The 229,040-nt window shown below is 43.3% G+C and overlaps 2 protein-coding genes across 2 annotated transcripts; one reads left to right on the forward strand and one right to left on the reverse strand.

Annotated features, from left to right (window-relative positions):
• Positions 1-18,265: 18,265 nt before the first annotated feature.
• gabbr2 (gamma-aminobutyric acid (GABA) B receptor, 2) lies at positions 18,266-188,181 on the forward strand (the record flags this gene model as incomplete). Its single annotated transcript, XM_084563825.1, has 19 exons — positions 18,266-18,583; positions 64,829-64,966; positions 103,102-103,272; positions 112,422-112,523; positions 117,074-117,139; positions 117,424-117,612; positions 118,388-118,630; positions 123,133-123,193; positions 130,055-130,135; positions 131,022-131,172; positions 134,367-134,499; positions 135,563-135,670; positions 138,673-138,795; positions 174,568-174,678; positions 176,223-176,447; positions 176,658-176,840; positions 177,848-177,977; positions 185,141-185,258; positions 188,016-188,181. Exons 1-19 carry the CDS (start codon positions 18,269-18,271, stop codon positions 188,179-188,181), a joined length of 2,814 nt encoding a protein of 937 aa, XP_084419951.1. The 5' UTR covers positions 18,266-18,268.
• Positions 188,182-196,155: 7,974 nt separating this feature from the next.
• elp2 (elongator acetyltransferase complex subunit 2) lies at positions 196,156-224,097 on the reverse strand. The gene is made up of 22 exons (XM_084563824.1): positions 223,872-224,097; positions 223,653-223,731; positions 223,122-223,192; positions 222,839-222,983; positions 222,126-222,203; positions 221,818-221,882; positions 221,660-221,726; positions 218,109-218,255; positions 217,747-217,842; positions 216,207-216,307; positions 210,076-210,207; positions 208,583-208,732; positions 207,329-207,520; positions 207,038-207,107; positions 206,785-206,877; positions 204,852-204,909; positions 203,798-203,870; positions 202,965-203,157; positions 198,932-199,053; positions 198,637-198,779; positions 197,718-197,831; positions 196,156-197,304 (listed from the first exon to the last, which is right to left on the reverse strand). Exons 1-22 carry the CDS (start codon positions 224,001-224,003, stop codon positions 197,109-197,111), a joined length of 2,517 nt encoding a protein of 838 aa, XP_084419950.1. The 5' UTR covers positions 224,004-224,097; the 3' UTR covers positions 196,156-197,108.
• Between the last annotated feature and the right edge of the window lie 4,943 nt (positions 224,098-229,040).

The raw sequence follows: 229,040 nt of genomic DNA on the forward strand, positions 1-229,040 counted from the left end.
CATCACTGGAAGGGTAAGTGTCTCTTCGTCACAGATACGCGTCATAACGGCAGCATAATGTAACTAGCTAATCACTGTGCACACTGAAGATTTTTTCTGAGGAGGTTCACGACAGTAACGTAACTACAATAACAAGTAACTGTTTAATCCCGAATTTTTTTCTAATTGTGTGTAGTTTTAGTGCTGATTGAGCAACACCCCTTTGTAATCTGCCTTTATGAAAAGAAATCTGTTGGACGTCGTGTTAAAAACATGCTACATCAAGGGTCTTCAACAGGGGGGTTCTCGACCTCTAGGGGGTCCGCGGAGGTACCGCAGGGGGGTCGCGAAAGTTTTGGTTGATTAGACATTTTTTTTTATATTCCCCCCTGCAATTTTTTTCCACAAATTTAAATGTCTTTAAATAGACATATACATAAGTATGGGGTCTCCGCTCCATCTGTCCATCAGTTTGGGGGTCCTTGGCCTGGAAAATGTTGAAGACCCCTGTGCTAAATAAATAAGAAATTACACTTGGAAAACGCTGGATTCTGTACCTGATAGAAAGTGATCGCTACACAAGCAAAATCAGTTTCTTGAGTGATCCCACCTAGCCGTTTTCTCGTGCCTGCTTCTTGCGAGTTTTATTGCAGTAATCCACATCTGCCTTCTTGCGGGATCTTTGGGAATCCTATAAAATGACTTCCCCCTTTGCTTGTCCCCGACTATTCTGGCATCCTGGGGCACAACAGCTGTCAACCATTGTCGGATGAAACTGGTACAAGGACAAGTTAGTTAGTTGCTTGCAGCCGTCAACCGAATCACTAATTAACAAGGTATATATAACTGTATGAAAACAGAAAGCATGCTACAGTTTTGAATGCTTTAGAGGTGTTGATGACTAGATTCTGTTATTTTTTGACACGTTCAGACCAGCAGTTTCCTCCTGTTTGGAGTGTCTATGCTAATTATCACATAGAGATAAGCTAATAGTGGTTTAAGTTTTCTCCTCTAACTCTCAGCAAGAAAACAAATATTTCCCTAATGATCAAACTAATTCCATCCTCCATCCCCATGTCTCCATTCAAAAGAAAATGGTTCATCTATCTCTCAGTCAGACCGTTAGCCACCGAGGTGAAACCGAATTAATGTCATGCGCTGCTACTGTAAACTTCTTCACATACGCATGTGAGATTGTGTGCATTTGAGCTTCTCAGAAACTGCCAAGTGAGATCTCACTGCTTGATCCTGCGTTCTCATCATGCTCCCAGGAGATGAAATGAGTCCTACACCTTGACATGCTCCTGATTCGGAGTGCTAAAGACACTGACATTGCTTTTCACAGTGTATGATTAAACTGAATTCTGCCTTCTCTTGAGGGGCCTTTTCACTTAAGGGGGGGTAGTGATGCAGGTCAAATGAACAGATCCCTTGCTGTCTGGGTGTAGTCATGTGTGAATTAAACGCCTCATCACTTTGCAGAGGCTGTGTCAGCCGTGTAAGGCAATTGTGATGGTCTTTCACGGGTAGAATATACACATGAGCATGCATGGGTGGCCCAAATACAACTTGCCTCCGAAGTATATTTTCTGACTTTTATTTTCCTCAGCAGTGTGCTTGAAATGCAACGTATTTTTTCTGGCCGGGAATTAATTATTGTAGTATATTAATCTTATCTCTTGCTGCAGAGGCAGTGGATAAGAAACTGGTGAGGAAGCTCCAAGCTCAAGCACTGAGAACTGGCTGATGTTCTTTTGAAAATGAAGCAGCACTTAGAGTTCTCTAGCAGTCGCCAAGTCTAGGAGAAGAAGGAAAAAAAAAAAACTATCCCTGCCTCTGCATAATTCATTACTGATGTGATGATGATGTGCTTGGTCGGACAGACAACCAACTACCCCTGCAATGGAAATTCAACTCAGATTGATTCAGCACACACATGGTGTTAATCATCTAAATCAGTGAGCTGATACCTTATTCAGACTACATAAAACAAATTTTTAGGGGATGTCTTGATGTGGTTACACTCCCACACAGGTTTCTTTTATTGCAAGTAGTTACTCTTAAATTAAGCAGAATATATTCCTTTTTTTCCACAGCACTTTCTCTGCTTCTACTTTTAACTCAAGTCTCTGTTGAAGCTGTCACATTTACAGATGCCTCTTCCTGTCAACAATAAGCTGATAAATTGATGAGCTACTTCGGATCATCTCATGGCTCTCGTGAGCAAATGGAGGCGTGCAAAAATTAATAAATGTTATCATGCTAACATGCAACTAAGTTGGTGAACATTGTACCTGCTGAACATAATAACCACTGTCGCTATGAGCATGCTAGCGTAATGCTGTTAACATTTATTTCAAAGCACTGTTACAAAGCATCACAGAGATGATAGCGTGTAGATTCTAAATGCTAGAGTGCAAAATATTTGCCTCCTCCTCCTGGCAGTGAGAGTAGTTACACACCACATACATGACTTATACCTACAACCTGCAGTACCTCAGTCACTGCTCTTCTTCCAGGGCTCTCCAACAAGAAAATGTCGCACCAATACTACTCTGTGTTTGTCCTCATCTTTGTGAATTCATCGAACCGTGGTTACATCTGTAACTCTTGTCTCTCTGCCACGGTCTCCACCATACCTCTAATTGCTGTAGCCTACTCCTTCTCCGACACTACTGCTGCACCCTTCTTCAGTTCTGGTGGCACTATGGCTTTAAGTCTTGTTTTGACTACCGGATTATAAAGGATGCAGCATCTTAGACACATGGTGCCAACCTGGTTGGGAACTCGAGGATTGTGGGTGCAGAGATCCAGTGAATGCCAGAACAGGGGGTGTTCCGGCAGTGAGCCATGTCACTGACCTTTCTAACGTGCCGATCGATAAGGCTCAGCATCGCAGGGATCCGGAAATCTCTCAGCAGAGACACAGAGGCAGAAGACTCACACTGTCAGATGATGGCTAATTGCTTGTGGTTGCTAACCTCAGCTACTCCTGCTGGGTGGATCTCTGTGGTATGATTCAGCCACTCTGCCCCAGGGCTCTTCTGTGGTGTTTCGATCCCTAAGGCCATGGAGCAGGTCACATAAGGTTACATGGATTCTTTACATACACAAAACAACCATCGACTGCAATGACAATACACCATGAAGTAGATTTTGCCTTGCTAACACTTATAATGACAGTATTGTAGTATGGCATAATAGTGTGTTTTGAAAAGGAAAACCTACTCCATAAGTCTCCCTTGATAAGAACATCTGCTGCATTCCCCCCATAATGCACATGACAGCCTTCTTTTCATCCTTGAAAGCTAAACTACAAGTGCTCCCACTACTCAAAATAAAGGCCCAGTTCAGTACCCCAAAGTGACAGGTGAGCAATGCTCAGCGGGTTGTAGTATGGAATTGGTGCATGTGGGACTGTGCTCATTGAGCCTGTTTTCTGGTAATGAGCCTGCAGACATGCGGAGGAGTGGCAGTGAGCAGGGCCAACTCCTCTTACTGCCTAACTCTGCTTTCATCGCTCTGCTTTCATCAAGCTCAAGTGCCACAGCTATTAGACCTTTGTGCAATGTTGAAGGGGGGAAGCTGAATGTGCCAGCACGGTTGGCTAGGTTACTTCCAAACTGCTTCCCACAGCAGCTCTTTGACTGCTCAAAATGATGATTGGCCTTAAGCATTCTGATTTCTTAAGCATTTTTTGTGTTATGCTATACAAAGTCGAAGTTACATAGGCAATCCAATGTATTACAAACACTGATGGGAATTTCTCTTTTATTCTCAGAGTTGTAATAGTAAACACTGTCTTATATTTTGTACAGGATGTATTGAAGAAGCAAATGGAATTCTCCCATATAAGTCAAGTCAATAAGGCAGTGACTTCTTATGTGTGAATGGGGTTGTTATGTCATGTTAGTGTTTATAGTTTTGTTCATATTTATTCTAGTTTTTTACATTTCCTTTACTATTTATTTATTTATTTTAAGCTACCAACAATGGTCTGATTAATGCCAATAGTACAGGAAACATCACCAAAACTAGGACAACAGATTCTTATTGATAGCCTGTCTCTAGCCAATGGCTCTTTGCTTGGTCTTGGTAAAACAGTATTCTACCCTCCTTCAACTTCTACAGCAATATGTATGTGTGCTCACTGCTTACATTTGTGTGTCTGAAAACATTGTTTGACAAATAAGGATTGTTCTCGTGTGAGTCACATTTAGATTTTCTTCTTCTACAATCCCTTTGAACTGACTGACTTGCTCACCACCTGTCGACGCTTTTGCAAGAGAGTCATCACTTCTGTTGTCTCTCTGTTTGATTTGTCTCTCATTATTTGCTTGAGTCAATCCTTCTTTGTCTCTCCTTATTTGTGAATCTCACTGTCATGGTTATGGTACGTTTGTTGCAGTGATTCAGGGCATTTCATCATATCCTTCGCTGCAGGTCTGTATAGTAGTCTTGACGGGTGCCAGTCCTGTGGCAGGTACAGTATGTAGTTTTCTTTCTCTACCAGATTACTACACACACAAAAGGGTAAAATGCAAGGAAAAGGCACAGGGACACAAAATCTATTGACTGGAAACAGCCAGAGGCAGACTATGGAGCTCTTGCCAGAGACGAGCTAGTGAGTGAGTGGCAGGTGGCCTGGCCCTAGGGACTCCTAATGAAGAGTCTGCCTGCCTGCCTATCGATCCAGCCACATCGGCTGATCTAATGCCTGGTTGACTGGCAGACTGGGTGGGTGGGGACCCTAATGGGCACCTGGGGCCACACACACATAATTCGTAACCCTTAAATTCATCGTGTGTGTATACCATGCATGTGAATTTTAAAGTTTACCTTTTCGAGGAGTGTTAGAGGAGCTGAAGGTGTGTGTAGTTTGTTGACTTTATGTGGTGGCAGGAAAAAGTGTTTATACACATGCAGTTCAAGATGTGCTCCACTTGAGTTTTTGCTTATGAATATATATACTGGTATGAGTCACCTGTCTTTAATGGTGAACCTCTTAACAGCACATGAAAAGACGTGGCAGAAGAGACAACAGCTGTCTGCCTGTCACCCTGTGAGACAGTGGTTCTTAGCCACCGTCCAGCATAATCTACTCTCTCTCATACACAAACACACACACTGTCAGTCGTGTTTCACCACTTTAGAGGACAGTGACTTACATCCACTAATTTCCTGGAGACAATTAGTAATCCCATCTTCATCTACTACCTGCCTATTACTAACCCCTACACCAACCTTTAACCTTAACTTCATAATTATATTTGATCAGTTGTGGGAACTTCCGTTTGTTCCCCAAAAGGAGGGCGGGTCCCCGCAGTGTGACTGTATAAATAGATTTAGGTCCTCACAACACACATACACATGCACACACACTTCTGCCATCACAGATGCTCCTTCAAGCTCATTATTTCTGGAACTGTCAGTGTGTGGTTGGGTAATGCATCTTAAGCCCAGCCATCAAATATGAATGAAGCACCGACTTCCTCATCTATCTTTCATTGCTTTCATTTGTTAAGCTATTTGCCTGCAAAAATATTTTTGGATGTTCCCCCACCATTACAAATAATGTGCTCGAACAGCAGCAGCCAGTCTATTTCAACACCGAATATAACGTTCTGGGTTGTGTGAATACTATTGTAATATTAAAATACATATTACGAATGTCTCTTTATAGTCATAATTGATATTAGAAATTTTTAATTTCAGCGTTTGTGCATCATGATTAAGACTGCATAATACTGTACACGATACAATGCTCAGCTAGGGAGTGTGAATGTGCAATTTACTGTGCATTTATCTATGTGTGTACTTGTCCCTTTCAATTATCATCAGTGTCGTGTGTGTCTGGGTATGGGTGTGTGTTGGTATGTAGGCCTATGTGCAGATTGCATGTGCTTCCATGTGTGTTTGCATATGTGTTTGTCTGTTAGCCTTTTTATCCTTTTCCAAGTGTAAATGAGAGGATATATGAATACATACATTTTATATGTGTTCTATATTTAAACATTCATAGCGCTGCCATTTTACAGGATCAGAACATTGATTATGCAATTCCATTGGCAGAAGACAAACCTGTCAGTATGTGCACATCAGAACACCACGGAAGATGAGAAATATATAAATAAAGCTTGTGACGGCACAACATGCCAGCCCAAGGCTTTTCAGTAAAAAGGTGAATTGGGGAAGATTATCAGTTTGATTAAAGGAGCATCAAATGGAGATTTGTTTGTGTTTCTAAAAAACAAATGCTGCCATGGAATCAAGCTAAGGTTGATCCGATTGATAATCCAGACTTCTCTCTAAAGCCTGTCTCTGGAAAAACGCCATCTCTGTTCAGATCATAGGGTCTGTCCTGGATTTGAAAAACAACACATACCTGAGACTGAGCAGCATTTTAACTGTGCATGAACTTGACACTGCACTCTGCACGTCACATTAGAACGAAACCGTCAGTAAGCAGTCAATGATCAATACGCAGTCCTCTGCTCAAGGAAATGCGGGCATCCCCCATGTCCATCAATACCATCGGCAGTGAAGAGAACTCGAAACAATTTTGCAGAGTGCTCTTCATATCCCACGTGGAGCCATCGTTATCATGGAGAGCCCCACCAATCAGCTCACACGTCATCCAGTGCCTTTTAACCTCTTTCGAGAACTCACCTCTTTGTCTTGGTGGATGGAAATAAGTTGTGTATAATTAATGCTGCCTGTACGAGTTGAGGTGGGAGGTCTTGGAAATCTGCTGTCCACCGCTTATGTCTCTGAGGATGTGCATGCTTTGCTGTGCGGCACGTGCGCAGGCTTTGACGTCTGTCGTGGACTTCACACGGAGAAATGCCTCGAGATGCTTTTTGTGTTCTTCTTGTTTTGTGCAGTCTATTCTCTCTATCCCTTTCTATCTAATTTAATCACAAGCCCTCTCTTTTTCTGCTTGCCACTCTGTGCCATTCTCTCTTCATTTGGTTTTCAATCCCCTGAAATTGTCTATGTCACGTTGAGACAGTTCATACTATGGCCTTGTTTCCACATAGCTGTTTGTACGTATGTGAGTCCATTTATTCCTGTGGGAAACTCTCAGATGCGTTTAGACGCCTTTTTTTTTTTTCTTTGCCAAATCTGCTTGGAGTGTCTACGAAAAACACGACAGCCTCCACTGTGTGCCATAAAGTCACTTGACTACATTGAAGGTCAAATTGTGTGAATGTATAATTAAAAAAAAACTTGTTTAGCCAGTGTGCTCTCTGTAAATTGGTGGCTATCCAGATGGCTAGCTAGTACTTAATTTAATGAACCAGAAAGCAGAGCAGCTTGGCAACTAGTTTCTGGTAGCTACACACATAGGGACGGGGCTAGCCTCTCCTCCACATTTGCAGTGAAGTTTCCATAAAATGGTAAAGAAATGCATTTCTTTGCGTTTCACACTAGGTGGCATAGTCTGTAAATTAGACTGAATTACGACACCAAACAAGGCTGTGTGGAAACGAGGCTGGATAGCTTGAAAGGACAGCCATAAAAGTGAATTTAAGAGTGTTTTTTATTTTTGGCTGTGTGCCCGTGAGCATGTTTGTCTGTGTAAGTCAGAATACTCGTGCTTGCTTTTGTATCTATGCATCTCTTCATACTCACTAATTAGTGTGACAGATTTTATTAATAGTTTGGGGCTAATGTGCAATAGCGTGACTCCAGCTTTCTTACTAGCTCGTTTACCATGCTCCCTTGCAACCCCGGGCCTTAATTATCGAGCTGACGATCTGACATCCAACCATTAAAACAGAGACGACACATTGACATATTGTCACTTCCGACTTTAGACTGGACCTCTCTAATCCTGAGGTTATGCTGTATTCCACAGACTCGTTCCATCTCGTACTTTAAAGCATGCCTGAAAATGGCATAGAGCTCAGATTACAAAACTGCATTGTCCTAAATTTTGAAATATTTAAAAGGAGTTCGTTGATATTTGACACATTTCTACATTCTCAGATTACACTGATCAGGCATAACATTATGACCACTGACTGGAGAAGTACAGTATCACCCACCAAGACCAGGCACCCCAATCCCATAGCAATGGCATTCCAGCAGGAATTAGCAGCCTAAAATAGGCACACACAACAGGAACAACTCAAAAAACATGAAGAACAGCACAAGGTGTTGATCTGGCGTCCAAATTCCCTAGATCCCAAACCGATCAAGTATCTGTGGGATACACTGGAACAAGCCTGATCCACAGAACCCCTCCACCCCCACCCAAAGGCCCTTCCCCCTCACCCAAAGGCCCCCACTAACAACATTGTGTTGCCAGAAACACCACACCACAGGACACCCTCAGAAGGCCCATGTCCATTCTCTGATTAGTCACAACTGTTTTGTAGGCACAAGGGAGACCTACACAATTTTAGGCAGGTGGTCATAATGTTAAGACTGATCGGTGTATGTATGCAAAGAATTTTGCTTGCCAGCAGAGATTAATCACTCTTGGATAACAGGATGGCAGACGGTCTTTCTGTAGCCTTTTTGATTCCATTTTAAATGTAGTATGCCGATATTTTTCACATACAGTATGGTGCCATAGTAAGTATCAACTATACACAGGCTATTATTCACACACTGTTTTTCTAATATATAAGAAAATTTGAACACTTTTATTTTGCAGACTCATCCTGTCAGATCACAAAGTATGTTTTCAGGAAAATACCATCTGAGTAGCTGTGATTGCTTGACACGCACATTCTTAACGTGCCCTCAGTTTAAATCTTGTTACATTCAACCTACAGGCATGTGGAGCTGCTGTTAAAATGATCAGCCTTTCTACAGAGCAGCTATGCTGTAGATGACGTTGGAAACGTTCATTGTAAGTGTGATTATGTAAGACACAGTTCTTGCTATTACTAGGACTTGACAGTAATCAAAATAGTGTCCTCCCACAGCACAGCCGCAACCGAAGCTCTTTTGAAAGCAGCGGCCTACTTTACACAGTCTCCTCTCATATTCTTGATTTAATTTCAGAATGGGATAAGAAAGGCTGCGATAACCTCCTTTGACCAGGACAAATGTAGCATGCCCATTCAAGATTATCTCTCCGGGGTTCACAGCGGAGGACAACCTTTAAATCAGAAACACGCAGTGCATTTTTATGTCAACTCCGACACAATGGGTCTAAAAACCCTGCAGCTCACTCAGTGTAGTGGCTCTTATTTTCTATGCCCGCCAGGAAACTAACCACATACTGTGCCTCTCATGTTTTTGTATTTGACACCTTTGCAGCGATGATTACATTCAAGTCACACAGCTCAGCATCTGTTTTTCCTTAAAGATAAATACCAGCCGCTCTTTGAAAAGCCCTCTAGGTCACAGACAAGAGTGCAGCGGTTTTGAAGTCGTTGTCTGAGATTTCTTTTATCAAACTTGAGCTTAAAAATATTCAATTTGCAGTAAAATATTTTTTTAACCAAACAAAAACCTAAAGTAAGTTAAAATATAAAGTGTAATAATGCTGTATGTAAACATAATGATACATATAGTATAGAGCTGAATGAAACTGTTATGCTGTGTGCTAAGAAATAAGCAAGGCCTCAACAGTGTGCCTCACAGAGTGAAATATGCATCCAAGTTAACAACAGGAACCATATTTGGTTAAAAGGATTCTTTAAAGTGGAGTCCACATACTGACATATATATTCCGGATGGAAAGAAGAGTGTAAATGTTGCCTAAATTTGGTTTACTTTTCTCAGCTTTGCACCAAAAGTGAAAACAAAGATTACTGCCATGTTTGAGTAAAATATCGACATTCCCAGTGGTCTCATCCTTTCATCACACCTTTGCATCTCCTACATTGAGTGCTGTGTTAGCTTGCTAAACTGTTAGCCATGGCGGCTTCTAAACAACAGCCGCCTATTAGTGCTGTTCTCATGACTTTCAGCCCATATTACCACTTGAACGCCAAACATTTTGTGCACACGACTTCTCATGTCATAACAACAAGCGCCCATGTTCCATTTGAAGGCGGAATAAATATTATGCTAATTGTTCCTTGGAGTTTAAGCTAGCTAGCTTCATGAAATCATTGACATGTAGCTGGCCACACCTTCAAAAGCTGGCTACAGTTTAATAAAGAAAGCTATAACGCCAGTTATTCTAACCAAATATAGTTATTTAGTTACATTTTATTTATATCTAATAAATAAATATCTAAAGATATTACTGTTGAGCACTAGTAACTTAAAGTTATGGCCTCATCTTTTTGTTATGTCTTTACATTACCTGCATTAAGTTACCTGCTCTGTTAGTCTCTGTGGCTTCTGAATGTAGTCAATAAGGAACTTATCATTTTATCTTTTTTGGATTATTCCAAATTATTTATATGAATACACAATCGCTGGCATAAAAATATGAACATGCTGGAGTGTCATTAGTAGCCCATCATATCTCTTTTGAATATAAACTGTACTTGAAACGTACATCAGTTATGGAAAAGAGTGGATGACCTCTGCGCCTGTTTGTGTACGACTGATGTTTAATGTTGCCTGATTTAGATTTGTATGAGGATAAGCGTCATCTTTGATGTTTGATAATGTTATGTATAAAATGAGCTCGAGCTGCAGACACGGTGGCATTTTACCTTTCAGTAAACCATGACCAAAACTCTACCTTAATATGAACTGTTACCATCCTTACCCAGACTGTTTCCTTTTTAATGTCACAGAAGGAAATGTGTATTTAATAGCATCAATGATGACTGCATTCCACTTAAGACGCATGCTGGTGTATTACGTCTGCTGGCTCACTGGTATATCATATCCTTAATGTAAATGACTAATTGTACATGTTGTCAAACCCACTTGTGCTTTTCCTGCTGTGACGAGACAAAATGCCTGATGTGAAGAAGGTCTATTGTAGGCCTGTGTGCTTATGTTAAACCACCTCAGGCAATTTCAATTATACCGGCTGATTAGACCTTCTCAGTTGGCCTGAATGGACAAAACTTGATTGACATCTCCCTCATCACGGATAAGGACTGGATAAATTATACCTTCCATCCTTGCAGGCCAGTAGACATTTTGACATGTCACAACAAATGCAAATAAAAAAATAATGACGCTAAATTACATTTAGTTGCTTCAATTTTAAGGCCTTGGTATTGTTTATACTGCCACTCATGCTTCACTGGAAAACATGAATAGAATGGAGAAATTGCTAACATTATTATTAACAGGTCAGGGGCATCAAACTGGGTCCAGAGGAAATCATAGTATCCTATGATGTTACTTCAGTGTTCACATGTATTCCTACTGCAGAAGCCATAAATGTAGTAGGGGAAAGACTACTAGACTGATAGTTGCTACAGGCACAAAAGACGGCTGTGCGATTGGGTCACCAGTGTCACCGATAGTGGCCAATCTCTATATGGAGGGGGTAGAGATCAGAGCCCTGAACTCTGTGATATGAACCACTTCCACCCACTGGTTCAGGTACAGTGCATCCGGTAAGTATTCACAGCGCTTCACATTTTCCACATTTTCCACATTTTGTTATGTTACAGCCTTATTCCGACAGGGGGCCTTTCTGTGTGGAGTTTGCATGTTCTCCCTGTGTCTGCGTGGGTTCTCTCCTGGTACTCCGGCTTCCTCCCACCGTCCAAAGACATGTTCGTTAGGTTAATTGGTGATTCTAAATTGGCCGTAGGTGTGAGTGTGGTTGTCTCTTTCTCTGTGTTAGCCCTGTGATAACCTGTCCAGGGTGTACCCCTCCTCTCGCCCGATGACAGCTGGGATAGGCTCCAGCCCCCCTCGCGACCCTTCACAGGAAATCGCGGTTACAGAAGATGTACATAAGTATTTACAGCCTTTGCCAGGAAGCTCAAAATTGAGCTCAGGTGCATCCTGTTTCCACTGATCATCCTTGAGACGTTTCTACAGCTTAATTGGAGTCCACGTGTGGTAAATTCAGTTCATTGGACATAATTTGGAAAGACACACACCTGTCTATATAAGGTCCCACTTTTGACAGTGAATGTCAGAGCACAAACCGAGCATGAAGTCAAAGGAATTGTTTGTAGACATCCGAGACAAGATTGTCTTGAGGCACAAATCTGGGGAAGGGTACAGAAAGATTTCTGCTGCCTCCATCATCCACATATGCACTGTATGTGGACGACACCTGGGTTTCACAACATCAAGTTCACTTGGGTGGACATCAGTGAGGATAATTTGGCCTTCTTGGATTGCCTTGTGCACTTGGAAGAAGACAGAAGCCTCCCCACCAGTCCTTTTGAACTGAAGAAGCTGCTCAGATGAGTGGCGAAATGTCTTCAAGAAGCTCAACAAGTCCTGTTTTGGATATTATTAGCAACACTTTTATGCATACGACTAGTCAGAATATCTGTGCCTGCGCCTGACAGACTTGTTTCACTGCAGACATTTTGGCTTGTACAGAAAGCTCAGGTGTATTAATAATGGCTCACTCCTATTAAGTGTCTCAGTGACCGTGAACCGACATGCGCAAAAACGGGGCCTCCCCAAAGTGGAATGAAGCCATCATTACTACACCTGTGCTTCCCCAGTCAAGATGCCCGCCGTGGAAATAGATCTGCTCCAGCTCCGTTCACCTGCAGCCCGAGCTAATTTGAATCATCCAGAAAAAAACGAAAGCAGCTGCGCGTGGATGTGCACGACATTTGACTGAATTTGACTGAGCCCAGTTAACAAGGCTGCGTCCTGCCGTTAGCCCATTTGTGTTTTGTGACTGCAAAGTGTTATGCGGCGGTTTAATTTCGGTTGATCTTGTATTTCTAGACCGCCGCGGGAGGGTGAATCGATGGAGATACGAGGAGCCTACCAGTGAGTATTTTTTTCCAGTGAATACATTTTTTTAAGTGCTGGAAAGTCTGTGTGCCTTGAATCCAAAATTATGTGAGTGAATCATTCCAGCCTGATGACACTATGAGACTTGCAATAACCTAGTATATGCGGAACATTTTAATAATTTCTGAGATTGAGTTGATTTTAATGCATCCTCACTGTCCTGTCTTGTTTTAAATCTTAGAAATTATTGCAATACTTTTAATATTTGCCACTATTCTTTTCCGTTTTCTGCAACAAAAAAAAAGTGTAATGTGTGAGTGTGGGTGTAGTGTTTCAAACATGGGGTCATTGAATTCTCTATATTGTATATAAAATGACATATGAGTCATACACAACAACAAAAAATGCCATTAGGAAGTTCCAGTGCCGAGCATCCCATCAGATGCCAGTGCTAATCATCCTTCTTCTTTATCCCGGGGGGGAAATTTCCTAGTTGACAGTCTGTAGTGTTTTCATGTTTTCCAAGCTCATAAAACATGCATTCTGCTGCCGTGCAGGGAACACACCCTGCTGAAGAATCTCTCCTCAACTTGTTGGTATGCATGGGATTTGCAGGACTGTGACTCCAGATTCTGAAACCAATTATTCAAATAGCTGCCACTGTAACTGGCAAGGCAAGCGTGTCGAGAACAAGGGAGAGGAGCGTCTCAGAGATTCATCATAAAATGTTCCCCGCTGTAGTGGATTTGCTTGTGTGTGCCATTTCCAGATAAAGTCCCTCGTCCTTGAGTTGGGGTTTTAGGATCAGTCATGTGTGAGATGACTCTGAAAGCAAGGTGTTGATCCGGCATAAATGAAGGTCTATTCTATCTTTTACGTCTAGTGCTGAGGGGATCACACTAAAGCCTTTTTCGTGCTGTTGTTTTCCTGTTCAAGGATGTGGAATGTGATGCCAAATCAAACCGAGCCTCGATTACTTCTAAACAGAACTCAATATAATGGCCCATTGCGGCTAAATAGCGATTTAGTGAAAGGATGGATGGATAAACTTTCCACCTTTCCTCCACTCCCACTCGGCAGAAAAATTAATTAAAACAACAGAGTGGTGTGCTCAAGTGTAGTCATAAGAAGTTGCTGAACGAGTTTCCCATGAAAGTGAAGTTGATTAATTATCCATCGGGCCATTCAGCTATCTGCTTATTCTGTAAACAACTCACTAACGATGTACATGGATTTTCCTTTTGGCGAGCGCAGGCAGTCTGCGCCATGAAATATGAGAGCATCTGAAATATCATTTTTCATTCATTCCGTCCTGAATGCCCGGAATTTGAAATCCACAGAGCGTCACAGAGTTTTGGAGAGGTGCGTCCTCAGGCCACCGCATTAATCTCTATTAACCAGGGACAACGTCAGCCGTCCCTGTCTGTGTGTGGATTTGGAGGTGCAGTTGTGAGTCTTTTTGCGTTAAACATCAGCTGTTTGCCAGTCATTCTTCATTTCGTTTCCTATTGATTTCTAAAAGCATCAGCGCCACAAGGCGACAGACAGATCTGATACAGTCAATACCAGCAAAGTTATTGCACGTTATTGAATCCGCAGTCGTAAAATTTCACCTCTGATTGCTCAAGTACCAACATCTGCATAATGATTTCACCGGGTGCCCTTCATACCACACAACTATGTTCTAATTAGTGATGACATATTGGCTTGACATCTCGTTTAGCGAGGACGGGTGGATTGCGGGGCTGTGATTGAAAGCTTAATGAATGATTCATAATCTGAAATGAAATGGACATTTTCATTTGGGAACCTGCAGCAATCATTAGCTGGGAAAAAAAAACAAAACAGCGTTTCTACATTCGAAGAAAACAAACAAACAGTTCAGTGGCGTTGACTGATCGTGCCTATCTGTTGGTGCTGTTGTAATATAAGGCGGGTGTTGTACTTGTATATCGCCTTTGAAGATGTCTCTGTATTTGAAAAGATGATTGGAGCAAGGAGGGATGTTGTTTTGTGCAAAACAAACAGATGGGGCGACAACTTGACCTAATTCTTCATCTGGACCTCTCTGAATAAGAGAGAACGATAACTGCCGAGATGAGCAAGAAAATAGATCCGTGTGATAAGTTTATTGTGTGAATGAATACATAAAATAACCATTTTTGACGTCTCACATACCTCTTTTTTTCCCTATTTTAGCATTTTGTTGCTCTCATTTACATGCTCTTTGTACTTGGCCTTTGATCGCCGTAAACTTTCCTTCCCTGCCTCCTTCAGCCGGCTGTTTGTGTAAAATGAAATTAGGTTTCAGCTATATCTGACTTCACAGTAAAATGTGGGTTGAGACGGTAATCAACCTCAACAAGACTCTTCTCATATTGCGCTCCAGAAAGAGTTAAGATGTCTGATCTGGGAAAATCTTTTCTGTAAAGGATGTGCTTGTCAGAGAGAGGGAGAGAAAGGGAGAGACCTAGATATTCCAGCAATCCTCCGGGGCTTTGTGTGTTGTAGTCATGGAGCTGCTTGGCCTTGTGATAAATGACCTGTGTTTTAAGAAGCCAGGAGGGTCAGCTCTGTTATATCAACCATGACAGCCTTACACTTTAAAGCCTTTATGAAGATAAGGAAACGGGTTGTGTTTGAGGACCGAAAAGGGAAATGGGATTGTGATTAGGAGTATTTGCTATGCCAAAGTTGTTTCATGGAGCCCAATTTATGATAGCAAGCCGGAGTGAATTCATCTGTAAAAGTGAAATGCTTGCATTTTATGCTGCATTTTGCCGACCTTATCCTTTATATAATGATTAAAAACAGCTGCCGCCACCATCTTTAAAAAAAAAAAGCTGCATCATGTCACTTGGGATGTTGGAGGACGTGTCTGTGGACATTTTCAGTCATCCAGGTGATGGTATCTAAAACAAAGGCAACTGGACTGAACAGTTTGAGATTCAGAAAACTTAATTTAAGGCACGTGTGAGCAGTAAACATTTCTTTCAGTAGTTTGCCCTCAATTGAAAAAATAAATAAATAAATGCATTACACTCCTATTGGAGCTTTCATTCACACACCTCTTTAAAAGAAACCCCTTGACATTGATTGTAATTGTGCGTGTGGTGTAATTGCCCAGGTCAAAGTGTATATGCCCCTGTTTTGAAATACAGGTGGAGCAGATGACTTGAAAGGCTTTCGTATTTTTCCCACATGTAGAGAATAGCCCCCTGCCCCACCCACCCAGGTAATGGCCTAATGCACACATGTCAACAGAGACAAGAGGACAAGTCAAGCTGCTGTTACAGCTTGTATAGTTCAGCACCATGGATAGCGCAAAGCTTTCAGACAAGGACAGGCCGCTGTCCGTGGTGCTGAAATTTTGGAAAAGTCACGTTGCATTGGACACACTATGTCTGTGAATGATCTCAGTCATCCACGTCATTGTATATCAAAAGAAGAATAAAAAAACGAAGCTGAAACAAAGGGACCTTGACTTGTTGGGTTTCTTGTAAATATTTCACTACTCCTCCAAGTTGCTTCTTCAGTTCTAAGTGACTGGGGTCCGGGATTTATGGGGAACATCTGTGGGTGGTGCCCACCTGATTCAGATACCCGCCTACAATTGGAGGAATTAGTTTTGATCCTGTTGTCTTGGTACTCTAATGACTCAGTCATCAGGTCCACTAGTGAAAACTAATACATTCTAGTGTAGCAGTCCTGCACCTAATCTTAGTTTCATGAAGTTTATGACATTCAGCATCTGTTTCAAATAACTTTGGGAGTTGCTGATTCCACTCTGTTTTCATTTTGCAAGCTGCGGTCGGTTGTACTATTTAACTTTATCGTGTAGTAATGACACACGTTTCTATTTTATTGCAAACCTCATTTTAGTCCATGGGCTGTAGGCTAAATAATAACGAAAACGCTTCAGTCTAAATCCTCCAAACTGGTCTTACATTTGAAATACCACCTTTCTTATGCTGGTTCAACATAAACTGATGTAGTGCAGGACTGTTATATCAGAACGCATTCATTTTCTCTAGAGTGCCTAATGTTTTGGCAAGTGAGTGTATTTTGTGGTTTTGTTTCAGCGGATACTCATAGCCTGACAACCATTTGTCTAATTCCCATGAATGTTTCCTGGGAGAACCTCAAGCACAAGGCACATTTTGGCACATTTTGTTTATCTCACTAAATTGAAGCAGATGCATAATATTTAAAACAAATGGCTGATGTAGATGTTTGAATATTTGTTGATCCTACTGGGATACCTCTTTTATTCCTGGAGCTGACAGACACAGCCAGCTGTATGCTTTACAATGCGCATGGACTCTCTGGCAGCAGGTCCGGGGGGTACACGGGGACTGAAAGCAGCTGTAGGAACAATCATCTAACGAGTAACTAAAAATATAGCTCGAAGAACAGTTCTTCTTTTTGATGTGACTGTGTGCGCAGTATAACAGATACTGTATATATAAAGGCCTATATATTTTAACTACCTTGGTCAATGCATGTCTGGATCGCCGGCTGTTTCCTTAAACATAAAATCCTCATAAATCACCCTTGGCTGTCAAGCCGCTGATGTCAAGCCTACCCTGCATAAAGCCTATGCAGCCTTCTCACCACGCTGTTGTATCCATCTCCCCATCCTCCCCTCCCTTTCCCGTTTTCTCTCCTCCTCCTCCTCCTCCTCCTCCTCCTCCTCCTCCACATTCAGTGCTCCCTCTTGCGCGCACGGCGAGCAGCAGCAGCAGCAGCAGCATCGGCTTCAGCGCTTCTCTGACGCACCGTCGGAGATGAGCATCCCAGTCCCACAGGCTGACTCTCTCGACATCTCCCCCTCGGACCTCTGCGGTCAAGCTTTTGGCGTCAACTCCGTTTGTTTGTAGTCTGTAGTCTCCGCATCCTTTCGTCGTCTCGACATTTGTCAGACTGAGCGCTGTGTGTGGCAGGGATGCCCACCGTTGGCATCTTTTTTTATGCTTGGAATTTACTTCGGAGGTGATTTTTGCACCCGCAAGAACTGTCAGCGAGAGTGACTGACATCTCTTCACCCTCACGGGGTTCATCTCTCTGTTTTTTTGGGGGGGGGCATCCTTCCGAACATTCTTGGAAGTGTTTAAGATAAGGGGTTGAAATTAAAGGTGAGGCGAGGTGATGAATTAAGAGGGCTGTTTTTACAGGAGCTCGCTCGGATGACGGACACCGAGAGGCAGTAGCTCTCTCTCTGCAACGCGAATCTCTGCGCCCTTGGAATATTCTTACATCAGCACTGTTATAGAGTATAAATATTGTCTTGAGTTTACAGGCACATTCAATAGGCTACGACCAGTTCGCCCACTGCAGGGGCTGCTGCGGCTTTCCGCTCTGAAATACGTTTTCCTTGACGGTCGGGCGCACTGAGCATCCCGGACGAGCCCGAATTTGCGATGCCCAAACAGTGAGGGAGCGGCGGGATTTCACTTGGGTCACCCTGCGCGGTAGCATGGCTCCAGCCCGGAGGGACTGCAGCGGCTGGGAGATGCTCCTCCCGACGGGATGCCTGCTCCTCTCTGTTTTGCTATTTCACCCTGCTCTGGCCAAGGTGTGCAACGACCGCACCAAGCACGGACAGGACAACAGCTGGTTCAGCAGGGACGGGGAAAACTTGCCCATAATGGTTCTTATGCCCATGAACGAGTCAGCCCTGATGAGCAGCATCAGTCAAGGGATCGAGCCGGCGGTCCAGCTGGCCATCCAGCACATACGGGAGTCCAGGAAGTACTCGTTCTCTCTCATCACCAAAATATACGACACCGAGGTAAACATACTGACTAAATCCTTCCACTAAGCTGCTGCTGGTTGGCTGTGGGCGTGCTTAAAACACTTGTATATGGCTTGTGTGTGTGTGTATATATGTGTGTATTTGCGCGCACGCGTGCTTGTGAGCACGGAGCGCGCATTGCCCCGCAGCGCTCCACAGTGTCCGTCCAAGGGGAAACGCTGGGTTCTGTTATGTTTGGTATCTGCGCAGCCTCGTTGTTGGCGAGTGTGTTTTCGTTGCGCAAAAGTCAATCGACATCGCCTTTTTTTCTAAATGACAAATGACATCAGGGTGTGCGAGCCTGTTTCCCATCTCCGGTTCCTTCGCCGCTGCCGTTGACAGTGCGTTTAAATGTAAGATGTTATCATAAAGCTCTGCATTACGCGGGCACTCTAGAGACACGCTCTGTCCCGTATAACGTACACTTGAACGGTTACCGCAATCTCCGGGTGCCATTCAGGGCCGTCACCCAAACCTCATTTTCATCACAACGCTGCATTTGGTCTTTTTCTTTTTCTTTTTCTTTTTTTTTTCTTTTTGCAATCGTCTCTTTCCATGCTGGCTTTTCAGTCACGAATCAGTGTATCTGTCTAACGATTAAAGGGGCTGATGCTCATCGTGCCTGAAGATGGCGGTAATTGGATGTGCGATTCCTCCAAAATCCTGGCACCCTTGAAAGGACTTGAACGCCACAGCTCTCCAGCTCCAAATTAGGATCTTATTTATTTGATAACACTAAGGACTCCAGTTGAAGTCCCCTTGAAGTTTGAGTCATTGCTAAATCTCTGCAAGCTCTGACAGCATCGCTTTCAAAATTTACAACTGGAGTATTGGAGTCAGTCGCCCGCGCTGTGGCCTTCTATGCTTTTATTTGAGATAAAATAGTAGTAGTAGTTCTTTAATTTTGTTTTCTGACTGACACTTATTCAGCACCCTATATGTGTAAAGGTGCACCATTGAGACAAGCATGCCAAGCAGTTGTTGTTTGGGGCCCCCAAGATGGCTTCCCTTTGGCATATTTTGTAATGACAACTATAAACCCCCTTACACCGATGAAGGCCCTGCAGTGCACAGTCCACACTCCACAATCCCCTCACACCGTTCTATCTATCCAGTGACAGATTTCTCTAGTTTGGATTGGGGGGGGGGGGGGGGGGGTACGACAGGTACGTCTTTGCCCGGGGCCCGTCAGAACCGAGGACCGCCGCTGCGTATGCGCTCAGGTGTGTCTGTGCGAAAGAGCGCACAAATCTCTGTTGACAGGGGTAAGCCCACAGAAGCGGCACGCACTCAGACCATGGGATTAATATGCTGTTATGAGAGTTATGATTTCTCTCCTTCTACCCCCCCCCCCCCCCCCCCCCCCCCCCCCCCGGAGAGAAAAATGAGCTGCAAGCAAGAGGTCAGTGGGCCAGCCTGACATCCGCTTGCTGGGAACGTCTGATAGCGATGCCAGCTTTCTAATACTGGCAATCAATGGATACCCATGAGAACTGTGTTATTTGATGACTTTGCGGTCAAAGGCTAACCTCTATTACACTGTGGCAACGGCGATGCCAGCCTCGTGGTATTTCAATTTGGCTTCGTGAGCAGGCCAAGGTCTGATCGTGTTTTTTTGGAAATGTCAAAATAAAGATGCTGCATGCCAAATCCATCAATATTTCCCCCTCAATTATACTTTATTAGTGGCAGATATGATCAAAAAAAACATGGCGGTTGTGTTACGAAGGGCATTTGCCCAGTGATGGCGCGTTATGGCTCCATGAAAACACAAACGGTTACATATCACTCCAGCTGAATGTTGTGGTATTGAAATATGTTTTCAGTATAAGATATGAGAAACTGTTGCTGTTTGTTCAGATCCAAGAGAGATCTGAAGCGTCTCAACAATATACTATATGCTCACAGCAGCCATTTTGGCTCAAATAGGTAAACACAGATGCTAGCAGTGCCATTAATTCTGTTCTATTTAAAGTTTTAATTAATGTCATCAGTTACTTACGTGCTTACCTATTATTTCATGTCAAAATGGCTGCTTTGAAAAAGATTTATGCGTTGAGAAGACCTTTGCTCTGGACAGGCTTACTGCCAGAGTGGTGGCCATATTGCCTTTACAGCCGCTGACATGTTTATAGGAGCAATAATGTGAAGTTAGTGATGGCTGTGCTGTTAACTATACTCATGTTCCTTATACATTTATTGCCATATAAATTACACGTGAATTCTTAAATGCACTTACACACAGCTTACACACACACACACACACACACACACACACACATACACACAGCTTTCCACATACCACATGCTTATATCAAGACAACAATGCATGCATGAGTGCATTTGTTGCAGCATGCAGCGGGCCAAGTGTGTTCCTGTGTGGCGTTTGTACACATGTGTATGCGCTGGCATTGGGATTTAGCCTGGCAGATGTAAGTAATCAGTCCCTGAGCAGAGGCTCTTTATCCCTTTATCCGCTGTCAGTGGAGCCATGGGTAGACTGAGCAGGCCCGGTCGATCCCCCTGGTGGCGTGGAACTGGGGTGGTGGTTGCTGATGACGGGGCATGGTGAGGCACTGGGGGGCTGTCCCGCAGTAAAAGGCCCGAGAGTCGAGTCTAGTTAGTTAGTGTTTTGAGGATTGAAGAAGCAGGCTCTGGGCGCAGAGCAGGCATCCTGACGTGGGATGCTTGTAGATGAGGAAAAACTACTCTCAACTAGACAGACTGAGAATGGACTCCAGAGGTGTTTCAACAATAGAGGCAAATTTCAGATGAGAATACGTCTTTGTTTAAAACCCCAGCGTTTGAGGTAGAAAAGAAGCGGGATGGATTATATCAACTGGGAGGCTTAACGGTGGAGCGGGCAGGAGTTGGTCCACCACAGGCAGCTCTAAATGTGTGAGTGTGGGTTTTAGTGTAGCCAAGGACTGATACTGTAACTATACTGGCTTAGAGGATCACAGCTTTGGAGAGGACAGGAAGCACTGGAAGAGGATGGAACGGAGACTTTGGGTCAGTGAGAGGGTTCTGGGCTAAGCTACGCTAGTTCACCGGCTTATAGGATGAGTGACGGGCCCTTGAGAGGGCCCACTCAGTGAAAGATCACATTTTAGCAGTTAACGGTGGTGGTAAGTTTTTGGATACGCCCGGACATCTAGTATTCAGCTAGAAAATCAACACGTCAGGTTGCTGTTGTGCACACCGGGATTGCAACGGTAAAAAAAAAAAATCATTAAAACGATTCCTACACATCAGACATACACCTAATTTACAGGACAGTGACAGATAGACTATGTACAATGACTTATTGTCAGAACAGGTCTGTTAATGCTAATGAGACTAAACCACCATGACTGCTTTAGAATACTGAGATGCTGTTTGAAGAGATGATAGCTGGGATAGTCTCCAGCCCCTCCACGACCCTCTAACAGATAAGCCATAATAAATAATGAATTAGTTTGACAAGAGGACAGAGAAAGTCCAAATACTCCAATTAGAGTTTAAAGTTTATCCCATTGCTGTCAAATTTTCTAATTTTATTTTTATTTTTTTGTGCCAAATGAGAACTAATAATATTTTAATGAATTTAAAAGCAAACCCGCAGAGAGGGTTTGTCAAATAAAAGAAAAAAGAAATGATCTGTTCAGCGCGGCTCACCGCTTCCTCCATTTTGTGTTAATGAAGAGAATAAGAAGTGACAGTGACAGTGCAGGCTAATGCACCCCGTGCAAACCATAGCCTGCTGCACTTATACGCTGTTAAGTCTTCAGTTTGATAAGATTACAAATTATTTGAACGGTTAAAGGTGGCAGCCTTGTCAATGCGGCGATCCAATTATTTTTGGTTCCTGTTATCAAATGGGAAAATTAGCCCTATTTGTGACGATCATAGAGTCTTCTGAGGCAACAAGGATGTTAGCGTCGTCTCTTGGAAACCTCACTTCTTTTCCTCATTGTATAGAAGCAATCTTAAAATTCAATTAAAGTTCTTAAAGGGAGCGCGCTCCTTCGCTATCATGTTTCCTCTATCCAGGCAGTGAAGAGTGAACACATGTATATGTAAAGGCAAATCGATACAACCACAAAGACACGGAGTCTGCGTCTGGAGATGTACATTTTGCCCACGTGCAGCGCACCGGATACCGCACGGAGTATTTATAACGTACGTCATGCAATACCACGGGCCTCCGGAGACCACGTTAGCGATGACCTGCGTTCAGACATTACTGCGCGCAGACATGCACCCGCTCCGATGCAACATGTCACATTTGTGCGCATGTTGGCAGGCCTGAAACCACTGTACAGTACGCTTGTTCGCAGGAGGGTGAACACCCCCTGAGCGCGTGTAAGGCATTCTGTCATTTTGTCAGGAGAAGTTAGGTTTTCAGTGAAAAGGCATTACCATAATGGAGGTCACTGTACTGCTCGGCGAAAGGTCTCAAGTCAACTAGAGCTGGGTTGGAGTGGTTGGTCTTGTTGGAGATTTTTTTTCTAGCAAAGTGTCATGCGTTTATAGTGGAAGTCTTACAGTTTACAGTGTCACGCTCCAACTCACCTTTGAGCTTTTCTCTAAAATAATCCGACACGTGTAAAGGAAGGAAGCAGCATTTTTGGATCGTTTGCACCACATCTGTATTCTGTAAGAACGCCTGGAGAGGCTGTGAACGTTCAGGAATAGTAGGGAAAAGCAGCATGTGACTGCATGGCTACTCTCTAGGCACACAGAAAATGCTGAGTGTGTCTGTATCCACTGACCCGACACAGATAGTGGGGATCAATGTGCAGCAGCCCTTCTCATAGAACGAACAGGATCTCAGGGGAGAATCAGAGAGAGAGAGAGAGGCGAGAGAGAGAAAGAGATGCGTAGGGCTATGAGATGGAGATCCCGAAATAGGATTATATCATCTTCTGTCCAGGAAGAGGAAATGGCCAGCCTCTTAATTCTTATTGGATCATAATGTAATGCCATTTGCATTGTTTCTCCGAGGCTACGTAGTTTAATGGCCGTTTGAAAAAAGCAATTACTGCATGCAGTGAGGTACGCACATTAGATCTGATGTAGGATACTGAGCCCTTGTGCCGATTATCGTTTTACAGGTTCATCGGATTATTTTTTAAATGTTTCCGCACTTCGGTTCACACGGAAAATTGCAGAGTCATGGGTCACAGACTAATAGAGTAACAAAATTTGAGCACTAATTGCTGACCTTTGTCTGAGTCAGGCTGCCAGTGGCCCGGAGGGCTCGAGCGAGACGGCAATAGATGTGAACTTTCTTGATGAAAGGCTCTTGTGTGCCCTGAAGCTGGCTTTACAAAAGATACTGTGACACACACACACGCACAGAAAAAAAAAATAAAAATCACACAAACTTAACACACGCATTCCCACATATGGTCACGACTTTTGTCGATCGGCACCCCGGCAGCGCTGCCTGAGGTCAGGGTATTGTGGTCAGTTGTGCAGTTAGACGTGAAGTGTTTTTCAGCGCCTCTCCTCAGACCTGGGAGTTATCAAGACCTGTGTTTTCTGTTCTACGCGTTTGAAATACATGTAATATTCATTGTGGGAAGGTGCGAAGTTTACATTAAAGCAAATAAAATTGATGCGCTCTGTTTACAAAAATAAAAAAGGTCACAGAGGACGTCTGCAGCTTCAAGCGTGCTTGCATGTATCCGATTCAAAACAAGCTGTTCCTTTTGCCCATCTTTTATCCATCAGTGCGTTTTACCCACAACAGACCTGACCTCTTGACCACGCTCTCTTGTTTATCCCAGAGGTCATGCCGAAGCTTAAAAAGAGAAATAAGTCATGTTTGCGCACTCCTCTTCCCTGGTGTACGACTCCACAGTAACCTTAGGGCGATGCCTTCATGCAAATGTCTCCGTTACACAGGGCTTCATTTGATAATATTGGTGCTTTGGCGGCTAAAATTCGGTTTTCAAAACTGAATTAAGCTAAGTAGGTTAGCGTGGGTTTGACTAATTCACCTTGTGTTTGTGCATTTGCTCGCCATTATCTCCCGTCTCTGCGTCCACGCTGCGGGGCCTGATGTGCTGACCAAGTCGAGGGCTAATCGCGGAGAGGCGTCGGCTCAGTTCAGTTTCAAAACCGCGTTTAGCAAGTCGTGTTGGTTGCTTTCAAAGTGGACGCGTTTGTGCTTGAGTGCTGCCGGAGGTCCGAGATGGACCCGAATCACCCCGCGCTGATATTGTTAAAAATCTGGCAATTACGCCGGAGCCGACGGCTAAAACAGAACACGCTGTTGTTAAGGTTGTCGCAGTTATTAGTGCACATCTTTTTTCATGTACCCCTGCTGTAGAATCTAATTTAGACTCTTTGTTTGCTTGTGAAATAAATAATATACAGTCAGCTGCCTTGTTATTATTAGCCCAGACTCATTCATAATGTGGCCAGTGGACTGTGCTATAGTGTGCACCATCACTTTGCTGTAATATGAATAAAAACCTAGCAGAAGGAAGTATAAATCAATGCCAGGAGGCCTGCAGCTTCTCATAAAAAACAACAGAATGAATGCTAATAACATGCCATTATTCTTAAATACATTCTAGCAAAGTTATTTACCTGAAAGCATGAATACGCTATCTGCAACTCTGCATATGTTGCTTTGAATTCGTTGCATCTTAATTGCCACCCGGCGACACACTCGTGCAATGAAAGCTTTAATGAATTCAGTTTGTGATAATCAATTAGGTTTCAAATGAATTTGTCATTGTCAAATTTTAATCTCCCTTTCTTTGCGCCATGCTATTGTATTTTCCCAGCAGATGCCATGATGAGACATCTGCTGGCATGCCCCTTCGTCTTCTTTGTTTTCCCATTTTTTTTCGCCCCTTTCTCTAAGTCATTGAGATGCACGAGGGCTCCAAAAGGTGGGAAAGCAGGCATCTGGCCGCCGTTAACATTCAACAAACTTTCTGAATGCGTTGTAGCGCTGGGGGAAGGACACCCGCTGGGAAATCACCCGGGAGATAGAAAGTGGGAGGATGGATGGAGAGCTGGGGGAGGCAGGAGATGGTAACTTTAGGAGGACGAGACAGGGGAGGTATGGACGGGAGGGACGGAATGTGAGGCACATGATAGAGGAATAACACTTTAAAGTAGTTATAAATGAAGCCTGGGATGAAAACCTCCCATCTTCATTCAGCGCTGCTGGAAACACCGACAAGATGGCTGCTGCCACGTCGAGTGCGACGCTCAGTCAGTGTGTCTGGCTGCGTCTGCCGGTGCATCCATAAAGTTGCCATTGATCGCCAGCCAAGTCATTTGCACAGACAATTAACACAGCGAATGTTTATCTGCCGTTGTAGCTTGTTCCACTGCAAACTGCTGAAAAAGTCCCAAACGTGGTGTGAGCATTAAGATATTTGCAGTATTTATGTATTTATTTTTTTTGGTTCCGGTTGGTAAATGGTGTTCAAAATGACATTCGTGATGTAGCACTCTATTTACTGTGCTCCTTTTTCTGCAGACACGATCCAGGAGAATATTTGTTTGCGTGCTTATGGTTACCGTCCCCAGGAGAGGTGCTTTGCTGCGGCACGTCTGAGAATTTCCATCACTAATCGGCTGCCTACGAGTACGAGCAAGACAGGGAGGCAGGGAGATGTCCCTAAAATCGCTCCTCCTCTAATGTTGTTTAATTCTTACCCCTCAAACAAACCTGACCGCGGTCCTACTACTCCGGTTGACCTTTTGAAAAGACCGGTTTTCCACTCAGCGTCACCTCCGCCTGCCATTATCATGCCTTAATCCTACAAATTGTACGTCGCCTCACTCTGTCGACGCTGCTCCTCTCGCTCCTCCGCCCCCTCACGCACACAACCGCACTCACCTCTCCGCCTTCCCGTCCCTCTCCCGCGAGCGGACAGAAATGAAAGGATTACCGTGGACTGGGTGTGCTGTTGTCATTAGAGATTGGACAAATAGTCTGTGCATGTTCCTGTCGGCGGCTCTCAAGGGGACCCGGCACAGAGCAATAACCAGAGAGTCTGTCCTTGCCGGTCCTGTAATTACATTAAAGCTCATGTAATTCTTGGCCAAAAAACGAAGGGCCGACCAACATCTACTTCTTGGGAGGGGACGTGCTCATCGCATGCGTGTGGCGGCGCTTGGCTATTCTTGCTTATAAATAGAAAGTTAATTAAAGGAGGTGTTTGCATTAAGTCACTGTACTGAATGTATTTGACTCTGTGTGCATACGCGAGGGGACATTTGCATGATTCTGGCAGCACTGTGTATGATCTCGTGCGCGTCCCGTTCTCCGGGGTCAGTGGCACTTAACACCCGTTCCCAGAGGGCAGCCTGGTTGTCATGGCCACAGCGGCGCGGTACGGAGGCTCAGGCAGGTGCCGCCGAAGAATAGTGGCCTTTTCTGCTTCGTCTCCGTCTTCCTTTGCCGTGACACGCGCCCACACATTCACGCACCTCAGCGGCCCTTCTCTATCGCACATGCCCACACTCGCTCTCTGCTGAAACTGGATGTAAACAAACAAGTGCCCTCGGTGCTGCGGGTCGAGGTCGGCTGCACGTGCAGCCCTGCTTTGCAGAAAGTTACGTTTACGTGCAGATTTCTTTGTCAGCATGAAATAACAATAGCACTTAAACAGTCAGGGTCATTCTTGAAAGGAAGTGTAGAATTACAATTAGCTCCTAATCCTTTCTTTTTAATAGTGGAGCTAGCATTATTCAGTGGGAGAAGCTTTAGGTTATCATGTCTTGCGTTGGCTTGTTGCTGAAAAATCCTCACCTGAAACTCCACAACACAGATTATTGTTTACGTGACCGATTTCTTCAGCTAATAGATAGTAATTATGTCTACAGGAAATCCAAAGCTTGCAGTCATTACTAGAGGGTAAAAGGCAAGAAGGTGACATGCAAACTCTGCATGAGATTGAGCTCTCATGGCTTTTCATTTCAAACATGTAAGTAGCGTAACATTAGCCACTTACCACTGGCAGTCCCTCTGGTATCTCTGGCCTCTCAGATAGCGGAGATGTTTTCTCCATTTCCTGTACGTAAAGATGGATAAATCGACCATGACACCACATTGACGCTCGGTGTGGTGGCTTTGCCTGTTGGAATTTTGACATGGCATGAATTCACATAACTTGCGGCTCATTAAAAAGGTCTCTGTGAGTGACACTGAGGTGGACAGCAGACCAGTTTGAGTGTCTGTGAGGACTGAACTGCGTTTGGAGCCTCAAGTGGAAACGAGAGGAACTGCAGTTTTTGGCACTTCTGCGTCGGCTTAATATTTTTGGTAAGGAAGGCTGATGATTGGCTTTCTGCACGTTTTTGTGTGGCAGCGATATATTCTGCAGAGGTTAAATCAGTGCTATTGTTGGTATCACTTTATCTCGTAACGTAGCGCAGTGTTTACAACGTTCCTCACGGCGTTCTTCAAAAGCCCTGGAACCCAAATTGTGGCGGACACCCCACGTAAATACATTAGCAATTTGGTTTGTTTCATTGACAATATGCATTCATGCTCATATTTCCCCCATCATGACACATATTAGAGAGTCTCTCCAATGGACCAAATTGCCTCCCCTGCTAGGGAACATGTTCCAGCAACACCCAGCAGTGGGCCCTCTAATGGAAGCTTTCCTACTGTTAAAAAGCAATTAAAGAATGCCATTAAACTATTAGACAAAAAGCTGAAAACTTAACTTTCTGTAATGTATCGCAATGATGAGTTCAGAGAACATATAATTGTAACAGAAGCTAATAAGGATTTCCTCATTAAAATCAGGGCCACTTCGAGTATTTATGCAGCAATTAACCAAAGATAATTAACTGTGGGATAACAGAACATGTCAGCATCGATACTGCCCCTCTGCCTTCCTCTGAAAAAAATCGAAGGACCTTCACGGAGCACTATTATTTTGCAGAAATAGACCGATGGTCAGTTTGTGTTTTGCTTTACCCCTCCTGGTGTGTGCCGTTTAGATTGTGCGGTTGTCAGGCGTTGCAGTTCTCTGCGTGTTTCCCATTATTTTCCTGCTTTAACTTGCTACATCCTGACTGTATGTACGAGGATTGTCCGAAAGTCTAACCACTGTGATTTGTTGCTGGTAGCGTCCCCCAGCATGCATCCACGAAACACACTGCAGCTTTTTTGCTCTGCAGCCTCTGATACACATCAGGCGTTTGCCGTCCGCTTACGGTGGCTACTACTCCCCCGTCCGTGATTGCTGGCCCCTGTTAGCAGGAAGCAGTTGGTGAGCCCATTGTGTGCCAAGAGCGATAACAAGAGACAGTGGAATCACAGATGCAACACACACACACACACATCCTCTCTAAGTGCCCATGCACGGAAGCAGCGCTGTACACATCTGTCATGCCCATCCAAAGCAGGCAATCATGCCACATGCCATCAGAAAAGGCTGTGCAGTGATGATAAGAGATCATCTTCAACCCTATCTGCTGCGACTCGGTGCTAATCTTTGCCCACGTTCGTGTGTTTGGGCGCGTGTGTCGGTTTTCAATGAACGATAGTTGGATAAGTGGATAACAAAACGGATGAAATTGTTCTTTCTTACGTTGTATCAGTGGAATTGTGTTTTGTCAGAGTACTTTGTTTCGAGCAGTCCCAACTCCGTTTGGCAAACAAACCCCAATCCACAGCCCCCCCACCCCCCTCCCCCCAAACACACACACACAGACAGTACACACACACACAACACAGCCTCAGTCACATCACTGCACACTGAAATAGCTACACGGCTCTAGGCTGCTCTACATGTTGAAGTCATTTCTCTTTGGTTAATACGTCGCTAAACAAACCATGTTATAGGCTGTAAAGCAAGAATTGTGGTCGAAAGGAGTAGTTAGTGTTACAGAGGTCGTGTCAGACTGTAGCTGATGGATGGGATAGTCCTGATTGGATGGACCCGCAGTTGCCTGTCTCACTAATGAACTTTACTGTAAGCCAGGAGCCTTTTATTGCCTTCTTTATGGATAGAAGAGGTACACTTAGGACTGCTGTCTCCCTCCACTTTTACTAATCAATGCCTTGCTGTGCACGCAAACACACACGGGCTCACGTGCACATAAAAACACACTCATACACAGAGCCGGATTTCTTCTGGACAACTGTTTTCTCTCAGGATTATTTGAAAAAAGGCTTGATTCATGACCTAAAGCAAACCAGCTGGCAGCCGATCTGATGAGCGGTAACATTAAATGTGCGTCCAAAACATTGCATAATAGGCACCGTTCCCGTGAGACACATTAGACTTACTGTATTCTAGTTAACAGAGCGCGTGTGATTTGGCGTCAAGCGGCGGCATCAGCCTAAATAATGTAGAAGAAAGGTACATTTCTAGCGACGAAGCTCAGAGCTTCACCGGTTTAGTTAAAAAGAAAAAAAAAACAAAAAAACAGCGAAAACGCTCGTGACTCTGTTTTTATTTATTCCCACCTGGGTGTCACATCGATCAGCAGTCCAAGGCCTCTGCATTCATGTGCTGTCAGCTGGAGCTTTCACACTCATTTCATCAAATAAGCAGGAACTGATATTTGCAATGCACAATCACTTTGGTTTTTTGATGCGTGTCACAAATAAATTACAGTCTCAACACTCAAGAGAGCCCCACAATATACACCGAAGAATGCAATCTGTACTTCAAGAAGTACACTACAAGAGGATGAGTGTTTACTTTCTGACCTAGAGTATATGAGTTCTCCCATCTTCACTTAATAGCTGGGGAAAAAAATAAAATAAATCATACACTAAAGATCAGTCACTAAAGTCATTTGAAAATCCTTTAAAGATGTAAAAAAAATATATATATTTGCAATTTGCAACAGTTCTTGCATTGTTACACACTATCTGAATACGAGTATGGTAACCTGCCATTTGGATTCCATTACGGGGCACGTTTCAAATGATATAGGGAAAAAATGTCCCTGCATGAATAGTCCCACAACCAACCAGCAATTTTGTTGTGAACAAATTCAACTCAACGGCACTCAAATGACATGTATGACTACATAATTTTTTTCCATCGCTCCATAAAGATCGCCCAACCGATTTGATGGGCCTGGCAGATCTTTGCATAATGAATTCTGCATGAAGTGATTCCAGATCATGGGCGGGGGGGGGGGAAGATCAGGCTACCCTCCAGGCTGTACCTGAATTATTTTTACCTTTTTTTTATCTTATTATTATTATTTTTTACACAATATCAAAAAGCTTTAAGCCAACTGAGATTTTTGAAACATGAAATGTATTAAGTTTTATCCGTAGCGCGGCAAAACACAACCCACTAACGTCCGTTTCCACTGATTTCCAAAGAATTCTTAAAATGTGAAACTTGGAAGTCTTGCACCGTAACTGACACGTTGAATAGAGACTGAAGGGAATATATTTAGTATAATCTAATAATCCCCGCCTCAGACAGACTTATCTGGGTGATAACACTATTTACGTGATTAGATGCTCTTACTTCCATGCTGATTTCTTGCCTCCGTCCAAATGCACGGCAGTCTTTGCCAGAAAGCGGCTCCTCTGTTCATGTAGTCCAAGTGTGCATTGATTTAATGGCTAAAAACAGGGTGATGGCAGAATGCCGGGTTTTATTCCTCCTTTTGGGAAACATCCAGCAGCAATTGATGCCGCCCTTTTGCTGCGACATAATTGTCGACACGATGGATCCGACGTCACCTAAATTGTATTACTTCACTCATACTTTTAATTATGTCCAATTTCCACTTGATTTCTTTCAGGACATTTTGTTTCACCTCACACCTTTTCTATAATGTTGCCTTTCATGGCCGCAGAGGGATGCTTGAGGAATGCACTCCTGAGGTCTTTCAGTGCAGCTGCCAAGAAGCACCGGGCGCCAATTCCTCTGCCAGGCATCTTTTATTAATCTCTTTCATTATGTTTGAAATTCCAAGGAAAAAGGCCATCTGGGGTCAACGTCACCAACCGTCTTCTGCCACTTCAGAACTACACAAGATAGATTAAGCAATGAAATCCCCGAGGTGGCGTGTGCACTATATTGAGCCGTTGAAGGGACGTGAGAGTGAAGAGCATTTAAAATCACAGCCTGTGTGTGAGGAGACTCCCATCATTCCTGCTTTTCATACTGGGGTGGTTATGGGGCTTTCATAAGCTTTTATTGCCTGAGATGTCTGTGACTGATTCAGTCAATGAACAGGGATCGCTGGTTGGGTTGATGACACCCCAAGCTGTGAGAACGACGGATGCCTCTCACGTTAATTCAATAGAAAGCAGTTGGAGAGTGAGTGAGATTTCATTACCCTGCGTAAAGCAGATAATTCCAACGGCCGTCTGGACGGATGAAAGACATTACTCCTAAGCGGTATTCAAATTAACATTTATATTCATATGTACGGAGCTCTCTTCAGATTAGATTGTAAACAAGCTGTCCATTGGTCTGCCATGTTTGGCATTCTTGGAGGTATTGAAAAGTTTATTAGTATTAAGCTAAAGAACCCAAATGGTAATTTTAAATGTCCACTCTCTGCCAGGGATTTCCATTTTACAAGCTCTTTAAAAGGCAAAAGCAACTTGTCCTCACTGAACTACAGTTCATGTTACACTAATTACTGCCCTTATTAGTATTCTAGTGGAAACTTAGCAATTAGCATAGCCATTAAAACCATAAGGGTCTCCTTTGGGGGAAAATAGAAAACAGGAATGCGGCTTACATGCATGTTTGAAACGTTTTTTTTTTTTTTTTTTTTAAAACAAGGCCGTGTTAATGCAATTCTACCTTTTGCCCTTTGGCAGACAAATGTGTAAAGGCTCCTTCGGCAGCGCGGCGTCTTCTAATGTATGTAAACGGTGTCACAAGGGGACATCAATTAGAGTTAGCGGTGTGCACGAGCTGTGCATTTATTCATGAGCTTGGTAAACCTGCTAATTGTATGTGCCGGAGACATTCATCGCAGATGCCGTCGACTGGATTCACGTGATCGTGACTAATGACACGGAGGCGCGCCATCCGTCTTGCGGCGCGTTGTGGTCTCGCAGCCTCGCGCTCAGCCAGCATGCGGAGATGAGTGCGTCTTCCAGGAGCCATTCTCTAAACTTTAAAAAAAGAATAACACACACAATCCCAAGGTTGTGTGTATGAATATTTAAAGGTGGCATACTAAACAATTCTCCAGTGCTGACCTGTTGCTGGAAGTATCCTTATTGAATAAATGAAGATGGTAGATCACTGCTTTTAAGATGCATGAATCAGAATTATACATGGTCCCTCGCGGTTGTTGGCGGCCTCCCTCTACATAAATATTATCTGTGTGCCCCGACTCTGTGCTGCTCTCTGCTCTGTTGACTCGCTCTTACACACAGGGGAGCCTCTATTGATTTCTAGAAGGCCTTCATGCCGACTTCTTTAGCTCAGTGGAATCACATTTTTAGAAACGGGCCTTCCTCCTCTCACTGTGTGCAGCATTCCCTTCTTGTCCGTCCTGTGTTTTTCCTAAAGTGTTTAGCTTCCGTCAGCGGGTTCTCCTGCTATTCCTTCTCATGTAAAGTCTCTAGTAATGTGCTATTTGGGCGAAATGTTTGCTGAATTCATATTTTATTTCACGAAGTAAACCACAAATACAGATGGGAAACTGTGAATGGACCATGCTAATGAACATACAAGGAATTAGGTGTAGTAATTAACAGTTTATATCACTTTTTTTGTGTTTAACACCACTTTAAATTAACGAAACCAGAAAAAGGAAACTGTATTACTTGAATTTTAAGGTAAGAAATAATAAGAATAAGATAAGAATTTATAATCTATATATACGTTGTTTTCACACGCTCAAACTGTCAGCAACATCGGTGTTCGCTGCGTTGTTCCTCAAGGCAGAATGCGTGACAATGACGGCAAGGGGACCGCGGGGTCACGACCGTTCTTCGTTTTTCTTTTGATAGAGGGCAAATGTAAATGTCAGCGACGTCTGAAAAAGAAAGGTCTTCCAGTCTCTGATGCTGCGCGGAATAGGCTGTGACAGTTGGAAAAAAGCGTTGCGAGATACAATTTACGGAGGCGATGCTGAGAGGAGGAGAAGGACTACTAGGAGGGGAGGGAAAAAAATAAAAAAACGGATAATGCATAAACCCAGAGAGAGGCTAACAAAGGCAGGATTTTAAAAGTTATATAATGAATGTACAGTGCTGGGTTGATTATACGTGCTATGTGTGGGTGTTATGGTCAAATTTAGAATCTTACGTGACGTACGTAAGTGTTGCAGGATTGCCTTATCGCGATAGTGTCGTCGCGATTCCTTCCACTGGTGTAGCTATTGATTTCTGTGGAAATCTTCTATTGATTGACCTATAGTCAGCGCTCAAAGCCCCAAGAGCCTTACTTCATCTGTGACCCCATGGCTCAAGCAAAAAGATGACATTATGTGGACGATGAAGGCTAATTTAAGACTTCACATATGTAAACTACAGAAATATTACAGTGGTCATAGCTTCTGCTATTGCACTGTGGTGGATTTTGAAATCTTTTTTTATTTATTTTTAACTTTTATAAGTAATCGTAGGAGAAGAACGTTCACCACTGCAGAATTACAGCTCTCTGGCCTGAAGTCTTGTCGCATGTCGCAGCTTTCTTCCGCCACAACAAAGGCAGACCAAGAATAATGTTGCTGCCTGTTTAATTCATTTATTCATGGGGGTAATTGAAATATTAACACAGCCGGTCAGACACTGGAGACTGAACGTCTTCAACGCTCAGATCCCGCCCAACTCACAGAGGAAATTATGTTTTATTTACACATCGACTCCATGCCTCACATCATCACCCCAGTGCTCGGCGGAAGTGTATCGTAAAGCTCCCGGGACATTTGTTGTTTTTGTTTTTTTTTCCTCTTCTGCGATTATGTGAATTAGTTGATGATGATTTTTATTCTGTGTGTAAATTGCCAGTTTGTGAAGAGATATGTCATGATCTTCGTGCGAGCAAATAATTCAGTAGGGAGATTGAGGTGAAAAGATGAAAATGAAGGGAAGAAGGAGAGGAGAAGAGGTGAGGAGAGAGGAAAAGATGCGACTTGAAGGTTTAGTGGAAAGAGGATTTTGGGAATTGGAGGAGGGTAGCTTAGCCAGAATTGAGCGACAGCTGGAAGTGACTGGTATGAACGCAACCTGGCATGTTTCCTCCTTTCTAATGACGTGAGAGCATTGCAGGAAAAAGGTGCATGCGAAGAAAATCAGACAGAGGCGCAACATCTGCAGGCGGTTTGATTTGAGCAGACCTAGCTTGATCTTCTCAGGGCTTTAGGTTCCCCTGCATTTTTTGTGTCATTGTGTGAGCGTAATTGCTTTAATATGCATCTGTGCGTGTCGTATGTGTGCCTGTGTGCTTCTTGTGCGTGCCTCCAAGATAGTCATTTGAGGATGCTGGCTGGGGAGCGAGAAGGAACATGACAAGTGTGCCAAGCTTGTTGAGGGGTGTTCTCAGACGTTTGGGGGGGGGAGGGGAGGGGAGCAGGCCTGCAGAGGATTGGGGGCGTTGGATTGGGAGGCCATGTGCTGCTGCTGTCACATGTCTCGCTTGGCACGGTAGCGGGCGAGCGTCGGGCTGGCGGGCGAGGAAAACACCACCTACCGGGGGACTGTGGGCGCGGGGGGGGGGCTGGGTGAGCATGACGGCCATGGAGCTGGCGCTTCTTCCCCGGGCTTTATCAAAGGGGGAAAATAAAACATGGAGCGATGGATCTGCCGCTAACTATCAGTGGAGTAGCACACTCTCTGTTTGTACGTGATGCAGAGAGGAGAGGAGATGCACACAGAGCTTCACATATGTACTACATGCAAAGCTCTGTGCGCAGTAGTGACGATCACCAGCATAACTCCTTTAAATAACAAATTGAATTCATTTAATTAACTCCTATTGTTTCCAGGGTTCTGGCGTTTTGTACTGTCACTGTTCACCCTTCCAAAATGTGTCAGACTGAATGAGATCCACGTTGAAAACTGTGGTCTGCAGGCCACATCTGCACATTAATAGACTTGTCCGGTAGCCACCGCTGCTTTGTTTTGGCTTGCGTTCACTAGGTCACCGTAATGCTGAAAATAACCCCCGGTAATCTGAAATAATGTGCACTCCGGCGCAGGTTTTTTGTCTTGGGCCAGCAGCGCATTCTGTTTCATCCATCATTCACTTGCTGAATAATCCGTCTTGGTAACCATATTGTATAATTTCCCACTGTAAATAAAGCTTAGAAAAGGCCCAAAGTCCCCAGTTTGTGTCCAGAAACAATTAAAAGCACATTATACGCCAACAGTACAGTAGCACTGGACACCATAAGTGCATTAATGTGCAGCTCAAAATAACCCACAACCAATGCACTATGTGCTCTAGTTTGAGTAGCATATCCTAAGAACTGCTGTGCACATTAGGCATGTGTTTTAGCAATTTTAAAAATATCTTATAACCTATTAATATAAAAACTTACAGATGGTCTATGTTGTTTTTAGGAGCTCCATTCTTTCTGGAATAAGAAAAATGTGTTTTCTTATACTTTTTACATATATTATGAGCTTATATAGATATATGTCTACACCTGTCATTGTAATGTGTATTAGCTGCAGAAAGAAAATGTTTTCTGCTTTGTTCTGTTAATATTGGGACAGTTTTGACAGGTGCGGGCCCTTTTAAGCGATGCCCGGTCTCATTTAGATCAAGAGACATCTCAAGTAAGATCAAAGGAGCCCAGATACATCTATGCTCAGAGTGTCACAGAAAAGGAGGAATACATTCAGTATGTAAATGAATTATTTCTGCATTTCAGATTCGGCGGAGAAATATCTAAAAATGGATTATGAATACAGAGCGCGCACGAGAGAGAGAGAGAGAGAGAGAGAGAGAGAGAGAGAGAGAGCGGCAGAGAGACACAGCAGGATTAGGACAAGTAAAATTAAGAAAAGGGGAAAATAGGGAGCTTTTTTAATCTCCACAAGAAACCTGGCTGCGTTCGTGCTTCCCCGAATGTAAAGTACACGTCTGTGCGCTCGGTGCGTGCTGCAACAGCCGAGGCGCGGGCCACGTTCCCATAGAAACACCTGCCTTTTTTTTCTTTACCCATAAACATGGAGACTTGCCACACAATCCACATTTCTTTGAAGACCACCGTTTCCCCGTTACCCTTCATGCTTGCTGTTTGATCCTCAAGGCAACCAGCAATCCACACCCCCACGCGACTCTTGTTCCCGCTTTAATTTCTTCCTCCCCGTCACTTCCACCCCACCTCAGCCCTCTGCTTGGTAGTGATGGATGTCTGCTGTGTGCGGCGGCCCGGAGGAAATATTCTGTCACGCATCATCATTATGTGCCCAAAAAGGCCTGTGTTTAAACCAAGAACCCCGGCGCTGTCATGTCCCCTGATTATTGTGTAAGAGATTGATTAACCCTCGAGTGCATGCAACCTTTTTAATCACAATGGTGGCAGGCTGCCGCCACTCTCTCGGGTGTCACTTTGTAAATATTTGTCTCTTTCTTATTCTGCTATGCATTAAACCTGTTCCACTATTGATTAACACACCCACAGAATCAATGCCTTTAAGGTAACGCCTCCTTCATTCACATGTGTTGCGGCTAGAGGGACTGACGCAAACATTAATGGGTTCGCATGTTGTGACGAGCGAGCTGATTTCTGCAAACCGTGCATTATTCATGCATTGGAAGTATTGTTTATTCAAGCCAAGGATTAAATACAAAATGCAAATGTAATACCTGTGAATATTTAAAATCTTTTCCTGCTGCTGGGGTGAACAGGGACACAAGAAAAGATACACACACACTCAAAAAGCACAAATTTAGATAAATAAGTTATTAAACCTTCATCCATTTCCAGTAATACTGATTCTGTACAGCGAACAAATGTCCATAAATATTATAAAAGATTAAAAATGCAATACTTATTTAAAATGCTGAAAACCGCAACGTGCAAAATATTTTAGAGATGCGGTTTTTTTAATCAGCCAGCAGGCCCTGAGCACGATTTGCTGTTGCTTGTTGCATGTGTGCGCTCCACGATTGAAAAAGGGATGAGAAAAGGAGATTTCTTGGATTTAATCTGCTTCTAACTTTCTCTGAACAGAACATTAAACTGCTCGGCAAAGTCGGAGCGAGAGTCACCCTCGTTCTAATCTGCTGATTTGGCCCTTGGTGAGATTAAGGGTTACGATTTAGAATGAGAGAGAGAGAGAGAGAGAGAGAGAGAACAGCTGAAGAGATGAGGCGACGGAAAAGGGTGGATAGAGACGCGGAAGGATGAGGGCGCAAAGCAGAGTTGATTAGAAGAGATGAGAGAATTGCGCAGCAGAGATAGAGAGAAAATGCAAAAAGGTTTGCTCTGTCTCGATTGTCAGGTAAAATCCATGAGGTTGTGTGAATTCATTTAGAGACGTTTGAGGGGGAGGGAGGGGAGCATAATAATGATGGATGAGCCTCGTGGGTTAGTGGAGGTCACAGTGCCCTGCTCTTTTAATGAAGCTGACAACACTCTTCCTCGCAGCTTCCTAAAACTGTCGCTGGGTATTGTCTTAGCAATGTAACTAGCTGCATCGCACATCTTGCACTTTAGAGCCAATCACACAGTGTCATTGTCTCATCAACGTGTTTCTTTCATGTCTAGAAACTAATGTTGCAGCCCGTTTTATGACGTTTTACCACCCACCTAGACCAGACCAGGCACCCCCACCCCATAGCAATGACACTCCTTGATGGCAGCAGCCATCCCCAGCAGGATGCAGCCTGACACAGACACACACACAAAAACGGTTTAGGAACAACTCAAAAAAACATGATGAACAGCACAAAGTGTTGAAATGCCCTCAAAATCACTAGATCCCAAACTGATTAAGTATCTGTGGGATGATCCACAGAGGCCCCTCCCCTCAACCCATAGGACCCAAAGGACCCCCACTAACAAGATTCTGTTACCAGACACCACAGGACACCCTCAGAAGGCCCATGCCCATTCTCTCTGATGAGTCACAACTGTTTTGGAGGCACAAGGGAGACCTACACAATATTAGGAAGGTAGTCATAATTTTATGCCTGATCGGTGTATATTTCAGCAAAGCATCTCTTGACAGCTGCAGCTAAGGTTGCATTGAGTTTTGAGGCTATGGTCCAACATGTCTGAAGCCATCACAGGATCTCAATTTTCTGCTACTATACTGCGTGCTGCTAGCACGTAGCATGTGCCGTTCCTGCAGGGGAGCACATCTTTTTATTGGTGTGCTTTTATCGGTGTAAGCTGTGGTGGGATGTTTCAAATGTCGAGCTATTTTACATACAATTGCCACCACATCACTCCTCTGCGTCGAAGGAATCATTAACAGTCAGCTAACATTCTCCTAGCGCCACGAACCAGCACGGCTAATGTTGGTTACGTATTGTAACCCAGGATTCCGTGAGTGTAGGCGCAGTTTGTTGCTGTAAAGTGGCGCTAGTTTTGAGCACGGTTTCAGACCGATCAGAGTTTGTCTGCATTTTTAGTTATTAATGTGACCCGAGCTGAACTGAGCTGAGAGTTGTTGGCTGCAACAATAATTCTTTCTATCACTTACCCTATATAGGCCAAACACCTCACAGTGGGCGTAAGGTCGTGTGCCCTTTCTGTGCTTTACACAGTGATGAACAACGGTTTTCCATGGAGGATCAGAAGGACTTTCTTTGCACAAACATGACATGAAAGGATATTTCCTGGGTTTTTCATCCCGGGGGATTTACAGCTATAAGAACCTGCAGTCACGGAGTCAACCCCCCCCTCACTCCACCTCCTAACTTGACAGCTCTATTTGTCTTGCTTGGTCAAGCATTCATTTGGCTCACAAATGCCATAAGTACAGTAGAGGCATGGTTTATATATAGCTCTGATTCAAAGCTCAGTCTTATGCCTGGATAGCAGTACTTGCGTGCAGTACAGTGCAAACATAGCATGTCTACTGCCGCACACTTTCCTCTTTGCCATTTTTTTAATCTTTTTATTTATTTATTTTTTTTGTTGTTCCTCATAACACTGTCTCTAATAGCCAGACTTGTATGTGAGTGGAAACACAGTCAAGGAAAAGGCACATCTGTACACACACACACACACTCCTGTCCATATCCGGTAGAAGCACTAGTATCTAATCGGGCTTTTCTTTGTATTCCCTGCCAAATAATACTTTATATACACATATCAGTGTCTCCTTTCACTTTCACTTGACTTCCTCTTTCATCCGTACACATGTGTATGTTTAAAGAACACTCAATATATGTTACCTCCCCACACAACATGCCGGATGTGCAAATTGCCGCACGCATGAAAACATGAATAATGGAAATCTGTAAATTTCCTCCCCTATCTCTCTTCAGCACGGCTGTTTGAAGCGTGGCTAATATGAAGTGTTTTTAACCTGCAGGGCTAAGAGAGAGGGAAGCACTAATGAGCTGGGATTGCTACTAAAGTGTGTGATTTTGTGTGTGCGTGTGGGCCTGCAATGGTGAATATCCCACGTGTGTGTGTGTGTGTGTGTGTTGTTTTGTTTGCCCTGTGTGTATGTGTTTGGAAGACAGTAGCAGATCTCTCCTGCAGCGCATGACAATTCACAGGGAGTGTGTTTCCACCAGGCTGTAGTCCCGAGTTTCATTTGCTCAGTCAGTGTCCCAAAGCCGTGAAGCGGTACGTAGAGAGAAAAGAAGAAAAAAAGAAGAAGAAAGTCAGGGGGAGAGTTTGAAAGATCATACACACACCTGAACCCAGCCGGAGGAGCCTTTTTTATTTTTTGCTGGCAGCTGAGGTTGTAGCGCACACACAATCCCCCCATCACCACCCACACACATCCACTCCATGCCCGTGCTGCTCAGAACCCCCCAACAAGCCGGGCCCCGTTCCACACCAGTGGCTAAAAAGACGGGCAGCGCAGCTGACACTTGTGCCGAGGAGAGGAAGAGCAAACGCAGCCAGCTCCCCCTCTCCTCTCTCCCCTCCCCTTCCAAGTGCTGCTGCTTTTATAGTTCTCGTAAGTCATTTAACATTTCATAGCAGTAATGCATGGTCCTCTCCTGGGCTGAGAGTCACGGCACTGGTTTATTCATCAGACCTGACCAATTTAGCTGGAAGTGGATAGTCAGATTTGAGGCCAGAGAGAGTGATATTGAGTATGGGTGTTATGGCTGCTGCATGCACACAAATCATTGCTTTGCCACTTGCTTTTTTAGTGACAGGAAAGAAAATGTCAGGTATTGGTTGTGGAAATGCTTCACGTCTCACCATCGGTTCGAGCTCAATGGGAATATCTCTATCACCTTCTCATTGCTCCTGCCTCCGTCTTACATTTGCTTTCCGCCGCTTTCTAATTAGCGCTCGTTTTTCCCCTCATTGTCTCTCTTCATTGTTTTTCTTCTCGCCGCCTCTGTCAGGAGGAGTATGGGGAACTAGTGTTTTCTCATTAAGTTAGCACAACACTCTAATGTCTGCCCAGATGCCCATTAGTCCAGCAGCTTGGCTCATCTGATGGGAACACAGATCAGAGGGCAGACAGTACAAGTCCCCACTGGCTCTGCCTGATAAAACATCCTGTTTCGCTAGCATGTCGGAACGGGTGCAGTCAGTTGGTTGTGGCGAAAACACAAAGGGGATGCTCCAAAGGGGTTACAGCGGGGTGGGGAAATGATTTCCGTGCACATTGTCTGGCTTGACACTCATTACTGTTGTTACTACAGTGATAAAAAAAAAACACAAATGCAAATAAATCTTGTTGTTTCTTCAAATTCTCCCTCGTATATCATCACTTATATTCATCATTGTAAGCCTCGTGTAAAGTGTCAAAAGGTGCATCCTCTGCGATGTGCAGGGCGTGTTAGTTTTCAAATACATGAAACATTTATTACAGAGTTCAGTGCGTTTACTTGTGACAGCAGAGAGATGGAGGCAGGAAGCGACGGGTTGAGAGAGAGCGGTGGCAAAGATCGGGGGGGGGGGGGGGGGAGTTGGCAGGGTGAAAGGAAGTCGGCCGGGACCCCCAGAGCCAAGTGATTCACTACCAACTGAATGAAACCGCACACATATCCATGCGCACACAAACACACAGAGTCAGGCACAAGCGAACGAGCTCCCGAAAATGTGCACGGAAGGAGAGACGCAGGTTTCCGGGATGTCAGGGCGCATCACTGTCACGGCTTCGTCGAGCGTCCTTCTCTGGATAGAGGGGAGAGGACGAACTTAAATTGGAGATTGATCACGCAATACATGTTTACAGCGTTCCTGTGTATAATAAGTTTACTAGTTAGCATATGTATGAGTGCTAGGGATCTGTAGTCTTTTCTGTTCTCATGTGGAGGTTTTAATCTGTACGGTCAGTTGAAGTTTTACGCGTCTGCACATTCCTCCTTTCTCAGTTTAAAAATTCATCCATATTTACATGTAACATCTGGATTGTAGACCATGAATCACTTGTCTTTGTTGTCGTTCTGAGTCTCTCCTTTTTGCCACCTTACTGGATGTTTATGCGTGTGTTTGTCTGCTCATTACTTACAGAGCACCGTTTTTGAATGAGCTCTGTAAATAAATGACTCGCCGAGTTTTAGATGTCATGACCGTGAGAAAACAGAAGTGACAGGTGACATCGATACTGCGAAAGGCTTTAATTACAAACTGAAACCAAAGGAAGCAAAATACTGTATTGGGCTTCGCTTCAGTACCTTTTTTTTTTTCTTTTTTTTTTGGCACGTTGTGTAATAGGATGCGCGGAGGCACATTTTGCGTAGTTTCATGCACTTATGGGCAAACACACTGAGCCGTTTGTGATGATCTGCGAAAGAAGAGATTGTTATTGATCCTTCTCCATGCCACTGTGTGTGTGTGTGTATTTGTTTGTATGAGTCATGCATCCTTATTGCACTTCCCCTGAGAAACGCTTTGGAGCCATTTCTGTTTATTTGAAACAGACGAAGTTTACAGGAGTCGTGTTTGACACACAAAAAAGAGAGCTCTCGCCATTTTGAAAAAACCATCTCACGCGGCGGTGAAATAACACGGGCTGAGTTTGGGGGACCGAGAGCTCTGTCTACTATCCTTTCCACCACGGTGGAGCCTGCTCATCAACGCTTTAAGCCGCGTAGACGGTCTCTTGCTGCATCTCCACTCCTATGTCGGTGGTTGGATCAGATTTACTGTACATTAAGGGCCTTAGGCTGACATTGCTCTTCAGTGGGATCAACCCCAGTGACTCTACAGAGCACAGAAGGAGACTTGAACGCGTGGATACTCGGTGAACTAAAAACGGAACTTGCTGTGTAAGCAGTCTATGCATCCTCTGGTTGAGCACGCAGAATAACATTAACATAGCAAACAGAAATAATTTAACCCATTCTCTAGACGGTTTGCTCTGGCTTTTAGCTCATTACCACCTAATTATACTAATGCAAATTAGACTCATTTAGGAGTGAAAATATAGTCCTAGGTTGTTGTCATATAAATGGTCTGGCTGTAACTTGTGTCTGAAAGGAAACGATTCACTGCAATTTCTCGCAGCATTGACACAGCAGCTCTTGTTATAGCAATCTATTGCACCTGACTGAGGGTTGTAAGCAACTGATTTCCTCCCCTCGCATTTGACCACCGAAAAGAATCACAGGAGCAGCTTATCGTGCGGCGGAGTTAGCTTGAACGTAGAGATTCGTGACTGCAGCGTTGCCCAGACTGATAAGCCAAATGAACGGCTTGCATTAGTCAGCGCGAAAGAAGGAAAATAAAAAGATCGACGCTTTAGACCTGCGTTCAGAGTGCAGAATGTCTTGCAGCAGTGTTAAAGTCAGTGGGCTAGGCTAAATAAGATGCTTAAATGAGACGCTTTGTGTTCAGATCAGTTAACCAGCACCACACACCATATCCTCCAAAATGATCACACAGTTAAATTACACCAATCAGGGATAACATCATGATCATCTGCCTAATATTGTGTAGGTCTCCCTTGTGCCTCCAAAAGTATCGTGACTCATCAGAGAATGGACATGGGCCTTCTGAGGGTGTCCTGTGGAGTCTGGCAACAGACAGATACTTGAACAGTTTGGGATCTAGTGAATTTGGAGGCCAGGTCAACACCTTGTGCTGTTGTTCCTAAACCATTTTGTGTGTGTGTCTGTGTCAGGCTGCATCCTGCTGGGGATGGCTGCTGCCATCAAGGAGTGTCATTGCTATGGGGTGGGGGTGCCTGGTCTGGTCTAGGTGGGTGCTACATGTCTAAGTAACATTCACATGAATGACAGGTCCAAAAGTTTCCCAGCAGAACATTGAATTGTCACAAGATGGTCAATGTTATTTACTTCTCCTGTCAGTGGTTTTAATGTTTTGGCTGATTTACTGTAAATACATATTTAATTACATTTATATTTATGTTTTTGTGGCTAATGGACCCATTCTCTGGATATAAAGTGCTGTGTACCTGCTCACAGATAGGACACATAAACACCAACAGCTCCACTGTGATTATTTGTTAGAGGAACAGATCAGATTCTACAGATATGCAGATATAGAGAGCGATTCAGTTCAGTTTTCATGCACACAGAGGTTTATTGATCCTTGTGCGTGCATATGTTTGTTTGTGAGTGTGGGCTGCATAATGACAGTCATGCATCTAATTGCAGCGCCTCCAAGCATTTGAAATCTTTCGGGTTATTTGCAACAGGCTCAGTGGGAGAGTGTGTGACACGCACCCAACGCGTATTTATGATGAACTGCTCAGTTTAAAAATATTTTGAAGTCCCGCAACCATGGAGACGGAAGCTTTTGGCGGTGTTGCTCACGTTCTTCCCGTAACCCTCGTCAGCCTCTTCTCGCTCGCACACACACACACACACACACACACGGGAAAAACATGCAGACGAGAAAAGAATCAGAAAGACGTCAGCGCGCGGTGCTTTGAGCAAATGTGGACGTGCGCTCTTGACGCGCGCACGGGGGGCACGCGCGTCCCTGTCAGCGGGCCAGTTCAAGTCTGCGAATACCGTCACATGAAAACCTATCGCCTGAACACCAGCGATGCAGTCAACCCCTTCAACAGGTTCTCTGTTGCCATGGCAACCTGCTGCAGGCTGACCGAGCGGGGATGTGAGTGAAAAACCCATTTCCTTGGCGACCGGTGGAGACGTGCGGAAACATCAAATGGTCGCTGTGCGCGCGCGTGGAATGACCTCGTGTGTGTTTACGTGGGAACATGTTAAGATCTCATCAGTGTACTTGCCACCAGTGATGAAACAGACTGTAAGTAAGGGGCCGGACTGCTCTTCTGTGATTGACATGACTCTTTGTTCCGATTGACTTACACACACAAACACGTGCATGTTCACACAGGCGTAGTTCCCCTTGCCCCCCCCCCTCTAATGACTGCAGCCATCATTATCTTACCAGCTGTTTGTGGCCGTGTGCAGGAACGTGGAGACATGAAAAGAGAACGGTCTCCTGCTCATTCTGCATCTCCGCGGATGAGCTGATGTGAGGGGAGTCAGAGAAAGAGAGAGTCATGAGCCAGTTCCCTCTGCATTCTTCTCTCCCATGTATCTGCCCACGCGCTGCCTTCCACCCACATTATCGCAACAGTGATGGAACTTTTCTGCCTCCTCCCTCGCTCGCTTTCTCATTCTCTGCTCCGTTTCTCCCTCCCATTCACATGTTCCTATCTGTCACGCTTCCTTCCGCAATTTGTGTCTCGGTCTCTCGTGCGCTCTTCGTTTGTCATTCCTGAACTCTTACCTTCTTCTTCCTGCCATTTATTCTTTATTTCGATCCTCCGTCCCGCCCTCGCGCTGTCTTTTCTGACGGAGAGCACATTTTAAATAATTTCTCCGCCTGCGTGTGCATCAGCCATTTGCCTCGGCTGTAGCAAAACTCTGGAGACCCCATATGAGGACTTAAGAGTTTCCACAGTCGTCGTAATGCCGTCAGAGTCTCCCTCTGTTTGATCTCCGCCCGGTAAAGCAAACATCTAAATCTGCTTTTAAGAATAAGAGGAAGGACGGAGCAGGAGATGCAATTACGCTGTAAGAGAGAGGGATATAGTTCATTCAGCTGCAATTACAGAATCTCAAATAGGAGTTATGTGTCTGAGCATGTTGCTTTAAATACTTCGCCCCTCATAAATATTCCTACAGCACAGTCTACGTAAGCTCAAATTCCACTACAATAGCACAGAATCCCTGTATCGTTCAACAAATCCATTCCACTATCAGAGTTACAGCGTCATCTCCAGGGGCAGGTGTGAATGAGAGGGGAGCAGTTTTATCCGATCACAGCCCGAAGAGGTGCCTCATCAAAGGCCTTCTGGCCTGGCCCGCTCCCCCGGGGGCTTCGCCGTCCTCCTGGAGACACATCAAACACATGAAAGAAGGACCTGTACAGTCACACTCCTCTGCCTCCATCGCAGCGGCCCACGTTTATCATCACACCTGAATGGCAGTTATTTCCGTTGACACGTTGCACGGAGCCTTTTTTTTTTTTTTTTGCAGAAACGCCGCATCTTCTTTCTTTTCTCAACTTCTGGCGTTGCTTTTAGACAAGGCAGCAGCAAATTTAAAATGCAGCTTAAAGTTATTGATTGAATAAGTAAGCAGAATATTCTCCGCGGCAAATCAGACAAGTCATTCCAAGTGGAAAAGAGCACAAATGGTTAAGCAGTAAAGGAATTTAATTTCTGAACTGTGCTGATTTATTTTTATGCTTATTAGCCTGTAGGTGAAAATACATACGGACATCTTCTCTGCTCCGTGCCATATTCTACCTTCTCCTCACCTGCATTGTGTGCCGGCTGTGGCTGACAGTATTCACAAGAGGAGGGAGGGCAGAGATGCAGCCATCTTGGAGGCAGCGGTGCATGCCAATGTGCGCCTGATGAGTTCACAGAGGAAGTAGTTCGTCTTCCTCCGCTGTTATTTTATTCATTACCGCTTGTCGGAGAGGGGAACACACACACGAACACAGTGTAGTTACGCATACATGCAGGCAATCAGGTGATACGCAGAAGCACGCATTTTTATATAGCGCCGTCTTTCTTTTTTTTTTCGTAATTTTTTGGTCATTATTTTTTTTTCTCAGTATGGTTACTCTTGTTTATCTCCTCCACTATTTATATATCATGCCACTTAGGCTCATTACAGATGCTTGAGGCTTTTAAATGCATCTTTAAATAGTAGCCATGAAGCCGTGTGAGGATTAAATGGAAATATAAGGATCCCGTTGCCCGCGGTGGTGCACTTCTGCTTTGTGTTTGCCTTTTGTTTTGTCAATTTGAAACGAACTGCCTCGGCCTACTTGTAGCGGGGGCAATTAGGATTGAACCCTTGGGCACTTTCTGCTATGGATTTCTGGATTTTTTTCACTTGAGCAAACAGTGGCACATTTGAAACACACATGTGTACCAGAGTAAAAGGTAGCGAGCACAAAGGGGCAGCAGGGCACTGTGTTCAAGCCCTGGAGGTGTCATTATTTCAATGTTGCTTCTTGGTCTTTGTGTGACACCTTGCGTGTTAGGGGTTTTTAGTTCACTGTGAAAGAAAAGAAGCCATTGGGCATTGTAGAGTCGAGAGAGAAGGTAAAGAGCAGGAAAGTAACTGCCTGGTAGGCCATGTTTATGAGAGCTCAACAACTCTCATTAGGCTCAGCTGCCTCGGCTAGAAAAGTTTTGGGAGATTCAAACTGAAGAAGACTCCTATCCCTTCATCCTCCAGGCCAAAACACCCTCTGCGTTGCACTATATCTCCCCGGCTTCTTCCTGAGATGTAAATAAGTTTTGATTTGCCTTCGCTGTGGTGGTCAGGTTTGCAGAGGCATATTGCAGAACGAGCCCGTGGCCATTTTCAGGGTGATGCTCAGCAATGTCCTGTGACGAAAGTTTAAATGCAAGCAATGGCTTTGCAACAGTTATGAAAAACCTACCGCGCCTCTGTATTTTCTCAGTCACCCTGGCCATGTGGTATCTGGGTCTGGATGATACCACTCAAAGGCAAGAGGACTGTCTTGAGGATGTTTGGCCACTCATATGAGAGGCCTCTTAAATTATAACGAACCAGGGAGATTCCTGATAATAAAACTCTGCAATGATTATAATTGAGTGCACGTGCTCTGTAGAAAGGCTCTCAGAATTTCAGACTATTTCCTGTACACTGGCTGAACCCAGGACATCCGGGCCATATCTGCTGTGTAAATTACATCCCTCTTCTCTCCTTTGATCATAAAGTTTCTGTCTTATTGCACCACTACCCTTTTGCTCTAACCATAACTCAGGATTTGTTGCTGGCACCAGAGGCAAGACCTGAATATAAAGACATACAGTAGGCAGATTTATTTTTTTCACAGTCCTACTTTCATCCAGTTGTTGCATGAAAAAGTTTCTGACCTTGTACTGAAATTTCAAAATGACTTTCATTCTGACCTACAGGAATCCATTCTGGCGACACTGTCATTAAACGCATCATAAGTCTTTTCTGGTTCCACATTATATGTCCTGGTTCTGGACCTCATAACCCACATCTCCAGTTTGTTTAGGGATTTGGGAGAGGGGGGTTATGTAATTATGATGCTATCACAACTATTAAAAATGATTTATATGGCACACAGAATAAGATCACACTTTTTTTTTTATTAGACTTTAATCATCTTTAAATTACCGTAACAACGCGGATATTGGATTTAGTGACATATAGTACAAGCCTGTGTAGTTCATTTACAGAGATACTAAACAAAATACTTTTGAGACGTGGCATTCCATGGGCAAAATATATGTAAGATTAAATAAAGCATCAGCGAAGAAATCCAATTCATAGTAAACAGTTGACTTTCAATTGAAATACACACAGTTTGCTAACAAATTACGCAAGGAAACACCATCCAGGACATTTGTTCCTTACACCAAATGACCCATGTAGACACCGGGCTTGGCAACATGCTTATGCAACCAGAGCCTGAAGTGTACACTACTGACCAACTGCTGGCAAGAAAGCAATGAAAGAAGAGATAACTGCTTTATATGTGGACTGTGATAGTATAAACTGAATTAGTCAAGGTATGGTGTCTACATTTTGAGACTAACATGCAAACTGGTTAAATCAACTTAACTTCTCATGGTAGATTTCAGACGAAGTCAGGAGTGAAGTTTTCTTCTCCAGTTCTGTGATGAAATTCAGATTTTACTTCAGGTCAAAGCTTTTGTACACGGGCCACTGAGATCCCGGTTTCCTAAAGTGACATGTAGAGACTTTGGTATATCCGTACCCAGATGTCCCAGTGCTTAAAAGCTATATTATACATTTTATTTATCTCTCTAGGCCATTATGTGAGGGACCACATGGTGCTGAATCTTCTCCTGATGTCACTGGTGCACAGTCATCACACCATTGACATCAGGGAATATTGTATATGCCTCCCTGTACCCTGATTCCCATCACATATACAGTCCACACACCACCATCTCCTCTGTCTCTCACACATACAGTCTTGCAGACTTTCTTCTGTTAAGGGGTCTAACGCTGGTTGATTTATTTATGAGGTGGAGTTTAAAGCTGGCTTTAGGCCTCTCTTTAAGGCTAGCCTCTTATAGCCTATTCTTATTGACAGCATTTGTGCTCTTCATTAATATTACATTTTGACATCCTGACAGATGCGCATCCCCAGAGGAGAGATGCAGTAAAAAAAAAGTTTTCTGCTTCACCGAAAAATTATCCTCGGTGCTTTCATCTTCAACTTTGACAAGAGATTGTCTCTGCTGTGGCAGATTTTAGATTTTCTGCCGTAGCTTGAAAGAAAACATGTTTGTGGATCTAAACTGATCGGTATGTATATAGAAGTTTTCAAACTTTACTTGGTTTTCGTGTGACGCAAACGGCCCCAGACTGGTACAAAGCCGCAAAAGCATTTGTTACTAGGCTTTGAGCAGATATTAGTCGACAGTAACCCCCGAATAATGCACATAAAACACGCTAAAATAAGCTATTTGTGCCTTAATTACATTGATCTTGGCAGGCACTACAAAAAGAAGTTGTGGACCTTGAATTAATAGGTCAATCCTGGCAAGAGAGTATGAGGACTTGGAGTAGAAGTCCCACATCTTTGATGGTAGATGGAGACATCATAAATAGACTTATACACGCATTTATTCAGATTATCTTATCCGGTCGTGCATTCAGAGCTGTCCTTTATGTGGTTTTCTTTACATGCAATTTAGAAAGGGCAGTTTGCTGTCTTTTAAATTATTCAGACGCGCACACAGGAGCACCATGATAGGTGATGCAGTTGCGAAGAGTCATTGGTGACGACTGTCATTTGTGGTCCCATGGGTGGCTCGGTGGTCAGAGATTGGGATGTAACGGAGGAAGACTGCTATTGTGATCTACTCAATTATTAATCTATGCATGAACTCAATACCCAGAGTGAGAGAGAGGACTTTGTTGACAGGAAGCGTAGCTGTTGTTTGTCCACGCAAGGATGAAATGACTCTCTTGTAAATTGAATACGAACGTGACAGTGTCTTTTGCCGACAGTAAAAGGGAATATGAAAGTCATTGATTTAATTCCTGGGTGCAGTAACTTCAGGAGATGCCACGGCCCTGTGAACATCAGTCGTAACATCTCCACACGGAGTAAAGGTGGCGCCTCTTGATTGCTCCTCCATTGTCAGGAGGCATGCCACCGCTTATCTCACCTGTGTTCACTTTGCGACTTCACTATTCAACTCGTTCAACTCGTCTGACAGTGGAGTACGTCTTTAAAGATAGCATCGCCAGCCAGCGTAAGGTAGCTCCGTTGGTAGGAACCAAAAAGTCACTTTTATTTCACTCCCCCCTCCCCCCCCCCCACGCCGGCGCTGTACACTAGCACCTATTCACCAAGCGGTTTGCCGCTTTATAACTTCATGCACGAAAATGAACGTGAATGTAGCTGCCAGAGATCGCAGTTTTATCCCATGTTGTGTTTACATACCAGCAGAACCACCTTTGATGGGATTAGAATCACTAAAGATGTGCTTTAGCCGGCCTGGGAAGCTGCTAGCAGGGAGAATGTGCAGGGATTTATGCATTTTTGATGCAGCGTGGGGAGGAGTGGAACTCTGAAAAGGCTGCATGACCTACTTAGAGAGCCGTGGAATTTCAGACGACTCGTCATGCCACAGAAAGAGAAAAATCTTTCTCTCACTCCGTCTCTTTGTCAGTGTGCAAAGTGTGCTCTTGTGCATCTTCTCTTCTTTTTTCTTTTTTTTTTTTCCCCCTGCCTGCCTGCCTGCTGGTGTTTGCGAGTGAGGGCTGTGACACATACATGCAGTGAATTCATCAGAGACTGTTTCATTTCCTTCATTTCCCTCTTCACTTTGCATTAATGTGTGTGTGTGTGTGTGTGGCACCTTAGTTTAAGCCTTTCACTTTGTTTTATTTAAAAGCCTCTGTAATGAAGAGCCCTCAGACATCCTGCATCACTTCTACCCAAAACACACACACGCTTACGGACGCACACACACACAAGCACCGGACTAACAACAGCTTCACCCTCTCTCTCTCTCTCTCTCTCCCCATCTAAGGGAAAAATGCAATTTTCTTTGCGACATGGCCTTGTACACAAATTAATTTTCCTTTGCAGTCCAGCCCCTTCTCTTCCTCCTCTCTCAATCACCCCTTTACTCTCTCTTTCTTGGTAGCTATGGCAACACAGCATTGTACGTCAGCTCCTCAAACGAGACCGTATTGTCCGACCGCTCTCGGTTGTCACATTCCTGCTGTACCCTGTAGGGTAAGAGAAAGGGGCTTTCCAGTCACCTCAGTGCCAGCCAGTCAATGAGCGATTCATTAGAAAAGACAAGCGCTCACATTCAATGCCTTCGACCGGAGTGTTTATTTGGCCCGGAAATGCGCCATTGTGAGACGAGAGTCGACCACCTGGCCGGTTGGTCAATGTGCGTGAGCGTTCGTGTGTGAGTGTTCGTGTGTGGCGGGCTCGTAGCTTCTCATGATTGATGATTGTTTGTGGACATTGTTGGCATGGCCCCCGGGCCCCGTTAAATATGCGCTGGTTGATGAGTCCCGGGGTGCGCGGTGACGGTAAGTGCTGGCAGCGAAGTAAAGACAGAAAAGCTTCAGGAGAGTGTGAGGATAAAAATACCAGTTTTCAGTTTCTCGACTTGTTTGAGAGTAGAAATACGGAAAATTTAGGGACGCACTGGAGGGACAGTTCACCATAAAATAAAATAAAACATACCGGCCACGTTTTCTTTTCTGCGATCCATCTAGATTGTTACTCAGTCTTTACTCAAGAAAATACACAGAGGACCTATTTTTTTTTTAATCTAACTGCGCCTGCCGATCATATCACTACGCAGAAGGAAGGGTTAAAGAAAGAAGACTTTTGTTGACATTTGACATTTGAACTGTCCCTTCAAGGTTGGTTGAATAAGTCACACTGGTACTCATCCCGCACACTACACTTTACACCTCTGCCTTCTCTCTCTGCTGGGATGTCATCATCCATTAACCTCAACAGCTGATCTACGGTCCTCTGTGCTTTCATGCCACTGACTGTTTAATCAAATTCCACCTAATGTGAATGATTCATAAGCACATTTGCTTTCCATATTATGTCAGTCCATTCTTTCAAAGTGTCCTTTGTGAAAAAAAAGAAAAAAAAAACCTGGTTGGGTGATTAACTGAGAAAGTAATTGGACTGTACAGAAAACTGCAACGTTAACATCCAGAGGAGACGTGCCAGTGATGCAATGCTTGCAGACGCGGCCCTTAATAACTTAAAACCTCCGGCAGCTGAGAAACGAGAGAAGAGAGCGAGAGAGAGAGAGAGAGAGAGAGAAGGGATGAATGAGAGGTGGGAAGTAAAAGTGGAGAAAGAGAGAGCGTCGGGTGACGGCGAGGAGGATGAGAGGTGCGAGCAACCGTGAAACGGAGAAAAGGACGTGTGGGAAAGAAGGAGAGGGGAAGAAACGATGATGAAACAGAGAGAAGTCGCGGCTGGGGAGGAAGGTTTAGAGAATGAAAGAGAGGTGCTAAATCCAAACAGGGACGAGGCCAGGATTCCTGGGAGGCGGCGTTCTGCTGTAACAAGATTGATGTGCGTGGACAGAAGAATCCTCAGGCTGCAGAGAGGGACAGCCTGAACTGCGCTCATGAAACACACACACACACACGCACATGCACACCTCCGAGCACCCACTCACTGTGTTGGGAATCCAGCTCCACCGTGCCCACACTTGCCAGACTCCCATCTGTCTTATGCGGAATAAAGAGTTGATTCTTCTTTAAAAGTCGTTAATAGATGGGAATGAGTAATCTGCCGGTGTTCGTCCTTTCGGGGCCCGACTAAATGTCAGCAGCAATATCTGCCTATTTTCCACTCTCTATGTGGCTGTTATGATATAACCAACCACAGAGTAGTAGTAAGGACAATGGCATCTGAAAACTGAAGTCCAAACTTGATGTGCGTGACGATTAAATGCCCCCCTTCCAAAAGACAATGTCACACTGAATCTAAAGTCCCATTATAGCTTACATGTTAGAAGAACGGCAAAATGACTGGCAGGTGAAGCCACAGCAAAAAAATTTTAAGTGCGGTGCCTCCTTTTGCTCCCTTAATTACTAATCCAACCATCATGCTTCTTACACCTTCAGGAAATAGATTTTAGTGGGACTCTGGAGCATCGTTGTCACCTCGCGAGGCAGCTGCTCTGGTGAGATTTAGGTTCCGTTTAAAGGGGCGCGCACACACGGGAGGAGACTGGCAGTGATGCGGTGACAAGAGACCGTGGTGATAGGCGTAAAACCTTTGGGTGTGAGGCAACTACCAATGGGAGCTAATGATACAGTTAATTAGCTGGGAAGCAAACATTCCCAAACACAGACTTTGCTTCCCACCTCCAAATTCCCCAGACCAGAGCCTGGTACGTCCACAGGCAGCTACACCAACTGTCAGCTACAAAGCTATGGCCGTTGAGCACATTGCTTATATGTGGACTGAGCTTTAGAGACCATCTGGTGTGGCAGGTTAGCAGCTTTTCTCGGCTTGGTCTAATGAAATTCTGGTTGCATCCTGGGAATTGTAAGATCCAGCTTTTTTCTTTTTTTTTTGCTTTACAGTAAAGGTCAAGACATCTTAGCCTGTTCTCCCTCTCCTGTAGTCTGGCTTTCGCCAGCCTGATCTGACGGCGGTTTCTTTTCCGCCCTGCAGATCAGGCTGGAAACCCACACATTCACTTCTCCTGCAGCCGATCCACTTTTTCTGGAGCCAATCACAAACGGGCTTATCCGCCTGGCGCGCTATTGGTGGGTTCAAAACGATGACGTCAGAGAAGCGACGGTAAAGTCGGCAAGCAGCTTGTTGTTTACATGAAACATGGCAGCCACCAGAGCACAGCTATCCGTCGACGCCGCTGTCGCTGCTGTTTTAAAAGATTTCAAAGGCAAGTTCATATTTGTTTTGCACAACCTGCAAAAATCGTTCTCTGCCATTGCTGCTTCTGCAGACCGCTGATCAATCCTACAAACCATCCACGTTTGTTGACACGTTTCCTGCCTGGAGTTTTGCGTCGCTCTGCAAAGGACGTCACCCGGATCGATGGTCTGATTGGTGAATGACTATCCAATTGCGTACAGAGTCATTTGAACTATGCCCGTTGATCACGCCTCTTGTGCAGTAGAAATTACATGGCAGACTCCCCAGACTAATGTTCAATCTTAAAAGATTGAACTTAGTCTGGCGAAAGCCAGACTACCTCTCCTGACCATTTTCAAAACAATCTATATATGGTGCATTTTATGGCTGTTACCAAATCGCTCTACTACTGCACTGTAGCTAAAACTGATTTGGTGAAGCTGACCCAACAGCTTGGGATGTTGACGGTGCAATGTTAAAATAGATACAGGGAAAACATTCTTCCTGAAGATTGATAGCAATCTTACACCTCTCTGCTAATTGTAAGGCTACAGTCAGTTGGTTAGCTTAGCGCAGCAAAGCCTTAATCATAAAAAAAAAACAAAAAACAGCTAGCCTGGGTCTTTATTGTGACATTACTCCAGTAAGTCACTAATGTGAGTGTGAATGGTTGTCTGTCTCTCTGTGTTAGCCCTGCGATAGACTGGAGACCTGTCCAGGGTGTACCCCGTCTCTCGCCCAATGACAGCTGGGATAGGCTCCAGCCCCCCGGCGACCCTTCACAGGAGCGGTTACAGAAGATGAATGAATGAATGAATGAAAATGAGGCAACATGATACAAATTCTGTCTAAGACTTAATTTGACTGTTTTGGCGTTTGACATATACACCCCAGGCCACTGCACAAAAGCCTCTTTCTGTGTGTCTCAGTCCTGGCTCTCTGTTTCACTGTGGAAACAAGTGAATGCAAACCACCTCGTCTGCGAATGTTTCAAAATGTGTTGTTTTCTTTCCCTATATTTTTCCTCCTAACTTAAGTATCAGTGCTTCTGCTTTTGCAGATTATATATAAGGTAAATAGGACGGTGAGAGCTTTGTAAAAAGTGGAGGGAGGGCCTTTTAAATGAGAAGCAGAGGTTCGCAATATCCATTGTATATTTATGCCGGAGCAGTTTTCATAAAGATTGAAGGGAGTTGGGGAGGGGACTGGCATTGGGCTTCCTTGAAACTTTCGAATAGTTGTTGTCCATAAAGATTTAATATCCCCCAATTGACATGAAATATGAGTGTTTTTATGCACCGCCTTATTATTCAGTTTACAGGCTGCTTCAGTTGAGGAAAACTCAAAAACAATCTAACAAGTATCTTGAAGGGTAGCAATTTTTCATTTTGAGTTCATTTTAGGCCGTGCTGTCGGTGATAAAGCGGAAGAAAAAAAAAAAAATCACGGGCGGAACGCCTCGAGTCAAAAATCGACCATGTTGCATTTTGCAGCAGCAGATGTAACGATTACGCAAATCATTTGCAGCAATGTCTTTCTGCGGTAACCTTGGACTGCTGCATACCAATCAGACCGGCTCTTGATCCAACACTCATTAACTACTCTACTCTTAACTGGAATCATCATCATTTGTTCCACCTCTTTCTTTTTTCCTGCTTTACTGAATTCATCCGTGGAGCAGACTGGGGGACCTTCGGGGCCAAGTAACGACTGACTTGATGATAATGGGCTCTCGTCTCCTCTCTCTCCTGTTCGCATTTATTCTCTCCACTTCCTTCTCATTTAGTAGTTAGCACATTCACTAGCTGTGGTGCAACTGTGGTTAATAAGTGCAGAATGCCAAGTAGTTTTTAAACAAAAGGGGTTCAAATGACACAACATGAACGTCCGACTACTTCATGAAGCAGCAAAATTAAATAACATGTAAGTGTTATCAGAAGTCTAATAACTACAGCCCTTCCCCTCACCTCCTGCTTTACATCCGTCGTCCTTTCATTTCAGGGGGATTTCACTTTGGTCCGTCCCTCTCGCCGCATAGCACAGCATGTTCCAGCTGTTGTCAGGCCTTGTCAAAAAGCACAACAACCTGTAATAGGCTTAACACGGCGCCTGCTTTCTGCACCGCACAGATTGCTAATAAAGGTGCAATGTGTTCACCATGATTTTAGGACCACCGGCCAACTCGAGCTTATCTCTAATTCACGAGCGACAGGATTTGTGTGTTTTGCCGCACGCGCGCGTTTTTCGTCGAAGATTGCGCTCTGGCACGCGTTCATGCCGGGATGATAATTCATCTGGTGAGTTTGCGCGTTTGAGAATAAGCATGAGCGCAGGGGGAGAATATTGTGAGTGGGAGTGACAGAAAGTGAAAAAAAGAGCGAAAGGGACTTGTCACCGCCGAAGAGGCTTCCAACGTGCCATCGCGGTTATCCTGGTGGCCATCTGAGCTCTCCAGAAAGCGAGAGATAGATTGAGTGCAATAACAAGAGCCAGACTGCACGGGGAGAGGAGGGGATGGAGGGCAAACAGCCATCAGCTTGAGCAGCCCAGTCAGTCTGTCGCAGTGGATTTTAAAGGCCAGTCTCTCCCCAGACAAGTACTGGGTTCCTCAGGTTTTTTTTTTTTTTTCCTCCTCTGTGTTGCAGGCGTACAATGTGAAGGGGCCAGATTGAAAAAACAACTCCATCACTCCTGCCTGCTCTCAATTTTACTTCTTCCACTCTCACTCAATCAATGTGTACTCTGTTCCGATACTCCGGGGCCAGCTGTTTAAATGTTACCACAAAGCGCCTTGATGCTTGCAGCGCACGTAACTTCATTCTCTCCCATTCTCTCCTTCTCGGTGCTCCTTCACAAGCATCTCACTGAAAGCTTCGGCAGTTGCTTTTTCATTGGTTCCTTAAAACTGCGAATTACCTGTCAGCCATGTCTTCCCGGTCATTTAGAAAGAGAAAGAAAAGGCATGGTGGGCGATATATTACACCCCAGTGGACCTCTCAATTGCCGGAGGGTTCAGTGAGGGAGAACAAATAGCTCCAGCTTCTTAAAGATCGTACGTGTGAGGATGGTAGAGATGAGGCTGCCACTGCAGAAGTTCAGCGAGCAGCGGCGAGTGTTGACCTGAAATGACGGATGGATAGCCCCAGTGAACTCAAAAGAGGCCTGTTTATGAATCGAAGATAATACAGTTACATTACCTTTATGTTAGAATTGTGGAACTTTACCCCGCTGCTGCTGCTCGACTGATTCCCGCACACGGCAAACCTCCTGGTTCTTCCTCCTCCTCTGACAGTAGCTGTATTGGCAGCCACGACACAGTTTAGAGGATTAGTTGGGTTTGTACATGGGGAAATTGTTAATCTTCTTTAGATCTGACCTATTGGCTGCTAACTCTGCGGGGCTTTATAATGCCAAGCATATGTTTTAGCAATTTCTGAAGCTCGCATTTCCTCTCCTGGCTTGGGGATGTGGAAGTAATTCAGCGAGGAGTGCATGCAGGAGGCAGCTGTTACTAGAGACCAGCTTTTTCTTGCATGTGCCGCGCAGACACCCAGAGCATGAAGGCAGGATGGATGTGTACAGGTGTACCCAGGCTTGCCTTGAAAGTTTACTTCAGCAGCGAGTGCGTGTTTTCTTTCAACTGTACGAAGATGTACAACGCGTTCAGTTACAACGGTTGGCACGGGTAAATGTTTGCATCTGGTAAAGCTAGTGATCTGTGTAGTGGAGACTGATCTGGGACGATAGTGGCTTTATTTGAGGAAAAAGAATGACTGGAAATTGTTGTGTGGTGTCAGTTGTAAAAGCTGGCTGACAGTGTAGGCGTATTTCCATCAAACAGCGCTTGTTGAGATCGCGTGCCGCTGGGGGGTTTATTTGGGGAACCACTGTTGTATATTAAGATGTGATGTCACCTACAGGATTCATAGGTCTTAGGTATGGTGACTCCAGCTTGGCAGTGCCTGACTCCTCTTAACGCCCCACCATTTCAGAAATGTGGGGATTATCTAATTTAATCTTAGTCAGGCGGATGATGCCTGCACACACAGCTAACAAGTTGTAACAGCACTCATCAGTCATGCAGAGCAGCCATACCATTAATTATGCATACATTTAAGCTTTGATATAATTGAAACGATGACATTATAAAAATTAAATAATTGTCCAATTGTCATGACTGGAGAAAGTAGCTATGGAGACCAAAAACTGTCATATTTCCAGGCAGGGAACATATTTATTTTTGCTGTATAATTATACATAACATGGTCTGTGGCAGCGTGTGTCAGTTTAGTTCTGGGGCCACATACGCCCCAGTTTAATCTCAAGCAGGCCGGACCAGTAATATAATAAATAAATAAAGACAACTTCAAATGTTTCCCTTTGTTTTAGCGCAAAAAAGTACATCATGAAACAGTTTACATTTAATGTTCTATCCTCTTACAAAACATTTTTGAACAACCTTAAAATTTCAGTGCATTGCTGCCTCCTACTGTTTAGTTCTGGGGCTCAGTCCCGCGTTATGTCCTGAATTCTGCGGTGCGATAAATAATTAGTGGATAAATTAGGAATAGGCGCCAATTTTGCAAATTAATCCTGCGGCCCAGATTGGACCCTCTGATGGGCCGTGGTTTGGCCCGCATGCCTCATGTTCAACACACCTGGTCAGACGGGGTTTATCTTGTTTTTGGAGTCGGTGTCGAGTGGTCATTTGAGAAACTGCAGTTTTTGGCTTTATTTTTCAGCCTCAGAGGTCGACATTTTGGAAATACCCCATTTGAAAATGTTATGAATATGCTGTCAGCACTCCCTTTATACAAGTGTTTTAAAAGTTTAACACAAAATTTAGGCAAAATATGATGACTGCTCATTCAAACACCTTCAAACTGTATTTGCATACACTTCTACCATTTGCTTTTTTTCTAGCTGTTCCATTATTTCCTGAATAAATATCCTTGTTATGCATCAGCGAAGGACAAATAACATCTACTTACTAAAGACGGGGGAAGTTGCATCTGTTTAGTGGATTAAATACAGTAACGCTGTTAACACATCATGTTCACGCAAGCACACAACTTCTCATTATCTTAATATATGAGGCGACAATATGCCCACACCCATCCTTAACCCATAAGCATGTACACTCTGCGGTGGGATTCTTGCGCATTCTTGGTAATCACCTGTGCTTCACCCTGTCATCAGTAAACGCGGTGTGTGAACAGAGCAGATTGCTTCTGACACCAGATCAGGCTCTCCCCTCCCCGCTTCTCTCTGTTGTTCTTCGTCTCTCTCTCCCCCGCCTTCCCGTATGCATGCTTATATGCAATATTGGGCCCCAGGTTGCTGATCTGGGTGCAGTAATTTGCCATTAGGCGAGGGACAGGTGCAGCTGCCTCTGTTTGCGGCGTTAACAAGGCATTTCATCATGGTTAGCTCCAGCCTGGCGCTCTGATCAGCTCTTGTTCTTGTCACAGTATCACACACACGCGCGCACGTGCACACGTTCGGCCGCGTCGGTGGTCTTTACGTGTAGCGGTGGCGAGTTGGAGGATTTTGAGTTCAAAAATATGAAGTTTGTCGGCTTGTCACATCCACAGGAAAATGTGTTAGACCCTGTGAAGGGAGGGCAGGATAATTTATCCGAGGGAATGAATTAAGTGTTAATTAATTATCACATTTTTTGGTAGTGTGGCGAAATGGACTAACCTAAAATAAATGTAATGTTTTTTGTTGACTCACTGCTTTTCCCAGCGACCTCATGTGTTTTAAAATGTATCTTCTGTTGTCTGCTTTTTCATTTCATTAGTTTTCCTTTCATGTGAATAATTGAAATCAATGAGCTTTCTATTGACTAAGGTTAGATATGCAGGGGTCAGCGTATGTTGGCCTTTAAGGACATTTGTTTTACTGAAATGTAGGTGTTTGATTAAAATATATTATACATGCAAATTATCCCAAAAAAACAGGTTAAAAAGAAATAATTCACTGCAACATTCCAGAGACCCTGTTTCCCCACATTTAACCTAATTGAGTGTGATTTATCAGCAGCACAGTAACAGTAGGCTAATGTCATCATGTAATGATAAATCAATAAGAATGAATCTCAGTAGCTCTGTGTAAAGGTCAGTGTGAAGGAAATGTAATAGAGACAATGGATGGAGGAAGCGTTTGAAATAGACTCCTCCTCTGCCAGCTGTTCCATCAGTAATACACTCTAAATGGTGCGAGTGGTGGTGCAAACTCGCTGCACTGGAAATGTCAAACAATAATATGAGCCTGAATACTTCTAAACCTGGCGAGCGAAGTAAAACTCCAGTCGTATTTCTGTGTGTGTGTGCGAAGGGCGCGCGCTTTGTGACTCTGCGGTGGCCTGAAGTAAATTTTACTGTTTACGGATCTTCAACATTAGACAGGGATATATGAATCCCTCGAGTTTCCATTCCCAGGTTTTGCCCGCACCTTCTCTGGCCGTCTCCCAAGGCAGTCAAACAGATTACTACGGGCGTTAACCCCATCGATCTGCGCCAAATGGCCTCCAAATGCCAGGAATTAGATTTCAGACTGGAGTAGGGGGAAATAAAGTGCTGTAGTATTTCTTACAGCTCTGCCTCAGAGTGAAGTGCTGCTATGTCTTCCTCACTGAACCAGCCTTTTCTCAGAACTTATTTGTGTTTTTCAGGACAGAGATATTTGTCTCAGTTGATGCCTTATTTAGGGCGCATTTCTGTGGACAAATTGGGATGTAAAATGCAGCCTGCACCTAAAACCTCTCCATGTGACTGCTTGGGATTGGCTGAAAAACACATAAATGTCTCACAGTGGAAAAAGGATATAAAAGAGTAGAGAGGAGGGTGGAAGAAGAAAAGGAGAATTGTGTGTCTGAAGAAAATGTCATTAAGTGATCTAAAGATCTGAAGTATAATCACCTTAGATGTGGCATTTAAATACATTTGATGGACTATAGGCAAATCTGCAGAGCATTGTTCAGCTGCTAAGCATCACGGAGAGCCAATGAATCAATCTCACGGTCATGAATTACTCTATTGTGGAGCCATAATGGAGGGCAGGTTTCATAATACTGGTTGACTTTGCCTGATTACCGGACAGTTAATATCAGGCCGTCCCGTCTTTCTCACCCTCCATTCAGCCGCTTTCCCTCACCGTCACCTTCGCCGCCTCCATGTCTCTTTTTGTCCTATTATACACCCCGCTGCCTCTCTTCCCCTCTGTCCCGCTTTGTCCCTCTAACTTTTTACAGCATCTCCGCAGCTGAATAAGTATTGATTAATGTCTGAGTGGTTGTGCTACCTAATGAGAGGCTAAATATAGCCGTCGGTACAACACGCCCGCCGCGGCGTCCTCCCTCCTCTAGCGCGCAAAGTGTGAACAGTGAATAGTCACACGGTTGGCATGACAACACACCGGTCAAGGCTCTGTGAGCAGTCACAACAGATTGGGTGCATGTGTGCACTCAAAAGAGAAAAGAGAGAGAGAGAGAGAGAGAGAGAGAGAGAGAGAGAAAGAAGCAACTGTTTTTGGTAATCTCTAAATCGTTTAAGTCATTGATTGACATTCTTTACTTCCTGCTTCTTAGCTTTTTAAATTTGCTGCATTTCTTTTTAGTGTTTTTTTTTGGATTAGTTTAGGACTCTATTTTGGGCTTTAAAGGGGGATTACTGTTTTTTACAACCTGAACCTTATTTCTGGCATAAAATACGATTGTTTACCCACATAACTTTGGTTTCATTTGGAGTTGTTCGGACGATATTTAGATCCGCGTATATCCATATAGTGGGAGTGACTGGGGCACCGAAAAGCAGCCTCTAAATAATGCATTATCTGCCGCAAAACTCGTTCATTTCACCAGTATTTTGTTATGATACGCTAGTGCTAACTCCAGACTCAACGGGGAATAGCACTAGCGTATCATAACAAAATATTGGTGAAATGAACAAGTTTTGCGGCAGATAATGCATTATTTAGAGGCTGCGTTTCAGTGCCCCAGTCACTCCCACTATATGTATAAAAGCGGATCTAAATATCGTCCGAACGACTCCAAATGACACCAGAGTTATATGGGTGAGTAAATGATCGTATTTTTTAGCCAGAAATAAGGTCTTGGTTGTAAAAAACGGTAATTCCCCTTTAAATTGTTATTTTTATTTTATACAGTAATCTGACATTTTAGAGGCAAAATTATTAATTCAGAAATAATCAGCAGATGAAAGTAGGTTACTTGGTAGCTCTATGTATGACATTTGAGCTACTTTCATTTCATTTGTTGAATTCCAGAGCTCTTTTATATGAGCTGATGACACCTACAAAGGTCCTGTCAAGATGCATCAAGTAAAAAAAAATAAAAAAAAAATAAATAAATATGGAAATCAGATTAGACCATGTGATCACAGAGGCCGAGCTTGACTTAAAATCTCTTTCATGTTCGCGCGCCCGTGAATACAGTTCAGTTCATGCATCCAAACGTCTGTTGTTTGGTTTTATTTCCCCGCTAACAGAGTAACTAACATAACAATTATTCACCACCTACAGCACGTTGTCACTCTGCCTAATAACTCAGCTTAAACCTACATTATCACCAGGCTCTATTGTACTCACGTTGACAAGTTTAGCTGCCCACATTACTTATTATACTTTTTTTTTTTGTTGCATGGTAACCAATTGAGAGGCCTACAATAGCGGCCCACCTTCTTACGGCCAGCCGTAGAGAAATGAATGATAAGGGTATGCAAATAGGATATCTCCGTTAATAGCCTGCTGTTTCATTCAGCTGTGTGGCCAGGATAAGGAATACCCTCTGTGTCTAATCATATCTTCTCCTTCTCATTTCACCTGAGGCATATCCGCAGTCTATTTTTGACCGGCGTTACAGCATACATTGTTCTCTAACGGCACGCACGGGGGAAAACTGTGTGTTTACCAGTAATTGGTCTTCTCCTCTTCAACGACTAAAAAGCTTTAACACGAAAATAGCCTGATGACTTAAATCACAGCATTAAATGTCAACGTGGAGACGTGGATGCGGTCTGGAGCTCTAGAGATTAATAACTTGCGGGGAAGCTGTTGGAAGTTGTTTGCTCGACTTAACCCGGCCGACAATTACCACCCTCCTCCGAAAATATGAGCGAGGAGAAGACGTGACGTGGACCTGTGTCAGCCCCGGAGCCGCGACACCCGACGCACAGTTAATAAAGTTCCCGGCAGATCACAACATACCCTCCTATACTATGTCTGTTAGTGATCTCAATTCTCCACATTCGATTTTCACTTTTTCAATCTGCCTCGTGAAGGTCCCGCTGTGCCGTTGTTCGGCGCGAAATCTCATTCAGTCGCCGGCTGATGGCTAACAAGGTCAAATGACTCTCCAGATGAGGTGGACTGTGTCAGAAGGCACAAACACGCACACACACCACCTGCCATTCAGTCAGTCAGTCAGTCCGTCCATCTATCTATCAGCTGCACGTGGGAACACATCCTGAATTGAGTGGCAATAATAGAAAAGTGAAGGGGGTGGATGTGTACTGCTGATAGGAATATCATTACAAACCGTGGAAATCAAGAAATCACAGAAAAACCGGTTAGCCAGCTTATGTAGCAATCAATAGAAACCTACACTGCTTTTTCCTCTCACTTCTCCCTCTCCTCCTCGCGGCGCGCTCCTTGTCTCCGGTTGCTATAGTGACCTGAAATGGCTGCATTCTGCAGCATTGGACCAGAGCGGGGGATCGCTCTTGCAGCCTGCGAGCTACATTGTTTTACGTGATGGTTTCCAGACACACGCACGCACAAGACTGTAATTATGTTAGCATGTGCCACAGTGCTTGTAACGCGTTAAATGTTATTTAAATGTCACATTGTTTGTCATGAAACGCCGCGCGGTAAAGTGACACCAGAGAGTGGGCTGCTTTTGCAGTTCGCCCATCGCAGTGTGCGGAAGTTTAACGACCTTGTGAACGTGGCGGTTTTTCTCCTTCTGAAGTTAGTAAATATTGATTCATGGACTAGCTGTCAGCTTGCGCCATCAATATTTTATATATATGTATAAAAAAAAATCCATGTCATGTAAAAGCGCATAATATACACCGATCAGCCACAACATTAAAACCATTTACAGGAGAAGTAAATAACATTGACCATCTTGTGACAGTACAATGTTTCTGCTGGGAAACTTTTCGACCTGGCATTCATGTGGATGTTACCTAGACATGTAGCACCCACCTAGACCAGACATGGGACCCCCACCCCACAGCAATGACACTCCTTGATGGCAGCAGCCATCGCCAGCAGGATGCAGCCTGACACAGACACACACACAAAAACAGTTTAGAAACAACTCAAAAAACATGAAAAACAGCACAAGGTGTTGACCTGGCCTCCAAATTCACTAGATCCCAAGTATCTGTGGGATGCATTGGAACAAGCCTGATCCACAGAGGCCCCTCCCCTCAACCCAGGCACAAGGGAGACCATGGTCATAATGTTATGTCTCATCAATAAACATCAAGACCTTTATATTTAGGGTCTAGGAAGAGTTTGCAAAGCAGAAATATTATCTTCTTTTGTGTGTCAGCTACACTGTGTCTGAAAATAGGTTAGAATATCTAATGTTCCTTTTTAAGTTTGTAGAACTTTCCCTCCCTTCTGTCTCTTTATCTCCATCTGTTTACCCTTTTCCTAAATTTAGAAGCATTTCTTCCTCTGTTCCCGTCAGCTTTCCTGTTTTTACAACAAAAAACTAAATAACATGTCCCTTCTCTCTCTCTTTCTTCTCTTCTTTCTTTTCCTCACCCTTCCTCCGCCGCCTCTCCCTGCCTGCAGTGTGACAATGCCAAGGGGCTGAGGGCCTTCTTTGATGCCATATGCTACGGCCCCAAACACCTGATGATCTTCGGAGGTGTCTGCCCCTCCGTGACCTCCATCATTGCAGAGTCCTTGGAGGGCTGGAATCTGGTGCAGGTAGGGGCTCTGCTTTATACGTCATCGTATGTGTGTGTATGATTGTGTCCCATATAGGGCCTATGTCATTGTTGTATTGTTTCTGTATTTGCTGCTTAATTGACTCTCCTGAAATTCTTGTTCCCCAGTTTCGCGGCGTGCAGACAGGACCTGGGATTTTAAAAGGGTCCCAACTCATGGCTTAATCCTCATTAACCTTGCTAGGGTGGATGTCTAATTGGCATTGCTCTAATCCGTAGAATCCCCCCTCCATTTTACAATCAGAGTCATAACGGTTTAAACCCCGACCAAGAGTCTGTGTTATTTTTTTTTTAATATAAGCTTGACATCCCTGAAGCACTTGGACCTATAAAGGGAAGGATATTATCAAATTATAAAACGGTAAAATGCTGTTTCATGCACCTCACATAGCTGCAAATGTGCTTAAGGGGTGTTTGTCATCGATATGATCTAATAAAAGTGTTACTACTTAGGTCAGTTGCTTGCTAAATGGCATCCGCTGCTATTAACTCAGTAGAGCTCCGTGATTGCTCGCTGTGGAAATTACACAACACTAATTCTCGGATCTCGCAAACTTTTGACCCCCTGGTTTATTGCTTACAGTTTGGCTGTGGAGAAACACCTCCTTGCCAATAACACATTTCATTCACTGCAAACCCTGCAAAGGTTATGCGCAATAGATAAGAAAGGAGTGGCGCTTGTGCCCCGAAGATATGGCATAATTCAAGAGGCTGTGTTTTGAAATGAATGCTGTATTACGTGGCGTGCTGTACGTCTGTGAAAATTCTCAGTCATCTTGGTATATGCCTGCGACTCCCACCAGTAAGTCAGAACTGCAGAAGCCTTTCAGATGAGAGTTGAAATGTATTCAAGAAACTCACGCCAAGCTGGCTTTGTTTCAAGCACATATTCTGTATTTCTCCTTCTTCTGGCTTTGAATCTGCTGCTTTTCATATGCCTTGTTCAGGTCACTCAAGAGTAAAAACATCCATAGGATGTGGCTATAAATGTGAATGATTAATTTTAGTTTCTACTGTATGTTCGCTTCATTTAAGTGGCAATGATCCAAGTCTGGAAAAGAAAAGGTTCAAGCCATATGTGAATTTTAAATGCTCTTAAGTGTCTGTCGGCTTCGTGTCTTGATGTACGTTCCATGTTTATCGCCTTGTTTGGCTGTGATACCTGCAAGAGGAAACATTTGCAATCTCATGCTCTGCAGAACATCGTGTCTGGTACTGCGTGTTCCCCCAAGCACTTTACCAACTAGGCTGTCCTAGTCTATACACAAACCATCACCGACAAATTCGTGGTAGTCTCTGGCGCTGCCTGAACACCACACAGCTCCTGACTGGAGAAAGAAATACTGAATAGCTTTCTTTTAGGCCAGCAGACATGATTGACGATACTTATTTTAATTAGCAGCACAGTGTTGAGGCTTAAGTCATGTTCAGCCTCCATTGAGGTACAACTATGTACAACATCTGCAATTACTTATTAAGAGTGAGCATTCTTCCATTTTTTTTTTGGTGGTGCTGAGATGCCAGATGTCTTGATGCAGACCTGAGCTACATCCTCACCAGGGTATGAGTCATCAAGCATCTACAATGTGAGCAGGAGATCTGCAACAATCTGCGTCAGTGAATGTAAACAACACATGAGATAGCTGTTGGAGGATAAATGCACAATAAGATGGCGGCACATGTAGTGTATTGTACAATCTTTCCTTTGCGCTTGAGGCCATGTAGATTGTTGGCTTTAGCCTGCGTGCTCATGTTATATGTTGGTTTGAAAATGAATGTATTTGAATGTGCCGCATGTTTAATTAACATACAGCACACACAACTCTATGCCCGCTGTGTTGGGACTTCTCTGGCCATTGCTTTAAGCTATATTAATGGTTTTGCTTGAGGGAGGGAAAGCAAAAGAGGGGTTCAAAAGAAAGGATGTTAGAAAAGGACGAGCCACCCTGAGCCAAAAGAGGCAGGAGAGCTGAGAGATGAGAAGTTTTCAATCCTGCACCCCGCAACTTTTATCACACTACATCAGTGGGGATCTTCTTTTAAAGCTGTGAATTTTGTCACCGTGCATATTTATTACCCAGCCCTGGCACCCCTTCTGCAAAACTTAAGTTGGTTCGGAAGGGAAATAGAGAATTTTCCATGGTGATTTTATGGGCCAGGCTTTAACAAGCTCATCATTTCCACATCAAAACAGGGAGCTGGCAGATACTATCTACAGTGGAGATAGCTGAGAGAACTACCACTCCTGGAAAAGGCTTAATCATACACCCATAAAAATAGCATTCAATCAGTGTTGATGCCTAATGAAGTCAGCTTTGAAAGGCTCAACAAAAATAAACTCCCACTGCACACCCGTTCATTACAATCTCACTCCAAGGCGCATACTCGCCCTTAAAACATCAGGTTTCAGAAGGATAGTATCAGTGCGGATATTTTTGTACTAACAGTAAATGGCCAGTATTATTGAATTCCAATCAGTTGTCCACGAAACAGATCTCCCGTACAAGACAGAGGGACAAGGAATGGTACGAATGCTATTAATACTAATTGTGAAGTGACGGAGGAAGGAGAAAAATTATCCAATAAACAAACTGTTTATTGGAACTGTAGCCATCCTTCCTCCACACTGACATCTTACCCATTAGGTTTGTAACTTTAAAACAAATGATCCTTTTAATAAAAACAACTTTCCACTCTCTCTCCAGCACTGTTTAATTATCTGCGAGTTTTCTCCCTCAAACGCTCACGACCCTGTCAGCACAAAAGTTCCACTATATTCTAGACGTCTGCCACAGCAAAAATCTGACATCAGAGACGGACAAGCGTGCTAGTTTTGCTGGCAGGTAAATTACCAGCTGTTAAAATGGTCAGTGTCAGTGTGACACGGCACAAGATCTGCAGCTGTACATGCACCCGAGGAAAGCGTCGCATGCACGCACGCTTACATGGCAGCGGTGTGGGACGGTACTTTTTTCCTTTCTGATCCGATACCAAGTATAAGGCAGGCTGGTATCTGCCCTTACCGATACCAACATTAATACTTTTCATGTCCAAAAGCTTAATGGGTTCATACATCTTATGAGCGTGTGATCTTGGAGAATCAATTAAAATAGCAAGGGAAAACTGGCTACAGTGTACGCCAAGTCTTAGTTAGCTTAGCATAGGCTAGGTGCTGTAGGAGAAGAGTGGAATCGACAGGTGAAATACATGGTGAAGTGAGTAACTGCCACAATAAATATAGAAATGGATCAATAATCTGTCAGCTGTCAGCCAAAAATAATGAGACTGGATGAGTGAAAGTCATTAAAATAGCAATTTCATCATCACTGGGAGTAATGCAGCAGTGAAACATTTTTATTGCAATGAATCGCTTAGAGCTCAACCCAAAAGTTACAGCCCTCATCTTTATACAACTATTTATGATCTGATTGATTTATTTTATTACTTACTTAATGACTATATTTATTTATTTCACCGGCAACTTTTATTAAGTTTTAGGAATGTGGAGGACGCCATTCACGTTTCAGCATCGACACACAAACTGCAAACTGTGAACCACATTCCCACGGCCAGCGATGAACGTTGCCATGGCTACCCGCTCTTGCTCCGCACCTGGACATTACCTGCTACTGTCAAAGGACTAAGTGACAGAAGTCCGTCTTGCACCGGCGGCACGTCTCTTCTCATTTATGGTCAGGCTTCGGTGGCTCATGCATTTATGCAGCTGTAGTTTGCATATGGCTGTGACGGGCAGACGGAAAAATAGTTCCTGTCAAATGGACTGAATCCTGGTGGTAGCGTATTTACTTCATATGGTGTCCCTGTTAACGATAAAGTACACATTTACTCTAAACTAATTTCTATTAACATTAAAATAGATCCTAGAGCGTAAAGACTGGGATTGAATGCATCAATATTTTACTATTGATCCTCCACTAATGCATACTAAAGGAGTGCCATAGTGATTAGTTTGCCTGCAACATATTGTTACGCTCTTCGTGTGCTGTATGAAAGGACTGATGTGTTTATGACACCCTCTGATTCTGACTCATGTCTTCTGGTGTCGTTTAAGTGTCTCGTTTGCCGACCTCCTTCCCCGAGCACAAGTGCGTCGCTCTGTACATTAGAGTCATTACAGTATGCAGGCCCGCACTGTACACGTCCTAAAATGACCGCCCCGAGCTCATTAAAATGGTGGATAGGAATGCTACCAGGGCCGGTGGACAGATGGCGAGGAGCGGATTGAGGGAATCATGGAGGAATACACAGACAGACAGGAGAAGACATAGCCTTTAATGGCATAAAATTGAAATTCAAGGAAGCAGGGCAAGATGCAGCTGTGTTTGCGAGCTGCCACGCGCCACAAATGCCGCTGATTGCTGTGTTTTTATTTCTGAAAGACAATGAATGGTGAATCCATCCTCTTGGCAGCCATCTTGCTGAGTGATTAACCTTGTGTGTTCTCCCCACCATGATATTATACAATTCCAGAATGCGCTTGGCGAGCCTTTCAAATAATTGCTGGCACAGGTGACCAGTCGACGTGCTGCACTCTCTTCATCCCAACTTAGGAAGAGGTCCTTTTCCCCCCCTCCACAGCGGCGGCGTCTATTTGCCTCTAAATGGCTCATTGAGTGCCAGGAAATAGCCTGAGCCCACCCTGCCTCCAGTTGCTGGCCCCGTCTCACTCGCCAATTAGGCCCATCAGTGGCAGCGCTGTTCATTTTCAGCCACGCCGAGTGTGTAATGAAAAATTATGCGTCCCGATCGTTTTGCCTCTTGTAATTTGGAAGAGAAGTGGAAGACAAGAGAGCCTTGACTTATTCCTGCAAAACTGATCATTTGTAGAAGTAGGAATTTGATGTCATGTATTGTTTTCGTATGGAATACCTGGCACATGGGGATGCATAATCAAGGTTTTGTATGTTCCCTAGTGTCCTCAGAGTAAAGCTTGCAAAACTTTCGCCCCCAACCCAAACTCTGATTCATTTACCTTTTGATGACACTGAATAATGAGCTCAGTATTTAGCAGGAGGAAGCAGAGGATACGCCTCCTCAGGGTATTATGGCCAAGACCTGGACATAAAGTGAGTAGTTACCTTTATATGAAGCTCATTTTTCCTTGGTACTTGCCGTATTGATTGCCGATGCTTCATTAAACCAAGCAATTTAGGGACAGGGGAAGTTGCATCCCTGCCGTGCCGGCGCACCATTCTTGTTTTTTAAAGCCTCTGCCGCCTCTTTAGATTCATCTTTTCCCTCCATTTTCTTTCTTTCCCTCACTCCTTGAGTGCTACACTGGATGCTTCAATAAAACATGCGGTGCCTAGCACTGCAGTATTCTGCCTCACTTACGTCAAATCCTCCTGTGTACCGTATCAATATTTCAGCACGCCCAAAGTTTAGGCCAAAAATCTCTGAGCGCGAGGGCGGGCATGCGGTGTGTGTGAGCATCCCAGCTGATCATCATATATCATCATTATGTGTAAAGTTCAGGTTGTCTTTGTGCTGTGTGTGTGTGTGTGTGAGTGTGTGCCAGGTAAAGGTTATATGAATTCCCCTCTAAAGGTTTAAGGGATGACTTTGGGCTGTTTGAACCGGGCCTTGTTTTCCCATGTATCCGAGTGTAAATGATTGATGGGGATAGAAATCTGATGGTATACCCATCAATTGCGAAACGGCTGCAGGGAAGCTAGCGTCCTGCCTCAAATTACATCCACTGAAACGTCTTGTCTTTGCCACTGACAGGCTCAGATTGTTATTACAACTATTACTGGAAGCATTATGGTGAGGCTTCTTTGACTGAAGAAGCCATTTGGAGGAATTTTAGCTTTGTTTTAGATGTCACAGAAGTATCGCTCAAGGAAAAGCCTTTCTTTGAAATCTCCCGGAAAGTGAGAGCCAATCGGAGAAGAGTAATGTTACAGAGTTGGCGTGTTTCTGTATTGTGGCGACACAATATTACATGACATTCTCTTGCAGACGTAAGTGACCAAAGCACACCATGTGTGTTGTCGTTCATTTGCAGCTGTGCTGGATGACAACACCATTGTCCATATACTATGCCTTGTTAATCCTCGTGTATGGTGACCATTTTGACCAGGATGACTTCTGACAGTTAACTGCTTTTACCTGAAGATAAATGCTTTATTTTTTTTTTCAAGAGAGATACCTCCTCCAGACAGAGTGGAGGTAATTTTATTAGCCGAAGTTATTTTGTTGATGTGGTATCAGTGCATACGACAGCAAGGCAGGATAACGCCAAAAGCAATCACTGTTCAGTAAGCCCGTATGATGCACAAAGTGTCAGTTGTGTCTATAAGTGGCAAAAACAAGCAACTTTAGTTGAGGTAATTTTACACACACACCTAGCTACCTTGTAAGGTTACATTGCAGCAGTATTGTGGTTGCTGGATATACTGTTCTTGCACAATAATCTGCCGATAGCAGAGATATTTTTCTTGCACGTTGAAAATTAGGCTAAAAACTATCTGGAAGTAATCCTTTAATATTTAATTTTTTCTGGTGTGCTAAGTACAAGGTACATGCTCAAGGTTTCACTTTGGCCTCCCATCACCCTCTCCATCGGTCAAGGCTACTCTCTCTCTGTCTCTCTCTCTCTGTGAATGTTACTCTGGAATATGGGGCCACTGGGGAAAAGACAGGATGCTTAAGAGAGACAATTAGGCTTGATTTTCTTCCAGTCTCAAAGCTTCTAGGCAACACCCAGGGGGGAGCAGGAAGTGGTGTCCCTCATTCTCGACCAGTCTCGGTCTGGACTAATGTTATAGCCACAAGCCAGCCGGGGGAGCACTTGATGTCACTGTTGCTTTTTAATGGACATATTCTGTTGTGTTATGCACATACGTATGAGGCGCTACCGTTTGAAAGAAACGAGTAGGAGGATGATTCAAGTTGTAAATTACTCTCCAGATTTATGGGACAGACTGTCGAAGAAGTTAAACAAGGCAAACGTTGGCATTTAAAGGCAAAGCTGATTCAAAGACACATGAGCCTGCTGCATAGATGTAAAAATAAAATAGGAAGACTTCCTCTTAATCCCGATGTTTTTTCATCGAGTCTGCCACAACTTCTCTCTCTTTTATCTCCAGAGGCAAAACACAGGCAGAAAGAGACAGAAGAAAATATTAATTACATGCTTTACTATGCATAATCAGACCTTTTTTTTTTTTTTGGGTCATGAATGCTGCCGGCACTTGTAGAATGCTCCAGCACGTAGCGTAAAGCTGAGCCGACACTCTGCTGTTGTACCTATTCACAGAGCCGAATGCGCGCAGTTTGACAGGAAACACAGTCATTAGCTAATTAGCAACATTTGTTGAATGCAGCCCGTTAACATGTTGCAAGTGTTGGTGTCACACACTGAATAAACATGGTAGTTCAGAGGCACTCAGCAAGAACAACGGCTCCGACAGCAACTCGTGCCGCTTCTGTTCTTCCCGAGGAAGTAGAAGCAACAAACGGAAACAGCTTCTGTTCTTTTTCTCTTTTTCCACCGACGCCATTCGACACCAAGGTCTGCGAGACGCGTTCAAAAGGAATACAAATACTGTCGTTCTCTCTTTTGAAGAAGTAAAAAGAAAATCGGCGTGTCATGCTAATGATGGTGCAGGACATGGCAGCCACGGGCAGCAACGACAGCAAACCAGACGCATGTTTTTGATATTTCACGCTTTACTGTACACACCCATCTCGTGAAGACTTAAAGATTATTACTTTTTCTTTGTGCCCCCCTCCCCCCCAAAAAAATCGTGCTTCTCTTCATGTTTCTCTCTTTCCTCTTTTGGGGTTTCCAGGCTTTGATATTTCTTATTTGGGTCATCTCAGTCCGTAACACTTTGAAGAGCTAGCTTGATGTGTACGACTTTTAGATGAAAATAAAGCTTTGAACACGAAAGTCCTAAGATAACTTGAATTTGTTATTAATCTCCATCTAAAATTAATTTACTGTAATAAGAGGAGCTCAGATGCACTCCGGTTTTTATTGGCGGCCAAATTACATCTCATTGATCAAGCTAATTTGCCGTTGGACTTAGGCTGCTACATTGCAACTGAAGAAAAGTTATGAAGAAATAAGAGAAAGGGTGTAAGGGAGCACGAGAGGGAAATTAGAGGCATATAGATAAAAAAGAAAACATGAAGTAAAACTGGCAAATATAATTTAAGGCATAGCAGGGGGCAGCGCTGAGTGACTGGGAAAGTTTCCCTAAACGTATTGGCTCGAGATTAAAAGTAAATGAAAACACTCCACTGTAATCCTAACTGCTTCTCATTTTAGATGGCAAATAACAGTGGGAGGATAATATGTGGCTTACACCAGTGGTTTCTAACCACCTTCTAATGTCTTTTCCTTTTCAGCTGTTCCCTTCAGGGGTCACCACAGCCAATCATCTGCTTCCGTCTCGCCCTATCCTCTGTATCCTCTTCTCTCACACCAACTACCTTCATGTCCTCCTTCACTACATCCATAAACTTCCTCTTTGGTCTTCCTGTAGACCTCCTTTCTGGCAGCTCTGACCTCAGAATCACTATTCATCCTCTAAACATGTCCAAACCATCTCAACCCGTTCTCTCTGACTTTATCTCCGAAACATCTCACATGTGCCGTCATTCCTGGTCCTATCCATCCTGATCACTTCCAGACAAAGCCTCAACATCTTCAGCTCTGCTACATCCACCTCTTCCTCCTGTCTTTTCCTCAAAGCGACTGTCTCTAAACCATCCAACATCTCTGGTCTCCTGTCCTGTAAACCTTTCCTTTCATTCTTGCTGGTGCTCCTTTATCACACCTTTCTCCACCCATTCCATCCTTCCTGCACATACCTGTTCACCCCTTTCCACAGTCCCCATTGCTCTGGATCGTTGACCCTGCGTACTAAAAGTCCTGCATCTTTTGTGCCTCTGCTTCCCTGTAACCTAATGTAATGACCTTTATTGTCACCGCTTCGGATACAGTATGTTCGACTAGAATCCTTTTTTTTTTATTAGTTTCAGTTGGCACTTTGTTGGCCTTCTGATTGGACTGTGGTCCATTCCCATAAAACCTGTGGAAATGTGAAAAAGGTACAGTTGGCAAGAGAAGCGTGAGTACAGCAGAGGGAAAACTGAAAACGGGTGAAGGGATATGGATTTTTCCAACGTTAGCTGTCCCTGAATTTGTAATTACAGGTTCTCAATGTATTTTCTAATTCATCTGAGCCCCACATTGCTATTATTTGTCGAACCTTGCAGTAGAATTAATCAGGACTCGACAAAGGGTAGAAGCCCTCTGATTGGTGGTCAGAAGACCAATCAGAAGGCCAACAAAGGGTCAGATGAATATTTTTAGGATGTGTTAGAAACTCTTTAAGTACCGTCTATAGATTTTGTGCTTTTTATGCTGAAAAAGAGAAATAAGTATTGTAGGTCTTCCATGTCAACCTTGCAGATTGAGATGTTTCCATTTCTCTGACATGGGGTTGCATCGGTACTTACCCGTTGTTAGTATGTTCCTTAGGAAAACCAGCAGGAAGGCCAAGCCATGGACTGCTGTGGACGGGGTCAGCAGCAAACCATATTTGAGCCACATAAAACAAGGCTCACCTTTTAAAAAAAAAATCCACATCATATTAAGTGGACACTCTGTTTAGGATAATATTGCTGTTTTACTTGCTGTCAGACAGCCCACGAGGGACTGAAACTGTCGCATTGCTCTCTTCAAAGCCACCAGACTCCACTGACAAAATCAATCATTTTGCCTCGGAACAGCACAAGAGTTGTCGCAAGAGTCTGACCTCAGTGTTTAAAGTCACACACACACACACACACAAAAGACCAAACAGTCAAGGCAATAGTAGACCAGCAGTAATGACATTTCTTTTTATTGTTTTTTTTAATTTGCACATGCTTATTGAGCCTTAATGAGAATCATTGTTTGTCATGTGGCTTTGTGTGTGACTGGGTTGATGATGGATGTCTTTGTTTGCTGTTCTTTATATTGTTTTGCGTTCTGCAAAAATTAATAGAAATTATGTTTTTTTTTAAAAACTTGGTCTTTCATATTAACATTAAAAGAATTGCTGTCAGAAGGAACTGTGAGGTGCATGGTTTCGAAAACCTTGATTTGAATCCGTTTCGGTTTTCAGTGATGTTATAATTTACGTTGCAGCTCAGCGTTGCCAGTAAGCTTTTACAAAACCCCAAATGACTGCTGTCACCTTCATCTCCTCTTAATATTTTCCCAATATAGGGACAGTTTAGAATCGCATGGCCAGGGTACATCATCGACCCAAAAATCTGTGTCGGAAATGAGCTTCTCTGAGGCCAGGCATTAGGAGGCTCCTTTGAAACTATATCAAAAACAAGGGCAGACTCACTGAGCAATTGGACATCAAAGAAGACCTAGCTCCATTACAAGCCATTAAAACCATAACGGCTGCTTGGAAAGATTGAAGCTTAGAGGATCGATAAAGGGCAGTTTAACTGTCTGACACAGCTCACTAATATCAGAAGCATCAACTCCCCTTCAGAGGCAGAGGAAGACAGAGACGCAGGAAAAGAGAGATAGAAAAGAGATGAAGACAAACTTAGTGGAGGAGAGAGAGGAAATGGAAAGAGAGAAAGACTCTTGAGATTATTACAGAGTGCTTTCCATCCTCCATCGTCCCTCTTGTCTCTCTCATCCCACCCCTCCCTCATGTAGAGTACAGTATTCCTGTTCAGTGATGATATAACCTGATTTCGCAGTAGATTGGCCCATAACGTCAAAAAATACACTTTTATTGTAAAAGTTTATTGTTAAATTCATAACCAGCCACATTCAGTATTTACCATAATTGAACTACATACTTTTATTATAACGCTCAGAGCATCAAATTGCGTCCACATTAAAACGGATCAAAGTTCCAGAAAGGCTTGAAGACTTTCTCGACCTCCTTCCTCGACTCCTTCTCCTCTCTGTCACTCTTTCCTGCCTCTCTTTCCTCCCACGCGATCCTCTTTCGCTTTATCGGGGCATCAGAATGCGGAAGTGTTAAGCCTCCTTGAGAGTGAAATTGAGCTCAGTGCTATTTTCATTCCCTCTCGGTGCAGTCATTGAATACCTCTCTTTTTCACCTGCGACTACAAATGGAATCTATTATGATAAGTCGTGATAAATGACGGCGACTTTCTAGTTTCAGGCCACGTCAGCTTCGTCTCTAAGGACATGATCACATTAGGAATTGACACAATTAACTATGAAGAAGAGATTTGAGATTTTCAGAACGGACTGATCTACGTAGCACATGCTAAAACCACGTGATAAAATGCAATGTAGTCTAGTCCATCAGGCGCTGGTTCTGATATTCAGTTCCTCATTTTACAACTTAAAGACCTTATTTTTATATCCTGCCAATATTCATTACTGTTTATGAAACTGAACAGTTTCCTTTGGGATCGTTAGCTTGCTAAACTGTCGGCCTCTAGACGTCGACAGTTGCCTAGATCTGGCGTTCTCATGACTCCAAGCTAACACCATATGTGTTGCGCTGTGGTCTCTGTAGTTGTTAGCGATGAAATCTATTTCCCGAGACGTAAGTTTCCATGTCAGTGACACCTTCCATTTTATGAAAATTTGTCTTCGGAGGTGGACTTTGATTCCAAGACGCATTTCTCTTTTCAGTTGACAGTAAGCCAACGGCTGCTCTCCTCTCAAATCACAAATCCCGCCGCCAGTTGGTGTCCTCTTTGAACAGCTGTGCCACTCAGGCTTAGCTACGAACAGTTGTTTAGATGGATAAATGAACAAGCCCATGCATGCACAGATGCAGAAGCAGACGTGTGCATGTACAGGCAATCACAGACTTGCGCATTCTAACAGGTTCCTGTGACGGGGCGTCGCATCCCTCTCTCTTTTCTCGCTGACCCTCTTCCCTCTTTCTCCATCTCCATATTCTCTCTAACAAAAGGGGTTTTCCTTTTCCAAGGGTCTCAGAAGCCCCTGGGCACAAAAAGCAGGAATTGCCGTAATTGGCGGAGACGCGGGGAAACGTTTGGCGCGAGGAAGTCCCCATATTCCAATTATGCTGGCAGAGACGCGGGCTGGTTCAGTTTCAGGGTTCAGACGAACATGGCAAACTACTTTCATGAATAGTCATAACGTGCCTCCTGCCACATTATGGTGTGTTTATACTGTCACATTTGTCAAAAGATTTATCTTTGTTTTGTAGCTGCAGCATCACATTTACATGTAAATTGGTAGCGTGATGCGCACACCGAAAATGACAGAGCAGTTTCTTCATGTGATATGAAGATGGATGTTTTCAAATGGCACCCTTTAAGGTTTTTTTTATGGTTTATAATGGCATAGTTATAGGGCATGCCATTTCTTTACGACGCCGTCCTTCAAGTCAGGTAATATAGTACAGTATGCATACGTTAAAACCTCTATTGAGAAACACAGTGTGGCTAATTTTCATACGCAGAATGCTTTAGATTATTTGCGGCGCAGCATCTGCTCGAAACACACGCTTATCTTGCGAGATATTAAAACATATATATATCAAAACATCTAAATGACGGATATAAACATGTTGCTTGACAGTATGGTCACTGAATAGTAAATCTGCTGCGCTACAGTCGGTTTAAATCAGAAATGTAAGCGAGACTACACACAGAAAAAGTCACTCTCTTCCAGTCATTGAGTCTGCATTCAATTCAGATCAATTTTACTATGCGTCGTCGATAACAATCAAAACTGTCTCTAGGCGCTTTGTAGATCCCAGAGCCTGAAACCACGCCACCAGAACAAACAGAAGGGCGAAAGTGGGAAGAAAAAAAAACTCCCTTTTAACAGGAAGAAACCTTGAGCACAACCAAAGTCATGTGGGAGGACCCATCTGCTTGAGGCCGGATGGGTAGAGAGGTAGAAAAAAAGAAGGAGATGGGACAGAAGGGAACGGAGGAGAGGAAGGGAAGAGAGAATCAGAAACAAGAAGATATACTCAGAGATGCTTTTGGGTGAAGCATGCATGCAAGCATATCCTGTAAATAAGATAACAGGTGACGCGTGATATGTGCAGGGTTGATAATGGATGCGTTGACTGAGCCAGAATTTTAGGCTTTAATAACATCAACATCATAGATCCTTAGCAGGTTGTCTCAGATTTTCTGGAGCGTTTGAGCTTTCTGAACCACTGTAAGGACGCTGACCGTTTTATCGCCTTGACAGACACAAAAACCATATGACTCATAGCGCTTTGGGTTATGCGCAGTGCAGTTTTTATATATAAATGTCCTGAGTTGCACGCGGCGTGGCACAGCTCTGTTTAAAATTTTAATTCAAACCTTTTAGTGGTTCGCAGGCAGGAGGGCCTGAGAGACAAAGCACGGGGGGAGAGCAGCACAGCTAGCTCATTAGTACGGAGCAGAATCCGTCTGTCCTCAAACATCTCTCTCTGTCTCTCTCTCATGCATGCGAGCACACACACTATAAGTATATGTGGTGTATATATATCCCCCCCCAAAAAAGTCACACAGGTGCAGAGAAGCCTGTAGCAGACTCATAAACACAAAGAAACCTACACACGGCAAGTTATACACACTCACCTGGCTATAGGTTGGCTGGAGGAAAAAAAAGGTAAAGTGGGGCAGAATGTTCTTAAACAGCGAGCGCAGTGTGAGCATATGGTCTGATCCCCTCGAACAGCAACACACAAACACACACACACTCAGAGACGCGCTGTCGAGGTAGACGCATTCTCAACTTGTACCTACCTTTAAATGCATAAAGAGCCCTGAGGTATTAAAAGTGAATTTGTGTTTGACGCAGCGCGCAGAGGGTTTCTACATCCGAATGCATCAGAAATGCTATTCGTCATGATGTCTAATTTTGGCTGGCTGCTTTTTTAGCTACCGATGTCCCCTCAGATCCCCGCAGTGCATCGGCACAGTTTCTGCTGGATTCCCGATTGCAGATTCCCCCCTTTTCCCTTTAACACGGGTCTGTTTTCATGAATGAGTGTGACATAATGTCAGCTGTCCCGACTGACAGCTGTCATTTTCCTTGAAACATCTACAGGAACAAACCACGATAATCAAGTTCATGTGCGACGTAGAACCAATATTTATGTGTCAAGTTTTAACAGATTTGTGTTCTGAAGTCGTTACAAATCGGTCTGTCTAGACTGATCTCTTGTTTAGTGAAAACAGAAAATTAAGCTTAGTCAGATGTTGTCTGGCTCTGTGAAGCTATATACAATCCTCCCTGAAAGGTTGCTGCTATTTTTGATGATGAGTAATTACCTGCATCTGTTCTTTATTTATTTTCCAGATTAAACAAACCGTCTTGAGGCTGAACACCATATAAAACCATCAGAGGCCATCGTGCGCTACTTGTCTTTCTTGCATGAAGATTCACACTTTAGTCCTTTCATATTTTGATTGTATCTTTTTTTTTCTTTTCCATTGAAAGCCTTATATTCAGCCACTTCAGTCCAATACTTAATTTTGTCTCCTGCAGTCGAGAGGTTGATACTTAATTTTCAGTTCAAAGGTGTCCTGTGGCGCTCCCCTGAACGCCAGTGCTCCAGTTTTTGCATAAACTGATGACATTTCTTTCAAGTTTTAGCTGTGCGAAATCAGCTATGAAATGCAGATGCCATGCTATTTGATCAGAGCAAAAAATCCGACGTTTATTCGTCTCCCCAAATGCTGATACGGCATCAGGTTCCCCTCGCACACCTCCACGCTTGGCCGTTGAAACCACTTCCTGTCTCGTTCGATAAATCTCCTAATTGAAAACCTGGATTAGCAATTGGATACACGCAGGCTGAGATCTTAAGCAGAAAATCAATACGGTGCTCCAAATTTTTCATTGATGCCGTTAAATAAACTACGTACTGTAGTGCTCACTCTCAAGGATCACTGTAAAAGGTTGCGGAGGAAGTCGCGAGACGCTGAATTTCATTGGCCGCGTTACCTGATATTTACTGCTCAATAGGTTAACGCCGAGGGGGTCACCGCTCCCCGTGGCGGAGCGCCGTGCATTTTTAAAGAGACAGAGCCGACTAACCAGCAGGACGCCGGCTGCCTCCCCTCAGTGTTAGGAAACGCACATAAACACACCACCGCTGACCTTTAGCTCCAATAAACACCATTAAATATGAAAAAGGACGTAATTGAAAGTAACCGCGGGCTCTTTCTTCTATTTCCCCGCGCCCACACACACACATCCACACACTTCAGACAAAAAAAATAAATAAAAAAATCCAGATCCAACCACACATTATCAGGCTTACTACTTGGCCAGTAACAATCTTGACATTTTCTGTGGTGTCATTAGGACACGCTGCAAACAAACACCACACTCAGAGTTTTGATGGTGCATGGCAATGTAAGAAAACCCAAGTGGAGCATTACATGGTCTGTTGACGACCCGACCGGTGCGTGCTTTACAACCCGTTCTCCTTCCTCTCATCCGCTCCGGAGTGATTTTTATAGGATGCAGGAAGTGCGTGAGCCCTCAGTGTGAGTATTCATAGAGGCCATGAAAAGACAACAGTGGGTGACTGGTGTGTGCGAAATATTTATTTTGTCCATTGATTGGTTTTCTGAACAACTCCCTCTTCCCCTCATCGTCCCCCTCCTCCTCCTTCTCCTCCTCCTCCTCCTCCTCCTCCTTGACCTCTCCTACCTGCCTTCATTGATCTGACAGGCAGAGCGAGGATGGGGCCTGGATTGATATTTCATTTGGACCGGGTGTTTATCCCGCAGAGGTAAACTTTGATTTGAGGGCTCTGTTGTGGCATTACTTCCTCTTCCCCCCACCGGCAGAGAACAGTGAGCGTAATCAGCTTAATTGGCATAATTATGGGGTAAACAGTGAACCCTTGAACACACGCCTCTGCTTTTCTAGACGGATATTTGCAGATTATGGGGGTAAAGTTCTCTTTATCAGCGCTTGGCTAAGTCTTTGTCTATAGTCTTTGTCTAAGAATGACAACTATAATTTGTAGAGAGCATTAGTCACGGAGAATGCAGATTATCCAATCCACTGACCATTACAATATTTTTGTAAAACTAAAGTATCATCTGAGAAATCTAATAATACTTACCAAAGAACCATTATTAACAAAATAATTTAACTAAATACAAGTACAATGGCAGTTACTTAAATGGTTAAAACATAAATACATTTACTGTCAGTGCATTTATGTTGTATCAGAATTCAGTTTGAATAAATAATGCTTTGCTCTCTCCATATTTATGTTTATTATTATCTGTAGGTTTAAAATATACAGTAGACTCCTCTCAGCTCTTCCAATATCCCACCACTTGTTTCGCCCAATTTCATTCAGCGCACGTGTGATTCTGCCCTGCGGAAACCAAATATTTGAGTGGTATTCAGTCTTTGGTGTCATCGCGCTCAGGGGTCTTTCATGTTACCGGGTGCTGGACCGCCAGCCCACCTCAGACCTTGGCCGTGTCTCTCTTGCAGCCCAGGAGATGGAATTTTAAAAATTTACAGTCCTCTTTGAGCTAGCCTTTTGGCCCCTGCAGGTCTCTGGAAATTGAAAAGTCAGTGAGAGTAAAGGAGGGAGCTAAGGTAAGATGGAGGGAGCGAGGCCGTGAAAGAGAGCGAGAGAGTTTTCTGTAGAGCCGGGTGGCTTTTGTGTTTCCCCTATAGCGAGCTCCTGGACACTTCTGGTTTCCCCTTTCTCGGCTCGAGGGCGTGACCCTCTGCAGCAGAAGCCAGATGCTATCAGATGCCATCACTGAAAAATTCTACTTGTGTCGAGGGCAGTTCATTGAAATGAATCCCCCGACCGGTTCCTGTTTCCTCAATCCTCTTAATGGCATATTTCACAGCTGAAGCTGCTTTGTGGGCACCATTCGAAGAGTAATTGAAAATCCATGGCTGATTGACTCAGACCCTCTGTAATTAATTTTCCTTTAGTTGCATGGCTCCAAACCAACACCCACATCTCTTCTGTGTGGTGGTTCCTCCTCACTAAAGATACTTATAACATAGATTGGGTCAGCCTCTCTAACGAATGCCAGATAAGTACCTATTAATTGTTACAAATAGTAGTCAAAACTATGCACTGTACATACCTGTATAAACGTGCGTACGTACTTTCTGAGATTTTTAGCCACACTGGTGGGTCTGTTAGTTGTTTGTCTGCTACTTGGTTGGTCGGTTTGGAATATAATATCTCAACAACTTTTGAATGGATCACCTTGACACGTGGCACAGACATTCGTGGTCCCCAGATGTCCCAGGCCTCCGACATTCTTCCAGACAACGAATCCTAATGACTTTTGACAACGGCATTTGTGGTTTAGACGGATACCGGTCCATATTTGCTTAGTTTTGGCGTGCCTTTCCCAAATACAGGCTCAGAAAGTCTCGCTTCAAGTGAGAACTTTTGTGCTTGAACCGTGGATATTTGCTTTGCCGTACTTTTCTTCCTCCCTCGTCTTTTCACATCTTTTCTGCTGCATGGGCAAGAATGAACAACTGTCGGTAGAATAATGGGTAGAGTAATTTACTCGCATAATAAGAACCTCAGCTGGCTCTGTCCCAGTCCTGTTATGAAGTCCTCCTAACTTGGCCTAATACAATGGTGACTTATGAGTTGGTTGCTCAAGGTGCCTTCTGCTCGATTGCTTCTCCTTATGGCAACTGAACTGTTGCTTATGGAGGGATACCTTTTTAGAGGGCTGGCACGCAACCACCACTTTAGAGGCAAACAACAAGCACATTCTGAAGGACTTTCAGAAAAACATATAAATATGAGACAAGCAGACCAAAGCTTCTCTGATCATTGCTACATCGGAAAGAAACTTTTAAGGTGGCTCAGGACACGGTATCAGAATGTGACTTGTTTTTAAGTGATAGGAGGCGCCCTGGTGTTTTTGGTGTAATGTGACATTGGTAGAGACAGCATGCAGGCCACCAAATCCACCTCAACGCTCTCTCCGCAAAACAACATCAAAGCAAATGACATCTACACGGGAAACCAGAGAGGAGTTACAGCAATGACATCTGAGAGTTCAAGCAAAGAAAGAGAGAGGGAAAGTGAGAGAGAAACCTAATGGCATGTTTCACATTGAGGGACCTTGGAGCCTGTGTCTTGGAGATGAGTCGCTGATATATACCCAGCATGCTGAGTGTGGGAACGGGCCGCGTTGACATCCAAGTCACGTTTGCAACTGAGTGTTGTGTAGCACTATAATCATGGTTAGACTATGGAGGGAAGCGAGGAAAGGAGGGAAGAGAATGGGTACGAGACTGGCGGCGGTGCTGAAGGTCTTCTTTAGAAAAAAAACGTGTTAGAATAAAGACATTTCTCCTGATTAGCTCCATGCCGTGGTTGACATTTGATTTAGTCTGTCATGAGGGCTTGCGGATATAACATATATCATGTAATGGCGAATGAATTAATGAAAATACAGCTCACGAGGTGATACTGTACGCTGAAGACATCTGTAGCATTCCTGTTGGCTTAATCTTGTCACAACCTTCCATCTCTGCTGGTGCCATTTATCTTGGCGCATGTCAGTTATCAAGGCTAGCTCCCTGTATGACGGACGCGTCTGCGCTGTAAACGCGGGCGACTCTGCTTTCACGGCGCTTTGATTGCTGCCACATGCTGCTTATAAAAGTCGCATATCAAAGAGGGGAGCCCTCTTTCATAGCTGACAAAAAATGGCTAATTGCCAAATAAACCTAAAATGACCTGTCTTTGTAGCGGCACCTGTCATGCTAATTTCATCATTGTCGCCTTCCATTCATATACTAAATGCTATCAAGTCATTGTCGGGATTTGTCATTGCACTCACACACACACACAAGGACTTTTCAGTAGCATCCGTACCAAGGCTGCTATTTGATTAAGTGATCTTTGCACAGCTACTCCATTCCATTCATCTTTCTGTATTTTCCGTCTGTTTAGTAATACATTTTCCTTCTCAGCAGAGCTCAGTTTTTCAACCATAGGGCTATTTTCAGGGCTAACCTCAAACATTCAAAGCAATCGTAAGTGCAATGAAGCAGCCCGTTTCAGAGCCTGTCCACCGACAATACAGCGGGAAACACCTTTGAGGAATGACTCTCAGTTTTGGATGGCGCACCTATGTGGAGCCTCCAGCCCCTGCATTGCTGAATCTTAATGATGTCGGACTCACCTCAGGTTTCCTCCCGGGCTGACACGGGCGAGTGGAAAACCTGGTCATTTGCTTTTTAGCGTGTGTGTGTGTGTGTGTGCGGCAGAGGGGAGGTGCTCACCGCCCTCCAGTTACGCTCCATGGAGGCGAATGCTCGCTTCCACTCACCCGAAGCACCATCAGTCACACGAATCCACCCTGAATAGAAGTTGGCTTGTGTGGAGGTGGGTGTATTATGCACGCGGACGTAGTGTCTTGTATGTGTGTGTGTCGGTGACTGAGAAAATGGCAGAAAACTTACATTCAGACGGAAGATTCAGCAGGTATCATGTAGATGCACATTTCTGATAGTTTGATAGTGATGAATGTTTTAATATTTGACACTTTTTGACCTACCACATTTAAATAAAACTAAAAACATTTATTGTACTTCAGTCTGTATGAGCCTTGTCAGACAGCTTACAAAAAGTGGTTTAGATAAGGTGTCTCAAAACCTCTACTGTAAAAGTGGTCTAATATAACTGTTTTGCAGACAGAACAACGGCATCCACATGCACTTAAAAACCAAAAGATACAGCAACCGACTATCTTGTGAAGCATTACGAAGCAGCATAATTGACACCAACTAGTGCTGCAAATTTTATACCCAGCACTGACTACTAGCTCATTGGGCTGTTCGACAGCAGTGGTGGACCCATGTCAAAATAAATTAGTGTTATTTTACATTTACCGCCGGTGTTTTTTAGCAGAACCTTGACTCTCCACTTGGATTTTGTATGTAGAACTTGTTGTAGAGCCTGATTTTCAAAGAGTACTGGAATTTGGAGCGGGTAGCAGAATGTGTTGGTATGCTACAAGGTGATTGCTTCTGTGGTTCCTTGACACAATTTATGCACAACAAACCAAACAGGTTCTTTGGTGGTTACAAAGTCATCTTAGTCCACCACACATGCACAACTCTCTAATGGAAAACCCAACATTTGGACCCTGCAGTCATAATTCCACCTGTACATATCAGCAATGGCTCAAATACTTCCAAAGGCTGCATTTTAAATTGAGAAGAACCCTTTTTTCCCCCTTCCAAACTGCCTTTTTCTCAGATATGATGCCTAGGGAGAGCAAGAGCATCAAAAAACAAAGCAGTTTGCATGGGGAAAAGGTGTTCTGACAAGGAGGGAGGCAGCAGAGTTGTTGCCCAAAGGAATGGACAGCTTTTGAGCGGCAGAGAAGAATCTGAAATTCTCTCTTCTGTTTGGAGAAACCAGCAGCCTCACCTGAGGGCATGTACGTTTGCATAGCACAGTGATTCATTTTGGGAATATCAAATAAAGGTAGTGATGTAGTCAGACAGCAGAGAAAATGCTGAAATGAGGAATAAAAAGTGAAGAGAAAAAGAGTTATGAATGAGTCTAAATGCTACATTTCACTGCCTCGCTTACATTCATGCACGCTGGAGGTGTTAGTATTTTGACGCGTCATCGAGGCCTTGGGTCCGATGCAGACGTCCAACTCATACAACGCAATCGAGGGACCAAAAACTCAACTATCTCCACTGGTTGCAAGAAACGGTGCTTCAGCTGAAATAATGCGAGAATCCAAGGACTGAAAACGGATCCACGGAGCTTGAAAGAAAACGATTGTGTTATGAGAACGACTGTGTAGGTGGTACTGAGGGAGATGATCAACAGATGCCAATGAGTGATCCACGATGGAGCAGATCTGACCGGTGGAAGAGCAGGAGGCGGATGCTCTAATGTTTGAAAACCAACGCACGCTCTTTTTTGTGTTCTCTTGAGGGCCATGCGTGACTACTGACGCAGAGGCTTGGAACATACTGAACATTTCTATGGAAAGGAGAGACAGTGATTTATAGATAATTTAGCTAAAGGTTTTAAGTATGGCTGTCAATATCCAAACGTTTAACTGCATGATATTTGTAGTTGATTAAAGCAAATTCATGACACAGATAAAAGACGTTCTATTTCATTAAAAAAATATTTGTGTTAAAAAGACTTTGCGTTAACAAGTTCATTTTGACAGCCCTAGTTTGAAGTGAAAAGGTTGTCATTGTGCAAAAACTCCCAGCAGAGTCACTTCGTTCATTAACCGCTGCCCCGAGCTATTTTTGGGTGCATCAGTATCAGTATGAGAAGACTGAACACGGGCTGAAGAGGATGTGGAGGAAGAGGCGGAAAAAGGCAGGGAGGTAGGGGAGAATGTGGTAGGTGCTTGCTGTGAGTTTCTGTGACGGGCCGAGATTTAACACGGAGTCAATACCGCAGCAAAGTGCAATCACAAAGTGTTGGCTAAAGCAGACGGCTGCAATCAATGGTACACCAGGTCCGGTCCCAGCGGCACAGTGGCCCTAGAAGAGATGTTTTATGTGGAGAGAATTGGTCTGACTGTGTCCTCTCACTCTGTCGCTGTCCATGCGCACCTCTTGGCTCTTTCATTATTTCTCAATTTTCTCACCGTGTTTCGTATTTTACCGCCGGTTTACTGCGAACACAGTCTACTTCATGTGTTCATGCACGTACAGGTGACAACATGTCAACACCATTTCTAAATCTCCTTCTTGATATACGTTTAGGTCCATACATGTTTGGACACAGATACATTTTATCCGCGTATCCTTTACGTTGCAGTTATATAATGAATATATGATTGAAAAATGGCCTCTCTGCTTTAATTTAAGGGTATTCACATCCAAATTGGTTGAACACAACTCCCTGCCTAATGGATGAAAAAAATATAACGAAGGCATGTTCCACACGCATCCATTAAACATCTTTCGAGTCAATGGATGGTTGGATGGACAAAGTACCAAAGCGCAGTAAATGAAGAGGTATAGGTATATTACAAGCAGGTATAGCTAATATTCATTTCTAAAAGAAATTGTACATGTTACAGTAGATGCTTCTCTTTCCAAAAAAAATAAATATATACTGAAGCTCTCAGCGGTTCCGGCTGACATGGCAAAGCATATTATGTAATTGCTGGGTGTAATAAACATGATGTAGGGCCAGTTATTAAATGTTAACCAGTGTCGTTCCGTGTTAAACATGTATTAGTATTTACGATGTATGTGTCTCTTTCTTGCTGCGCACCATATTTTTCTGCTAAGTGGTTTATATAGTGCTATATGTTTAAATTTTATGTATAAAATACACATTCCCAGCACACATCTGTGCAAGCATAATGCATCGTTCCTCAATGTGTTTCACCGAAAACCGGGCATCTAGCCTCCGAGAGACATGTCCCCGGCTGAGTGGAGCCGCAGGGCACAGCTCCCCTCCGGTTCTGGAGGAATAATCTGCCAGCAATAATCCAGCAAGCCCATGGCGGGTCACATGTTGGGAAATGAGGGCCGAGTGAAGAGCCGTATTTGATTATTCAATTCCGTTCCCCCGCGGTTTATTCAACTGCAGTGTTTGTTTTTTTTCTCGAGCGCCCGAGTCCATCCTCGCACATTGTGCCGCCGATGGAAGCGAGGCCGGGATGTAAGCAGATTAGGGAGCATGTTGAGTCTGTCTGGCAGCCAGTTGGATTTTTGAAGAGGCTATTTTCACTAATCAGAGGGACGCAAGTTTGTTAGTGTTCATGCTTCCGTGTGAATAATGGGGCGTGGATGGACGCTTTTCACATGTTTCAACACCGAGTCATTGCAGAACCAGTGAGCACTCACAGATTTTCAGCTTTTCTGAGTAGCTGGTGTGCTGTCACCTTATTTTTGTATTATAGACAGAAATATCTTTCTGCTACTTCCTGTGTCCTCGGTTGTGTTAGACTCTTTTTTCATATTTTCCTTTCAAAGCCTTTCAAACTGTTCTCAAAATATTTTTTTTGGGTTTATTTCTTTACTAATCCATTTGCTACCGTCTTCAGATCTTTTATTTTTTTCCCCTGTTGTTTGGACTCCTGTGTCAGCTTTACTTTTCTGATAATTTGGGCCATTAGCCAAATTTTTATAAATGTTGCTTCACACAAAAAGCTTCGCGCTGGCAACAGGACTGGATACTTTTCTTGTGAAGACATTTGAGTAAATATAAAGTGTTTATCTTAAAGTTAGAAGAGCTGCGTTTGATGGTTTGGTTAATTACTTTACCTTTCTATGTGCTGCCATGAAAAAACACACTGAGCCAGCTCTGGTTTGGCAGAATTGACCCCCTCAAAATGGCTGTCCTAAAATATTCAGGTTGTCCATCTGTATAAATGCCAACAAAGAAGTATTTGGACTGTCAACCTTAGAATATGGAATTGTTAATATGACAAACTACACGTGCTGTATAAACTGACTTTGTACTCTGAACCCTAAATTACCTCGGTTTACAGCGTCATTGCAAAAGTAGCAGAGACAAGTGAATTGAGCTCAGAGGAAAGGTCAAGCATTGTTTGCACTCTATTTGTCAACTCGACTCAATTCTCCTCAGAGAGTGTATTGTTAAAGATGACTTGTGACCCAGGAAGACCCTGGAAGACCAGCAATAGACTTGACTGTCCACCACTGTGATTAGTACGGAGAAAACAGACAAGAAACAGCAGCAAGAATTGCTTCAAATATATATATATATAAAGAACAACAAAGAAAAGTTAGGATTAAATACACTGATCAGGCATAACATTATGACATTATTATCCGAATATTGTGTCGGTCTCCCTTGTGCCTCCAAAACAGTTGTGACTCATCAGAGAATGGACGTGGGCCTTCTGAGGGTGTCCTGTGGTGTCTGGAAACAGAATGTTGTTAGTGGGGGCCTTCGGGTCCTATGGGTTGAGGAGAGGGGCCTCTGTGGATCAGGTGCATCCCACAGGTTGGGATGCACTAGAACAGTTTGGGATCTAGGGAATTTGGATGCCAGGTCAACACCTCGTGCTGTTCTTCATGTTTTTTGAGTTGTTCCCAAACCGTTTTTTGTGTTTTTGTGCCTGTGTCAGGCTGCATCCTGCTGGGGATGGCTGCTGCTGCCATCAAGGAGTGTCATTGCTGTAGGGTGGGGGTGCCTGATCTGGTCTAGGTGGGTGGTACATCTCTGAGTAACATCCACATGAATGCCAGGTCCAAAAGTTTCCCAGCAGAACATTGTATTGTCACAAGATGGTCGATGTTATTTACGTCTCCTGTCAGTGGTTTTAATGTTGTGGCTGACTGGTGTATGTAAAAGGTCACGATGATGGAAAGACTGTATAATGAAAGCTAGGGGGAGAAAAAAAAACAGATTTATCTGTGAGCTTGTATGTATTGATCAAGAACCGTGTGAGTGTAAGTACAGTCAAATCTGGATGCAAACTCCAGCCAAGGGATGACTCAAGTGACAGCAGTGGATCAGATGGATAATAATCCAAAGCATACCAGCTGTCTGCTGAAAGAAGTTTTCCCTGGTGAAAATCTCCAAACTCTTGGCTCTCTAGTCTAACATGTCATCTGGACCTCTTTTTTTTTCCATCCTGTCACTGTCTTATCCTCGGAATTCATCCCATCAGTTTTGAACGACCTAAACCCTCTGTCCGTTCCTGCTGCATTGATTAAAAGACAAAAATAAAAAATAAAAAAATAAAAACGTCACAAAGCATTAGAGCATTAGAAGCCAGACAGACACAGAACAGGCATTGTTCATGTAGCTGTCCATTTCCACAGTGGTCGCTTTAATACACTTTAATAAAAGGTTGAACTGCCAGCCCTCAGAGCAGTGCACCAGTGGCTTTGTGAACTGTAAACAGATTTCTAGAAATATTAACTGTGTGAAACTATGTGATCTCATGTGTAAATAATACACGGTGCTTGTCGCGGGGAAATACCAGTACGCTGCGCTTTTTTTTCTCCTTTTTTTTTTATCTCTTGGCTAACATCTCCAGGCCATCCCTTCTCCAGCTGCAAGCAGGGAAGAGATACCCTGCAAATCAAATTAGGCGTCTAATGGAGAGAGATGAAGAGGGGGAAGAGGGAGAGAAGGAGGAAAGAATGATGGTCGTGGTAAATCCGAAGCGGTATTGTCTTGTTTTTTATGAATGGAGGAAGGGTGAGTGAAAGAGGGGCTGGGCTTGGTGGTCTGAGTAGAGTATTGACTTCAATGGAACTTTTTCAAGGATGTATCACCAATTACAGTGACCCTCCCACTTTGAGTTTCTTTTCAGGCTTTAGGACAAGTCAGTTGGACTACAGCAGGGCTGCGGTGCTGTGCTGTATTAGATTTCATATTGCCTTACCTCTGTAATGGAATCTTTTGCTTGAGCGACCAAGGACTTCTGGTACTGACACACACACACACAGATGCACATACATTAGAACCACACCAGTAATGGATTTAAGAGGCTGATACTAAAAACAAATGACTAGTTTTGCTTAAAAAAATAGAAGTAAATGTACACCAATAAGCTAATATCCGTGGAAATTATTCAAAAAAATACACACAGACACATTCAGGTGGCGCACTAAGCAAGAATACTAGTGGCAGGCTGGTAAGGAGAGAAGGATTACAAGAGATATAACCTGGGATAGGTATTTCATTGTTTAACAGACCAGACAGCGCTGGCTTCTCTTATTCCGACGCGTTCGCTTTGATTCTGTCGAGCTTTGAGTGTTTATGAGCAATCAGCATGCATCCTCTCCCTCTCCCGTCTGACATGCTCATCCTGCTTTGCATGGAAACTAGATCTCGTCGTCCTCGGAGGGTGGTGAAAAAATGAAAAAGGGAGGATGTACATGAAACTCCCCGGGTGTTCCCGGCATCATCCTTCGGCTTTGGCTGCGTTTTTTTTTTTTTTCTCTCCTTCTCTCTCCTGCGTCTGTTCTGTGTACCCATGCTTTATTTATGGTTGCCTCCATTAACAATTTAATTGAAAAGCAAAGGCGGAAGAGTCACATCTGAATATTATTGAACCAAATGTGACTATGCTGTAACTATGAACTGTAAACTCCAGCAAAAGAGAGAGAGAGAGAGCGAGAAAGAGAGAGAGAGAGAGAGAGAGGGAAAAACTAGATGTCTGCCAACTTAAAAGATAGTAATTTGCAAATGCTGGCTGTCTCCAGTGAAATGTTTGCCCACTCACAACATAAATTGCCTCTGTGTGGGCTTCCCCTGCTCTGCCCATACATAACCTATTATAGAAAGAAAATTACACGGTGCAATTTATTGGCTGTTCTGTCAAATATTTTAATAATTTACCGAGCGTCAGTAAAGACACACGTACCTCCTGGGGGGGAAACATGGCTTCAGAATTTTTTTTCGGTAAGCAATTTTCTTGCAGTTTCCCTCGTTTTATTTTCTCATGCATGCAGATGAAACATCACGTTGAGGAAGGGGCTGGCAGTGTTTGTTTGGACATGGAAATCTGTGCGGCTGCGCGTGTGTACGCAGTTGCGGCGTGCCTTTCCGTGCCACCTTTTATGCATGAGAGGTCATAGAAGAAGGAAAAACCTGTAGGAGGAAAAGGAAGACATTAAAAGGCAATTATAAATACACTGTAAATACACTGGCATAAAAATGATTTGCCTGGGTTCACAAATATTGTCTCTCTTCAAAAAAAAGATGCTTGTTACAACAGATTAATAAACTGTAGCAGTGTTATACTACATGGAGGTTATGAGAAAGAGACTGTGACCAAGGACGTCACAAAGTAATAGTCTAGCCCATAATGCTCGTGGATGGTTTATTGAGATGGACTAACCATCTGTAACATCGCCCATATTTCCCAAAGAGCAGTTTTGAAGCTTGGTGTCTTTGTAGTGCCTGACTCATCCTAACTAAAAATGGCCAGAGAAGTAGAGTGTGAGTGTAGCTGAAGCCTAGGCAGATAGCTAGCAACCTGCAAAAGCATGAACGTGTCACCTTTCTGGTTGTTGCCATTTTGGTATGACCTGACTCCTTGAACAGTTTACCTGCAGAAAGGTGTCATGAATGGGGAAATTAGCTACAGAGACCAGAGACTATAAATAGTTATAAAAGGCTGTAAATATGTATATTTCTATGCTAAGGGTAGGAATTTTAAAGGGGAACTACCGTTTTTTACAACCTGGACCTTATTTCTGGCATAAAATACGATTGTTTACTCATCCATATAACTTTGGTGTTATTTGGAGTCATTCGGACGATATTCAGGTCCGCGTATATCCATATAGTGGGAGTGAATGGGGCACTGCAACAGATGACATCATCCAGGCGGATCTAAATATCTTCCGAATGACTCCAAATGACACCAAAGTTATATGGGTGAGTAAACGATCGTATTTTATGCCGGAAATAAGGTCCAGGCTGTAAAAAAACGGTAGTTCTCCTTTAACATGTAGGTCTGACGGGATTGACTCGTTTTTTTTCGCCAGCCCCAAGTGGCCATTTGAGGAACTGCAAGATTTGAATTCACGTGTTTGCACCATTTTTCAGTCCAGGTTTTTCCACTTTATAAAACCACAACATGTCATTTTTAAGATTATTTTTTTCTTGAATTAAATTAAATATTATATAATTTTTTTGTTCTTTGAGCTAAGCTAATCAGGTGCTAGCCAACTTATATTTACCATATAGATCCAGAATTTATATTTACCATAGTTGCCATACCGTTATGAGTGATATCAGTCCCATTTCCGCATTAATCTTGACAAACTTATCGTATCTGCTTCATCATGGCTCTCGGAGTGGTTTGATCAGATTTTATTGGCAGACCAAAAAAATAATCATCTACCATGAGATACTGATTCATATGAGTCTGAATGCTGACTGGTGTATGAAAGCCATGAAAAGACCACACAGAGATTTAAGAAGTCTGTCTTTGCAAAGCACATTTCTTTAGTGCCTTTACGTGTGACCACAGCTGTAATTCTTCATGGAGAAAAACAAAACTACACGGTTGTCACGACCACTGTTTGAGTCAATAGGCGTCCAATGCTCTAAAGATTTTTGCAGGAATACCACTTTTTTTTTTTTTTTTGCAGTGAGTCCCCTACAACTTGGCCAAACGAAAGGAGAGAGAAACACTAGCTCATGCAATGTAATCCCCTTCCTCCCAGAAGGGATCAGTCTATAGAGTGATGGATGGGTAGAAGAGGGAGGGAGGGAGCAGCGAAAAGAACAATAATGGTCTCTACAGTTCAGCATCTGCTCATTAATCATTCATAGGCAACCAAGTGGCAGCAGCAGGGAGCACAGTGAGATTTCAGGTTACGGTATCAAATCTCAATTTATAAATAGAATAGTTATGGAGCTAGGTGGCAGAATACCATAACTCAAAGTCCCTTCCTCCCACCTCCCCCGGAGTATTCACTGACTAATATGTGTCTGGAGTTTGGTAATACCGCAGACAATATTAGTATAAGACCCAAAAAGGGCTCCTGGAAAGATGACGAAATCAAGATAGGAAATTGTCATGTTACTCACGTGTCCCTTGAATTTGCTGTCGGCTCATTGGCTGCCAGAGATTTGGGGAACTTTGTCATACGTGCTCACTTATTTAAAACTTCAACATCCTCTGATTAGGTTACGGGTTAACTGTTAACTGACTTTTCAGGCTATAGTGCGCGCAATAACATCCTCACCTCGGGATTCACAACAGATCGTATCCACCATCCGTGTGCCTAACACACACCACACCTGGTTTGGTAAGAAAAGGATTCCCCCGATGCTGTTCGCGGTAGCGATGATTCATCTCCATCATTCAAGGGCATGAAGAATGGCAGGGTCCCATAAGCTCGTCTCATGGCGGACGTGACGAGAGGGGGGTGTCCCATCTTTCCTGCATCTCACGCCCAGTGACACGGTGGTGTCACTTGCTATTGATTAATGCTCTGTGGAACCGCCACATCAAATATGCCACACGCACACTATACTGTATGACAAATAGGCCCTTAATTATTCTGTCATGTGTCATGGGACGGGAATGTGTCCTGCATACATATTCGTCTGTCTCATTTGATTTACAGCTTTGGAAAATAGCCATTAAAATCGAGAATGGCTGTGTGCAGACAGGTATTGTTACGAGTTCATTCTTACCTTCGACATGAGAACATTTAATAGACTCTCATCTTATCTTATCTTATCTTATCTTATATCTTATCAAGCTTGGTGTATCTCTAAGGCTGTTTTGCAGCAAAGGCAAACACCTGTGACCTTAGAAAGAGTCCCCAGGGTTACTCCACAACCCCGCCTGTGATTTAGCCTTAAGTGGCCAGCTTTAGGGGAGAGCATTAACATCTTAATCTGAGCTCAAACTCCTTTACCCCGCATTAACAAGTGAGATGAGCAACCATCAGCCTATTGATAATTAACCGAAGACTCAGCCATCGAGTCAGCCAGACTTGTCCGCTTTTTCTTTACCTTCGATGTGTGCTTCTGTAAACGTCACACCGGACTAGAAGGAGAAACCGAAGCCATCCTGCGAGCGTGAGGTTTGAAATACCTCTGACGAGTAAATGAATGCCTTGCACAGCAGTGATTCATTGGCAGCGCATGAATGATTGAATGCGTGCGCGGGGCAACCGGAGCGGCGCAGGAAAGGTCGAATGCCTGCACGGCACAAGTGTAGTGGCAATCCTCATGCGCAATCGAGTGCACAGACAAGGCCAATCAGTACATCAAACCGTGTGCGGCGAGCTTTAATGCATGTTAGGATCCAGGGGAAAGGGCACATGCATTCACGTGATTTACTAGTGCGGGGCCGATCCTGGTCTCAAACATATAAAAGCTATACATCATTTTGATCAGGATAGACCAACAGGGTGTCCGTCATATAATTTAAGAGGAGAGGAGAGAAGGATGAAAACTACATGAAATCTAAGCCATCGACCTGAAATAAGACTGATGTGATTGGATGTTGCGCAGGGCCAGCAAGCACACGCAGAAACATCAGCCCGTTAGTGTGCGTGAGTGCGTGTGTGTGTGCGTGCGCGCGTTGGCGTTAGCTACAACATGATTGACGTGGCAGAGCATGGGCTGCAGCAGACCATAAGCTTTTAGAGAGGAGGCGACCACCACATCACTCACCTGTCTTCGGGCTAGTTGTCGGGCAAAGAACGTGATGATGGGCTGTATCCTGCCACACAGCGAGAGCAGAGAGCGTGTCAGAGTCTAGTCTGGGCTGACAGTGTGATTGCATATTTCTTCTTTAAATTCCAGGAGCAAAAATAAAGTATTCTTCACAGCTGACACAGCTACTCTACAGCAGCAGGCGCCGTCACTTTTTTTTTTTTTTTTTTTTTGCTACACGGTTAACACTTTAAAAATAGGACTTGCAACACTTTTACTCTGAGAAGCTATTATTGAAATGTTGACGTGTTGACCCAGTGTTGTTGCAGAGACGCTGGAGCCCACACTGAACCGTTTTTGGAAATAAGAGTACACACGTGTAGCTTCTATTTTTTTAAGCAACTACTTATTACTAAGGTAGAAAATTGCAAGGGTACAGTGTAGTACAGTGTAATGGTGTAATAGTTATATAATAGTTACAGTTAAGAAGTAACAAGTGTAGCTTGTGTCTTATTCCCATCATTAGTATCTACACAAGATTTGTTTTACTTATCTCTGTTCTTATGAAGTATGCATGTCAAGGCTGACCACCAGGTCAGAGGGCCTACTTAAATCATTACTTTTCTCATTACTGTGTCTCATGCAGTCATACAGAAAAATTAAAAATCGATACATTGCAAAATCAATTGGGATCCATACCCTCTCTCCTTTCTCTTACAGGCAGGCTACTTAATTCTGTTAATTTGTTTTTTCAATTTTTTATGAATATGTATAGGGCAGCAATTACTATTCTAGGGAAATTTAGAATAAAGTTTCTTCTTCGTCTTCTTCCTTTTCCTCTTCCCTTTCTTTCTATTATTATTGTCGAAATATTCTCATTAATATCGTGATATTGATTGCACCCGTTATTGCCGAGGCCTATATGTAACTGAGAATCAACATCAGCATCAATCAATATGGTAATATGAACCATGCAGGCTATGCACCTTTCTATACTAGCATGCAGAGCCTCATTCATTCTGTGCTATTAAGGCATCTGACGTCTCTCCTAGTATCCGAACAGCGATGTGTCCGCCGCCACAGTCGCGTCGAGGTGTTGGATCGCAGTGGAGTCGGGCAGCTTCACCCCCCCCCCCCCCCCGCCATTCAACACTCAACTTACTCAGTGAAAATGAGATGACTTCACTGTGTTGACTCACTTCTCTTTCCATAATTGAAGGAAATGGGCTGCTGTTTTCCACCAACACATGCTTGACTGAGCCTTGTGATGATATGTTGTGATGTGTGGACACCCTTGAATGCTGCACGTGTGGTTGCATTGCAGTGCGCTCACGGTATTGATGCGGCGTAAGATCAGTAATGAGATGCCTATGCATTGCCATCGTCACATCAGCCCTACCATATCCTCCCTCCTTTCCCTTGTCCCTGTGTGTCATTCTCTTCGCTGCATCAAAACGCTTTACTGTCACTGGGCTTCTCACTCAGCTCCTCCACTATCGACCTACAGCATTCATCTCTTTCTCCCTCCTCACTCCCGGTTCTAATGAGTTCTAGATGTGGTCTGTGTGGGGTCCAAAATCTCCTCCCTTGCTGCTCCTTCTCCAGCTGGGTGCTCCCATGGCGCACCAAATGCCTCTCTTGAATATTGAATAAACCCTAGGACCACTTCCGTGCTTCCTGATCAACAGCACCTCCACTACGTAGCTATTGCTCTGCGTGGGGTCCTGGGGTTCTGGCAGGATGGATGGGCTTTGAATGTGTTGTGTTGTGGGCGACAGTAGAGATAATAGTCATAGGAACATTGAGTGTTTGAAGTAGTTTGATAGTATCCTTTGTGACTATGAAACCCTTTCTTTTGTTTTTTATAACTCGCTGAAGCTACTACTTGGGTTGCTTCCAGTCAAGGCTTGACACTTGATTGATTATTTGCGTGTAAAATTTATCGTGGCACCGCATGGCATTGCTCCTCAAGAATATCGTCCGCGGTGTGCTGTGTTGGTATAAAAGGCAGAAACTGATCAATGCGAGGTGAGCTGATATTTAGCCACATTTTCATTTTTTATCTATCTTCTCCGTGATAGCCACTTCATTATTCAAAGGCCAACCACACAATGAGCATCAGCAGATCCTATTGCGAGGCAGTCCCGCAAGGACCAATCAATGCTATTAGATCTGCCAATGTGATTAGACACACTCTCGAATCTGCCTCACTTCGCCCTGCTTGTGCAAGGAAAGGCCGCGAGCTTTGCTGACTGTAATTTATGCGCCACTGATTACCAATCTTGTGCCAGATCAGGCAGGTGTATTGCAGAAGATACAAAGAGGCATTTGCAGTGGATGTTGGTAATGAGGGTTTAAACAACTATATCTAGCTCATTAGCTGCGGCATTCTTCTGCTGATGTGTTATAGCGTGGTCAGACTCACGACATCCCGCACTGAATATTAAGTACCAACAAAGCTATCGATTTACAAATTTTGAGCCAGTGTTAACATATCAAACTGGTCTGTTCAGCATATTTGCCCTGATTGAAATATGACTTTTACTTCCAAGATTTCTTTACTGCTCCTTTCATTGCACCATGAGGTTGGTCACGAGTTAAACGTCTCAACAACTGTGGGGTTGGTCGCCATAAAATTTGGCACCAGCATTTGTATTAGCATGTCATGATGAGCCACGACTTCGCAGCTACTTTCACCATAATAGCAACATCTTTCATTTGTCCCTAACCCATGCCTATAGCACATGGCGGCTGCTGTAAATTAACAGGACCCAGGGCCGGGGGACAGCACAATTGTTAATGTGAACATAAAACAAGAAAAGCTACTGTTAGAACGGACAGGGGAAACTAACTGAGCAGACCACAGACATCAAGCACCGGACCACCTAATGAATCAAATAAGCCCATCGTTAGCTCCTCCAAGACTCAGCAACCAGGATTGCATTCAACATGTATTTAATGAGCTTTACAGGTGACATAATGATGGTGGTGGTATTGTCAGGCCAACTCCAGATCTCTGTATCATGACAGTCGCAAACAGTTGGTGACTGGCAGGTTTGAAATGCCATGGAATGGGACACACAAAACCTTATTCACTCCCGTATTATGTGGTGAATCAGCAGTAAACATCTCCTCTTGCTCTCTCGCTCTGTCTCTCCGTGCGCCTTGTTTTCTATTCTAGGCGTCTCCCTCTAAATTTTTCATCCGTGCATGAACATAAAACTGCCTCGAATGTACCTTGAATCAGTTCAGAATGAGAAGCGGCGAGGCTTTTGTATTCTCTTCAAATGGATTGTGATAAGCGGCCGTGTGTGTGGAATGCCTAAAAAGATCGCCCCGGTCGGAGGTATCAGTGAATCACCTCAAGTCTTTGAGGAAAACGTTAGGTCTCGGAGGGGCCAGGCGGATCCTCAGTTGTATTACCGAGGGCCTCGGTGTTGACCTTGTGGTGAGATGAGAGAGAGGAGCTGCCCGGAGTCCATTGCCACAGTTCTAATTACTACTGGCAATGAAGGTTGCTGTAGCTGGTGTGAGCTCTGAGAGAGAGATGTGGTTAGTGTGTGAAGGCCTGTGCTTTAACCTGTGCTTGATCTGGGCGTGCATGCACTTTGCATGTGTAAATCTGTGACTACTAGAGTACAGCTTTCCAACAAAATCATCCTATTTGTCTCACATGAGCTCTAGAATGTGTAAAATCGTCAGACTATTTTTGGCTTTTCCTCAGCAAAAAAAGCTGTTCAGAGTAAGAAGAAAGAAGCATGTTCTTTAAATAATACATTGAATCTGGATTGACCTGTGGAGTTTTGCTTCTTTGAGATGTCAGTAAAACGTAATAAATATAACCTTTGCGAGCTCTCCACGTTAGCTAACCTGGATTCAGTGCTGATAGAAGACAAAAAGGTTGGACTTCTTTCCATCATCAAAACAGATGGACAGTCTTTCCTAATGTCATGACTGAACATTAATGCTCTTAAAAAACGTTTTTACCTGATTTTCGCGGCCCATTTCTACTCACAGTTAAGTGACCAACTGATCCAAAGTGTGATTAATAAAATATAATGTTGTCAAGGCCTTTAATCAGACACCTCTAATGGTCTCATATTCATTAAGGAGATATTTCATCCTCTTTGAAGTGGGGTTGTATGAGGTACTTATCCATAGCCGGTGTAGATGATGATCGGCCCCAGTTTGGAGGAGCAGGCATAACGATCTGCAAAGAAGACAAACAATGGACTGCTCTTATTTATCAATGCTCTACTCAAAGTCACCAGACTCCATTGGTACAAGCTGTAATTTTGCCTTGCAGAATATGGGACTTGCTGATCAGTACTTCCTTGGTTAGTTAGTTTTTGTTATCGTGTGATTTTGGTGTGGTAACGATTTGCTTTGGATTCAAATAAACTTGTTAATATGTCATTGCTTGGTCTACCTCATGCAACCCCACTTCAACCTCAAAGAGGCTATCCCTTTAAACCTGAAAGGTTAATGCATAATCGAGATTTACCTGCCACGCAAAGGAAATTATAAATTGATAACTTACAGAGCATTTAGTACTAGCTGAAAAACCTTGTTTGCTCTGTGAGGTGTTCTTAAGTGAAGAAAAAACAATATTCTTACAGAACAGATATTTATTACAGATATTTCTGTAAAAATCATTGATTTTGCATTAATTAAAAGCGTTGTCGATGACCTTTACCTGACCTCAGAAAGTGGTAACAGCTTTGGAAATAGCTTAGGGGTCGCTTGCTTTTGACCCTGTGAAATATACCATTTATGCCATTTGCCCTCCAAAACAAAATCCAATGGATGCCCGGCAGCACCTAAACAATGTGTGTTTATCGGTCAATCCTGTGGCTCTCCTGGGATTCTCACTTCAGCGTATTGTTGTAACTGACGAAACAAATAAAATGGCATCAAAAGCAAAAGCAACTCCGACAAAGCAGCGCAGCCTGGGTGCACAGAAATGAAAAGACCACTGAGCTTGTTCGGACCAAGACTGCCTCTCACCACTGCAGTTGGGAGGGCTCGGTTTGAAAACATTACCAGCTCGTATTAGGAGATCCATAGAAGCATCTCCCAGTGTGGGTGTACCAAACAGCCTTAGCTAAACGGAGATTAAGGCAATGCTGGAAAGACCCCTTGAAGCCCTCTAAGGCTGGTGGGTGATTTTGGATTTAGCAGTGGTAACAAGATAAAGGCCTTTCTTCCTGCTTAATTGATGGCTGTAATCCATGTGTTGTTTTAAAAAAAAACCTGTCTCGCTGATGTGTGAACACCAACCCCCGTGGGTCTGCGCAGAAAGTGGTGATTTATTGGGCGAAACGGATGGTTTCCCACTGGTTGGATGAAAGATTTGTATTTAGGATGCATTTAGGAAATGTTCAGGATAATTTAGCTTTAAATTGGTGCACATTTTGGAACAGATTTTGTTAGTTTGGACTCCCTGCATTCAGTAAGTTTGAATTTGGTTGCTTTAATACATTTTGAAGTGCAGTTCCAAAAAGGTTTTCTATGGACGAGGTGGAGTAGGGCTTTGCTTTGGGCCTTTAAGACCGCCACAGAAGATAATAGCAGTACTATAAATGGGTACAATATTCTTAATATAAACATTTTGAATCTGGGTTCCTTCATTTTTAATTTGATCCGCTTTTAAGAAGCAACAAATAACCATAATGCCATCTAATACTATCAAGTTCAACTGCGCTATCATGGCTGTCATGCAATCTGACACCATATATTCGCAGAATGGTTAATACTGATTTGACTTTGAATGCCCCTTGATCCCTTAGCAACGCTCTCACATTTCTGTCATTCTCAGTCAATTAATTGCCTTTTAACCACCTAAAGTACATTTTGAGTAGTCCTAATGTCCCGGCGAGTGTACAGTCATAACAGCAGCACTGTGATTAATGAATACCGACGATGTCTGGAAGAGGACGAAGGCTTAATGAGAAGATCGCGTTCACCCCGAAAGTTAGGAGGTGCTTGAACTCCTCGAGGCTTTAGCTGCACTTTTAGGAAATCTACTGCCGCACCTCCTGGTCTCCGTCAGTATTATAATATCCTCGTGTTGATCGCTATCATGAATCGCAAGTTTTGCTTAATCTCTACAAAGTATGTAATTAACCCTGCACTGATTCGTATCGCTCATTAAATTAACACAGATAGGACACCGAAAGTAGAGCACGGCGCCTTATTATCTCTGCTCGGCTGCTGGTGACTAAACATCCGACACCTTTTCTGCTCTCGAGGCTACACGTGTTTACAGATGCCCTGGTAAAAATGTATGTGGAAAAGCAAAGAAACGCTCGTGCCGCTTCTTCAAATATAAGAAAATGACGTAATTCTACAGATTTAATTGTAAGATGTTGCCAGTGAGTTATTTTTAACTCATTCAGATTAAATAACATTCGACAATGGAGCGGTGTGGGTGCACTGCACGCCGGCTCTTACTACATTGTACAGACTTGCAGTTTCTAATCTTAATGCAGAAATAGAAATTAACTACTGCTATTTTTGCCTCTGGAGGAAATGTATGACCTATTGTTGAAAGTGTGCTACAAAGTGGAAGAAAGGGAGCACAACTTGATTAGCAGGGAAATGACAAATGAAAGGAGGACTGCAGTGACTGTTGCATGTGCGTTTTATGCAGAGACAAGGCTTTATACTGTGACGGGGGGAAAAAACGTCCTGACATTCTCACCATGTCCCATGTACATGCCCTCACAAAATTAATTACTCAATAAATCTCGGCTTTTTTTTGATAAAGCCAGCATCAGCTTGAGTTACACAATCAAACTTTCACAACTGTGCCGAGTTCGGTTTGTGCTTGCGTGCTGCATCACATTTTCACATCATTAGATTATCGATGCTCCGGAAAAATACTTAAAAGTTTGCCTTTTCAAGTCTAATTCCCTCCCTGCTTTGTGAATATGAATCGATTTACCGGAGATGTGCTTCAAATTTGCTTAGGTTGCAGCGGTTAAGCTGAATAATATGTGTCTGTAAAATGGCAATTAGTGTTTTAGGTTCAGCACATTTTGTTCTCAATTAGGTGTGTTTGTGTGTGTGTGGGTCTGTCTAGAGCCTGAGACAAAGTGCTTACATGTGAAGAAGACGGAGATGAAACTAACCGCTGAGCTTCTTTTCTCTCATCTTCAAAACGTACACAAACACAAAGAAACTGAAAATCTATATATACGTGATTGTACACGCACATACACTCGCACACACACAAACAAACACACAGTAGGAAGCCAGCTTGAAAGGTCATGCACGCAGGGGTCATCAGTTCTACCCAATGTTTGCAGATCCATTTACAGTGACACTTTGAAGGTGCTATTTTGCTGACATTTGGAGTAATTTGAAAGAGTTGACTTGTTCACACATTTTGACTATGAATGAGTGTACATACACCGATCAGCCACAACATTAAAACCGCTGGACAGGGCGGTTAGACATGTACCATCCACCTAGACCAGACCAGGCCCTCCCACCCCATAGCAATGACACTCCTTGATGGCAGCAGACATCCCCAGCAGGATGCAGCCTGACACAGACACACACACAAAAACGGTTTAGGAAAAACTAAAAAAACATGAAAAACAGCACAAGGTGACTCCAAATTCACTAGATCCCAAACTGATCAAGTATCTGTAGGATGCACTGGAACAAGCCTGATCCACAGAGGCCCCTCCCCTCAACCCATAGGACCCAAAGGCCCCCACTAACAACAATCTGTTGCCAGACACCACAGGACACCCTCGGAAGACCCATGTCTATTCTCTGATAAGTCAGAACTGTTTTGGAGTCACAAGGGAGACCTACACAATATTACGAAGGTGGTCATAATGTTATGTCTGATCAATGTACGTGTGCAGGTGTCTTTGCCACAGTCACATGGTTTAATCCCAGAAGGGCCAGAGATCTACCGACCAAAGCTACAACTTTTTATGACCTACATAAAGACTCACTGCTCACTGTATTTCTTCCTCTTTTTTTTTTTTTATTACAGCTGTCCTTTGCAGCGACTACCCCAGTTCTGGCAGACAAGAAAAAGTACCCCAACTTCTTCCGCACCGTCCCATCGGACAATGCTGTGAACCCCGCAGTAGTCAAGTTTCTCAACTACTACAACTGGAGCCGCGTGGGGACCCTCACGCAGGATGTTCAGAGGTTCTCAGAGGTGAGTTCTGTTTTTTTCAACGCCTGTAAAGTCAAGAAGATCTGAGGAAGCGTAGTGAGACACTGCAACCCAGAGTTCACACAAAGGAGCTGCGTGTCGTCTATTCTGAAGGAAAGCAGGAATAAATACATCAATAAAGAACCTGGGGTCGTGTGAGTGGTGGCAGGAAAAACCTCTATGGATGATTGATTCATAACTGGTTTCTAATGTTTCATTTAAATGATGTTAATAATGCTTTCTGTCATCCGGTTCATCAACTAAATTTGAACACACAGGGTGAAACAGATCAGTCATTTAAATCAGAGACAACAGGAATAATATAACAGCATTAATAATTTCATGGAACTTAAATGAAAAGAATGTGAATTTAGGGAAGTCTGAATCGTTTCTGTAGTTTTTCGTGGTGGATAAAAGCTAGCACGTGAGTATAAACATGCAGTAGAGAAGTTAAAGTCTCACACTGGTGAACGGATATGTAAATAATTAATATAATGCCTCTGTATTACCACACACAAGCCCAACACTGAACTTCTTTTACAAGCCTGAGTCATAACAGCAGCGTTTACAGATGTTTATGTGCTGCATTGAAGTTGTTAAAGTCAGTGCCATCGCCTCTTTACTGGAGATTTACTTTTTCATGTTCTGAAGGTGAAGGCTGATGTGTCGCTATCATAAAGCATTTAATATGTCCTCAGTCAGGGAGATGTTTTTTTTTTTATCTCATGCAAATGCAGAGGCTGAGAGTAGTAACAGCGCTGAACACTGATTGACATTTTGTACAATTATCATTCAGATGATGCCAACATGAGTGGGCAGCAATTTAGCTTCAGTGTATTCTCCACTAGTCGACGGGGATGTATTCCCATGAAACTCCACCCTGGGAGAGATGTGGAAATGACCCATTTTGAAGCTAAGGGAAATGTTTTCAAGAAAATAATCTATTTACTTTTGCATCGGAGGAACAGACGAGAGCAGGCGTTGGAGTACGGCTTTTGTAATAGAAAACAGTGTTTACATGCAGCCAAGCCGGATCGTCTTGAATAGGAAGGAGAAAAGCGACAATATATCCTATAACAGCTGACTATACAGATGTCTTCATGACTGGCTTAAAATAATGAATACAAATACAGTAAAGAAAGAAGTCGTGAATAATCAAGTACAACTGAACAGGTAGTTGGAATCGAATTTAAAGATAAATGTCCCAGTTTTTTTCCATTAAAAGCTCGAAAACACTGATAGTATAAGGAACAACTTTATTAGGACAATGCATTTTGGCTTGGGGTCTTCATCAGGGTCATTAAAAACACACTGCAAATAACATTTCAAATTATGTCTAAAGGTAAAAGTAAAACAACAACAACCATCCACGTATAAATTTAAGCTAATGAGCCAAAGAAGTCATCCTGGGACAAATATTGGCCTAAAGCCAAACCACAATCACATGCCTAACCCACTTTTGCAGGTGTCTCATTGTCTCGGTCTAAAAAGGTTGCTCCATATACAAGTGCAAGCTTTTCCCCCTCCTCCGTGCGCCTCAGAAGTAGGTGAAGTCGCATCAGGCTCTTCTGCAAATGTTGAAAAAACAAATGCTAACAAGTCTCTTGCCCGCTGTGCTCATGTGGGGCAGCTGTGTCGTTATGAGGTAGAAGTTCCTATAGCTTACTGAAAGCCACGGGCCGACCTTTACGTCCTGTCCACTCCTTTGGCCTTTGTGGCCGGCTGTTCGGAGGTGAACGACGAGCCGGGCGTCGTCCTGTTGTCCTCTCTTTACTTTCATTTTTTCGCACATATTTGCAGCGCTGCTTTTTTACGTGCGCAGCCGAGGTCAACGCTGTGAATGTCTCAGAAAAAGTGCACCATTATCCCCATTCTTGAGTGTTATTGCAACCTGTCCGCAGCATTATGACCAGTGTAGCCATTCCTCACAACGCGTAAACGAATTTGAACGCTTCTCTAAAGAACTAGTGGTGAGACCAGCATCAAAGATAGTGACGTATGGTGAGAATATCTTAAAAATCTGTCACGGATTCTGTTTAGATACAGAACTGCTGCTCCGGCCCAGAGCTGAAAATGAGAGTGGCTCGATTTAAATGCCTTTTATGTTTACTACATACCATCTGTTCTCAGGTTCAGTGTCCCTCCCCCAATAAATAAGCAGGATGCAGAGTCCAGCCTACATTACTTGAACTGTGAAAAGATAAAGAGAATTATCTGTGTGGACTCAGCATTGGAACTGAAATATATCTTAAAGCTGGAGGATATATATGGAAGTTGGATTTCAGCTTGAGAACACGAAACATGCACAGATTTGCCTTATCCGGCTGAATCACCTCTAATATTAAGAATAAGCATTTCTAAAAGGAGAAATGGAAGAAATGACGTTCAAATTGAACCAAAGTTTCATGTCATCTCACACCAAAATGGATCTGAACAAGTGTGACAAACATATTCCCATTTGTGGGAGGGTTGAACATTAACAAAACCCACCAATGTGTCATGCTTTGGGATGATGGCACAAACGGCAGCATGGGAACATTTGGTTAAAAAGAGCCGTGGCAGAGGCACCGAAGACACGAATTTTAGAAACGTATTGTGTGCTGTTGCCTCCGGGCCCCTGTTGAAAACAATCTGCTCAGCGGCGAAGGGGCGGGAGGTGGAGGTGGAGGTGGAGGTAGCGGTGGAGGTGGGGGGTGTGCAGAAGAACTCTCACTGCAAATCTCAGAGAGACCAAATCCCTTTATCGCTCCCGTCCTGAAAGCACCAAGGGGCTTAGGACGGGGGTTGGAAGACAGACGGCCCGATTCAATCAACCTGCCACGAGATTGGCCTCTAATCCTGATTTACAAATATGCAAGAGTCGCTTCCATACTTCACGTCTCGCCCAATCCTCTGTCAAGTTCAGAGCGCGCTGCGTTTCGGTTCATCGGGAAATCGCAGCAGCGTGAAACAACGACGAATCTTAAAATAGATGTGAAGTAGGAACTGTTATTTGAATATTGCAGTTTGCAGAAATGTGTTTTATTGTTACAGCCAAACTGATCACACAATACTGTCCACAATATATCTATGGTGACGACATTTTATTTCTGTGTTATCAGAGCTAATGTGATAATCTTAGAGTCATTTCCCAATTATCTAATTATACAATTAAAATGCAGTGTTCTTAATTTTGCTGATACACAGACAGAATCAGACTGATAGACTTGATGAAAGCCTCAAGCCTGTAGTAACGTCACGGGACGTCGTGTACACAGCTCATGAACTCGGACCGAATTGTAATTTTCCACTTACAGCGTTGTAAATACCACAAGAGGGGGGCACTGATGTGGACTTTTCTTGTGAACACGGTAAACATGACCCCATATGAAGGCGGCATATTCCAAGCACGTGTTCGCTGTAAGAACCTGCCCTGGCTCTGCAAGTTGCAAGCCGCGCTAAGACAAATTAAATCCTGTGGTGGCCCGCAACTGTTATTGAGCAGTTATGAAAAACCAATGTTTGTGCTTGTTTCAGGAAGAAAAAGCGTGCCTAATTTATAATAATTAGAGTAACTCCTTTTTTCAGAGGCTTTCAAAAACAAGCAAGATTAAACACACGTGGAAGAGTAAAAACAACGTGATTAAATTGCATCATTTATTGGATTTAAAACACCCCTGATACTGTACACATTAATGCTCTGCTGCTTATACTGTACAGCATGAATGTGTGCACACGCATAACAACTTTGATCTGCATAATGCTATTTGCATTGTTGTAATTCCCACCACCTCTACATCTGTCTTTTTCTCTCCGTGCCACACTCTCTCCTCTCCACTGATCTGCAGCGCTATTTCCCAGGGAGACTGCTCGCAAGGTTAATGTTATGTAACGCTTAGTTAAGGATTCAGGCGGTGGCATGCGCATCACACGCACACACATACAGTACGGCGTCCCCGGGGAACATAACCTGTAAGCTAAAGCCAGCTTGTCACTTCTATTTTTAGACGCCGCTGAAACGCGCGCGCGCACACATATCCCGTTTATGGATGGACATTGATGTTCCATTAATGCGGGGGGTGGTTCATTGTAGTGAGAGATCAGTAAAGGTATTTGCAGGTGTTATCCACACTGCACACAATCTCACACGCACACACAGCAATCAACATTATTGAGATTGCCAGACAAACAGGGCTCACCCAGGAACAGAGCAGCAATCATCAGTCATTCGGCTGACAGGCCTGACTGAGAACAGGATTAAGATCCTGTCCTCTGCCTGGTACCCTCTGAGCATATTTATACACTATGATCGGTAAAACTAGCGAGAGGTACGGTCTCAGCACACACAGTTACATTCTGTCGTTCCCTCCCTTTCATAGACACCTTGGTGTTTTGCAGTTCATCGTTACCGCTACTTTAGCTACTAGCTTATTCAGGTTCTTTCAGTAAAGCTAAGCTAGTAAGTGGCGCCAGTGTCTCGACTTCTGCTGGTTGTACTTGGAGTCATGCACATGACATGTAACAGGACTGAGCGTGCAGAGTTGTGTCAGGTCTCACACTGTCACTGAAAACCCAGCACACTGCCACTGCTGTAGTTGTAAGCCTTTTGGGGCAGGAATCGGGGAACTCTAACTGGCCTGTGGCACCAAGCACTTGCTTTGACTGTTGACAAGCTGTGCACTCTGTAAATAGCCTTGTAATGTTGTGTCAATGTCCGTCCCATTGTGCAGGACACGTAAGGCCACGAGAGGAAGCCATTTGTGCCACCATTTGTCACGCTGGTTCGTATAAGCACTGGACTGGCATTATAGTTAACTGTGGGATTAGCATGGCAATTTGCATGGCCGTGTAGTGCACAGTGTGAGAGACAGATGTGCGCAGGGACCCATCACATCGCCACATGCGTACAGAGCCCAAATTGTATGAAAACGTACGCGTCACGTTCTGTTGTTTTGTCTCTGTTCCAAATCTGCCAGTGGACACACAAACACAATGCACTATCACAGTGTACGTACACATTCACAAAGCTCAGGCAGCTGGAAGGATAAGAAGCACCTGCTGACACTCAAACCAAAAGCTCCACAATGCGAACATGTTCGGAAATTACGTGTGAGTGACCACAAGCATTTTGTTTGTTTCACGGTGTCATGCAAGTACTGTCTGAATCATCAAAGGCACTTGTTTGCATCAGTACACTCACTATAGTCTGTCTACAGGGTGTAGGGTGCAGACAGACTGGAATGCCTGTAGGGTGTGAAGACAGCTTGCTGTCACTGAGGGAAAATAAATTCCTGAGATATCGCACAGGTCAATGTCAGGGTGGCTCCATGCCTGCTGGAGCTCAGTAGAAGATGAGCGATCCACCAGGACAATGACAGCAGATCTACCGCACATTTGATTCAAGCTAAGGAAATCAACTTTTGTGGCTCAGTCTGATCTACATCTAAGAAGAGTTTTGACCAAGTATTAAATCCAGCTAGAATAAAGCGGCAGTTAACACTGTGCTGTTGCAGCCTCAAAGATTTCAACAACAGTTGATCTAGTGACACCTGTAGTTACTGGTGGTGACACCGAATGCGGTTTAATTTGATGGGCAGTCGAACAAGCGTGTCCTTTTAATAAAGAAGTCAGCAATGGTTGGCCTCCTCTTGTCATCCAGTGAGCAACTGAATGTGCGTGCAGCCTCTCTCCTGCAGCTCTTCATCTAACAGCTCACTGTGGCTGCTCCGAACTTTACAAATGCCACTTTGGCGATTGTGTGAATTGTGTTTTGCTATTCTGTGACTCTAGCCAGTTATTCAAAACACAACCCAGTTCCAAAGCCTTCACATATTTTCTATCTACCTCTGTATTTCTCTTAATAAACTTTCAATTATCCTGTGCAGTGCTTCAGTGCAAAACGATTGTGTGACCCGGTGCCTTCACCAAACAATACACAATTAGTAGCAAAAACTAAGCCAGATGGCTGTTTTAAATATATTTCTCTCTGTGCCACAGTTCAGGTTGCATGTGTGAATGTGGCAAGATACCTCATTTTGTCATGCACACCCGGGAAAAGTCACCAATTTATCTTCATATAGTTTCTTTTATCATCATCATATGTGTTATTGCTCTTGCAGATAGAAATGTGCATATGAAAACATATGAGTATTATGTTAGTGTGCTTTCTGTCCTAATACACTGAAGCTCCTTTTGTCAGCCACAAGTGGGTGTGTTCTAACATGCTTGTGTTTGTGCGTGTATGTGCGTCCGTGCACACGTGCCCTGGACTGCGGTGGGATTATTCCTTTTCTGTATCTGCTGCCGGGGATTCCCAGGCTGCCCCGAACAATGGTGGATGTTTTTTGTTACGCAGGAAAGCTGCTCAATTTTTCCCCTCCTACCGGCTTTCAATCCATCTGTCCCCTCCGTCTCTAACTCAGTCCAGCAGAGCACAGATGCGTTTCTCATTTCACATCTCAGTGGAAGAAACACAAAGTCAAACCGGTAAACATCCCTTTTCGACAGGGGTTTTATTCCTAGAGGTGAAATGGCTTTGTTTGTGTGTATTTGGTTGTACAGTACAAGTGTTCCACTCCTGCGAGTCTCGTCTGCGTTTGACTGTTTCCTCTCACGCCACAAACCTGTATGTCGCTCCAGCACACATTTACAAACGCGGGGCTCTCATCCAGACTAGGTTCCTTTTACCATTACGGCACCGGGCCTTTCAGCTCCGCTCTCAAATCAACGGGCCATCGTACCTTGTCCGGACCACCACGCCGATTGTTACTCAAGAGCAAAACCTGGTTGTATTGATCCTCTCTGGCCTCCCTGTTGTTTCAGCTGAGCGAGCAGTACATCGGAGGGAATGTTTGTACACGAGTGAGTGATGTACGGAGTGATTTGGAGCTCCCTCCAGGGTACCAGAGGAGGAGCCGATTATGATGGCAGACATTTAGACAGGCATGAGGGAAATAAAGTAGAGGTTGTTAGGACTCATTGATTTTGTTACGGCACCAATCTCAGCTGATTACGCAAAATGACAAATTTTAACAGCAATATCAATAGCAATTGTACTAATAGAACAGTCATCGTGGGTTTTTATATCCTCACAGCCCCTTTAATGTGCTTGAGCAGTAATACTTAATTGAAATCATACTATAACTAAAATAAATTGTTTGAAACATGGAAGCTTTGAGTTTATGAATTGACAGAGAACAAGGTCTCGATCATGTTCAATCAGTGTTTGTTTCAATGGCAAATAAAACAGTATCAATATGCCTTGAGAAATACAAACCGCAAGTTCACCGATCAGGCATAACATTATGACCTAATATTGTGTAGGTCTCCCTTGTGCCTCCAAAACAGCTCTGACTCATCAGAGAATGGACATTGTTTCTTCTGACAGTGTCCTGTGGTGTCTGGCAACAGAATGTTGTTAGTGGGGACCTTTGGGTCCCATGGGTTGAGGGGAGGGACCTCACATCAGTTTGGGATCTTGTGAATTTGAAGGCCAGGTCAACACCTTGTGCTGTTCTTCGTGTTTTTTTGAGTTGTTCCTAAACTGTTTTTGCGTGTCAGCCTGTGTCAGGCTGCATCCTGCTGGGGATGGCTGCTGCCATTAAGAAGTGTCTTTGCTATGGGGTGGGGGTGCCTGGTCTGGTCTAGGTGGATGGTACATGTCTAAGTAGCATCCACACAAATGCCAGGTCCAAAAGGTTCCCAGCAGAACATTGTATTGTTACAAGATGGTCAATGTTATTTTACTTCTCCTGCCATGTGAAGTGAGACTAATCACCGTGTACGAGAAGGCGTTCAGGACACACACATATGAGTATAAACTACAAGATAGACAAATATAGGGCAGTCACACAGGGCCTTCATCTGCTGGCTGTTACAATATATGTTGTCTCTGCCAACTGGGCTTGGCACGCACATTAGAACACATTCTCCGATTTCTCAGCATGCCCCTAATGTCATGCTCTCGGGTGGGGATGGAGAGGCTGATGGCCGCAGGGCATGGCCAGAAGGACATTTGTAAAATTTAGCCATACAGAGAGTATGAGCAATCGACACAAAATCCATAGACCTTTGATTTTTTTTCTTTTAAGACAGATATTTTGACTTCTTCAACACAGGATATCAGTGAAGGCTGCATTCTATTAAGTTGATACTGTGCATGATGGCTCACCGGCGTCCCTTAATGGAACAGAGCCACCATTATTATTTATATTTACACATGTGGTTTTCCTGCTAGGACAAGATGTCTGCTGTGAAAAAGTCATTTTCAAATTGTTGCTTCAAGGAGGGGAGCGGGAGGGATGAATCGCAGCGCGTGTGTTCGTGAGGTTTGTGAAAAAGAGCGAAAGGCAGTATGATAAACCACCTGAATCTCGCCATCCCGGCGGGGTACCTGCTCCATTCTCCTTCTTTGATCGCGTTACCCTCTGTTCCACTGAATCAATACATCAAAGCAGACATACAGCTGCTGCAGATCCAGCTACACCACCACACATATGTCTTCTCTCTTAGCGAGCCTCGGATAACTAGCTGAAATAATTTAAAGGGTGCATTTGTTCTTTCTTGTCTTACTCGCTGAAAAACACCTCAGCCTTACAAGCACACACTGGATACTATGTTGTGAAAATTATAACTCCTCAGTGGACGAGTCTTATTAAAAGGGTGAAGGTTTTAATGTCTGTAGTAGCAATTGTTAATAAGTCAAGCTGCTTTTCTTTCTTTCCATTCACAGTTAAAATAATCAACATTCACACGCCATTTGAGGACAATATCTGGCTAATTCTTCTGTTACATGTTATTTTGAAATGATAGTCACCCATTTTATATTTGCTTTTACCGTGACATGGGGCCAATCTAGGATGGTGTTCTCTCTTATGGACATTTACACTTTTGTCTGCCATGGCACTTCAAACCAAACCAGTAGGCCACTACATATCAAGTCGAAAGGCCACAAGGGATCAACTTAAATCACCAACTCTGGTTCAGTTAGTGTAATTTGAGTCCTGCCAATGGAGCCAGTGAGTTGGTTAATAAATAAAAAGAACAGACAGCGACTCACACAGATGCTACTTTATGATCTTTCATTGTAAATTATTAACCGCGCTCGTGTATTTTCTCTCTTTTTTTTTTTTTTCTTTTTCCTCTCTACCCTCTCCCTTGTCCCGCTCTCCCAGGTGAGGAATGATCTAACTAATGAGCTGGAGAAAGCTGACATTCAGATCGCAGACACAGAAAGTTTCTCCAACGACCCCTGTGTCAATGTCAAAAAGCTCAAGGTAAGTGATCCAGTGGGGGCCCTGACAATCCGCACTAAATTAAAAACCTGCTTTAACATATACTTTAATATATACTGTATGGTACTGGTATGTTTTTTTGTGTGTGTGTGTGTGCGAATTGATGCCACCTAAAGTAAACCCTGGATGATGAATATTTTATCCAGTATCTCCCTCTGTGACAGGGCAGAGCAGGGCAGTTCTCACTGAGACTAGTGGAGCTCTAATGAACAGACTGTAATGACTGGGAGGTCTCTACACTGACCTCTAATAACCTGCTCTGACTAATGGACGCTTGATGGGCATTTAAGGATACACCGTACGTACGCACATGCGCATGTGCAGGATTTATTATTTTCTCACCTCTCCTGTTCTTTAAATTGAAACGAGACGCCCCAATTAGCCCAACAGTATAGTCAGCAGTTGCGTATCAGGCCTGTACATTTAACACCACTTGTTTCTGGTGCTAGATTAGAGGAAAAAAAGGCATGAAATTATCTATAGATGTCGGAAGTGAAGAGAGAAAATGGAAGAAGGGGAAAGAACAGAGACCGGGAAGTGGCATGAAGATAAGCTGTCTTTCCTAAAATATATGTGTTACTCTGCGTGTTGAGGGCTGACATTTTAAGCTGACGCCACCCTTCCTTGATCAGCGTCTAAATATGCAAATCACAGCGTCGCCTCAGAATCCTTTCAGAGCGTTTGGATGGTGTGGGCGGGGGGCCTCTGACACCCTAATGGTCTGTTTCCCGCTCCTCATTCAAGCTGTCTTCCTGACGGCTACGTAATACGATGAGGTAGAGGGTGACACAGATTTCTTTTTTCTTCTTTTTTCTTTTTTTTTTACAGTGTGTGCAATTGTGCATGTGGAAGTGTACGCGAGGCGGGGCTGGGGGATAAGGGGGCCATGGCGTCACGGTGTGATCCGCAAATAGAGCACTCACTTCTGCAGTATTCCAGCTGAAATATTCAAACAGCCTTCTGCCGTCGCCTCTGTGGGATCGCTGTTACAGCCCTCCGCATGTTTCCGCCGCATTTTTTCTCATTCTCTGTCCCAGGTCCCTTGTTTGTTATTGGACGGGCTCAAGCTCACACACCATGCACACACAAACACAAGCACGTCTACACTTACTTTCTAATTTTAGCAACTGTTAAGTGTATTCGTCCTCAGTTTGAACACTTCTTTTGTGACCGAGGGGAGCTTGCTTTCAAAAGCATGAGAAACATGTCCCGAAATCTAAGTTAAGACCGAAAATGCTTAATTATTTATTATAACTTAATTATTTATTATCCATTCAGATCTCTTGCCCTTCAAATATGACACGTCAAGGGACGGTTTGTTTCCCTTCCCACCATAATTTGCGCCTCAGTGATACAGCGGTTGTTGCATGGCAGGGGAAGCCTCCATATGTGTTGTACTGTCAGATACAGTTAGTTCACTTCATTTAGTCACCGCTTTCTTTAAGTTGGTTGTAAATGCACAGACACTGACAATGAAGAGTTTAAACCACTGAAACTTTAATTGAAAAAGCCTTTTTCTTTCCCTGATTATGATTACATACCAATCTACCGCTTCATTCTAGCCACAACCTTTAACCTGTTGATCAGGTGCTGTGTGATCATTATAACACGCAATGTAATAATATAAAGCATGTTGCAAACAATTCTCAAGATTTAGCATGCTATATATTCTGCGCTTTCGGACGATAGGAGTTTTTTTTTTTTTTTAGAGTCCCTATAACTGTTAGGGGCGTTCAGGGAAACTTTTGCTTTGGCCAAAAAGAACATTGAGTGATGTAAGTGTACAATAACGGGCCCAGTGCAAATGTATGTTAGCTGTTCAAACAACCGTCTTAGTGTTACACTTAAAAAATGAAACAAAATATAGAGGAATGCACTGACAGTGAAAGGTTTATTGTCTTGAAAATGGAGCAAAAATGATAAAGTTATCATCGCCCATATGCTATTTTACTGCATATTGCTCTATGCCCTGCTGAACTAAATGACTTTGCTAGCTGTTTTATCACTTCACGTTCATATTGCAAATGCAAACAGAAAAACGGACCTTGAAGGTGTGTAGTTATCCCGGCGGAGCCCCCCCCAGAGGCTACTTATCCTCAGAAAGTCCACAGAACTGCTTGGTCCGAAAGCACCTATTGTCTTGTTGGCCTATAGACGCAGAGGATCTGCTCAAGATAAATGGGTTCCTCTCAAAATATCATTATAAGTTCGCCCATTCCGTAAGGTCTTTTATTGGTGCTGATGAAACTGATGAAGCACCTCTGCTGGTTCCAAATCCCCGAATAGCAGAGAGCTGCAGCAAGAGCCTCACACTGCGGACGTTGAGCACTCAGGATTCCTCACATCCGGCTCAAAACGCTGACCCATAACGTATCCCAGTTCTGACACTGCGACACGACCTCTGGCACGTGCTCGGTGTTATTTTGAAAGCACTAGACCGTTGATTTCAGTTAGAGAGTAATGTGAAAATTGTGCTCATAACCGCGATTCACGTCGGAGCAATTAGCGATCGGATACACACACACGGAGATCCGTCCAGCGGTAGTATGTGTTTGATCATGTCTGCGCACCGCACACGCGCTGCTCAGTAATCATCACAAACAGATGGGGAGATGGTTTTAGTAGGTAGAAGCAACACATTTGCTGCCCAGTCGACAAATCACATCCCCCACAAGCTCATAAAAGACCTTCATTAGTACAGCATTTATGTGTGTGCATGTGTGTGTCCCTAATAAGCCTTAAAAGAGCCTGATTGGACTTATGAGCTACAATATTACTCAAATCATTATCACATATAAATCACCATTATAAAGTTACCAACAACCCTGTCACGGATAAAATAGTCGAGGCTGCTAACACAACCCTCTTTGAGAACAATTATTTTGCCGGTTACATAAAAGCACCAAGCAATGAGGGTAATTTGGGGCCCTGTAGCGCCCGAGTCCATCTGTAATGCACTAACGTAACACACTCAGTCATGCCCTTGCCCACAACTACACAGTCTTTTCATGTTGTTGCCAGGCAGGCTAGAATTTATAGTGAGGCTGTGGCCCTTGGCCATCGCTGGAGTCATTTGGGTTAAGTGCCTTTCCTTCAGGGAAGAGCAGTGTTATTGAGTAGCCGCTGGCACGTCTCACACACTAATACACACCAAATGGCGCAAGAGTGCACCCCGGAAAAGTTCATAGTTGTTACCTGCCCTGCTCGCACATCTACACACATAACACATTGTGGCTGTGCCAAGGAAGTGGAACAGCTCTGTACAAAAGACCCCTTAAATGTCCCAGCATGCTCTCTGGCTCTGAAGAGAAACCACCAGAGAAGGCTGTAGAAGGCTGAGCTTCTCAATTTGATGAAAAGTCTATCTATCTATCTATCTATCTAGTAATAAGTAATCTTGCTTTAAGGAATTGAAATTAAGATGACAGTGATCAGTTGCTCTCTCTGATCAGGGGATGCATGACATATGGTACGGGGACTGCCTGAGGGAAGACTTAATGAACTGTATTTGTATTGGTGTCTCATTATCCACAACGCCAGGATACCATAGTTTCACTGAAATAAAAGCTGGGCACTTGATTTTTTTAATCATCCATTTGATTTTTCCTGACGCGTTTTCATGCCCTTTGTTAAGGTTTTAATGTACGGTTGTTGTAATGTAAAGCGTTTTCACCCAGTCAATACTAGACGGAACTGAAGGTTTCAGAGCTGCATGTAGCACTTAAAGTGGATGACGCTGCAAAAACACAGTCAATATTAAGTATGTTTTCCTAAAGAATGAGAATCCAATTACAGAGCTAAACAGTAGGTCTGCTACTGAGTAATGTTGAGTAACATAATGATTCAGGCCGGTCTTCAGTTTTCCTTTGTGCCGCCTAGAGAAGACAGAGCTACGTTTTGTTACTCTGTCTCTGTCTGGCATGTCTGTCTGCGCCATCAGTTTTGAATTATGACAGACCTTTGTCAGTATATCACGTCCATGCTCGTTGAACAGATGTACATTCATCAAACCTGTGTCAGAATTGTTAAATTAGATTTGGGACAATTTTGTTGTGTTGTGTCTCTGTAGCGAGAGTTTATATCCATTTACTCGTACAAATGTGTCCTCTCCAGCCTGATTGGCGAGCAATTCTGCTCTCTGACACTGTCTGGATTGTAATGGATGTATTTACTCATGGGACAGACATAGAGTATCGATGAATACCTGCATTTGTTCACCATGGCTGCATGCGGCAGGGTCACACACACACATTGACTTTTTTCCTAAATCTCTAGTGCCTAAATTGACGTTCCAGAGTAAAGAACTTGGAAATGCCACACATGTTTTGCAACATTAAAGCTTGGGAGTCACAAGGTCACAATAAAAAGCTAGCGCAGATAGACTAACATCCTAATCTGACAGCAACACAATCCCATAATTATGACGCTTTATACCATGCTCATTGCACACTGCACTGTATCATATATTGTATCGGCGTTTGCTGAAATCTCATTTAAGTTTATGTCAGGTTTATTTCTTTATGTTTTTTCAGGACAACGATGTGAGAATCATCATCGGCCAGTTTGATGAGAACCTGGCCTCTAAAGTCTTCTGCTGTGTAAGTCGTCAGTCTATATTTATACTGTTATATCACTGACTTCATGATTTAAATAAAGGGCTGTTGGCTGATCTGATTAAGCCATAGTAACATCCACTGTGTCATACATATGTATCCAAAGCTGACTGAAACTAATTTCATCTCATTATAATACGTTCTTTGGCCTCACATCATTTAGACGGTTTGAGCTATAACAAGAATTCTCCAAACAGTAACAGTAACAAAGAGTCCTGTCATAATGTATCTCCCTGCTGTTTCTTCAACCCCCCCAATACTCCTTCCAGGCGTATAACCTGAACATGTATGGCAGTAAATACCAGTGGATTATCCCCGGCTGGTACCAGGGCAACTGGTGGGAACAGGCCAACACCACCAACTGCACCACGAAGAAGCTGCTCACGGCCATGGAGGGCTACATCAGTGTGGACTTTGAGCCGCTCAGCGCTCGGCAGATCAAGGGCATCTCTGGCAGGGTGAGTGGCACCTACTGTTGTTCTCCAGAAAGGGTTTCTTTGGCTGAGGTGCTTCGAAGAGCATAGAAAGAGAAAAAACTCACAGTCACACTGGTGCTGAGGTTTCCACCAGGCTTGTCGTTTATTATGAGACAATAAGATGCTCAGCCTTAATAGGCATGGATTGCTCTTGTTTAGACATACTTGAACAACAGAAAGAACACATGTTCAATTGACAATGTCCAATTTAGATTCTCTCAGACTGATACAAATGACAATAAATGCCCACCTCAAGACAGCAGTGCTTTATTAAAGGTTGTAGTTCTGCAACCAGATACAAACATATTGTTTTGCAAGTGGAATTTCATACTACTAAACTAAATTTATACTTATTTTCCTCTGAGCTTAGTCATCACTGGAAGTTTTTTATTTTCTCTACGTATGATTGCAACACTCCTGTGGCTGCATCATGGACTTTTCCTGTGATTGTATGCGAGAGCATTTGCTGAAAGTGTTCCTTTAATCGTGTTTAGAACATTTTGCGGAGGTACCAGAGAACCCTGTTTACAAAAGGTATCTGAGATGCAAGTCTTTAAACCGGAGAGCTCAGCCTAAATTAATCATAAGGACACTTCTCTTTTCAAGACAGGACTATTTCCATTTACTTGTTGTCTCAAGCAGTGCGGAAAATAAATCCTTTTTTTTTTTTTTTTTTGTGGGGGAAGAAGTTACAACAACTCTAATGACTTTGGAATAATATAATAGCTTAATCTCCTCTCTCTTGCTTGTCTTTCAGACTCCCAAGGAGTACGAGAGGGAGTATAGCCGGGAGCTTCAGCAGAAAGGTGTGGAGGCAAGCAAGTTTCACGGCTTTGCCTACGACGGGATTTGGGTCATTGCTAAAACCTTGACACGGGTGATGGAACTGCTGCGGGTAAAACAGCGGCAAAACATCTATCACAACTTCACCGTGGATGACCGCGAAGTAGGGAAAATGGTGCTGGATGTCATGAATGAGACTAACTTCTATGGAGTTACGGTAAGTTAGGGAGCTGGTCAAATAAAGCTCTACCAAGCAACACATTAAGTACACGTATGGCAAAGTATACACATTTTTTGGGGTCTAAATGGTTTTCTTTTACTTCACTCATTTTCATACTGTATATGGAGCTACCCGATCACCCTCTGTCCCCTTAGATCCTGTACATTATAAGCAGGCAAATAGACACACACATACTTTAAAGCAATGCAATCAAACCCTCACAGAACATGTTGCCGTTAAATAAGTGTTTTTTGAAGGTGCAGTAATTCAAACATTTAGCTATATAGCCTCCTTGCCTGTAAACACTGAATGTTCATTGTGTTTTCATGGAGCCAGCACAGCGCACGGAGGCATAAATCACTGCCATGTAATACTAGATGTGTGTTGGTTAGCCGTTCTTGTCTCTGAACGAAGCCTAAAGTGATGTCATTTGGAGCTACAGACTCACTCCATCGCTTTCAAAATTGATCCTGGTGGCTATGCTAACTGCAACAAGCTGCGTGTGTACTGTACCCCTGTGCGTACGTGTGTGCGTGTATGTGTATGTGTGTGTGCTCACGCTTACTTCCCGTTGAGCTGTAAGAGGATAGCGCCTGTTCCCTTGGAAAGGCCACTCTGTTATTAGAGGATGCCACACTGCTCCCAGCCTAGGCAGCCAGTGGGCCTGCTGGACGATGCTCTTGTTATATCATGTTCGTAACTGGCTTTCCAAATAAATGGCCTGAACTGCAACTGAGGACAACAAAGAAGGAGGCCATGAAAATAATGGATTTTTGAAAGCATGGAAGTTATAAATTCCCGCTCCAATTTGGCTGTGACGACCCTCAAATTAAACCTGAGAGTCTACACTTTTAGTCTAATTTGATCTTGCACTGTTAACAGCTAAAATAACAAAAATGAGACAGAGATACATATTAAAATGCTGCACCAACAGAACGTTGTCTTGAAGCCCTTTGTGACCGATGCTGCCGGGGGGTTCTTGTGCGTCGCAGCACTATACGAAGTCCTCCGTCATCATTCCTCATCCCTAAACTCTCACCTCCCTCAGCACAGACCCACTCAAGCCTGCTGATCGGGAGCAGCCTGACACGGAGCTTTTCCTCAGAGACCCACGGAAGCAAAGCGATATTGATGGACACGTAACATTTCATTCACTTTTTATTCCAGGCACACAAAAGACGAAGAGGTCCCTTTTTGCGCGGGCAGTAAATCTTACTCTCCCCTTTCATAAGCATATCGACCCGTATTGATCGTAAACATGTCCCCACCACCCGTGGAACATGTACTTAAATCTTTTACTTAAGCAAATGTAGCCGTACACTGTGTGTCTAGTGGGTCAAATTGCCGTTGCAGTGAATTGTGAGTACCCTGAATTTAAGTTGCTGTCCTCATTTCTGGTGAGAACACAATCAACTAATGTCAAAAATAAAATGAGTACATATTGTACACATGGAAGAGTTCTACATGGAAGTGTACTAACTAAAATATGTGATTTGAGACAATGTCAGTGTCTGCAAATAATGAGAAACGGAAATAGTTACAGTTTGAATTGTCAGTATAGCTACAGTAAATCGGGATCCATTCAGTACAGAATATTGTTTATTTAATAAGGATTTTGCAATGTCAGTCTTCAGATTAAAAATCTGAGCGTGCATATTGTGCGAATGGTAAACAATGTTTGACAGTGGCACTGCAAAAATAATTAAATGCATCTTTGTACCGAGAGATTTAACATCTGTTGAATATTATGGGCGCTCTTTTAAGGGATTGCATGAAATGAGATCAAAACATTCCCTGTATGTAGCACACACTTAGCACATAGAAACCTCCGCCCACGCACAATAACAAATTAGGGAGGCAATTTCCCTTTGACGCTGCACACACATCTTTTTGTGCTATTTTCAAATTCAGATTTCAAAAGCAGCTGTTACACAACTTCCTTGGTTTGTTTGTGGATTGCAGGCACCACTGAAATGACTGATTCTGACAGTTTACCCGTGGTTTAAACGTTACGTGCACATGTGTGGGATCACATCCTGACTACAGCCCTGTCACTTCTCATGTCCTGATTCTGTACAACGTGTTTGCTGTGTACACTCATGTCTCACGGGACCAAACCGTGTCCGTCCGGTGCTGATCTCGATCCTGCTGCTGAATCAGTGGCAGTGGCAGCTGCAGCAGCAGGAGAGTGATCATTGAGGGCTCCGCAGTATTGATCTGGCTGCTGTCAAGGCCACAGAGAAGAAGGCTGACATTAGCTTGAAGAGACTTCCAGGGCACAGAGAGTGCAGATGACTGCTAGAACCACAGAATGATGTTCGCTGGAATTCACCTGGGAGGGCTGCAAAGGAAGAGTAGCGGCAGATTGTGATTGGAGAATGACAAGTGTGTGGGTTTAGGTTTGTTTTTTTATCTGTGGTCAGTGGTCATTGTGTTGGTATCAGTGTCTTTCTAGGTAATAGTGAGTAGCGCAGCCCGAGGCTGAGGTGAGAGTAGGATTATGTGTATCTGCTTTTTCTCTTTTAATGCGTGTGTGGGTATGTGTGTGCATCACAGTTACACTGACAGCCACAGCTCTCCCACCTAAAACCCTGAAAACCCAGCGGGTGTCACACCTGCAGCCCACAGACTGACATCTCATTTGATCCCGGGATCCTCTCACTGCCAGTATTTTCACCTCCGCAGACATCGCGATACCTGGCCGCCTCCACCACGTCACCTCAGAAAGACACTATCTCTCTCACACACACACCCACACACCCACATGCCTAGACACAGTGATTGCTCCATCAGTCACCACTGTGACACAGGACTGAACATCCTTTGAATACCAGACAATGGACACATGTCTGGGTCAGTGCAGAGAGTCTGGTGGAGTTTCTTATTTTAATCTTAGTCGACATTTATGTCCAATCGCAAGAGTACGTTCCTCTGTATATGTTTGATATACTTCGGATATTCTGCAAACTGCGTATATGACTGTAGGAAACAAATTGTGGGCTGTTAAAATAACTACACACCATTTTGGTTGGGTTTGTGATCGCTCCACTTTTGCTGATTTAAAGGCCAATTACGGTGGTGGGTGCTAATGGAGAGCCAGAGCATGTGTAGCATGCAGCTGCTCTAGAAACCTAGATACACACTCTCATTATGAGCTTAAGTCAAGTTCGCCTTATTTCTAACCAACACTGACACTGTTTACACACCACCGTTATCTAAATGTTATTCCTAATGAGCTGAGGTGCAGGGCTGCACTGTAATGTCCTGTTTACACTACACGTATAATTACATAGCATAGTGTGTGAAGGGCTGCGTGCGACGAGGGGAACTTGTTAACGTCGCCAAGTCGGACTGAGTCTGTGGCGTGAAGTTTGTGTTAGAAGACGTGTTATACCGTCACCGCGGTGGTAAAACGCACGACTGGAGGATCTGTGTCCCCGGAGTCGCTCGCATAGGCTTAATGTGACAACATAGCAAGTGCATACACGTCAACATGCATGCATACGCACAGACATCAAAGATGCCACACAAAGAGTGGGATTCAAACAGAGGGGTGGGGCTGAGCTCTGCAACTTCAAAGCTTGCCGTCTTTTGAGGCAAAATCGGCTCCACAGACCCCCCACCACCCGCTTTCCCCTCGGCTGTCTTTTAATCACACAGTGCTAATCTATCTATCTATCTATCTATCTATCTATCTATCTATGGCAGATGGTTTGAATTAATTGAACAGTATTGGTAGATGTTAAGGGAAAAGGGAAATAAAGAAAGGACGGAGCAGGAAGGAGAATATAGAACAAAAGAGAAGGGGAACAAAAATAGAAAACATGGGAGGCAAAGTGACAGAAGCCCAATAATTTGAATACGTGTTTGAGATATTGCCAAAAGTTGGCGACGCTTTTATCTACCTTGTGTGCCTTTGGCTTGAAATTATTGCTGTGGACCTCAAATCAGACACTCTCCATTGTTCTTTTTTTGTCATTTTCAGATAGTCGCTTTAAACAGATAAACACGCCTTTTCCCTGGGAAGCAAAGTGTACAATCTCAGTAGCAATGACTGACCACTTCACACTTTCTTGAGGCCAAACATTTTCAATTGCTTTTTAAACACCGTCTGAGACCTGATTTGAAGCGGGGCTAAGTGAGCTAACGCATTTAAATCAACCTGCTTTGCTGACCTGATGTTGTTCCGAGGATATTAGCAAATGAATTGGCCCAGGGATCATTTTGTTTGCGCCTATAAACAGATCAATTTCGGCCAGTTCTAATCAAACGGGGTGCAGCGTGAGCAGAGGCGCTGCCCTTTTCCTGCCAATGCTCCGGTATCAGCAAAGGACTGTGCATAAATTTAGTAGAACTAAGCTCTTTTTCTTTTTCAGCTGAACTCACTTTAAAGCTTAGGCTGCATCTTCGTGAGCATGCTAACAGCTTAAAGTTAGCATGCCTATTATATGGGTTTACAATGTATGTCAAATATGCTTTTTGTTTTTGCTGTTTTCCAGGGCCAGGTCATGTTTCGCAATGGAGAGAGGATGGGCACGATAAAATTCAACCAGTTTCAAGGTACGTGTGAGACTGCTACGGCTCAGTTCTTGATATTAACCTCTTTTGATTTTCCCTTCACGTTTTGCTGTCCTTCGAGGGCCCCTGCTTGCATTGTTTACTCCCCTTAATCTCTCTCAATCTATTTTGAGTGGAAAGCATTGATTGAAAACATCAAGAACTATGTATGCTTTATTGATGGACCTTTTGCACTTCACTTACACCTGTCACTCCTGCTTCCAGTCATCTGCACTCGCCCTTAACCTGACTCCGCTGAGCTGCGGCAAGAATTAGAAATCGCCAAAACATTTTGAATCCTAGCTACCCGCGACAGTGCTCAGTAAGACTTAGAACAGTTTCAGAAATGTTGCTTTTGTTTCTGGCTTTAACTGACACAGCTGATGTCCCAGCACCTGTAATGGGCGCGGAGGGCTTAAGTAAAGCTGCAGCAGATTCGTACTTGCTAGACAGGCAATCCAAAAGATTTCACACTTTTGAAGTCAGACGCTTCGCAAACGCAGTTACAGTTTCTGGTTGTTTTTCTGCAGAGGATTATTTGCATGACTGTAAGAGCTGTAATCTCAGAAAAATAAACACGAGTTCCTTAGACTGCTCTGTGTTTGTGGTCTCCACAGGCGTGGGGCTGTATAATAAGGCTGCACGTTACTCTAAATCGTCTCCACCGTGCTCAGTCTCTTCTGCGGTTTTAAGATGTATGTATTGACATTGAATGTTTGCCCTTGAAATCCAGCCCGGTGCTCTTTGTTTTCACGGCGTCGTCCTGGGGTCGTTTTTGAGCCAGCAGGGTTGGCTGAGTGAGAGAATAACCCAGAGATTGCATCTCCATGCAGGGGATTCCCAGCTCCGAGGCTGCCGCATGTAGCACGCTGCATGCTGCTTTTTTAGTCCTCCCTGCTTAGCCATCTTATCTTCCTGACTGCAGAGGGGCTTGATCCCTCTGGCTGCATATAACACACTGTGAGCGAGTGTGTTTGTGTGTGTCTCCTCTCGGAGAGCAGCGGGGACATGCTGGTCTGTGTGGCTTTGTTAGTGACTGTTGAAAAAGTGCTGTCATGAAAAAAAATTAGATAAAATCAATGATTAGAGGATAATTAAACAGAAACTAGTGGAGGGTAGCGTTATCTGCACACAACCTTGTGTTTCTGTCTGTCCTTAGCCCCTTACCCTAACGTCAACCATAACCCAGCTTTACCCAGAAACCTTAGTTTTAACCCTCAAAACGTAATAACAAACCCTACAACACAACACCTATGCCTGTATGTGTGAGAGAGAAGGAGAGACAGCATGTGAGGGAGAGATTCTCAAGGGCATGTTGACCTGTTTCCATGTGAAATATTGGGACACCCTGAATTAGAAATCGGCAGCTTTGGATAAGTAACGGAAGCAAATCCAATAATGCCTCTGTCTGATCGCACATTTCTATCAATTCCAAACGTATGCCTGCCAATTTTATTATTCTGTGTCCCTTTCCCTTTTGCTATCCCTTCTGTCCCCAACATACTTTCCTCCTTTCCTGTCATACACTATATTACCAAAAGTATTCGCTCACCTGCCTTTACTCATTCTATGAACTGAAGTGCCATCCCATTCCTAACTCATAGAATTCAATATGATGTCGGTCCACCTTTTGCAGCTATTACAGCTTCAACTCTTCTGGGAAGACTGTCCACAAGGTTGAGGAGAGTGTTTATAGGAATTTTTGACCATTCTTCCAAAAGCGCATTGGTGAGGTCACACGCTGATGTTGGTCGAGAAGGCCTGGCTCTCAGTCTCCGCTCTAATTCATCCCAAAGGTGTTCTATCGGGTTCAGGTCAGGACTCTGTGCAGGCCAGTCAAGTTCATCCACACCAGACTCTGTCATCCACGTCTTTATGGACCTTGCTTTGTGCACTGGTGCACAGTCATGTTGGAAGAGGAAGGGGCCCGCTCCAAACTGTTCCCACAAGGTTGGGAGCATGGAATTGTCCAAAATGTTTTGGTATCCTGAAGCATTCAATGTTCCTTTCACTGGAACTAAGGGGCCAAGCCCAGCTCCTGAAAAACAACCCCATACCATAATTCCTCCTCCACCAAATTTCACAGTTGGCACAATGCAATCTGAAATGTACCGTTCTCCTGGCAACCTCCAAACCCAGACTCGTCCATCAGATTGCCAGATGGAAAAGCGTGATTCATCACTCCAGAGAACGCGTCTCCACTGCTCTAGAGGCCAGTGGCGGCGTGCTTTACACCATTGCATCCGACGCCTTGCATTGCACTTGGTGATGTGTGGCTTGGCTGCAGCTGCTCGGCCATGGAAACCCATTCCATGAAGCTCTCTGCGTACTGTACTTGGGCTAATCTGAAGGTCACATGAAGTTTGTAGCTCTGTAGCAATTGACTGTGCAGAAAGTCGGCGACCTCTTTGCACTATGCGCTTCAGCATCCGCTGACCCCTCTCCGTCACTTTACGTGGCCTACCACTTCGTGGCTGAGTTGCTGTTTTTCCCAAACGCTTCCATTTTGTTATAATAGAGCTGACAGTTGACTGTGGAATATTTAGGAGCGAGGAAATTTCACGACTGGATTTGTTGCACAAGTGGCATCCTATGACAGTTCCACGCTGGAATTCACTGAGCTCCTGAGAGCGGCCCATTCTTTCACAAATGTCTTGTTTCACAGTCTGCATGCCTGAGTGCTTGAATTTATACACCTGGGGCCAGGCCAAGTGATTAGAACACCTGATTCTGATCATTTGAATGGGTGAGCGAATACTTTTGGTAATATAGTGTAGGTATCGCTCACTGTCTTCTATCCCTGCTTAACGTTCCGTCCGTCACTTCTTCCTCGCTTGTCAGGGATCGCGAGTGTGTCACCCTTTTGACACGCTCGCGGGAAAAGTTGGGGGCTGGGGGAGGAGAAGAGGGACCACCTCTGCTTGAATATTTCAAAAGGGAGTGATCCTCAACATGACCCTATCATCTGTCCTCATCCTCTGATCCTCCATTTTAGCCTGTCAGCCTGCCTGAATTTCTTAGTCGAGGGCCTCGATGGCTCTTCTTCTTCCCTCTGTCTCTCATGGGGAAGACAGATAGCTCAATATCAGAGGTCTTGATCTCAGTTGCCGTCCCTCCGAGGACAGATTTTAAATCAAGACACCGCTGAGCATGGCAGATAAGGAGACACGGCTCTCGTCGTTCTGCGAGGAGAATTAGAGGTTCAGTATACAGTATGTATCAGCAGCGAGGTGAAGATGTGATGTGGGTGTGGGTAAAAGGTTAAGATGTTTTGGCTCTTTAGAGATGTATGATAGGATTTACCGCGTACAACTCACAACCCTGAGAAGGAATTAATTTCCTGCGTTGCCGTCGTCTTCTCCAGGAATTTCAAATAACAACACCCCTGCTGCTGTCAGTATACCTCCAGGCAACGATCCTCTCACAGTCCTTTCAACTTAAATAGCTCACATATCACTGAACTGTACCACCAGTGTTTTTAAAGGAAGCTTTATTTTGTTCAGTGCTGAAATAGCACACATCCGACACGACACACAGTGAACTGAACTTAATCGGAAGAACTCCAAATGCAATCACTTTTGAAAAGACAGCAAAAAAAAACAACATTTTGTTTTAAGAATAATAATTTAAAAGATGTCACTGATGCAGTATTGTAAGGCAGAGAGTCACAGAGTTTTGGGGTTTGCCAACGAGCCCTGCCTGAGGATCTGAGGCTACACTCTGGCCTAACACTTTTCTTTTTGGCTTTTAGTGTGTTTCTTGTATGCAAAAGCCTATGGATTATAAACATTCCTTGGTTGCCATACAGCTGCAGGTTACATTTAAATACTGCCATGGATTTTCATTGGGACTGAGATGGCCACTTGACATTCCCAAGAGCAATTCCTGAACTATTTGTAAGCTTTGTTTGACTTTGATTGAGTGCATCACATTCTTTAAAATGACTTGTTCTATGCCTGAAATTTGGGGACGGCACACTTCTCGCCTTGGGCCTTGTCCTTCTTGTGGCAGGCGTATAACTCTGCGGTTTCTCCGTTTGTGTGAACCTTTTGGTCAAGAAAGGAGCGCAACAATCTGCATGAAGGGTTTAGTGTTCCTCTTACAGTCTGATACTTTTGTTCCTGTCGTTATTACAACTTTCTGCACGTCTTTGGCAGTAATAGACGGTCGGAGTTACTATTTTTTGAAACGTACAAGGTTGTGAACAGATGGCTGACAGGGGGACACGACAGAGAGAGTATGTAGTACCTGGTTCAGCTTTGACCATTGCTGCATGTCGTTCCCCAGCGCTTGTTCCCCGTATTTCCCATCTGTCTACACTGCACTACACAGAATCAAGGCAATAATGTTAAAAAAAAAAAGAAATATTAACATACTAGGAAGTGGAAAAATAACTAAGTATGATGTTACCATTGGTGCTCTTTTAGGATTTGATTCTTGTCATTTCAAATAATGAGGCTGGGATAAATCCCTGCTACTGAAGATGGACATATTTAAGAATGAATGTAGATTTCTTTTTTTTAACTGTTTTTCTGAAACTTTTAAGGGAACTCTTTTCGAACAAATGAAATCCAGGCAATTATTTGGTTGTGGTCTTAGTCTGTTGAGTTAATGAACGAAATGAACCGCAGTGGCCGTGCTCGCTGTAATAAAGGAACATGTCAGCGTGGCTAACGTCTTTTTAATAGCTTTTGAACAACCTCATTCTATTCCACACAGGAAAAAGCAATATTGCGAGGGATCGTACTTAAGTGAAATGCTGTCTCTCATATATTAACAGTCCATCAGTAAAATAACAGTTGTTTCATAGGGACTTATCAAACAAGAAGGCATGAAATGTCACCGCACAGACTGAGCGACAGGTTTGAATTTAACAGCCTGCTGCAGCCTTTCGATATTGCTTGTGGTGATAGAGTGCAGCGAGCGTTTTAGCATCTCAAAGAGGGGATGGTGATACGCAATCTCTTTTGCTGTTTCGACTCTACAAAACATGGGTTCAGGACACATTTTTATATACCGTACTAAAACGGTCAAATATATTCTATCGTTTTCAACATCTGCTGCAGCTTTGATGTCAAAACTGGAGATGGAATTAGGTGAACACGGTACCCTGTGATGCTGCAGCAGCATTTTCCTAGTCAAGGACATTGCCGCCAAAGAGTTCAATGGGCTTGTTAGAGTGATAACAGAGAGTAGCGGAGAGATTTGAGCATGCACACCGGAAGAAATTGCAGGTTGTGTGTTCTGTTTACAATAAAAGACACCGGATAATCTCTCCCCTCCTTGCCATCTCCTTTTCTTCTCCTCCCTGATGTATACTCTAAGTGAGCAATGTTTATGAGTGAATGGCCAGGCTTGTCTGACAAGGTCATGTTTCCTCCGATATGACACCTGAGAGGCTCATCCCTGCTTCTAAAAGAGGAGATGCTGAACCCGCTGGTGTTTACAGGGTGGGGCTTGCAGCAGTTTGCAGTCCCTTGAAAGTATCTTAGAAATATACCCAAGCGTGATAGCCTGTGTTTATTTTTTCCTCCGACATCTGTTGGAGAATCATAGCGCTCATTTGAAGTCTGGTCTTGCTATATTAAGCTGCAAAGTTATCAGTTGACAGCGTTGAAGCCTTTTCTTTCCAAAAGTTGTGAAATCTGACGTTGAGGATGTTTTGTTAAATCACTAATGCGTTTTGGAAGTGTGTTTGAATTGTTCCTGGTCATTCAAGTTAACCTTAGTCACATTTTGTCCAAATAATAATAATAATCACTGGTGCAACATTTTATAAACCCAGGAAGCTGCTTTGTTTCCATGAGGATAATAATTGCCAATCGCAGGCATGTTCCGAAATGTTCAGCCTGCAAGAAAACATTGTGTCTGACAGGACAAATTACCTGGCTAGAGATCTTTCATATGGCTGCTATGCCCTCCCCCTAATTAAAAAAATCACTGTCTCTGAATATGTAAAACTAAAACTAGGCCTTTAAAAATGTACCTACTGCACATACTGTAAGTCCACTCTGCTCTCAGGAACAGACTGTAAAAATAAGCATTCTGGTTGGCCTTAGAGAAACTTTCCAATTTCGCTGGGTGAATTTGAAAACGTGTCTTCTAGCGTCAGACTCTAACCACGCTGTACACCATTTCACACAGCGAAGGTCAAACATCAAACAGAACTGACTCTGCCCAAGACACAATTTCGAGCAGAGGGGCTAGCTATCCAAAATGACTTGCTGTGAACGCGCCAGAGCTGCTGTCACCGTTGCGCCAGCTGTCGGGGTAGTTCACAACTTTATGCAGAATGTCGTTTTGAGCCTTGTTAGCAGTGTGGTTGTGGGGATGGCAGTGTGTCAGTCTGTCATTTCATGGAGGGATTGCCTTGATAATTCATACAGATATTCAGTCTCCCCAAAGGAAAAGTTGTAATGGCTTTGGAGATCCCTTGATGTTTCATGTGGCGCAGCCAACAAGGCAATCTTTGCAGATTGTCTCGATGTGCGCCGCTGGATGGATTGGCACAAATGTATTCAGAAATTCATCAAACTGGTAAAGTGTCTCAGCAGCTACTGAATGGACTGTCAAAACACACACATTTACAGTGTGTTCTGCTTAAGTTCTGTTCACTCAGATGATTAATTAGGTTATTTAATATTATATTTTTCTATAAAACTGATGAATTTGTTATCAGTCCCAGTTGTAGGTTGTTGCAAGTGCCAAGTAGAAAATGTTAACATGCAAAATAAAGATCATTCGTTCTGATTTTGTGCAGCACATTTAACTGCTTTAAAAGTGTACAACAACTGGATAATTTAAGCACATTTAATTTAATATCAACATATTTGTGTGCTTTTTTTCTTTTTTCTTTTTTAACAGATGGCCAAGAAGTGAAGGTGGGCGAGTACAACGCTATTGCTGATGTGCTGGACCTCATCAACAACTCCATCAGGTTCCAAGGTATGAACGAGTCTAGACACGTGTGCATGTGCCTGTGTGTGTGTGTGTGTGTGAGCGCTGACTGAGGTATGTAATACTCGCCGAAGACAAAAAAAAAAAAAAAAGGTGACGCATCTGATGTCTGTTTCATTTGTTAAAGCGTTGACGCCACTTATCGCTCTCCTCTTTTGTCCTCCTGCACTCTTGAACTCGCTCCCTCCCTGCAGCACACACAAATACTCCAAACGCTCCAGCAGACACTTTCATACAACGCCACTATTCAGTGAGGGGGACTCGCCACTCTGAACGGTCCTCCTCTCCACTAAATTATTTACCAGTCCATTTTTCACCCCTGCCGTGTTTGCCTGTGTTGACATACTTTGTAATTTGTTTGATCCTCCTGGCCATTCTCCACTTGGCCACTCTTTCTCCATCTTCTCAGCTTTGCCCCGCACACAGACACTCTAGGGCTGCACCATCTAAAAAGCTTGTTTCCAGCTCCCTGACCACAGTAAGTGGAGATGTGTAAGATGATTCCATTGCGATCGATTGGCACACTGGCAGGAGAAAAAAAAAAAAAAAAGAGCAAACGATAAGAAAGAAAGTGCAGGGTCTAACTATAATAACTTGACTGTGGTGCATAGAGAAACAGGCACTCAGCTAGGGAAAACTGAGGGCCAGGAAATGGATCTTAAATAACTGCCGCGGTGTCACCGCTTTGCGGATGAAGAGAAATAGATTGGAACGGAATAAGTTGTCAGAGTGAGGAGTGAAATTTAAAATGTCAAGAAAAAAACATGATTGTATTAACATTCTCAGCTTCTGGGCAGAATAATCTTCGATAATAATTAAAATAGTTTCACTGTTTTCATAAAGCTTGAGATCTTTTTTTTCCTGCTTCTCACAGGTGTGGAGCCTCCCAAGGATCGTACGTTTGTGCGTCTGCAGCGGCGCCACATCAACGTGCCCCTCTACAGCATCCTGTCCACCATCACCATACTGGGCATGCTCATGGCCGGGGCCTTCCTGTTCTTCAACATCAAGAACAGAAACCACAGGTCAGCATCCCGCGTTGGTGAAGCACAGCTTTAAAAGTGTATTCTAGATAATGACTGTGTGAATGTGCAGTGCAAGGAGGAAAGCAAATTAGAGGATGATTTAGTTTCTGGGAATTCATGTTACAGGGCTCCAAGTGTACCTAGTGCATATCCAGATAACAGACAGTGGACACGCAGGCCAGAACTACCTGTCCACTGTCTTTGTATACACTCTTAATAGCAACTTGACATCTTGATGTGACAGCTTACACTCAGTTAATGTGTAGGTCCCCCTTGTGTCTCCTAAACAGTGACTCATCAGAGAATGGACATGGGCCTTCTGAGGGTGTCCTGTGGTGTCTGGCAACAGAATGTTGTTAGTGGGGGTCTTTAAGTTGAGAGGATGGGCCTTTGTTTCTAGTGAATTTGGAGGCCAGGGGGGTATTCCAGAAAGCAGGTTTACCGCTAACTCTGGGTATGTAAACCCAGAGTTAGCGGTAAACCTGGGATTTCGGTTCCAGAACGCTCAAAAATGATCAGGCTATGTAAGTAACTATAGTAACATAGGCTCTGAACTTAACCTGGTAGGGGTAGGTTTTGTTCAGGTTATGTTCGGGTATTTAAGTGCACGTTCAGCCAGACCGCTTTTTCCACACTTGTCACACAATGACGTTTCCTTTTGAGGAAGATCCAATTGACATTGAAGCACAAATCATTCGGGCTATTCACCGTGAGAGGGTATAAGACCACGACTTAATATCCTTTCTTTTCCTGATGAGTTTTTGCCAGAGCACTACTGTTTTTCTTCGGAATCTTTAATATATTTAAACAGCATTCTCCATCCCCACATTTCGAACGTTACGCATCGTGGATTCGCTCATCGTAATTGTTGCGCGTGCGATAGCCTATTGCACAACATTGCAACGTTGCGCAATGAATTAGTTCCTGCTATTGAGGAGCAGATAGGAACACATTCAGCAACTTGACATCAGAGATGGTCAAAGAATGCGTGATGAAATCTGTCACAATCACTTCAACCAAAAAAAATAAAATAAATGCACGTAAGACTGTTTCACACATTTATTTGCCCATTGCGTGTTTCATGGCCTGAAAAGAGAAAACACTTCATTATAGAGCAAATGTTCTGATCCAGTGTTCTCATGCACTGACAGAAAACATGAAGAAACTATGCTCTAGTCTCTGCACAGCATTTCTTTACCTCGATTCCTCCTTGACTGCTGATAATGTCTATTCATCCTCCTATTATTTATATGAACGGTAATATTGGCTATAAATTGGTCATTTTCGAACATGCAAGGCTACACAAATTAGACAGAAGTGGGCCTATTAGGGTAAATACATTGCACTTGTTCATTTTGCTCCTCCTGGGAGGTTGAGGGCTCCGATGACGTGCCCCCAGGAATCCCCTCCATCATCGGACGCCCTCGATTGATACTGATCGCCAACTCCTCCACAGGGGTGAGGGGGGACACCGCTGGCCCAGAACCGGTCTTCCTCTCCTCTGCTTTCTTCCTATTGGCTTTGAAATGAATGTAACTTGTTGCAATATGGCAATTCAAGAATATAATACTGGATAAGTGATGTCTAAGATGATGCACTCAGATATATCTTACCAACTTGGACAATGTTTTTATATTTTGTTTTGACCTGCGGCCACGTTCTCTTGAGGGCGGTCGGGTTACATCTAATTAAAAATAATACAATATATGACAAGGTATTCTATAGTATAAGAAAGTCTCATACAAAGAAGTTAATATGTAGCCTAATATCTACTGAATTATTGTGCTTCTGACACATTAGTGTGCTATATCCTACTAAACTTACGCATTTACGCGGTCGGCAATTCTCTGCCAAGCAAGATCTCGTTCCTTTTATTGCTTTTTTCGTTATTATCGCTCTTTCCTCCTCGTACGCCTCGAGCAGAACTTGCTGCTCCGCTTCAGAAAAATAGGCTGCTCTGCGCTTTGCCATTTTTAATCATGGTTTCGACTCTCAATAGATGATGCCTTTATAACTTCGCCGTGATCACGCACAACTCTAGGTTAAACAATCCGGGGTTGATTGAACTGATTGCAAACCGGTGTTTTGGAACCGACAGCTCGGGTTTAGTCGCCTCAGGTTCAGACAAGCCAGAGGTTAAGTTTTATCTCAGTGTTTGTTAAACCTGCTTTCTGGAATACCCCCCAGGTCAACACCACAGTTGTTCCTAAATCAAGTGTGTGTGCCTGTGTCTATTGCTATGGGGTGGGGGTGCCTGGTCTGGTCTAGGTGGGTGCTACATGTCTAAGTATCATCCACATCAATGCCAGGCACAAAAGTTTCCCAGCAGAACATTGTATTGTCACAAGATGGTCAATGTTATTTACTTCTCCTGTCAGTGGTCATAATGTTATGCCTGATTGGTGTATGTGACATGGTAGCTTCGTGGCTGACAGAGTTCGGCTATGTCGTTTGCTCCTGGACATGTCTAGTCTTTTGAAGACCCTTTGCTACTCATCCGAGTATATTCTTCAGTTCTATAAGGCCGGTGAGGAGTTGAGGTTGAAATAGGAACATATGTGGATGTAGCTCATCAGAAACTCACATGTCTAGTGTCTGTTAACAATGAGATGCTTACCTGTAGTTGGAGGAGAAACAGTTTTGCCAATGAATTGCACCCTAACGACCCATTATCAGCAAGAGATTCCAGTCCCAAGGTGAAGCTTCTTGCTGTTTCCCAATTCAGAGAATTATTTTCCAAGTTGACATAGACCATTTCCTCTACCAGAGCAGTTGCCCTTTTTTAAGCTTTTTCTTTTTTTTTTTTTTTGGACCTGGATGACTCAGAACCTTCACAGCCATCTTTTGCTCCCCACACAGACCTGCATGCAACCAAAGCTTGTTCAAACATAATTTGTCAATACTACTTATACAACACAGAGAAGTCAGAGATCTTCCAGTACCTTCTCCCTAGCCTACACGTTCTGCAAATTTATATGCAAATATCTGTTTATAGAGATAAGCAGTGAAGAGCAAGGACAGAAGAGTCTATGGAGACTGAATTGTACTGGAATCAAAGTGTGTTGAAGCATGATAATGATGATTAACCTTTATCTTTCTACAGATACACTTTACATTTCCCTGTCTGTGCAAGATTCAGATTTATTCTGCCGTCCATTTTAATCTTTTCTAATCTTTAATTTTCCCTCCCTAAGGCTAATCAAGATGTCCAGTCCCTACATGAACAACCTGATCATCTTAGGAGGCATGCTCTCCTACGCCTCCATCTTCCTGTTCGGTCTGGATGGAGGTTTCGTTTCTGACAAAGAATTCGAGACCCTCTGCACTGTGAGTTCCCTCAGTACTTTCCTCTGATAAATAAAACAATGAGTGATAGCTGTGGTTTGGTGCCTGCCTTATTCAGTAGCAGCAGTGCAATTGAATTTAAAGGAGGTGGCACTCCTAAAAATGTAAAGAACCACTAGACTAAAACACATAGCGTTTACTTTTAACCTCATTACACATTCACAGTTACATTAGTCGTTGTATTCCATCTGATTATATGTATAATTTGCTCACATATGGAGAATACTGCCGAAGGACGAATCACATGCGCTATGTGACCAAGTGAAGGATGATTGAATCTCTCTACGCAGGTCTCTAGCTAGCACAGAGCACATTAAGTGTCTCCCCCCAGGTAGCATGACTATGTAGATACCAGATTAATTAAAGTGTTTTGATTACAGTGATAACTGGTTTCCACTGAGATACCACCATCCCAGATTCAGAGACTGACGCATACACGCGCACACACCACATGCAAATGTTAGGCGGTGCTGTCACCTGGTGAAGCTCCTCTCCGGAGCTAAAACAGAGCTCATTACTGCAGAAGCACGAAGGTCGATCCACTCGTCATCGGGCCAATATGTGCCGGCCTTGTTGAGAACAAGCTGTGTAGTTGTTTCTTTAAAAACAAACATATGGATCATGCTCAGCAATCGTACACCAAATATTTCCGAAGACCAAAAGTGCCCTCACGTACAGACTCTGCAGCTATATTAAGCTCTCCTTGGTTATATTCAAATTTGAAGCTTTTAAAACACATCAGCGGTGCCCTCTGTGTCAAAGAAGTAAGAGGTCAACATTTTGTCTTTCATTACGATGAAATGCTCTCAGGATTGTGACAGCTCCGTGGTTCGGGACGTTCCACCGGAGCTCTTGGAGACGAAAAATAAACGTGACAGCTTCTTATTTTTAGAACGCTTCACTTTAGAATGCTATTTTGAATGAACTTCTGGAGAAAAAAAATGCAAATACCCGTCATATCAGATCAGATCTGATGCTTGTTTTTAGCTTTGATCACGAGTTTACGACGTGACAATGGTTCTGTGTGCTCCTGTTGTTCCAATAGGTTCGGACATGGATCCTCATTGTCGGATACACGACCGCTTTCGGCGCCATGTTCGCCAAGACCTGGAGGGTGCACGCCATCTTCAAGAATGTGAAAATGAAGAAGAAGGTAATGGAAATGTTTTTGTACAGTATATATATATTGATGTAGAGCAAATTTTTTAAAGGTTATTTTTATACCTCGGGTTGTCTTTATTCCTTTTTATTTTACTATTTATATATAGAGAGAGAGGTTTTTCATTAATATAATGAATTCATATAACGGATCCATCCACTCATGGTCATTGTTAAATCTGGTTTTGATTTCATTAAACCATACACATCTTGATAGATGTACTAGTAGTTAGTCAGTATAACCTCAAGCGTCTCCACTGGCACATGTACTTCCGACAGTCTTTTCCGGGAGACTTCACGTGGCTTTTGAAAGCCCAACGCTGGTGTGTGGGTGATCGTATTCAGACTCGTGTTTTTTTAACAAACGCGGCAAAAAGACTGGCAGCTGGCACCTGCTTTTAGAGCCTTCCATGTGATCTAGAAATACAAATGGCTTTTTAAACATCTGACACAATCGGTTTCACTGGCCCAGTTATATAAAGTGGTGCTGAACTCACCGAACGTAACTGTGCTTGGCCTTTTTGTATTTATAGCCTCCCCCCACCCCGCCTCCTTCCCATCTTCCTCTCCCACTCTCTCACCCTGTTGCATATTGGAGGAAATGTGGGTGGCCTGCCAGAGAGAGAAAGAAAGCAGAGAGGGAAGGAGGAGATCAAAGAGTGGAAGGGGTCGGAGGGAAGTGGTGGCAGAAGGGAGGGTGAAGAGACAGAAGGAGCTAGGCAAAGCAGGGCAGAGAAAGGGACAAGACAAACAACGTGCCCCAGATGGCAAAGAAAGTAGGTTGGACGCTGAGAAAAGGAAAGTGAAAGCTGGGAAAAGATAACAAATGATGAATCCAGATCACAGTTCAAAAGACAAGAAGTCAGGGTAGACCTTTACTTAAGCTGGAGTTTATACTGCAGTTCTCTGGTTGGGTCAACACAAGATCACAACACATATATTAGCATGTTTTAAATGCAGCCACAGGACATATCTTTTTATTTCTTCTGTTTGTTGTGTTTTTCAAAGTGATCATTCGAGGAAAACAAAACAGTTTCGCCTCTGTATTGCCCTGACCTTTCACAGCCAATTACTTCTGCTCAGTCCCTCTCCTCTCACCCTCAGTCCTTTGCTAACAGAGACAAAACAAATGTTTCTTCAGAAGACGCATTCACTCCCCTACTGCATATTTCAGCCCTTAACCCTCAAGATACTCTCTGTCGGTTCACAGTCTGTGTGCAGCACACCCATCCCACTCTATCCACGCTGATTGAATGTAGGTGCTTTGGCTTCGGCGGAGTGATAGCTGCGGTCGGTGCCTTGCAATGTCTGCTGTCAGGAGAGGGACAAACGCAAGTGTTAGCCATCATTTCTGCAAATTACAGGACTGGAGCTGCATCTCTCTCTACCACCCTTAATCTTTCTTCCCCCCCCCCCCCATACACTCAGAGTGCAGAGACTGTAAATCAAGGGCCAGTTCGATAAGGGTTCCACTTGGTGGTCTGCAGCCGTCACTTCTTCACTTCTTAAAAAGCTCAATGGCCTCCTTCTCCTAACCCACGCGGATAAACAAACACACTTACAAAAATGACAACATCTCAGCCACGGGCTCTTGTCTGCCTGCCTGTAATTTACCAAGTACTCATTAGTGACATTTTGCTGGACACATGTGCACATCTCATCCATCAACTCACACACACACAATTGCGTCATCATAACATTAGTTTGTCTGCAGTACTTTGGCAAAAACAAAACAAGCTTTGCACGTACTTCTTGGTATCGAACCTCATGTCATGATCAGCAGATAGCATCTGTTTAGCAGTAGAAGATTATAATTCCTCTGTGAGCTCGTGCAAATTCAGTTAATTAGACTTTTTCTCATTCAAATTCACTCAAGGCTAATACACTGGTATCCCACTCTGTGCCAATATAACTGGGGGGAAGGAAGAAAATATAACACTTCAGGTAATTTAGACTCATTACGTAGTTTGTCTAGCAGATTCACTTGGCAGAGTAACGTATCACAGTTTAGCAGATGGTGGTGTAGAGCTCCCTTTGTAAATTTCTCCAAATTCTCACATATTGTTTTTACAGTATTTGCTGGTTAGCATGAAATTCATTTCACAAGCCAGTTTTTCCATAATAATATACTAGAGGTGAAAAATTCAGGTGCTTTCATCGTTGTCCATCATTTTTCATTGGTTCAGCTTGTATCTTCCTGTAACCAGTCCTGAAGCGATGCATTTTTTTTTTTCTACCAGCAATCTCCTTTTTCTTGTCCTGCCTATTTGCTTGGTTCCATCAAAAGACAGCAGATCAAAAAACAGTCCCCATCTCTTTCTGAGCCCACTGGCGGATGGAGACCTGAGCAAGACCACTGACTTGCATCTGGGCTATGTGATGCTCTCCAAACGGAGCCCGGCCTGTGTTCCCTGACCTTTCCTTTGATCGGCCGTTCCGTACAGTCAAACGCTGTAATAAATAAAGATCACAAACAGGTCATGGCTTTCATCCTTCTAAAGTTCAGGGTACAAAAGAGGAGCGTTTGTGGTTGACAGCGTTGGCTTTTGTTTGGTGGATCTTTTCAGCATTCTCCCACTGCAAGGCAATGAAATCGCGGCTTGCTGGTGGCACTTTGCTGACAGAACTAAACATTCACCAGCGGTTGTCAGCCCTGAGCCAGTGAAGCTAAATACACAGCGTGTTCAGACAGCGTGAAAAAAATAAAAATTCTGAACCAGGCATTGGTCTTTTGGACTCGTGGTTTGGCTGGTTTCCTATCCTGGTAGGTGGTTAATTGCAGTTGAATGCATTGTTATCAGTCCCTGATTAGAGGGTTAGAATGAAAGCAGCAGGGGTTTGGGTCCTGAGACGGGATCAGAATCACTTGGTTCACGTAATTACAGTGGTCAATAAGAAATGTTGTTTTAAATGGCTCCACAGACACACATGCTATTACATAACATTAGCAGGTGTGTGCTATTAGGCTAACACGCACATCTTCTCTTCCTCTTCTAGATCATAAAAGACCAGAAGCTGTTGATTATCGTTGGCGGGATGCTGCTAATCGACTTGTGCATCCTCATCTGCTGGCAGATTGTGGACCCGCTTAGGAGGACTGTGGAAGAATACAGCTTGGAGGTCAGTGCGCATTTGATGTTTTTCCCCCCCATCTTGTCTAAACTTGCACTCAATTACGGTTTTGTTTATGTTGATTCAATGTGGCTCGCCTCAGCTGGGAGATCCTCGTTAAAAACGCCTGTGTGTTCAGAGTTTAGGCAAACAAAATGTCCGCCGTAGGCTGTAGCGCGAGCATCTTTGTTGTGCTTGTTATTTTTGGGTCAGGATGTGAGCCATTGCTGCCTCCTGTGCTCAGCCCATGGCCGGACATTTGCCAGCTTGGATGGGAGACATTGGCAAGGCCCATTGGAAAAGAGGCACTTGGCATCACGTTCACTTTTGCTGGAGAGGTGGCGTGAAAATAGTAGAAATGAACTCTTCTATACTGTGACTGGTAAGAATATACTGATATTGGGACAGGATTAGTCTATCTTTGCGCCCAATTGGCTCAAATGAACATACTGTAGCTTTGGCATCACGGGCTGATGGTGTGTGAAGTGTTTTCATTTAAGCATGACATATTAGCACATGACTGTCAACAGCAATATTAAGGGAACCCAGACTGTGAATTAGCAGGACCTAACTGCATATTTGTTTACCCAGAGGTATTAGTCACTTTAGTTAAAATGACAGACTGAGTTTTTTTTTTTTTTTTCTGTTGAATATTTGTAAAATAGTGTGCAGTAAGGCTTCACTGTTTAGTACATCTGTCTCTCTGGACAGCTTAACACTGGTGTCTCCACCACAGAGCTTAAGGGCTATGAGTTAAATATTTGAGTCAAAGAAGTTATGGAGCTGCATATGTTACAAGAGCTTTGAATATTTTTAGTTTTGTTTTTGAGAACATCTTCTCTTTCTGTAAAATTGCTGGTGCCACACAGACGCTGCCGAAGTCCTCAGTCTGTTAGGTTGTTACACAAAATGATGGACATGCGTCAGCGACCAAAGGAGGCTTAAATCGTCCAATGGTAAATGGGTTACTGATCTGGTGCAGAGAAGACGAATTTGGACAGGTGTCAAGGTTTACTATGTGTAATTGTAAAAGTAATGACATGCACAGCAGCTGTGGTTCTAAATCTATCAAAGTACATCTGTTCACAGTGTGCGAAACGAAAAATGGGTGACAAAAAATTAATGAGAAGGCAGATAATCACATACGTCAAATTAACATGTTGATTGGACACGTCCATTTCACCGCCGAAGTAATAACAGGATTACTGCGCGGGCAGATAACTCAGTGGAACACGGGAGCTTATGTTTGCTTTACTGTTTCTGCTTACAGCTGACAAGCAGGAGGAGTTATTTCTCTGCAGCTGAGATGAAATCTCCTGAATTTAAAGACCATAGATACTACTAAGTAGAGATTCCCTCTAATGAGTTGTCTTTCAAGTCCCTTAGACTCCTGCATGTAGGTCACGAGACGGCTAACTGCCTCCCAAGGGCCCACAGTCCTCAGAAATTGATGGCATTCGCTGGAGCCTCATTGACCCTTCTGCTAAACAGAGGTTATTAGTGGGTCAGTGCAGTGAAAGGCAGGATCTATTGGTAGATTTTTATGGAAACTTCTTTTGATCATGCTGAATGGATTTTCTTGTTGTTTGCTTGCTCGTTGCTGAGGTCCTGCGGGGGACGTAAGGGCGTCGGTTGCTGCCCTGCACCCGGTTTAGACTTTTTTTTATATCTTCAATTAAAGTCTTGTGAAGTGATAAATAGTGTGGGTCAGGTTTTTGCTCTCTCTTAGCGCTTGATGAAAAGATTCCTGTGGGAGATCTCTGAGGAAGAAATGTATGATATATCGCTACATTCTTGTGCTCCATTTGGTGCACTGTGAAGGTATGCTGAGCACTTTTGTACAACGCTAGACAAAACCGTATTTCCTTTGTGATGATAGCCACTTATATATTTAAGCCTGCCTGAAGGCTGAAGCAAAGCCTTGCTTAACATATTCATTTGTGAATGTTGTCAGTGTGTGCAGTCGTGTCCTCATGGAGTATTCTCAGAGTCTAAGCCCCTGGCCAGGGGAGTGTTGTGAATATATAAACCACTCGGTGTGGGAGTCTGCATTCCCCCTGGGGTTGTGGATCTGCATGCCTGGGCTGAGGCGTAGGCTCCACATGCCTGCCCAGCCTGCCAGATTTCCAGTACCAGTAGCAGTGAACCCTTGGGACTCAACTGGGGGAGAGACAGCCTGGAGCTCCTCTGCGTCCGGGGGCCTCCAAGCCTGTCAGGTGGGACCAGAAACCAGAAGGCAACCCAAATACCCAGAGAGGGGATAACAAGGGGAAAGAGAGGCTAAAAACTGATACCACATCCAGCCCAACACTGTATTTATGGTAATAAATAGTGCAGGGAGGTGGAAACAAATAAATATATTGCACTAAAACCGTAGACAGAGGAGAATTAGGTTCGTACTGACATAAGCACTGCATTAATTACAACATCCACCCCATTCAGTTTAATGAGGCTGCTTTGTTGGCACAACAGGTGTCGTGTTGAAGATCCAGAAAAAAAAATGTTGCCCAACAAATTAGTCAAATTAGATTTGCTGGATCATTACGTTTTCTTCCAACTACCCACTGTAGTTGGTAGTAATCTGACTGCTTTGATCTACTTAAGTGAAAATGGGGTGATTGGTTGTGGGGATGTGGAATGGGTCCATGGTGGATGGACTTCATGAGGCTAAGGAGCCAGTGAGACCAGCTCTGACTGACTAATGGTAATTGGTGCAAGGAGAAAGACCATTAGTTACCCTGTTTCCTGAAAGCCATCACATCATGCTAGGCCAACATCCCCCTGAGACTTCCCTCTGTCTGTTGACTTTTTCCTTTTTTCCCCTCTCTTATCGTCTCTCTCTCTCCATCTTTGTCAGGATCCCCCCCCCCCGACTCCCTCCTTGCATTTCTCCACTGTGGAGAATCGGGAGTTGACCTTGGGTTCACAAAGCTGTATCTACCTGGTGTACCCGAGGGTATGCAGTATGACAATGCAGTGTTATTCATCTGCCACAGCACTACCTAGTGTATCGAATTTGTGGTTTGAACCATCTCTCAGGAGGGCTACACTTTGACTCAGGGGACAACAGAGGATCTTATATATTGTTTAAGGGAATGGTAGTGGTAGTAGAAATGGTCCTTTCCATTTAGATACGCAGTAATTAGAGCCTCTAGTTGAGATCGTGGGTAAAATGATCTTGCTCATGACGTACAGGACAACCAAGACTTACCCAATGGAAACACGGACACAGTCAATCCTACGAGGGTAATCCCACTTGTCTGAATCCAGCAAACTAAGCTAATGAGCCAACATTAGCAAAACTAGGCCATTCCCCTTTGCATCCTTTATTAGCATTAACAAGAAGATGAAACTGAAGAGGCTGACAATAGATCCTTGCGGAATGCTTCATAAAACGTGACTGATTTAATAGCTTTCCAAATAAAAGTAAAGAAGGGCCAGAGTTGAGTCTTTGAGCCTCTCAATCCAGAGAAGAGTGACCCCGGAGTCTTATTTTATGGCTGCACTTCAAGCCTTCAGTTCTAATTACAATATGCAGATGATACGCTTTCAGAAGAAATGACTTGTGACCTTGACATTGTCCCCAGCCTCTTTAAACCAAGTGTGGACTCTGATGTGTTCTTCAGTATGTGCTGTACATGAAAACAACCTTATCTGCTGAATTTAATTAAAAAAAAACATTGCTGAGATTAAGGGTAAACTGGCTGAGATGGTAGTTGCAGCTGTCCTTTATTGACTGACCCCTAAATCATACCGGCACAGGGAATATTCACCATATCGGTGTCTTTCTTTCCCGGAGAGCTTATTAAAGGCAGGAATCATTCTGGCTGCACTGGGAACATCCAGGGAATGCAAATGGAAAGCTTGGACTGCAGTGAGCAATTAGATCCATTTGGTGGCTCGTTAATAATTGAGCATTTGTTAATGGTGTGGATGTTCTAGCAGGAGGACTTCTGGCTGAAGTCAGATTAAGACACGCTTCACTGACACATGTATTAGTGTCAGTGCACACACGAGTGTCGAGGCACACGTGCTCATGCTTATACGTCGTACAGGTTTTAGCCTTCATATCGTATGTATCCGTGTAGTGTGCCCACTCATCCATGGATATGTTTATACATGTATGTACATATGTACATACGAATGTGTGTTTACGAACGTATTAATGTCCTCTCTCGTGGTCCTGGGTATTGTCTCCTGCATAATGAAGGACAAACTGTCGAGAACGGACGATTAGCATTCTGGTTGATCCTGCGGCAGACCCCCTCTACTCTGGTCTCTCCTCGTGTCTCCTCTTTCTTCCCCTCCCTCCTTTTTTATTTTTTTCCCAGCTTGGAAGCTGCTGCAAGCTTCGGCGGGCAGGCGGGCGGGCTGCAAAAGAATATTGCAGTGTGGCATCACCATGGCAACGGCCATGGTTCCTGACATCCATAACGCAGAGAGCAGCGCTGTTGATTCATGAGACAAAAATAACGGGTTGTGACACCCACTTCGGCATGGTGACACGTGCGGAGAAGATTAAAAGTGTCAATATAGAAACGTGCACTGATAGATTGTCAATGACTGATCAGAGCAGAAAAGGTGTATAAACACACTCATGCGTAGAAGTTTAGGAGCTCTCAGAGAGTTGCCTCTGCTTTCCTGCCTCTGCTGCCCCCACCTGTATGCAGTCAGGCAAGGGGGAGAGAGAGAGAGAGAGAGAGAGAGAGAGAGAGAGAGAGAGAGAGAGAGAGAGAGAGAGAGAAAGGGGAGCGGGAGGAGGAGTTTTATCCTTTGAAAATGCACTCATCTGTTCCCACAATCATATCATTGGGGTGCCAAGCCAAAGCATGACTCACTACTTGCATTTAATGTGGAAATGCTCGTCTTTATGCAGTGATGAGATGATGGTGATTTGCTTGAATGTGAGCCTGTATTATTATTAGCAGAGGGAATGGAGACAAGGACCGTATGCTATGGCCAAGAGGTGAGGCATTAATCTAACCAGGGATTAAAGGGCAGTGTTAAGGTCTCCATTAGCTGGTCATAACATAACGTGTGGTCAGATGTGAGGCGGCTGTTTTTTTTGTTTTGTTCTGTTTTTTTTTTTTTTTTTCTTTTGCCATTAAAATACATCTAAAGTGTTCTGACTGCTTAGATTACACACGTTTTGTTTTTGTCTTTCCAAAAGGCTGTAAAACACCATCTGTTCTTAGAATATTTAAATATGTTATTTGGAAAGTTGGAGGTATAAAAGCACATTGTTGTGAACGTGGTTTCTGAAAAGACAAAAAGCCGGCGTAGACAACGGGCATGCTGCAGGCAACAGATGAGGAGGCCAGCTTTTGCATCTGTTGTCATTTCTATTAATAATTACATCAGACCAATTTGACAGCGGACACCTGTTATCAACGTGACTCCACTTTTTAGTGTCACCGTGTACAATAGTCCTGGCAGTTTGTGCTGAATGCATGCAGTGCTACCGCCTGCCACTTGAAGCTTTTCACTTTTCACTCTTGTCCTGCATCTATAAACCCCTGTGTGCTATAAAGGGTTAGGCTGAGTGATTAAAATTTATTTTAAGCGTGGGCGGTTAATTGATACACGAATATTCATTACTTTAAAGAAAAGAAATAAAACTTACCTTTCTTTCACCTGCCTTTTCTGTCCGCCTACCTTTTCTCACTTGGTTACATTTGGCTGAGTCCTCTCACCGACATGCTAACGCACTCTCTCCAGCTCCCACAGGTATGAGGTTTTCTCACATTCATTCATTCACCGTCCTTTATTCAATGTTCCTTGTCTGTTTGCTTGCTTTGGAGCTGTCTCAGTCTCTTCCTCTCCCTCTTCGTCATCTATCCATTTCATTCCCCTCGTCCACATTTCACTGTCACAATTGTGCTACCAGCTCCTGGGGGAGGACTGAAAAAGCAGAGAAAATCAAAAGACAAATTTGTAACAGGACGATGCTGCGGCCTGCTTGAAATATTCCCTTTATTTTTCCTCTTTCTCTCTGTCTCTCTTTATCCCAGTGTTTGTTTTTCTCGCACTGTTTTTTTCTGCTCAGTTTTCCAATTGCACCTCGTCAAAGGGAGGAATTTTTGACATCTGTTATGATTTCGGCCACAATTTGGGGTTAATAGGGCAGGCTGGGGAAAATGTGGCCAGAGGGAGTGAGACATGTGCCTGCAAAGTTCAATGTGTGTCCAGCTCCTCTGGGATCCTGTGTGGGTCAAGGTCAGCCAGGCTGTATGTATACATACACCGATCAGGCATAACATTATAACTACCTTCTTAATATTGTGTAGGTCTCCCTTGTGCCTCCAAAACAGTTGTGACTCATCAGAGAATGGACATGGGCCTTCTGAGGGTGTCCTGTGGTGTCTGGCAACAAAATGTTGTTAGAGGGGGCTTGTGAGTCCTATGGGTTGAGGGAAGAGGTTTCTGTGGATCAGGCTTGTTTCAGTGCATCCCACAGATACTTGATCAGTTTCATCTAGTGAATTTGGAGGCCAGGTCAACACCTTGTGCTGTTTTTCATGTTTTTTTGTGTGTGTGCCTGTGTCAGGCTGCATCCTGCTGGGGATGGCTGCTGCCATCAAGGAGTATCATTGCTATGAGGTGGGGGTGTCTGGTCTCGTCTAGGTGGGTGCTACGTCCAAAAGTTTCCCAGCAGAACATTGTGCTGTCACAAGATGGTCAATGTTATTCACTTCTCCTGTCAGTGGTCATAATGTTGTGGCTGATCGGTTTGAGGTTTCAAACATATACATATACACATAAGTCATCAGATTATAAATGTACTTAAAATTGTTGATCAATCATAATGAGCTTGGATTCGCATGGAAGATTGTTGAAGATTTATTGATGAAACCTCTTCCTGCTGGCTGCTCATTTATCAGGGAATGTCTGCCAAGACTAAAAAATAAAAACACATTTTAAATGCAAGAAGACCAAGGCGATATTTGTGCTTTGCCACAACATAGCTCTTAACTGCGGTGACGCTGTTCAGTTTCTGATCCTAGTATATCCCACAGGCATCTGAACGAGCACCTGAATGCACCAGTATGGAAAAAGATTGAAAGGTCAGGTTCATTCAGAAATGAAATGACACCAGTCACAGTTGGGGGTTTACACATTACACCAAGGTGATTACTTATCTATAGCAACTTAATTGTGCTGCTATAGCAAAGCCAACAGAACCTAGTGGATGCTGCAACCAATAAATCTTGGGTGTATTTCAAAATTCTTAACAGTAATGTAAAATATACATTACTTACAACTAAAATGCAAATCCCCCCTCATGATCCTTTAACACTGGACTTACACAGCCACGCACACAGTCACCACCTACAGTGTTGCCCCTCTCCTTCCTCCTGCGCGCTCACACACGATCCAGTCAGCTGTTGATTGTGTGAATGGCATCTGAAGGACACGGCGCTCCTGTTTCACTATCGGCTTGCTCGGTGAAAGCGAGTGGAGAGGAGATTCCTGTTTACATTCCATTTAATCCAGCTGGCTTTCGATTCTGAAAATAGCATTCTTTGGGAAAGTGGCGTTTAGAAATTAAATTCACCTCAGTCTTTTCCATTTTATCTCAGATTATGCAGAGATTTATCCGGTGTTAATCACATTCCCAGCGACAGAGACAAAGACGTGTTTTCGTCGAATGCTGAGAATCGTAAAGTATTTATTCAAAAGAACGAGGAGCAGTGTCATCTGCAGCATTATCCGTGCAGCTCTAACAGTTCTAAGATGGTGCTATGATGGGCTTTGAGGCTCCTTTGTTAGCGTTAAGTAAAGCACTGGTTGAGATCAATGCCTTTTCAAAGTAAACTGGGTCATTAAGGGATAACCACCACCCACCTAGGCCTCTTCTCATCGACCACCTCTGGAGGGAGCAAGAATGGGAGGGAGAGAACAAAAGGGAAGAGTACATAGACCTCACACATTCTTGGTGATTTGTATGGCTTTGTGAGCCTCTAAGAGCTCGCCTATCCCAAACGGATGGTTTCGCATTGTTACATTTATATTAAGGTATTGTCACGGTGTGCGATGTATTGTAGTAAATGCAGCGGAGTAACATGTTGCTCTGCATTGTTAACTATTCAAATAGGCTCAGCTGTAATGACCGTCTTGCTGATGTGAATACATAACCTTCACGTTCATGTCAGACTCATTTTCTTGTACCCGTTTCTGAAAGTTTTGCACGGGGCAGAGTTGTACTTTTGTGCGGGGCGGAATCCAGCATGGCGCCTTTGACATTGACCTGTTATTTTTAGACCCTCCAAGGTATCCCATATAAGTGTGTCGCAGGTTTTACCTTGGGGATACCCGCTCCTGTTTATAGTTTTGCCCGTTTTTACATGTCCCAGCCAGCAGCGGTGAGGATTGTCAAATGGCCTCCACCATCCAACAACCTACATAAAAGTTGCTGCATTATGAACAGATGAAAACTGAAGCTGCAGTTGTTTTTGTAAGTACTGGTGCAGTCCTGCCTCCTGTGTTTAAATATATGATTTAAATAACGCAGATGATTTAAATATACACCAATCAGACATAACATTATGACCATATCTGACTGGAGAAGTAAATAACACTGACCTTCCTGTGACAATTCAGTGTTCTGCAGGGAAACTTTTGGACCTGGCATTGGTGTGGATGTTACTTAGACATGTAGCACCCACCTAGACCAGACCAGGCATCCCCAACCCATAGCAATGACACTCCTGGCTATGGCCATTAAGGATTGAACAAGTCAAAGAAACATGAAAAACAGCACAAGGTGTTGACCTGGCTTCCAAATTCACTAGATCCCAAACTGATCTGTGGGATGCACTGGAACAAGCCTGATCCACAGAGGCCCCTCCTCTCAACCAATAAGAGCCAAAGGTCCCACTAACAACATTCTGTTGCCAGACACCACAGGACACCCTCAGAAGACCCATGTCCATTCTCTGAGGAGTCAAAACTGTTTTGTAGGCTCAAGGGAGACTATACAGTGTTAGGCAGGTGGTCATAATGTTACGCCTGATTGGTGTAGTCCGGCATTCAATCTCAGCAATAGTTCAATGGCATATATGCAAGTGAAATTCTTAAAAGTTTGAAAGCATTTTCATGTCTGAGGTGTCTTACTGTGTCTAGCTCTCTGCCTCTGCCTATCTCGGGAGGGGAGGACGAGGGGAAACCTGAATATCTAGCCAACAGAAGTTTTAGTTTGCAGAGGATTTCATCATTTTCGTGGAGAATATTTGCCCAGTATGGTTTTCTCATGCTCTGCCAGTGCGCTGGTATTTGACTTGTCTGTGAGGGACAACAGTGTACAGGATGTGTAAGCTGACAGCGTTATCATTGAATCATGCGGGTAAGCGCTCTAAGGACTGCTTCAGAGGCGCGGTATTTGTTGACACTCTGGCTGGTAAATTGGACATGTGGTTGTGCATGACTGAGCCTGTTCAAGTGAATCTGTCGAAAATGGAATTGGGTGGCAGCGTTTGCCTCCTTTCGCTTTCTCTCCGTCTCTACGTGCTGTGTGATTTCTCCCTCCCTCCCTCCCTCCTCTCGCCTACCTGTATATCTGTCTTTCTCTGTAACAAAACAAGCGCAAACACACTAAATTATCCCTGACCTCCAACATTACCCGCACCTCTCTTTTGCTCTCCTCTCACTTTTTGCCCAGCCTTTTCCCCCGGCTCCTCTCTTCCTGCTGCCCTGGACTGCAGTTGCTAGGCAACAGCTGATTGAGCATGAGGGGTATGCAATTGACCAATTAGAAGTCTTTCAAATGAAAAGTGGTGTCAAGAGTTTCCACTATTGTAGCGTGGACACTGGATAATGCACTGCAGGTATATGTGAATTTGTATGTATGTATGCACAGACAGGAGAATGTGATCTGCTTTGATTGGTTCAAAACTGCCTTTTAATACCTGGAGTGACCCTATCCCTGTGTGTAGTCATGCAGACATGTTTTGAGGGTTTAGTATCCGATATATTAAACACACATGCTGTGCACATTTAGCTATCCTGTCCAGCATCCCTTCCCTCCTCCTTTCCGTATCTACACCTATCTCTTCTCTTCCTGTGCCTCCTGTCACTCCTCACGTTCCATTCATCCGGTCTCTTCCCCTCTTTGCACCTTCCCGCCTCTCATACCAAGATTTTCCCTCCATCAGTGGCCAGACGCATCCATCAGTGTTCTGCTCGGCCACAGCCCTGAGGATTCCATTATGGCTCAGCAGCTACCGCACATGTGCACACACACACACACACGCTCACACACACACACAAGGCGGCTCTATCTCATCTGGCCACGGGCACAGACATGATTAGTTATAAACTCAAGATAGCGATGCAGCTCTTGATAATGGCGGCGACTCTGGGTTGGGGATGATGATGATAAACACGATGATGATGATGGCGGTCCCAGAAGCTGCAAGGTGATGATGAGGTGCACTTAGAGACAAAATGACTCTCACAGTTGTTCAGCCCCTCCATCCATTTGACCACCACAAACATTGTTATTATGTAGAAACCTGCTTTTCTTGAGAAGGTATAAATGTGAGTTTTGTCAGGAACCCATGGCACCAAGTTTACAGAACAGTTTAACTTATTCCAACCTTGCGATTTGTTTTGTTCACTTCTACCTACTTTCAAAGCTAATATGTTGAACTTTTGTCTCTCCCTGCTGGCAGTTACAGTAATTTCACACACATCCTCATGATGTACAGTATGCTTACAGTCTATAGTCCACACCAGTGGTAATCTGTGTTTGCTCTCGACCTAGCCTTTTTCAAAATGCTTTTCAACACTATGTTTCGTTTTCATATCATATTAATCGCTAGGTGGTACAGTGGTGTGGTGGTTAGCACTGACGCCTCACAGCAAGAAGGTTCTGGATTCAAATCCACCAGCCGACTGGGGCCTTGCTGTGTGGAGTTTGCATGTTCTCCCTGTGTCTGCATGGGTTCCCTCCGGGTACTCCGGCTTCCTCCCATGCTCGTTAATTGGTTGCTTCTAAATTGGGCATAGGTGCGAGTGTGGGTGTGAGTGTGTTAGGTCTGCAATAGAGTGGCGACCTGTCCAAGTGTACACCGCCTCTCACCCAATGACAGCTGGGATAGGCCCCCTGCAACCCTCCAGAGGACAAGCGGTTACAGAAAATGAATGAATGAATGAAATTAATAGCTACAACCGCTCCTCTCTTCTAGCCTGGTGTAGTCAGCCTCAACTCTTTTAAGCCTAATAACACTCCATTTGGACTTCATTATGTGTCTGCCGATAAAGGTGAAAAAAAATATATACCTTTGGATGCAATTGGGCAGTACTAAAACCAATCAGAGCCAATTTCTTGTAATCAACTCCACAGCACTCAAATGACGGGTCTTACTACATCATTTGAGGCCAATCAAATTACTACAAATGTTCCTCATTGATTGGCCTGGGAGATCTTTACTGGAGCCTAATCAGTTCCCAACAGAGGTGTTCCAGACCAACTTTGGGCCATAGAAAAATTTATGATTGGGAATGTTGGTCTGGCTCTCTTCAGGTCTAACAACAATCATTTTAGGTCACCATCAAACGTGCCTCTACTGGTGAGCCAGCATAAGAATTTTGCCTCAGAAAACAGACTTAAGTCTTAGGTATGCTTCGAAATACAGCAGAGATTTACCTGGCACTGATTAGCTTAATAAGCATGTAGTGAACTTCTTTGACAAGAACTTGATATGGATGTTAATTTATAGTATGTAAAAGGCTTAAGCCAACTAATTGGTGCGTCATATTCATTCATTCATTCATCAATTCATCTTCTGTAAGCACTTGTTCCTGTGAAGGGTCGCAGGGTCTGCTGGAGCCTATCCCAGGTGTCATCGGGCGGGAAGCAGAGTACACCCTGGACAGGTCGCCAGTCTATCGCAGGGCTAACACAGAGACAGACAACCATTCACACTCACATTCACACCTCAACCAATTTAGAATCACCAATTAACCTAACCAGCATGTCTTTGGATGGTGGGAGGAAGCCGGAGTACCCAGAGAGAACCCACGCAGACGCAGGGAGAACATGCAAACTCCACACAGAATGGCCCCAGTCGGCCCATGGATTCGAACCCGGGACCTTCTCGCTGTGAGGCATCAGTGCTAACCACATCTCAACTGTGCCGCCTGGTGCATCATTTTAATAGTGAAAATGAAATAGTAATAAAGAATAATAGTTCTAGTTAGCTGAAGAAATTCTAAAAGGTTTTTGGTGCCTTTTTCCCCAAATGTGCTCTTAAATATTACTTGTTTCTGGAGAATGAGTGCCACTAAACCTCAAGAAAACGCTTCGGTCTGCACTATAACTTACTGTACAAGACGCCTCCACGGATATATAATAGTACTAGATCACTGAAAAAAAAAAATCATTTATATAGTAATTGTCTGGAGAGGGACTTCATTGTTAAATGGTCTGTGAAAGACCCACATTTAAGAGAGACTGGAAAAAATAGAAAGAAAACCATGATTTATAGCTTTACATTACGCAGGAACATCTCAGGTTCAGTCAAGTAATACTAGTAAAGCGAAAAATGTGCACCTTTAAGAGAATACAATTTAGTTTTCTGTTTCTCTTCCACGCTGGCGTGATCACCTGCTGCAATCTGTTTTGTTGCTAAACTCTTTGTTTGCGCAGCGTGATGCAGATCAGAAAGACCAACGTATAGTAGTGGCTGTAGCCCCGTGCCAAGGATACAGTGTGATCTTTGCTGACCTGCCACCCAGCACTTGGATATTACTGCTGCCAGGGATTGAACCAGTTAGAAGATTTCTTTCTTTCTTTCTTTTTTTTTTCTTACAACATCCAGGAGCCTCAATCAATACGGTGCTTTGAGTGACTTTGGTGCAGGCTGACTTGAAACAACTTTGTCCCGTAAACTATTTAAAACAACTTTGTACCCTTTGACAAGTAAAATGCGTGCATCACGTGGCTCTCCTGAAAAATAATGTCCTTGTCATGGGCTTTACACGTTGTGAGGATGCTATGCTAACTGTTAAGATGATGAATATTTAAATTTCAAATTGTCAATACACCTTGAATGATCCCAGTGCCGTCTTGTGTGTAATCTAATTCAGCTAGAATATGCTCTGTGCTGCAAACCGCAGAGATGGATTCATTAATAAATTAGCAGCTGTGTGTGAGATGAGAACTGTGTTGTTGCAAGATCTACTGGAGATTATTTTTTCGCTCTCATTGCTAATTACGTCTCATGTGAAACCACAAACTGTTACACACACTCACTGCTGCAGCTACTCCGCGCAGAGCTGTGTTCACCTCAAGGACAAGGATGCACCACTGAGAGACGTCGGTGACACAGTGTGAGGGGAGGGGTCAATTAGACAAAGGTTAATCACTGATCTCGCGCAGTTTCTCTCTCTCTCTCTCTCACACACACAAATGTACACACAATAAGAGCACATGCACCAATGCTCCTAGGAGTCAGGTATAGGAGACATCCAAGGTCGGGCAGTGACGGGGAGATGAGAGCACTTCGCCACTGCTTGAACAAAGTACCGGCGCTGCTTCTGCACTATGAGCCCAGGAATACAAATACATTCAGCTAAGTGGAAGAGTTCTTTTACACAAGACCTTGAGCCTTCGGCACGCTGCTGACTTTACACTAACGTTATAGGAGGTTGGAGATAGCAGGGCAGGGGAAGAGTGGCGGGGGACTCAAGGAGACTCGAGGGAGACAGAGAGACGAGAGAAGAGTGGAGGCAGGAAGAATAGAAGAGCGCTGCAAGCTATAAGGATGAGATAGAGATAAAGTTGGAGATATGTGACGAGAGAGGGGGGAGAATAAGGGGTGTCATGGCTACTTATCATCACACTGCCGAGGGTGACATTGATTAGCACTTGCCGCCGGCAGGGAGCCTTTGAGCCAGTCGACGAGAAGGTCAGATAATTAAACCCAACGCCGCTGCTGCAACCTGGCACTGTGCCCGTCCCGCTCCTGCTTCTCACTCGCTGGAGTTAGATGAGACAAACTGTTGTCGTGCATGTGTTCACTGATATTAAAGTATGCAAAGATGTTTAGATTAGGTGAGTATGAACATGAAACAGAACATGCATGCATGTATATAACTCCTTGAATTTGCACATGAATGTGTGTGAGCAGTTTGAATGAGCAGCTGTTTTAATTTAAGCCATCGCTAGTTTGCTATGCCCCTCGTTTTTTGCTTGGTCAGACCTTTGGGAAATACCTGGCTCATGTAGGCCAGTCCACCGGAGAGAGCTTTCTTTTCCCCTTTGCAGGTTTACAGTTTCACTCAGTTGTCAGTGGATACATGTAGTAAATAATCTGGCCCTCTGTCATCCGTCTGAGATGTGATGTTGTGACGGGCGTGCTCTGCCTCTGTGTGACGTGTCATGTGTCTTTTAACATGTGAATTTCTCTGTTTTAACTCGGCGTTCCAACCTGGGATTTTGCTCCCTGTCATTCCCAACGTCATTCCCAACTACAACTCTTCAAAGAGCCCGGAAGAGTTTTATTTTGGCATTGTGAATGGAGCACGGTGCGATTGGATTTGACCCCTGTGAATTTTCTGCTTGCTTTGATCTTAGCGAACATTTTTATTTATTTTTTTTACAGCCAAGTCTGCACACTTTTAGCTGTCAGCTCGGCAGTTAAAGCATGAGTATTGCTTTAGGCATTATTAATAATGCTCTTTAGATAAAAAAAAAAAAAAAAAGAAGAAGCATTGGTGTAGGCGGTGGGAACAAAACGGGGGAAATGGTTCAGATTAAATGGTGATCCAATGTGAAGCATTCAAAGTGGATAACAGCTGCACAGGTCACTGTGTTGCTCACATTTCTAACCTCAACCTGACAAAGCTCAGATGTTGGTTACCTCCTGATTTCTTTTAACATGACATTTCTGCCAGGAACCCTTCTCTCATTATGATTTAATTACAGCTTATAGTGTTAGTTATCAGTTTCAGTCATGAACCAATGAATGTCCTATATTTGTACTTTTCTTTACACTCCAGTGAATCTAACAAGCTGTCCTCGGGCCTGATCTCTCATTTTCCTTCACTCCATTTCTCTTTCTCCCCCCGGTTCCCCACCTCCGTCGACCGCAAACCTCCGGAAACACAAAGAGCAGAGAGGGATTATGAATGTCCTGAATCAGTATGCTCAGAAAGTGCGAGGGGAAGATGTAAAACCATATGGCACTACTTGAACTATACCCCATCCACTTAGCTTTCCTATCGCTCCTTTCTGTGCTACATGGCATTTTATTTTGCCCAGTTTTTGTGAAACAAATCCTATGCATATCAAGGATAATATAGCTCTGGCATCAGGAAAAGGTTAATCCCCTTACTGGGGTCACAAGCATCTAAAAACCTCCAATGCCATGCATCACAGATTATGTGATCTCTGTCAGTATAATTTCCACTTGAAAAAAAAGAACAGGCGCACCACGCCACCATAACTTGAGCCTGCATGTTTTGTCTTTTTTTTTTCTTTTTTTTAAATGCGTGGTTATTACAAAGGAACAGAGCAACGGCAGCGTGTTGACAAGTTAACTACAAAGGTCCACAACCAGAAAACGACTGCAGAAAATTACAGTCATTAATGACGAACTACCTGTCATGTGCGAACTGCTTGTTTATTTCTGTGTTAAATCGTCTGATTGCTTCTCTGTGGCGCATTGCACATTATCAGCTGCAGCGAGGCAGGCGCTCTCTGCGTGAGATCTGAATGGTGAGATGTGTCACTGTGGATTAGTGAGAGAGCAGCGACGCAGAAGGGGCGTTAGGAGTGCATAAAAGAGAGAAAGAAGAGCAAGACGAGGTGATTTAGAGAGGGAGAGGGAGAAAATAGTTGGGAGATGATTAGATTGCGGGAATGAAATCTTCCCATGCTGTAAACAGAATCTGCTGATTGCCAGTCGGGGCGTGTGCGCGCGCGTGTGTGTGTGTGTGTGTGTGCACATTTTACTTGTCACCGGCTTATGTATGTTTACAGAAGAGCTGTCTCTCTCCTACAGGCATGCCACCCCCCTTATTCCACACATCCACACCCACCCAGCCCCACTGACAGCCATCTGTCCAGCAATTAACCTGACTGACACACTGCGCAACATCGACGGCCTTACCGGATCACTGTGTGTTTGCATAGGTGTGCGTGTTCGTGCATTTGTTTCATTTTCCCTGCCTTGTATAGGCCCCGGTCCTAATGGGTCTGTGCTCCATGTGTGACATTGCGTGTCCATATATGCTACACAGCATTTTATGTGTAGCATATATGCCTATGTGTGTATACCTGCTTGTATGAGCGTTACCCTGCAGTTTCCAAATAGGGTTAACAGCTGTGCGGTATTCCTCATATGGGGTTTTCGCAGTGTGGTGTCATGTTGCAAGCACCTGCGAAAAAAGCTGCATTTCCTCTATTGTTTTAGTTTTCTGTATCATTTCCGATGGTGCAGTGCATCAACTTTATGTACCCTATTACAGGGGTCTCCCGGCACCACTGAATCAGATGGGCCCATCGAGGGGTGATAGGAGACAACGACAGTCTGAGTGTGCTCCTTGTGTCCGGTCTATTCCGCAGTTTAGTTGTTGCTGCTGCATTCATATCCTCGGCTGTTTCCTCAGCTCCTGAAAGATGAAGCTGTGCCATCATTTTAGCCGCAGATTCTCCCAACAGTTCGCAGCACATGTCCTTGGCAGCAGGCAAGATCAATTCTTCACTGGTAGTGATAGGCTTCCCGGCCTCAGCAATACGGCTAACCACAAAGTGGAATGCTCTCAGAGATTTTTATTTTTTTCAGAGAAAATTGAGACCTTCACATCCTTATTAGACGTCTGGTCTCTACATATTTCACACAGAGGGCTTGGAGCATGCCGGTCAGAGGTCCGTGTCAGGTAGTTGTTACCAGTGACTGTACTACTGTTACATACCCTAGCTATGTGGGTCCCCACCAGTCATTTAAGACTGAAGAAGTTACTTGGATGAGTGGTGACACATCTACAAAGAAAAATCCAACATGTCCAGTTGTTTTTACTGACTAGCTAGCACATTATGTCAGCGGCCGATGACATGATGCAGTGTGTTTATTATTCAGGGGATTTGTGCATGTATGCAAAGGCTTAGCGGCCCAGTGCTGGCCCGTGGCCCAGAGGCTGGAAATCAATGCCATTTTATGATAATTGCGCTTTACATACACTCAAAGGGAATGTTATCTTCTTGATTGGAGTATTCTAAATATACAGTACGCCAGATTAGTTCAAACTAATGATGTACTAGTAATACTTTATGGCTCCGTGGTTTTACGGCCCAGCTAATTTACAGCTGTCTTGTACACATGCATGCACAAAGACCTTTTCAATATACAAATACATATACAGTTTGCGTTCCTCCGCAAGACACACCGCCATTGATTTGAGCTCGGATTAAATGTGCTGCCATGTCCTCAGAATGAGATTCACGTAGCCGCAAGAGCCTGATTGGATTGGGGGATCGATAAGGTGGCAGAGAAATGGAGAGACGAGAGATGGGAGAGAGAAAGAGAGGGGTGGGAGGTGTATTCGCTGTTCTTCATTACACCTATAAAAGGAAAGAAATGAGAAGTGGCAGCAAGGGAGTAGTAGCATTTTGTTGCAGCGAGTCCCAACTCAGCCCTCAAGTACTTTGCATTATGCCTCTTAAAGCATGTATAATGTATGGCGGAAATAAAATGAAATGTGTAAAACCTTTCACATTACTAATGCATATCATGTAAGGTAAAAAAATAAATAATCGTCAATAAAAATGGCATTGAAGCGCAGGAGTTCCTTTAATAGAGGGCAAGGTAGGGTTAATGATTTTATCTGAAACGTGAACTTATGTCCCAGATGTGTAAATGTAGCAGAGACGGAGGAGCTGGAATTAAAGCGGGACAACGCCAGAGGAGCTGAGGTGAGAGTTACAGAGAGGGACAGACAACGCATCAAGAGGACTCATCTGTCTGAGATAGCTGAGTATAATTAACAAGGCGTTGCTTTTTAATTAATCCGCCTCAGTCAGAGTAGAAATTCTATTCTTGCATTTTGGGCTAAATTAATTCAAGGACACACACATGCGGCAAACTCCTGCCGTTTCTCTCCTCCGCTTTTTCTTTTCTCTCCTCTTAGACTGTTTTGTTTGTTCCTCCTTTCATTCTTTGCTTCCTCTTTTCATTTACTCTTCATTCAAACATACGGTCAGAACCTGGCACTGTGTCCTTTTATTTCCAAGCATCATTCCGGTCACAATCTCGCCTGCTAGGGAATGCGCCAACCCTGCAGTGCCCTCCAATGGCGGGTCTGGGCCCATGAGGACGTGGCAGCACCTGGTGATGATCCCGATGGCCAAACTCAACCAGCTGAGCCCCGAAAACAAGCACCATCTGACCATCTGACGATAATAATAATCTCTCTGTCACGGTGCCAGCTCCATGTGGCTGGGACATCAGAGGGACGCTATTACTCTACTTTGCTGGGGTTTATGTTTTCTCTTATCGCCCGTACAATTGACTGAAGCTGTATTCTGTGGATAGGGATCTCTGTCTCCGGCAATGTAGGCGAAGCAGAATTCTCAATGAGGTATAAAAAAAAAACGTGGCCCTAGAGTAACAGCTAAAGGCTTAAAGGAATCATTGGAGTGGCTTAACATCTCTGTTCATGCAGCATGGTGCCCGTGGCAGGACACTATGATAGAAGCAGCTGCTCTCTAAAAAACAGCGCCTGAAGTTTGCCAAGGAGTGACTTGACACAACGCTGCTGGGAAAATGTTTTGTGAAACGATGAAACTGAGGCTGAGCCGTTTGGGAGGAGTGAGAGCTACGCCGCACCAATACGAAAATATGACGCATGAAGTGAAGTACAGTGGAGGGAGCAGCGTGGCTCTGAGCCGGGATGCCATAATCAAGTGGAAAAATAATTCAAAACAGCCTTTCACACCAGACATTCAGTCTGAATATGGATGAGCTGGAGCAGTTCTGTGAGATGGTCCAAAAACCCCATCGCCACCAGAAACACTGACTTCATGTTACTGCTGCTAAATGAGATTTAACCAGCTAATTACTCCTTGGATCGCTGCTTCAGTTTTGATTCTCACTTTAAAAAAATCTTTCTCTTGATCTCTGCTGCTTCAAATCAGCAGAGATCCATATCATCTTGGGGCATTGCATACTGTTCTTGCACTGGATTTGTACCATACCACACAGCTTTTCTGTTGCCCTAAAGACTGTTCAGCCCGTTCCAGAGGAAAGCATGTGTCTCTGCTAAAGCGAGAACACTATAATGCTTTGATTTTTTTCTAAATAGGAACATTTCCCATATTAAGTGGAGAAAGAGAGCCGATGGGCTTGATTTCTGAGTCAGCACAGATACGCGGCGCGGTATCGAATTGGTGAGGAAGCTGGCAAAAAGTGGTCGGAAAGTAAAGCGTGTGCTTGAGTGTGTGTTTGTGAGGGCATGCACCGTGGGCGTCAGAGGCCACCGCTGAAATGTGCGTGCCTCGCGAAATAAAAGAAAGGGGAGCTCCCTTTGATGCCGATAACACCAATCTCTAACTTGAGGACAGCCTACTTGAGAATGAAAGACGACACGCTTGTTGATGATTTCATTTTCAGCAGGATATGAATGCGAATGAGGAGGAGAATCTGATCCTCCTCAGAGGTAGGCAGAGGACAGTTAGTGTTTTTCATCTTGTGTTCTGGTAATCTGCGTTAACTCTGCGCGTGCCCGTTGAGAGACCGAGAACACTCATCTCAGTGTTGCAGAAATCAATATCTGCCTTCTCTCGTCCGTCTGAGGCCATACCTCACCTCCGTGGCTCAGGTAGGATCCTCCTCTGGCGTGACTGCTGCTGCTGCTGCTGCATCATTCTTGGGAGTGACTGGTTGCTGTCCTTGGAGAGGCAGGCAATGGCAGGCCAATGACAGTTGAAGTAATTGACTGTTAAGCTCAGATGGATTTCCTGCCTGCTGCTGATGTAGCAGAGGTCTGATCAACCTGTACACTACACACACTGCTGTTTATCCACGCTGTCTTTCTTGAACACACAGATTTAGATTGTGATAAACAGAAACAATGCAAGGTTAGAAACCTTAACTGGCCTGACATTGAAGGCGGCCTAATTGCAGGTATATTGTGCCGCGTACAGTGTGCGTTAAGATTGTTGTGCTTTTTGCACCGTTAGAGGAATTGCAGCCATGGAATTAGCATAGTGTCTGTGTTGCTGTTTCTCCTTGGGCACCAGTAGCCAACCATAAGGTGTTGTGTTTGTCAGAGCCAAGCTTTAGCTAGGTGGAGAGATGCCCCTGGGAGTGTCTGACTCACCCAAGCTTGTGTGGATATGCGTGTGTGTGCGTTCTTGTGTGTGCGTCTTCCATGCAGAGGCTGCTAGGTGCCGGCAGGGCTGTCATATTAAGCCAGTGGCGTTGAACTCATTGTGTCAACTCCTGCAGGCAGCTATTGATGCTCCTATCTTATAACTTTCTCTTCCTTGCCCGCCAGTGTGGCGCGCTGGCCACTTTCTCGTCACTACTTGCCCCGCACTTGAGACGTCCATGCGGGCATGTGAGGGGCATTTGTGCGATTGTACCTCTGCAGCTGTGCCTGAGTGTGCATATTTGTACTGTACGTGTGCTTACGTTTGTGTTTTTTTTGTACGAGCGTTTCCTTCCTGCTCTCACAGTGAACCACGGAGCTCCTGCAGAGCACTTTTGCATTTCTGCACCATTAGGTCTCTCCTTAAGGTTGAGCATGAGCCTGGACCCCGCAGGCAATAGATTGAGACCAGAGAATATGAATGAGAGTATAGGAATGGAAGAGGAAGTGAAACAAGACATTCTGTAATAAGTAACAAAAGTTAAAAAGAAAAAGGAAGAAGTGGCATACACTGCTAACTGAGAGCAACAATGAAAGCAAATGATAATAAAGAAAAGTAGGTGTGATTAAAAATGGGGAGGGGTAAGAGGAGAAAAAACATGCTAGAAGACAGAAAGAAAAATATGAGGTTGACCATATCGCCACGCCTGGAAGAGATTCTGCAGCTGCACTGCAAACAATATCGTGAATGTGTGATTCAATCTGATTTTCGGCTTTTAAAATGCGTCTCTCTTAATTCAACTGCCACCGGGGTGGAATAATTGCATTAGGTCTAACGTCCTTCCACCTGCTGAGAGACCTTTATCAAGGCAAGTGAGCACATAAGGCTGTCATAAGGCTGGCTGCTTAACTTACGTCAATATAATATTCCTTCCAAATTAAAAATGCACAAGCGGTTAGTGGACATTTCTGCACTGGGATTGTGCTGCGGCTCTCGAAACACCTGAGTCCTGTCGCCGAGGCCAGCTGACGGGATCGCCGCGGAGGAGAGGGGATGTATTATGCTGTCGGCTCCTATTAGCTTCCGTGCGCTATCGCACACACACTTTCGCTTATGAAACTAGCAGGGCAGAAAACATCCACCCTAACAAGCCACTCAAGAGCGCCTTGTCACAACTTGGCTCAAAGAGAGGGAATCTGGATGAGCACACGCGGGTCATAGCTTTAAAGATTTATTTTAAATCAGGACTAAACTTGAAATACGCCACATCGTTAGCGCATAAATATGGGCAGAGAATAAGTTGTGTTTTTATACCTAAACCTGGCATGAAGTACTTTGTGTGTGTTACATACATACATTTATGATTTACTTATGTAAATTACTTTCCTACATGTGCTAGAGCTGAGTGATTGTTAGAAACAGGATAACATGTCGTACCCTAGTGGCAGATTTTTACATTGAAATAGAGTAGGACTGAACTGACATTGAATGCACGATGAGTAATGATGAGGGTGAGACTGACAACTTAGGGTGAAGAGGTTAAAGCTACGGCGCTGAACTTTTGTTCTCGACTTCTGGCAGACAGAGTAATTACAGAAACATTGTCAACACCTGCTTATGACATAAACCGTACCTACAATCCTCTTCTTTTAGGCACACCACACTAATGATAATCTGTGTTGGTCCTCGCCATCAATCACTTTCCTTTTTAGGCTTTTTGGATGCTTTGAAGACTCTGTTTTTCCATTTTTCTCTGAATTCACGGCAGCTAGTTTTCATTTCTCCACCGCAAGCTAGTCCATATTCATCTATGCCCCTATGATTGCACTCCTCTTCTGCTCTTGCAGACAATCCTTGCTGGTTAATGTAATGGCTGCTCATTTATATGTAAAAGTGAACAATAAAAAGAAAGAAGAAGAAGAGATGAAGGGCGGTTTTGTAAAGATATTGAGACTATTACAATTATATAACAGCAAAAGAGGGTGGGAAAAGCAAGAACGAAAGCACAGCAGAAAGTGTAGTTCAGCGACAGCCACAACTAAAAAGGATACTGTATGCACAGAGAAGGATGACAAATTATAGCCTGTATAAATATTGCCATCGACTCCCTTGGAAAAGCAGACAAACACTACTCAGAGGTCTCTACCACCAGCTCAGTACAGCACACTGGTTCACTCGCGAATAACACAACCAATTAAGCAGCCACAACACAGGGCTCATGGCAACTGGGAGCCTCAAAGGACTCAATTACTCTTCTTGGTTTGCAGGGACAGAGAGGGGGGTAGAGAGAAAAAGACATATAGGGACAGATTCTTCAAAAGAGGAAAGTATGGTTTCCCTCTACTGGATGTAAAGAGATTCTTCTTGCTGTCTTTATGCAACATGGGTGATCAAATATGATAACAACGTGTTTCCAGAGAATATTCGTGCTGGGCTGTTTGCTTTTACTAATAAGGAAATGCCTTATAGGGATCTCCCCAACCTAATTCCTGCTGCATAAAATATAAGATAAATGAATATTTGCACAACCAGGTCATTTATAGTCTGCATTCTTATTGTGTTGAGTCGCTGTTGCATCTGATGCTGATAGGTACTAGTGCTGGAAGTATCTGCAAGCAAATGAATCCATTCTGGGAGCATATTGCACTTCTCGTTTGGGGGTAAAATACAGTAGGTCTGCCAGTTCAGTTAATGTTTAACAAGGCAGATCATTTCCAGTAATTTCCTGAGGAAGATATTATATGGTGCACTAGGATGGTCTTCTATCAGTGTAAATAGCCAGGGAGCGAAAATGAACGGAAATTATTTCCCAACAGTAAAGTCAGACGCTTGCACACATTTGTTTGACGAAGAATGATGGGAAATGTAGTGTAACAGGTAAAATGGGAACGGGTTATTGCTGACATAATGATGCCGGGCTTTTATTTCGGCGTATTGGGGTCCGTAATTACAGCGGCAGGTTCACAATAAAGGGCAGCGGCACTAAAGGCTGTCCTGGTATTAAAACGAATCAAATATGATCGCCTCGAGGAGAAAAAGAGGAGAAAGGAATGAGAATGAGCTGAAGATGAGTGTGGCAAGTGGAGTGATGAAATAAGCAGACGGAAAAGGTCATCAATGAATTTCATCCTCGGCACTTCAATCAGGAGTAAAATCATAGAGAAATTTACTATTAAAATGAGATTTATGGGATGTGACCGTGTTTTGTGTGCGTTTCTTGTTAGAAAATGTAGAATCAAATGTACTGCTTGTGTGTTAAACTGTTAGACAAACACATTCTCTAATCTCTGGTACCAGTGATTTAAAGGAACACTGAGGACCCATCTGGCCTGGAGTGGATTGTACCTGCAGATAAGGTTTAGAGTCACCCACCACTGACCTGTCTGCAAGCTGGCAAATAGGCCGGAATAAGGCTTTTTTAAAAAAAAAGAAGAAAAGGGAGAGATAGCACTAAGAGAATTCAGAGTGAGGAAGAAAAAATAGAAGATATTCCTAAGGCTGAGGTGAAGTGTGAGAGCATCTTGTCATAGTGGATGGCTTATCCCCGGTTCTTGGTGTTTTCCATTTGTCACAGAATCAACCAGGATTTATGAGCTTCTTCAGAGCTACAAATCCCGATTATGGTCCTTCAGATAAAGAGCGACACCCGGGTGTTAAAGGGGTGTGTTCGCGTGGACGGGAGGCTTTAATATTCCTTGGGTAATGGGGAGGTGCATGTGAGTGGAAAATCTGGACTGAGCGTTCATTTCCGCAAATCGGCCCGTCACAATCCGGCATGGCGAATGCGGCACGTTAGCAGAGCGGCAGCTTCAGACCTCCACCTGTGTCAGGATGCGTTCAGGTACAGTGCTGAGTGTTCGCCCCTTGTATCGTAGCAGTGCTCAGTGTCACCATATGTACACATGGAAGACAATAAATCTTAGGTTGCACTTACATACGCAGAGGTTTTTGTGTTGTATTTCAAGCAGTAATGTGTATATTACACAATTATAGCTTGTTAGCATAAGGTACACATTACTAACAAACTAGATCACCAGAGGTCAAATCATTTAAATGCAAAATACTGTATGTCATGTCGGTGTGGTTTGATGTGTTGTTGGTCATAGACTTAGGCAGAAGCAATGCTCACAGACCAGATAATGTTTTAATTTATGTTTTTTAATGTTAGGTTTAGTCAAGAAAATTCATGTTGTGCCATTTGATTCTAATGTAAAAAGAGGCAAGTGATGTTTGATAGGGTGCAAACGTACAATTGGATGAGTCAACTACCCATACAGTTACAGTACCTAACGTTATGTGGTCATGGGGCAGCCCGTTGCTGTTATCCATGGCCAAAACCATCATGCAAAAAATAACTTTATAAGCATATTTTAACCAAAAAAAAAAGAAAGTTTCTGGATAGGATGCCACAGATCCCAACCTTTGCTGTATTCCTTTAGATAAATGGAACTCTTGTGACAATAAAGATATCAGCTTGACTCTGAGGACGCTGAGCATAAATCAACTAGCTGAAATCTGCCTATTTTGAGATTCATAAAGATTGAAGTCAAGAACATGTAAACACGCTTTTCCTCCAAGGTTAATTAGTTAATTATTCTTTTATTCAAAGACCTAGATCACCTCTTAGTTGACGCAGCCGCCGAAATCCACCCGGAGGAGAAAACATCCTATACCACCTCACCAAGTACATCGTCCCTCCAGCAGTATACAATTCTAATTAACAGCGTTCCCTCTTCTCCGGCACTGTACCGCCTCCCAAGAAATACACGGGCTTCCGCGCCCCTATACAAACTTCCATAATGAGGCACGACTGTGGCAACAAGGACATACGGCAGTTACAGCTACACCCAACACAGAGCCCTAAGTGGCGCAGCGTGCAGATGGGTGCTGTGATGAAAGTAAGAGTTATGACAGGGTGTTACGTTAAAGGATCGCAGCCATAAAGGCGGTTGGAGCCCGAGATAACAAAAGCCTTGGCTCGCAGTCGAGCAGACTGCCAGGCTATACCGCAGCATTTGCATATTCTAATGAGCCCAATGTTCAGGGTTAGCCGCTTACACTAATGACGCGTTTAGCTCTTAATAAATCAGTTAAGGCAGCTCCCTGCTGGAGCCCAGGGAGCTGCACTTGTGTATTTGTGTGTGTGTGTGTGTTCATATTTCATTATAATGTAGCTTTGTGTGTTTGTGTGCCATTATGCTGTAATTTCATGAGAATGCATAAGTGAGTGGATAAGTCTGTTTGTGAGTTTCTGTCTTGGTGTTGTTTTTTTGACTTTACTCGTCATTTAAATGCGTGCGGGTCTGTGTGCATGTGCTTGTGTGTGCTTGATTTGTAAATGTGAAGGGCGTAGTATCTTCTCTTAGGCTACTTTGATGTGTCTTCTTTTGAAGTTTCTGGTACGAGCAGCACGCCAGAGAGAGAGAAAAAAAAAAAAAGAAGTTGCATTTCCTCACCTTTTACCTCTCAATTTAAAAAGTTGACCTGCCAGCATTTCACTTTCCTCGTATGTCGTCGTATAATCTGCTTTAATTTAACTGCTGTTTGAGTTGCATCTATTATTCCTCAACTTTCTGCAAAGGGAGCTATCGAGTTTGGTTAAAAACATATCGGAGGCTCTTGTGTTTTGGCTGTCTCATGCTTGCCCAACATAAACCTATCTTGTGTTTTGTTGCAGAATGCTTGCAACAACACCCGAAAACATGTCAGACGATGAAAGTGAATTTGTTTGCCGCCTCTGCTGTCAGTGCTGACAGGAGAACAGAACTCCGCAGTAGACATTGTATTACAGAACTAGGATTACAGCGCACTTTTATATTCTTTGATACACTGACAATTTGTGAGCTTTTCACTTCGCAGCCGTCAGATTCTGGTATAAACACACAAAAAAATAAATAAAATAAGACCAGTTTACTGGTTCAAATAACTCATGCCGAGCAACGTCTACTGGGAGCAGGAGTGGAAAAATGGACGTGGTCTTCTACATATCATATCAGACAATCATTAAGGACATTAAAGAATTAGCCGGTGCATTGGTGGGTCAACCAGTTATCTGAGAGGGGACAGCATAAAAAAAGAGAAACTGTTTTACATTTTCAATATGCTACTGCCAATTTGGCCCAGTGGTGGTTAGAAGGTCGTCGGGCCGTGGTTCTATCACAGGGATTAGTCCTCAAATGGGATTACAGGCTTGTATGGAAAAGGGAAGAAAAGGGGTTTGATGCTCAAGCAAGCAAGGAAGCAGAAATATGTAAATGCAGACAGACACATTTAAGTAAAGAGATCATTTTATCTTCATTAGTGGGGAAGTGGAAAGGAAGGGGAGGAGACTGTCTTAAGCGGGATGGAAACTGAATGGAGAGATACGAGTTCTGTAGTTAAATGATGATTAAAGACTAAAAGATGAGGAAGATGTATGTGTGGAAGTGGCGTAGATAACAGTGGAATTCAGTTTTCTTTTTTTTTTTTTTTGTTCTCCTCCCCCCCTTTTCTTTCTTCTTCTACCTTGTTCTCTCTCTTAAGCGAGCCAGAACAGTATCTGTGAAGATGCGCTGGAGTGGAATATCCCAGCCACCCATCTGGTGTGTTAGGGACACTACAGTAAAACGCACACAAGCTCTTTCACCCATCCGCACACACAGTGTTCACACACTCTGTGAAGCGGGATAGCTGAGACCCACATGGCTTGGAATGCCAGCGGCGTCTTGCTGCCCTGCCACCATGGCCCCGCTGCATGTAGGTCAGCCACGGCTGGGGGCGCGCCACCCTACCCTCCTTCTCTCCCTCAGCTCCTCCTCCCACATCCCCAGTCATTTCTTCTCCCTAAACTGAGGCTCAGTTCTCTTTCTACGTCCAACTGTCAAAGATTAGGTTGGCAAATAAAGCTGGAAAGAATGTTTTTAGGCATTTTGTAAATGACGCGTTCAGAAAACTCTCTTTTGAAAACTAGATGGAGATTTACTCTATGGACTAAATGTTATTTCCAGCTACTTTCTAATAACAAATAAATGAGTCACAGATTAAAAGTAATACAGTATAATCCTTAAAACCTGTCTCAGAAGCATTCTTGGAAAGTTCTCAGCCAGATCTTTCAGACCCCAACAGGTGACTTCGATGCGTCATCCAGTGTTTGTCGTCAGACGTGCAGGCTCTGTGCCTCATCACGCGATACAGTCAGGTGCTTTGGGATAAAGAGTTCTTCATTAACCTCGTTTCCTCCATGGGGAGGCTGAGGTGGCAGCTTTTCAGCCTCACCTTATTTACGACGGTCAAAAGACACGTCGGCATGCTGCAGTTTGTGGAGGGAAAACGACGTTACAAGGCAAACTTAAGCAATAAAATATTTAGCTTCAGCAATGGTTTATAAAGCTGCTGGATGCTATTGTTTTGGATAAAAGTGTCCACGCTGCGAGCTAGCCGGATTCTAGTAGAGATAAGAGGAAAAGACAAACCACCATCCTGGATAGAAATCTATGGGATAGATCCATAACACCGCAGATAGCACTTGTGTATCTGTGTTTTTTTTTCTGGGTTTACTGTATCTGTAAAATGACATAGCATGGCATTTAATCAAGGAGGAATGAGCCTGAGAGGTCGTCACATCACAGCATGCTGGATTGAAATGTGAATAGAGTCGGTTATTATATTAGAAAGTCACCGGACGTGTCAAGCTTTGTTATTTTTCGACTGGTGAATCTATACGTGCCGTTTTAATATTGCAAAGAGCATTAAAATTGCACTTATGGCCTGGTCTTGTCAACCCGAAATTTATTTTTATTTGTTTATTTATTTGATAGGGACAATGCTCATTAATCAACAAACAAGTTACTTGCTGTAAACAAGCCAGAGTTAGCTACAAGTGCTAGTTTCCATCTGTTGTCCCTAGCCAGATCTTAACAGGCTCCCTAAAATGCAAAAATCAATAAGTAAGAATACAGTATAAATACAGAAAGAAAAAAGAAAAGAAAAAGGCAATAAAAGAAAAGTATATTCATGGACTCAAGTATTTGTAGTATGGTTACACTTGTAATTTTCCCTGATCCAGGTTTTAAGCTGTTTTTTAAAAATGGAAAGACTATTACACTCCCTTAACTCATTGGGCAGACTATTCCAAAAAATAGTGGCTCTAATAGAAAAGGCTGTGTTTCCAAACCTACTTTGTCTATATTGAACTATGCAGTCCCCTCTGGTGGTTGCTCTGGTTACTCTATTGACCTTGTCTTTCTGTTTTATGAACTGGCACAGTGGTGGTGGAGCAAGCCCGTGGAGTACCTTAAAGACAAGACAGGCATCAACAAAGTGTCTGAAGTTTTCAAAGCTAAACATGTTGTGACAGCCTGAGGGGTGGTGCCAAGATGGCTGCCAAGTACTGAGACTTAACAAGGACTCTGATTATGATCAGAGTCATGGTTCACACCATGTTAAAAGCAATGTTTTCCCCAACTTTGCCCCAAACCCATTTTCTTTTTTAGTCTACCTCTTCTCAAAAATGTGCTCTGGTGAAAGTTACTTGTTGTCGAAGTTTGAGCTTCATTTTACAGAATGTTGTTCTGTGTGTTTGTGCGCTGAAACTGGGAACTTTCTCTGTGCTCATCTACCACCTGAGTCGTGTACATGATGATTTTTGACATCAAAACCTGCATAAAAGTAAAACCTGGTCTGATTAACATGATCGTGATGCTGAAACTTAGTACTGTGGTATTCAGTAAGTACTGGATACAAGAGAAGCATGAATATATTCATACTTCTCCAAACTTGTCCAGAGGAGAACTTAAAGTATAAAACTTTAAGAAATGACAAATTCAAAACATCTTGGCATTAACCTGTTTCTGGTGTTTTAAGTAGAAACTGTTTTGTTGCAAGTCTTCAGTGTAACAGCCGTTCCTGACCAGACTGTACAGGGGGGAAAAGTCAACTTCTTGGCTCCAGGTAAAATATGCAAATAGAAAGAATATGATTTTGAGGTGAAAACTAGCAGCGTGATAAGCATAGCAATTACACTTACAGGAGTTCCGGGCGGCTATAGGCATAATTCAAGACAAAAACTAAAAGAGTTTGAACGAGCTGGATCAAAGGTTACTCCAGTTAGGATGAGGAAATCAGAAATGTGGTCTTTTAAGTTTCCTTCTTGAAATGTGATTCTCGGTGAATGTTTTCTTGGATGTTTTCAGGCTCACTGCACAGAATGATGTCCTGGCAGTAGAAAGCGTCTTTTACATAAAATCTGGGTTTGGAAGTCAAAATCCTTGCAGCAACTCACATGAGGGTAATCTAGAAATTACTAGCTTGAATTGCACATAAATTTAGCAGTGGCTTCCAGTAATGTAGGAGACATCTAATGCATATTCATATGTTCTGCAGGCATTGCACCTTTTTTTTTTTTTTTCTGTGGAAAAAATTAAATCAGGCACAAACGTTTTTTCCAAGACTAGCAGTTTTAGACATCTTGTGCAGACGTCAGTGGACCTTTAAGGTTGACTTCTGGGTTATGGGTGGACATGTTAATGTTGTCGTGGCGAGCCTACAGGAAAGCATCTCCTAAACTCTTTTGTTTTTGGCACCGGCGATGCCGTCCTCCCCGCTCAACCAGCTGAGCTAATCGCCCGCCATGCACTCCTCCAATCTGCTTGTCTAAAGGCCATTACAGCTGTTCAAAATTTCATAGAGGGCTCGTGAAAACGGCGCTGGCTGATCCTCAAATGAGTTCCTACAAATTACTGTGGCGCCAGGATGCCTTTTATCTTCTCATCGTTTTGCCCTCTGTGGTCTTGAAGGTTTTTTTTTTTCCTTCCACCTGCCACTCTCAGCGTCTCTCGTCCTGGTTTTTTTTCACTCGTTCCTTTAGCTACTTTCATCTTTTTCACTCATTGTCATATGCAAAAACCAAAAATCACATTTGCTAAACCGTAGTATGGTCGACTCCCTGTTTTTTTTTCTTTCTATAACCATTTTCAATACACTGACGTATGACAAATGCTCAAAATAACTGTTGCTTCCTCAAAGGATATGTTTGTGTGACATCTCCATCAGTGTGCCCAGGCAAACAGTTGGCAGGGCGAGTTCCCTGGGCATCAGCTAACCACAACGCCACCCACTGACACTCAACACACCACCAATGACAGAAAATCCAAAGCCTTTTATCACTGAATATGCAACATACGACACGGCCTCTGAGAGTGCATTTAAACAGCCTCAGCACACACAAATGTAAATGAGCTGATCCCTGGAGTGATCACAGCTCTGTAATGCTATGCGGTACTTTATGATAAAAAACTTTTACGATCTCCCTTGAGGTAAGAAAAAAATCAGTTCTAGACTGTTTTTTTGTTTTTTTTCCCAGAGATTCTCATTTTCACTCGCTCTGCACAATTCTATACCATTTTCCCGCTGTCATTTTTCATCACAATCATTTTCTTTCCTTTTTTTTTTCAGAGTACTACACTGACATAAATTGCTTCCTGAGTCCAAAGCTCCTCCCGCAATAACTAGCTTTTGTGTAATTTGCTCTGTTGTAATTGCCAGCGTCATGAGCGATGGAGTGCCTCTGCCAGTGTTTTCCTGATCAATCATCCACACACGCATACGCCGATCAGGCATAACATTATGACCACCTGCCAAATATTGTGTCTCCCTTGTTCCTCCAAAACAGTTGTGACTCATCAGAGAATGGACATGGGCCTTCTGAGGGTGTCCTGTGGTGTCTGGCAACAGAATGTTGTTAGTGGGGGCCTTTGGGTCTTATGAGTTGAGTTGAGGGTCCTCTGTGGATCAGGCTTGTTCCAGTGCATCCCACAGATACTTGATTAGTTTGGGATCTAGTGAATTTGGAAGCCAGGTCAACACCTTGTGCTGTTTTTCATGTTTTTTGAGTTGTTCCTAAACCGTTTTTGTGTGTGTGCCTGTGTCAGGCTGCATCCTGCTGGGGATGGCTGCTGCCATCAAGGAGTGTCATTGCTATGGGGTGGGGGTGCCTGGTCTGGTCTAGGTGGGTGGTACATGCCTAAGTAACATCCACATGAATGCCAGGTTCAAACGTTTCCCAGCAGAACATTGAATTGTCACAAGATGGTCGATGTTATTTACCTCACCTCTCAGTGGTCATAATGTTATGCCTGATCGGTGTACACCTTTTCATCTATGTATGTGCGCTCATAGAATGTGCAAACGTCGGCATCCACAGTGACATATGCTCACACGCGGGCACACATGCACACACCTCTGTGTGAGGTAGCCGCAGGTGACAGTGAGTGAGCTCTCCATTTCCTCCCTCACTTGTTGGTCTATCTCCTCTTGCTCTCCACTAGGCCAGAGGCCATCACAGAGTCAGAGCGAGATCCGTATCTAGAAACAAGCCCCGGTAGCTGTGATTGTGGAGTCGGGGAGGAAACCACGCTTTCTCTACTATATGTGGGTGTCGATTTTTGTTTTAACAACTTTTAGGGTTAGGGTTACATTGCCACCTGTTGGTTTTGCTTGCTCTTGGATCTTGGATATATGACCTGGATGACTGAAAATCTAAACAGAGACCTTCAACCCATACTGAAAACACCCACATGCATGTGCACTGGGCCTTGGATGTCTGAGTTATCCACTAGTGTTTTTCTGCAAGTACCGGTCTGGAAAAGGATAAAAACAATGCCTCGTAAATGGGCTAAAACAAACGCGTTCAAGAATAAAATAACAACTTTCATTTGTTTCCACTTTTGTAAAACACGGTGCGCATTTATCTGAACACCCGGATTACAAACACATCTGATAGTCGGATAGCTGGAATTTGCTTGTCCTTAATCTTTACCTCCATCTCTCCGTATCTCTCTTGTTGTATTCACTTCCCGTTTCTACTGTTTAACATTTTTATCTCCCTTATAGAATTTCTTCTTCCCTTTGAGGAAATAGGATCAACAGCATCTATTTCTCAATCTGTTTCGCATTCTGTGAATCGTTCCGTTTGCTTAAACTTAAGTCCTTCCATCCGTGCTTCTTGCTCTTGTCTTCCCTCCATCCCACCCTTCATTTCCTCCTCGCTCTCCTCTCTATCGCCCTCCCCATTGCCATCTAGATCCATCTCTCCATAGACAATCTGCCAGCGCTGTGCCCGCTGCAGCCCTCCCAGAGTGATCCCGTTAGAGGGCTAATGCTGTGAAAAATGACAGTGAACCGGCACTTTTACCGCCATCACCACCACTTTGGGGCCGCCTGCCGCCCACAGCCCTGTTGCCTGGCAACTCCCCAGACAGCTTTTCTCCAAAAGGCGAGAGCTCCTGTCTGCTCCGCTGCGATAGAGACCCAAGCCTAATAAGCATTATATCTCATTTTGTCTTATCATTTAGTTGTTAGTGACACAAGTTTGCTTGGAGCTGCGACTATGCAAAGAGCACTGATGCAGAATGTGTCTCTCATACTGAATGAATAAAATTATTTGTGAGAAGTGTGACTTCCCAGAGCATTGTTGTCGGAATAAGAGATTGCTCAGCCAAAAACGTAAATACACATAAAGGATGAAGATGCAGAAAAGCTTTTCAGACGAAAGGAACTAAAGAGCCCTGACCTCATTAAACATATAATTAATGCCTCATACCACATCCATCATCTGCTTTGTACGTTTAGTCTTTCCAACAAGTAAAGGTACAACCGATATACGCACAAACTCTAGGAAATGTCTGGAAAGATTTTTGGCCAAACGGAAATACTTTCACTCGGGACTTAATGGGTCCCTGAAAGGTTTCATGTGTATGGAAATTATGCTCCACAGTCATTAGAAATCCTGAACTCTCACAAGAAACAGTGCACTCCAACTCCATTATCAAAACATACCGTAAAGGTATAACTATATTTTAGAGGCATGGTGTTTTATTTATCTAGCAGAGTTCCAGAGTCTAAGACCTGAGGACTGTTCTGAATTATGAAATATGTATGTGACATTGCTGGCTACGAGGAGCTGTTAAAGTGATGGGTATATGTAATTCAAACATAGCTTACCATATATACATTTTTCTCACGGAAAATTGCCAAAAAAGGCATAATATACACTATATATATTTTGCATTACAAGTGCAAGAAGGGGCAGTGCAAAGTCGTGAGAGTTGAGTAGTTCTCTCACATCAGTAAGGGATTTTGAAACATATCTTTCCCTCAATCACATGTGTCCTGTTCTCCCAGTCTCCTTAATAAATTCCCCTAATAAAATCCATTTCAGAATTCTGCTACCTACCTAACAGTCCTAACCAATCAGACTGATCAGACATGAGAAGAAGCTCCTTATCTATGTCAACAGTCTCATTCAATCAAACTGATCAAGGTGCATATACTGTGTAACCTTGTCATTCTGGTCTTTATGGTAATGGGACAACAATCCTGGAGGTACAAAAGAAACGTCCGACATATTATGACAAAATAGTGGAAATGTCGTTAACATTTTAATTAGAGATATTCCTTCCCCTCATGGCTGGAACGCAGGAGGAGTAGCTCCTGCATGCTACACCATGATTTATACGGTCTGATGTGGCCAACTGCTTTCAGAATAATAGTTTTTATTGTTTACAGCAAATACTAAACTGAGCCACGTCCTGTGATGAAACCTGCATCCAGCAAGTCCACGCAGCCAAACCAGGACACATCATGCATAACTGATGGATCGAGTCCCTCCCGCTCGGTCCCACCTCATTAGTCTTTCATGAAGAAGTTACCTGTAGCCGCGCGACGAAAACGTCATACTTGAGTCTTAGGATCCCCTTTCTGCACCGTGTCGACTGAAAAAATAAATAAATAAATAAATGCCCAGCCTGTGCGTCATCTGCTGCCCCACTTTCCGGTGTCTCCAACTCCTCGGTGGCTTTCAAAGCAGAGACCCAGTTCTATCAGCCCTTCACCTGAAGCTAATATGAATCCACAACTCAAGTACAGTGCTGAAATGATTGACAGGAACCACGTGGTTACCATGGGAACTCTTCAGGAGGGGTTACAAGAGTGCTTTGACAACGTGAGCGAACTCGCTGCCACCCAAGCAATACTCAATCTTTAATATGTTTCTGTTTTAAGAAGATTTTGAAGTTTGGAGGAGAAGTTGACTCCACCTCTGAGCTGAAGGGCGGTTCGGCCGCGTTGTTGCGGGGTCTGTGACGTGTACGTACAGTATTCCTGTGTGGAGCTGAATGTCGAATGCAAAAGGCAGCAGAACGAGACCCGATAAGGGAAGATTGTGGAAGTTGCTTTTCCAAGGCAGACACTTGGAAATTAAACTTGGGAAACTAAAAGAACAAGTCAAGGATATCAAGAAATTATATTACATTATCTTATATTATATAGTATGGGCCCATTTCTGTTCATTTCCGCAGCACTTTGAGCACCAATTTCCCATTTTAAGTGATCATCCTATAGCGCTAATGTAAATCCACCAAGGTCGTAGAAGAAAGCCTGGATAGCTGTAATCTCCATTAATATGAGCTGAATGGAATATGCGGGCTGGAATGACAAGTGCAAGAGGTATTTTGCAGCACCTAGAGGAATGTGCAATTTTTAGGTGTCTATTTCCGGTTGCCGAGAGCGTTCGCATGAGCACATTGAAAAGTATGTAGTCAGAGTAATATGTCTGATATACGACTGAAACGAGCTATCTTTTCAGTGTGTTCCCTCTTAAACTTTGCTCTTATTTCTTCCTGTCTTAAAGGCAAGTTACACAATTTGAATGCCTGTAAACACACGTGCTCTCGCGCACCATCTGCTGAGATATTAGACGTGCCTTATTGTAAATAAGCCTGAAGGCTCACACACTGAGGGCAGCATGGCATTATGCCCAGCCTCGCCCTAGGTGTCACCCAGCTGATATATTGGTTGCGGCCTCAGATGAATCCATGCAGGCCAAGCTAATGCGCTTATTAAAGGCTTTTTAAAGCTCTGCCTAGCAGAGAAAGTGAGGAAGGGAGAAAAGGAGGTGACGTCCTTTAGCGTATTAATATCCACCGCAGGTGCTAATTTGCCCTGCAAGTCACCTGTGTCATGAGCTGTGGTGAAAGACAAGTGGAAATGAAAAGAAAGCTAAAAAAAAAATAGAGAGGCAGCGGCAGAATTGAGAGATAAAGGCTGAGTGAGAAACAAGAAAGAAAGGAGGAGGAGGAGGTGTAAATCACATTAATGAATAAGCTTCATTAGTCGTGGCCATTAGCATCCTAAGCACAGATTAATTTAACTTTAGTCGACTTTGGAGAGGCCCAGTGGCCATGATGGGAAACAGTTTGATTACACACCTGAATGTCTGATCACTGACACCCTTCATTTAGAGCAGCGGCGTACAGACTGGGTGCCATTTGTGCCATTTACAGAGAGAAAGCTAATGCAAAAACAGTTCACAGACATTGCTTGAGATGATTTATTCTTCCGTCTAATTCTTTTTTTTTCCCGAATCAATTAACATACGTTTGTGGGTGTTGTACTCAATTCTCTTCCTTTCTATTTGTTTGTGTTGTCAACAGGCAGACCCCCAAGGCCGAGACATTGCCATCCGTCCCTTCTTGGAGCACTGTGAGAACACCCACATGACCATTTGGCTGGGCATCGTCTATGCCTACAAGGGACTGCTAATGGTGAGAGAACACAACATCTCCTCGTGTAGCCACAGTCTGGAGACACATATAAATTTATAGTCCAAATGAATGTACTGTACAAACAGCTCTGCAGATGTAACTTGTAACAGCCTTGTAAATGTGCATTTATGATGACTTTGTTCTTATATTATTCAGATTTACAAAATGTTTGCCAATGTGCAGCTCCAAGTATCTTCTTAAAGATACTGACACATACTGTATGTGCGACCACACTGTACATTTATATTTGGGATTGTGACAGTGTGTCATCCTTGCGTGCAAGACGACACATGCAGTTGCGTTCTTCCTAGCTATGAGGGCAAGCAGAAGCATTTGGCATTTACATTCAGCGGTCCCGTCTTCATTGTTCAGACTTCGGAATTTCTCCACACAGTCACTGGAATGGGACTGGATCCTTCTCTTATTTGAGACCTTGTGTATGGAAAGATGGTTATATGGGACAACAGAAGAATCCACTTGATCCACAAAAGTTAGATGGGAAGGTTGATATCACAACCTGTAAATAACTGTAAATAACTCAGAGAAATAACAGTCTCTTAAGCTCATCAGTAGAGTACAGTTTATACTGGCAGGCAGACACTGAATATATACTGTACTCCAGTGTAGTAGTTTTTAATATCATGTGTTTTAAACACTACACGAAGCAGCTGTAAATTATGCAGACCTCACTACATTTATGATGAGGTGAGAAAACAGTGAGACGGAGCAGAAAGTCATCTAAAGCAGGCTGAAGGAATGCAGAGGAGAGAACAGCTGTATCAAAAATGTCAAGAACACAGAGATTGAAGTAAAACTGCTCACGTATTACTACCTTTCACCAGTAACTTAAATCTGAGTCCACATGCTTACACACGTGCACCAAGTCTTAATGGAGGCTTTTGATTCTTCTGTCATCCCACTAACTCTCATTTAGACTTTGAATAAGTAGGCAGGCTACCTTACACAGAATGCAGTGAATAATTCATCAGGCTGCTGCTGCTGCTGCTGCTGCTGCTCCTGCTGCAGCTCTAATGTTCCACCGAACAAACAATTCACTTTCGCTAAAGATTTTACAAGCATGAAATTGGCTGCTTTCAAATGGGCCTCTTTATTTTTTCTATCTTTAAGGCATTATCATATAATGAAGTTTACTTTTGTTTGTTTCTCAAGTGTTTTTTTTAAAGCTAAGTGAAATTAAATGTCAACAGCAAACTAATTAACATTTAGTAAGTCATCCTGCTTTATTTCCAATAAACAAATCCACGCAGCCTCTTCGGTTGAAAACTGAATGGATGAGTGGCGAAACGTCTTCAAGAATCCCTGAAAGTCCCTTTGCCTTTGGCTATATGATGATCTGGATGACTGACGGTCTTCAGACACCCTGCTTCATTCTGGAAAAACTCCGGTGTTCTGACTAGCTGCATGAAAATAAAAGAAGTTTCAAAGTCGAATGCCGCTTGCATTTGTTCAGCAATGTCTCTCTAACCACCCCTCAGACGTCTTCTAAATCTATTTTTACTTCCCCTCTTTTTTCCCCCTGACAGTTGTTTGGCTGTTTCCTGGCGTGGGAGACCAGGAACGTGAGCATCCCCGCTCTCAACGACAGCAAGTACATCGGAATGAGCGTGTACAACGTTGGCATCATGTGCATCATCGGCGCCGCGGTGTCCTTTCTGACCAGGGACCAGCCCAATGTCCAGTTCTGCATTGTAGCGCTGGTCATCATCTTTTGTAGCACCATCACACTCTGTCTGGTCTTCGTTCCCAAGGTCAGTTTATGAATGAGTGAATGATTGTGTGTTTGTGCGTGAGGGCACGATTGAATGACTCCACATTGACATGATCTAAAGTGCTTAATTATCGCCACAATCATTCACCCACTTCACTAAGTCCTAAAAAAAAGCAACAGTTATGAGTATTGCTCAGATAATTTTATTCCAGAGTGCAAGAGTGACTAATGCCAGTAAACCCTCTTCCAGTTAATCACCATGAGAACAAACCCTGATGCAGCCACCCAGAACCGTAGGTTAAAGTTCACCCAGAACCAGAAGAAAGAAGACTCCAAGACCTCCACGTCTGTCACCAGCGTCAACCAGGCCAACACCTCTCGACTGGACGGACTTCAGACCGACAACCACCGCCTCCGCATGAGGATAACAGAGGTCTGGGCCCCTTTTCTGCACTCCTTCTAACCATCCCCCATCATTTTACAAGGCAGGACAGCAGTGGAGTGGGCAGTAAGGTGTTTAATGCAGCAGTGGGGATTGTAAATGTAATTAAAGGTAGCGTAATTGAGCCCAGGCTCAATAAAAGAAGGGAGGAAAGGCACATCATCATTTATTTCCACTGAACCTGGAAAGGAAAAGTGAAGAAAAAAATGATCTCCTTTAGCTTGTTCATTTTCAGAAAATGATTCTGTCCATTATCAATTATTAAAAGAAACTCTGATCACTTTGAGACATTGTGTTTTCACAAAGTGGTCTCTTTGTACCACGCTGTACATCTGATGAATTTTGTAAAATAAATATTCGCTTCTACTGACGTTTGGAGGAAAAAACAAAACAACAATCACCTCAGCTTTCCATCAGATGCCTGAGAGATGAATTACTGCTGTTGTCCTTGCTTTTGTTCTTGACTGGGGCAAATGAGAAGCCATTCAAACACTCCCGGAGGATGAGTAAACTTGTTATTTCTTTAGTCTTTTACATTTGCCACTGTGGGATGAATCAAAGGATTATCTATCTATCTGCAGGAAAGATAAAAACTTAACATTTGTCTGATAACCTTGCGGGCTATTTGAGGCTATAGGTTGTGTGGGAATGATTTATGCAACCGTGATGTAATAAAAACCAACATGTACTCATACAGGAGCAGCAGAATAGATTGCAGGCATCCAAACTGACATTTATGATGGATGAACAAGCGCATGTTACAGGTTTCCCCACCATTTTCATGGCTAACATGATTACAGGTCCCACCCCGACTGATTTTCTATATATTCACACAACACGCAAGAGGGTGCATAGCTACGTGAACACCAGTAGTTTCAGTCATTTTTCAGATATGTTTTTGAGTCATAATGCTCTTACTCTGTCATCCATTTTGGCCAACTTTATTAAATAAAACCTAAACTAACAACAAATGTCAAATGTATTTTTCCGTCTAAAAGTTGGACAAGGAGCTGGAGGAAGTGACAATGCAGCTGCAGGACACCCCGGAGAAAACCCCCTACATCAAACAGAACCATTACCCTGATGCTAATAACATCCTCAGCATACGCAACTTCACAGATGGCAAAGGTGAGAAATGTTGTCTTTGTTTTTGTACAGTATGACCTTAGCCCAGGAGCATTGATGTTGTTGTTATTTGGACACACTGTAACACTAGTTCTAGAAAAGCCGTTTAGACCGGACAGAAGACGTCACCCATTGGTTTGTGGGCTTTTCATTTCGGCATTTTGGCCTTTGTTATCTTTTTTTGGAGCCTGAAGTGACCATATTTGGATGGGAGGGAGGAGCTGGATAGGAGCGAGGCTGATAATTGGAGGGCATCATGAATGCCACATCCTAAAGCAGGGTCACCCAGTTAATTTTATCCAAGAGTCAAATATTGTGAAGCATGCCGAGCCAAGGGCCAAAATATTCCATTTCTTTTCCCCCCATTGCCCCAATAACAATTGTTTTACGTGGAGATGCTATTTTTACTGGTACTACCATCATTCTTAGTAGTAGTATTATACAGTAATTATTATTTCTAGTAGTAAAAATAATAATAATTTAGGCCTGGGGTTCACAAAGCCTGTTTTGAGCATCAAAGCAGGGGAAAAAACTCTCAAATTCTCTAGAAAGAAAGTAAGTTCAAAACCACTGTTTTAAATGTAAATGCCAATGTGTGGAGCATGTTCTGGACCGGTGACAAACAACAGCCCCACATCAAGTGGCACACAGCAGGAAAAGGAGGACCCCGAGGCCAAGATAACTATGGCAACTTTTCTACAAAGGCCTGACATACCGCTGTGTACCACCACTAACATCAATAACAACAAATGCTGATTGTTAAACGGCGTACCCATCAGCAAAATGTCCTAAGAGACAGCTATTCCACAGAGACACATTTTGTAGCAAACAGTATAATTAGCTTTTTTTTAAATTATTATTTCACTGCCTTTGTTAAAGTTTAATACTGGCTTTTCCACTGTTACTGTTCTCCCTTTGCTTCTGTTTGTTCTTTTAAATTAAGTTCTGGAGCATTTGAAGTATAAAATGTCATATTTGGATTGGTGGCTATCCTGGTCGACTTTGCGTTTTTTTTTTCGTGCAGGCCACAGTTTAGGAGCATATGCAGCCGCAGTACGTCATGCATTATAACGACAGCACAGAGGTCAGACATTTGGGCCGCTAACTGATCTAGTTTCATTGTGTATTTTATTCTAACTGGGATCATAATTTAAAAACAAACTAACATCATACGAAGAAGACTTGAAGTTAGAGGTTGAGACTATAAAATAGTTGGGGACTAGACAAAATGCAGGTTTAAGGCCTTTCTTTTCAGACCCTACATCCTGGCTACATCCATTTTTTATACAGTCTATGGTTTTGAAGTGACACTAAACTAAATCCAATGAAGTGTGGGTTAAACTCCTGTAAAATGCATTTGTTGTTAGTCAGCAGATTTGTGCTCAGTGCTGCCACTGCTGGCTGAAAACGTAATTGCAACCGTCTGCAATTAGACCTCACAATTAATTTATTTAATGAATCTAATGCATGTCTAGGAAAATCCATAAATGGACCATGAATTGCTCTGTTAGCTTTAGAAAGCATGGTGTATTCCACAGCCACAGTTCCGAGATCACCATAATATCCAGAGGTGGAAATGTTTAAAGGAGAATCGAGACTAATCCTCTCATGTGTAATCTAAAAATAATTCTTCACTACCTGTACGGCGCATTTGCATATTCAGTGGTTTAAGTAAAGGATTTTTAATGCCGCTTTCAGAGCAGCTGCTTGAACGGATATCTTGACATTTTTGTCCGTTGCTGGTAGCGTCTCAGCTGCAGGTGAAGAAGGGACACGGTAGCGCCGGTGACGTCTATAATGAATCATGAGATTAGCTACAGTACCTGAAACTCCACCGGTGGTTTGCAAGTTTTACACATATCGTAGTCACACTTTATCATGCTGTAACACCTTTATTTTTAAGCCTAGAGTGTGTCTACACTTGATTTAATACCTCATTATTTGGTGTTTGAGGTGGTGCTTTCAGAGCATACTTAAGAGGTAAAGGGAGGAAAGAAAGGTTGGAGTGTGGTTAAGCAGTCCAACCACTGGAAGAGACAAGCATATGGAAATTATCAAGTGTTAAAATATATAAACATATGTCATATCAGTCTTTTCCAGTAGAGAGAACCTGTGTCTGTTTACCCTTCCAACTTCTACCGAGTGCACGCTGTTCAAATTGATGCAGCTGTACCTTAGACATCATGAAGCCTGCTGCCTCAAATCGAGCCAGTGAGTCGTTACATCCCAGCAGCGTCGCTTTGCATCAGGCGCCGCTTTAACAGACGCGGAGTGACGATGATGTACAGCAGCCAGATCCAGCGTGTCTGATGCACACACAAGCACAAAGCTGCTCTCAGGGGCGTCTGATGGATCCGTCTGAGTCTGAGGAGGTAAAAGAGCAAAACAGCTGCGCTCATTTCCGCGACTCTGGAACAGAGCGCGTTTGAATTGTTGGAGAAGTTCCTCATCTGTGAAAGTTAATAGTCACGCAATGAGCTGACGGCGGTTAATGAGAAGCAGCGTATCTGGCGCCTCCTCTTTGCGTTGTAGCCTGTTTCTCGGCCTCTTGTTTTTTGTGCACATACAGTAAGCACACAACAGACGCACACTTTCCAGTTTGTGCCTAAATAGCCCTTGGCTTCTGAATGATAGATGATTTGTTGATATTATGTTGTGGTACCAATACAAGAATAGATCTGAGATAAAAGTATGTTTGTGTTGTGATGATGGAGCGGCTGAATGTTTTTTGGGTTTTTTTTAGGAGCACAGAGAGTGAGAAGCCAGAGCCAGGATTCTTTTAATTAGTAGATCATTAATAAATGAACCACCATCTGTGAGATCTTTGACTTTCCTTTTATATTTCTCCTTTAATGAATCCCGGCAAGAATACTGCATCAAATTTGGATAGCTTTTAGATTTTACAATAATTAGGGTTTTTTTTTTATTTCGATGAAAATATGTGCATCGTATTTCCCTTTATTAAAACACCACGGCAGGAAAAGTACTATATATATTTGTACTATATCACCTAAAAATAATCAACCACAACACATTCTCACATTTTTGTTTGTCCAGAGCAATCTCTGAAACAAGGATCTTGTTTATGAGAAGATTCACATTGTATGGATTGATAGAAATAATTCTATTTTATTATAAATATTATAAAAAAAAACTAACGTGACCGAGATTCAGTCAGATTACAAAAGAGTCTTATCTACAAACATGTCAGGACTGCAAAAATAAAAAATGCTGCAACCTATCAGTGTCAGTAGTCTGGATAAAAGGGAAACGGTCACTTGAATTTAATAAAAATCAAGTAATGGTTAAAAACATTTACATATCTCCCAAACATGGGAGAAATTTGTGGTCTCACTGAGTACATATGCTTAGATAATGCATAATGTAGCTGATCAGCTCAGTGAAGCTCAGGTGTATCAGTCTGTAGGTTCTGTAGGTAAAGATCTGTCAAAGAGAGAAGGAGAGCGCAGGTTCAGGCAAAGAGAGACAGCACATTAGGCGCTGCTCGTCAATCCGACACACTTTATGGCAATAAAATCACAGGTCATTAAGCCTCCTTTAAAGATCACCGGCACGTAAACTTTTTCCCTACCTCAATCTGCTTATACGTGACAGCCATCATCATCGTCATCATCATCACTGGCTCCTAACTGAAGTTATCAGTATTCATAAGAGAGCTGGTCTAAATGTATTGGGGGCTGTGAATGAGTGGCTGTTATAAGAGAAGAACGCTGTGTCAACAGCGATTACGCTCACTCACAAAGGGTGAGAAGCAACACTCCACCTCCCTCCCTCCTCTCTCTCTCTCTCTCTAGCTGTCTTCATGAATATGTACAAGCACATGTCATCTGATGGTGGAGGACACCCATCAGATGACAGTTAAGGTGTGGCTTCCTGACACATTGGCAGCTATGACAGGATTTGAGCCCATTCAGTTAAAAATTAAAATGTTAAACTCTGCTATAGTTACTGTGAAATCCTTTGTCCCTCAATCAGTAATCCTTTCATTTCTTCGACTATTTTTAGGGCTTTAATTATGAGTTTTTAATTATTAGTATTGACTGGTACGTTGTTCAGGGAAACGTCAGAATGTTATTAAAATGCTCATCATAATTTATCAGGGCCCAAGGTGATTAAAAGTCTTGTCTGACTAGCAGTCTACATGCTGCTCCACCTGAAATGATCCAAAATGTCACCGCTAGAACATAAAAATAAACTTTATTTTTTTTTTCCCTCAATGACTTAAAGGGGAACTACTGTTTTTTACAACCTGGACCTCATTTGTGGCATAAAATACGGTTGTTTACTCACCCATATAACCTTTGTGTAATTTGTATTCCTTCGAGAGATAATTAGATAAGTGTATATCCATGTAGTGGGAGTGACTGGGGCACCGAAACGCAGCCTCTAAATAACGCGTTATCTGCCATGAAACTTATTGGGTTTTTTTTGTTATTGTACGCTCGTGCTATTCCCCGTTGAGTCCAGAGTTACCTGGTATCATCATCCGATGTCTTCTGACCTGGATGATGTCATCTCTGAGCGGCGCACGCACCCACGACAGTCGGTTTGTTTACCTGTAATATGCTACTGCTATGGTTCATCCACAACCTCAGAATCGGAAAAAATATTCAGCCATGTTAAAAAAAAATAACCTAGCAGTTGCAAATTACAGGTAAACAAGCCGACCGTCGCGTATTGTGCGTTATTTAAAGGCTGCATTTCGGTGCCCCAGTCACTCCCACTACATGGATATACGCAGATCTAAATATCTCCCGAAGGAATACAAATTACACAAAAGTTATATGGGTGAGTAAACGACCGTATTTTATGCCAGAAATAAGGTCCGGGTTGTAAAAAACAGTAGTTCCCCTTTAAAGCTAAAGTTTCATTAGTCAATTCGTTCTATTTATGCAGTTTTATGTTCCGTTTTTCAGTCTGTCCTCTGAGTAAAAATGAAACTGTAATCAGCAGATACCAAAACAGGTTCATTTTCATGACTAATACCTGTTCTGCCCAACTGCACACTGAACATTTGATTTGACTCTGCTTTAAAATAGTTACTTGGTTACCATTAAGGGATGAAACTGTCCTCTTCATAAATGCCATAGAAATACTTTATATATAAGTCAGTGACTTGCAACAATATTGATTTTTAGTGAAATAGGATTTGTGTTTGAATATAATACACCATTGCCAAATATCATAGCAAAATGCAGCTCTATGGGTCATGCTGACTTTGCACTCATTGCCTCTTTTGTAGAGGTTTAAGAAACAATGACTGTTACAGACGACTGCGTGAATGCTGTTCATTGGGGCTTTAAACATTGTTTTACATAAATCTCTTAGAAAATTTGATTTTGATTCTTCACTGGCTCACGTGTTATTTTTTCAAAGCTAGCATGAACGTCAGGTTTAAATAAGCAAGAATTATTGTTTAAGGTCACCAACAGTCCTAGACAGACCATGGGTGTGTGGTCACATTTGAAAGAAAACACCCAAGACATTTTTTTTTTTCTGTGGGACAAATATTCTGTGTCTGAATCCATTAAGAAATGTATAAATATCCGTGGCAGTGCTTTTAACACAGCTCAGAGTGCTACAAGGTTAGGCTTTTTTCATAATGCAGACACGACTAGTCTGCTCTAAAATGGTGCTAGAGCATGTAGTGCTAGTCAGTGAATCAGGTCAGCAAGTTCTGGAAGATCTGGGACAACCGGAGAAAAAAATATGCCGCTACTCTGCAGGAGCACTTTAGGAAAACTGATACGGTTGTTTACCGTAATTCTCTTCTTGTGTCAGCCTCACTGTCTGTGTCCCCTTTTCCTTGTACTCTTTCTTCATTTTGCTTCAGTCTCTGCTTTTGGAATTTGACCAATAAAGTTTTTTTGTTTTTGTACCTGTGTCCTAAATGCCATCATTGATATGTGACGTGATCAAATCATGTAATCTGTCTTCTTTTGGAACTGACAGCAAACTGACAGACATGTATTGAGTTGACAGACATGCTTGACATATAGTCAAATCATTAGTATGACTAAGACTTGCCCTTCAGTGCTTTGACATTTGGGCTGATTGAAAGTTTTCGTTTGGCAACCAGTGGCCGTTTTCACCTTGGTGCGGTCGCTAGAGACAGAAAGCCGCTGTTGAACTCCACTTCAACCCAATTTCTCTGGATCCACATCAAATGTAAAAGCCAACCTCTCCGCACCCCGGAAGTTGATCAATATGACACGCTCATTATCCCTCATTAGCATCAACCGTTGAGCGTGCACACAAAATGCATCAATATCAACACGTCTTTTTGAGAACCCAAATGTGGCGCGATGGTGTTCAAGAAAGAAAATGCACTTCTGCACTCGCATAAACGTTCTTAAACAGAAATATTTGGCAGGTGCCAACCGGCATGCCACACAGCCCGGATTGGCAGATTTTTGTTTTGAGTTTTTTGTTTCGTTTTTTCTTGCATGTGTTCAGACAAACATGCTCCAAACTACTTGAGAATTAGAGGAGAGGGTCTAGACTCAAGTATTTGAAGTAGAGGGAGCTGACAATATTCCTAAAATCCATCTGAGATCCTGGGGGTGTGAACAGCAGAGAATTAAAGTCCATTTGACAGCCTACCATATACACTGATCAGCCACAACATTATGACAGGAGAAGTAAATAACATTGACCATCTTGTGACTACAATATTCTGCTGGGAAACTATTGGATCGGCATTCATGTGGATGTTACTTAGACATGTAGCAATCACCTAGACCAGACCAGGCACCCCCACCCCATAGCAATGACACTCCTTGATGGAGTGCAGCCATCCCCAGCAGGATGCAGCCTGACACAGGCACACAATTCAAAAAAACATGAAAAACAACACAAGATGTTGACCTGGCCTCCAGATTCACTAGATCAAGTATCTGTGGGATGCACTTAAACAAGTCTGATCCACAGAGGCCCCTCTCCTCAACCCATAGGACCCCAAGGCCCCCACTAACAACATTCTGTTTCCAGACTCCACAGGACACCCTCAGAAGGCCCATGTCCATTCTCTGATGAGTCACAACTGTTTTGGAGGCACAAGGGAGACCTACACAATATTACGAAGGTGGTCATAATGTTGTGCCTGATCGATTTATTTTAATATGTCTACATGTGTTTCCATGCAGATGGAGAAAAGTCGATACTGAAGAACCACCTGGAGCAGAAACCACAGGCTCAGTGGGGCTCCATGGATCCTTCCAGAATAAACAGAGGTCCCCTGGAGGATATCAACTCGCCCGAACAGTGAGATCTCCCCCATTTTCCTTAGCACATCTCCCCTCGTGTCCCTTCCCCTTCCGCTCTGTCTTGTCAGCTTTCTCATCAGACTACGCGTCACATGTAGCGCAACCACCAGCAGCTCTCAGGCGGTTGCTCTGGCAACAGAGCCCTGTGAAAGCATGGACCGGCCCTGTACTTTTCTCTCCCACGCCCATCAACATACATATAACCACACAGAGTGTACGTGCGTTCTCCCACTGTGAAGGACTCGCTGCAGCTCTACTTACAGTCAAACACACAAACACGTGCGCGTACAGTACGTACGCTTGCGGCTGATTGATTTGTTGACCCAACTCCTAAGTGAAGACGGACTCAGCCGCTCAAAACACTCCAACAAAACACTCTGCGACAAATGCAGATCTACATTCACTTATTATTCATAAAGCGGCAAAGCTGAGGGATGTCGACTTCATCAATGGGGAGGGGGACACTTCATGCATCATTGAGAACTCTTCCTCCCACACTTATTCAACCAGAACGAGGAGAGGAATGCAGTATGGAGAGAGGGGAGACAGAAGACAATGTTGAGGGGAGGGCTTCTACAGAGAAAAGATGGATTAAGAGAGGAAGATGTTTAGATAGAAAAGAGAGACGGAGATAAGGAGAGAAAGAACGAGGTAGAGACTCACAGAGCCTTATGTAACCAGTGATTTACAGCTCGCATTGGAAGCAGCTCTGAAAATAGACAGGGAGGAGAACAGAAGTAAAGGAACACTCTGAGCTATTCCCATGCCACATGAATGTTTGATCACATGGAGGGAAGAGAGATGAAGAGGCAGCGAGAGAGAGAGAGAGAAGAGAAAGAAGAGACAAATATAAATAGGTTGGAGAAGCACCGCGAAAGGTGCAGCAGGACGAATACTTTGTGACGCGACAGATTGCGTCACGCACCGGGTGCATGTCACTGTTAAGCGCCGCCTGTGTGACATGTGGTGTCATGTGTGATGCTAAAAAAAAACAAAAAAACACCTTAAAAGTGACAAGAAATGCCTTCACAAGCAAGCGAGCTGGTGTTTTCATCTCAAGTAGAACAAGTCAGAATACCAGACTGGGCCTGAGGACCATTAATATTTCAAAGTTCACCTAATTAAGACATTTTTCTAGACCTAGCGCTGAGCAAACTTGAATTTCATTACCCTCCTCTTAATTTTTTACATAACTGGCATTTGGTTATGTAATTTTCTTGCAAACGGCTGGCACTGGCACTGGCGCTGGCTCTGGCGAGGCAGGGTGCGAACTGTCACACCAGGACGGAAGCATGTAATGTTCTTTTTGTCAGATGATCCCAGAAGCTCGGAGGAACGGTGGATTAGGGGCTTAGTGAGGAGAAGTGAAGCTGGGAAAGAGGGTAGGAAAGAAAACACAGAATACAATTAGACACTCCGCTGTTTCTCTCTGTTCTGATACATTCAGTTATTTATTTATTTTGGTGGTCTCTGTTCAGTTTTTCACCATTGCTCCATTTACTTCACTAAACTAAAATAGGGAAAATGTTTAAAATAAAATGACCAGATCCATTACATATGTAATGGTATTTTAAGTCTGTGGCAAAATCACACAAAACCATTGTTCCTTGACAGCAACATTTAGTACAGCTGAGAAAAGGAAAAGAACTCAGTCCTGTTTCTAGATCCCCGTTTGTTTCGTAATTAATTTATCATCGTTAGATGAATGGATATAGGAGTCGACTGAACCGAATTCAGGTGGTGCACAACAGTCGGACACTGAGAATCAATGACCTGACATCTACATCATGCACAGCCGCGAAACAACACATGAACTCAACCCGTGCAGCATGGTAAATAAAATAAAAAAATAAAAATGAACACTGCATATCCCATATGTTGACCCAATCAATCATGCTACAGGATTTACTGACACCGGGTGAAGTGAACCACAATGAATAGGGCACAGCTCCACATATATATTTAAACTTACAGGCGACAAGACAATTGAATTTCTTTTATTTATTGTGGTGTTAAAAATGTTCAGGGATTTTCATCCCACGGCTCCCCTGTAATTTGCATGTTGTATATACCCCACTAAACCCAGCGGATGCTGTTGAAATTATTCCAGAGTCTGACATGAGACCCAGGGGGGGCTATATTTCCAAATACAGAGTCATATGCTGGCTTTGGAAAGATTTTCTCAAAGCATAAGTTCAATGTCAAATGTGACATGGCAGCCAAAAATGATTTCATACAATCTGTGTATTTTATATATATTTAGCAAAACACACATTGTACATTGCAACTGCTGTCACCTCAAAATTATTAAATGTCTACTTTGCCAAAACGAGATCTATTTCCTGTGTCCTATACCAAACTGCGACCCAACTTGATATAAACACCGGCAGACATGGCCCCGTCACATTTGCATTGCATTGATTTTTTGTCTATTTATTCTGACTGAGAGCGGACTCACAAAGTGGTGTATACTTTATAAAGATTGGGCGAAAGTAAGAATGAGGAGGCCTGAGTGATAACTGGGATTGCTGTGTATCGCCAATCAATACAAAGGAATGAAAAAAGATGACAGGTTAGCTACAATTAAATACAGCTATGACGCAAGTAGATTCTGTGTGACTAGGAATTGCGCCTTCCTGAGAATATTGGGTAAAGTTCACAAATTCGCGAAGAAATTCAAGAGTACAGAAGAATATAATTCTTGAGTCCACATATTGTAGCCTCTAACATTGTCCTCTTCCTCTTTTATCTGCAGCATACAGCGTCGACTGTCTTTGCAGCTGCCGATCCTCCACCACGCCTACTTACCTTCCATAGGAGGGGTTGATGCCAGCTGCACCAGCCCTAACGGCAGCCCTGGTTCCAGCCCAAGGCACAGACACATGCCCCCCTCCTACCGGGTTATGGTCTCCGGCCTGTGAGATTCAATTCCTCCACCGCCTGGCTCTTTGCAGAGGAGACATCTATGGTTCTTTTTTTCTACAACAAAATAGACTGATGTCATCAGCGTATGTGCGTATTTTGTCTCGAATCGAGGAAGACGGGGGAGAAGAGAGGGAGAGGGGGATAGAGTTTCACTCTTCATACCTCTTCACCCCGATCTTTCTGAAGAACTGATATCTTTAGTCAGGAAGTGGTGGGAGGAGACGGAGTGGATACTGGATGACCCTTAAAAACTCCCGTGACTAACATCCCCTTGTCCATTTGCCCCTCCCCCCCCCCTCCCCAGCATATACACGTATGCACAGTCAAACACAGATACACACAAGTACACACACGCACAAACACAGTGACACAACAATAGCAGAGCAGCAGTGGACCAGCCCTAACCTGACGTGTAGCCTTATCTGCTTCAGAGGGGATTGTCTGTTTCTGTTCCTTATCTGTCGTGTGTGTGTGTGTGTGTGCTCGCAGCTACGCGTGAGCTCGTCATCTAACTTGAGTATTTCACTGCTTCAGTGACTGGACACCAGTTTGGAGACGTGGAGTTTGCAAAACCCAACAAAGGAAATCATCCAATTTACTCCCAACCTTGTGCAGACATGTAAATATCATCATTTCTGATGTTGATGTACTGTAAGCTTTGTATATGCTGTGAATGGACAGTTCATTTGGTTCTAAGCGTGGAGCTGGTAACAGAGGCAGGTAGGCATGAGAACTTCCAGTGAAAGCTTCTAAATCATGGCATCCTACAAATTAGACACATGTATGAGAGATGTATACATTTGTTTGTGTTAGCTGTGAATTAGCTTTTGGGCAGCAAAGTAAGACGCATCAAAGTCAGTGAGTCACACAACATGAAAACGCACCAGAGCCCGCTCCTAAAAATGCACATGGCTATTTATTTTAATTTTTTTTCCCACTTTGCTAAAGTTGTGCCACTGGTTTTCGTCAGAGATTTCACATCGGACTTTGCGTGGGCCTTCATATTTTACAACTTGCTTCAAGCATGTTTTACAGAATATTGACGCGATGCCTTTTAACCGGTGTCCAAAGCTGCATAACGGTAGAAAATATAGCTAAAAGATGCCACAAGAGTGTTCCACAGTTGTGTTTTATGTGTGTTATATGCCAAGAAATACACACATACAGACGCTTAAACCGCACCTTATACATTCAGGTGCTTCTCAGACACGGCGTTAGTGACGGGCCTGACCACATTGATCCCCGCAGACTGGTCTCCGCAGACTGTTAAGACGTCCATCTGATCTAGCCCTCACAGCTAACCAGCACAGTTAAGGGGGACGGGGGGTGTCAATAGCAGAAGTGCACAAGACTCTGAAATAACTACGACAGACAAAACTGATAAATGGTGGAAAGGATGTAGGTCAGCGAGTTCCAAAGCTGGTTTGGATTAAAAGGTTGACCTGAATTTCCACGCGACACAGTAAACCACTGGCCCAAACCGACTGTAGCTCACAGTTCCAAGATGGTGACGCCACCACTGCTGGTCACGGTGATACAGCACAAACACAGGGCTTTCTATCACAGATAATATCGAGTGTCATGAGAAATCACTTCACACTTAGCAACAGTGAACATACCTCAGTTGCTATGGAAATGTAATCCAGTGCCGTTGAACTCGGCCCAACCAGGCTGTGTTGAGCACAACGGTCATCGGCGGTGTCGTCATTTTTTGTAAAACCTTCCTCATGCGGGAGAAAAGCAAACAGGGACTCCGGACAAAACAAAAAAAAAAAAAAGGACTTTTTTATCGAGTGTGAGAAGATTTGTTCTCAGCATATTATTTCACCATTGGTGTCTTGGTTTTTAGTTTTTAAGGCGTTTGTTGAGCGCTGTGCCTGTTGTCTTATATTGTAGCCTGCAGGACCCACGGTACATACATAGGGTGACGATTGCTCCAACCCAGCAAAACACAACATTGGCCACACATCTGTAAATTGTACAACACGTCATAGATTAATTTAATTTCCATGCCTCAGTGACCGGGACAGTTCGGGAGTACTCGGCGAAAAGCTCCACTTCAGCTGGAGTGGATTTCTCCTGCAAAGCTTGTGATCATAAACACTGTCAATCAGTCCTTAGTTGAAAAGGCCAGTGGAGGATTCAGAGTTGGAGCGGGAGACGAGCTAGCAGAGATCCACCTGCTATCGGACATATCAGGGTGACTCCCTGTGATCCCCTTCCAGCCCCTGCTGAGCACAGGAGCAGGGAAACCCCGAGCACAGACCTCCAAGGAGTCGCACCTTTGCCAACCAGAGAATCACTTGACAAGTGAGCGAGAGACGTTATCAGAGGGTTGGTTCTTCCTTCAGGGGGAGAAAAACCAACCGCACATTTTATATATTACATTACATGTGATTGTGTACAATTTGCTGATACCCTGATGATGGTGTCCATGTATGGAATATTTGGTATTTGGCTTTCTCAAGACGGCATGAAATAAAAATGTATAATTCACAGAGTTACCTCTGTTTTTGCAACTGTCGTGACGAATCCACTCTGTAGTTTCATCCTCTCACATGCGATTTGGTTTGACGCATATTTCCTATCAGACTATGGATTTGGGTTTTTATTATTTCTTTTTAAACCTCTTGATCGGTTCACACACGTCAATGCCAAGATTCTCAGTGGACAAGGTCAACATCATCATATCGACTATGCTACTGGTTTAGCAGTGATTCACTGAGGGCAATAAAGTGAAGGTAGTAGCAAACGATCGATCTTACTAAACCGCTCTTTGGCATTTACAAAATTACCAAATTGCTTCTTTTTTTTTTTTTCTAGTGCATTCAAAATACCAAATGCAGATCATCAGATATTCTTCCTTTTATTTTTATTTTTTTCTGTGCCCTGATGTTTCTTTTTATGAGTCAATCTTTTTTTTTTCAACATGAATGAGAAATTGTTCAAATGCAATTGTGGTAGGTCAAGGGCTCATAATTTCCTGTAATAAATAACATCATGCTGATGGTTTGTATTCGCCACAGGTCTTTTTACCTCTTCAGTTTGAAGATCAAAGCGACATATACGTATATAATTATATCTATGTATGTGTCATCATCAGGTTTTTTCTGGAGGTCGCGAAGCATAAGTGTCCAAGAATATAACAATATTACCAATCTATTAAGTGGAAAACACACACAGGTCCATACTGTTACTGTTTTGTCAGTTTGATATGTGGTATCACGCGGCATTAAGTTCAGTTTAGAGTTTCAAACGCCAAACAAAACCTGTTAAATGCAACATGTTCAAGAGGGGCAATAACTTGTTTTCTTATTACAGAAAGAATAGAGACCTATATATATATATATGTATATGTAAAGATCTTTACGTACATTCTCATTTTTACATAGGAAATATTTCACAAATGCCACAAGGATACGTGGAAGTCGTTTTTTTTGTTGTTTTTTAATTATTATTTACAGTATCTGTAACTATGTTATGTACAGATGAGGTCTAGATATGAAAAAGTTGTATAAAATAAGTATCACACTTGGAACACCTGAACATTTTTGGAGCCATTAGTTGTTATGGGGGAGGGGGCGGGATTTGAAAAACATTCTTCTTTTTGTTGTCTGAATGTTATGGACAGCCTTTACTTTTCACATCATCGTTAAATAAAGTGAAACTGAAAATGATGCTGTGGTTGTGTCGTCTTCACACGGGTCCACAAAGAATATGTGGAATGTTTCTGTCTTTTTAAGGGGAACTACTGTTTTTTACAACCTGAACCTCATTTCTGGCATAAAATACGATCGTTTACTCACCCATATAACTTTTGTGTAATTTGTATTCCTTCGAGAGATAATTAGATCAGCGTATATCCATGTAGTGGGAGTGACTAGGGCACCGAAACGCAGCCTCTAAATAACACATTATCTGCTGTGAACTCATTCATTTCACCAATATTTTGTTATCGTACGCTAGTGCTATTCTAACTCCTGACTCAATGGGGAATAGCACTAGCGTACGATAACAAAATATTTGTGAAATGAACGAGTTTCGCGCCAGATAATGCGTAATTTAGAGGCTGCGTTTCGGTGCCCCAGTCACTCCCACTACATGGATATACGCTGATCTAATCATCTCCCTGCAACACAACAAACGACAAAACCGCTTCTCTGACCTGAAAAAAAAATAAATAAATGCTCATATATAAATGATTGAACCATATAAATGACAGGTGCTATCGATGTTAATGTCTAAATGTGGGCTGCTTAGACTAGCAACAGCCTAAACTACTGAACAACAGACAGAAGTTGTGCTGAACCATGCAAGCAGTGATTCTTCCACATACTGTTGCGCTTAGTGAAATACATCGGAATGGTCCATGATGTGTTCATGTACTCTTGCACAGCTTTGCAGTGGTCATTAATCATGCAAAGATAAAAGCTACGCAGTGTTGTGCAGGACATTCTAAAAATGCTGTACGTGTCCTTATTACATATACATATAATGTACAAAACAAAACACATCATGCAGTTTGGCCTGGGAATCGTGATTACTCCAAACAGAAACAGCCCAGGGTAGCTGTTTGAGGTAGAGAGACATTTATCAGCATCTGTGTGGGCTACCTTCAAGTTAAATATTACCAATTGTTTTTATTGCCTACACTTGACTTGTAATAGTAGAGGGAAAAACACTGGAATTGCAAACAATATTAACAGTTCTGTTTGTCTAAGGTATCCCAGAAAACCACGAGAGCATGACAGTGGATCACGCAGCATGCACATTATTAGGACAGAAGAGCAAAATCACTTTGGTTAGAATTTATGATCGCTTGCTAACACGAAAGGCGATGAAGGCGTTCAGATAAAGAAGCATCCCCACTCACCGACTACGCAAATAATTGAATTTGTGTGTGGATTCCCAGGTCCTGCAGTCAAGGACAAAACATATAACAAACACACATGCTCAAACACGCATGCTCACACACTCCTGCGCGACCTTCACTCAGCTTGGTTTGGTGAGATGTCGCAACGCTACAAGTTTAACGTCTTGCTGATATGCAGCCACGTCAACATCAAGGCTCTTAATTGGCACAGACAGTGAGTTTGCTGCCTGCTGCCCTCACACCGAAAGGCGGTACGAAGGAGAATAAATCTGTAATGAAAAGTCTGGTTCGTCGAGGTTGATAAATAATTGAACTGTTACAGGGGAACCCAGCGGCACTCAGGATGAAGGAGGTGAGTGTGTTCCACTGTGTGTCGTTCACATGTGTTGTGTCTGGAAGCGCACGTGTCCCGTCGCGTGAGCTTTTCTAAATCCTCCTTTAGAATTTGGATGCTAGACATGGTCGCGAACTGTGTTGGAGAAGCAGTGGAGCAGCCGGGCGGGAATAAGGCTGAGCAGATCCTCCACTGTCATCTGGCTGTCTTGCCTTCGCTTGGACTTAATTCTGTACACAGACCCATATTTAGTACCCAGTAAAGTTCTAAATAAGGAAGAGAGCCTCTTTACCTACAGTATAAACATGCTCTTTGGTATGAGTAGACATGTGGATATATCATATGTGATGGAGAAGAAGACCTCTGATGAAAACTTCTAGGCTTTAAAGCACGGAGACGAGGGATTTCCAAGATTTCCTTTTCACTTTGATGGCACATACGGTTTGCACCAGCCCTGCGTGCGCATCTCAGCTTCTTTTACACTCCACCTCTTTGCCCTTTGTTGAATTATCATTTCAACTGTTTGACACAGGAACCATCACCCCCTTGACCATCTGCATGTTTAAATACAGAGGTTTTAGTTGGTGATAGCTGCTGTTTCCTTCTCCTTTTAGTCTTTATGCTAAGTCAAGCTAACTGCATCTCAGCACTGGTTAGTTAGAATCTATCCATGGCAAGAGTGTTGATCTTCTGAAATCGGTTCCCACGTTTGCCAAAATGTCACACTACTCCTTTAAGAAATTTATGGAACAACCTTGCAGTGATTGTAATTGTTGTTCACACAAGTCAGCAAGGCATTAAGTGAGAATTTAAATCCGCCGTGACGCCTGTGCTGCTGCTCGCTGATTTCGCAGAGCGGCTCCGGCAGGAAGAAACGCTCCAGTGTGTGTAAATGCTGCGTGACCTTCTCCCGTGTCTTGGTGGGATCATGCTGTGCAAATGGAAGGCGGGTTGATTAAGTTGACCTGGGTGTCAGTGGAAAGGGAAGCGTCTACGTATCCTCCTTGATACGTGACGGCTCCATTGGAGAAATGAAGGCTCAGTCGGAGACTAGAATGACAAGTACACAAGGCTGTGGCATATGCAGTTTATCCAACTCGTGCACACATTTTAAACAGCGCTGAAGACCGAGACGGATCGAGAGGCAAGCACACGTAGATTTTGCAGACATTTGTGGTTGAATAAAAGCTTCCATATTATGATCCCTATAGTGATAAATACACTTTACATCTGTTCGCATGTTGGTTCATGACATCCCCATCAGCCTCGGTCCAAGCACCAAATGTTAGCGTGAAGGCGGCGAAGACTGTGAACTATAACGGTTTAGCATTAGCGTGTTAGCCTCCAGAGCTGGAGATTGTGATTGATACGTTTCATTAACACATGAAGCTGTTTTTCTGAACGTGGTAATGGGATTTTATGATTAATGATGTTTTTGTTACAAATTGCCGGGAGTTAAAGCGTTTGTGTTTATGAGATTATGTTCGATCCACTTCCGCAACCTTTCCATAGCTAGTATTAAGTTGATCTTACCAAAGAAAGCATAGCACTGTATATTTTGAGGCCAGAAATACATACCACCCCCAACACAACAATAGCTTACCCTGAGATATGACTCAATCCCAAGCCGCAGCAAAGGAGCAGCGTACACACACACAAAGCTAACTAACAATGAACACCAGTCTGTGTCCTCTAAAAAGCATCTTTTTTTTGCCACTCCATTTATCCATCTTACAAAGGCTGAAATGTCATCCTTTTTCAATGGTGTAAAAAAGCAGCTCGTGTTTTTCATTAAATTCGCCGACCATTCACTTGGGAGAGCCAAGACTGACACAGAAGCATAATGATATAATCATCCCAAGTATTCCCCAGATCAATCCCTTTCTAAAGTAGTGTTCCTGAGGTCTAAGCAGCCTTTGTTAATGGTGTACTTCCTGTGCCACTGGTCACTATTTTCCCATTAATCTGCAGCATTCAAGGATTTCTAGATGTGGCTTCTAATCCCTCCTCAGCACCACATTATGGCAATCTACCCTCATCAAGATGAGTGGTCAAGGGCGAAGTGGAGAGGACATCTGAGCAAGAAGCATATGCCTTGTGTATTAGTATGCTAGTCAGGCCAAAGAGATGGGAGAGCTCCTTGCACTATTGTGTTGATGAAAATCTTTACCAAGATGATCATTCATGTCCAAACTGAGACATCACCGATAATGATTCAATAATTACATTATGTTATATATGATGTAGAAAATCCCTTGATAGATGGCTATATTGTCCCTAAAAGCTCATTTCGCTTTTTGAAAAACAGCCATTTCCTGCAGGATCATGTGTGGCCTGGGTTGACTGATGCCTCCGCACATACCGGGATACGTGATTAGAGAGAGAGTTATGGCCAGCAGTTACGATCTCCTGCAAATAAATTTATGGCTGACATATAATGACGGCACACCCGGCTGAGCTCACAGTAAATCCAAGACGTGTGGACTTCCTCTGTCCTTGAGAATTCTGTTAAGATCCCTACTAGGTCTCCAAAAGCAGATATACAGTACCCGAAATCGAAATCTGCAGCGTTCGATAACTAGACAGCCCTGCACTGATTTACTCTAACCTGCTGTAATGTTTAAGATCCTCAGTGTAAAGCTGCTCACATCAATACTTTATATTAACGGTCGATAAAAGGACCTGCAGTATGAAAGATGCCACTCGCAGGGAGAAACCCACAGAGAATTTACTACGTAAAGTTGTAATGGGGCGCTGAGATATTAGTTTCTCTTAAACGGTCACAGCCGGAAAAAGTTTGAGAACAAACCATGCTGTACAGTATTTTGCCTGTTTCAGTCTTCCAAAGAATATTAAAATAGTTCAGTCTTGAAACGTGTCAAAGATACAGTGAATAATGTATTACAGTTACTATCAGACATAGTTGAGCTCCTTTATGTGCACAGAATATAGAAATAATTCCAGACTTGATGTTTAGAGCACAGACTAAACCAACTCATGAGTGCCTACATTCAAAACTTAGCAACATTATCTGAAAGCGTGTTATCTGCGAAGAACTCAAGTCTGTAGTAAATGTGTTAGAAATGAAATGACACATATTAGGTCTCTTGTGCATAGCTGTCAATCGACATACCTGTCCTAATTCAACCTACACGCTGTCATGATATTACACCATCCTGCATTTCTCTTATTTCTCATTTACAGACCATCAAGCAATCAATATGTGGATATACAAAACATTTAATAAAGCAACAATGTATCATACAAGCTCTGCGATTAAAGACATTCTGAACAACCAGGGATAAACCAGCGGTCATGATCACTTCTTTGATTTGTTGTGTTAAGTATATATCACCATATAAATGTCTCCTCAGATAACCTGTATGAATATGCAGTCTGTGTAGATATCCAGCACAGTCTTCTTCTCTGAATCTAAAACACTTTGAAGTGTCTAAGCAAAATACCACCCTAAGGTCATGGTGTTCTTACCATCTTGCTTCCACCCATCAAATCCGTTCAGCAGTGTGCAGACAGACTGCAGGGCATGTGTGCTGTGGGTTTGTCCTGTGACTGACCCATGACTTAACTGGCTGTCACAGGGACTGAATGGCTTGCCAGCGAGCAGCTGTGGCCTTAGTGCCCCAGTCAGGCCTGTGGCCCTCAGTCCCAGTGTCTCTGTGCATGTGAGAGACATAATAGTGTCAGTGTTGGTGGTGCTAAAGAGCCAGTTTGTTGATGTTGAAGATTTTGACAGAGTGGTCGGCGCTGGCGCTGGCAAGCTGGACCCAGGAGCTCTCCTCCTCGATTTCACTCTCTCTGTCAGTCTGTCCATCCTTCTCACCGTTCTCTCGACCTGCTCGGCCGGCCCTCGGCCTCCAGCGGAGCCTCTTGACTGCCAAAGCGTGGCTTTGTCTGTGAAAGGATGTGATGAAGGGAAACGACGGAATACTGCTTTGGATGACCTGCATTCAACTCAATATCCAGTAAAATCCCTACTGCACAACACTGTACCATCTCTCCCTGTACATTTACTTCTTGCACCCGATTGCTGGATCGCACTGAATCCAAACACCAAAGCTTGTCTGAGCACAGATGAAGATGACTCATACACGGAAACACACAAAAACGGTCGATGCCTTCTGCCCTAACTTCTGCCCCGCTTGAAGGAAGCAGCCATTCATCTCTGTCAGCAGCTGTCTTTTTCTCCAGAACACATAACAGAAAGCTTCTCTCTCTCAACAGCCATGCCACACTACTATGCTAAACTGTCAGTTAAAGTTGCATCTGATAAATTTAAATGAACTGCGTGCGTCTTTTAAGGATACGAGGTGTCTGTTTCTCCACAGCTGCTCCAGTCGTCTCCTCCAGCAGGCTTCTGGACGGGGCTCCACCTGTACAGCATGATCCTGCCACACTCCAGGCCAACTGCAAGCAGGTAGCTGTGGAAGGTGTTAGAGGACACACAGTCTCTATCACTGTAGAACAGACATTCACTCCCTGCTCTAACCTTCAGATAACATCTGAGGGAGGAAACCAAAATTGTACAAAATTTAACTAATATTTAACACATTAAATTCCAAATGCTTCTTAAACCTCTGACAGCAGTTTGATTTGCATGCTTTAGACAACATTATTATGCCAATAATATCAATAACCAGGTTATTGATTTTATATATAAAATCAATCATATCAAACTAGCTTCGATACCATAGACAGTGCAAAGATGGATGGCAGAACTGCTCCTCAAAAGTAAAGCCAAAGCAACTAGAGCTCCCCCTGGTGACTGGCTGCAGTATAGGTCATAAGCTCCACCTCCTCCACGTTAGTGGATGGGACTTGGGCCAAACAAAAACACTAAACTACACGTCAAATACATTTTTTTCAAGGATGGTTTCTGTCATTTTAGGTAGTTAATATAACGTTGACGAATGTTCAAGTGTCAATTTTTTTAATAAGTTTCGTTTTAGTTAGTATAGAAACAGGATGTGACATAATGGCCACTAGTTGCCATGCCAACCACTGCATAAAGAAGCAAGGTAGGATATTTATACAGTCTATGTTCGATACAAATGAACCAATCAGTGCTTAGACGACTAATGATCAGGCTGCAGTAACTAGAATTTCAAATGAATTTAAAAGATACAAACGTCAACCTTGGCTGTTAATAAGGTGATAGCCGTATATAAAGTTATATAACACAAAAATATAATAAATATGATTGAATGTATGTGTTTCTGTGTTTACCTGTTATCAGAGCAGAGCACAGGGCAGAAAGCTACAGCAGTAGCAGAATCCCCCACATCCAAGATGGAAGAACATGGTTTAATCTCAGGAGGACCCTCAGGGTCTCGAGAATCCTCTAATATGCATGGTCCCCATACTATCACCTGAACAAACACACACACACAACTTCAGTGAGCATCCACAAAATGCTTGCTACTCAATGTACAACCAACCAGCTGCATGCTTTACTTTATTAGCTTAAAAAGTGAATCAATTTCTTTTTAATTTTAGAATAAAACCAATATTTGAAAACCACCTTCTTGTCCCGACTGGATGTTACAAAGTATCTGCTGTCAGGGCTCCAGTCACAGGACCAAATAATCCGGCTGTGTACGGCTGTGTCCTTTCCTGTGTGTGCGTACAGTGAGAACTGGGGCTCTGTGTGGAAAGAACAAAAACAGGGATATATTGTAACACTACCATTATCACCCTCGAGATGGCATATATTTGGTCACATTTAATTTACATTAACACATCTCCGTTTCAACACAGGATGAGCCGGTCTCAAAGTTTGTGTTATGATTACTACAGCATGACATCAGCATGTCTAGACCCCTGCCTCGCCGCTCTGTGGCAACAAAGCCTCTCCCGAGCGACAAATAAACAACCCAACAAGACAGAGAACCTCATTCCAGCCAGCCATTTCAGTCACTTTTGGTTTATGACCTGCTGCTGTTTATTTCCACAGCCTTAGTCATTTCAGAGCTCAGATTGGTTTTCCCCAGAGAGCTTGTTTGTATGCTGCTGGCAGCCGCCTGTCTGCACGTCTGCACTAGACCTGCTCTCCACTGGCACTCAGACACACACACATAACGGTGCCGGCATGTATACACAGCTGTAAAACCACAGTGTCGCCGCAAAAGTCAGAGTTAACCACCGCGCTGCGTGTTTACAACGCTCTCCCTCTGCAGAATGCACTCATATATTTGAGGCTGTATAGTTTGGTACACACATGTATGGATATTCTTTTTACATTTACATCTGTGAGCCGTGGTGGGTTGTTCAGTTCAATCAGAGCTGGAGACCAGAGACAGACAAATTTAAGAGAGCACAGAGGATACGTGCTCAGTTTAACTTGCAAAAAAAGATAAAAGAGCAGCATATGTAAAAGGCTACACAGATTTAATAGAAAGGTAACAGTGGCTCTTTAATGAAGATGTCTGGGCGCGTGACCCACAAGAGAGGGGAAAGGTGGAAAGGGAAGGGAGGACGACGTGCTGAGACAAAACAGGTAGGAGGCAGGAGATGTGAGGATGGAGGGAGTGGGTTTGTTTGATCAGCTCTGACTTCATTTAACCTCCCCTAGTCTAGCCGGTGAGAGTGTGTGTGTTCTTCACAATCACCTTGAGTGATTCAGCAGCCAACCAGAACAGACGGGAGCCCCCACCTCCCCCCTCCCCCCTCTTGTAAATCTCCCTGCTCCTCTCTCACAAACACAAACACACCGCCCTGACTCTGCACAGCTCACCATACATGCGAACAGGAGAGCGCAGGACAGGTTAGCCTCTGTCGATGCTCATTAAGATCATCCACATGCGGTAGAAGAAACAGGAGATGCTTTACCAGGTGCAGGCAGGAGCTAATCCTTTGAGCTTAAAAGGTGTGTTCTGCTCAGCTTGAATGCAGGATTGAGTTATATGTCTAAGCGAAGGGAGCTGAGGTTCTCTCATATAAACAAACTCTATAGGATCATACTCTTGCTTACAACAGCAGCAATGCAAAACATGGCACTGGTCATGAAGCACTGTCGTCGTCATGTGATTTAGAAATTACACTCCTACATCTGACTTTCATATGCATAAGTAAAACTGTGTTTTACTCAAATTTACTATCCATGGTTATGTCTCTGCTACTTTCCACTTCACTCCGCTACATGTCAGAGGGCATTTTATACCTCTGACTATTGATTATGGGGAGAATTTACGAACGACATGGCAGTATTTACCAGTGTGATGAACACATTAATGGTTAACTAAATAAAATCCAGTACATCAAAATATGTTGCCATGCCATCCATCTCGTCATCCTCCACGATTTTGTTCATCTAAAGAATTATTACCAATTACCAGAGGTCTAAAGGTAAAACTGCGAATGGGGCTTAAGACAGTGTTTGATGGGGACAGGTCAGTATCTGAAATGGATCCATATTTATTAGTCCTATTTAATTACTCTTAAGGTGCTTTTAGAGTACCGCGGGATCTAGACGCCATAACTTACACATGCAGCCTGCGCCGGTGCGAGCCATTTATACTTGTGCGTTCGTCAGTCTGGCTCGCTCTGTAGCTTTTTTTTGCCAGTCGGATTCATTTTTGTTTCTACTTCCTGCTTTACTTTCAACAATGGCAACTGAAACTTTCACCAATATTTCGCCAAACACGAGTCATACAAATGTCTGTATCCCCGAACATCCTCAGTTAACCTTTCCTCGATGCGTTCCATCTTTATTGATCCAAAACAATCAATTCGAAAATTGCAGAGATGGAGAAGCAGCCAGGAATACTAAAGTGGAAACACGCTACTACCAAGCGGACCAATCCCAGCTCTTGCGCTCTGCCTCGCCACAGTGCATAGTTACATTTCTGGGGAGGTGCACGTCAGTTACGGCGTTAGGGTCTGCGCGCGGTCTGCGCTGTTGCCGTAGCTTCCGCAACTTAAGGCAGTATAAAGGCAGTATAAACCGCCTATAAGGCTTACTTGCAGCAATCGTCTAATAAGCTCAGAGCAGGACCTTACATTATACTCAGTGATGTTTTTGTGGGAAGAAAAACATTTGCGGTGCAAAAAGTTTAAGCATTAAAAGTAAAGATATGATGCTTTTAAAATTAAAACTAGAGTAAATTTATATAAAGAGTCGTTAACATACTAATTTACTCAATATTGTTGGTGTATCCCCCTTTGCCTTTAAAACTATTTTGTGGCATTTTAGAGATCTGGGCTCTTTGTGGGCCAAACAATCAGTGGCAGGACTTTTCCTTCTTCTCGACACTGGAAATGTGTCTTCATAATTCATGGCTGTGTGTTTGGGGTAATTGATTTGTTGCAGTAAAAATCATCAATAAATTACAATCATATTTAACATATTATAAGGAATGAACAGATACAGATTTGTTGATACAGACAATAATGTAATGCAATGGCAGAAATATAAACATGAAGGAAACCATACTGGTGCAGGAGAGAAATTCTGTTGCTAGTAGGCAGAAAAAGGCAAAGTTTGGTATCACACCGTCATGCAGATGCAAGTGAAAACAAAAAGCTGAAGGAAACTAAGTGGCGTGATAAATTATCAGATGTTCAAATCAAATTAGTAGGGTGAAACTATGAGAAGGTGCCCTGTGTGCACTAAATTTATTTGGGAGTTTCACAGGATTAATCAGGATTTAGGTCCGGAGATGATTTCTCACCGACTTCATTGCCCAGCCCGTGTGGACACTGACAGTGTTGACCTTAGAGAAACAAATCGCTTTCTTTAACCGTTAATGTCACCACCACTGAGTTAAGTCTGAAAGGGGGGTAAAGGTCAAGCCAAATAGACAGAATGACTGACAGAGAGAGCTGCAGCATACTTTTAAACTGATATTTCCAATATGTCACAATAATATTACTGGCTGCAGTGTTGTCATTTGTCTTCCTAGTCTGAAAGGTTCATGTAAGGCCACTACACCAAGGTTTGTTTCCATTTATCTGATGCTTTTTCTCTTGATCCCCACATGATATGCAGACAAAGTACACATTTAATAAGCTATTACCATCTCCTGAAATCGAGATTGCATTAAACACACAGGATTAGTGTCCATTTGAAAGCTCCATTTCACATCATTGCTGCACCTACTGTCCTGCAGAGGTTGAAGGAGGACACTTAGTTTAATTTGTGTTTAGTCTACAAAAACATGCAGAGAAAACACGTTTAATTTAAAATAAAATGATCTTTCCTGTACTGGCTGCTATTTGGATGAGTTTCATCCAATACATCACTTGTTTGGCTCGTCACAGTATTAATAAGGGGAGTCCTTCCAATAAGACCAGCTTGACTTGGAAATCAATTTGGAACAGATCTGCTCAGTGTGTTTACCTTATTTTCAATTAATTTGAATCCAGGGAGCTAACGTTGTCTGCCAGAAGAGCTCCAGTATTTTCTTTTTGTCTTGAAATTCACTTGGACAGGTTTTTAATTCAACTAAACTGGAGAAGAACTATTATTTCATCCAGATTCAAATCCTGAGTATTCAATAATAATAATAACGTTTTAAAAGGTGGACATGTTTCAAGTGACTGTGCTCTTTTCTCACCCGGGCTTTCAGGCGAGAGTAGGTTCCGTCTCCACAAAGACCAGGTGCGATCTCGGGAAACGGCCAGGAGGAGTTGTGCATCAGGTGAGAAGGCCATCTGGGTGACTGTAAGGGTGTGGCATGGAAGCACCTGCAGCTGACGCCATGTGGCTGTGCTCCACAGCAGCAATGCTGCATGCTCGGCTTTGGATGCCTGGAAAGACAGTGTAAACAAAATCTAATTAAATTAAATTACACAATTCAACACCTTCAAAAAGCACCTTAAAGCCTTTGTTTTCTTTGCGGATCACACACTTATACTCTCTTCTTTGTCCTTTCCATTTGCCTCCATGACTTGTCTTTGTCTTTTAAAGCCCTTTGTAATAACTCTATTAAAAGAAAAATGTGCTTTAATGGTAACTATGTATGGGACTGGACGGGAAAAATAAAATATGCAGAGCTGAGTAAAATATGTATCATCATATGAGGGAGGAGAACGGCCACAATAGGAAATAAAATCGACTGCGAAGCGGACTCTGAAGACAAAATACGAGAAGACAGATGAAGAGAGTAAAGGAAGCAGAGCGGCTGCACACCACAAGAAGCTAGAAAATACACACAGCTGTGAAGGCTACCAGCTGTGTGTTTGCACCACTGTGTGCTTGTCTGCGCAACAAGGTCAGGACAAGGTAGGTACCGCTGATACCACGCTGACAGCACACTGCTTGGTGTGTGTTATGGTGTGAAAATGGGCATGTATGTCCTGATCCCCTCTGCTCTAATGTCCTTTGCACAGGAGGGTCATGTAGTCCTGACTGTGACATGGTTTCTGTCCTGGGTGTCATCAATCTGACCTTGCATGCGGACGCCACCACCGTCCTGAGGCTGTCAGACGCGAGGCAGAACATCTCAAAGCCGTGGCCGTACCTGTGGAGACAGGAGAAGGACAGTCATACAGAGATTAATCATCAACATGAGGAAAGGATGTTAAAGACAGACGGATGAAGGGAGGAAGGGTGAACAAGAGCAGAGAAAGTGGACCCAGTCTGACAGTAAATTAAGTATTCTGTTATTCCAAAGCTCCGACAAGCTCCCGGGCTCGAGCCATCACCACTCGCTGACAGGTAAATAATTAGACAGAGTGTGAAATTAAAATACTGATCTGCGATGACGAGTCCTTCTCCCGCTGACAGAGATTAACAAAGATGATGCTCCGGCTAATCACTCACAGCCTAATTCCTTTTAGCTCGCCATCACCTGGTTGTTTTAAAATGTCAACATGGTGAAATCGCGCGCTCCAACTCAGCGGAAAGGAATTGCTCCCCTACCAGGAAGCTTTCAAACGCTGCAGCTTTTTTGGCCACGGCGATTATTTATGCCACAAAAATAATTTGGCCACTTACTCATTTTAATGCTTCTATTATGCACTAAATGATTCAAGGGACGAGCCAAATGGAGGCAGAAAAATGCTTTTCAACGCACACAATGTCCGGACCTCGAACAAACGGCCATGCCATACGTCATGTTTACGGCGGATTGACTGGGAAATGGATTTAGCATTGGCCACAAATGGAGGCAATATATTCAGCCTGCAGAAGAGACTCATGGGATGGCGGGAATCTGCACTCTGATTGGCTGATGAATAAGAGGAGGGCAACAACAAAGAGCTCTGGGAAGGCATTTTCAGATACAATGAACCCTTTTGGCAAAACCAAACAAACATATGTCCACTGGGAAATGTTACAACATTAAGACCCATATGGAAAAAAAGAATGTATATGAAACAGAAATCAGTTTTATTGACATGTATGCTCACACATAGGAATCTGTCTTGGTGTTCGGTGGAATAAACATAGTAATGACTCAGTTAACACTGGACAGAAACTAAAGAGACATTTATAAACTCACAGTTTCTGAACCTCAGGCCAAAGTGTATTCTGGAGAAGATGATCCTCGGGTGGCGGCTCTGTACACACACACAAAATAAAAAGCGTTAATGACAGACTTGAAAATCCATAACTGTAATAATAACACCTGAAAACTGAATCTTTTTAAAACTAAAATACAATCACTCCCCAATTTACTATATGAGGATCACACCCAAGGGAGCATCATATTCTTCCTCTTTTAAATCCCTGTACTGCAACAAGTGGCAAATACGACACTGAATGTCTGTGTGTATACACCGATCAGGCATAACATTATATGACCACCTTCCTAATATTGTGTAGGTCTCCCTCGTGCCCTTGGGTCCTATGGGTTGAGGGGAGGGGCCTCTGTGGATCATCCCACAGATACTTGATCAGTTTGGGATCTAGTGAATTTAGAGGCCAGGTCAACACCTTGTGCTGTTTTTCATGTTTTTTGAGTTGTTCATAAACTGTTTTCGTGTATGTGTCAGGCTGCATCCTGGTGGGGATGGCCGCTGCCATCAAGGAGTGTCGTTGCTATGGGGTGGGTGCTACATGTCTAAGTAACATCCACATGAATGCCAGGTCTAAAGGTTTCCCAGCAGAACATTGTATTGTCACAAGATGTGTTGATGTTATTCACTTAACATGTCAGTGATCACAATGTTGTGGCTGAGAGGCATAGAAGTTAAAGGGAAAAGAAAGATCAAACAAGTACCGCGAAAAGGGACACCGAGACAAAGACTGAACTAAAAGCTACATGCTAGACTGAGTACACGATGATCGCCTCGAGACAATGTTCTCTCGCATTCGCGTACGGTTTTCTTTTGCATTTCGTCTGCATGAAAATCCTCAGCCCCACAAATCACCGCCTTCCCCCCCAAAAAAGCTATTTTGAAACAACTACAGCTTTATCTCCGATTCTTAACGGCTGCTGGCTTTGAGGGGGATCAAGTCTCGCCGAGCGCCAATCCTCTCCCTCACACCGCGGGATCTGCGTGTTGTCTTCGTGTTGCATGTAATTGAAAGCTACACTCCTTGTGTTTTTGTTATTGGTCATCTGCTTTCCATTTAGCCTCATTATTCATTTCTCTCCCTGCCTGGGGAAGCCAATCAAACAAGTGAAAATGCATTGTTAACAACAGTCTCCACACTTGGTTGCTCCCTACATTGCCCGGGGTCGTTGATACTTAAACTTTGCAATCACATAAGCCTGCCTTCTAATTAGCATTGCAGATTAAGGAGTGGCTTCAATCATGCTGATGACAGCCCTTGACACCCTCTAGCCCAGGGGTTTTAATAACGCTGCGCTACTTTCTCTTCATTTGACTCTCTTTCATTTCCCATCTGCTCATTTCCTACAATTAGTTTCCCTTTTATTCCCTTGCTCTTCTTTTCCTTTTCCTCCGTGTCCTTTCCAAACTTTCCATAAACGCGACTTCCCTTTAAAAGTCGGATTATTTTATCAGATGCTTTAAAGTGTTTTTTGCTTTGGAGTCACTTTGCAATGAGAACCTACAATTTTCTTGTCTCGTTGGAAGATTTCTTGCTTTTGCTCGCATCACTGCTTCCTCTCACCTCTGCTTCCTCCTCCTCCTCCACCACCAACCACACTTCTCCCACTGTAATACCGTCAGCCTCCAGCAGCCCTCAGACGCTGTGGACTCCAGACGTGAAGCAATAAGTAACTGTCCGCCTGGCTGCATATCATTGTCTCTTATAAGAACAGCCAGCGACAGGCAGACAGGAACTCTTAAATGTGTGCTGAGGCTGCTCAGTGGATCACAGTGAGCAATATGAATCAGACTATGTGAGCGCAGAGGGAGGCATGGGGATGCCCTTTGGCTCGAAATTATTTATTATAGGTTCATCCTGTTTTAGGTAAGAATATGCTATAAATATGCAGTGTTGTTTATGCAGCTTTGCAGTACCGGTCAGGTGAAGAGGGTGGAAGTAAGACTCCTGGTACTGGTCAGATATACTGTTGAACTGTTCCTCTTCGTTGGTTTTTGGGGCAAGATCACCTGTAAAATAAAGCTTTCCGTTAAAGAAAAGGAAATGCAGAAAAAGCCTGAACTGAAAAGTCCCAGCTGACTCGAGCTACTGCGTGGAGTGAAACTGATTTTAGTGAAATAAACATTGAAAAGACGAACCTTGGCTCCAAACGAAGAGCCAAGAATTTACCTTGAAATACAGCCTTGTTGGACAAACCCAAGGCAGGTGTGCTGGCTCCTTCTGGAAGGTTGGCACAGTCCTGGCGAGCATCAGATCATCAATCAAATGAATGAAGAGAGATATTCACAAATCAAAAACCTTGTGTGGGGGGGAATGGGCAGTCCATTTTGCAGTTTTTAAAGAAGATAAAATTTTGGCATGAACTGATCCTCGGATGTGTTGAAAGCATGAGTCATTAAAGATCATTGCTACCTTTGGGATAATTAATTTCTCTAGATGTAAATTTAGCTGTACACTCACGTTGGACGCCAGCAGCTTTTCCTTTGAGCTCCCAGAGATGTTAGCAAAGTTCTCCACAAAGTTACGAGGCGCCTGAAACACTCTCAGGACCTTTTCATCGGCTCCAGACACAAACTGAAACCTTCCGACCATGGCCAGACACTGCATGTCGTATCCATGGATCTGCGGCCGTGAGATTTCATGCCAGGTCGCCTGCAGCGGTGAAAGACACAAAAAGCGGTCGGAAAGGTTGCCAGGAGAAAACTGCCAGCCTTTTCAAAAGATCTCCCAACGTTCGGGGACTTTGTTTTCTTGGCCCTAAACAAAGGCATTTGAAAGCAAGCCAAAGACAACATTGATTCTCCTGTTCAAGTGAAACACTTCCAGGTTTAAGATGCAAAGTGTTCTCTCGGGGGACAATGGAGGGCTCTAACTACAATGAGCAGATTTTATTTGGCACTGGCGTGAGGTGGCACTGTGGCAATAGTCGGAGCTGGCATCTTGAATAATGTAATTTAAGTTGGACTCCTGATTATGTATCAACTCCAACTGAACGCTAAACTGCTCTTACCCTTCTTCTAATACTTTTACGTGGATAAACTGGAGTTAGAAGTGAGCCCTTTTCATCTAATGTTCGTATCCTGCAGTACTTGCTGAAGGTGATCAATCAATCCCAGAAGTCTGGCATCATTCCCTGACAAATATATATGATTACTTCCGGGGAACTCTTCATTATCAAGTCACAGCCTACTAAAATTCAATCAGAGACAGAGCCTAAACATATTTTATCAAAGCGCAGCAAGCAGAATATATATATCAGCAAGTGACTATATCCCACAAAGGTTAATACAACTTTCCTGTGCTGAAAGAAGAGCAGCATACTAAGTAAGCACTGCTTACAGGAGCCGGGAAGAAATAGAGCGGTAATAAGTAATTTAAATGGCAAAACATTCCTCAAATGCTAATGTCAACATGTTGATGTGTGAAATATGTCCTCTGGTTTACACACTGAAAGGTGAATAAGGAAACACTTTTCTTTATTCTACCAGGTAATGGATACAAAAATCTCATTTCGGTATGCCTTTAATTTGTGCTTCCATTTTAACACAGCAGTTTTGTCCGAGCTCAAGTTTGATACATCTAAGTGTGTCAGCACAGACAGCATGTAACCAGAAAAAAACTAACAGCAAAAATTAGGTGGATATGTCATACTCTCGCTCTAGTTTATCAGAATGAAACCGAGTAAATGAGGGGGCAGTTCTGTGTCTGTTTTACCTGTGTGCTGTCTTGCTTCTTCCATGGAGTGAACAGTCTGGTGGTCTGGTCTGATCCCACACTGAGGATGAACTCACCCTCAGGATCCCAGCTCAGGTCTTGGACTGCATTAAAGTGACCTGATATCACAACACCAGGTCTCCACTCTCCCTGGATAGATAGGATTGTAATATTCATGATACAACCATCCAAATTTGTCTCAATGCCTAATGGTGAGCTCCAGAACTATTGTCTACGATTTGCGACTACATTCAGTGGTTGATGGTAATGTGATCTCCTTTGAAGCATTAGCGCCTTAAGGTTTCTGCTGAACGTTAAATTGACCTTCCAGCCGGGTGTAATTGAATCCCAGTAATGTTTGAGCTTTCACTGGGACTTCAGACCACTACTCTTTTTGTGCAGACACCCTCAAAGACCCGTGCTGAGCCAGTCAAACTGAGTGGCAGACAGGAGACTTGGTGTGACTAATTACACTAATCACATTCTCATAGGCTAGCAATGTAAAAATGCACGGCCACTAAAGGCTATTTCAAATACAACTGTCACTCAGCTACTGCATGAGTTAGAATTCACACCAATCAAGTTACAGTTTAATTTCATGTCTGTTCAGACTCACATAACATACTCTGTGTAGTTAAGAATTTATTACTGCATTATGACGATACAGTGAAGTTGACCTTTGGTCTTTTGGACATAAAATGTCATCAGTTAATTGCTGTTATTGTATTAAACATTGGTGTGAAATCTTCCCCTAATTAGATTGTGACATGTTGACGTAAGGCCAAAAATGGAAATTAGAACATCACAATGGGCTCAAAATACACCAAATCCAAACCAGATGCAAATACCAAAATGTAATCAATTCATCCTGAGTTGCTGCATTCACATGTTATAGGCTGCATGTTCTGTGAGGTCACAGTGTAAATGACCTTTTCCCTCTGACAACAATCTTATCAGTTTATTGTCCAAGTGAACGTTCGTGCCAGATTTTCAGAAATTCTATCAAGATGTCCTTCATATATTGTGTTGACACCATAGACTGTATATAAATATGGAAAATGCATCCCAACTTCCTTGCATTGGCCAAACTGACGCTATTTTCCCGGGGATACGGGCATCGCCATGTTGTGACTTTGGAGCCAGAGTCTGCGCACTGCAGACCTCAGTGACCCAACCACACTTTTGCCAGACTCAAATAAAAAAAATTTGACGTGTACTTGAGTGTTTTAGTTTGGTCCCATCAAGTTACATGGAGGGGGTGGAGCTTATGACCTATACCGCAGCCAGTCACCAGGGGGAGCTCTCGTTGCTTTGGCTTCACTTTTGAGGAGCAGTTCCGCCGTCCATCTTTATACAGTCTATGGCTCACAAGAATTAGGCGGACGGATGGACAGCCATACGCACAGAGATGGACGACTCCAAAAAACAACGTCACCGCTGTGACACAAAGTCATGCACAAAGTTGAAAGTTTAGGTAAGTCCATGACTCTCACCTCCTGATCTTGGTCCTTGCACCAGAGATGCAGCGCACCGTGGAAAGCATGAGCCACGATCATGGAACCATCTGGACTCATCTGGCAGCCGTAAAAGCCCAGTGTGTTGCCACCAACCTCCCCTACGCGCACCTGGTGTGAAAGAAAAAAATAAACATGTTGTGAGGGTGATCATTACTCATCTGCATAGTCACGTCTGATGTCAGGTGGGTGAAGAACATTTGGTTTCTGGGTCAGACTTGTCACTTGTCTCATCCTATAGGACTACAAGCAGTAGTGTATAGCGCTTATTTGTCCCGTCAAACAATTATTATTTTATAAAACTGCGGGCTGAGATTTATAGAAAAAAAAGGGGAGGGGAAAAAAGTTAAGGTTGTCATATCTGTTCTATGTCTCCCCCCACGATTTATTAACTAACAGACTCCATAATGGAAAATAGGAGAAAAAACTGCAAATTAGGCTGACAAGTCAGATGAGAAATTATGCAAAATGGGACTTATTAGAGTTGAATAAACTCTTGCTTTTTTTTCTAACAATATAAATTTGTCTAATACATAATGAAAGCCGCTGTGGCACAGCAAATCACATTAAACAAATAATCATGAAAAATGGCAACGCTTGAGAAGGATTTACATAAACTGGATTTGGGTGAGAGCCTGTGACCCCTACGTTCATATAGCATGTGGAGTCGGAGCTTCCACTGACAAACCAATCTAATTTTAAAACACCAGTAATCGCCACTTTCCGCATCAGAACAATGCTGGAAAACAAAATCTCTACTTTAGGATTCCTAGCACCTGTCCAATCGAGGGCACCTTGCTTTTGTGCCTACAGCCGGCTCTGTGTTGAATGTTGTGGATTTAAATCACCACCTGGGACAGAAAGCCCATTTTGATTTAAGTGCTGTTCCCAATTACACTGACAAATGAAAATTTACTTGTTTAATCTCCGTCTGAGGTCGTTCTAACTGACTTAAGTTTCTTCTGTCCTTATAAAAAAAGTGAGCGCATTTAAATAAAGCGCAGTGTAGGAGGTACAACAGAGGATTGCAACTGAACAATAGTCAGCAATATTAAGAACTAAACAGCTTTTAATTAATTCTAAAAATAGAAAATTCATTAAAATCTATATTCATTTACAATGACATCCAGAGAGAATATAAATTACACAGCGAAATAGAGGAAACAAGACAAAATTACTATCCCGTCCTCTTGCTTTAGTAGGATTTCATGAAGGATCATAGAACTAGACAGAAATAACATAAAACTATGTGGAAATTAATCAAAAATATTTAAAAACTGAATCGGAACAGGAGCAAGAGAGCTATTTTAAGCATGAGCTGTCAACTGCTTGACCTACAACTGGTTTGTACAAGAAAGAAACAAGCTTTATCTCTCCAAAATATGATGGACAGCGTAAGGCACTGAGCGTATACTCTTACTATCTGTGTATCGCGGTCCAAACGAAAGTCTCCCTGCCTTGTGGAATTCAAACAATTAAAAGCTTTATTGGACCCTGAGGCTTTGGAGGTAAACTGGGCCCAAAGGGGAGATCTATTCAAATCAATAGCAGCAGAATCAACCCCGGAGAGTGCTGCACAGCTCCCTCCGCAGCACTATGTGGTGAATCCAGATACAGCCATGTTATATCTCCTCCATCTTTAATTAGCTTGTGTCTTAAATGATATGAGAAGTGCTAAATTCATGCTAAAACGATTAAAATCAGAAGAGTTGCACGGCTCAGCCCGCTATCTTTTCTTAAAAGCAGTCTTGAGAGAACGTTCAGCTGCAGCAGCAACCTCAGGCTGACTGCAGAAAATGCAGCGTGCATCCACTACATGTAAAATAAATCATCCAGACACAAATGCACAAGCAGAAGACAACACATCTTTACTATGTCTGTCTACTGTACACAGCTGTAAAGTGAGGCCCTCAATCATCCCGCCTCCTTGGCCGCCTGCGGTGGTCATCAATGACCTTCAAAATAATGCCTGTATGCAGGCTGAAAGACGGCGGAACTAATGACAACGATAAAGGCACGCCTTTACTTTGAATGGCACGATCCTCCAGCCATCAAGAGAGCGAGACACAGAGAGGAAAGAGGGACGGCCAAGAAGAGACATCGAGGGTGAGATTGAGAGAGAACGAGATGCAACATTAAGCAGATTGATTTTAAAATTCCGCACGCAAAGTGCCAGCCGTAAATCATGCGAAAACTCACGGAGGCAAAAAGCCATCATCTGTCTTGTTTACGAGAGGGGGAACAATATGGATGCATGCCGTGCCTTATTGCCGGGCAGTGGGGGCATTGGGGAGGAATAGAACAAGGACAGCAAAGAGGGGAAGACATCTATCTTTCTTGGAAGGAGAGAAAGGGTGACGAGGCCAAATGAGCTTAGCCAAGCTGAGAAAACCCATACAGTGTGGAGCACAGGTTTTCAAATCAACTCGCTGACGGCGAGCCTGGGTCACGCCTTCAGTTCCTCTTGATGTTGTTTAGGACAACATAGAATATTAAAGTGACGGATTATTTCCATTACCGATCAATCTACCCCTTTCTCTCAATGGCTAGTCAATCATTTAATAAAATATGAAATGAAAACATTTGTGGCGTCCCAAGACTAACTTGGAGTGTTTTGGAAAACGACTAGAAGAGCAACTGAAAAAAATCAAAATAATAAATGAATTAAACTGCCGTTACATCTTCTATTAGCAAAGGTTGCGTTCATAATAAAAGCTTTTTAGGATGAACTTTGCAGAATGTTTTGTGGGCGTTCCCAAGACAGTAATTACGTGGGTAATTACTTTATATATCATTTAAATTCAGGATTTATCGCCATTTTAGAAATATTACTGAGGACAAAGCGTTTAATGTCACCGAAGATTGGTGTTCTGTGTGTTTTGTTCAAAAAGCCTTGAATGTTCTTTTATCAGCACGGCTTGGTATATTTTTTTTTTTTTATATATTTCGGTGAAAATAAATGTTTTAAAATGAAAAAAAAAATTGAAGAAAAAAAAAAAATGCCCGGAGCTTCTTTATATTCCCTGTTTTGCTGCATTAACGGTCAATTCCATTTTCAGTATTCATGGTGTCAATATCACATGTTGAGGTGTTCACTTGCGATCTGAGCATAAACTTGGGAAGACACAGGCTTAGACTGAATGTTTGGTGGTGTGGTTTATTGTGCACTAAAGGTGCAAAGAGTAAGAATATTCAATAAAAAAAAATAAAAAATCTTGAGTTCGTCAAAAACTCCACTATACTCACTTGCCAGTTCATTAGGTACCTGGTAAAAACAAAGTAATTGTAATAGAACAAATTAAATCTTTGCTTTGTGAAGGTTAAGGTGTTCAGCATTTGTCTTAAACTGTGCAGTTTGTTGAATTGTATTGCGTTGTACCGGCACATGTTCCTATTATTTTGACAACCTTTTTTTAGTCAGTGGCTAGGCTAAATAATCTGTGTTTAATTCAATCGAGTTTAACAGCACCACATGCTACATCGTCCAAAATGATCATACAGTTCAATGACCACCTTTCTGATGCTGTTTCAACATTATAACATGATGACACTTTCACTAGTGTACTTAATGAATAGGCAAGTGAGTGTATATTTCAACACAACAAAACGTATTTTGATTTCGTATAAAAGTTGAAGAGACGATGCCTTCTCTGTAAATAAACCAAGACTGACTTCGACAGGGTCAAGAAACCGACTTTTAACCCAGGAGCCCCTCCTACTTGATTCCTTTAGTCGGTCAAAAATAATCTTGTGCACAGACGACGCAATCCAACAGCTCACGTGACAACAAAAACAAGAAGAACATACTGCTCAATGGAGAAATCTGTTCCGCCCGCTTTGCGGCAACCTTTCAGGGATGGAAAATGAAGCCAACACAGAAGTGCTGAAGCTTGCAGTTCCTCAAATGGCCACTTGAGGCTGGCTCCAAAACATGTTAAAATACTCCCACTTTATTGCAGAAACAAACATGTTTAAAACACCTGCTATAAAAAAAAAAAAGTTTTGGTAATTTCCAGGCCCACAGTGTATATATGTACACACACAGTCAGTGTTAAACCCATTGATGCCATCCGACGTTTGCACTCATCTATATAGTCACACATTTTGGACTTGGTGGCTTTTCTTGATGTGCCATGCTGCCAAGAGTATCTTGAGGATACCACGATCGCTGAGGTCTGAAAATAGGTTATCTCTAAAACACACACACAAACTGGTAATCCCTCCAGGCGTTGCGGTGGCCCGCTGTGGTCAGCCGGAGATGTTAATTACCAGTGTGTCTCGTTAGCAAGATGTGCTTTACGCAGCGGTGGGCCCCCGACCACCCCACTGCTCACCCTGCTCTCCATTAAATCTCACCAATTACTCTAATCAGTATGAAGAAGCGGAGCACTTCTTTGTAAAAATCGGCTAATTAAGGCACACATGGCCGGTCATTTAGCGCTGCGGAATCTGCTCTGCCAAAACCTTCAGCGTCCTGAAGAGAGGAGCTTTTGCGAGGCCTATTAGGAAACACTCAAAAAGGGCCGGATGCCTTCAAATCAAATGTGTAAAGACAGGGACAAAATATACAGTTTAATTCATTGATGTTTCTTTGTTGTAACATGTGTGTTTGTGTGTACGCGAGTGTGTGTGTGTGTCAGAGCTTCAGAGGTTAAGCTTCCTTTGTAGGCAGGGATCCTGTCAGTTCAAAGGGTTTTGCTCTCAAACAGAAATAGAGGAAGAGAGAAATAAAGAGGCGACTCATATGCTATGCACTTTCACATTCGACAAAAAGGTTATTCCAGGTAGGGGGGGTTATTTCTTTCTTCTTTTTTTTAAATTTTTTTTTTAGTTTTGGCATCAAGAGGAAAAAGCTCGAGCCGTGGAAGGGAGATTGGCCACACCACATTCGACGCCCACTGCAGCTTTTCATTTCCACTGTCTAATCACACTGAGGAGAATATGTGACATCAGCTCTGGCTTCAGGCCCTAATCATCGTCCCTTTGTTAGAGAGGGGAGACGAGATTTTCACGGTTTCTCCTTTCTGTGGTCTCCGCTGCTCATCGCTGTGGATGTGAATGATGAGATCAAAGGTGCAAAAATGTTACTGATCAAGTGTGGAGTCTTTCTCGTCACCACAGAGTGTGATCACACTCAAGGTGCCTAGCACGGCGAGGTGAGCCACTTCTATTCAACGGGATGTGTGAGCCTGTGTGTGTGTGCGCGCGACGCAAGTGTAGGTTGTGCATGCATGTCTGAGCTCGTCTTTTTCGCTCTTATATTTTTGTATTTCTGACGCAAGAGTTCCCGCGTGGCTGTCAGGTGTAGGGAAAGGTAATGTGAGGTAGACCTGAACCACCTGGGAATATGCCAGATGTGTTTAAAAAAAAAAAAAAAAAACTGTTGGGCAGATGGGCAGAGAACTGCTTTTTCTTTGCCATCCACACTTGTGTTAAATTTAGCCCCATCCTAGCACAACAGCAGCTGTTGAGAGCTCAAAGAGATGAGGTGGAGGGGAGAGAAATGAAAGAAGGACAGAGATAATGTGAGGGAGGGAGTGAACGAGAAAGGAAAGGGAGGCAAGCAGTGGAGGACAGAAAATTATGGGACGGGGGCGTGGGGAGTGAAAGGAAGGGAAAGACAGATTACGGAGGGGGAAAAAAAAAAAAAGGAGAAATGTGGAGCAGAGGCTATGGCATGTCTTCAACCGACCCCTCCATCTCCTGTCGGAAGTGTTGGGGAATGAGCCTTAAAAGAGGGGGTTCAGTGTGAGTGAGTGATAGAAGGGAAGATGGGGGAGGACAACAACGGCTTGTCTAAACTCACAGTGGTGCGCTGGGCTCAGCGCCTCTTCATCACTGTCTATCACTTCTATTCCTGACACCTCAATGTCAGGGAGAGTGGAAACCGACGCAGGGGCACTGACAGCAGGAGAGGGGATACTGGGGGAGGGCTGGGGCTCCACGTCATGTCATGAGCTACTGAAAGGAAAGCTGGCAGAAACAGAGTGGGGAATAGGGTGTGTGTTTCTATGCGCGAAGCCTGCGTTGACTTGAGTGATTGATTCCATGTGTGTAACAGCGTTTGTGTGTGTGCAGGGTCTGCATCTTGTATTCAAGTCAACACTGACCTGCTCCACCCAGACTCCAGATCCCTCCTCAGGAGCCCAGAGGATCATGGTTTTGTCCATGGAGGCAGAGAGCAGACTGAGAGGCTGTTGCAGGTCTCCACCTGCAGGGGGAGACAAAGAGGCACTGGACTTTAAATACAGGAACAAGTCTATTTGCATACTTTCTCACAGGTTGAAAGTATCTGCGAGTTATAAGCTTGGGTGACTCATTTCAATAGGCAAATAAAATAATCACTTGAGCATTTATAATTGTTATTATGTGTCTTGTTCATAATAGAAACAGTATATCAATTCCTCTTTCCTTAATTTTCCTTTAGTGTTGCACAGTATCTAAAGCAGCACTGATGGTCACGCCTTTCTCTCTCATAAAAGTTTGCTCCAAAGAGAACATTTCATATTTCCAGTATGCACCAAAAAACAAACAAACAGGAGCGATAGAAAGATGCAGTGAGTGGTTAACAAGTCTCAGACAGTCAAATAGCTGAAGGAACGCGGGTTTCCTGCACAGACAGACAGGGTGACTGCACGGGGAGCACAACTGTATTTTTATGAACAGAATGTTTTCTTTAGATGGAAAATGATCAAGACAGGGCAAAAAAATAAATAAAAATAAATAGCACGAGACCCTTTGCACATATAATTTGACAGCTTTACTTACTTGAAGCATCTAAACAGTGTTGTGCAAGTTCACACTATACAAGAACTAGTTTAAAGTTCATAATTCACATTTTTTATATTGAAAGTTTATAGAACAGTTTGCGATCATTTTTTCAGTTTTTTTTTTAAATGAGCAGCTTCGAGCTATGCTTGTTCAATAGAATCTCTGACTGACCTGCCCATCCATACCCAGCCTGTCATATTCTTTCCGTCAGGATCTGTGCTGCTTTTGTGAATGACCATTGACTGTATATACTAGGAAATAACTCAAATGTTTGTGTGGATCAGCTGCTTCTGCGGTGCAGGTGGCGGCTTCTCTTTCAGCTGCACCAGCCATGCTGTATGCCGTGAATCGCATGAACGTCGTTATTTCCCTCCAGATCGAACGCGTGCGTTTTGCACGTCTACGCTCACAGTTAGAAAAAATGGTCAGTTCAGTTCACAAAAATACGAACGTTCGTGCACAACACTGCATCTAAACATGTGAGGTACACAAAAGTGTAAAGTGTGAAGCTATGCAACGAGCATTTAAGGCAACTGCGGGTTATAGAGACGATTTATCACGTCCACCAGCATTTCCCTTGAGAGCTAATTAAGTCAATAACATTTCACACCTGTGCTTTTTCTTTTTTAAACTGTCACGGTCTCCTCTTGGCTTTTGTACACCGGAACACAAACGGAGAGAAACAGTGCCTCTAAGCTCTGTATGTGAGCCAATCCTTTTACTTCCACTAGCTGTGGAAAGCAGGCAGAACTGAGTGAATTTTGTCTGAATTTGTCTAGTGTGGTACCTCTAAGGACCTAATGGTAAATTTTCTGAAATTATTTTGGAATGATCGGCATCATTAGTGACGGACACCATGCCTCTTTTTAATCAAAGTACCTTTGTAGACTGGAGGCTGCCAGTGAACTCCATAGACCCAGTTCTCATGGCCTGCCAGCACCGTTTCAAGGGACACAGCAAACAATGAGGACACATCTGTATCAGGAACACAAAGAGGTCGAATGAAAGACATCAGCTTATAGTATTTACATGAAAAGTGTAACTGATTTAATGAATAGATTATCTACTTTTTGTTACCTGAAAATTTCTAAAGTATGTGTGACCTGAATAAAGGTAAACATAAATACGTGCACTTTATGGAAGTCTGTAACCTCTATGCGCCATTACTCCATCAAAAAGCATATCACTTCACTCGGTTAATTAGCACCCTTTTTATAATCAAGCCCGGGTGGCCCACTCACCTCTCTCCTTCACTTCAAAAATGTCCTCTTTCATTCGGATGACGGTGTGATCGTCCTCTGTGTGGGTGTCTGTGCCAGACTTGGCACAAAGCCTCCACACTCTGATGAGAGAGTCCTGTGAACAGCTGGCTAATAACAGCTCTGCACCTGAATGAGTCAGAGAGAAAAACCTGAAAACCTGAAAACCTGAAAACCTTCCCTCCACCAAACCTCATTTTCTATTAGTTCTTAAAGTACCGTACTGCACAATCTATCCACCCACTGTGGTATTATTTTCACAGTGGTGGTGCTTCGGTGTGAAGTGTATTATGAAAGATTATGGCGAGGAAAGAAGTGATTATTAGAGTGAGACTGGCCGGTCAGCTGATTTTGTTGGCCAATTTGTCGGCATTACTACTGGAGCTTTCTGCTAAAAAATAATGCAAAACCAAAATGCATGGGGTCGTTTGGAAACGGTGCCATCACCTAGTTTGTCCAGCTGAGCACTCCAACTATATAAAAGAAATATCAGCTGATATATTAATATTAATATTTGGTACTGCCCTGTATATGCATTAGCCCACAACATCCAGTGTTGTCCTGCTCTAGTGCGGCTCGTCCTACAAGTATAATAAGCAATACTTTGAGATGAAATATAGGGGTTAGTATGTATATGTTAGTACCTACAATAAAACGTTATAGCCTTTGGGGACACCACAACCAGCTGTCAACTAAAAGCTGACATATTATCCCCTTAGAAATATGAATTTGATACAGCAAACAGTTACCGTTTGCTAGAATACTTTTTTATTTACCTTTCCACAGCAGCATTAGCAACCATTGCACCTTTAGAGGCTGGCGCAATAAATCATACCATAGAATCTACAGCATCCACACCTGTGTTTTTCCAGCTGAGGCGATCGCAAGGGAACGCCGTGACATGCAATTTAGACGCCGTGCATTTTGAAAGTGGAATGTCTTTTTGATTTTGGACTATTGGTGCAGAGAAACGGGGAATTTGAAAACGTTAGCATAAGGCTCCGGGATACTTTTCAAAATGTTCTTATCTTTTTACGCACTTTATTTTAAGATGTGTTAAACTGGCATTGCAGTTGTAATATTTCTAAAGTCAAGTGAGTGAATACATACACCGATCAGCCACAACATTATGACCACTGTCTTGTGAGAATGCAGTGTTCTGCTGGAAAACCTTTAGACCTGGCATTCATGTGGATGTTACTTAGACATGTACCACCCACCTAGACCAGACCAGACACCCCCACCCCATAGCAATGACACTCCTTGATGGCAGCAGCCATCCCCAGCAGGACGCAGCCTGACACAGGCACACACACAAAAACGGTTTAGGAATAACTCAAAAAAATATGAAAAACCCCACAAAGTGTTGACCTGGCCTCCAAATTCACTAGATCCCAAACTGATCAAGTATCTGTGGTATGCACTGGAACAAACTGATTCACAGAGGCCAATAAAGTTGTTGCTAAAAATATAGCGTGTGCTGGAACCACGACAGATGAGAGTGAACAGAACTTAAAGTTGAATCTAAAACAATGAGATGAATCATGCTGTAAGCTCTATAGAGGTGACAGCAACTTTGAATTTGGGTGACAGTCAATTTAACATGTCATTCACTCTGATTATCATAATGACTTTCCTTATATATACACAATAGTATTAGTGCAGCTTTAAATCATTCATGTTATGCCAACTGAACACACTGTATTTTTGCATTCAGCTTAAAGCGGAGCTGATTATGTTTAAGGTGATAAAGGTTGAGCCAATTAAGAGCCGAGAGCAGCATGTCTGTGGAATTCTAACTCCCGCTTCATCCGTTTTCTGTCAGATCTGTAATCAAGGCATACGAGAAGAATGCTCCTGACTGCGATGGAGCCAGTGAGACAGCAGGCCAAACAGACACAGACAGGTGGTAAACAAAGCACATGCCACTATTCCTGAGTGTCCCTGTCTATCACATTATGTGTTCCAGTTTTAGTCCAGTGGTCATCGGTCCGGCTTTACCTCTGCCAAGATAAACAGACTTAATTAAAATTCCTCTGTTGCTACCACCTAAGGCCTCCTCAGTGTCGGGAGAGGGGACAATTTTAGTTTGTCAATCACAGCGTACTGACACTGATGATAATGACAGTGATGATTTGTTTGTTTTGGCGCTTGCCTGAAACTCTGCCAAAGCTACTTCCACTGGTGACCTGCAACGCTGTTTTTTTTTTTTTTTTAACTTGAAACAGAAAGAGCTACCCGTAGGCATCAAATTAAGATCTATCTTTGACTTTGATTTATTTATGACATGTCTAACATGTTTTTCCAAAGTGTTTTGTTGAGAATCTAACAAACCTGTGATTCTGATCACTTAAGGAGGAAAAATAAAAATAAATCGTAAAACAGATGAAGGACGGAAACACAACACCAGAAAACAGCACCGTGCTCTCATCCCCAATATTTACAGCTATGATAAACTGCTCCTCTCGAGCTGCAATTTGCCATCTGTCGAGCCATAAAAGAACAGAATGATTTATTTAACTACTATCACGGACGAGAGAGGGCTTTGTCATTCCTACGGGAATGCGCCACATAAACAGACTTCACTCCGTCTATTTGCTGGCTCGGAGCTCGGCAGCACGGAGTAGGTCATAGACTGTAAGTAGGAAGGAGACACTGGTGAAGAGGGACGGTGAAGGAGACGAGATAGCTTTTACACAGTCAGAACGGTGCAGTAATGAAGTGCCCTTGAACAAGGTTACACAATTAGCGAAGCCTGGATCGGATTTATGCATCAACATGTGCGATCAAAATACTGTGAGTCACACTCTGGATGCTGAAGCTGGACTTTGGCATAAAAGTCTGTGAATAAAGAACATAGCTTAGATGATTTCTGTGACTGCAGGAGAGACGTTTGCTTATTAGTTTTTTTTGCTTCAGGAAAGTTAAACAGCACTTGTCTCTCATCCAACTGGTTGAAGGCTGTGGCTGGAAATCTAATCCCACCTCTCAGAATTTACTTTCAAAGCCCAGAAACTGCATTATCCAGATTTCCAGGAATTCTTTAGATCAGCTAAAAATATTTGAGACAGCAAGCATTAGCTTTTCAGACTACATAATGCAAAAACCACACAAAGATCACATCATCACATAAATTCTCAAATACAACTAAGCCAAATAAGGCCTAGATAGACCAATCGTGTCCCTATTTCTAACTTACCACATCCAACTTTAGGTTGCCCATAAATCTTCTAGCTACATTAGCCACTGACACCAATTACAAAAGAAAAGTGTAAAGAAAATTTAAGAAACTGGTTATATTATATTATATTATATTATATTATAAAACAACAGGAACAGCAGTAATACAATGTATATTATAAAGAGCCTGGACCAACCTGCTTTTGTATGATATGGTAGTACATACTGTAAGTACTGTATTATGTGTATAGCTGGCACTGAGCTCAGTAGGACACGCCACTACCCTGGAATAATTCCTTCCAATCAGGTTGTACCCCTAAAACACTGTCCCTAATGCAAAAAGAAGCACTCACCTGTTGATGCCCACGCTACTCCACGAACCCAGTCTTCATGCCCTTGCAGTGACATGGCTCTCTGGAGCTGCCGCACGACAATTTGAAAAAGTCAAACCCAGCCATTGAACTTTAGTAATTCAAATGAAAGAGTTGGCAAAGTATCGATCAAATGTTACCTGTCCGTTGGCCAGCACATACAGATGCACCCGAGAGTCATCGCCCCCGCAGGCCAGTATGGGAACTGTGAGAAACAAGGTGACAACATTTATATATACATTATACATTACAATATATACACTACAGATGTGACGTGGAAAGTCGTGAGTCGTGAGTAGAGCAGCAAACAGACGAAAGGCAACGCTAAATAGTAATGAAAAATTATGCAAGATTGGTTTTGAATATGTGGTTACATAAAATATAAATTGAGATGGATAATAACAGAGGAAAAATGTGTGTATGTTTATGTAGAACAGCTTAGGCTTACCTCTGGCGCCTGGTAACAGTACCAGAGAGACATCCATCATGAAACCGCTTCCAAATGATAGGGTATGGAGGCACTCGGCTGAGGAACACAAATGTACAATAAATGGAGTCAGTCTTCCTGATGGACGTGATTAAAAGATAAACTCTGTATTGTGGTAAATGCGTGGTCCTGTATGATCACGAGTTGCACGTGGAAATACACCTTTTGGCTCATCTTGTAAAACATTTGGCTCTTTTCTCTGTCTCACCTTATGTAAGGAAGCAAAGTGAATTTCAAACTGCCTCAATCTGCATTCAGCTACCAAGAAAACTCGGATCATTTTTTTTATCTGGGAGTGTAACTCAAGGTTATGCCCAGTCTGTACAGGCACAAACTTATTCCCCATGACTGTCAAGTCTGTTTTAGAAGTATATACTATATGTATGCATGCAATGTCACAGATCTGCAGTAAAGAGAAGGTGGTGCAATTCATCACGTTGCTTGTAACATTGCCATGCTCTCTAGCTGCCATTAGAGGGCAGAGACACACTAATACTAATGTAAGCAAGCTACCAAAGGAATTAATTTAATATATACAGTATATTTATACTCCTACCCAGATTGTAATCCAGGTGCCTGCACACTTGTTTTGTTACATTTTTGCACTGGCATTAACTACTATACAATTGATACTAATTAATGAGTGGATCTCTCATATTTTCTATGTTTAATACCTTCGTTGGTGTCACTGCAGAGCCACAGTCTAACCGTGGAGTCTGATGCCGAGGAGGCCACCAGGACCTTTGAGTCCTCCGTGCAGATGGCATCCACAGCACATACTGGACCAGTGTGGCCCTTACACTCAGCTGACCGGATGAACTGGAAACGAAACAATACATTTTATTTATGCAGTTACAAATCATCACACGCTGTATGTTGCTTCGCCTTGTAAAGGGAAACAGAACAAAGCTCTTCCTTAAGAAGGGAACTCTAAAAAAGGAAAGAAATTTTGATTACCTTCCCATCGTGAGCTTTCCAGAGGACGACTCGATTGTCTGAGCCTCCCGAGACAAGATGAGACTCTGGAGCTGCGATGACAATAACCACACAGTTGTCATGATTTGAGCATAATGCTGCTAGATTACAATTAAGACAAATCTAAATTCTACAGCACACAATGGCGTGTTTGGACAATAGCCTTCCAACTATGCTGCAGATTTTGGAGAGGCCCTTGTGATTTTGAAGATTCATTTTTAGTGTTTGCTGTGAAAGATGTTGACAAGCCTGCACAGACCACTGACTACGTCTCTACTTTACTTCCATCAGCCAATGTGAGCCAGGACAAAAATGAAAACACAACTGAATCAACAGTTCTTTCACTTATAAACAAATGCTGGATACCACAACCTACACACTAAGATCTAATGCATGACCTTATTAGAATGCATTGGCTTTTGTTATTATACCTAATGGACTGTCTCCTGAGTATAGTGTATTTTCACCACGTCACCACTATATGTTTGACAGGTCCTCCCTCCCCACACTCACCGCCGTCCTCTTTGTGGACCCAGTGGACAGTATTCACTCTGCCCGTGTGTCCATTCAGCAGAGCGACAACTCTTCTCTCCTACAGTAAAGCCAAATGATGCGTTTACTGACAAGAAAATGTATGCGTTTATTCAAAACTACAGTGTGCTCCAGCACCGTTAGCTGTGACCACAGAACAGCGACAGCTAACTTTACAGTAGAAATGAAAGATTTTACTACCTGCGGGTCGTACAGAGCCACCGAGTTACAAGTCCCAAAGGCAATTGTTCCTCCACGACCCCAAGAAACAACTTTTGGCGTCCTGTTTGGACAACAAGCTACATGGCATGTTTCAATTACGGGCGCAGCCATCTTGGAAGCTGGAGTTGTGGAGTTACTGTGAATGTGGCCGTGAATGAACAGCGCCGCCGTGACAACAGTTCCGCAGCAGTTTGACTCTAGACTGTAAATTTGATTTATTCAAAGCGTCATTAAAAATAATAATTTTGTATTATTGTTTTATGTTATATATTGATGTTTATTATGTAAAAATGTTGGCCATAAGGTTGACTCCAAGCTGCACTGCTGAATGATGACCAGTAGATGGCGAAAGACAGTAATAAAATACAGAAAGGCGTTTTATTAGTTGCCTAGTTGTGATTCATGAGTATTTTTGGCAGCATTTACATAGACCTAATTCTACCCTATTGTTTAATGAATCTTGCAAAAACTATTATGAATCCCTTGACGCCTTTAAATAATGTAATCTGTTATTATTATTTTGTTTAATTTAATTATAGTTTTCCCACTCCTACATCTCACTGACCTCATTCGTTAATGTCACTAATGTCTTTATAAAAGAATTATATCATTTCCATGTGTTTGTTTTGAGCCAGTATTTTTGTTTTGTTTTAACTGTGGGAACTGTGAGGTGAATATTTATCAGTCTGCATATTATTTTTTTTATTTTCGAAACCCTACAAACAGACTGAAATAAAGCTGTTTGGGATTTAGAGTCATGCTTGGAGTTTTGTTCATCTGTCTTTTGGCTGAAGGTTGATCTCCACATCCATTAGGCCGTCATACTCCACCAGTAAATGACACAAAAGGCAAAACTGTCTTTAACTACTTTAAAAAGATTGATTGGTGTCTTAGAATACTAAAAGATCTGATACTAAAACTCAAGCACATCTTAACAAAGTGAAATGGCCACGACTGTTTAGATGACGTTTGGTTTATTTTGAAATTGCTCCATCAATAATGAAAATGCCATAGTGTATATAAATATATATATACACAGCTATGTCACATTGTGTTATCCTCTTGCCTAGATGTGACTGGAGGTGAGTGGTCGCAGCTGAGCTAGCTGCCAGCCAGACAGCTTTGCTTGTTTAAAAAAAAGAAAGAAAAAAAAGCCCATGGGTCTTTTAGATCTCAAAGGTTGAGGCGACACTTTTGTAACAAGGAGTTTCCAGGCACCCACTTGACGTGATCGGAGGGAAAAATGTGACGGTGTCTGCGAAGCCTTGAGACGATATCATAAATGACAGCGCAGCAACAGGGATAAAGCCAAATAATATGTGAGAAGCGAGGGAGGAGGTGTGGCGGGGCCTTTTCTGGCTCGCCTCTGACCACGCTGACTTATTGTCTATATGCGTCGCTAAGACAAAACAAACACAATGTCACCAACACTTGAGGAGGAGATAAATTATATTCATCTCGCTTGTGTTGTTGCTCTTCAGTCAGACTCAGTGAAGCAGGATTTAGACAGACCTGCCAGGGTGAGACAACCTCTCTGTGGAGGATACCCATGCATCTACGCCTCTCATCTCAGGAGTGTCAGCCAGGCAGTAGCTGGGATGCAGCCAAACAGCTGCATCTGCGAAAATGTATCCCTGTTATCTCTGTACTGCTTTGACTATGTATTTATCATCCCCTTGTGGCAAAATCTCTGTACCTGCTTACATAATGCAGGATTAATCTGATCAAATGTAACAGGTCGCTGCAGGAGAGGGGAGCTTTATTTAGGAGTGATCCAGCTTCCAATGCCTGAACAAATGAGTTTAAGGATACGCCTGAGAGAGGTTTTGTGAACATGATTTTACAACACGGTGATAGAGGCCCTTGTAATTCATATACACAGATCAGGCATGACATTAAAACCACCACCGACAGGAGACGTAAATATCATTGACCATCTTGTGACAATACAATGTTGTGGGAAACTTTTAGACCTGGCATTCATGTGGATGTTACTTAGACATGTACCACCCACCTAGACCAGACCAGACACCCCCACCCCATAGCAATGACACTCCTTGATGGCAGCAGCCATCCCCAGCAGGATGCAGCCTGACACAGACACACACACAAAAACGGTTTAGGAACAACTAAAAAAAAACATGAAAAACAGCACAAGGTGTTGACCTGGCCTCCAAATTCACTAGATCCCAAACTGATCAAGTATCTGTGGTATGCACTGGAACAAGCCTGATCCACAGGACCATAGGACCCAAAGGCGATCACTAACAAAATCCTGTTGCCAGACACCACCAGACACCCTCAGAAGGCCCATGTCCATTCTCTGATGAGTCACAACTGTTTTGGAGGCACAATTATCATATTGTCATGCATGATCAAAATTTAGAAATACTGAAGCACGATGTAATGCTAGAGGATCTAAATCTAAAAATGGTATGCATTATTAATTTATGAAAGCAGAAAATGTGTGTTTCACAGTGAAGATAATATCCTTAAATGTTCCACTTAAAAGTCATTTATTTCATGTGCAATATGTTGCCACCAACTGCTTAATAACTCAATGTGACTGAGGAGCTCTGAAGCTGCTTTGGGAGACTCAATGGCAATTTAGGGAATCCCTATAATGAAAGTTATCCTTGTATAAACACTTAAAGCCTGATGGATGATGAAGAAGACTTCAGTATAATGAAATATTCTTAGGGACGTTACAGTGTCTTTTTTATTTGATGTCATTTTCTTGCTCACTGACCTGCAAACACGTGTAATTTAACGCCCTGGTTAAGACAGGCTAAATTAGAGCATGCAACGAGACCATAATTATACTATTACACTTTGAAGAGCTCAGTTCAAACTGTATTTTGGAAGTTTACTGCTTTCCACGTGTGCCTCTTTTTAAAGCAGAGTGTAAAATAAAAAGTGGGATCTTAGTGCACACTTGCTGTTGTGTGCAAGCATGCAAATTTAGCAAATGACCATGTTTTTACATATGCTGTTTTTTTTTTTTTTTTCCAAACTGCAGAGAGCATCTCTGATAAATGAAGCAGCCTTCAGATAAAGATGTGCTGGATGAAAACTGAATGATAATGAGCATGTGAGAAGTGTTGATAATTATGTAACAGCAGAAATGGAGACGCAGAAAAGACGAGATTACTGAGCCGGGTGTCTGCACGGCACTTTGCTGCTGCTGCTGCCTGGGTTTTGTTTATGTGCAATTAAATTAGCCTTGTCCCCGAGGGTCCCTCCGTGCCAGGAGGAGAGCGGCGAACAACAGACAGATGACCCCTCTCCTTATTAGCGCTTCTGCTTTAGTTTTCCTTTTATTTGAACATATTAAAACGTCCGATTCTTGCCAAATTTCTCTAGCGCTGGAAGCAGTTTAATTTTTTTCCCCTTGACCAGACCCTGTATTAACGCAAACACATGTAAGCCAGTCAGGATTAAACTCTTTTAACATTACAAACAACTCAGATAGCTTTAAACTATTCACGGTCAGTCAGGAACAAAACAAAGCAAACCCGGCTAAATATCTGCAGGGCATCTCACCTCAGTTTGAACTCGCCTCCTTCACAGAGGCCTCTCAGGTCAGTGTATCGTGCTAAGAGGGTGAGTTCAGCTGCAGGTCTCTGTCAAGGCCACAGCAGCCTCACATGCGAGTATTCAGAAGGATATGCCTTTTCAACATCTGACCAGCAGGCTCCGGGTAATGGCGTCCCGGGAGGCAAATGTGATTGTGTGAATTGTGGTGTGAAAACCGAACCATTTTAACTACCAAAATAAAATCTTGTATATATAAAAAAAAAAAAATCAGAAGGAGGGAAATAATCGTGTAAGAACAAGCCCATTAGAAGCATGAATTGCTTTCACCGGCTGGAATATTTTATTTTAATATGCAAGAAAACAAATCCCCCGCACGAACCCTGAATTTCAATCTACTCATCCAACAGGGGAATATGACCCAAGTGCACTCATTTTACATCTTGCAGTGTGCAAAATCGCTATCTCTTCAGGCTCAGCAGTTCCCATCCCATGAGCTGCATAACCAGAAGGAATGATCCAGGGAGAGAGAGGGAAGTCAGCACTTCTAAAGCATGATGAGAGACAGTAGCAGCTGTTAGCAACAACAATCACGCCACGCATAAGCATCTTCTGTTTAATGAGTAATACCACTGGACTGTGCAGATGAGTGTACACAAAGGGGACTTCCTGCTTTGCATGTGGTTTCGGGCAAATTGCGAAAATGCCTAAAAGAAGTTAGAGGCGGACGAGAACATGTTTCATATTGCAGGACAAATGAGATGCCGTTTAGAAACGCAGGGCCTTTTCACAGCGTGGAGCAGGGCGCCGGCAAACACGATGAGAACGAGCCACTGTGAGATTGTGGATCGGAAGCCATTTGTCTACCAGATAGCGAAACTGTTTCCACCGAAATGTTACAGGATGTATCATATTTCTTATCTTATTCCTCCTCTTGAACTTATCTGCTGTGACCAGAATAATTTAGCGACACAAGTTAATGCGGCACGGCGCAAGTAGCCCGAGTGGAGTTTGCTATCGTCTTATCAGCTGGGAGAGAGCCTCTCAGCAGATTACCAAAAAACATTCTGATATTATCTTGTTGGTAGTAGAGCCATTCATCAAAGTGGAACACAGCTCTGTCCACTCATGGCAGCCGGACTGCTTGCATGCCTTCATAATGATGCACTTTAAATGTGTGTGTACACGTCTGTGTGTGTGTGTGTGTTTGTAGGGGGAAACCAATGTAAACAGGGAGGGTTAAACTAAAGCATAGCTCTGGGGTTTTAAATAAATACTGGCTAGGCCTGAGAGTGGCAGACAGCTTTAACACAACCACCCACCCCACACACACACACACACAGAGCGACTGTCTCCCCTGCTGACACAGAGAGCACGGCCAGCCACCGCAGTTGATGATAAAGCAGGCAGCGAAAGCCCGTCACTAACAGTGCCACAGCGCTCAGAAGCCGTATCTGCTCGCCTCCATCTGCCGTGTTTGTAATATGAAGTGTTACTCACCACTTGTCATCCAGTGGCTGCACTTGTAAAGTTAGAAATAGCTTCTGCAGCCACTTGAGGATACGGAGAATTTGGCAATAGTTTGGTCTGGCTCGGATACAGGCAGCAATAAAG

The sequence above is a fragment of the Chelon labrosus genome (assembly GCF_963514085.1).
Source record: "Chelon labrosus genome assembly, chromosome: 16".
In the NCBI taxonomy this organism is placed as follows: Eukaryota; Metazoa; Chordata; class Actinopteri; order Mugiliformes; family Mugilidae; genus Chelon; species Chelon labrosus.

What these genes read in the sequence shown, in the direction of transcription:
- elp2 (XM_084563824.1), bottom strand. Translation starts at nt 224,003, where the DNA reads ATGGCTGCGCCCGTAATTGAAACATGCCATGTAGCTTGTTGTCCAAAC. An exon ending in GGAAAGCTCACGATGGGAAG is followed by an intron (nt 222,984 to 223,121) that starts GTAATCAAAATT and finishes TTTCGTTTCCAG; the next exon opens with TTCATCCGGTCAGCTGAGTG. An exon ending in AGAAGCAAGACAGCACACAG is followed by an intron (nt 207,521 to 208,582) that starts GTAAAACAGACA and finishes TCACCGCTGCAG; the next exon opens with GCGACCTGGCATGAAATCTC.